This window comes from Pipistrellus hanaki, assembly GCF_964339955.1.
Source record: "Pipistrellus hanaki genome assembly, chromosome: 3".
Classification (NCBI taxonomy): Eukaryota; Metazoa; Chordata; class Mammalia; order Chiroptera; family Vespertilionidae; genus Pipistrellus; species Pipistrellus hanaki.
The window spans coordinates 144035581-144256558 of record NC_140505.1 but is presented as its reverse complement, the minus strand read 5'-3'; the positions used below and the strand labels follow the sequence as shown (position 1 = coordinate 144256558).

Genomic DNA, 220978 nt, shown 5'->3' with positions numbered 1-220978 from the left:
CAGCTTCTGTATCAGTTGTGCTTTTGTTTTGCTTTTTAGGTATTCCAAATGCTGCTAGAGTTCTTGAAGCAAAATATTACCAAGGTTTGGGAAATGCTTTCTTAACAAAATATTGCTACCCCACAATAGTTATATCTCTTCTCCAGTCTGGTGCTTTTGAATTAATATGCCAACCACATTTGTTCCTTTACAAGTCTATTTAAAATATATTTTATTGATTTTGTACAGAGAGGAAGGGAGAGAGATAGTTAGAAACATCGATGAGAGAGAGTCATCGATCAGCTGCCTCTTGCACACCCCCTACTGGGGATATGCCCGCAACCAAGGTACATGCCCTTGACCGGAATCAAACCCGGGACCCTTCAGTCCCCAAGCCGACGCTCTACCCATTGAGCCAAACTGGTCTCGGCTACAAGTCTATTTATTAACATCATGCGTATAATTATCAAACCTGTGTTCTCTGGCACGTCACTATAAAGAATTTTGCTCCTTGAGGAAAAGTCCCTGCCTTACACTTTTTTGTATATTTTATACTGTAGTCTCCTTATTAACTACTTTGTGCTAACATAACTACATGCTGAGCTGTGTGTGTGTGTGTGTGTGTGAGAGAGAGAGAGAGAGAGAGAGAGAGAGAGAGAGAGAGAGAGAGAAAGAGAGAGAGAGAGAGAGAGAGGGAGAGAAAATTGGTTTTACAAGAAATAAGAGTAGGACTTTTGATCCTTTAATTCCCATTCATAAGGAGAAATCAGAATGATTTCCAAATTTGAAGAAAGTTGAAACATTTCATGGTTGTGTAGATATTAAAATGTTTAGTATATTTTCCCACCACAATGGGAAATGGATATGGTAAATTTTTTGCATCCAGAGGTTGAATACTAGGACAGCCTACTTACTATCTGAACTCTTCTATAAGGACATAGAAAAGCTATACATGCCATTTACATTTGCAATGGAGAAAGTGCTAATTATCCACTTATGTTCTTTTTCTGTAAAAAGACTACCAGAAAACTTTGATTCCATATTTCCTGGATTACTAGTAAATGTTTACCAAAAATCTGCACAGTGACTACATTTCATTCTAAAGTTTAAAGTGCCAGTACAGACTAGTGCAACTAGTGGCAAAAATGTTGAAGGTACACAAATCCTAATCATGGATAAGTTTACCATGCCTAAGCAGAGATACTGCCTGGTAAATGCATAGAATCAAAGCTGTCCAACTTTATGGACTAAAATATGTGAGCACATATATGGAAATATGTAATTTCCATAAGGACATTTTGCTTTTAGCACAATTTACCAAGCAATGTTTGATAGCTTTCTACTGCCATCTACTGGTGTGAGGTAATATATAGAAATAAAAGGGAATTAGTTCTGTTGAATACTTAAAATATTCTTTTCTGAGGATAATACAATTTCCTTATGGTTCATACAGTATTTACTTTGTAGTATGCTTTTAGTGAACAGACTCTGTAAATCTTTCTCCACTATTACAATGTGCAATTTTTCTGTTTTAAATTTCTGATCAAACCTTTTCCCCCCCTTTGTCATCCCTTCTTAGTTTAATGGATCGAGAAGTGGCATTGCTGGCTGAAATGGACAAAGTGAAAGCTGAAGCAAGTAAGACTGATCTTTAATTAAAGCCATTACAAGTTAGTAGGTCCTTCTCAACTCTTATAGCTAAAGCTCAATAAATGTCAAAAAAAGAAAGTTTATATATTTAATTAAAAAATCTTGAGCAGTTGTATTGCACTAGTGTATGAATTTTTTCAGCAAAACAACTTTACAAGAGCCTGTTTTTAAAGTATTTCCAAATGTTAATATTTTAGAGTTCAGTGTATAAGAAACTGCATCATGGTGTCTTCCACCACAACATCTGTTTAGGAAAATAAAGTCTCCTGCAGGTGCTTGGAGTTTTATTTTATTTTTCTCCTGTGATTGAAGATTTCCTACGGCACAATCAGAGGAGACGTTCACGTTGCCTACAATTTAGCGTATACATTCATGTCATTAGCTATTTCAGAACTTTTTTTTTTTTTTAATATATTTTATTGATTTTTTGCAGAGAGGAAGGGAGAGAGATAGAGAGCTAGAAACGTCGATGAGAGAGAAACATCGACCGCTGCCTCTTGCACACCCCCACTGGGGATGTGCCCGCAGCCAAGGTACAAGCCCTTGACCGGAATCGAACCTGGGACCTTTCAGTCCGCAGACCGATGCTCTACCGCTGAGTCAAACCAGTTTTGGCCTCAGAACTTATTTTTCTCAGTTTATACAATAGTATTTACTCAGTGTCTAATCATTTGGGTAGAAGAAAATCGATGGATTGAGGGTTCAAGATATTTTGACTAGGATTCCTTGAAAGCTTACAAAATAGATTCTGGAGGAATCTATTGGGTAATTTGTGGGTAATTAATAAAATACCTGATTTGGTAATTTCTATAAGCATCAGTTAAAAATAATACAGCTGTATGAAAGTTAACTGCAGCTTATCTGATGGCATTACTTTGGGGCTTTTCAGCAGCAGGTTTTACTTTCATGCATCAAATGCCAAATTTATAATTAAGAAGGTTGTTTCTTGCCTTGGCCAGTTCGCTCAACTATTAGAGTTTGGCCCACAGACCAAAGGGTTATGAGTTCCATTCCTGGTCAAGGGCATGTATGTACTTCGGTTGCAGGCTCCCTAACCCAGGTAGGGGCACATGCAGGAAGCACCAGTCAGCGTGTCTCTCACATTGCTGTTTCTCTCTTTCTGTCTCTCTCCTCCCTCCCTTCCACTCTCTCTAGAAAACAATAGAAAAATATCCTCTGGTGAGAATAAAAAGTAAATAAAATAAAAGTAATGTTTTTGATGTTTGTTTTTTTCAATATATTTTTATTGATTTCGGAGAGGCTGGGAGAGGGTGTGAGTGTTAGAAACTATCAATAATGAGAGAGAATCATTGATCAGCTGGGGATTGAGCCCAAAACCCAGGCATGTGTCCTGACCAGGAATCAGATGGTGACCTCCTGGTTCATAGGTCAATGCTCAACCACTGAGCCACGCCTGTTGGGCAAAGGATGTTTCTTTTAACCTGCTTTTAAACTGGTAAGAATGGAAATAGTTAAGATAATGACTCACAATTAAATAATTTGTGTCAATGGTCATGGCAGGAGGAGGCAACTTTGAAGCACTGAGCTGAATTTAATTTTTATCCATTTTAACCTGAAAAGTTCAAATATAGCAGAGATGTTACCCACTGTTTTTCAGAGGTAAGATTTCATTTAAATTGAGTGATATATCCTGAAATTTCTAAATGTGACAATTTTAGTCCTTTCATAAACCTGTGTTCTTTTTTAAGATGACAGTTCAGATAACAAATCTAGTAAGAACACATAGCCCTTAATATTTAAAATAGAGAGGCTGATACAGTTAATTCCCACCACCCAGCTTCAACCAGTTATCAATTCATGGCCAATCTTATTTTATCAAATTCAGAACTATAGTTTTACTGAACTTGATCAATTTTATATATTTCTCCCTTGCTAAAAATCCTGGTTCTCAGTGACACTAATGTAATTACTCATTTACCAAAACTATCAATAAGGGGCTGCTTTTTTTAAATACGCTATATAGTTTTATTAATTTATATGTTCATAGTACTTTACAATTCAGAGGTTTTTTTTTTACTGATATGCCATCTTCATGTCAACTTTATGAGATAGGGTTTCCTTTTCTTTTTTCCATTTCATAAATGAAAAAAACTAATTATTTGGAAAAAATGTGACTTGTTCAGAGTCATATAATTAGGTTCTCTGAGTTAATCTGATATATGTAGAAATCTTTACCCAACACGCTTTCTCCATTTTAGAATCCTAGAATGCTGGAGCTGAGAGAAAGTGAATTTGATACAAATAGCAAGTAGGTTTTATCTTGGGAGCCAGACCAATAGATCATTTGTAGCTTTTCGTCCTTGGTGTTTGTAGGCATGTTTCTACTTTATTGGGAAAGTATGCCCTTACACATTAACCTGACATGGGTATGGGCAATCTATGGGTGGCATATATGTGGCAAGCAGGTTAAGAAAACTTGCTAAAGAGGCTCTGCTGGATTGGCTCAGTGAATGGAGCATTGGCCTGCGGACTAAAGGGTCCCAGATTCAATTCTGGTCGGGGGTATGTGCCTTGGTTGCCGGCACATCCCCAGTAGGGAATGTGCAGGAGGCAGCTGATTGATGTTTCTCTCTCATTGATGTTTCTAACTCTATCCCTCTCCCTCCCTGTCTGTAAAATAAATCAATAAAATATATTTTTTAAAAATAAAGTGGTTCAACTTGATGTAATACCTGATGTACCTCTTTGAAAAGTTTATTTCTTCTAAAATAAATTTGGTTAATTATCAATAGATTACAGGATTATGTGTATATCAGTTGGTAATTGAGTTTGATTACATGTTAACAGAGTAGCCTAAATAAATGTGAGTTTATTTTTTTCTTGTGAAATGAAAGGTGATCCAAGGCTGAAGGGAATCTCCAAAATGACATGGGAGACCCAGCCTTCTCTATTCTACCCAGACATCCTTAGAGAGTTTATGGTCAAAGAGGCTCCAGTCAAGAAAGAGCAAAATGTTACATGCTGCCCAAGACTCCTTTAAAGAGCTTTCCTGTGAACCTCACCCTGTGAGTTCTGCTTAGATCTCAGTGGCCAGACTGTATCATATGACTGTCTTATCTGTAGCAGAGTCAGGAAATACAGAATTTTGCCTAAATAGTTTCATACCCAACAATATTGGACTTCTGGCAGGAAGAACAGGTGAATGAATATGCAGTCATTAACAGTCTTTGCTATCTCTGTTTTTCCCCAAATGAGAATACACTCACCTCGTCAATGGCATCACCTCCAAAGTGTCATCTAGTTAGTATACTCAGCTGAAAGTTAGGACTTCTGGGGAATTTCAGATCTTTTAACAGGTCTGGATATGGCACACTGCTGTGTGGAGCCCCATAAAGTAAAACAAAAATTAAATGCCGCCTCCTCGAATATTATTCTGATAGAGAAATAATTATAGCAAGAATTATAGTAAAAGTTCCCATCTGGAAAAGCAGTCATCAAATCTTACTGGACAGGAATAGCAGTCCCTGGCCTGTTGGAAGAGAAATTTCCTTGGTTTATCCGGCAGCCCTGGTTCTGATTTCTAGGAGGACTTTTTGCCCTCTATAGTCTCTATTCTCTACTCTGAGAGGTTTATAGTTTGTTTGTTGTCCTTCTCAGTCATATCTGAGTTACACATCTGGGAGCATGCTAAAGATGTTTCTTAACAGGCTGTAAACAACCTAAATATCCAGCATTAGAGAAACTTGATAAATTATTATGGTATATCCATATATTAGACTACTAAGTGGCTATTCAACAGCAAGGGAGAACCAATGTATTAACGGGAATTGAACCTCACGATATGCTAAGTAAAAATAGCTAAGGTAGCCATAGCCGGTTTGGCTCAGTGGATAGAACTGAAGAGTCCCCGATTCAGTTCTGATCAAGGACACATGCCTGGGTTGTGAGCTTGATCCCCCGTAGGGGACATGGCAGGAGGCAGCCGATCAATTATTCTCTCTTTTCATTGATGTTTTTATCTCTCTCTCCCTCTCCCTTACTTTCTGAAATCAATTTTTTAAAAATAATTTTACAAAGTAGTTTTCCATGAACTATTAAAAAAAAATAAAAGTTAAGTTAATGGGAGGACCACGTATATGATACACTCACATGAGTGAAAAATAGTTAAGGTAATGGGAGGACCACATATATGATACACTTGCATCAGTGAGGAGAAGCTAAAAGGGAGAGAGATAAATGTTATATATGCATAGACTATATTTGGAGGTATACGTAAGAAATTAACTGGTTTCCTCTGGGGAGGGGACCACAAAGTCAGAAGTAGGAGAGACACTTTAACTTTTCATTTAATGCTCTTTATTCTAGGTAAGTCTTTTTTACCATGTGTGTATATTCTGTTTTAACTTATATGATTCTTTAAAAAGTTTTTAAAATTGATTTTAGAGAAGAAGGGAGAGGAAGAGAAACGTCAGTGTGAGAACAAAACATTGAAAGGCTGCCTCCTGTACGACCCCCACCGGGGAGTGAGCCCACAGTCTGGGCATACTGAGCTATCCCAGCCAGGGCGTTAATTTATGTTTCTTGATAAAATTTTTAAAAAATGTATTTTCATGGGAAGAGGAAAAAGAGAAATGACAAATGATTTATGTGTCTTTTTTATTTAATGGAGTCTTTACCTTTTAACGGCCTTTAGAGTCACTCAAGAAGGTGGAAACTGGACCTTTGGCTCTCCAAATACATTCAGCAAGGCCTGTATTTCCAATTCTTTATCCTATTGAGCCAGAACATAGAGTTATACTCCTTTTTCCTCTACAGTGGAAATTTTGCTCAGCCGACAAAAGAAAGCTGAACTTCTAAAGAAGATGACTGATGTGGCTGTTCGAATGTCAGAAGAGCAGTTGGTTGAGCTCAGAGCTGATATCAAGGTAAAACTTCCTTCTCCTTTTTGCCTTTCTTCTTGCCCTCCAGGACTAAAGTAACAAATCTCCATAATTCATGGCCATATCTAATATAATGAATTCATGATCTTTCCTTTCAAAACCTGGCCCTCGTTCAGGTTCCTTTTCTCTGTAAGTGGTACTGTCATCTATCCACTTTTCCAAGCTGGAAACTTTGGGAAATTTCTCCTTTCCAGCATGAAGTCCATCAGCAGACCCTGTCCATTTGAATTCCTACTGAATCTCAGATCTGACCTTTTCTCTTCATCACCACCACCACTGTCATGAGCAAGTAGCTGCTGTAATAGCCTCATAACTGATTCTGTTCACACTCTCCATCCCTCCAAATCTGTTCCTCACACTGCAGTAACCTACTTCAAATTTTCCATTTCTTTTATTATTATTTGTTTTGAAACATTGATATGAAAGAGACATATCAATTGGTTGCCTCCTATACATGCTCCAACTGGGGCCTAGGATCAAACCTGTAACCCAGATACATGCCCGTGACCAGGAATTGAACCCTGTGACTCTTTAGTGCAAGGGGCAAAGCTCTAACCACTGAACACATGGACCAGGGCTCCATTGCTTTAGGATAAAGACTGTAATCCTTAGCAAAGCCTGTAGGGCTCTGTGGAGTTGGCCCTGCCAGCATCATTCTTTCACACCATGCCCCCTTGTTCTCAGTTCCAGCCATATTAACTTTTCCTTTCTGCAGACACATCCTGCTCCCTCCTGCTGGAGGACTACTACACATGCTATTCATCTGTCCAAAATACTCTTCCCTCCCTGCCACTCCCAGCACACAGTTACTCACAATCTACTCATCCTTCCTGGTTTTCTTCCTATTTTGTGCCTTCATAGCAGTTATATTCCATGTACATTTGATTAATCTGTTATTCTCACTAGCTGGTGAACTTTACAATGGCAAAACTGCTGACTCTTCAGTGCCTAGCATAGTATCTTGGCATATAACAGGTATTCAGTAAATAAGTAAATATTTATTTATGTACTAGTACAGTGGTCGGCAAACTGCAGCTCGCGAGCACATTCAGCTCTTTGATTTCTTGAGTGTGGCTCTTCCACAAAATATCTGTGCCATTGAAACGTACAGTGCAATAGAAACTTCATGGCCCATGCGCAGAAGTTGGTTTTTGGCTCTCAAAATAAATTTTAATTGTTGTATTATTGATATTTGGCTCTGTTGACTAGTAATGAGTTTGCCGACCACTATACTAGTATGTGTATATGTATGTATGTTTGTATTTTGTTCATCCTCACCTGAGGATATTTTTCTCATTGCTTTTTCAGAGAGTGTGGAAGAGGGAGGCACGGAGGGAGGAAGAGAAGGGGTAAGAGAGAGAAAGAAACATCGATGTGAGAGACATCTATCAGTTGCCTCCTGCATGCATCCCAACGGGGGGGGGGGGGGGGGCGGGGGGGGGGAGTGAACCTGAGACCCAGGATGTGTCCTTGACTGGAAATCAAACCTGCAACCCTTTGGTGCGCAGGCTGATGCTATAATCACTGAGTACACTGACCAGGGCTATCCTATATAATAAAGATATAATATGCAAATTGACTATCACTCCAACACACAAGATGGTTGCCCCCATGTGAACACAAGATGACCAGCAGGGGAGGGCAGTTGTGGGTGATCAGGCTAGCAGTGGAGGGCAGTTAGGGGCAATCAGGCCTGCAGGGGAGAGGTTAGGGGTTGATCAGGCTGGCAAGCAGAAGCAGTTAGGGGCAATCAGGCAGGCAGGCAGGCAGTGGATTTGGAAGCCAGCATTTGGAAGCCAGCAGTCCTGGATTATGAGAGAGATGTCTGACTGCCCTAGAGGGGTCCAGATTGGAGAGGATGCAGGCTGGGCTGAGGGACACACACACAACACACACACACACCCTATGCACAAATTTCGTGCACCAGTCCTCTAGTTTTTAAATATGTTTTATTGAGTTTAGAGAGAAAGGAAGGGAGAGGGGGAGAGAGAGAGATAGAAACATTGATGAGAGAGAAACATTAATCAGCTGCCTCCTGCATGGCCCCCACCGGGATCAAGCCCACAATATGTGCAGGTGTCCTGACTGGGATATGAACCTGTGACTTCTTGGTGCATGGATTGATGCTCAACCACTGAGTCACACCATTTGGACAGTGTTTAGTAAATATTTAAATGGTTGGTCCAGCCCTGGCCAGTTTGGCTCAGTGGATAGAGTATTGGCCTGTGGACTCAAGGGTCCCAGATTAGATTCTGATCAAGAACATGTACCTTGGTTACAGATACATCCCCAGTGAGGGGTGTGCAGGAAACAGCTGTTTGATGTTTCTCTCTCATCAATGTTTCTGACTCTCTCTCCCTCTCCCTTCTTCTCTGTAAAAAATAAATAAAATATACTTTTTGGAAATAAATAGTCGATTCTGATTTTATAGAGAAATATGAGCAATTTGAGATGTTAATTATATTATAATTTGTAAAGATTACTTGTGTTTAACACTCATACATTTTTTTAAAACTTTTAATTTTTTTTCAATTACAGTTGACATGCAATATTATTTTATATTAGTTTTAGGTGTATAGCATTGTGGCTGACAATCATATAATTTACAAGATGATTCCCTCCCATTTCAACTACCCACCTGGCATACATATCGATAGTTATGACAATATTATTGACTATATTTTCTATGCTGTACTTTACATCACCATGGCTATTTAGTGACTACCAATATGTACTCCTTAATCCCTTCACCTTTTTCATCCATAACCCCAACCCCTCTCTGTCTCTCCCCTCTGGCAACCATCAGCTTGTTCTCTGTAGCTATTAGTCTGTTTCTATTTTGTTGGTTTATTTTGTTCTTTAGATTCTACATGAAAGTGAAATCAGATGATACTTGTCTTTATCTGTCTGACTTTTTTCACTTAGCATAATACCCTCTAGATCCATCCATTTTGTTGCAAATGGCAAGATTTCCTTCTTTTTTATGGTTGAGTAAATTCCATATATGTATATATCAAACTTTTTTTTTTTTAACACTTACTGGAGGATATTTTTTTCCATTGATTTTTAGAGAAAGTCGAAGTCGGGGAAGCAGGGAAAAAAGAGAGAAACATTGACACGTGAGAGGCACATCAATTGGTTGGTTCTCACATGAGTCCAGACAGGGTTTGGGAATCAAACCTGCAACCCTTTGATTTGAGGGCCAATGTCAGGGGTACCACAACTTTTTTTTTTTTTTTTAATATATATTTTATTGATATTTTACAGAGAGGAAAGGAGAGAGATAGAGAGAAACATTGATGAGAGAGAATCATCGATCAGCTGCCTCTTGCACACCCCCTACTGGGGATGTGCCCACAACCAAGGTACATGCCCTTGACCGAAATCGAACCCGGGACCTTTCAGTCCGCAGGCCAACGCTCTATCCACTGAGCCAAACTGGTTTTGGCTTCCACAACTTTCTTATCCACTCATCTTTTGCTAGGCATTTAGGTTGCTTCCATGTCTTAGCTATTGTAAATAACACTGCAGTGAACAAGGGATTGCATAAATCTTTTTGAATTCCTATTTTGGGTTTCTTTGGGTATATACCCAGAAGTGAAACCACTAGGTCATAAGGCAAGTCCATTTTAATTTTTTGAGGAACTTTTACCGTTTTGGTTTTTTTTAATCCTCACTTGAGGATATTTTTCCATTGATTTTTAGAGAGAGTGGAAGGAAGGGAGGAGGAGTGGGGAGAGAAAAAAGCATCGATGTGAGAGACATGTCAATTGGTTGCCTTCTGCACGCACCAATGGGGTCCAGGGATTGAGCCTGCAACCACGGTACATGCCATGCCCTTGATGGGAGTCAAACCTGCGACCCTTTAGCCCAAGGGTTGACACTAACCACTGAGACAAACTGGCTACAGCAGTATGGACATTTTAACGATGTTAATTCTTCCTATTCATAAACACAGTATATGCTTCCATTTTTAAGGGAGCGCAAAAGTAGATTTACAGTTGTGTGTAGGCGAAACAGAATTTATTCTTGTATTATTATTTATTAGTTATTGTGTTTCCATATTAACAATTATAAACCTACTTTTGCCCCACCCTATATTTGTATCTTCTTCAATTTCTTTCTTTTTGTCTTACAATTTTTCCAAGTATAAGTCTTTTATCTCCTTGGTTAAATTTATTCCTAGGTATTTTAGTTTCCCTTTTTATTAGTTCATTACTGGTGTATTAAAATGCAACTGATTTCTGAAAAATTTTATTTCCTACTACTAGACTGATTTATCGGTTCTAGTAGTTTTTTTGGTGCAATATTCAGAGTTCTTAACACATAAACATTTTAAATTCATAGCTAAAGAACAGTGTTTCTGCCCTAACCAGTGTTGCTAAGTGGTTAGAGCATCAGCCCACGAATTGAAGAGTCATGGGTTTGATTCCAGTCAAGAGCACATACCTGGATTGCAGGTTCGATCCCCAGCCCGTGTTTTACACAAACCCTAGGTTATGTTAGTACTTCCACTTCTTCCCCTTAGACTCTATTGGGGTGAAATAGCAAAACAATGCAAAATTTTAATTACAATTTTCTGATTAAAACTATATTACTAAATTTTATAGCAAGTCGTCTTCATATTGATGCCAGTCAGTCTCAATCAACTATCTGGGAGAAGCCGGAAACCCCTTTGGAATTAAGATGAGAATTCTGGCTCTCACAGGCTTCATCTGTTTTCCTTCCCACGTGGTTGAAAAGCTGCTAGAAATATTTCTGCAGGCTGACTAAGGATCTGTTTCTCTCCACATTTTCAGTGTACTGAAGTGGGTGCTATGCAATTTAAATGTCTTATTTCCAGATCATTTTATTTCCGTCATTCGTTATGTCTTTGGCTCAACAAACTCTAGAATTTGTTTCAGACTTAATCTCAGACTGATACCACATGTCGAAGGCTTTGTCACAGAACTTTGTGTCCTTTCCTGAGCCATAATATACTCTGAAGCTTTAGGGCTTCAAAGGCCAGAGGTAATTTTTTTTTAAAATATATATTTATTGATTTTTTACAGAGAGGAAGAGAGAGGAATAGAGAGTTAGAAACATCGATGAGAGAGAAACATCGATCGGCTGCCTCCTGCACACCTCCTACTAGGGATGTGCCCGAAACCAAGGTACATGCCCTTGACCGGAATCGAACCTGGGACCTCTCAGTCTGCAGGCTGACACTCTATCCACTGAGCCAAACCAGTCAGGGCCAGAGGTAATTTTTATTTCTCCTTTCCTTTTCACTGCTTCTAGACGCATCTCAAGGATTCTGTTGCATTCAGTTCTACTACTTGAACATCTGAGGTAGAATTAGAACACTGCCAAGACTGCTCTAATGAGCTTAATTCTTCTAAATTTTATCTAGGAGAATTATAACTTTTCTTTTTTATTTCCTTTTCATCTTAAAGTGATTCCCGGCTACATTAATTGAAATAGACCCTCAGAAACACTATTCCTAACATGTATTTAGTCCCTCATTTTCTGTAGTATAGTTAGTTTTTGGCCCAAGAGGTTGATTACTTCTCAGCTCAGTCAGCTTAAAAGGGTTAAATTATATACAGCACAAACTTCTCATTTGTAAAGTTGATTTTTTCAGCCGAAACCGGTTTGGCTCAGCGGTAGAGCGTCGGTCTGCGGACTGAAAGGTCCCAGGTTCGATTCCGGTCAAAGGCATGTACGTTGGTTGCGGGTACATCCCCGGTAGGGGGTGTGCAAGAGGCAGCTGGTTGATGTTTCTCTCTCATCGATGTTTCTAGCTCTCTATCTCTCTCCCTTCCTCTCTGTGAAAAATCAATAAGATATATTTTTTTAAAAAGTTGATTTTTTCACATGAATGATTTTTCTTCTCAAGAAATTTTCTATTTCAAGGACTAACAAATCCTACTTTGCAAAGAGTTGAAGTGGGTTTCCTAAGGAAGTTTTTACTAAAGAACCAGACCATCTTTTAAACAGGATCATTGTTGTAACTACAGAGCGTTTTTGGTGCTGCCTCTGTTTATAAACTGTGAGCTATATAAAATGTATAAAATGGAACAATGTGGAGAATCGCCAACAGTGGAAAGTGGCCCTCTCTTATACGTAAATTCTTTGTCCTTTCTCTGCAGTTTCTGGTGATTATACTTAGTGGGGTTTGACCATCGTGTAGTATTTCATAAAGCTCCTAAATAGACTTCTCTTTGGGCTCTGAAGAAAATGACTGAATTTTGTCAGTCACCCAGCATTGGTAATATTGTGGCCACTGAGAAAACTTTGAAGCAATAAAATAATTCAATTGAAAATAATTCTGTTTCATTCATACGTAGCAGGCAGTCGATTCCATGTACACTGTGTGTCTCACCTGAGGCTTTTCTTGGCCCTTTCTCCAGCACTTCGTTAGTGAGCGTAAATATGACGAGGATCTGGGGAGAGTAGCCCGGTTCACCTGTGACGTAGAGACGCTAAAGAAGAGCATCGATTCGTTTGGACAAGGTGAGAGAGAGAGATTCTGGGCACTGGAGATGGTGGTGAGAAGACCACACTGTATTCATTAGAGACTGGAGTGCTGGTTGGCTTCTCTACTGATTCTTCTTTCGTGCCTCTTGTGTTTTGTTTGTTTTTATGAAAAGTAGCTCTGAGATCTTTAAGAAGTCATTGGATGCAGATGCTTGAAGCACAGGATGAGCTCCCTAAATTTGCAATAAGATTTTTTTCATCCATTCTCTGTTGAGTTGAGAGTGTATGATATGAAGTATAAAGAGCATGGGGCTCTGGAGTCAGACCAAAGTTGCCTCTACTCATTTTCTTCCTCTGGAACTTCATTATACCTACCTTGCTTGGCATACAATAGGTGATAAAACAATAGCTTCAAAGGGGGTGGTGCCTCTAAGGTGAGAGTTTGTGTGCCACCAAGCCTGAACTCAGCTCCTTGGTTCTTTCCATCTCAGCATGAAAGTGAAATGTTGATTCTAGGGCAATGATTGTGAACTCAGCACTAGTCCAGGCTTAACACCAAGAAAAAAAATCTAGTGGGGAGCATTAAACCATTGAATTTTGACAAAATTCGAAATGAAAATGTTAATTTTTTCCCGCTAAATTGGTATTTTGAGTTTGGGATCATTTTTGCGAAAGAAACTTAGGAAGATACGTTTGTTACAAAGACTAGTTCTGTTCATATTAATTAATTAGTTCATATTAACTAATTAACTTGATTAATTATACTGTGCATCGTTCAAATTTTTTTTAAAAAAGATTAGCTCTTTACCTTTGTCTTTCTTTGTAGAGTCTGTACTTTAGTGTTCATCCTTAGGAACTGTATATATGGCTTATATTATTATTCCTAGGTTTAGTTAACTGCCAGAGCCAGGATCTTGGTCGTGGGAAGTGTCAAGAAGTCACTAATGGGTAGGCGGATAGGTCACTCTGTTCTTAAACTGTTGGCTTGTTTCTAAGAGCAGTGGGGATTTGAAGGAAGAAGGCAGAAGAGAGATTTTTCCTTTTTGTTATCCTTTTTATAAGTGTTATTTACCTTAAAGTGCTCATTGTGAAATGGGGAAAACCTTACCCTTCATGCACTTTCATTGTATGACTGCATATTTCTTATATTTGTTTCAGTGTCCCATCCAAAGAACAGCTATTCAACCCGATCGCGATGTAGCTCAGTTACCTCTGTATCCCTGAGTAGCCTGTGTGATGCCCCTGCTGCTGCTGCTGCTGCTGTTGCTGTTGCTGCTTCTACCTGTGTCTCTGCTCCCAGCCTTACAAGTGCTCACAAGAAAATCTCGGCACCAGGAGAGACTCCTGTGGGCAGAGCAGACTCCAGTGGCCAGTCCGATCAGCCTCATCGCCAGGTAACCTGGCTTCCACACTGAGCTAGTCAGGAAGAAAGCCACCAGATTATCAGTTTATTTTTTTTCTTTGTTGTTGTTTTAATATATAGGTTGTCATGGTTTAAGTGCTAACAGTTCAGTACAGTACCTTCCTCTCTTTATTCCCTCCAGCCCGTTAGTTCCAGAGAAAGCTTTTTGAATGTATGTTCCAAACCACCAGCCAATTTAGATTTTCTTGTTGCCAAGACTGCTGACTTTCTGATGTTGGCAGTGATTCTAGCTGTCGTAGGTCGTATCGCCTGGTAATTAGTCACATTGGGAGTCGTGCATCCATCTCGAGGTAGATAAATACCACAGTGGCAGGTTCACCAGAATGAAGCAGCAACTCCCTAGAAGTACAACATAGAATATACTGGAGAGTGTGAACTTGGTTCCCTAAAGAGTGAACACAAGAAAGTTGAAGCATAATCCATAGTTTCTTTTTCTTGGTTTGAAAAATATACACAAGAGCAGTTGAAAGCAGTGCTGTCAGTAATTCTTCAGAATTGAAATTGGAAAACAAAAATAAAATCCCATTCCATAAACTTTCTGGGTTATAATGTAAAAATATACTGCATGTCATAGCAGTGTGATTAAATCTATGGTTTATATAGCAAAACTGATCATAATGATGTTTCTTTTATTATAACAAATGTTCATTATCTTTACAAATTATTTATCATCTGCAAAGCTCAGACATGTGATAAGATCCTTGCCCAATTGAGGGCTTGTAACAAACCAAGGAATGTTCTTCCTCCTCTAGCATGTGCCCAGCTAAAGAAAAGTAACCTCCTCTTCAGAGGAGAAGGGCCTAGTGGTGTAAGGCAGGGAAAATAGTGAAAGAATGATTATTTCTGATAGCAGGCAGAATTCTGTGAATCTTGAGAGAGAACTGAGTCGCAAGTATGGGCTACCACAGTGATGCTGTCAGAATACTCCACAAACTGAACTGGAACAAATGGAGTAGCACAATGCCAGAGTGCTTTGAACATCATATTCTTTCATCCATAGGTGTTGCCGAGGAACCGACGAGGAGGACAAGGCTACAGGCCACAAGGCCAGAAGTTCAGTGACCCCACGAACCAAGGACGACACGATAGTACAGGTCGTCACAGAAATAGCTCATGGTTTTCATCCAGTTCCAGGAATCAGAGTTCACAACCCCAGGCACCAGGAAATGCCAGTGGACGGGGCCAGGCGCGCTCTGCAGGGAGCAGTGGGACTGGAGCCGGCACGGAACCCAGCCCACCTAAGCCCTCATTCAAAAAGGGCCCACTGCCCCAGCGCAAACCCAGGACCTCTCATCCTGCAGCTGTGAACTCTTGAGGGAAATTCCATTGGCCTCTCTCCTTTATCCCACATAATTCAACTTGATAACTGAACTTTAGGAAACTTATAGTTACATTTAATGACAAAAAGAAGTTTTCGCATATCAGTTGTTATATAGCATTCTAAATATTTCTTTCCTCATTTTCTCTTTATCATTTTTGGAGGGGAATCTGTTTTTCCCCCCTTGACCTTTCCCAGTGATTTGGATTCATTCTGATTGGTCATTTCTACCAGGAATCATGGGCAATGATGGCCACGTTTCCCAAGAGTAAGCAGTGCTCTTCCCAGGGCACCAGGCCTTTCAGTTGCCCACAGAGGCCGTCCCCACAGCCCCCACGGTCAGGCTCTCAGGAGTGGCTGGATCGGAGCTAGTCCTGCTGCCTTTCCAGTCTAAGCCACATGCTTGTCAGGTTCCCTCTTAACAGCAGTTTAACCAGGAGAGGCACTGAGGGGCTTGTGTACTGCACTGAATTAGTCAGAGAAGGGGAACTTTAATCGGTGAGAAGGAAAAAAGACCAGGAAATATTTGAGAATCTGCCTCTCATAAAGTGCCTGAGATTGACACTCAGATCAGGGTTTCAGTCTCCTGCTTGGCATGATAGCTTAACCTGCAGTTTCTTCAAAATGTCCAAAGCTTTGTTTCCTTAATTTCCTTAGACTGCAAATGTGTCTAGGGAAGTCCATGGGAAAATAGCATTTATTTAAAGTTAAAAGAAGGGGAAAAAGTATTTCTTTGCTTTAATGTTTGAAGATTTTTGTTGTTATTATTCTCAAATCCTATTCTTATCCTGAATCAAATTTATAGCTATGTAATTAGTGTTAATCTAAGTGTTACTCATCAAAAAATTGCCGCAGTCTTTAGAGTTGAGTAAATAAAAACAACTGCATAAATGTTCCCACATTTGTTTCCCAGCGGCAAGTGACTTCATTTCATTATCTTTTTCTTGGGGCCTCATGCGGTAGAAGCCTCTGAGACAGCTTGTTCGGGGCTTAAGTGAGGGTGTCTGATGCTTAAGTCATCTGTCCGCTGCTTAGCTTCAGAACCAAATTAAAATGTGAAGAGCCAGAATGAGCAAATGCAGCTGTTCCTGTGGGAAAGATTCATAGAATAGGGAAATGGTGACTTTCCAAAGGGGAGCTTACCAGTTTAGAAAAACCACAGCTGCCAGCGGCTCTCCCAGGCAACCAAAGGTTATATCAGCACCCCTCCTTCCTGCCTATCCCTTGACAGGAGTAGTGAACGTAACCGTATAATTGAGCTCCCACACGTAGCAGGTGGCATTGGTGCCAGACCCTTGCACCCTATCCCCACCCCAGCATCTATGATTTAATAACAGCAGAGCGATTTATTTCGCCAGTGTTTGTTCTCCCAGGTCTGAAGCCCAGACTGCAAGTGGCAGCGGAGCAGAACCCGGCTGCCTCGGGGCTTCTCCGGGCTCTTTGGCTGAAGCTGAGCTGCCTGGTTCAGGTTGGTTGAACAGATTTAGAGAGAATGAGAGATTGTGTGTGTCTTTCAGTAATGAAAACAGTAGTCAAGGAGTACTGGGAAGCCATTTTCTAAAAGGCTCATCACCTCATTTTGAGGAATTTGTCCAACAACACCATCAGCCTGGTAGGTATAGGAAAAAAACCCCTGCTTTTCTGATTAATTGCTTACCTTTATAGGAAATCCAGAGATTAAAACAACCTTGAAGGATTCTGAGGTCTATCTCTGTATCTAAGCAGAACTGTATTTAACCATCCAGACAGATGGGAAGCCACTGTTTATGAAAAACAGTCTTTATGTTAAAATTAAAATCTTATAGAAAAGTATTTGAATATATTTTTCTGTGACCATAAAATGTTTGAAAATTATGAAGATTTTTCTACATTTTGTTTTTAATTATAAAAGTAGTATTTAAAATATCAAATAATTCAGAAATGTAAATGAAGAAAGTTAAAGTTTCTATTCCTCAGGGTTAGTAATGACTATTAATAATTTGATGTAGCCCAGCTGTTGTGGCTCAGTGATCAACCATCAACCCATGAATCCCGAGGTCACAGTTCGATTCCCAGTCAGGGCACGTGCCGGGTTGAGAGCTTAATCCCCAGTGTGGGGCATGCAAGAGGCAGCCTATCAATGATTCTCTGTCATCATTGATGTTTCTATCTCTCCCTCTTCCTTCCTCTCTGAAATCAATTAAAAAAATTTTTTTTTAAATAATAATAATTTGCTGTATACCCTTATAAATTCTTTAAGGCATATATGTGTATATACACATGAATATATAGGTTTTTTGTGTGTATGTGTTATACGGTTTTTTTTAATCATGTCTAAACCATAGTTCATTTAGGATCTTCTGTTGTAGATATTCTATCCCTAAATTTGCCAATTTGATTTTCTTCCATAAAGATAAGTTAGGTTTATCTTAAGTTTGAATTGTGCAGCCCATTCCCTGCTCTCCATATAGCTCTGGCTTTCCTAAGGAAGAGGGGCTCTGAACCCTGGGCAGCTCTCACTGGTCAAAGAGATCCTACCTCCTCATCATTGTTCCTTCCTTTTTCATTGCCTCTTAGAGATCAATGTCTTGCTTTTTCCCAACTTAGAGATAGGACTTGAAACTTCAGGTTGCTTATCTCTGGCAGTTATACGCCCCTGGAGAGAGAATGTTTAAGTTAGCATGGCTTCATTATGACCATCAGGTATTTCCTAGGCCCCTTATTTATCACAGTTCTTAAACCCTCTCTCCCTCCCTTCCACTCTCTTAAAAAAATTTTTTTAAATCCCTGGAAAAAATATCCTCAGGTGAGGATTAAGAATAAATGGATGTGCCGGGACCCGTTTGGCTCAATGGATAGAGCGTCGGCTTGGGGACTGAAGGGTCCCGGGTTCGATTCGGTCAAGGGCATGTACCTTGGTTGCGGGTATATCCCCAGTGGGGGGTGTGCAAGAGGCAGCTGATGGATGACTCTCTCTCATCGATGTTTCTAACTCTCTATCTCTCTCCCTTCCTCTCTGTATAAAATCAATAAAATATATTTAAAAAAAGAAAAAAAGAATAAATGGATGGTACAAAAGGATGCATGATGGAAGATAAAAAAAAAAAAAAGTCTTCCCCTATCTTGTCCCATTGATAAGTTTAATATATATCTTGCTACAAATTTTCTGAATTCAAACATGCAAATATATTTTTCTTTCTTTTAGGAATCAAAATATTCATACTTCCATAGAAGTGCTTTTTTCAGTTCTTACTTTTTATAAGTTTTTGTTTTGTTTACGAAAAATCAGTCTATAATAATAAAACCAAAATATGCTAATTAGACTGGACAACTTTCCAGACAAAGCTGGGGCTGAGAGGAAAGTCCAGGTCCCTGGTGCCAGAGGGAAGCCGATGCCAGCAGCGAGGGGGTGGGGGGAAGGAAGGCCGACTCTTGCACAAATTTCATGCATCGGGCCTCTAGTATATATTTACAAATGCTAAAAAATAAATGTAAAAAGTTCAAAAGAACATATGATGAAAGATATGCCTCCATCTCACGCTGTACTTTTTGCCCCCTCCCCTGAGGCAACCCCTCTTAAGTACCTTGTGTTCCCTCCAGAGACTTTCTGCACTAGCCCATGCATATCGTAAGAATGTATCACTTTTTTATTATTAAATTTATTGGGGTGACATTGGTCAACATGAATACGTAGGTTTCAGGTGTTGGTTTCTATGTTACTGGATTTGTATATTGTACCATATGCTTACTACTCCAAGTCAAACCCTCATGTCACCATGTATTAGGACCACTTCCTCCTCCCACCCCTTCCCTCAGGCAACCCCCACACTGCTGTTTGTGTTCAGTTTTATATCCCACCTATGAGTGAAATCATATGGTTCTTAGCTTTTTCTGTGACTTATTTCACTTAGCATAATGTTCTCAAGTCCATCCATGTTGTTGCAAATGGAGCTATTTCATTCTTTCTTATGGTTGAATAGTATTCCATTGTGTACGTACCACATCTTTATCCAGTCCTCTATCATGGACACTTTGGTTGTTTCCATGTCTTGGCCACCATGAGTAATGACGCAATGAACATAGAGGTGCATATAGCTTGTGATTTCAAGTTTTTTGGTATATACCCAGGAGAGAGATTGCTGGGTCGAATGGTAGCTCTATTCTCAATTTTTTGAGGAATCGCCAGACTGCTTTCCATAGTGGTTGTACCCTTTTTTCCACAACCTCTCCTACACTTGTTATTGCTTGTCTTGTTGATAATGGCCACTCTTAACAGGTGTAAGGGGGTATCTGATTGTAGTTTTGATTGTATTTTCCTAATTACTAGTGAGGTTGAATATCTTTTTATATATCTATTGGTGTTTGTATCTTCTTGAGAGTGGAGTATTTTCAGGTCCTCTGCCCACTTTTTGATTGGGTTGTTTGTTTGTCTGGTGTTGATTTTTATGAGTTCTTAAAAATAAATAAATAAATTATATATATATATATATATATATATATATATATATATATGACACTCATACATACATATACTTTTATTGATTTCAGAGAGAAAAGGAAAGGGAGAGATAGAAACATCAATGATGAGAAAGAATCATTGATCGGCTGCCTCTAGTGGGGATTGAGCCCGCAACCCCAGGCATGTGCCCGTGACCAGAATCAAACCTAGAACCCTTTAGTCCACAGGCGGATGCTCTATCCACTGAGCCAAACCAGTTAGGGCTAAGAGTTCTTTATATATTTTTAAAATTAAATCTTTGTTGGAGCTATTGTTTGCAAATCTCTCCCATCTGGTTGGCTGCCTCTTTGTTTTGTTGTCAGTTTCTTTTGCTGTGCAGAAGCTTTTTAGTTTGATATAGTCCCATTCATTTATTTTTGCCTTTACTTCCCTTGCTTTTGGGGTCAAATTCATAAAATGTTCTCTATGACTAAGGGCCATAAGTTTGGTACCTATATTCTCTTCTATATAACTTGTTTCGGGTCTTATTTTTAGGTTTTTGATACATTTTGAATTAATTTTTGTATCTGGGGACAAACTGTAATCCATTTTCATTCATTTGCACATGGCTTTCCAGTTTTCCCAGCACCATTTATTGAAGAGACTTTTTACTCCATTATGTGTTTCTGGCTCCTTTGTTAAAAATTATCTGTCCATATACATGTGGTTTTATAACTGGACTCTCTATTCTGTTCCATTTATCAGTGTGCCTGTAAATGCCATGCTGTTCTGATTATCATAGCTCTGTAGTATAATTTAAAGTCAGGTAGTGTGATACCTCCAGCTTCATTTTTTTCCCTCAGGATTGCCTTGGCTATTCAGGATCTTTTGTGGTTCCATACAAATCTGATGATTTCTCATTGTATTTCTTTAAAAAATAACATTAGGGGTTGCATTAAATCTGAATATTGCTTTGGGTAATAGAAGGTATACCACTTAGACCTCTTTTGTCAGTATACACAAACATACCTTTTTCTTCCTATGGCTAGATAGTATCTCATTGTATAAGAATTAGTTTATCAAAATTAGTTTATCCAGTCCCTACTAATGGTTTTCAGGTTTTTGCTATTATAAGTATTGATGAAATGAGTATCTCATAATATGTATATCATTCCTCATCTGTGAATGTGTATCTTCAGGACAAATTCCTGTGAGTGGAATTGCTGGTAAAGGACTCTTAAAGATGCATGGATTTACACTCTCACCAACAGTGTTTGGGAGTTCTTAGTACAGGTGCTGAGCCCAAAGGTAAACTAAAACGCATCCCTTCAAGGAGTTGATAAGCCAGTTGGGGCAACTGAGACATACAGATAAAATAATATAAGGTAATAGTGTTGCATGAATGAGCCATGCTCTCTTCTGAGTGAAATGGGAGAAGCACCACTTTACGGGTTGGATCCTACACTTAAACTAAAACTGTGCAAGGGGTGATCAGGCGTTTGTTCAGTGGTTTATAGGTAAGGTGGCCTTATTTTAGAATACCAAACCAGGGTACAGACAAAACAGGATAACTACGTTAGGAGATCAGTAGAATAATGACTTGTTGCCACTGGAATTTCTGCCTTAACAACATGAGGCTTTGTCTTGCCTGATTGGGTTCATCCTAACTTCTTGCCCCACCAGGTGAGGGTTACATCCATACAGCAGCACTCTTCATGGAAGAAACAGGTTCCAAAATGATACCTGTGTGCAGGTCACCAGCTGATGCAAGGAGCTCATTTAACACTTTTTTTAAAAAATTACCACTTTTTTTATTTTTTTGCAGAGAGGAAGGGAGAGGGATAGAGAGTTAGAAACATTGATGAGAGAGAGACATCGATCATCTGCCTCCTGCATATTCCCTACTGGGTATGTGCCCGCAACAAAAGTACATGCCCTTGATCAGAATTGAACCTGGGACCCTTGAGTCCGCAGGCCGATGATGCTCTGTCCACTGAGCCAAACCAGTTAGGGCTATTTTGTCACTATTTTAACCATAATGCTGATCTGGTAAAATCAGTCAACTTGACTAAAGCACATTTTTTCCCTTCAAACAGTGAGGTACCTAGTATGTACTAGGCACTATGCTGAATTCTGAGGCTAGCTCTTGCCTCAACTGCTTTGGAGGAGAAGGGAATAGAGCTCTTAGCTCTTCCTTAAACTCTTAGGAGCTGTGCCTGGTGGCTAGACAGTGTGGTAGAATGGGATGACCCTGGACTTCTGAGACGCACACTTGGATTTGAATTCTGACTTCACAGCTTGGTAGTCATGTGAGCAGCAAACCTTGGGAAAATCATATCTTTGGACCTTCGTGAACTATAAAATGGAGACAATGGCAACTACTTCATTATTATGCCAGGCTGCAGAGCAATAACCTAGTGTCTAAGTTAACCCATGACCAATTGAAAGCTCACTCACCATAATAATGCTTTGCTTTTTGGGTTTCCTGCTCTGTTAAAAAGTGAGAAAAGACTTCCCCTGACTCTAGTCATACAGATCTTACAAAAAAATAACGTCATCCTATTCCTTTTGTTGCTTTTCTCACCTGAGTGCGTATCTCCCCAGCCTGGTGCCCCTCTTGTCTGTCTGCCATACTTGTCAGAAAAGCACACCCTCACCTCAATTTCTGAGCTCTGGATGGGGCAGGCCAGTTGCTCACGCACTACCAGGTAAATGAAGTCACCAGCACAGCAGCATCCAGGAGTGGAGGGGGGCAGGGCAGGGTTTCCCAGGGGAGAGACGGGATGTTATTTCATACCGGTGTGGAGGGGATTTTATTACCTGCATTGCTGCTCCTCACCAAGGAGGAAACACCATCTGAAGAAGATTTTCCTGGGTGAGGAAACTCGCCCACCACCACAACCAGCACAGCTGTTCCGCAGTCCACCCGCCCCTTCACTGCTGTCAAAACAGCAGGAATGAATACCACCCACTCCGATGCCTCAGGGAAAAGTCAGGTCTCCCTTTTATGTCTCTCTTCAGCTTAACCCAGTTAGGCTTTCTCTGTAACTTGATTTCCAACAAACCCATTTTCTGGTGCTGCTAGAACATAGAGATTGAGGTTTCTCGGCCTCACTCCCTCGCTGGCTGCAGGCAAGGCTGTGGTAGCCTGCCCTCCAGCAGGTAGGGCGTGGCTGCCTGGGTGCTGTTTACAGTGGGCACTCACTACGGGTCACTAACAGACCACTCATCAAAATGACCACACCGTTGCCTTTTTATAGGCAGTTTACCAAAGGACAGGACCACGCCCCCAGCAGTGTGACACAGGAGCACAGTGCTATCAGCCCAGTCAAACCTTGGTTCAGACATGGTCCCACCACTGCTAGCCATGAGACATAAAACAGGTTCTTGTTAATAAAACCATGGACCTTCCGGGATTTCCTTGTTTGACAGTTCATTGTTATTTTCTCACAGTGGCTAGGATCACCCACTAAAAGAAAAGAAAAATGGCTTTGTAAAGTATATGATTATCTAACCACTATGCTGCACACCTGAAACTAATACAAAGTACTATTGAATGTAAACTGTAATTGTAAAATAAAGTTTAAACAATAATGGACAATGCTATAGTAAACATCATTGAACATAAAAAAAAATAAAAGGAATGGCCTATAATGAGACACCCAAGAGATGGCCAAGTACTGAAGGCCTCAAAGTATTCCAAAATGTTTTAATTGTTTTGGTGGGGAAGGGGAACCTTCAGTGAGGCTTTATTCTGAGCTCATTTCAGTGGTCCTGGCACCTAAGGCCAGAGCAAGCGTTCAGGGGAACATTTAACAGCAATTGCTACCACTTTCTAAACCCGACAGCCCTCTGAGAAAAGATCATTGCAAATGAAGGGACTGATGCTCTGTGAGATGAACACCCATCCTGCCCAAGGTCACTGAGCTGTTTGTTCAGTGACAGAATTAGAACCCATACCACTATGACTTGAGAGCCTGAGATTTTCCCACCACACCACCCGGCCTTAGACGCAGACCATGGCCACACTGGCCCAGAAACAGAAGGCAGGATCTCCAGAAAGGAGGGGAGGAAGAGTGGAGAAGGGAGGGGCCCTGGGCTCTATTCCTCGACAGCCACCTGTTCTCACCCACACTGCACACTGAGACTAACTCCTACTGCGCCTGGGGGAGGGGGACTTTTTCCATCTTTTGTGTCTTGAATTTTTTACCCCCTTGCTTTGCTCTTCCCTTCTCTCCTTGTTCCTTTTGTAGATAATACTCCCACAGACCTCCCACGGCAGCTCCAAAAGGCAGCCTCCTGAGCTGCTTGTTGACGGTGGCTTTGAGCTGTCTCTGAACAGGGCTCTCCCTCAGCCTTCCTCGCCCTGTGACAGCCACCATGGCTGAATGAGTGGTGGTGTGGGGAGGGGAGGAGAAGACAGGTTACAGTGAGGAAGCCAGCGCTCACCCACTTCACAGTGCTCCGTTCAACTCCCTAATCCCCACTTCACTGTCTCCTTGATGTGGGTCCCTGCCCCTTGTGTGTGTTTGGGGGTTGGGGGAGGTGGAAAGAAAAGGCAGGAAGATCTTAAGGACTTAGGTAACAATGTAGGAGACTTGCTGGAAGTAACCAAGTTGGCAAAAACGATATGCCTCGACCTCTGTTTCCTCCTTTGTGAAAGGGAGTGCAGTTAGCACTACCATGCCTATTTCACCAGGCTTCCTATAAAATTCAAAATCAGATCAACATTTGCATGATGTACATGTCACACATTGTCCTAGGCCCTTTACTCATTTCATCCTAACAATCCTCCGAAGGGTCATTATCATCCCCATTTCACACAGAAGGAAATTAAGTCACAGAAGGAAAATCACACACAGTAAGAGGCAGAGCTATTTTCAGACCTAGTTTGGTTCCCAAGTTGGTGGGTGCTCTCCACCACTGACTGCCTCATCCCGGCTTCAAAGTGAGCTGACCTCTTATCTAACCTGCACCCTCTCCTTAGAGAGACTGAACGTCACCCGGAGAAGCACAGAGGAGCGGCGAGGGGAGGGGTTACTCTGCAGCCCAGGACCCTCGCGGGGGTGGGAGTGGAGGTGGGGAGCACGCTCCGCAGACGCCTTGTTAGGCTTTCTTCCTGGGCACAGGATTCAGAGGGCTGGGGGCGGAGGACGCTTCCTCTCTCTCCTCCCCAGAGCACCGGTTCATTTGAATACAGGTGCTGGGGCTTTGGCCCTCGTGGTAGGCGGGGCGGCGGCCTCTCCTTTCTGACACTGGTGACACTGGGTGTGTCTTCCAGAGGGGTGGGGAGTGCGAAGCCGCCATCGTTCGGGAACAAATTGCTGTGTTGGCCCCGGCGGCTCATCCGGGCGCGGGCGGTAGCCGTGCTCACTTGCAAACCGTGGGAGGCGGAGCGGCGCTGGCAGCGCGAGACCCGGGACACCGCCGCAGCGGCAGAGCCGAGCGGGAGACTGACTGCTCAGGCCGCCTCCTCCCCAACTCCCCACCCGAGGGGGATGGTCTCCGGGGCCGCCGCACCCCACCTCCGCCAGCTTCCCCTCCAGATCTCAGCCGAGTCCTCGGGGGCTGAAGGGGGGCGGGGAGCGGAGGCGGGGTCTTCCTGAGTCCGGGCTCGCCGGGACCCACGTGCTCGGTGAGGAAGTTTCTAACCCGCGCCTGGCGTCTACCTGCCGGTCCCCGGGGTTTGCACCCTGGCCCTCTGGTGCAGCCTGGGAGCGATAGGTGATGAATAATAGAAACATAGGGGCAAGGCAAAGGGTCTCGCCTCCCCCCATCCGCGCACACACATGCCCTTTCCACCCCGGAGCGCGCACCGGGGGCGTGTGAACCCTCCTCCCAGGGCTGCCCACCCTACAGTTTCCCAGGGAACTCCCGGCTGCAGCGGCATCTGGATGGAGCGGTCCATTTTCCAGGGGTCAAGTAGAGGCTGAGGAAGGCTTGCCTGCCCAGAAGCCGTGTTCAGAACCCACCCACACCCCCAACCGCCTTTAGACTGCCCCTGCACAACGGGAATCCCTCTAGGAGTGCCAACCTCCGCCGACTACCCGGCCTTCACCTGCTGCGCTCGTGCCCCAGCCCCTTTTCCTATGATCGTTTCCTCGGGGAAAGCATCTTCTCCCTTCCCTCCCGCCCCCACCCGCCAGTCCCAGCCGCTGAGAAAGACGCCTCAGCGGCAGAGAAAGACGCCTCTCCCCGCGGCGGAGCAGCCCCAGCCGGACCCGGCGCCCGCCCGTCGTCCTCCGAGGGGCGGTCCGGGCGGCGTGGGGATTGGAGGGCCGCCGCCTCCCCGGCTCCCACCGAGGTCCCCCGGGGAGGGGTTCCCGCGGTGGGAGTCCTGTCCCTTTAAGGAGGCGGCCCTGCCTGGGTGTGCCTGGTCGCCATGGTTACCCCGGTGCAGGCGGCGGGCGCCCCAGGGAGGGAGGGAGGCTGCCGCTTCTCCCCGACAGACGGAGGGAGCTGCGGGGACCCGGCGCCCAGCCGAGCCCGGGCGGGAGCCGCGCTGCAGCCGGAGCCGGAGCCGCGGCCGCCGTTGCGAGCGGAAGGTGCCGGGAGCGCAGCCCGGAGCCCGGAGCCCGGGGTCCGCGGGCGGCCGGGGCGCGAGGGGCCGCGCGCCATGCCCCGGGCCCCGACGGCGGGGACGGCCCCTGGCGCGCGGGCGGCCGGCGGGGCCTGCGAGCCCGGGGCGGGCGCCGTCCCCCGGCAGCTGCGGTGAGGGGCGCGGGGCCCGGCGGGGGGCGGCCGAGCGGGGCGCCCTCCTCCTGCCCTGAGTCCCCGCGCCCCGGAGGGATGGGGCGGGCGGCCGCGGCCGCCTAAGATGCCGGCCATGCGGGGGCTCCTGGCGCCGCAGAACACCTTCCTGGACACCATCGCCACGCGCTTCGACGGCACGCGTGAGTCTCCCTGAGTCCCCCTCCCCGCTGGCTCCGGAGCGGCCGCCCCTCGGTGGGCCGCCTCCCGCCTCCCCCCTCCCCCCGCTCCGCCCCCACCGGCTCCGGCTCTCACCGAGCCCTCCGCTCCTTCCGGACGCCCGTCCTCCCCGCCGCCCCCAGGTTTAGAATCAGCACCGACCCGGGCTGGGGAAAGGGCTGGAGGTCTCCGGGATTGGGGCCGGGATGCCGTCTGTTGGCTGAGGCGCGACCCCAACCCAGCCAGCCTCACCCGTCCCGTCACTGAACCCCACCAACACTTCTACCTCCATCCGGCCGGGTAGCGGGCGAGGCGGGCTCGGTGCTCAGGGACAGCTGCGGGGTGGGGGTTGGGGGCTCAAAAAACAAGATTTAGACAAGAGGTTCGCAAACGGAGACAGAGTAGGTGGGACCTGACCGCCTAAACCCACGGAGCCCACTAGCCCCAAAAAGGTAGATTTGGAGACTACCAGCAAGACTGGGGAAGTTTGGGGAAGGCGACCAGAGCTTCTAGATTGTGGGTTCCAGAGGTTTGAGCACAGGGAAAATCTTGAAAGCCCCCTCCCCACTCCTCCTCCCTCATGCTCTCCTCTCCACCCCCCGTGGGGCCCCCCATCTCCCTGCCTAGCGCCCTCCATGGTCTCCTCTCCCTGATAGAAAGCCGGTGGGAGCCCTTCTTCAAGCGCCCCCCCCGCCCCCTCCCGTCTCCATCTGCTTTGTTGTGTGCTTGGCTCCTGCAGCCTGCTGATTCCGCACCCCCACTTCCCAATGCATTTCTGGCTCCAGACTCCATAGCCAGCTCCCATTCTTACACGCTCATCCTGGATCACATTCATTCATTCCTGAGCCAGGGCACCCAGCTGGGGCTCAAACACAGGGCAGCGGCGTGGACGGTGGCCTGGATTGCCTCTCAGTACAGGTGGGGCCCAGAGGGAGGAGCCACGTAGCCAAATCCGGTGCCTCGCGGGTGAGTGAGCCTAGCAGAGGTAGGGTGGGGCTGAGGCTGGCCTGCAGCTGGTGGTGTGGCCCTCCTGTGAGCCTCCCCAAACCCACCCCTTGCCCCAAGCTGCTCAGGACACACTCCAGAGGGCACAGTGCCCACCCCGGGCTGCATTCACCCACCTCAGTGTTCATACGTGCTGATTCTCAAATGCACTCATACACAAACTGCAGAGAGTGGGGCACTGACACAGGTGACACATTCATTCCTATTCACAAACGGTTCCTGCCTAACCCCGTCCACTCCCCAGCACACACACACACACCACACACACACACACACACACACACACCACACACACACACACACACACACACACACACACACGATTCCTGGGTTTTAGAAAGCCCACCTTTAGTGGAAAGGAGGGGTGGTGGACCCTGAACCTCTTTATCCCGTGCTTCCTCTGAGAGACGCTCTCTTGCAGACAGTAACTTCGTGCTGGGCAATGCCCAGGTGGCGGGGCTCTTCCCTGTGGTCTACTGCTCTGATGGCTTCTGTGACCTCACGGGCTTCTCCCGGGCTGAAGTCATGCAGCGGGGCTGTGCCTGCTCCTTCCTCTATGGGCCGGACACCAGTGAGCTCGTCCGCCAGCAGATCCGCAAGGCCCTGGACGAGCACAAGGAGTTCAAGGCCGAGCTGATCCTTTACCGGAAGAGTGGTGAGGGGCCCCCTGGCGCCTCTTCCGTTTTCCCCAGACGGGCACCCCCATCCTTTGTCCCTCCTTTCCACTCTCATCTTCCCCATCTCTCCATCTCATTCTAACTTCCCACATACCCACCTCCTCCTCCTCTACCCACCCCATCCTGGCCCTCCTCTCTTCCATCCTCACCCCATCCCTAGCCTCCATTCAGTTTCCCATCTTGGGTTCCCCACCCCAGCAGGAAACTGTCCCAGTGTCAGTAGGACAGACCTGTGAACACACATGTCTGACAGTCACCCCTGCTCTCCCTTGCTTCCTACCACCCTGTTCCATCAAAACGTTCCGAAGTGGAGCGGCTGCTGCCACCCTCCCGGGCCCCACCGTGTCTCCCGTGGGTGTCCGTGGAGCCTCTGTCCCCGTGGGCAGCGTGGAGCAGGGAGTGGGCTGAGTCTGTCTTTGTGCCCAGGGCTCCCGTTCTGGTGTCTGCTGGATGTGATACCCATCAAGAATGAGAAGGGGGAGGTGGCCCTCTTCCTGGTCTCTCACAAGGACATCAGCGACATCAAGAACCGAGGGGGCCCTGACAAATGGAAGGAGACAGGTAGGTGGCTGTGGGGCCATTGATGTAACTTCTGTGGCTGGGCTGTTGGTCACCTCAGGCCTGGGCTGGTGGGTGCCCCCACCCACTTCCACTTGCTGACGCCCACTCTGCTGGCTGAGGGGCCTGTGCTGTCTCCTCTCCACATGGCCCGGGATGAAAGCCTGTTTCCAAATAGACTGGTGGCTATACAGTTGGAGTTTTTTTTTTTAGTTTTGTTATTAATCCTCACCTGAGGATATTTTTTTTCTTTTTTTAGAGAGAATAGAAGGGAGGAGAGGCGGGAGGGGAAAGAGAGAGAGAGACAGAGAGGGGCAGAGAGATGGAGAGAAACATGGATGTGAGAGACATACATTGATTGGTTGCCTCTCACATGTGTCCCAACCGGGCAACCCTACAACCCAGTTGTGTGCCCTTGACAGGGAGTTGAATCCGAGACCTTTAGGTGCATGGGCAGTGAGTGCTCTACCAACTCAGCAACACCAGCAAATGTGTACAGTTGGAGTTTTGAAGTCAAACTTAATAAGAAATTGAAAGCAAACTCCTACAGTGCCTGTGAAGTTCCATTTTCTGACCAGTTAGTGAAACTCAACCCTCAGCCCCGGGCCTTTTCCTCACATGCCTGCCTGGGGAGCCCTGGCCAAAGCCCTCCTCCGAGTCCTTGGTGTCTTGCCCCCTTGTGTCCTCCCAGGGCTGGGGAAGGCCCTTAGGCAACTCACCAAGCTGTCATGCCCACCTGCTCCAAGGCCTCTGCCTCGGGGGTGTTGGGTGGTCTCCATTCCTCATTTCCCCCCCTCCCCCAGTCCTTAGTCAGCCTCTCACAAGGTAAGTCCTCGGTGGTCCCTGCACCTGCACCCTGGAGCCCTTCTCTGAGCTTCTGCATCTCTGCCTGATGGCCTTCTGCTTGCTCTGCACTCCCCCGAACCCCAGGGACCACTCTCCCCTCTGTCCCCTGGCCTTTCCCTGGGGAGAGCCTCAGGCCTGGGTGTCTGTCAGCACCCGTAGGATTGCCCTTTGCCGGGGTGCAAGTGATCCCAGGAAGTGAGGAATGCCAGAGCCTCCAGCTCTAAACACACTAGTCAGTGAGCCAGACCTGCCCATGGACCAGCAGCTCGTATCTTACACCCAAGACCATTCGCCGGCGTCCTCATGGGCCCCTCCTTCTTTTGCAGGTCGCCGGCGCCGATATGGCCGGGCAGGAGCCAAAGGCTTCAATGCCAACCGGCGGCGGAGCCGGGCTGTGCTCTACCACCTGTCTGGGCACCTGCAGAAGCAACCCAAGGGCAAGCACAAGCTCAATAAGGTGGATTGAGCACCGGGGTGTGCGTCTGGGGGTTGGGCCAAGGTAGAGACAGGCTGAGGAGGTGGAGGGGGGGACTGAGAATGTCCAGGGGACCACATAGGCCCCACCAGTGCTTTGGGATTGTGACTGAGGGGGGGACTGTTATATGCATGATCCATCAAAAATACAGAGGAGAGCCGAAACCGGTTTGGCTTAGTGGTAGAGCATCGATCTGCAGACTGAAAGGTCCCAGATTCGATTCCGGTCAAGGGCATGTACATTGGTTGTGGGCACATCCCCGGTAGTGGGTGTGCAAGAGGCAGCTAGTCGATGTTTCTCTCTCATTGATGTTTCTAGCTCTCTATCTCTCTCCCTTCCTCCTCTCTGTAAAATATCAATAAAATATATATTTTTAAAAATACAGAGAAGAGTCTTGGCCCTGGGATCAGAGGGGCTTTTGGCTCAATCCTGGCTCCTCTGTGTGACCTTAGCTAAGTCACGTGACCTCCCTAATCCTCAGTCTTCTGCTCTGAAATGTGGGGACTCACATGCCTCTATCAGAGGTTACTTTGAGAACGCAGGGAGGGAAAGAAGATGGAAGCCTGTCCTGGAACCTATCCAAACTCAGTCTGTACCCATTTCCTGCCACCCTGCCCGGACCTGCCCTGCCTCACTCAGAAGGTGTTTGGGGAGAAGCCAAACTTGCCTGAATACAAAGTAGCCGCCATCCGGAAGTCCCCTTTCATCCTGCTGCACTGCGGGGCGCTGAGGGCCACTTGGGACGGCTTCATCCTGCTCGCCACCCTCTACGTGGCTGTCACGGTGCCCTACAGCGTGTGCGTGAGCACGGCCCGGGAGCCCAGCTCCGCCCGCGGCCCCCCCAGCGTCTGCGACCTGGCGGTGGAGGTCCTCTTCATTCTCGGTAGGTGCCCTCTGCCTCCCGCCCAACCCATGCCAGCTGCCCCTCGGGCTCCATGGGGACAGTCCGCCCGCATGGCTCCAGGGCCCGGGCCCCCCTCCTGTGTGTGACCTGTGGGCTTTGAACTCAGACCCGGGTTCCAAATGTGTCTCTACCACTCACGGGCTGTGGGACCCTGAGCCAGTCATGGCCTCTCCGAGCCTCAGTGTCTTTCTCCATCAAATGGGCCTCGCAGTGTTCGCCTATTAGAGTTACCACAGGTCACGGGCCCAGGAGAGTGTCTGATACCGAGCTGGTGCTCCGCCAAGGTGGCTCCTCCCCACCTTGACACGAGCCCCCTGGGCCTTCCGCAGACATCGTGCTGAACTTCCGGACCACCTTCGTGTCCAAGTCCGGCCAGGTGGTGTTCGCCCCCAAGTCCATTTGCCTCCACTACCTGACCACCTGGTTCCTGCTCGACGTCATCGCGGCCCTGCCCTTTGACCTGCTGCATGCCTTCAAGGTCAACGTGGTCAGTGTGGCCGGGCAGGGCGGGCTTTGGGCTGGGACAGTGGGGGCCGGCCCCGGAGTGACCTCTCCCCCACCCCCGCCTCAGTACTTCGGGGCCCACCTGCTGAAGACGGTGCGGCTGCTGCGCCTGCTGCGCCTGCTCCCGCGGCTGGACCGCTACTCGCAGTACAGCGCCGTGGTGCTGACCCTGCTCATGGCCGTGTTCGCCCTGCTCGCCCACTGGGTGGCCTGCGTCTGGTTCTATATCGGCCAGCAGGAGATCGAGAGCAGCGCGTCTGAGCTCCCCGAGATAGGTACTGGGGTGGCGAGGCTGGGCTGGGGAGGGGGCTTTCGAGTGTGCATACGTATGTGCCCAGGAGTGTGTCTACTCGAGGGTATGTGTGTCAGGGAAGTGTGAATGCATGTGTCTCTGTCAGGGCGTGTTTGTGAGCTGGTCAGAGATGTGTACAAGTGTGCATGTGTGTGTGTGCTTGTATGTGTGTGTCACAGCAACATGGGTGCAAGTAGACGTGTGTTTGTGAGAAAAATGTGGGGGTGGTATGTGTGTGAGTGTGCCAGCCCTCCTCTTCCAGTAGGCCTGTTCTCCAGCAGCTGGGCCTTGTGGAGAAAGCTGGTGGGCTGCCTGGAGGAGTCTAATTCACCCATAATGGCCTCCTTGTGGCCAAACTTTAATCACATTCTTCAAGCCCCTGCCCAGTTGGAGAAGGCTGTGCAGGGAGCCAGTGCCCTCCAGGGTTCCCCGATGCCTGGCACTTTCCTGGTACCTTCTCTGAAGCTCATCCCCAACATCTCGGCTCCTAAGCCTCCTTCCCCGCTCTTGTCACCTCAGGCTGCATCTCTCTCGCTGCTTCTCAGCCCTCCTCCAGCCTAAAACTCGGTCTTTTTCCACATCCCACCAGTGTCTTCACTCTCCTTCATTTCACCTCCACTTTCACAACTCCTCCCTCTGCTTACCTCCCACTCACATCTGAACTCCTGCTGGGAGAGCTCCCAGCTCTACGTCTCATCCCAAAACGTCACCCAAAATGTCATCCCGCAGGTCAAGGCGACCTTCTGGGGCCAGACCCTCGTCCCCTTGAAGTCCCTGTAGCACCTGACCCGGCCAAACACGCTCTTTCGAAATGCTGTCCTCTCTGCCCTGGGCTGGGCCTGCTCCTGCTCCAGCCCCTCAGCTCCGAGCTTTCCTCAGATCGCTCCCGTCCCCTCACCTTGTTCTCCCCAGCAGTTCCCCTGGCATCGCTACGTGGACATCTTAACTTCCGTTTTTCTCTCTGACACCAAACCGTTCTGTCCCAGCCATTTCTAACTCCCCACACTTGCAGCTCCAAAATGTAACACCCCGGTCTTCCTCCTGGCCCTCCAGCCCTCCAGTGATGGCTGTTCGCACTAGTTCCCAGTCAGCAGTAAGGGATCAGCTGCTCAGACAGCCTGTCAGGACTGCCCACTCCTTGGTGGGACCCAGGTTGGCCTTAGAAGCCTCCTCTGGTCCGTTCCCAGGGGTGAGGAGGCTCCTGTGAGTGCTCTCTCCTCAGCCCGGAGAGACAGTGCAGTCCAGAGGGCCCCCCTGGACATCCCCCAGGCGCTGTAGTCACTGAGCACACAGGCGTGCTCAGCTCCTCGGCGCCTGCCCTCCCCAGAGGGGGCTGTGTGGAGGCTGCTCTGGGTTCAGACGGCCATTCAATGGACATACAGCCAAGAGATGGATAACGGGGACATGAAGGCTGACCCCAAAGTGGGCTGAGACACCAAATTCCTGGTCCGCCCCTCCGTCCCCAAAGGGGACCCAGGCGCCCTGGGTCTTGGTCCATGTGGCTCTCTTGTCCTGGCTACTTCACAGGGGCTGAGGAGCCGGCATTGGTGACTCTTTTGGCTCCCAGAGGGCTCTGCGTCCAACAGGGAGGGCCTGGTGATGTGAGGGCTGGCGGATTATTTGTAGATGTACCTGGCCGTTCTTGTACCCTTGAACCTTAAGTTCCAGAGTACTTTTGTTCTATTTGGGGCTGGCACTGGTTCTCATCTGGGTTGTTTCCAAGTTCTTCGGGTCATCACCTCCACCTTCTTCGTCCAGGGAAACCTCCAACCTGGGGTGGAGCCACAGCCAGACTCCCCAAGCCCAGCCCTGCTGGCCCAGCTCTGTCTGAGGAGGCCCCCTCCTGTGGCTTCCCTGCCGTGGGCGCCCTGGTCCATGCCCGTGGTGCGGACACAGAGCTCCTGCCCAGGTTCCCACGAGCCCAGTGGAGAGGGGCTGGATTTTCAAAGGGCTGTGCTCAGTCCTGAGGGGCTCACTCAGGCCAATTCACAGTGTGAAGGTCTCCAGCCTCCTGAACAGACTCTGCTGGCCTGACCCCCGTCTGGAAGCCCCGCCATGATGAGGAGAGGCTCCTCTGCCACCCCACCCTGTGCTCCTGCTTCTCCCCGCCCCCGGCCCCCGAACCCCGGCCCCCCACCCTTCTCGCCTGGCCACTGGCTTCACCCAACTAATGACGAACAGTTCTGCGTGCTCCCTGCATTCTCACCGAGCACCTCAAGTGACAGGAGGGGGCGTCTCACCTTGGCTCAGGCCTTCTCACAGCCCCCACATTTCTTGGTCTGGAATTTGATGCCCCTGTGTGTTTCCATCTTGAGATTTTGCTCATGCCTTTCCCTAGATCAGGAAGGACCTCCCCACCTGTTTCTTTTTATCAAAACTCTGTCCATCCTCTAAGACCAAGGTCAGATGTCTCCTCTCCCAGGAAGCCCTCTAGCTGTGGCCCGTAGATGTTGGTTTGCGCCCCGTCGTGTGGCACTCTGAGGCGCAGCTCCTGCCCTGCAGGAAGCTCCGGTGGGACCCGCAGCTCCTGGCCCTGCAGAGGGCTGCCGGATGAATGAATGGGTGGGTGGGTGAGAGGAGGAGAGTTGGGATCGTGGGGGGGCAACATGTGTAAGGTGTGTGGGAGAGTGTGGAGCAGGGGGACTAGGGTGTTGAGGTGGGAGGGGACAGGTGCCTGTGGAGAGGTAGGTCCCTCTGCTCCCCCCTCCTGCCAAGGGGAGCCCGGAAAGTGTGGGGTTGATGGGAGATGGGGATGATCTTGGTCTCGGCCCCACCCACCAGGCTGCTCTGTGTCTTCTTGTGTGCTGAGGGCCTCTGGTGTGCACAGGTGCCTGCGTGCCGGTGGCCTTTGAGTGTCCACCTTGTGCTTGTATCCGTGCGAGTGTGTCCCCTCCCCAACCTGGGCACCAGTGTGCAAGCACCTGTGCAGCCTGTGAGTGGCGTGGCGGTGCCTCTGTGGACGTGCTCACATGTGTGTGCCTTGCCCCCCTGACTGGGAGCACGTGGATAGCCTCGGTGGTGGTTATGTGCATATCCATGTTGCTGTGCTTGAGAACGTGTGTGAAGGTGAGTGGTGTGTGTGGTTGTGGGCAGGGATGAGGCAAGTTCAAAGATGAGTGGACAGGGAAGAGGAAGTGGCCTCACCCATCCAGCCCTGGGACAGTGGTCTGGGGTTGTGCCAGCTGTGGGGAGAGGGGACAGTGCCCCTTACTCCATCCTCGGCACCAAGAGACGCCAGCGGGGGAGATGGCAGCCTCGGCCTCAGCCTCGTGTGCTTGTCTTGTCTTGCTGAGGGCCGAGGGGCTGGAGAGGAGAGCACTGGGCGGGCAGAGGAGGACGGTGGAGGGAAATCAGGTGGTAGATCTCCCCGGGGCTACCAGCAGGCGTACCCGCACGCACAGCGTGGCATGCTGTCCTGCTGACCCAGGCCCCTGCCCCCTTCCCAGGCTGGCTGCAGGAGCTGGCCCGCCGCCTGGAGACCCCCTACTACCTGGTGGGCCGGAGCCCGGCCGGAGCGAACAGTTCCGGCCAGAGTGACAACTGCAGCAGCGAGGCCAACAGCACGGGGCTGGAGCTCCTGGGCGGCCCGTCACTGCGCAGTGCCTACATCACCTCCCTCTACTTCGCGCTCAGCAGCCTCACCAGCGTGGGCTTCGGCAACGTGTCTGCCAACACGGACACGGAGAAGATCTTCTCCATCTGCACCATGCTCATCGGGGGTGAGGCCTGCCTTCTCTGGGACCCTCCCAGACTTCTGGCCCAGGGGGCCCCGCCCTCTCCACCTCTCCCAGGTTCCCAAGGGTCTTCCCAGAGGTCCTTCCATTTTAGGGGCCCAAGGAGCTTGAGGCCAAGGCCAGGAGAGCCCACTGGCTGCAGGCCTCCCTGCCACACAGCGCAGCCCTGTGCCTTTCCCAGGAGCCTGTGCAGGATGGGGGAGGGGGGTGGACAGATGTGTGCAGCGTGGTGTCAGTCCGGCTGGGCCAGGCCGGTGACCCCCTCTCGCCACCCTCCTCAGCCCTGATGCACGCAGTGGTGTTTGGGAACGTGACGGCCATCATCCAGCGCATGTACGCCCGCCGCTTTCTGTACCACAGCCGCACCCGCGACCTGCGCGACTACATCCGCATCCACCGCATCCCCAAGCCCCTCAAGCAGCGCATGCTCGAGTACTTCCAGGCGACCTGGGCCGTGAACAACGGCATCGACACCACAGAGGTGCGCAGGCCTCCGGGCTGGCCCTTCCAGCCTTCGCTCCTTCGGGGGTGTGCCGCTGGTCTAAGGCTCTCGGGAGCGGGCTGGGAGGCAGGGAACGCAGAATTCTGGCCTCCCTGCCTTCGCGCTCTCCTGGGGAGGGGTGGGGGACAGCGGCAAGGGGCAGAGGGCAGCCAGGAAGGCTTGGAGGCCCCTCTCCACTCTCGTTAGGTCTGGAGGAGGAAAGCTGGGCTCTCATGGAGGGGCCGGAGGGCTGAGAGGGAGGCAGAGAGCCCCTCAATGGCTCAATGGCCAGTTCCTATGGGGCAGGTTGGACTGCCTCCCTTTCTGCCACCCTAGCCCTTTCCTCTTCTCCCCACCGGCAGCTGCTGCAGAGCCTTCCTGATGAGCTTCGGGCAGACATCGCCATGCACCTGCACAAGGAGGTCCTGCAGCTGCCGCTGTTCGAGGCGGCCAGCCGGGGCTGCCTGCGGGCGCTGTCCCTGGCCCTGCGGCCCGCCTTCTGCACGCCGGGCGAGTACCTCATCCACCAGGGCGACGCTCTCCAGGCCCTCTACTTCGTCTGCTCCGGCTCCATGGAGGTGCTCAAGGGTGGCACGGTGCTTGCCATCCTAGGTTCGTGAGGGCGGGGGAGAGGGCGTGTGGGAGGCAGGCGGCCCATGGGCAGAAAATCCAGAGAGGGGGCCCAGGCAAGGCCGCCTGGAGAGAGAGCCAGGATGGAGCCGGGAGCAGCCACGGAGCAGCCATGCAGCCCCGGGAAAAGCTCAGCATGGGCCTGGTGACCATGAGGTGGCAACAGAAGGAGGTGGAACCGATTTAGAGGTGTCAGAGGCCAGAGTGAGTGGAGGACCAGTCAGTCTTTCGCATATGATGGGAGACGGGTGAGCAGCACTTTCTGACAAGGAGGAAGTTCAGTGCTGAGGATGTAAGCGCTGGAGCGTGTTCGGGAAGGGCTGGGGGAGTTATCTCTGTGGGCCTCCCACCGCCATCTGGCCGGAGAGAGATGCCACTCCCCCAGGGCAGCTGACAGCAAGCGCAGGGCCTGGAGGGATGACGGCAGAGCTCAGACGCAGCGTGTGTGCTCCTTTCTTGGAAAAGGACAGGTGAAGAGGAAGGATCCACTCCTAGACAAGGAAGAAGAAGCTGCAGCTATGGAATCGGCATCATAATAGTGCTGACGCCGGGGTCTCACAGCCGGGCCAGCTTGCACCTTCCTCTCAAGCAAACCTCAAAACCCAGGGCGGGGAAGTGTTGTCATCTCTATTTTACACAGAAGGAGACAGAGGTTAATGAGCTGACAGGCTGGCTTAGCGCTCGTCTGCCCAGCTGTAACCTCAGGCTCCGCACACTGCGCTGCCCGGCGCTCTGCTCCGTGGAGACTGCACCGAAGAAAGGGCTTTGCTTCAGGAGGCCCTGACGTGCAGCACATCCGAGCATCCGGGAAACACGGCTGCATGGCAGCGGGGCTGTGAGAGGCTGCCTGCAGTGACCCCAGAGGGCCTTGCACACGGGAAGGGACTGGACGGAAAGGAGGTGGCACCCTAACCACAGCCGAATCCTCAAGCAGCCAAGCACTTGTAGGTGCTGTGGGGACAGTGATGCCTGGAGCAGCTGTGGTGTGTATCATCTGGAGAACCAGGACGACCAGATGTGTGTCCATCCTCTCCCCCTCGAGGGAACAGGTCTTGGAACTGAGAGAGGGAGAGGCTGCTTCACCCTTCACCTGTGTCCTTCCTGAGTTTGGCTTCGGGGCCAGATGCGGCTCCTGCCAGGACTCTGAGCAGACAGAGTTAATGGCTGCTCACATGTGTCTGTCAGTCTTTGAGAACTTGTGGGGAACTGGAGAGCTTAGAAGGGTGAAAAGACAGATTTTGATCATTGCAGACTGGTCACCCCAAAGCAAGATTGTCAAGTGGATTATTAGACAGATGGCTTCAGCTCGCAGCGAGGAAGCAGTGTGGCTGGGAGCTGGCACCGGTCCTGCAAGAACACGTCTTCATGATGCCAGGCACCAGGCCTCAGAACAGCCACGTTCAGAATTGAGTCGGAACCTCAAGAATGACCACTGCCTTCACCCCGGGCCTTTGCCTCCAGAATGTCCCCAGCACCGGGACTTATTTCACCTTTGACCTGTCCTGCTCCTGCCCATATGTTCCTAATGACCTGTTTCCTCTGTTGACTTGGCCGCTGTGGGTGCCCAGAGAATGCCTTGTTCCCCGTGGCCTGGTTCGCCGCTTTGCCTTCCTCCAACCTCCCACCTGCTTCCTTAGTTGAACATCCAGTGCCTCCTGCCTGCTCTCGCAGTGTCAACTCCGGCCCCTCCCTGTGTGTGTGAACCAACAGCTAAGCATGTGCAAACTCCGCTGCGGGGGAGGAAGAAGGCAAGCTGAAGAGGTGGGCTGGACTGTGGTGTCAGGAGGATCTTGATGAGCTTGAGCGGGAGGCTCTGCTGAGCTGCCAGCCTGGAGGGTGGTCGCTGGTCCCTGAGACCAGTGGCACCAAACTCTGTCCTTGCTCCTGACCAGTTTCTCATTTTTATCTCACCTCCTGGATGAAGACAAGAAATATACACTCATTCTATTTCCAGATGACACACATGAGGAGAGAGAGCTCATTCATCAGATGATCCAAACACTGAGGTCCAAACAGCTCTCAGAAGGAACCAGAAGGATGGCCTGATACCAAGAGAATAAGATTTATCAGTGATGCATTCTAGTCTTAAGTTTGAGCAAAAGTCCATGAACATTTCGGGCTCTGCCGGCAGCATGAGGCAGCCCACGGCGCGGGTGGCGGTGATCCACCTTCCTGCAGGATGAGAAAACGCTTCCTGATCGTGTGAACGGACCGGCTGTGGCTGAGCTGGCTGTGAGGGCAGCGAGTGCCTGTCCAATCCCGGATGGCGCACCGTCCCCGTTGGAAGGATCTACAGGGGACTCTTGTGGGCAGGGGAGGAAAGGAAATGAGTTTTGATTGATGGTCCATATGTCAGGCACTTCATCTCCACTAACTGATTTAATCTTCACCACATCCTTGTTCAGAGACACAGCATTTCATTGATTCCAAGACATACATTTCCCCCCACCATTTAACATTCCTGAGATTAGGATACGGATTCACAATCACTGTCAGCCAGGTGGCAGAGTCAGCAGGTGGTGGGAAACTCTTCATTGACACCTGCTGGTAAGATCAAGAAAGCACCACAGCCTCAGTTCAGTGCAGGATCTATTGCAGAGACAGGGCGTCAGGGCTCCCCGTACATGACTGCCTGGCATTCTCACGGCCACATGGGCTGCTAACCTGCTGGTTCCACACTGTTCCCGGAGAAGCTGCACCCGAATCAACTGTGAGGCTGGAAAACATCGGATTGTGGGTCTCCCGTGGATACTCTGATTCTGTAGATAGGAATGAGGCCTGGGAGTCTGTTTTAACTTTCCCAGAGCATGCTGATCCTGGGGCATGCCTGGAGCCACTGGAATTGGTGACTGCTCACTGGTCTCAGGTAAACTTTGGATGTGTGTCAGCACAGTGGCTCTGATCCCGTGTGCTGGAGCACCTGGGTCACAGTGTTCAATAATAGTACCTTCAGTTAGTTGTTAGGTGTGAAATATAGCCATCAGCTACCAGAGAAGGCTTTCTTTCCCCAGAATCTCTTACAGAGAAGGGATCAACAAACTGTCTATAACAGCCCCTCTGTGCCTCCTGTCCTGGCCCCTCAGAGGGGGTCTGGCTGGAAAGCCCTCAGCCCGTGAGGAAAACTCAGCAGCCTCCATTTGACTTCCCTCATCGAGGCCGAGGGGCAGGCTCACGGACCTCTGCCTCCTCTCCCCAGGGAAGGGCGATCTGATCGGCTGTGAGCTGCCCCGGCGTGAGCAGGTGGTCAAGGCCAATGCCGACGTGAAAGGGCTGACGTACTGCGTCCTGCAGTGTCTGCAGCTGGCTGGGCTGCACGAAAGCCTGGCACTGTACCCTGAGTTTGCCCCTCGCTTCAGCCAGGGCCTCCGAGGGGAGCTCAGCTACAACCTGGGTGCCGGCGGAGGCCCCACGGAGGTGAGGGTGCTGGGTACGTGCATGGAAGAGGCGGGGGTGCCAGGGAGCCTGGGGAGGTGAGCAGAGGCTGGGGTTGGGGAGGTGCTGTGTTAGCGGATGGCCTGGATGAACACCCCCACAAACGGTAGGGGTCTACACTCTCCCTGCCCCTTCACACCCACACTGTCCTTTAGCGCCGCTCCGTTTTCCCTGGCCCACCTCAGACAGCCGGGCTTCCAGAGCGAGGTCTTAGGGGAGCCGCCCAGCCCACTGGTCCCAGAAGAGGAGCCTGTAGGCCTAAGAGGAAGGATGGCGCCACAGGGCAGGGCGGCGGCCACACACAGCCCACCACCTCTGACGAAAGCCCTTCACAGTGAAATAAAGCTGCTCAGAGGGGCTTTTGAACTTTCCTGACTTAGGTCACAAATTCCAAACCAGTTTTTAGTACCTTGTTCTCAGATAGCTCAGTTAGCCTAAGGCACCAGAATTTTGAGGGGCTGGGTGGCTTATGCCAGCAGGAAAGCAGCCCTCCCCTCCCCCCACTGAGCTTCTTCCCCAGCAGGGTGAGGTCAGGGTGGGGGAGGTGAAAGGAGCATAAGCTAAGCCCAGTCCCCTGTCCCCCACTGTTCCCAGGCGGACACCAGCTCCCTGAGCGGCGACAACACCCTCATGTCCACGCTGGAGGAGAAGGAGACAGATGGGGAGCAGGGCCCTGCGGCCTCGCCGGCCCCCGCTGACGAACCCTCCAGCCCCCTGCTGTCCCCAGGCTGCACCTCCTCATCCTCAGCCGCCAAGCTGCTGTCCCCACGCCGAACTGCACCCCGGTCCCGTCTAGGTGGCAGAGGGCGGCCAGGTAGGGCGGGGGCGGAAGCTGGCCCCTCTGCACACCCTCGGAGCTTAGAGGGGCTGCAGCTGCCCCCTGTGCCGTGGAATGTGCCCCCGGACCTGAGCCCCAGGTGAGCAGGCGCGGGGCCACTACACTTGGGCAGAGCTAGCGCTGATAGGACAGGGCCCCGGCCACTCACACCCCTGCCCTGGGTACCCATCCCTGCCTCCTCATCCTCCCAGCCTCCTCCAGGAAGCTTTCCCTGACTCCCCCATTTCCCTGCTGCCTCTCCTCTCCCCCATTCACACAACCACACACTGACCAACTACACCTCCGGAGTTCCCATACCCCCCATTCAGAACTCCCCTGCTGTTGAATGTCTCTCAATCTTGGATCCCCAGCGAAACTGCAATCTCCTAGGAGAAGGGACCTCTCATATTACCTTTCTCTTGGGGTCCCAAGCCCCTGTCCCGGCTCCAGGGTCCTGTAACTTCTTTATGAGGACACTGGGATATCTTGTCCCAAGAAACACCGCAGTGGCTACCTGTCGGTTTACTGTCCTGGTGCCTGTGTCCACAGGGTAGTAGATGGCATTGAGGATGGCTGTGGCTCCGACCAACCCAAGTTCTCCTTCCGCATGGGGCAGTCTGCCCCGGAATGTAGCAGCTCCTCCTCCCCTGGACCAGGTACTGGGACCCGGTGCTTGGGGGGAGGTTGGCAGGGCCCTCCCTTTGCCCCGTGAACCTCAGAAACTAACCGGACACAGAGGCTGCTAGAAGCCTTCCCCTCACCCTCTGCATGGTACGGGCAGGGAGTTTGGTGGTTAAGCACTTGGTGGTGGAGGGTGGCTGGGAACAGGGTTTGGATCTCTGCTATCAGCGCTCTAGCAGTGTGATCTTGGCTCTCGCCTCAGCTTCTGGTTTGTAAAATGGTTGTGTGCCTGTTAAATAAGATAATGTTGTTAAGGCCCCTAGCTCATTTTTTGGCTCACTGGCAGGGCAGAGGGCTGAGGCAGAGTTAAAAATGGCCCCAGCCAAGCCATGAGCCCTGGGTGTGGACCAGGTAATGAGCTCCCAGGAGGGTCCCTGTCCCTGGAGGACAGAACAAGAGCAGGCACAGAAAGCAGCTTGCTGAGAAAGCACGGGGCAGGGAGTCTGAGGCTCCCTGGCAGTTTGGGCAGAACTCGTTAACTTGGGCCCTTTCTGTACTAACTGGGGCAGAGGCCTGGACCCTGGCTAGTAACCTCATCCTACGGTCCACAGAGAACAGCCTGCTTACCCTCCCCCTCGGACCCAGCGAGGCGAGTAACACAGACATGCTGGACAAGCTTCGGCAGGCTGTGAGTGAGGGGAGTGGAGGGAGGGCAGGGAGACGGCTGTTGTGTAGGTCCTGACTCCACTGTGACCTTTCGTCTTCCCTCCGCGAAGGTGACGGAGCTGTCTGAGCAGGTGCTGCAGATGCGGGAGGGACTGCAGTCCCTGCGCCAGGCAGTGCAGCTCCTCCTGGCGCCCCACGGGGAGGGCCCGTGCCCTCAGGCACCAGGAGAGGGGCCACGCCCAGCCGGCACCTCTGGACTCCTGCAGCCCCTGTGTGTGGACACGGGGGTGTCTTCCTACTGTCTGCAGCCCCCAGCTGGCTCTGTCTTGAGTGGGACTTTGCCCCACCCTCGTCCGGAGGCCCCTCCCCTCATGGCACCCTGGCCTTGGGGTCCCCCAGCATCTCAGAGCTCCCCCTGGCCTCAAACAACAGCTTTTTGGACCTCCACCTCTGACTCAGAGCCACCAGGCTCAGGAGAACTCCGCCCAGGGCCTAGCACCCCCGGCTCGCCGCCTCCTGAGGAAGAGGCGAGGACTGAGCCCCTGGATCCTGGGAGCCAGGCCGAGGCTGCCAGCACTGGAGAGCCCCCGCCAGGGTCAGGGGGCCTGGCCTTGTCCTGGGAACCCCACAGCCTAGAGATGGTGCTCATTGGCTGCCATGGCCCTGGCACGGTCCAGTGGACCCAGGAAGAAGGCACAGGGGTCTGACTGCCAGCACCAGAACTCATTGTTGCCAGATATGCTGCCATCTGCTGCTTTGCCCAACCTCGGGGTACAGGAAGGGTGGCAGCCAGCCCCAGGGACTCCGAGCTGCCTGCTGGCTCAGGGCAGGAGCCTGCGAGCCAAGAAGGCCTGGCCCTGGGCTCTCGTGGAGGGGGGCTGGAGCCTCAGGGACAGGCCCCAGCTAGTAATGCTCTGGCCCCTTCTTGTGGGTCCCCTCCTCAGCCTGCTCCTCCGACCTCCTTGTCTCCCTCTGCAGCTGGGAGACAGGCCTGAGGCCAAGGAGGGAGGTTCTGCCATCCCTGCATGTGCCCCCGACTCCCCTGTCCCACATTTTTATATTAAAAAGTAATAATGAAAGAAACTACTTTGGAACTCAGTGCTTTTTATTTACAAAAGGAAAGTAATACAGTAAAGTCTGTAGCTAGTCAGCTTGGAGACACAGCTTAGGAATCGGGGTGAAGGAAGGTAGTCTGCTGAGAGGGGCGCTGGCTCTACGGGAGCTGCAGAGTCCCAGCCTCTAAGGGTTCCTGAGGGCCAGCCCCAAACCCTCTCCCCTGCCTCACCCCAGCAAAGGCTCAGATCAATGGGCTGTCAGTGGGGTCTCTCGCTACCCACTCTGGTTTTTCCAGGAGCCCAAGTTCCCAGCTCTAGGCAGGGAGCTGGAATGGCAGGGGAAACTGAGGCCAGAGAGCCCACGGGTCCTGCCACCACACCTCACTGTGGGGTGATCTTGGCAGCCTCAGCCCGGATAAGGGCAATGAGGTCCTGGTTGATGAGGAAGACGAATCGCAGGCTGGCAATCTATAAGCAGGAGAGAAGGGTGGCTGAGGACAGAGGTGGGACTGGAAGCCAGGCTCACCACACCCCAGGCAGGTCCCACTGTGGCCTCTGCCTCCCTCCCCGCTCACCTCCACCACGGAGTTATTGCTGAGGCGCCACTTGGAACCGCACAGCACCGGCCGGCCGTCGATATAGATGGGCCGCCGGCCTTCGTTGGCAATGAAGAAATCACCGTTGTTTTTCAGTTTGATGACACCTATGAAACAGAAGAAAAAGAGGATGGTGTGGGGAAGACCAGTAAAGAGCCCAAAGCCCCCGGTGCCCTTTCTGGACTCCCAGATTAGAGATCCTGAAATGCCAGCTCATCCATGACAGTTTCCGAAGAGACCATGCCCCAAGGCTGCAGAGGGCAGCGAGAAACCAGGAGAGAAAGCCTCACTGCTTCCTGTTGGTACCTTGCTTCCGGGAGATCTTCCAAGCTGGACCCTCCAGAGACAGGTCCACGTCAATCTGGTTATCCTTGGTTGCCCTCCCCAAGGTGATCTGGGGAAATACAGCAGGTGAGGGCTGGCAGCTGAGGATTGGGGGATGGGCCCACACAGGCCAGGGGAAGATGAGAAATCAGGGACCAGACCCAGAAAGGGAATGATGGGAAGACTGATGGAGAAGGGAAATGAGAATGGATGGAGCTGGGCCTGCCTTACCTCCCTCGAGCGCATCAGATACCGCACCATGCGGCCCCGCAGCACTGCCAGCGTCTGGTTGTCGAAGTCCGGAGAGCTCATGCCTGGGGAAGGAGCAGCTTGTGTGGGGGAGAGCCACCCTTTAGGGCTACAGGGCAGAAGGCAGGGAGCCAGGGCAAGGTCTACTGAGGGGAAGGAAGATACACCTAGCCAGGCAGTCAGGCGCCCAGGGTGGGGTGAAGAGAGAAGGGCCCCTCCTGGTCCCCTGGCCTCCTCACCTGTGATGCTATCCACAAGCACCTGCCACTTATGCAATTCCTGTTCCAGCTGACGGATCTCTCGCTTCTGGCGCCGGTCAGCCACTGTCAGCTCTGGGGTGAGTTGGGGTAGTAAGGAGGGACACACCAAAGTCACCAGCACCTAGTACTGGTCCTCTCTGTCCAGGCAGAAGCTCCCACCCCCTTGCTGTTCCCACCAGGGCACACTCACCATGTTCCAGGACCTCGTCTCGCATGTCCCTGAGAGGGGAAAAGAGAAGAATGAATGAGGTTCCACGCCCAGCTTACTTGCCATCACCATCAGGTATTCCCGGCTCATTAGGATCTCCCTCAGCCAGTTAGCCCAGCGGTCCAAGAGGCTGCTCTCTGGTCTCCGCCCAGCCTTCTTCCTGGGGGCCTGGGGGTGTAAGATGCTGTGGGAGGTGAGGGATGAGCAGAAAGACCAGGTGCCAATCGCTACAGCTAGAGGCTGACACTGGGCTGGGCTGTTCTCTGCAGCAGGAGCGGTAACCTGAGCCCTCTGCCCCAGGGGACCATGGCTCTCTGCACCCCGCCTGTGGCCCCAGCCACTCACTTGAGCTTACTGTCATCAATCAGGTCCTCTGCATCGGAGAAGTTCAGCACCTGGTCCCCCTTGGGCAGCGGCTGCACTGAACAAAGGACAGAGGGAGGGTCAGCACCGATGCTACCACCAACCTCCAGCTGCTGAGAGACTCTGAATGTGGGGACACACTGTACAGACTGAGCCTGTGGGATCAGCTCGTGCTGAAATGAACAAAGTTAATCCAATACAGGTACTGGAGTGCACGTCAGATCAGGCTGCCTGCTAATTTGGCACAAGGCATGCCTGAGGTTGCTTCTGCAAAGGGAAGGGAATTAAGTTTGACCTTTCGTGTGGGCTTTTCTGGTGTGTGAAGGGCTCTCACACAGCCCTGAACTGCTATAAACAGAGAAGGCATTTTCTGCCGCCCCAGCGAGGTGCTGAGGCACTAGCCCATTTAGAAAGGATGTGCTAAAAGGAGTTACCTTACCCTAACCAGTGATTTTCAATTGTGAGTTGTACCGTGTTAATGAGTTGTGAAATTAGTTTCATTTTTTCCAAAAATGAGATGGACATAGGATAATATCAGAGTCCATTAGATATGTTCAGGATAAATATTGTTTCATGAAAGTTTCTCAGTTTTTTTTTCCTAGTCAAAATGTGAAAGGGATCCGGCCTCCAGAATCTGAGAACTTCTGCCTTAAGGCTGGCTGTTGCCACAATTGCGAGTGTCTGTGCAGTAGCAGCTCCCACTAGCTAGAGTAGGGGTGTCGAACTCAATCAGAGAAGGGGCCAAAATCTAAAATCCAGCCTAAATCGCGGGCCGAATGGTTTACTGAACAGTCATAAACTGACAATGTCATAAACTGACAGCGGAGTGCAGTGATGACAGCGCGGTGCGGGCCACATTGCAAGGCCTGGCGGGCTGGATTTGGCCCGCGGGCCTTGTGTTTGACACATGTGAGCTAGAGGCTGTGAAACTGTCCGTTGGAGTTTGACAACACTGGGTGTCCTCACCGCCTGCCCAACGTTCCCTCCACCAGCACACCGGCCTCCTTAGGTCAGACTGGTGGGGAGATGGGGTGGGTGGTCACTGCCACCAAGTTCCTCCCCGACCACAGCTGCCTGAAATTCCACCACCCTACTATTCAACTGACTTAACAACTAAGCAGTGTGCATTCCCTGTTCCTGGGGACTCCTAGTTCTAAATAGCAAAGAGAAATCAAATACCCACGTAAGAACTCTTGGAGAGAAAAATTAAACCTTTATGTTAGCAAATAAGTTTATACAAAATAACTTTCAAAATAGTGACAAAGGAGCTAGCTATAATAGCAAAAATAAATTTATCCAGGATCCATTCTCTGTGGGAATTGCGTGATATTTGGGCCGGAGGAGTGGGCTGCCCGTTGGGCACGAAATTCAGAGATCCTTAGGAAAGAATGATGGGCCTCCTCCTGACAAGATTTCCTAAAATCCTCTGGTAGGAATGTCTTTAAATAGCCAGAGCTGCAGGACCCAGATGGTAACGTGAAGGGCATGACCAAAGTTTCCTTTTCACAACAATGTGAACAACAATGTAGAAGGCAACGGCAATAACCTTTAGGAAGAAAGAGCAGCGTGCGCTGCATTATGCAAGTCTGACCCTGAATCTCAAATCCACTGAAGCGTTCCCTGCAGTTTAATCAGACTGCTTTCCTGATCTGTCACTAGGAGTGAGTTTTACTGCTGAGGGAAGAGATGGAGCGGGAGCATTCTGGCCCTTGGGGAAGAAGGACAAAAGGATGGGTGTGAAGTCCCAGTGGGGGTTCTGAACGGCAGCACTGACTGCTGGTGGGAGGAAAGGCAGTGAGTGAAAGGTGAAGAGAGGGAAGGGTATCATTTCTTGGGTGAGAAATGGGAAAGGATGAGCATTGAAGGGGATGTTCACATTTTGCTCATACTTGAATGTTATTCATGAAGATTATATTAACATATTACTTATCCTATATAATCAAGAGGTGATATGCAAAATCGACCCTCACGCCCCCACGTCCTGAGATAGCTGCCCCCACAAGATGGCCACCCCCATGTCATCACAAGATGGCTGGCAAGAGAGGGCAGTTGGGGGTGACCAGGCCTCCAGGGGAGAGCAGTTGGGGTGATCGGGCTGGCAGGGGAGGACAGTGGGGGCAACCAGGCCTGCAAGGGAGGGCAATTGGGGGTAATCAGGCCAGTAGGGGGTAATCAGGCCAGGAGGGGAGGGCAGTTAGGTGTCAATCATGCTGGCAGGGGAGCGGTTAAGTGGCAATCAGGCTGGCAGGGGAGCAGTTAGGGGGCTATCAGGCTGGCAGGCAGAGTGGTTAGGGGCAATCGGGTAGCCAGGCAGGCAGACGAGTGGTTAGGAGCCAGCAGTCCCAGATTGTGAGAGGAATGTCTATCAGTTTAGGCCCGATCCTACAATCGGACATCCCTAGAGGGGTCTCAGATTGAAGAGGGTGCAGGCTGGGCTGAGGGACACTCCTAGTGCACAAATTTTGTGCACTAGGGCTTTAGTGTAATTATAAAATGCCAAAAACCAAACAGAACAACCAGAAATGATAGACATTTTGCCCAGGATTCCAAGCAATTTGGGCTGAAATTACCCTTGCCATGAAACTGAAGACCATTCCAGCTACTGTCCCACCCTCTAGAAGGATCTGGTTCTTGCTGCAAAGAGAGGTGAACCAGACACTGGGAGCCACTGAGGAACTTATTTCAGGGCACATGAAGGCAACTGTGCCCAGAATACTCACACATGCATACCCACTCTGCCAGTTCACGGGGCGAGTTACCTGTCTGGTCCTCCAGCAGGTAATACTGCTTCATGAGCTGCCAGTGTGCCTGCAGAGCCTTGGCAGTACGGGCCAAGTAGAAGGCATCAGGGTGTCTGTGCAGCAGGTCCTGGAAGGTCTCTAAGGTGGGCTGGCTGGTCTGGAAGGCAAGAGGCATGCGCTCTCTAGGCACCTAGGTTTTCTCACTCCTGACTTTCCACCCTACCCTTGCCCACCCCCAAGCCCATTCCCACCAGGAGCTGGAAAAGCTATGGCTGTCTGGGGAGCCAGGCTCGCCTCTTCCTGAGTACCCGTCCACAGGTTGTGTGGATCTGCAGGAGCATGTCTCCAGGCAGCAGGGCCTCCCCACATCAGTTTTCTAGTTCAGCGGTCTCGAGCCGGTGATCCGAGGTCCGAAAGGTTGGCGACCGCTGTTCTACTTAGTCCAGCTCCCACCCTGCCCAGCCCCTTCATCAACCTTATTAGACCCCATCCGTACCGATCCCACTTTGCTGAGCAGCTGTTCCTCAGCCTTGCTGAACAGGGCCTTGCTCTGGATGGCGGCTATGGCCTCTGGGTGTAGCTGCCTCATTGCCTGGCAGGCCAGCCTAGGTAGGCAGGTAGGAGACAGGTCAGGGCAGTGTTGAAGGGAGGGTGTTAAGCAATCTAAGGTTCCTATTTCCCCCAAACCCTGAGATGCAGGAGGAGAGGCCAAGGCTTAGCATGGTCTCATGGGTTTGTCCAAAGTATGAACCGGCAACTCAAGAAACAAGTCCCTGTGTTCAACCCAGTGAAGGCACAGCCCCCGTGGGGCCAGTCCCGAGGAAGATCCTAAATCCAGCTGAAGCTTTCTCGCCAAGACCTTTGTCCTTCTGGGCCAAAGCTGCCACCCATTAGCCACTGCCCATCATTTCCTCTTTCTCACACTGAGCCCTGTCTGTTTCCTGGTATATCAGGGCCACGGCTAAAGCTTAAGCAGTGCCAGCGGGTATGGAGTAGAAAACAGGTGTTAAGCATCGCACAAATTTGGATGACATTAAATGAAGTAACTGAGGAGGAAGAGTGTGTGGTGCATGTGTGCACAGGTTTATTTGGAACTCGGGGTGCTAAAATTAGAAGGCATTGTGGGCGATCTGTGTGGAAAGGTTGGGAGGTGACTTGCCTCAAACCACAATGCGCAGTGAGCTCCCCTCACTCATTTGGGTGTTTTCTCCTTTTCTACTTCCTTGACTTCTAGACCCCCTTGCTCCTGATACCAAGCCAGAACTGGCAGGGTTGGCAGCGGGAAGAAACGTCCCTCTAAAGCCTGAGGATGCCAGGGCCCAGGAGCCCTAACTCCCAGACCCCCTCTTTGGGCCCCTCCCCAACGACCTCTCTGGGCCCTTATGCACTTCTTTTTGTTCCGGGGGCCGAATTCTGGTATCCCCAGTACTTCTCCACCACCGGAGCCAGCCCCACTCACTTGGAGATGACAGGATCGTAGAGCAGGGCGTACCAGCGCTCCTGGACTTCCCGAAGGGTGAAGCGGCAGCTGAACTTCACACCCAGGTGGACTGATGTCAGGTCATTGGTCTGCAAGGCCCCAGAGGGTTTGCTTCAGCCTTACTGCTGGAAAGAAACCCTTCCCTTGCCACCCACGGGGCACACCTGGGCTAGCTGGGGGACACTGGAGGCTGAGGGAGAAAGTGACAGGAAAACGGTGGTGGGAAGCACTACCTGCAACACAGCATTGATGAGCAGGAGGTCATCAGCAGGCTTCCAGCGGCCCAGATCCTTGGTCACCTGAAGTGGCTGTTTGCTCTTTTTTACCCGCTTGGTGATTCCAGGAGTGGGGGCTGGACTGGGTGGCACAGGAGTGCTGGGGGCCTTGGACACCTGGGCAGAGGACACGAACACAGTGAGCTCAAAGCCAGCATCAGGGCAGCTGGTCTTCAAGTGACAGCCCCAGCCCCACTCAACAATAAGCAGCACAGGCAGGGAGCTAGTTTTCTAATACCTGTTCCCACCAGAGCACTTCTCCACAGTCCTTGGCCATATGGGGTCTTCTCTTTACTGGTAGCACCCCCAACCCCAGAGTAGAGGGTGGATGAGAGAATACCAGGAAAACACTCTTACTGGTACAGTGCTGGGGCCAGAGCAATGCCACCTGGGGATTATTTTTACACCCAGCAATGCTGGGAACAGGCTGTCTGCTCCTAGAATAGATGCATGCTCCATGCCTCCCACACAGAATGTGATACAGGATGCATTGAAGGAGGGGAAGGGGGGAAGGGATAGAGAACAAGAAAGAGGGAGTAGGAGGAGATAGGTTCCCAGGAGGGAGGCATCTGAGGTAGTTTGGTCCTCTCATAGCATCCTCTGAAGAACTCTTGCCACTGACAGGTTAGAGGGAAACTCATGGCAGCTGACAAATTGGGGTCCTGGACCCCATCTTTCCCCTCCCACCTCCTTGCCACATCTCCCAATTCCTCACCTTCTTCTTCTCACTAGAGGAGGGTTCACTCCCAGAACAGCGCCCTGGTTCCACCCCACTGGCTCCCTTTGCCCGGGTAGAGGACTTGGCCAGGCTGCTCTCCACCAGCTCGTCATCAAACTTCTTCCTCTTGATAAACCTGTGGAGAATCCTACCCAGTGAGTAATCCCGCCCCCTCCCCAACAACCACACACACCGTGCCTCCAGAACACAGCAGGTCCCCAGCTCAGCGGATGGAGCATGGCACTGCTATGCCCCACCGCTCTGAGACAAAAGAGTACTGTACACAAAGGTTTCCTGTCAAAGACCTGGGATCGCCCTCCCTTGCCCTCTGTCAGGGATTTAGTAGGGACAGGAAAAGAAAGGCTCTGCCAATGAGGCCTCTAAGGGCCTCAGGTAGTCAACGGGGATGAAGGCATGAAGTGCCTAAAGCCCCTGTTCAGTCCCTGGCCATCCGAATCCTTACTACCTGGAGGAGCTTCTCCGTTTAGGGATGGTGCCCAAGGCCTGTGAGGAGGCTCGCTTCTGCCCTGCCAGTGACTCTTCATCCTCTGAGCGGCTGGCAGTGCCTGATGCCATCAGGGAGGAATCTAGTAGCCCCTGAGAATCTAGAAAAAGAGAAATAGTGAACTCAGACCTCCTAAGTGCCTAGCAGAGCCCTGAGCCTCTATTCATAGGTCTTCTCAGCCCTCCCCTTCCTCTGCCAGCCCCCTCAGTCCCTCCCCTGCTTCCTTGACACTTGAGGTTTTAAGGTGGGAATTCCTCGGCCATCCAGATCCCATCTGGGCTCAGACCTGGCCCAGACCTCCCACGCTGGGCAGTTCTCCCGGTGCCACATGTCATGTCGTGCAGCACATGGTGCTCAGGTCAGACTGGTGATGACGACACACCGGGCTCTGGGCATAACTGCTCCCTCTGCCATCAAAACGCAGCCATGCCGAAGAGCAGCAGCTCAGCAGCAAGTCAGTCAACTGTGGCCTCTGCCGAGAGGTATGTGGGTGGTGCTGGCCCAGGGGGAGGTGGCAATGCCCAGCCAGGATGGACAGACACATGTGCCAGGCACGGGGTGGAATCAGCAGGTGCTTGGTGCCCTAACGTTTGGGGAGCTGGCCCGGCCTCATACTACCTTTGTCCATCCTCTTCCAGTCCCAAAGCCACCGGTTCCAAAACACAGGGCTAGGAGGAAGGGTCCCACAGGCTCATCCAAGGATTCTGACCAGGTGAGCTTAGAGGCTGGGAGGAGATTCTGCAAAGGAGAAATGAGGCTCCATGAGGCTCAGGATTCCGACTGGCCAGCCTCACCTCCTTATACTGCAACAGGTCCCCCAGGGTCCCATAAGCTAGGGAAGACAACAAGGAGAAGAAAGACAGAAGTCTCTATTTTGCCAATATGACCCTGATAAATCAGTAGCCTTTGGGAGGTCACTGACATCTTTGAGAATATGATAAAAGCTATGATCCCATAAAAATGTACAAACACATACTATTTAAAGGGTTCACGGACCTCACTGATTCTACTCATAGTCCCTAGGTTAATGGCCTTGATATAAACTAGCAAGAAACAAGGGATTCTTCACTCACTGTCAACAGCTGGCCACTCAGCTCAACAGCACTACCCCTTTCCCTCCCAGCGAAAGGGAAAAGGATAGAATTCCAACCAGTCCATCTCTTTTCTCCCCCCATTTGCATCCTTAGTTGAAGATTGGTGGGCGGTATCTCGGGGAAACTACCAAATACAATTTGGAAACTCGAATATCAACCGGGGGGGGGGGGGGGGGGGGAGATTTGGGGGGGGGCGGGGCTGCGCGGCTCCTAAACTCGGCAAAACTCCGGTCCTGGGACTCGAGGGGGCGCGCCGCTCGCGGGTCCCGCTCCTGCCCAGGCTATTCTCCCGGCCCTGTCCCCAGGTGTGCCCGTCACACGCCCCACAGAATACGGCTGGGAAACTTGCCCCTGGGGAGGGGGCGAAGGGCCCCAATCCCACGCCCGACGGAGGCAGGATCTGCGCCTCCTTCCCTCCCTCGGTTCTTTCTCCCTCGAGTGCACACCAAGGTGGGGGTTAGTCCAGGTCAGTTTCAGGAGCTCGGGATAACAGTGGTGGTGAAACTCAAACGCAAACACCGAGAGAATCCCGATGCTCTCGCATTCTTGGTTTAAGCCTCACGGACCGGTGGCGGGAGTGGGGGGCAAACACCGGGCCAATTCTCACCCCACCTTCACAGCAAGCCACCTTTACGCATGCGTAACGCCTCGGACCGGACTCTGGCCCGGCCCACGCATGCGCAGATTACCAGGGCGCTACCGGGGCGGGGCCCTAAACCGGGGACGGGGGAGGGGAGGTCGCCCCTGGAGGCACACTGGGAAATTCTACCGGACCCTCCCCAACTCCGCTCATAACCCTTAGAGGAGAACCGCGAGATCTCACCATTCCTAGGCTGCCAATTCCAACAATTTCTCCGCCGCGACGGCAGCAGCCGCAGGGCCAAAGCCAGTTTCCGTGAGGTACGTCCACTTCCGGGTCTACGAAGTAGGAACTTTACAATCTCTTCCGGTTCGTCCAGAGCACGGGTGTGGAGGGGGCGTGGCCATGGCTGCGAAGGTCACAATTTTGCCAACAGGTGATATTAAAGGCTTTCCCAATAGGGAAACATCAGGGATTATAGGCACCGGAGAGGTTACCCGGTGGAGGGGAGCGATTAAAGGGAGAGGCGAGACGTGGGGCGGGATAGGCTGGGGGGCGAGACCGGGCGGGACGGGGCGGGGCGAGGTGGGGACGCTGGGCGGGGCGGCCCGATCGCGGGGTGGGCCGCGCGCGGACTAGGTTTCCGAATTTGCTCAAAGAATTGGAGTCTTTGATAGTTTCCCAGGACCAGTATACACTGTTTGATTCGACCGTATGTTTTAGAGAGGACAGTCTGTGTCAGGCCCTGTGCCAGTCACGTGACGTGGGAGTCCGAAAGGGGCTGGGAGGTTGGTGTCTGTGCTGTGGATCAGGTGAGCCGCTGGGAGAGGCGCTGAGAGAAGGAGCGGTGCTCAGTTGGTCTTCAGCCCAATGGCACCTGGACTGCTAGAGGCATGGTGGGTCTCCAGAGGTAAGAGAGAGAAACCAAAGGAAGCACCCTCACAGGGGAATGCCCTGGAGGGAATCTTGGGATGAGAGAACAAGCCTATAGGAAAAGTTGGGAGGTGTGAGGGCTGCCCTAGGAAACTAGAAAAACTGTCCTCTGAAAGAGGATTTTTTCTTTGGTTTATGTTTCCTTGGAGTGCACAAAAGTGTAGTAGCGCACTTACCTGGACATTGCCGGGGGATTAAATATCAGATGGAGGGCTGGCCCTTCTAGCCCCGACAGTGTATGATAGCCCCTGCATCAAAACCCCCCACTTCATTTACTGTCCTGTGATTTTGCTTAATGAATATTAACCTATTTAATCTCCCCTGAAATGTTGTGTTTCCTGATATAAGGTCTGGTGGACCATCTAGATATAGTATCTATATTCTGTGAGAGTTATCAGGGAGGTCTCTAAGCATGTGACAGCTGAGCTGTGATTTGATAGTTGATAAGGAACTAGTAATGCGACAAGCTGGTATAAGTTGACCTAGTCAGAGGGTCAAGCATAGCTACAAAGCAGAAAAGAGTTGTGAATTTGAGGAACAGGTGATGGGGAAAATGAGATATTTTGGGGGACTAGCAATCTGAATCTAGCCACTGCCCCTTTAATTGTCTGGTCCTGTAAGACCTTCCCCAAATGAAGTTATCAGTGCTGGCGCCAGGTCAGGTGGTCTCAAAGTCCCAGTGCATAGAGCTCTCTCTCTCTCTCTCTCTCTCTCTCTCTCTCTCTCTATATATATATATATATATATATATATATATATATATATATATATATATAATTGATTTTTTACAGAGAGGAAGGGAGAGAGACAGAGAGCCAGAAACGTCAATGAGAGAGAAACATCGACCAGCTGCCTCCTGCACACTCCCCACCGGGGATGAGCCCGCAACCAACATACATGCCCCCAACCGGAATCGAACCTGGGACCTTCTAGTCCGCAGACTGAGGCTCTACCACTGAGCCAAACCGGCTTCGGCATGCATAGAGCACTTTAAGAACTTGCCAAGGGGACCGGAAAAACCCTAATTTGGGAGACAAAGAACTGGAAAAAGTATAAATAAAGAAAGCTTCCTCTGTATTTTTTGCCCAGAATTTGAAAATATGTTTTTCTCTGGGACCTCGAGTAATGATAATAAAGTGGAACTCCAATCTCTCTAAGTGTTGCTTGGTTTTCTCTGGTCTTCTGCAACATAGGAAGGAGTTTAGTGTGGCTAGAGCAGGATGATGAAGAAAAAGAAAAAAGGAGAAGAGAACAAAGGTCACCAGGAGAAGGTCAAATTACCCTTGTAGTTTATGGAGTGAACTTTGGCCTTTATGCTTAATGCATTGAACACAGACAATAGATGGTGAAGGCCTGGGATGCGGGGCATGGAAGGTTAGAAGAGGTCAATGGGGTAAAGGGGGACATATATAATACTTTCAACACTAAAGATTTAAAAAGAATATAAAGGAAGGAGACCTAGATTTTTGGCCTAAGAAACAGTGATGCTAGCACCTTCCCTTTAGGATATGTTCGGAAACTGGTCCTATAGCACCAACTTCTCATATCCTGATCCAAGTGCTAGATCCATCATCTCTCAGCTGGACTACTGCAAGAGCTTCCTAACTAGCCTTTCAGCCTTCATCTTTACTGCCAGGCTTTCAATTTCTTCACAGCAGGTAGGCTATTCCTATTAAAATGTAAATCTACTCATTCAAGCTTCTTCAGAATCCTCCATCTTCTGCCCTGTAGCTAGTTGGTTGAATGTGGTCTGTGCTCCAAGAGGTCACCAGTTTGATTTCGATTTCGAGTCAGGTTGTGGGCTTGATCTCCCATAGGGGGCATGCAGGAGGCAGTCAATGTTTTTCTCCCCATCTCTCTCTAAAATCAATAAAAACATTTTAAAAAGAAAAAAAAATTCTCCATCTTCCTTGGAATAAAAATGTATTTTTATTTTGCTCAGTGGTAAGAGGGCATGTACCTGGGTTGCAGTTGATCCCTGGCCAGGGTCCAGGAGTATTGGACCTGTTCCCTCAATGACCTCATCTACTCCTCTTCTCAGTTGCCCTTTTAAAAATTTTAGTCTGCACTGTTTACCCTTTCCATGCTTTGTTTTTCTCCTCTAATGTATGATGTATTTTACTTATTTTTTTCTCTTATTGTATGTCCCTCAGCAGTAGAATATAAGCTCTATGAGGGCAGGGATTTTTGTCTTTTTTTTTTCATCATTGTTATAAATATTATTGCTTAATAAATATTGTTTTTTAAATTTCATTTGAGAGTGAGAAAGGAGGAGAGAAAAATATCAATTTGTTGATCTACTTGTTTATGCATTCATTAGTAGCTTTCTTTGTTGTTGTTTTGTTTGTAAACCTCACCTGAGGATATTTTTTTCCATTGAATTTTTAGAGAGAGTGGAAATGAGGGGGCAGAGAGAGAAACATCTATGTGAGAGAGATATATCCATTGATTGTCTCCTGAATACTCCTGGACCCTGGCCAGGGATCAACTGCAACTCAGGTACATGCCCTCTTACCATTGAGCAAAATCACTTAGGGACATTGATTGCTTCTTATATTTGCCCTGACTGAAGATCAAACCTGCAACCTTGACGTATTGGGACAATGCTCCAATCCAGTGGTCGGCAAACTCATCAGTCAGCAAAGCCAAATATCAACAGTACAACGATTGAAATTTCTTTTGAGAGCCAAATTTTTTAAACTTAAACTTCTTCTAATGCCACTTCTTCAAAATAGACTCACCCAGGTCGTGGTATTTTGTGGGATAGCCACACTCAAGGGGCCAAAGAGCCGCATGTGGCTTGCGAGCTGCAGTTTGCTGACCATGGCTCTAATCAACTAAGCTACTCCACCATGGCTTTAAATATTTGCTGAGTAAGTATCTCTATATATAAAAGCCTAAGCTACCAGCCGACCGTCCCACCATCTGGCTGGTAGCTATGACATGCACTAACCACCGAGGGGCAGATGCTCAACCAAGGAGCTGCCAGGCTGCAGTGACTTGGCAGCTGTGGTTCTCAGGTGACACATCTGGAACCAGAGAGGAGGAAGCCCGATTTCAAGGTGTGTCACTCAAGAACTGCCCTCTCACAATCCAGGACACCTCAGGATGTTAGCTAATTTTGACCCATTCCCCACAGCCAGGCCAAGGGACCCCACCAGTGCACAAATCTGTGCACCGGGCCTCTAGCTCATTGGCTCCCCACTTCGGGTCTGGCTCCCCACCGGGCCACTAGCCCATTGCAGAGGTCATGGGGCAGCCAGGCTGGTGGGGCCATGAGGGGTGACCAGGCCTGCAGAGGGCATAGTTGGAGATGACCAGGCCAGCAGGGGGGGCAGTTGGGAGCAACCAGGCTGGTACACAGAGGCAGTGAGGGGCAATCAGGCCAGTGGGGGCGGGGGGGGGCCTGTTAAGGACAACCAGGCAGGTAGGCAGGTGAGCAATTAGGAGCAAGTGGTCCCGGATTGTGAGAAGGATGTTCAATTGCTGATTTAGGCACAATAAACCAGCAGTCTGACATTCCCCCAAGGGGTCCTGGATTGGAGAGGGTGCAGGTTGGGCTGAGGGGACCACACCCCATGCACAAATTTCATGCACCGGTCCTCTAATAAATTTATAATTTACAATAGTAACAACAAAGTAAACTAAGAATAATCTTAATAAGAATGCTAGATCTAGGTGCCCCAAACTATAATGCTATATATCAAGGACACAAAAGGAAGCTTCAATGAATGGAAAGGAATACTCTATTTTGGAGTAGAAAGACTTGCTATCATAAAAAATGTCAGCTCTCCATAAATCTATAAATGTAATACAATCATAAAAATACACTACATAACCAGAATATAAAGTTCATATGGAAATTTTTACATCAGGAATAGCCATGAACATTGTGAAAAAGGTTAACGAGGATGGGGAGGACTAGAAGAGGTCAATGGGGGAAAAAGAGAGATTTATGTAATATTTTCAACAGTAAAGATTTTAAATAATAAGATCAAATAAAAATGATTTATCTATAAAAAAGATTAATGAGGAGAATAGCTCTACCAGATATTAAACCATTAAAAACTACAATAACTGCCGAAACTGTTTTTGGCTCAGTGGATAAAGCGTCGGCCTGTGGACTGAAAGGTCCTGGGTTCGATTCTGGTCAAGGGCATGTACCTTGGTTGTGGGCACATCCCCAGTAGGGGGTGTGCAGGAGGCAGCTGATTGGTGATTCTCTCTCATTGATGTTTCTAACTCTCTATCCTTCTCCCTTCCTCTCTGTAAAAAATCAATAAAATATATTAAAAAAAAACAATAACAGTATAATTGAGGGGACACTAGAGCATGCATAGGCACCTTTGTCAAAAGAACAAAAGAATCCAGAAATAGACCCAAGACATTTAAAATATTAGTATATGATAAAGATGGCATTGTCTATCAGTATGGATGAATTATACAGCAAATGATATTGAGACAATCGTGTAGCCACCTGGAAAAAAAAAGAGTGGCTCTTATGTAAATTCATATAAATCAATTGTGTTTAAATAAATTTAAGAGTAAAAACAAATTTATAATGTTGTAGTGGGAATAGTAATTTTCAGGATAGCGTAAAATTTCCCAAAGCCTAAAGAAAGATGTTCTGTCAACATAAAAATCTGTAATTTCTGTAGAGCAAAAAACACCATAAGCAAAGATAAATGGCAAACCGGGGGAAATATTTGCAATTCATATCATAGACAAAGGGACTAATTTGCTTCATATATTCAAAATCCCTTGAAATTAATATGAAAAAGAACAAAAATCCAATAAGAAAATGGGATGGTTAACAAAAGGAAAGACAAATGGCTCTTAAATATTCAAACTCACAAGAAAGTTAAAACTACATTTAGATACCATTTTTCACCTATAGATGGGCAAAAATTCCAAATGTTTGACAATAAACTCCTGCATGGTTGTCTAAGAAAGGGATATAGACCCTTGTTAGATATTCCCGATAGAACTGTCAATGCCTGTCAAAATTACAAATGCATGTAATTTCTGATCCAATATACTTGTACCCATGCATAATAAACTATACAGAAAGTCATCAACTTTATAAGTAAAAGTTTACAAACAATTCAAATATCTATTACTAGAAGAGTAGTTAAATAAATTGCAGACTCTCCATACAATGGAATATACAGCCATGCCAAAAGAGATGTCACAAAAATCTTAATAGTCCGTGATTAAACTCATGAATAAATCATTAAAGAGTTTTTAAGCAGGGTGTGTTATGAGATCAGGATTTTAGAAAGATCTCGTTGGAATGTATGGAGGATAGATTGAAAGAGTAAAACTAGAGGAAGGGTGATCAGTCAGGGTAGCCAACAAAGAGAAGACACATACTATCTAATAAGATGGAATATGCAAATTGACTGTAACTCCGTGACAAAAAATGGAGGCACCCACAGCCAATAAGGAGGGAATATGCAAATTGGATTCCACAAAGCGAGAGGTGGAAGGCGGCCCTGGGCCAGGGCAAAAGCAGAAAGGCAGCTTCAGGCTGGAGCGAAGGCGGTGCCGGCAGCCAGGGGAAGGAAGGCCTATTCTTGCACGAATCTTCGTGCATCAGGCCTCTAGTAAAATATAAACTGGGTAGGGCTTGGTGATAGATTAGATGTAGGGATGTAAGAAATGAGGCACTGATGATACCCTGGTTTCCAGCTTTGGCAGTAGAAGTAGAGTAATGGTTAGTGCATTGAGATAGAAAGCACAAGTGAAGAGGCCAGTTTTGGGTGAGAAGGTAAGATGGGTCTTATTTGGATGAATTGAGTTGGAGGTGCCAGTGGGCAACAGATTGAGATGTCAGTTGGGTGTTTGAATATACAAGGCAGTGACTTGAGGGAGAGATTGGAATTAGGGAATCACCATATAGCTGATGTTCAAGCAGTAAGGAGATAAGTCACCTTAGGATAGTCTGTGGCAGGAATAGAGAATCCAGGCACTAGAGCAACCTCTAGACTACACAGGCAGAGCAGTACATAAGGGACATAGAAGGGAAGCCAACTATCAACAGAAGTCAAGGGAAGAATGTGGTAGCATTTTATTTTTATTTTTTAAAATATATTTTATTGATTTTTTACAGAGAGGAAGAGAGAGGGATAGAGAGTTAGAAACATCGATGAGAGAGAATCATCGTCCAGCTGCCTCTTGCACAACCCCTGCTGGGGATGTGCCCACAACCAAGGTACATGCCCTTGACTGGAATCGAACCTGGGACTTTTCAGTCCGCAGGCCGATGCTCTATCCACTGAGCAAAACCGGTTTCGGCTGTGGTAGCATTTTAGTGGTCTCTGTCTCTCACTTGATTATAAAATCCTTGTGGACATAAGCTGGGTTTTATTTTTCTTTGTCATCTGCTCCATCCCTACCTTCAATCAGCACAAAGTTTTGCACATAATAAATGTCTGTGAATAAATAAGGGCAGAATCCCATTATAGCTGGCTCTTTACACTACTTTAGTACACACCTTCATTATTGCTCCTCTAATTGGTCTCTAGCATCTCCACACTGCCAAAACTGCCTCTAAAGCACAGATCTGGTACTACCACTCCTTCCTTAAAAATCATCAGTGGCTTTCCACTGCCTCCAGAGGAAAATCCTCAGCTTGGCCTTCAAGCTCATCCAAACCCGATCCCAGCCCAGTTTAGCTCCTGCAACACCTGGCTTTTACCCATTGAACTACAGCCACGCTGACCACTTTCTGGTCTCCAAACATGATCTGTGCTTGAAGTGCTCTATGCCCTTTCATTCCCCCAGACCCTCTTTCCCTGACATCTGTGGTAGTTCTTCAACATTCAACATTTGAAATCCCACTTAGCCCTGAAGGTTTTACCAGACCCACACTGCCACAAACGTCTTCCCCTGTTCTCCATTTTACTTTGCACCTCTATGACATCACTGGCCCTGGACTGTTTGTTACATGTGCCAGCTTCTCACTCTTTACTACCTATCTCCACACCGGAGTGTGAAAAGGGATTGTATCTCAATGTCACCTTTATACATACAGTACTTAGTAAAGTGCTAAATGAGTGATAGATAAGTCCTGGGAATACTAATGTCTAGTTCTCCCAATATGCTTTGCATATGGTTCTGTATCCTGTGTTGGCAATACTAGTAAGCTCCTTGGAAGTTTGTTTTATTAACTTTTATACCCTCATTGCCTAGTACAGAGCATAGCAGCACAGTAGGTGCTCAATAAATGTGTAAGTACTTAATAATTACTCATTTAAGTTGCTCTCAGAAGCCTCTAGAGAGGCCAATAGCTCTGGCAAACAGCGTTTTGTATGTGCTTCCTGCTAGCTCTGACAGGTTGCCTCTGTAGGCCAATGACAAGCTAGGTTGTGTAAACATGGATCTTCCGAGGGACTGTGAAGTGTGGCTAACAGAATGAGTTAGGGCTGTCATGGTGGGTAAGTGTTTAACTCAAAGAGCTGTGGCTCTCCAGGCAGAAACACAGCCCAGAAGAAACCTCAAAGGCAAGAGCAAATCAAATCAGCTAAGGAGGGATGGGATCCCTATTCCTTAGGGAACGTCTGACTTGGTTTCTACTTTGTGCACAGCCCTCTGTGCTGGGGCAGCTACAGCTGGGCAAATAATTGGAAAATAACTAGGCCTCTGCTCTTAAAGAGTTTGCAGTCTGGTGGGGCTGAGGACAGGCCATCAGTAATCCCAGAACAAAGGCAAGATTGGCTAGTACTAGAAGAAAGGCATGAACAAAGGATGAGGAGAGCAGCCAGGAGAATCGGGGTCTTAGGGGGGATTAGGAGAGGCTTCATGGGAGGGGGAGGTAGCATTTGAGCTTAGTTATGAAGCTCTGCTGAATGGGAGGGAATTGTAATAGCTTCCAACTGTCTTCTGCTTCCTTCTTCCAGCTTTCAGTCTGTTTTCATCACTATAGCCAGAGTGATGCTCTTGAAGTGTAGGTCAGAGTATGTCACATCTCTGCTCAAAATTCTGCAATGGCTCCCATTTCATTCAGAGTAAAAATGGCTCTTGTTCATTCGGGGTGGAGGGAAGAAGTCTTTACAGGGTCAATAAGGCCTTGTATGATCTGTCCCCAGTCACTTCTGCATCATTCCTTCTCTTCTGCTTCTCCCTCACCTCACAACACCACACTGAGACTTCGCTATTCCTTGAATGTGCAGGCATGCCCCCACCTCAGGCCATTCTCTGCCTAGAATGCTCTTCCCCACGGTTTGCTTCCTCGCCTCCTTCAAGTGTTCATTCAGATGTCACCTCACTAAAGCCTGACATGACCTATTTTAATTGTAACCCCTACATTCTGGTACCTTACCCCTCTTTTGGAATTTCTGTTCCTCCATGGCATCTTTTACCATCTGACATACTGTGTATTGTACTGTGTGTGTGTGTGTGTGTGGGGGGGGGGGGTTGTTTGTTTATTGTCTGTTTCTCCCCAATAAAATATAACTTCCATAAAAACACTTAAAAAAACATATTTTCATCAAATCTGTATTCCTAACATCTAGAACAGTGGCTAGTATTAGGTGCCCAATAGATATTTGTTGAATGAATGAATGAATGAATGAATGAGGACATTATACATGCTTGAGAAAGTCCTAAAAAACAGTTGCCTGAAGAATCATTTGTAAGGACTTCTCTCTGATCTGTAGAGCTGAGGATCCTGCTGAGGGTGGGTGGTCAAGTGAGGAGGAAGTGGCCTTAAGCTGAGGGAGGGAAGACTCCAGCCACTAAGAACTGTCTGTAGGCCCATCCGCCTGCGGACTGAAGGGTCCCAGATTTGATTCCAGTCAAGGGCACATGCCCAGGTTGTGGGCTTGATCCCCAGTGGGGGGCATGCAGGAGACAGCCGATCAATGATTCTCTCTCATAATTGATGTTTCTATCTCTCTCTCTTCCTCTACTTTCTTCTCTGAAATTAAAAAAACAAAAACAAAAAAACACCTGTCTGCAGGATCCAGATGTCCAAAGGATGGGTCAAGAATCCCTGTTTCTTTCCCCTCCAGTTGCCCTTCATGCTCAGTCAAGCATCTTCTCAGATGAACTCCACCCAGCATCAGTTGTGTCCATCTCTTAGCAATTCCCATACTTTTAATTCAGCCCCATCCTCATCCAGGCCATCTCAAGCCCTGAATCAAACACTTTGCTGCCCCCTTGTGGCTCCCGCAATAAAGGAACTCCCCCCAGAAAGTCTGAGGCGACAAGAGACCTACATAAGGACCCTTAGAATAGGGATGTGGGAGAGGAAATTTGAATCAACTTGACACCATGGCGTTTCTGAATTATTGACAGCTGCCTTCCCTCACAAGCATTGCAACCAATAACAATTACCATCTCTCAACGGAACCCTGAGAAGTATGCCTGCTGGACTCAGGCTTTGGTGGTTCCAGCTGGTGACCTGTGGGGGGAAAATTTGGGGCAACAGATCATAGGGCATTTAGGCCAGTTGACTAGTATATTCAGCCTCCACCTACTCATAACCAGTAAATAGTCTTTGAGGATGATGTAGTCACCAACCAGCTCAGGGCTAGGTATGTATAAAGTGATGAGGAGTTAGGTATAACGCAAGATGAGGGCTAGACACTGTGGGGAACTGGAAAGTTATTTCCTGTAAGAAACTGCTCAGTTCTAGGCAGTTGTTTTTGCAGCTAATAGAAAAGCTAATATCAGTCCCAAACAGGAGAGTGTCCTGGAATGCTCCTGGGTTATACTGAGCACTTATAAGGCAGGGATACAGATGGGCCTCAGTAACCATCTGGCTGGCAGTTTTCAATTAAGAGACTGTTTTGTTAATTGTTTCTATATAATATTTTTTTCTTTCTGGCTACTTTCAAGGAATTTTTTAATCTTTGATTTTAGTGCTTTGATTATGATATGCTTAGGTGTGTTTTGTGTATGTGTTTATCCTGTTCGGTGTTCTTTGAGCTTCATGGGTCGGTGGTTTGTTTTCTTTCATTAATTTGGGAAATTCTCAGTGATTATGTCTAGATATTTCTTCTCCATTTTCTCTCCCTTCTCCTTCTGGGACTTCAATTACACACGTGTTAGATCATTTATCATTGTCAGATACATTTTGCTTAGTTTTGGATTTGCCTGATTGTTTGCTTACTTTTTGTGTTATAGTTTAATTTCTATTGATCTAACTTAAAGTCATGAATTTTTTTCTCTGCTTTTGTCCAGTTTGCTGATAAAACTGTTCAAGGAATTCATCTCTATATTAAGATTTTCACTTCTAGCTCTCTATTTTTCCATTTCATTTTTATAGTTTCCTATTCCCTGTTCAAACATCTTGTCCACCTTTTCCACTAGTCTAGATCCTTTAATATATTAAATATAGCTATTTCAGAGTCCCCAATTGATAATTATATCTAAGTCATGCTCTTATTCTCTTTTTGAGGTGACTCCTCCATTCATGAAGTCATGCTCATCCTTTATCTAATTTTTTCCAAGTTGGCCTCCCCAGTACATGGGACATACCAGATTTCACATGGCTCTCCTCCCCCAGTCTCTCTGGCTGGATTGTTTACAAAAGGTTTTGGTTCCTTCCACTTCATCCAGACCTCCTTTGAAGATCACAGCAAGGGCTAAAGTAGACCTGTCCCTCATGTACCCTTCCACATTAATGTTAGTTTCTCATCTTGGAGTTTCCAAGACAAGCAGAGCTATGGCCAACCCCAAATCTGGCTTGAAGAACTATGCCAAAAAAATACTCCTTTCTATGCCTTGGGTTTCCTGTGCTTTTTTAAGGGTGGAGGCATACTAAATATATAAACTTTGCTCTGAAAAAAAAATGAAGCACATATATAAAATCAAGAACCTCATTGCTAGAAAAGCACTATATACATCTATATATATATTGGTTTTCAACCCTCTTGGCTTCACAGCCTAACCCATCCAGGCCTTCTTTGCCTTTAAGATGAATCGTTGGCAAATGAGGAGAAAAACCTATTTGATACTGTGCCTGTTTGACAGAGAGCTTGCTAGAGGACATGCAGAAAGTCAAAGTCCATCATCACCAGAGCAAGTTTAGCCACTAGGCTACTTAAGCACAGTTCCAAGAGCATATGAAACATGTGAAAATGTAACTGTGTGTTTTTTTTTTAAATTACTGGTTTCAAAATACAAAAAAATATTTTAAGTATGTATATATAATTAAGTGTTTATAAAATATAGAATTGCCAGTTTAATTACACTGTCAAATTTAATATTCAAAATATTCTCATTACATTTATAAAACGTGTTAGATTTTATATCTATGCATGTGAAGTATGGTAGCAATCATCTCAGGTAGAAACTGCAGTTTTAACTTTAACCCTGCTGTTTTGGGTTCTGTACTTATTTGCTTACTAAGACAATAGAAAAGTTATTTATTTATTTATTTTTAAAAATATATTTTATTGATTTTACACAGAGAGGAATTGAGAGGGACAGAGAGTCAGAAACGTCGATGAGAGAGAAACATCAACCAGCTGCCTCCTGCACACCCCCCACCGGGAATGTGCCCGCGACCAAGGCACATGCCCCTGACCGGAATCGAACCCGGGACCCCCCAGTCCACAGACCGACGCCCTACCACTGAGCCAAACCAGTCCCGGCAGAAAAGTTATTTTGATTTTCTGAACTTATGTATGCTGTCCCGATTGATTGAATACTTCATGGTTGGTGTTTTGAATATCCCATTGATTGTGATTTTATTGGTTATCAAAGCACATTCTTCTGTACCTGAGAACCAGGACAGCACAATTACCCTAAATTGTCTCAGTAGCTATAGATAATGCGTTTCAGTTGACTCAGAATCACTGGATTACAGGTGCTCTAAGGATAAAGTCACTTCCCAGTTAAGGTTTTATTATGCCTGGTCCCTGGGCTGGGTCTGGCTCGGTGAGTTGAGAAGGAGGGGGAGAGTAAAGGCCCAGTAAGATGAGACAGATGGCTGTGTGCTAGGAACAGGGAGGGTGGGACAGTGCTCTTTAGCTGAATGAACTGAGGAAAGGAGTGTCTTAACTGAACTGACAGACAATTGTCAGAGATGGCCTCCTTAGCCCACACCATCTATATTTGGCACCTCCCTATCTCCATTTCTGCCACTTTTGCCATCAGTCTTGAGACTCACCTTTGCCTCCCACACAGTGACACTTGGCTCTGACTTGCATGCGGTATTTCCTTTTGTTTTTATCCTCTGTGCTTTCATGCTAATCATCACTATTTCAGTTGTTTATTTGCCCATGTCATTGATTAATTCAAGATTCCTCACCCCTACTGCGTACCAGGCACTAATCATGGCCATCTCGGCCTCCTGCTTCCAGAAAGATAGAGACAACACTTGGGGAATCTTCTCTGATTGGTGTTCAGGTCAGTGGCCAGGTGGTCATGGACCTGGTTCCTAAAATTAATTGGGAAGATGTAGGTTTCAGCAATGAGACAGAAAGATTAAAAAATAAACATACCTCTATTTTATTAAAATATACAGTTCGGGGAGTGGAGGAGGAAAGTAGAATTTCTCAAAGTTCTACGACTACTTAGCAACATCCCAGGTGTTTATTGAAAAAAATACCAGCTGGGAACAGAATTTGGGACAAGTTGCCATGTGATTTTAGTCACCCTAAAGTATGAGGATCACTGGCTAAGGGAAGGATTGGGGACTGTGATTGTCTCTATCCTTCTGGCTCCTCAGGGCTCCAGGGAGCGACTCACTTGACTTTTTATGAACAAGTTCAGCAGACGCATTTGAGGGCTCCTGGTGTTCCTTTCTTTGGGTTGCTGAGACACTGAAAGAGTTAATACAGTTACAGGTTAGGGAGCAGCAGACAAGGCCCAAGAGCTTCCCAGGTCTTCTCTGGGAGACCAGTGCAGAGCTGGGCCCAGACGTGACCTGCACATGGAACTGCTTAACACCCATTTCTGACACATTCCAAGGCTCTGCTTCTCTTCTTGTGAGTCTGCCTCTTGTCTCACTTCCCTCCCCTTACACTTCCCTGCTTCTTCCTACTCATCTCCATCGCCACCTAATCTCCTTCCCAGGAACCAAGTTATCAGCCCTCTCTCTGCAGCATGTTGTTCATCTGTGTGTTTGCACTTGCTGCATCTGGGTGCACACATGTGAACACTGTGAACTTTGGCTGTGCAGGAATGGGCCCTGAGCAAGGGAAGGCAGCGAGAGCGAAGGTCAGGTTCTTCTCCATCTGCAGGCAGCATGTGGTGTGTACGGACATGTTACCATCTTACCTGTCAGAGAGCCCAGAGGAGATGCTTGTGAGGCAAAGCAGGAAATGATCTTGAAGGAGGGGGTCTAGTGTTTTTTGAGGGACATGGTCTTCCTAATGTCCCAATCACAGAGGGAAGATGAAGAGCCCTTCCCCACGGGCTGAGAGGACATCTTAGCGGTCCTGAGATGAGGCAGGCTGTCAATGCCAGGCAGATTAGGAAAATGGGGCAGTCAGCATGAGGTCAGTGGCCCTAGTTCTGAAACTAGACAGTGCTGTGGACCCGACAGCACAGCCAGGGGAGCTGGTGAGGTCAGTAGGACCACCAAGACGTGAATGACCCGGAACCACAGCAAGCAGACTTGAGTGAGGATTCATGGTGGGCCAGGAGCTCATGGCCAAAGAGCAGGTGCACTTTTGGGAGTGGAAGCAGTGTGTGTCCCCAGAGGATCACGCACAGCGTACTCACAAAGAAAGCAGCATGACCTCTCCCTCCACCCCCTGAGGCAGCAGAAGCCTGGGCAGCAGCATAGAACTTTTGTTGAAGAGTGGCAGGTCCTCATAGTGCAATAACAGGTCCCAAGACCACGGAGGGAGCCCCACGCTGAAAGGCTGAGGACCAGCCTGACACTCAGGTAGGTGGTGCCAAGCTGGGATGTGGATAAAAAGACCAAAGAAGCAGGGCGTTGCCTCTGTGCCTGGTAGTGAGATAAAGTGAATAAACTTGTATAGACTTGGGAAAGGAGGAAGAAAATTGTATTCACCTAAATTCCCCTAGAAAGGGGAAGCTGTCTTTGCTGGGAACAATATTTTGATAAGTGCTTAAGCCTGAAAGTGAGATCCCAGGGGAGGCCTGGGTGTGGGTGGGAACAGCTTTGCTTGAGACAGCAACGAGTTTTTGAATTCTGCAGATTATACCGAAGAGAGAGGGGGAGAAAAGAGGCTGCTGTTTGGTGTTGTTCACTGTGAAATCCTTTCCACATCACTCTCTGAATTTTCCCAAAAGTTACTAACATCATTAAACGCTGAGGTCAAATAGAATATGCACTCTTGATATTTATGGGCACAAATAGGGCATGCCAAAAATATATACACACATTGAGTAATTATAAAGGCAGTGTTTATTAAACTACATTTCATTTTCAAAATTGAGCTATCAGCTGTTAAAGTGTGTATACATTTTTGTGTGTGACACCTTGCATTTATGTGTGGCAACAACAAAGGGGTTGGGAGCCTCCGATTCAAACAGATGCCAAATAGAGCCCAGACACTGGCAGGGATGTAGAGGGAAAAGAGAAAGAACTCAGGAGAGACACCACCATGGGGCCACCTTGGGCAAATTCAGCCAAATCTCAGGGGGCGGGGCCTCATTTGACTTACGCAATACTTCGTTCTGCCACAGTGTTGTTTTTGTTGTTCTCAATTGTGTGTGCTATAGCCAAATTAACTCACAATAACAATAACACACACACACACACACACACACACACACACACACAAACACACACCACACCTTGGAAACTCTCCAGAAATTATATCCATGTACTAGGTGGGTTATAATGCTAATGTCCAGTTGAGACCCTCAGGCCCACTTCAGAGTGGAAGCCTAGCTAAGGATTAGCCTTCTTTGATGCTGCCATGCTGCCCTGTCTTACCTAAGTCCCATCTGGAAGATGGCAGCAGCACCAGCATGTTACAGCTTTTATCTGGTTATGTCTAGACTGGCAGACATCAGTGCCCTATCCCTGTCAAAGATCTTTTATTTTGTGTTTGCTTTTTTAATCTTCACCCGGGGATATGGTTATTGATTTTTAGAGAGAAAGGAAGGGAGAGAAGAGAGAGAGAAACATCACTGTGACAGAGAAACATCGATTGGTTGCCTCCCGTATACACCCTGCCCGGGATCAAACCCACAACCTTTTCTGGTGTGGGGGATGATGACACCTGGCCAGGGCCCTGCCAAAGATCTTTAATTGGGGCGGGGCCAGAGCCACAGGAAGCAGCTAGGATTGGTCATCTATTTTTTAAAATTTATTTATTTATTTATTTATTGGGGTTGGGGTGGGGGATTGGTCATCTAGAAAGGCTACTTGAGCCCTGGCCAGGTAGCTCAGTTGGTTAGAGTGCCATCCCTATTTGCCAAGGTTGTGGGTTCCATCCCTGGTCAGGGCACATAAGAAGATTCAACCAATGAATGCATAAATAAATTGATCTCTCTCTCCCTGTCTTCCTTCCTCTCTCTAAAATCAATCAATCAATTAAAAAAAGAGAGAGAGAAAGGCTGCTTCAGTAGTGACATCTTCAAGGCACGAGAGGCAAAGGAGAGTTGGTCCTTCCTAATCAGAAAAGCTGATTGTAGGCCTACTAAGTCCTGCCTCCCTCCCCTCAGCTGCTCTTCCCAGGAACAGTTCTTGAAGGCCTTCCGGAAATGACAGTGCCATAGACAGGCCCAAGTCTCAGGTTTGTCATGTCATTCTTCGTCTCCCTCATCTATCCATTCTGCACCTGACTCTCTTTGAAAACAGCCTCCAGTCCTAGGGTGAGATACGCCTCTTAAGCAATTTGTGGGCAGCCCAGGAAACAAGTAGAAGGAAAGATTTCTGTAGTGATTTTTTGAGACTCCATGGAAAGTCCCTTGAAAAAACTAGATTGGTGTTGGCGTGGGGACCCAAGCTGATGGCTGATGAGGCAGGCAAGCATGGCTCTGTCTGATGTGGCATGATAAATATGATAAATTAGGTCATGATTAATGTTTGGAAAGAAACATCTTGGGTCAATGGACAGAGACAGTATGTACTCTTGCCCCCACCCTTGATGTACAAATCTTCCTGAATCCAGATTAACCCCCCAGCCTTGCCCCGTACCGGGCCTTGAGGGACGTCAAGCTTTTATGGAAGGAGGAATGCACATCCAGTGCCAATAGCTGGGGAACATCTGGGCACCTCTCTATTGGGTGGCTGGAGGAGGCCACATCAGTCTTCCAAACAGTCTCCATCTGGTTCCTCCGGGGGCTGGGGTGGAAAGTGTAAAAAAGAGACAAAGTGTTAGACATACAGAAAGATTGAAAAGCAACAAGCTCTCCAGGGCCACAGGCTCAGGACACGTCTTCCTTTCCCAAATAGCTGCAACTGTCCTCCTATTACCCTCTTCCCCTAAGCCTAAGTCTCAGCTCCCCGGGGCTTCTTTGGCTGAGGAGTGGCTGGAGGAGCCCCATCCCCGCCCCAGACACATGTCCTGGAGCTGAAGCCCTGCCCTGGCCATACCATGGTGGGTGTAGATGTGGGTCTTGTTGGCTTCCCAGACTCACAGCATCTCTTTCTGAGCTCAGGGGCTGGGGGAGAGGGGCGGGGTGGGGTGTCACAAGGTGGGAATGATCAGGCTTGTTTATATGGATAAACCAATGGCAGGTGCTGGGCCAATGCTCAGGGTAGAAATGATTGTAAGTTCTCAGCTGTGGGTCCTCGGAATCCTTCTGTTGCATAGTTTGAATCATATTTGATTAGGCTGGCCCCTGAAACCCACACTACACTTCCCACCCCCATCCCCTCCCCTGTCTGAGCCAAAAGCCTGAGCTGAGCAGGGCAGCTGAGAAGACAGGTGCCTTGCAACTCATGGGGTGAGTTTGCCTGTCTGTGCTCTCTAGAGGAGCTGCCAGCCTCCCCAGTCTGGCCACGCCTGCTCCCTGCCTCCCCACCCATCCAGCTGGCTGTGCCCTTGGCTTCCCTGCACCTACCGGGCCGTCTGCAGAGGCACACGTTTCTGGTGCTTGGATGGAAGATGCTCTGGGGGCTGCTTCCTGAGGGGGCTGCTAGAGTGGACACGCCAGAGTAAGGAGGGGGGTGGCTTGCTTTTCCTTGACTTTGGGGAGGTGACCACAGGGGTGTACAGATGAATGTTCCACTCCTGCTTGATCTAGAGGAACCAGCAGAGAGGCATCAGGAGACAGGAATTCGTCCCCTCTCTAAGACAGGAGCGGCATCGCCTAACTCAGGGCTGAGCAGAGAGGGCTGAGACCCAGGGAATGCCTCTAATGAGAGGCCCCTGGAACCCAATGTATCCATTTTCCTAGAAATTTCTTGAATTCTTATTTGCTAGATTAGTTCCTGTTATCTCCTTTGCTGTGGAGAAACTGGACAATGGGTAAAACAGTGAGAAAACACACACACAAAGCAACAGCAAAGGAAGCCAGAGTGGCTGGAACTCCTGAGGCGCTTGCAGCGTTAGTGACATGGGACCAGTTGTGCCTGGATGCTCCGGGGATCTTTTCATCCAGCCCCCACCCAGGCACTGGGCAAGGAGCTGGGGGATTCCTCACAATCACCAAAAGAAGGCAGATGGTCCCTTTCCTCTCGACTTTAAAACCAATTTAGCAAGTTAAGACACTTACAGGAAATGATGGGGACTGGTATGCGATGATAGGAAACAGAATTGGGAGATAACCCGAAGCTCTTCCAGCTGCCTGGTGCTGGTACTTACACACAGTCCCTCAGCACCTGCCTCTCCCAGACTGCGTCCGCTGCTGCTCCAGACTCAGGGGCTTACCTCCCGGCCCAGCCCTAGGGAGATCCCAGCAGGTTTTCAGTCACTGCTATGGGATTCCTCAGTCCCTCCAAGCCCTGATCTAGCCCCTTGGGGACCATGTCAGCTGCCCCAGTAAGAGGAAATGAGTAAAAGAAGCTCAAGTCAGCCTTCAGAGAGTAAAGGTGGGTCAAACCCAACCGATTGTGACTCAAAATAACTGGGCTCTCAATAGCAACGCCAAAACCTAAAAGGCAATAAGCAGTGTCTTCAAAATCATGAGGGAAAATGAATTCTAACCTAGACTTCCATATTAAGGCAAACTCAATTCAGAATGAGGGTAGAGCCTGGCTGGTGTGGCTCAGTAGTTGAGCATTGACCTATGAACCAGGAAGTCATGGTTTCATTCCGGTCAGGGCATATGCCCAGGTTGCAGGTTCCATCCCTAGAGTGGGACATGCAGGAGGCAGCCAATCAATGATTCTCTCTCATCATTGATGTTTCTGTCTCTCCCTCTTCCTCTCTGAAATAAATAAAAACGTTTGTTTGTTTTTTAAAGAATGAGGGTAGGTATTAAGTAAAGATGTTTTCAGACAACCCGGGACTCAGTGATGGGAAGACCGCTGTGACCAGGTCTGGAGAACTTATAGGATCAGGGCAGAGAGACCCACAGGGAGGGAGAAACTCGGTGCAGAGTTGGGACTTCGGGGTCCAGCTACCTCCCCCCTCCAGAAGAGTCTTTCTTCTATAGTTGTCTTTGTAAGTCCCATTCTGTGGCCCTCCCCATATATGGAGATTGGAATGTGGTTCAGAGGCTTTAACCTGTTCTCGTAGTATTTATCATCTGTCCTTCTTGCCTCCAGTCACCCCCACATTCCTACTGGCTCATTTCCTGGCCCCATCCCTACTGTCTGTGCTGACCCCAGCAGGAGACCCACCTTGGGGAACATGGTTGCCATGCTGCTCAGGCAGTCTCGGCGCTTCTCCTCCAGGTCCTTCTGCTTGTCCGTCCAGGCCTGCAGGCGCAGGTCCTGCAGCTGGTCGATGTTCTCCAGGAAGACGTAGAGACTCTGGGCCTTGTAGGTAGCCTTGGTTTCCCGCATGGTTTGTATGTGGTTGATCACTTCTTGTCTGGAGAGAAAGGGAAATCATTTAGTGGGTTAAGGGGCCTACTTTCCCCCTAATTCTGTTCATCAGAGATGACTCCACATTTGTAACTCCCGGGAGCAAGAAGAGAAGCAGAAGTTGGGAAGGCAGGGAGTAGAGAAGTGGGAGGCGTTGTCAGGTGAGGAGCCTTGGGGCTCGGCTGGAAATAAGAAGAAAGTAAAGCAAATGAGGGAGCATATTAAGTGTGTTGTGGATAGCAGTGTGGGGTAGGAAGAGAGACAGAAATAAGGAAGCGGGCTTAGAGGAAAAAGCCCACTAGAGGGAGAATGATGTGTTAAGTACCCTACCTCCCACTCCTTCAGGGCTGCTCAAGGCTTCAGGGGGACTTTTTCCAGGCCTGGGTTTTCCCGCCTTTCCCCATGTTCCTCCTTACCCCGGGATTTTAGTTGTGCCCACACACCACAGTGGGTGGGGGTAGGTGCTGGGTAGGAGCCAGGGAGAACCTACCGGAGGCTCTGGAAGCATCTGTAGATGATGTATTTATGGCACAAGCTCTGCAGCCTAAGTTTGGTCAGTTCCATGTTGGTAGTGGTAAGATTCAGTGCCTCGCTGTGCAGGTAGTTGGGCAGCCCCTGCTTAGCATTCTCACGCAGGAGCTGCAGGTTTTTCCTCTGGGCCTCCATATCCATGTGGTATTCCTTCTTGTTCAGAGTTACGGAGGATATATGCAAAGAGGACTGGGTCGCCTTTCGGACGGATGCCCCTGTGCTAGGAACAGAAGCTGATTTCTTGGTCTTTGTGGGAACCCGTTGGGTCCATGGTTTCAGAGTAAACTCGGGTGAACTCTTGATCCTTTGATTTCCTAGGGCAGACTTCTGGGTATTAGGGGTCCTGGGCAAGTGGGGCCTCCTGCGTTGGCCAGCAGATTGGGTCCGGCTTGGGGGAGGGGATGGCGATGCCTTTTCCAAGTCCCTCCATCGGTTGGTGGGCACAAAGATCATCTCCTCGTCCTTGCCTGGCTGCTCCCGCTCTCTCCGAGGGCCCCCTCCCTCCTTTTCCTGCCGGACCAGTCTCTCCTGCTGTTCCTTTGCCGCTTCCTGCACCGCCCACTGCCTCAGCTTCTCCTCATGCTCCTGCTCCAGCAGGGCCCACTTCTGCTGCCGCTGCAGCCATAGCTCCTCCTGCTCCAGCCACTGCTGCCTCCGCCTCTCCCAGCTGAGTTCCTCTTCCCAGTGCTTCCCCTTGCTCTCCAACGCCACCGTCCTGGAGCTCTCTGGAGACAGCTGCTCCCTAACCTGGGACTTAATTTGGAGTTCTTCTTTCTCCTGGGCTGCTTCCTGGATGAAGTCCTTCTGGTCTTTGACTTTATGGCCTGGGCTCTTTGCAAACATTATTTGCCATTTGTTAGGAAACTTGTGATCCACTGAGGATGGCAACACAAGCTGAAGACTTTCAGGGTCTCTGCTGCTGTATACATCTGTGACCCTTGAATGCGTAGACATGGTGGAATCTGGGGAAAGTGGTGAAAATAACTGCTCCTCCTTCTTGGCTTCCTGTTGGCTTTCCTCCGTGGCCGATTCTTTCTCTGGGAGAGCCTCTTTCTCCAGTGGGCCCAGAGTGTCATCTTCACCTCTAGCAGACTGAGGCTTCTTCAGCTGAAGCTCTAAGGCATGCTTTGTCAGGAGAAGGTCATGGTTCTTTTCCCCTAGGGTTTCTACCTGTCTTGTCAGGGCATCCCTCTTTTTCTCAAGGGCTTGGAGGGAGTGCTGGAAGTACACCCTCTGGCTACTGAGTTCTTTGGTCATATCTATTTTCAGTTGCCGCTGTTTGGTTTGCAGGCTCCTGTTCTCATTGTGCTGGAGGATCAAGGCCTTGTTGAGGTTCTCCACCACAGCAGACATGTACCTGATGGCCCTGACTTCTTCCTGGTTGAACATGGTGGAGTCCAGAAGTTCCTGCAGCATGGACCGCACCTCAGAAACCCTTGCACAGGTAGCATTCTTGTCCTGGAGCATCTGTTCTGGGCTCAGTGGCTGAGGGCAGGATGTCGATTTTTGTAGGTTTTGTTCTCGCCAGCTTTGCCACAATGTGTGTTTGGCCACTAGAAGAAGCAGAGAGAACAAAGGCAGCAAGCTCCCATGGGTCTCAAGGACTGCACTGCTTCTCCAGATGCTGCCTGGCCCACTTCCCATCTAGCCCTCCTCAAGCTTTGGCAGGAAAGGAGCTGGGGTTATGTGTAAGGCCAGGGGAGATATTGTTAGGAGAGATCTCTGCTGGGCTCAGAACTTGCCAAAGGCTTACCTGTCAGGGCCTGCCTACTCCATAGCACCTGCAGGACTCAGAGGGGCCTGGAACTATTCAGTCCAGTTCAAGTCAATTCAAAGTACTCCTGATCCTCCATATTTCCCTGGAGTAAAGTTATTTATCCTTCTTTCTTTTTTTAATCCTCACCCAAGGATATTTTCCCATTGATTTTTAGAGAGAACATCGATGTGAAAGAGACATATCGATTGGTTACCTCCCGCACGCACCACAACCAGGATCGAGTCTTCAACCAAGGTACATACCCTTGACCGGAATCGAACCTGGGACCCTTCAATCCATGGGCTGATGCTCTATCCACTGAGTTAAACTGGCCAGGGCTATTTTTCTAATCATGTTACTTTCAGCCTCAATACCTATATTTGCCAACTATCCAAACTCTGGAAGCCTTCTTAGCTCTTGGACTCCAGATCACCTGAGAATCTTTATTTCCCTTTCTTATTAACCCTGAACTGTGTTTGTAGAAAATTTATCACATGATCCTAAAATGTTCATTTGTTTGTTTGTTTTAATGACTAGTGTCTTTTTCCACTGGGGGTTACAAACTCCTTTGATAAAAGCAGAAGACCTACTCCCCAGGAATATATACATAAACACAGATTGTGTACTCTGTGTTTAAACCCATTCATAGACCTCAGCTTCTCAGGGCTGGGTCATGGCCATTGTTGTATTCCCTTGGATCTACCATGTTTAGGGCTGCTGGAGTGATTATCTTAGAGCACATGTGTCAAACACAAGGCCCGCGGGCCAAATCCAGCCCGCCAGGCCTTGCAATGTGGCCCGAACCGCGCTGTCATCACTGCACTCCACTGTCAGTTTATGACATTGTCAGTTTATGACTGTTCAGTAAACCATTCGGCCCGCGATTTAGGCTGGATTTTAGATTTTGGCCCCTTCTCTGATTGAGTTCGACACCCCTATCTTAGAGCATCCATTCATTTGCTGATTCAGTGAACAACATTGGCATAAAAACAAATTGGCTAATCTTGGAAGAAGGCTAAAGGGAATATGGAAACTAAATGACACTGAAATCAAGCTAGCATCAAGCTAATACTGTCAGAGAGGCCATAAGGCCTAATGGTTCAGAGCTTGGATTCTGGAATCAGATAACTTGGTCTTGAATCTCCTCCTTATCACTTGCTTTATGTAAGTTTCCTAACTTCTCAGTGCCGCTATTTCTGAAAAATGGGGATAATCATAACATGTAATTCATAGTATTTAACTTAAAGCATGGTTAGGGCCAAGCATAGTACCAGGTACCTAGTAAGTACTCGATAACTAATTCCTGATAAGAACTGAATAAGACACAGTCTTTGCCCTCTAAAGGTTTATAATCTGGCAAAAAAATAAGTATAGTATAAAATAACTATATTTGGAGAAATAATATGGTAAAGATGGTAGGAGAGATTATCTCCTCATCTACCTTTCCCTGCTTCCTTCCTCCCCCAACCATGGACCTTGCTTGATAAGGAACCTGGCCTTGAGAGGCTATGGTAAATGGTAACGTTAGCTATTGTTTATTAAGCTCTGGGCACATCTAAGTGTAGCGCGAGATGTCTGTACTAAGAGGGACCCCGCGAGTGGACAGTGTCCTCGTTTTGTATATGAGGAAAGGGGTTCAGAAACAGGAAGTAACTTGCCCAAAGTCACACAGCCAGAAATTGGCACATGGGATTCAACACCAGGCCTGTCTGACTGTGAAGCCTATACTTTTGAGTAAGATTGAGAAACCAGAAAACCACAGTGTGGGGCCAGGTTTTGCCACAAGCTTTCTCTGTGGTCCTTTCTCTTCTCTGAGCTTTGGTGTTCTCATCTACAGAATGTAGGAGTTTGATAGGCTACGGCCCCTTCGAGTGCTGGTAGGAGTAAAATTTCAAGGTTGAACCCTGTTGTTGACTGATCACTTCTGGAACAGCTAGAGTTGAGAAGGTTCTTGAGCCTCTGGCTGAGTCTAACACCAGGCTTTTGTCTTGGTGGCTGGGTTTGGAGTAAGAAAAGGATGTACCTCAGGCTCTAGCTACAAACTCCAGCCTTTCTGGCCTTCTAACCTTGTTCCTAAGAACTTGCATGAGGCCACAGTTCCAAGGTGCACCAATAGGTGCCATCTCATCGCTCCTTCCTCCAGTCCTGAATGCAGAACTGCTTAGTTTTCAGCTTGGGTTTCATATCACAACCTCTCACCACTGCCCATCCATGTCAGATAAAGCTTTTGTTTATATGGAAAAAAAAAAACCACAACAAAACACACACACCCTTGGGCCCTGGTATGTGACTTCTCTCCTGAGATGGCATCCATCCCAATCAGCCCCCCTCCCAGGTACTCTTGGAACCTACTTTGTGCCCTTTTCTTTTGTCCTTCGATGAGAGTGGAGCAAAGGGAAATGAGAGACTCGATGCCTCCTTTGGTGCTGATGAGGGAGAGAGGTAACAATTTTTCCATCACCTCAATCCATTCGTCCAGGCCTTCCTCTTCCTTCTCACTGTGCCTGTTGTTGATCTCATAGGTCAGACTGTCACCTGGAGAGGAAGTGGAATATTTGGGCTAACCATAATCTGTCTTCTAGGGAGCCCCAAGCAGCCCTATTGCACAGGGGTGACAACAGCAACTTAGAGGTGAAATTGGTTTCACCTTTTACTAGCTATGTGATGTTTGGCATATCGCTTAGTCCCATGAGCCTCAGTATTCTTGTCTGTAAAAAGACTGGGTGGAGATTAAATAAGACAATTCATGTGAAATGATCCATGTGAGGTCTGTCATGTAGAAAATATGTAATAGGCATTAAACAGCATTGTTGTACCATAAGGCCAGGGATGTGTCTGCCTTGTTATTGCTCTGTCCCCATATTGCCTAGTCCAGGATCTGGACGATTAACTGAATTAACTGAGTCAACGCTTTTAGTTCTTAGGGCGGCAGAAGAACACATGCCTGGTTGTGGGCTTGATCCCAGTGTGGGGCATGCAGGAGGCAGCTGATCAATGATTCTCTCTCCTCATTGATGTTTCTCTCTCTCTCCCTCTCTGAAATCAATAAAAACATTTTTAAAAAATAGTCTTAATAAATAGGAGGGGCACAGAGGATTTTTAGGAAAGTAAAACTTTTCTATATGATACTCTAATGGTGGATACAAGTCATTTTTTTTGTCCAAACCAAAAAAAAAAAAAAAAAGGACACCAAGAGTAAACCATAATGAACTACGGACTTTAGTTGATAATGATGTATCAATGTAGCTTCATCTACTGTAAAAAATTTACGCTCTGATGATGAATGTTAAAAATAGGGATTGAGGAAGAACAAGAGGTATTTTGGAAATCTCTGTACCTTCCCTTCAATTTTGCTATGAATTTAAACTGCTCTAAAAAGTAAATCTTATTTTTTTTAAATCTCAAAAACATTTTCAATACAGTTGAAAAATATACAATCAACAAAGATCAGTTGCATTTCTACATACTAACAATGAACTATCTGAAAAAGAAAACAATCCCACTTACAGTAGCATAAAAAACAAATACTTAGAAATAAATTTAACCAAGGAGATGAAGGATCTCTATACTGAAAACTATAAGACACTGATGAAAGAAATTGAAGAAGACATATATAAATGGAAAGATACCCCATGTTCATGAATTGGAAAAATTAATATTATTAAAATGTCCACACTACTCCAAACCATCTACAGATTCAATGCAATATGAATGGCATTTTTTGTAGAAGTAGAAAAAACAATTCTAAAATTTATATAGAACCACAAAAGCCCCCAAGTAGCCAAAGATATCCTGAGAAAGAAACACAAAACATCAGCCCTGGCTAGTGTGGCTCAGTTGATTGGATGTTGTCCCATGCATTGGAGGGTTGCTAGTTTGATTCCCTGTTAGGACACATGTCTGGGTTGTGGGCTTGCTCCCCAGTGAGGGGCATATAGGAGGCAGCTGATCGATATTACACTCTCACATTGATGTTTCTCTCTCCCTCTCCCTTCCTCTCTCTCTAAAAATCAATAAAAATATTTTTAAAAAAGAAAAACAAAAAGTCACACTACCTGATTCCAAACTACATTACAAAGTTATAGTAATCAAAACAGTATGATATTGGCATAAAGACAGACACACAGACCAATGGAATAAGAACTAAGAGCCCATAAATAAACCTATGCATATATGATCAACTAACATTTGACAAGGGAGCCAAGAATACACACTGGTAGAGGACAGTCTCTTAAATAAGTGGTATTGGTAAACCTAGACATTCACATACAAAAGAATGAAAATGGACTCCTATCATACCACTCACAAAAATTAACATGAAATGGATTAAAGAGTTAAATGTAAAACCTGAAACCATAAAGGAAACCATAGAGGAAAACAAGCTTCTTGATATTGGTATTGACAATGATATATGATACCATAAGCAAAGGTAACAAACAAAAATAAACAAGTAGGACTACATCAAACTAAAAAGTTTCTGCAGTAAAATAAATGATCAACAAAATGAAAAGGCAACCTACAGGATGGAAGAAAATACTTGCAAACCATATGTCTGATATGAGATTAATACCCCAAATATATAAGGAATTCATACAACTCAATAACAAAAAAAATAATCCAATTTATAAATGGGCAAAGGAGCCCGGCTGGCATGGCTTCATGGTTGACCATTGACCTATGAACCAGGAGGTCATGGTTTAATTCCCGGGAAGCGCACATGTCCGGTTGCCAGCTCGATCCCCAGTGTAGGATGTGCAGGAGGCAGCTGATCAGTGATTTTTTTTCTCATCATCCATGTTTCTATCTCTCCCTTTCCCTTCCTCTCTGAAATCAATAAAAATGTCCTAGCTGTTTTGGCTCAGTGGATAGAGCATTGGCCTGTGGACTGAAGGATCCCAGGTTCAATTCCAATCAAAGGCACATGCCTAGGTTTTGGGCTTGAGGCAGCTGAACCATGATTCTCTCTCATTGTTGATGTTTCTATTTCTCTCTCCCTCTCCATTCTCTCTGAAATCAATAAAAATATATAAATTAAATAAATAAGTAAAAATATGCCAGGACTGGTTTGGCTCAATGGATAGAGCGTTGGCCTGCAGACTGAAAGATCCCAGGTTCGATTCCGGTCATGAGCATGTACCTTGGTTGCAGGTACATCTCCAGTGGGGGGGGGTGCAGGAGGCAGCTGGTCGATATTTCTCTCTCATCGATGTTTCTAGCTCTCTATCCCTCTCCTCTCCTCTCTGTAAAAAATCAATAAAATATATGTAAAAATGAATAAATAAATAAATAAATAAATAAATAAGTAAAAATATGTTTTTAAAAATGGGCAAAGGGCCGTAACCGGTTTGGCTCAGTGGTAGAGCGTCAGTCTGCAGACTGAAAGGTCCCAGGTTCGATTCCGGTCAAGGGCATGTACATTGGTTGCGGGCACATCCCTGTTGGGGGTGTGCAAGAGGCAGCTGGTGGATGTTTCTCTCTCATCGATGTTTCTAGCTCTCTATCTCTCTCCCTTTCTCTCTGTAAAAAATCAATAAAACATATTTAAAAAAATAAAATAAAAATGGGCAAAGGATCTGAATAGACACTTTTCTAATGACCTACAAACAACAACAAAAAAGAAGACATACAAATGGCCAAAAGTACATGAAAAAATGTTCAATATTACTAATCAGAGAAATGCAAATCAAAACCACAGTGAATTATTGCATACCTATTAGAATGGCTATTATGAAAAAAAAAATAAGAAATAAGTGTTGGTGAGGATGTGGAGGAAAGAGAACCCTTATGCATTGTTGGTGAGAATGTAAATTGGCACAACTATTTTGGAAAACAGTCTATTGTAGTTTCCTCAAAGAAAGTAAAAACAGAATTATCATATGATCCAGGAATTCCACTTCTATATATATATATCTAAAAAAATAAAATCACTGCCCTAGCTGGCTTAGTTCAATAGATAAAGTGTTGGCCTGTGGACTGAAGGATCCCAGATTCAATTCCAGTCAAGGGCACATGCCCAAGTTGTGGGCTCAATCCCCAGTATGGGGTGTGCAGGAGGCAACTAATCAATGATTTGTTCTCATCATTGACGTTTCTATCTCTCTCCCTCTCCCTTCCTCTCTGAAATCAATAAAAATATTTTTTAAAAATTAAAATTAAATAAATAGAAAATAAAATCACTATCTCCAAGGGATATCTGTATGTCCATGTTCACTGAAGCATTATTTACAAGATCCAAGACATGGAAACAACCTAAGTGTCAATCAATGAATGAATGGGTAGAGAAAATGTGGTATAATGGAATATTACTCAACCATAAAAAAGAATGAAATCTTACCATTTGCAGCTATATGGATGGAACTAGAGGGTGTTATGCTACTAGTAAGTGAAATAAGACAAATAACATGATTTCACTTATATGTGGAATCTAAAAATAACAAAATAAAACAGAAATTCATAGGTACAGAGTACAAACTGATGGTTGTCAGATGCAAGAGGGGTTAGAGGGCTGGGCACAAAAGGTGAAGGGATTAAGAAGTACACATTGTAAGTTACAAAATAGTTATGGGGATGTAAAGTACAGCATCAGGAATAGAGTCAAGAATATTGTAACTGTGTATAGTGTCATGTGGGTGCTAGACTTAGAAGAATCATTTTAAAACTTTAAAAATAAATATTTTTTATTGATTTCAGAGAAGAAGGGAGAGGAGAGAGAGATAGAAAACATCAATAATGAGAGAGAATCATTGAACGGGTGCCTCCTGCACATCCCCCACTGGGGATCAAGCCTGAACCCAGACATGTGCCCTGACCGGGAATTGAACCATGACATCTTGGTTCATAGGTCAGTGCTCAAGCCACACTGGCTGGTCAGGAGAATCATTTTGTGAGCTATGTAAATGTCTAACCACTATGCTATACAGCTGAAACTAATATAATATTGAATGTCAGCTATAATTGGAAAAAAACAATTTCAATGTGGTATATACAATGTAATATTATTCAGTCACTAGAGGCTTGGTGCATGAAATTAGTGCACTCGGGAGAGTCCCTCAGCCCAGCCTGTACCCTCTTGCAGTCTGGGACACCGCAGGGGATGTCCATCTGCCTAAACCGGCAGTCAGACATTCCTCTCCCAGGGTTCTCCCAGTCCGGGACTCCTTGCTCCTTATTGCTCGCCTGCAGTGGAAGTGGGAGAGGTTCCTGCCACCACCACTGCAATCACCAGCCATGAGCCCAGCCTCTGGCTGAGTGGTGCTCCCCCTCTGGGAGTGCACTGACCACCAGGGGGCAGGTCTTATGTTGAGCATCTGCCCCCTGGTGGTCAGTGTGTGTCATAGTGACTGGTCATTCTGCAGTTTGGTCAATTTGCATATTTGGGTTTTATTATCCTATATAATAAAAGGGTGATATGCAAATTGACCCTAACAGCAGAACGACCAAAATGACCATTCACCAGTCACTATGAGGTGCACTGATCACCTCTTGGTTCCTCCCCCACCCCGGCCAGCAGGCTCTGATGGCCCGATGGCCAATGGGGAACCAGGGGTGGGAGGTGGCGAGGGACGGGGCTGGCTGAAGGCAGCCGGGAAGATGGCTCTGATCGCAGGCCAGGCCTAGGGACTGTACCCATACACACATTTTGTGTGTCAGGCCTCTAGTATAGGATAAGGGAATCCTACCATTTGCAACAACATGGATGGACCTTGAGGGTATTAGGCTAAGTAAAATAAGTCAGTCAAAGAAAGGCAATGCTGTATGATCTCACTTACGTGTGGAATCTAAAAAGTTGAACTCATAGGTATATAGTAAATTGGTGGTTACCAGGGACTGAGAAGTTGGTGTAAATGGGAAGAAGTTGGTCAAAGGGGTACAAACTTTCAATCATAAGATAAATAAGTTCTGCTGATCTAATGTACAGTGTAGTGACTATAGTAAACAATACTTTATTGTATAATTGAAATTTGCTAAGAAAGTAGATCTTAGCCCAGCCGGTGTAGCTCAATGGTTGAGTATTGACCTATGAACTAGGATGTCACAGTTCAATTTCCAGTCAGGGCATGTGCCTGTTTGTGGGCACAATCTCCAGGGGGCGGGGTAGGGGGCATGCAGGAGGCAGCTGGTCAATAGTTCTCTCATCATTGATGTTTCTATCTTTCTCCCTCTCCCTTCTGCTCTGAAATAAAGATGTATTTTTAAAAAATAAAGTAGATCTTAAATTCTTAAATCTCTAACTATGTGAGATGATGAATGTGTTAAGTAACTTTATTGTCATTTCACAATATATACATATATCACTGTACACTTTAAATTTACACAATGTTACTTGTCAATTAAATCTCAATAAAGATGAAAAAATTTTAAATAAAATAGTTATGATGAGTAAGAATTTAGTTTCCATCTTGCTAAAAAGTGAGATAACATAATGGACCTGTTACTTAGGCTTCATCACATATGGCAGCTGATGTTACATTTTTGACAATTACATGTTTGCCACTTTGAGGAATGAAGGGATGTGTTGTGACATGAGTGGGAGAATGTTTCCCTGGAAAGGCACCAGGATACATCTTTGGCTCCCTCTGTACCGCCACCCCGCACTCCCCTCCCAGGGAATGTGGACCGACGGTGGCAAAGGAAAAGACCCAGCCGGCTGGAAGGCACTAGCCTGCAAACTCACCCCAATCGCCCAGCCAGTGGAGAATTTCGTATAAGTGCTTCTCTTTAGTCTTAGCATCTTTGGAGAAGGAGGCAATTTTCTCCAGCAAGATGAATCTCGTCTTGCCCTTTTGCTCCATCTGGTGAGATTTTGCTTTTTCTTTTAAGTCATATCCCAGTTCTTCCTGGAAGCGGTTGATGACACAATTGACATTGTCCAAGATGTCAGTGAGCTGGGAAGAAATATCCTATATGGAAGACAGAAGGTTATAGTGTTCAGAGTTGTGAACTCTGGGGCCAGATGCCATGTTCTAGCAGTGTGCTCTTAGGCAAGTCATTTAACCTCTTGGAGACTGTGTGTGTGTGTGTGTGTTTTGTTTTGTTTTTTGTAAAGTGGAGATCATTATAGTACCTATGTCACAGGGTTTTTGTAAATATTAAATGAATTTGTAAAGCCCTTAGGACAGTGTCTGGCACATAAAATAAGTAGCTCTTGCTCTCGCTGGTTTGGCTCAGTGGTTAGGGCACATGCTCGGGTTGTGGGCTCGATCCCCATGGGGGGCATGCAGGAGGCAGCCGATCAATGATTCTCTCTCATCATTGGTGTTTCTCTTCCCTCTCCCTCTCCCTCTCCCTCTCCCTCTCCCTCTCCCTCTCCCTCTCCTCTCCCTCTCCCCTCCCTCTCCCTCTCCCTCCCCTCCCCCTCCCCTCCCCCTCCCCTCCCTCTCCCCTCCCCCTCCCCCTCCCCCTCCCCTCCCCCTCCCCCTCCCCCCTCCCCTCCCCCTCCCCTCCCCCTCCCCCTCCCTCCCCCCTCCCCCTCCCCCTCCCCCTCCCCTCCCCTCCCCCTCCCCTCCCCCTCTCCCTCCCCCCCTCCCCCTCCCCCTCTCCCCCTCTCCCCCTCTCCCCCTCTCCCCCTCTCCCTCTCTCCCTTTCTCCCTCTCTCTCCCTCTCTCCCTCTCTCTCCCTCTCTCTCCCTCTCTCCCTCTCTCTCCTTCCCTTCCTCCTTCCCTCCCTTCCTCCCTTCTTCTCTGAAATCAATAAACATATATTTTTTAAAAAATAAGCAGCTCTTGCCGAAACCGGTTTGGCTCAGTGGATAAAGCGTCAGTCTGCGGACTGAAAGGTCCCGGGTTCGATTCTGGTCAAGGGCATGTACCTAGGTTGCGGGCACATCCCCAGTGAGGGGTGTGTAGGAGGCAGCTGATCGATGTTTCTCTCTCATCGATGTTTCTAGCTCTCTATCCCTCTCCCTTCCTCTCTGTAAAAAATCAATAAAAATATATTTTTTTTAAAAATTGGGAGATTTGGAAATTGAGTTTTGTGGTATTTAAAAAACAATAATAAGTATCTCTTACTACTGTGATTTTAATTATTAAGACCAGGTCAGGGAGAGAATACTAAAAATCCACAGCAAAAATTTCTTCTGAATTTCAGAATTTGCTGGGGATGCCTGGGCATCTCTCCTCACAAAACCCAGAGGTAACAGGGTGGAGAAGTTAGGTCCCAAGAAACTCAGGATCAGAGGCTCCCAGAAAAAATGCACTAGAGGCTCATGAGACTGGTGATTCTAGCCTATGGCCATTTGACTATGAGCCTCCAAGACTCAGCTTGGGGGATTCTGACAGGTTGTCAAGAACAGACCCAATTATGAACCCTGGGCCCACCCTCTTGTTAGGAGCCATCCTGGGGTTTCCATGGGCTACTCTCTTGCTGGGCCCTGCCCTGCCTCAGGGGGATGGTTTGACTCAGACTGCCCTGCAGAGGCCAAGTCTAGAAGGTGAATATTTGGCATTTATCTGTCTGCAAAGTCAGCTTGTCAAGAATCCCAGGATTCCCGAGGGCCCAATATTTTATTGATTTTTTAGAGAGAGAGGAAGGGAGAGGGATAGAGGGGATAGACCTGGAATCTTGTCAAATCTGAGATCAGTCCGCAACTGCCACATCAACCACAATAGCAGGTTACTCCCTCATCTCCGCAGTTACCTCCTGAGCCCGGGTCAGCTGGGCGGCCTCAATCCTCGAGATGATGGCTTTCACTGATGCAGGAGTCACCAGCTGTGGGGGCTTGTCCATCTCCATTTGGACCACTTCGTCAGTAACAAAGATGCCCTGCGTCTCCAGGACCCGAGCTTGGACACGTGATGTTGGCTGCTCTAGAGTGAAGGGCTCTGGGCAGCGCCTGAGTGCCTGTGCCTAGCAACAGCTTCTGGTAACTGCCGGACAGCAGGTTCCAACTGACCTTCTTTTCTCCAGTGACATCATCAGTTTGATTGGAAGAATGACTCCCTGTCATCTGTCTTCCAGTTTTATCTAATATATATTACTTCACCTATTGTTTTATATATTTTTATTGATTTCAGAGAGGAAAGGAGAGTGAGAGATAGAAACATCAATGATGAGAGAGAATCATTGATTGGCTACATGGCCCACACTGGGGATGAAGCCTGCAACCAGGCATATGCCCTGACCAGGAATTGAACCATGACCTCCTGGTTCATATATTGATGCTCAACCACTGAGCCACGCTGGCCAGGCCACCTGTTGCTTTAAAAAAAAAAAAAAATCTTTAAATGTTTTGCTCCCAAACTAATGGCTAAAAATAGGAAAAAGCAATGAGAAAAAGTTCTTTTCCCAAAGAGAACTTTTAAATATATTTTATTGATTTTTTACAGAGAGGAAGGGAGAGGGATAGAGAGTTAGAAACATCAATGAGAGAGAAACATTGATCAGCTGCCTCTTGCACACCCCCTACTGGGTATGTGCCCGCAACCAATGCACATGCCCTTGACTGGAATCAAACCTGAGACCCTTTAGTCCGCAAGCTGACGCTCTATCCACTAAGCCAAACCAGTTAGGGCCCAAAGAGAACTTTTTAAAAATTACAGCCAATCAATAACTAATGGGTTAAATTCTTTTTCTTGCCCTAACTGGTTTGGCTGAGAGGACAGAGCATCAGCCTGCAGACTGAAGGGTCCCGGGTTCAATTCTGGTCAGGGGTACATGCTCAGGTTGCAGGCTTGCACGCTGATTGATGATTCGCTCTTATCATTGATGTTTCTATCTTTATCTTCCTCTTCTTTCCTCTCTGAAATCAATAAAAATATATTTAAATATATATATATATTATTGATTTTTTACAGAGAGGAAGAGAGAGGGATAGAGAGTTAGAAACATCAATGAGAGAGAATCATCGATCAGCTGCCTCTTGCACACCCCCTACTGGGGATGTGCCCGCAACCAAGGTACATGCCCTTGACAGGAATCGAACCCGGGACCTTTCAGTCCACAGGCTGACGCTTTATCCACTGAGCCAAACCGGTTTCGGCAATAAAAATATTTTTAAAAGATTGTTTATCTTGAAATATTAATGTTTATTGCATGTAACATTATTATATTTAAAATTGTTTTTCTTGAAATAAAACAAAATAACTAATGGGAATGTTTATATTTGCACCAGGGATCAGTGCTCAGCACTTTTTATTTTTTAATATTTTTTAATTGATTTTTTACAGAGAGGAAGAGAGAGGGATAGAGAGTTAGAAACATCGATGAGAGAGAATCATCGATCAGCTGCCTCTTGCACACCCCGTGCTGGGGATGTGCCCGCAACCAAGGTACATGCCCTTGACTGGAATCGAACCCGGGACCTTTCAGTCTGCAGACCGACGCTCTATCCACTGAGCCAAAAACGGTTTCGGCTCAGTTAGCACTTTCACTTACTGAAGGTGATCATTATTGTAAGAGGCCTTTTTAAAACAAATGGTTAAGCTCTGGCTGGTGTGGCTCAGTTGGGTGAGCATTGTCCCACGCACGAAAAGGTCACCTGTTCAATTCTTGGCCAGGGCATATGCCCAGGTTGCGGTTTTGGTTCCGTTTCTCTTCCTCTCCCTTATCTTTCTCTAAAATAAATTTAAAAATTGAATGTCATTTAAAAACAACAAAGGAAAGTTAAACAACAACAACAACAACAACAAATGGTTAAAATGGACATTGTAGTATGCCCAGGACCTAGAACTGTGCCTGGCACATAGTAGGCACTTAATATACACTTGCTGAATTAATGATCATATAAATACATATACATGCAAGTTATTCTTCCATGCTACTAAAAAGTATTCCCATTTAAGAAATAAGTAATTAAAGTAAATTTAGTTCTTAGCAGTGTTCTTAGCAATGCCATAGCCACTTAATAACTTGTCATTCGACAGTCACCTATATTTTACACACTATCATTCATTCATTTACTCAGTTCTTCCTTCCTTCCTTCCTTCCTTCTTTCCTTCCTTCCTTTTCCTGTCCTTTAAAATAGTTTTACTAGAGGCCTGGTGCACAAAAATCCGTGCACTCAGGGTGGTGGGGTCCCTCAGCCTGGCCTGTGCCCTCTTACAGTTCGGGACCCCTTGAGGAATGTCCACCTGCCAGCTTAAGCCAGCTCCCCAGGGGATGGGGCCTAAGCTGGCAGCCAGACATCCCTCTGGCAGCCCAGGAGCTCTCCTAAGCCATTAGTCAGACATCCTTAGAGCTGCTATGGAGGCGGGAGAGGCTCCTGCCACCACCACTGTGCTGGCCAGCCATGAGCCGGCTTCTGGCTGATTAGTGCTCCTCCTGTGGAAGTGCACTGACCACCGGGGGGGAGGGGGGTGGGGGAGTGGGGGAGGCAGCTCCTGTGTGAGCGTCTGCCCCCCGATGGTTAGTGTGCATCATAGCGACCAGTTGTTCCAGTCTGCCATTACTGTTAATTTGCATATTACCCTTTTATTATATAGGATTGTTTTCTGAGAGGAAGGGAGAGGGAGAGAAACATAGTTACTTATTTGTTATTTATTTAAATAGATTTTATTGATTTTTTTACAGAGAGAGGGAGAGGGATAGAGAGTTAGAAACATCAATGAGAGAGAAACATCCACCAGCTGCCTCCTGCACACCCCCTACTGGGGATGTGCCTGCAATCAAGGTACATGCCCTTGGCCGGAATTGCACCTGGGACCTTTCAGTCTGCAGGCTGATGCTCTGTCCACTGAGCCAAACCGGTCCGGGGTGTTTTTAATTTTTTAATGTATTTTCTATTGTTGATAGTATTACAGATATCTCCCATTTCCTCCCCTACCCACTTTCCCAAAGTTACTTCTTTCATTGACTCATTCACTCAACACTTACTGGTATCATTCTATGTGCCAGGCATAGGACTAGGTGCTGGAAATGTAGAAACAAATGAGACCTGTCTTTGAGCTACTCATACCCTGGTTTATGATACCTGTCTATATGTCTGTCACAGGATAATTCTTTAATCCTTTACAATTTCAGAGCATATTGTAGTTTATAAATAACTTATTCATCCTTACAAACATGTGCTAGGCAACTATAGCTCAGAGGAGTAAGGAGATTTACCTAAAGTTGGGAGGTACAGTCAGGACTTCAACCTGGTTTCCTGACTTTCCTTCCCCCCACACCCTTTCCCACTCCCTTCCTTTCTTCTTCTTTTTAAACCCAGCATAATGATAATTAAATTACATATAAATGACTTAAACATCCACTTAAAAAATAAATATTGTAAGATTCAATTAAAACCCAAGACTCAACTATCTGCTGTCTATAAGAAACACACTTTAAATAAAAAGATACCTATGGCCCCGCTGATGTGGCTCAGCAGTTGAGCATCAACCTGTAAACCAGGAGGTCATGGTTGGGCACATGCCCTGGTTGTGGGCTCCATCTCCAGCAGAGGGCGTGCAGGAGACAGCCAATCAATGATTCTCTCTCATCATAGATGTTTCTATCTCTCCCTCTTCCTTCTTCTCTGAAATTAATAAAAGTATATATTTTTAAAAAATCAATGTAAAAAACATTCAAAGCTATAGAGAATTTTTGTGAGTTTATTTGAGACAAACTCAAATTGCCCAGAAGCAAAATCTCAACCCGTTGAGATAATGCTTCAGAGAATGTCAGGTTTGTACCTTATTTTATACATTACAATTAAAGGAGAAGACACAAGTAAGTTACATGAAATTCATTGTTGATAGGTTAGAGGGAGGTAGAAAAAAGCAAAGCGGGGAAACCTCTTGGATTGGATGAAAAGTAAAATGATAGACACATTTTTTACCTACATAAAGTTAACAGTCAACAAGTAACATGATAACAAAACAAGATTTATAGTCTCTGGTGTGGTATGTTGGTTGTACCCTGAGGGGTGAGGGGCGAGACAGCCCCCGATCAGTCCTGATTGTTGGCCAGGCCTAGGGACCCCACCCATGCACAAATTTGTGCACTGGGTCTCTCATGAATAGATACAGATATAACTCGCCGTTCTCCAGAGCATTATCTCAATTGGTTGAGTTTCTGCTTCCTAACAATTGTCAATAGCTTGGATCAAATAAACTCACAAAAATTCTTTACAGGTTTGAATGTTTTGATGTTAACAACATTTATAGAACATCCAACAACAGCAGGACATATATTATTTCCAAATACATGTGAGAGGAATTAGCTTGAAACATAGGCAGATAGGGCAGGAGTCCAGTGGGAAACAAAAGGCAGGTGGAACATAGACGGGGCAGACATGGCAGTTTTGCAAGCCTGATAACAGAAACCAATCATGCTGAAAAACATGAAATGTTTTTGGATACAGAGAAGGAGGCATGGGAAACCAAGGAGGGGCCTGCAGTAATCAAGGTGTATGCACACAGAGAAACAGAGAAAGTTCAGGTCCATTGCTGGGCAAAAGCAATGAGGGAATCAATCAGGTGGTGACAGAGACAGATATGGAGCAGGCTTGTAGCACATATAGGAGGTGTACTGGTTAATAATGCGGGATTTTTTCAATAGATGGAGTTACACATTTGTTGATATACATGCTATTTGATATGCTATTTTGTTGTATTGACAACAAGCTTCAAAACTTCATATGTCAAATTTGCTGAAGGTGTTAATATCATAGATGTTTTTACACTTAAAAATGTCTAATTTTGTGCCCCCCCAAAAAAAGCATTTGCAGGAAGTTTTAATTCATTATTTTGAAAAAAGTGCTACTGAAAGTTATTGTATACTTTGGGAAGCTTATGGTGAACATGCTCCATCTCTAGATACTTATGAACGCTAGTTTAAACGGTTTAAAAATGATGATTTTGATGTGAAAGACAAAGAATGTCCAGGTCAACCAAAAAAGTTTGAAGGCCAATAATTACAAGCATTATTGGATGAAGATGCATGTTGAACTCAAAAGCAACTTGAAAAAAGATTAAACGTTACTCAGAAAACACTTTCTGATAATTTACAATGGGAAGGATTTTAAAGGAAGGAAAATGGGTGCCACATCAACTGAAAGAAAGACAAGTGGAAAACCAAAAAGTGATCAGTAAAATGTTGCTTCAACAGCATGAAAGAAAGTCTCCTTTCATCGAATTGTAACTGGTGATGAAAAGTGGATTTATTTTGAGAATCCCAAATGCACAAAATCATGGGTTGGTCCAGGTCAACCATCAACATTGACTGCAAGGCCAAATAGCTTTGGAAAAAAGACTATGCTCTGCATTTGGTGGGATCAGGAAGGTGTGGGTGTGATGAGCTTCTAAAACCAGGTGAAAACATTAATACTGACTGCTACCGACAACAAATAATCAATTTGAACCACGCTTTGATCGTAAAATGACCTAGGCCAGAAGACATGGCAAAGTAATTTTGCTTCGTGATAACGTGCCATCACACACTTCAAAACCAGTTAAAGACACGTTAAAAGATCTTGCCTGGCGTTAACCCACCCGCTGTATTCACCAGAACTTGCTCCTTCAGATTCCCACTTGTTCCGATCAATGGCACATGCACTTTCTGAGCAGCACTTTAAAACGTATGAAGATGTGGAAAATTGGGTCTCTGATCCGAAAAGGGGCGTGTCTGTGACAGTGTTACCAACCTAGAGCGAACCCACAGGGTGCAGTGAGGCACTGGGAAGATGCTCGAGGTCCTGGTGCTGAAAATTAAAGATCCAGGGTGCTTCTGGGTTATTATAAATAGGGTATAGTCCCTTTTTAGATCATGAGGTTGACTACCAAAAACTAAATATTGCCATGAATGACTTCTATAATAGTATGCGTCAAGACATCAAAATAAAACCATAATGTTGGAAGAAGGGCAGATATGTATGTAAATGTGCTTTAAGCACCATCTCTTGAAATACTACTCAAAATATAGAATATTTTGGCAACTAAAAAAAGAAAAGAAAAGAAAATTGGGTCTCTGAATGGTCTGCCTCAAAACAAGAAAAGTTCTATTGGGATGGTATCCACAAATTACCTGAAAGATGGGGGAAATGTGTACCTAGCAATGGACATTGAATAAAGCACTTTTGATATTTTTCTTGAAATTATCGTGTTTTCTTTGGATTACAAAATCCAGGTTATTAACTAGTTAATAGTTAATTCTCACTATTAACCGGTTAATTGTTAATCTGCATTATTAACCAGTTAGTGGCTAATCCACATTTTTTAAAAATATATTTCTTTATTGATTTCAGAGAGGAAGGGAGACGGAGAGAGAGATAGAAGCATCAATGATGAGAGAACCATCGACTGTATGCCCCGCACTGGGGATTGAGCACACAACCCGGGCACGTGCCCTCGGCCAGAATCGAACCTAGAATCCCTCAGTCCGATGCTCTATCCACTGAGCCAAACCGGCCAGGGCAGTTAATCCACATTTTTAGCTGGTTAATTTAATCCACATTATTAACCAGTTAATGGCTAATCTGCACTATTAACTGGTTAATAATTATTCTGTATCATTAACCGGTTAATGGTTAATCCACATTATTGATTAATAGTTAATCTGTATTATTAATCTTAATAAAGGGATTTTGTAATTAAAGAAAATGTGACAATTTCAAGAGAAACATCGAAAGTGCTTATTCAAAGTAATGTCCATTGCTAGCTACATATTTCCCTCATCTTTCAGGTAATTTGTGGATACCATCCCAAAAGAACTTTTCTTGTTTTGAGGCAGACCATTCAGAGACCCGATTTTCAACTTCTTTGTATGTTTTGAAGTGCAGCTCAAAAAGTGCATGTGCCATCAATCAGAACAAATGGTAACAGGAAGGAGCAATACATCAAAATAGCATACATATCAAATCACATATATATCAACATATGTGTAACTCCACCTATTGAAAAAATCCGCATTATTATTAACCAGTACACCTAGTATACACCTAGAATGACTTGCTTTGCAGGCAACTCATTCTTGGGGACCCCTTTTTTGGTGGAGAGTCTGTATCTGCTTGTAATAAATTTTCCACACTTTTGCTTAAATCTTCTAGTCCGCGGAGCTCATTCTTCGGTTTTGAGAGACACAACCCTGAGAAAACACCTCAACTCACCGTTCCAGTTATCAATAGTCTGGGCTGTAAAACAAATATCAATAAACTTAGAGTCATACAAAGTATGTTTTCTGACCACAATGGAATTAAACTATAAATTAATAATTGAGCTGAAACCGGTTTGGCTCAGTGGATAGAGCTTCGGCCTGCGGACTGAAGGGTCCCGGGTTCGATTCCCGTCAAGGGCATGTACCTTGGCTGCGGGCACATCCCCGGTAGGTCGATGTTTCCCTCTCATCGACGTTTCTAGCTCTCTATCCGTCTTCCTTCCTCTCTGTAAAAATCAATAAAATATATTTTTTTAAAATTCTTTTAAAAAAATTAATAATTGAGAGCTATCTAGAAAATTCCCAAGGATTTGTAAATTAAACATACGTCTATATAACCCATGAGTCAAAGAAGAAATAATAAAGGTTATGAAATAATTTGAACTGAGTGAAAATGAAAACAAAATTTGTGAGATGCTGCTAAATCATTGCTTAGAGAGAGAAACCAGAAAAGAGCAGAGAAACTCAAAGTGAGCAGAAGGAAATAATAAGGCAAAGGGTAGAAATCAATAAAACAAAAAACAAAAATGGAGAAAATCAATGCAACCAAAAAACTGGTTCCTTGAAAAACAAATTGATAAACTCTAGCTATATTTTACCAGGAAAAAAAGAAGACACAAATTATCAATATTAGTAATGAAAGAAGGGGCATCACTATAGACTCAACAGTGGTAATAATACGAGAGTATTATAAAAAAACAACAACCAAAAACCTTTAAATCCAACATCCCTCACAAACATAGATATAAAAGGAAAATAAATTATTTGCAAAACATATGTTTGATCAAGGACTTGTATTCAGAATATATATAGAATCATTACAACTCAATGACAAGAAGGAAAATAATCCAATTTTCTAAACGGGTAGATTTGAATAGATACATCACTAAAGAGGATATACAGCCCAGCCCGGGTGGTGTGGCTCAGTGGTTTCAAGTCGACCTAGGAACCAGGTGGTCATGGTTCGATTCCCGGTCAGGGCACATGCCTGGTTTATAGGCCTGACCCCCAGAAGGAGGCGAGCAGGAGATAGCCGATCAATGATTCTTTCTCATCATTGATGTTTCTATCTCTCCCTCTCCCTTCTTCTCTGAAATCAATATATATATATATATATATATATATATATATATATTTTTTTTTTTTTTTTAAATATGTATATATAAATGGTAAATAAGCCACCTGAAAATATTCTCAACATCATTAGTTATTAGGAAAATACAAGTTAAAACCCTAAGGAGATGCCAAGTCTGACAAGGATGAGTCAATTAAAAATGTGACAATACCAAGTGTTGAGGAGGATGTTGGTAAAGTGAAACCCTCATATGTTACTAGTGAGAATGCAAAGTGGCACAGGCACCTTGCAAAGCAGTTTTTCAGTTTTTTAAAATTAAATATACATTTCTATACAACCCAGTAATCCCACTCCTAAGTAATGAAAACATATATCCACACAAAGACCTATCCAGAAACATTCATAAGCAGCTTTATTATATATAGCACAAGCCAGCAAACAACCTAAGTCAATCATGTCAAACTCAAAGGCTAACCTGGGCCAAATAAACAAGGTTTAAGTTTCTATGGGCTGCAAAAAAAACAAAAGCTTCAATTTTCACAGAAATGTAGGTTTATTTCGATAGAGACATGCTGAACATAAAGGGCTGAAATAAATGAGTAATCATTAACATAAAATAATAGAACATTTTTAATAAAAATTAATATTCTTTCTTGAACATAACTTACCAGACACTGAATAACTGCACAAATTAATAAGCATAAAGCAAATAAACGTATTTTTCTTGTTCTCCAAAAGCGAAATATTTCCGGTTGTGCACACCAAACAAGTCAGTCCAAGACTAATGGCATGGCAATAGGCTGCTAAAATATTTGCTGCTGGCATTGGCAGAGAGAAATGGTGCGCCTTAGAGTAAGGCGCATAAGGGAAATGAATGCAACACGATTATAGTAATCAGTTATTATCAAACATTGTAGTTCATTATTAATATGTGTAACAGGTTAATGTAAAAATTAAGTTACAAAATTTTTTATTGGACTGTTTCTTACATACCACAAAAAAATTTGTTGTGGGCCGCAAGTTTGACATGCTACAATTTGAATGGATAAACAAATTCTAGTATGTCCACGAAATATACTACTTTACATTAAAAAGAAATGAACTACTGATACATATATTAACATAAGAAACATTCAAACTTATAAAGAATATTTGTGAGTTTATTTGAGCCAAACTGTCAACAAGTGCCTGGAAGCAGAATCTCAACTTATTGGGATAATTAATGCTTCGGTGAATGGCTGTTTTTCATCTTGTTTTATGCATTACAATCAAAAGAGGAGACATAAGTGGGTTACAGGAAATCCATTGGTGATAGATTAGGGAGGTGGGAGAATGGGGGGAAATTCTGGGATTGGATAAAAAGTAAAATGATAGACACTTCTTTTACATAGTGGGTACCAGATAGTTAACAGTGAACAAAAACAAGGTAACAATATCAATGAGGGAATTTGTTGTGCCCTGAGGGGTCTGAAAAAAGGGAAGTTACAAGTTATCCTGACATTCTATTGATATGTTATCTTAGATCCAAAAAGTCAGTAGGTTCAATAAAGATTGCAAATTGATCTCTGTTTTGGAAGATACTGGCCTAGGACATGACTACTCACGATAAACTGCTTTTGAATTAAAAGGTTTTAATTTCAGACCATCCTTTGCGGTTACTTTTTTATTTTTTAAAAATTTAAAGGTTATAATTGTTTTTTTAATTAAAAAAATTTATTGATTTCAGAGAGAAATGGAGAGGGAGAGAGAGAGAAACATCAATGATGAGATAAAGCATTGATTGGTTGCTACCCTGCTGGGGATCGAGCCTGATGTCCCCTTGGCTGGAATGAAACCTGGGACCCATACAGTCCAAAGGCTGATTGATGCTCTATCTACTGAGCCAAACCGGGTAGGACCTTTGTGGTTACTTTAGGTCTATGAGTTTGCAAGGCTGCCACACAGGCTTTCCCTGAGTTAGTCAGGTTAGCATGTGGCTCCTTTTCTTCTACACATGCAACATCATGGATAATCTCCAAAGCACTATGTTAAGTGAAAGAAGCCAGACACAAACTACTACAAACTATGATTTCACTTATCTGAAATCCTGGAAAGGCAAAATTATGACAGAAAGCAGACCAGTCAGAAGAGGAGAAAGACACTGACCACAGGACAAAAGGAAGTTTCTGAGTGAAGGAAATGTTTATGTCATGATTATGGCGGTGGTTACATGACTGTAAATATTTGTGAAAATGCACTGTACACTTAAAATTGGTGAATGTTATTATATGTAAATTATACCTCAATAAAACCGATTTTTAAAAATGTAATAATGTTTAAAAAATAAAAATTTAATGTTTATAACACCTAAGACTGTGATGGGATTGTGGGCAGACAGTGCAAGGGGCTGAAAGTTAATTAGGAGGGTACTGGAGAATACAAGGAAACAGCCCTTCCTCTTTTCATCTTTTTGGTGGAAAGTCTTCTCTACTTTATTTATTTTTATTTTTATTTTTATTTTATTTTTTAAAATATATTTTATTGATTTTTTACAGAGAGGAAGGGAGAGAAATAGAGAGCTAGAAACATGGATGAGAGAGAAACATCGACCAGCTGCTTCCTGCACACCCCCTACTGGGGATGTGCCCGCAGCCAATGTACATGCCCTTGACCTGAATTGAACCTGGGACCTTTCAGTCCGCAGACCGACGCTCTATCCATTGAGCCAAACCGGTTTCGGCTCTATTTTATTTTTTAAATATATTTTTATTGATTTATAGAGAGAGAGGAAGGGATGGGGCTAGAGAGATAGAAACATCGATGGAGAGGAAGTCATCAATTGGTTGCCTCCTGCATGGATCGAGCCTATGACCAGGGCATGTGCTCTGACCAGGTATTGAACCGGTGACCTCTTAGTTCCTGAGTCACACCGGCAGTTGAAAATATTCTCTACTTTTATTTCTTTTACCTTGGGGCTGGGATGCTTCCTTTCCCAAGCTCCTTTCCCATGCAGCTTTGTGGCCAATAACACCTTCACCACAGTACAAGGGCCATAACTAGGTGATCACTACCCAGGAGAGATGTTTGTAAAAGTTTTTTAAAAAAACGCAGCCTAGCCCTAACTGGTTTGCTCAGTGGATAGAGCGTCAGCCTGCGAACTGAAGGGTCCCAGGTTTGATTCTGGTCTAGGGCATGTACCTTGGTGGCTGGCACATCTCCAGTAGTGGGTGTGCAGGAGGCAGCTGATCCATGTTTCTAACTCTCTATTCTTCTCCCTTCCTCTCTGTAAAAAAATCAATAAAACATTAAAAAAAAAATTAAGGAAACAACTCAGCCAAAACAAAAATAAAAACGCAGCCAAAACAGCCAACCCCCTTTCCAAGAAAAACCATTTGTAGAACATTTTTATCTAAAAGAGGTAAAAGCAATATATTATTAGAATTCATTTATGTAAGATCAACTTCATGATATCTCTGTGTTATAAAATCATTAAATGTTGCCCGGCTGGTGTTGCTCAGTGGTGGCACATGGATCCTGAACCAGGAGGTCATGGTTCTATTCCTGGCTTCTGTAAGACTAAAACTCTATCCAGAAACATAATTAGATAGAGTTTTAAAAATCTTTTTTAAAAAAAGGCAAACTATATTTAAAATTTCTGGGTAAAAATGATAGATTGAACACATGTATCTAATTTCGATCCACTAATAATACACTAAAACTAGGGCAAAGGGATTTTTTTAAGGACAGTGAAACGGAAGAGGAGATAAGAGCCAAATACTTCAAGAAGCTGGATAGCATGTGGATGAGTGGTTACTGACTTAGACTAGAGAAAGATGGATGCTAAGGCAGCAGTGGGGTAACCATATGGCAAAACAGAATTGATTGTGCCAGATGGCTAACCACCTGAAGAAGGAAGTCCTAAAGATGCTGACAACAGAGGTTCCCTGCAGTGAAAGCTGAGGCCAAAACATACCATCATCTACCGAACCCGCAGAGCACAAACGCTTCCAATAGGCTTTCTGGTAACCCACCCTTCCCTGTGAACAGAAGGATTATAAAACCTTCAAGAAAGAAATCTAACATGAAAAAGACCAAAACAACAGAAAAAGAAGTTTATACAAAACAGAGATTATGCAGAAAGAAAACTTAAATAAAATTATAATAGCTTCAGAGATATAAGATACGCTATTGCAACTCTGAAACAAATGAGATGCTATAAATGAATATCCAGAGAATAAAAAAACAGGTGAGAATAGTGAACATCTTTAAAGTAGTGAGACTCAGTAGATAAAACTGAGAAGATGGGAAGAAAAAATTGAGAAAATATCCAAGAAAACAAAGTAAAAAGAGGGAAAAATTAAATGAGAAGAACAAGTCCAACAGAACCCCCTGAATTATAGGCGTTTCAAAAAAGAAACAACAGCCCTAGCCAGTTTGGCTCAGTGGATAGAGTGTTGGCCTGAGGACTGAAAGGTCCTGGGTTTGATTCTGGTCAAGGGCACATGCCCATGTTGCAGGCTCCATCCCCAGTAGGGGGTGTGCAAGAGGCAATTGGTCAGTGATTCTCTCTCATCATGGATGTTTCTATCTTTCATTTCCTTTCTCTTCCTCTCTCTGAAATCAATAGAAATAAAAATGAATAAATATATATTTGGAAAAAGAAAAAAACAACAGAGAAATGGAAGGGACGAAATCACCAATGGGATGGTTCAAGATTATTTCCCAGAAGTGAGGGGCCCTGAGTGTCCAGCACAACAAACAGCCTCTCACCAAAACATATCCTTGCCATTTCAGAACACTGGAGACAAGATGTTCAGAGAGGGCGAGACAGTCACTTACAAAGGATAAGGATTAAAAGGCTTCATCTCAAGAGCAATGATGAAAACTAGAAGGTAATGCCCCAATGCCTTCACAATTCCCAAGAAAGTCAATTCCTAACTAAACAATCAATCTAGTGTCTGAGTAGAACAATTGCCGTGTCAAACATGCAAAGTTTCCAAACAATACATAACCCCCTGCCTCAGGAAGCTTCTGGAAGATAGTCTCTTCTGAAGAGAGGAAATAAATCAAGAAAGAGAAAGACATTGAATATGGAAAATGAAAGATCCAACAAAGGAGAGAGGCAGAGAAAATAGCCAGGAGGATGAGAGAGGAGATGCTAGGTTGCCAGATGTTCAGCAAGGATAGAGGATAAACCCTCAGAGTGGAGCAAGTCAGAGGCTCCAGCAGAGATGTCTTCCAGAAGGTGAAGTTGATAGAATATGTGCTGTATCTAGATATTCTGAGGAAATATTTAGACAGTTTGGAGAAGATTCTAAGGCAGATTTTGTGATAAATACATAGACAACTAAGTAAGACAAGATAATTATTCATTCGGGGACGTGGGGGGAATGTATAGGAAAGGAAGAGTAACCAAAGTTTTCTACATGGCTCAATCCTGAATGGAATATATAGTCACAGTTTTGTAAGAATTAAAAATTGAACTAGGAAAAATGATCAAGTTAAATTTGGCAGGAGGGAGATGGGAATGAGGTATAAGTGTGGGGAGAGAGTAAGAGGGGAAAATCCTCAAATCTGCCCCTATAGCTATGGCAAAACTACAATAGAGATTCACATACTAAATATTTTAATGTTATAAATTAAGCTAACAAATCTATCTCTATATATAAAAGCCTAAGCAACCGAATGACCGGTTGCTGTGACATGCATTGACCACCAGGGGGAAGCTGCTCATCGCAGGAGCTGCCCCTTGGTGGTCAGTGCGCTCCCAGAATGGGAGTGCCACCCAGCCGACCAATTCATCCTTGTGGGGCCCACCAGCTCGGCAGCATCCAGTCACTCCCTCAGTAACCCTGCAGGTCCAATCTCTGGAGAATGGGCCAGGCACCAATGCAACGGCACCACCAGCACCACCAGCACCACCAGCACGACCCTGACAGCGCTGCTGGCCTCCTGAAAGTTGGCCTCAGGCACTGTCACTGCTTCGTTCCCCTCCCTAGATGCTCCACAAGAAAGAAACTATATAAAAGCACCACCAGGTGGCTCCTGACAACCAGTGCAGATGTCAGCAGGATGGATCCGGAACTTGGGCTGGCAAGGGCATCCCACCACCTGCCCAGAGGGCCAATCGCATCCTGGTTACCCTCCCACCCCCCTTGGGAAGGGCGCCAGATGCTGGGCTAATGGGTGGTGAGCCTCTCCCAATCAGGGCTGACTCGGTGTGAGCCCGCAGCAGGTGCAGTGGGGCCAGGATGAGCGGGAGCAGCAGGCAGGAGCGGCAGGTGGCGTTGGACTGCAAGGTTTGGCCCAATCCTTGAAGGCCATGCAGAGGGACCCCACCTGTGCACAAATTTGTGCACCAGGCCTCTAGTACTTTCATAAGGACTTATAAGGCCAGGTTCTAAATTAGAATTTTTGGAATCCTTAGAAAATAGCAGCCCGAGCCCCTGGCTCTTGCCTGACCCTCCTTCCCTTCTGATTTTGCCTCTGTTCTGCATTGAGAGAGCCTGAGACAGGGTCCTCTGGACACCCTAACTTGTTCTCACACCTCTTGCTGTAAAGAGCTGTCCTTGACTACTCTTCAGGCCTAGAGATGCCCACACCATCAGCAAGGTCTCGCTGGGGAGAAGAGACCCAAGGAAGAAGCTGGTTCAAGCCCACAAAGCAAGTTGGGCAGGGAATTCCAGGGTCCCAGGTATTCGAGATATGGCATAAAGGGGGGAGAAGGGGATAAGTGGTCTATGGATGGGCATATACCCTTGAACTCACCCTGTGAGGAAGGACCCAGCTAGAGATATGAAGGTAAATGTCAAAAAAGGAAGTTTAAATAGCTAAACATGGAGAGAGGGCTATGCTTTTAACAAATGTTATACAATTATTTGACTTTCTAAAATAGGTGTCTGTGTATTCTAAGAAATACTTCATAGAAGAAAAGCTTTATAAAAATAAAATCTGATTAATAAAAGTTTGTGGAATCTCTGAACCTTCTGCTATGCCTAGAGGTCTCAAGAACAAAGTTTGAAAACCACAGGACCACTCCCTCATGTGAGGCCATCTAGGTATTGTGGTGAAAACCACACTGACGTTTCCTCTACAATGGTCCCCAGGATAAATCCCTCCTTCTTTCCTCCCATCTGTCACCTTTAATTTAGGACACCTACTTTGTGTTAATTGTTTTCCCACTTCTCCCTCATTAGACTCTGAGCTCCTTGCAAGCAGAGACCCAGCTGAGGTCTTTACCTCTCCAGCACCTAGCATAGCGCCAAACAGAGAATACAGCTCAGCTAAGAGATGATGGAAAAAGGAAAAAGGAAGCATCTTTTCCAGGGCTTTGGAGGGAAGGTGTTTGCCTTTCTGCACGTGTATGCCCGGAGCCCTGTCAGTTACCAGCCCTGACACCTTCAGCATATTCATTCAATAGCTATGGATTATAATTCCCTTAACAACACAGCATTTATCTCACACCTTTAAAACCATTAGAGAATTGGGTCCCTGCTCTAAATCTCAAAAGTAACTTCGGGAACACGTGAGAAGCACGTGTCTGCCCCGTGACCGCAGGGATTTTGTGGGGACAGAGGATGTTTTGTTTTTTCAATTTCTGTTTGCTCAGTGCCGGGAACTGTGCCTGACACATATCAGGCTCAATAAGTAGTTGTTGGGTGAATAAACTAAAAAGTATTAACAATAACTACGCATGGTATAAAAACATGCTTTGATACACCTATACTAAGGTGACCAGACGTCCCGATTAAAAAAAATATTTTATTGATTTTTCACAGAGAGGAAGGGAGAGCGATAGAGAGCTAGAAACGTCGATGAGAGAGAAACATCAACCAGCTGCCTCCTGCACACCCCCTACCGGGGATGTGCCCGCAACCAATACACAGGCCCTTGACCAGAATCGAGCCTGGGACCTTTCAGCCCGCAGATCGACGCTCTATCCACTGAGCCAAACCAGTTTCGGCCAGGCGGCCCGATTTTTAACAATTTGTTCCGCGTCCCGCAACAACTCGGGACAAATTGTTAAAAATCGGGACTGTCCCGCCAAAAGCGGGACGTCTGGTCGCCTTAACTAAACTCGGAATAAATACTTCGGTTCGGGCCCTGGTCCTGGAAGCGAGCGCAAGGGATGCCGCCGCTCCGAGCGCCTAGTGCGGCGGGCGGCGGCCGGGGCGGAGGGCGGAGGGCGGGGAGGACGGAGAGCTGCCGCCCGGTGCGGTCGGGCGTCGGCGCGGGCGGTCAGTGGGAGCCGGAGCAGGTGCGGCCGCCTCCAGGGGGCGGCGCCGGACCCGCGCGGGGCGGGGCAGCTCTCCGCGCCGGGGGGCGGGGCCGGGCCGGGGCGCTCGGGGCCGGTGAGGGCCCGGCTGGTCGACGCGAGCGCCGGGAGCCTCGGCCACCAAGGGGTGCGACCCCCTCCTGGTCCCGCCTTCCCGGCGGCTGCCTGGCCAATCAGAGAGGCTCTTACTAGCGGGTGGGCGCAGCCGGCTCCGCTGCTCCGAGGCCCCGGCATGGTAACGTTCTCGTGCGGGGGTGGCGGGGCCCGGGCGGTTCCACGGCGCCCCCGCGCCCCGGGCCGGGGCCAGGGGGGCGGGGAGGCCTCCGGGGGTACGCGGGACCCCGAGGGAGGGCCAGGGACTTGAGGGATAAGGGTGAGGAGCCCGGGAGGGGGCAGGGGGTCCGGGATTTGGGGAGAAGGGGTGGGAAAGGCCATGATGAGGATGGCGGGAGGGGAATGGGAATTGCGTGACTGGGTGAGGAGAGAAGGAAGGAGTGAAGGGGGGCCTTGGGGAGAATGGCCGGGAAAGGAGGTATGGGACAGGAGATGTGGGAACTTCGGGGCAAGCGGGGAGCCGGGAGCCCCAGTTTCTCCTGGGATATCTGGCGTGCGACATGCTCCTCCCCAGACTGGGTGCGTGTTCCCTCCCGAGACCCTCTCAGCCTCGCCTCGTCTGCTGAGGGGAGGAGGGGGCACTGCCCCCCGGGGCTGGAGAGCCCCAGAAATAGGAGCGCAGGGCCCTGGTCCCTGTCCTGGCTCTGCCCTCAGCTAACCCACAACTCTGTGTGACCTTGGGCAAGTCACTACTTCGCTTTAAGCCTCAGATTTCCTATCGTAGAAAAAAAAGGGGGGGGGGGTTGGTTGAGAAGGATAGCCCACATCCCTTCCAGCTATACACTGGAGTGGCTCTTGAGAGATTTTGGGAGAGTGTGTTCTAAGACGGGGAACAAAAGATGAAGATGGAGGCCGGCCTTCAGCTGGGGCTGCAGAGAATCCCCCGGGAGGTGGGGGAGGGGAGGCCGGAGCCTGCGGTCTGCATCCTGCTGGAGGGATGGGAGACCTCTCTCAGGAGGAGGAGGAGGCTGAGGCCTAACCCAGAAAGATGGAGGCCAGGAGTGGCATTTTATTCTTCAGCGGGAGAATAAAATGGCAGGTTAGACGGCAGCAGTGGAAGATATATTGTAGTAAAACAGTATCTTTGCAAGCAGGAAGCATACCGCTGGCTCAGGAGAGGGGGGACTAGGATGGTCTTGAAAGGAGAGAGGGAAGGCTCATGCTGTGGAGGCAGGTGAGGAAGGGCAGCGTGTGGATAGACCACATGCCGGGTCGTCAGCTGGTCTCAGCCTCCATGATACTTTTCTTCTTGGTGATGACTCCCTCTTTCTGAGAGATGTGCCTTTCAGTCTTCCTTTACCAACACAAAGCTCTTCAAGGACTGAGTCAGACCTGAGCAACCTCGGGATCATCTAGCATTGTGTGAGGATTTCAGAATTATGTGAGGATTGGGGAAGAAAACAGGACGATATCTGAAACCTATATAATTTCATTAACCAATGCCACCCCAATAAATTCAGTTAAAAAAATAAAAAGAAGTGAACATGAAAAACAAACCAGTGAATCTGAATGAAAAATACCTGTGGCACCATCATTCTTGCTAAGTGAGTGTTTTGAAGTACTTGAAAGCACAGACTTTGGGGTCACCTGCCATTTAATTTATTTGAACCTCAGTTTCTTTATAAAATGGGGATAATAACGTCTAAGATGGTTGTGAGGATTAAATGTTTGTCATGGTATTTGGCTCATAATAAGCACTCAATAAATATTAGCTATTAGCTGCTACCATTTCCTTCTTTTTTTAAAATCCTCACCTGAGAATATTTGTCCAGTCGTTTTTTCATGAGACTGACGTGCTGCCTACTGCGCTAAGAGGGCAGCTGCCATCCAGTCGTTTTTTTTAGAGAGAGTAGAAGGGAGAGAGAAAGAAACATCGATCACATCAATTGGTTGCCTCCCGAATGCAACCCAACCAGCACCCATGCTCTGACCAGGGTCCAAACCAACCATGGTACATGATATATATATACAGAGAACTGGAATAATCAATGCAGGAGAGTTTGGAGATACACTTTATTCACCGGGTGGGCTTAGAGAAAATGAATTCAAATTCTAAGCAAAGCTACAAGCAGAACTTCCCTTTTTATTAAGGAGCCAGCCCTCTGTGCTATTAGTGGTTATCTTGTTGCTGTCTTTGAAAACAAACACAGTTCTAAAAATTATGGGCATACCTAGTCTGACCTACAAGGTCAGACAGCTAAGTTTATTGTCCTAATTATTCAAGCAAGCTAAAGCAGGCTAGAAAGCAAAGTTATTTTTTAGAATAAGAGGCCGTCTAAGAAAAACAGCAGAGAATTCCAGACAGCAGTTTTTACAAAATAGGGGTATGCCTTCGCATATATAAATATATACATTTGTGTGTGTGTGTGTGTATTTCAGAGAGGAAGGGAGAAAGAGAGAAACATCAATGATGAGAGAGAATCATTGATTGGCTGCCTTCTGCATGCCCCTTGCTGGGGATTGAGCTGGCAATTTGGCCCTAATGGGGAATGGAACCCTCTGATGCGCTAACCACTGAGAAAACCAGTCAGGGCAATCGTTTCCTCTTTCCATTCTTTCTCTTTCTCTGCTCTTGTCCTTTTTTTCTTTTGTTCTTGAATCTTCAATCCTGAGATGTCCCTTAGAAGTAGAGGATGAGAATTGATTGCATCTTAGAGGGGTGTCTTTCCACTGGTCCAGGTGAACACATGATCAGATGAGCAGTTGTCTTTATCCTCTCTCCCCAGCCCACAAATGTGTTTTTGTTCTAAGGAGGACACAGGGTCTGCTTCTCTTTCAGCCCCCTTTCTTATATCTCTTTCTCACATGAGTTACTTCAGATTCTCACCTAGAAGTGTAATAAGATCCAAAGTTGTACCTGCACTGCAGCAAAATAGATAGGGGAATGGATGTTTCAGGAAGGAAAGAAAGAAAGCATACACATCGCACAGGGAGGCTTAGCAAAGGGAGGGCTTTGGAAGTTCCATAGAAATTTATGTTCATGCTATTGCTCTATCCAGAAACAGGCCAGTGTCTGGTACCTTGCCTGCATCTCCATTCCAAGTTAAAGATGGTCATATACACTTAGTTTTTCATTATTTAGGTTTTTCCAAGCCAATATTTAACTCCAGTTCCCTTTCCACAGCCACACAGATCTCTGCCAAGCTGCTTCTCTGTCTCATCACAGTCAGCCTTTAGCCAGAGAATTTATATAAAGGTACCTGGGCACATGCACACACGTCTTCCCCTCACTCCCTCTCGCCACACACACACAAACACTTGCCTATTAGAATATTCCAGTATGCAAAATTGAATAAGGTTAAGGATGAGTCTGCATTTTGTCACAGCACTTTGTGAGCAGGGCCCTGACTAGACACTCAGAGGAGGCTTAAAAAAGAAAACGCAATTTCTGAATGTAGGAAAATATCCACCCAAGTAGGGCGACAGGCAGTCCCAGGACCCTGAGGCAGTTTGCGGTGGGAAAGTGTGGTGTACAGAAACATCTACAGAGTAGCTTGTTGCTGGGTGCGAAGTAGTGCAGCATTTTTCCCGAGAGGACACAAGTAGGAGTGTGTGTGTGAGAAAAACAGTCATAAAGGTAACCCAAAGGAGGTGAATTTTGGATCATCTTGAACAAGGTGAGAGACAAAGTGGAATAAAAGAAACACATGGAGTAATTTGTGTGTAAAAGGGAGAAGGGAAGCCATTGAATCAGGAGTCAAGAAGAGTTACGGCATGGGCCTTATTGAAAGACTGAATGCTAAATGAGAGATTTTTAGGGTGGGCAGTAGAGACCCACCACTGATTATCAAGGAAGGAAATGTTGGATCCTTGCTGATTTAACTACATGGGTTTCTGGGGAAATGCTGGAGTGAAAAAACAAACCTGTTTCCTGTGGCAAGGACTGTGCTTTTAAGGGAGTAGGGTTGGAAGACAGATTAGATCTAGTCTTGGCTCTGTCCCTAACCAGCTGTAGGAATTATTATTCCCCCTCGTTTTCTTATCTGAAAAAAGGGGGCTACCTTGGGTGGTTGCCAGAGTCCCCTCTCCATCTCTGGCATCCTGTGTTCGCTGGATGCTAGGGATACCAGGCCTTGCCACTGACTTTGTCTTGTGGGACTTGTCAAGACCATCCAGCCATTAAGGTAATGATATTTGTTAGCACCTACTGTGTGTCAATAGCAGGGAGTAAGGAAAATCAATGAGGATAGGACATTGGGATGAGCAAAAGCAGATTAAAGTCTGCCCCTTAGAGTTTTCAGCCTAGCGAGGCAGCAAGCAGATATTTCATTGATTCCAAGACTCAGAATCTAACATTTCTGAAGGCAAGAAGCATCTAAAAATCAATGGAGTAGCATGATTTAATTGGCAGGCATTTGTTTTTTGTTAATGCCAATAATAGTAAATCAGAATTGTACAAAAACCTAAAATTCCAATGGATAATTGCTGATGGGGAAGGTATATGGTGTCCACGCATGTAAAGGAGGGTACTGACTGGTCTGGGTTGAGGAAGGCTTTTTGAGGAAAGGATGGCCAATAGATGTGAAGGATATATAGTTGAGATGGGTGGGGTTGGTGGGAAGATTACCCCATGCGAAGGTGAGTGCTGAGGGGGAGAGCTGAGAGAAGGTGAGTGGGGTGGAGCACAGACCCAGGAGCTAAGCATGCGGGAGTCTGACAAGGCCATGGGAGCAAATCTATTACAGCCTCCCAGGTCCTGGGCAGAGGCTTAGTCTTTACACTGAGAACAGTGGGAAGCCATTGAAGAGTTTTAAGCAGGAAAGTAACATGGTCTGAGATTCATTTTTAAATATATATATTTTTATTGATTTCGGAGAGGGAGAGAGATAGAAACATCCATGATGAGAGATTCATGGGGATTGAGCCCACAACATGGGCACGTGCCCTCGACCTGAATCAAACCTGGAACCCTTTAATCCTGCAGGCCAATGCTCTACCCACTGAGCCAAACTGGTAGGGCCTGAGGTGCGTTTTGATGAGCTCATTTTAGCTGCAGGTTTGAGTGAGATTCCCTCTGAAAGGGTTGGTAGGTGAGGAGGAGGCAATGGAGGGGAGGATATGGATTCTATAAATCTTCAGGAGGTAAAGTTAATAGGACTCAGTGATGTATTGAGAAGGAAGAGGGAGGTGTGGAGAGTGACACTCATATTTCTAATCTTGGACAACTGGGAGCACCAGTCTCTGACATGGGCAACAAACCCCTGATGCCTGGTAGGACCCATAAAGATAGTTACATAGCATTTGGGAAGGTAGAGTGATCCTAAGGCAGCTTGAGGTGGGGAAGTGTGGCACAAAGAATTGGATTTCTTCTTATGTGATTAGTTTCTGACTTCTCATGCTGAGGAAAGTATTGAGGGAGGAGCAGGTCTGATACAAGACTAGAGCAGTAGAACTCTGAGAAAAGGTGATTCAAGTTGGAGCAGTTTGGCTTACCCCTTCTCTCCTTAGGACAAGGAAGAGAGGAGGCACAGTTACTGGTAAAGGTAGAAATTAGAAAGTATTTTTAAAGGCTGAGATTTCTTAGGCAGATTGCTTGATGTGCCTTGGAAGTAAAGAAAGGAAGAGTCCCGGCCTGTGTGGTTCAGTGGTTGAGCACTGGCCTACAAACCAGATCGTGGTTTGATTCCCGGTGAGAGAACATGCCCAGGTTACGGGCTTGATACCCAGTATGGGGCGTGCGGCCGACAGCTGATCAATCATTCTCTCTCATCATCGTTGTTTCTATCTCTCCCTTTCCATTCCTCTCTGAAATCAATTAAGAAAACCCATGTTATTAAATCTTTTTTAAAAATGAGAAAGATATATTAAAAATAAATAATAAAAAGAAAAGAAAAGGAGAGCCAGAGGCCAGAGGGACAGTGAGCACTACGCAGGACTCTGGTGCCTGCCTTTAAAGGAAAAAGAGCTGAGACTTCTCAACATAGGAACCATTGGGAGCAGTGAGGCGGCTCTTGGGTCATCTTTCCCTGGGTCTCTTCTCTACCCCCCTCCTTCCAAGCAAAGAAGAGGAGTGGCAGGGCCTTTTGGCTGCATCTCCTCACCTCAGTTTACTTAAAATTTTTCGAATGGGTGGCATAGTCATATGAGTGCAAAAGTTACAGAAGGGCAGAGTGAAAAATCTCCTTCCCGCCTCAGTCCCCCTCCCACCAGTTTGTCATCTTTTGTGTCCGATTTTATACAAGTGATGAAACTTCACAACACTTCGTTTCTCCCCCCATTTGTTAATATATCTTAGAGGTGGTTTCATATGAGACAATGAGCTTCATTCTTTTTTATGACTGCATAGTATTCCATTTTATGTTTGTAATTTTGTAGTTCCATATTGGTGGATATTTAGGCTGATTCTAATGTTTCGTTTTTACAAATAATGCTGAACTGGAAATCTTGTATAGACATCATTTTGGCCATATGGGGCTTTATCTGTAGGACGAATATTTAGAGCTGGAAGGTTCTATATAGAGAGTATTTTTGTTCTCTCACTTGTCATTCATCCATCCAATATTTATTGAGTGCCCATTATGTGCCAGATATTCTTGTAGGTTCCAGGAATCCAACTTTTAACAAATCAGATATGATCCCTGCCCTGTGGAATGATATTACCCTCTATTAAAGGGAAACAAAAAAGGAGACCAGACAGAATAAATTGGGAGGATCTGCTTTAGAGTCAGGAAGACTTCTTAGAGTAAGTGATATTTCAGCTGAGAACTAAAGGCTGGGACGTGGCTAGCCATTCGGTATGCGATGGGGAAACCTACGCTCCAGAGCCTCACCCACAGGGAGGGAGGTCAGGATCTGGAGGGGAGGAGGAGTGCATCTAAAGAGATGAAGGAGGTGATTGGGAGTGGAAGAGATCAAAGAGTGATTGACTAAAGATTGAGGCCAGGTAGCGGAGGGAGAGGAGAGTTAGGGAGACTAGTACTTATGAAGGACTAGTTATGAGTTGTGTTTAGAGGGCTCTGTACCTGGCTGAAGTCAGGTGGGGAAACAGGAAAAGAGACCACTGCCTGGATATTTTATGAATGAGAGGCCACGTTTAACCGGTCTGAGGGAGGCACAGCTTTGCCTACAGACAGGAGAGTGGATGAAATGCCTTGGGCAGAGCCAGTCTGCCTGTAGTACAGCCTCCAACTTTTCTGAGGCTTTGGCAAAATGGAAACTTCTAAATTAAAGATGACATTGGAGGGCTCAGCCAGCTGGCTCTGAGCTGGTGGAAGAGAGAGACCTGTCCCAGGCTCAGAGCTGGGAGTGGGCAGAAGTTGGTCTTGGGGACTCTTTCTCTGAAATATATGCTCCTTTTTTATCCTCACCCCTCTGCTTCCCTTTTGCAAACACTCATCTCTTTGCCCATCCTGGATCCTATGACTTTTCTCTCCCTCAACAGTCGGTTCCCGATTCTGGTCCCCGGCCCCCAGCAGCGCCTGCCCCCTTCCCACCGGGGCCCCCCATGATGCCACCACCCTTCGTAAGTTTCATGACTTTCCCTGGGCTCGGCTTTTCCAGCCTGCACCCAGGGGATCCTAGATCTCCCCAGGCCCCCGCACTGCTGCACGGTTTTCGTGTAAAAAACCTTTTCTGCTCCCCTTGGAAGAGGGATGGTTTTGCTGGGTATTGGGGTAGGAGACGCTGCTGTTCAGCTCTCCGTTCATAAAAGTGACAGTTCCTCCTTCGTGTTTTGTCCCGGGGACATACTGGGGCCAGCGGGGGAGTGGAAAGACCCCGGTAGTGTGAGGGCAGGGAGGGGTCTGTCTCTTTTACTCCTTCTCTGTATTTTAAAAATATGCCACATCAGTCAGGCTGGACTAGCAACTGATAGCCATTGAGGTGGAGAAAGGGAGGGAGGCAGGGAACTGGACACATGCCTTTCGGCCTGCATCTGAGAAGCCTCTGAGGAGAGCTGCAAAGACATGGAGCCTTCCAGCTGCAGGCTGGTGTTGGTTATACTTTTCTTTTCCTTCTCCCTTCCCTACCTCAGGAAGCTGTGTGCTTGCCTGTTAGACCCAGAGGACCCCCCAGTTACCAGTCTTTCTTAGTGGTGAGGAGGGTGGCAGTTTCATACTCTGGGCTTAGCAAGCTAAACTTTGGAATTGTCTCAGAGCCAGGGTGGAAGGTTCAGGTGGAGACAAGTGGATGTTTTCTGCCAGAACCAAGGCGGTATCTTCTCTGCTCAGCATCTCTTATTTTCCTCCTTTCCATTCCAGATGCCCCCTCCAGGAATCCCTCCGCCCTTCCCTCCGATGGGGCTACCACCCATGAGTCAGAGACCACCAGCCATCCCCCCCATGCCACCCGGCATCATGCCCCCGATGCTACCACCAATGGGGTCACCACCACCACTCACACAGGTGATCCTCTTCTCTGCACCAGGATCTCAGGAAAACTCAGTTATCTGCGGATGGAGTGAGAGCTGGGGGTCTGGACTTCAGGAACTGGGTAGGGAGCTTTGGGTCAGGCCCATGTGAATTTGTCTGCTGAATGACTGGAGAAAACTCTCAGGCTAGGCCAGAAGCCCTTAATCCCTCAGGGCATTGCCTGAGGAGGTGCCCATGTGAAGATCCTGAACACAGCTGAATCGTCCTGCCTGTGCCTGCCTCCGCCTCAGTAGCTGGTTTTTGTCTTTATATCCGTAGATACCAGGAATGGTACCTCCCATGATGCCAGGAATGCTGATGCCTGCAGTGCCTGTCACCGCAGCGGTAAGCACTGGGGCCAGCAGGAAGCAGCTCTGTATTACAGCACTGTGGGGTCTGATTTGGAGTTCAGGAATATGGCCTCCATTCTTTCTCTCTTCTCATCGGATCCATCGTGGTCCCCGTCAGCATTCCCCACACTGGAGTCCTCTCCAGCCGTGTACTTAGCTCTTCTTGTTTCTCCCTCTCCCCCAAAGGCATGTACATTTTCTGTTGTTATTCGCCGTTGTGTCCATCTCCCTTAAGGAGCACACTCATGCTAGACTGCTTGACTCACAGAGCCAGGGCTGTGGACTTAAATAGAGTCCTCTTCATGTCTGTTTAGGAGAAAACAACAGCACTTGGGGATCTCGCTGTACCTTTGTGCTGTTGCTCAGTGCAGTAGTCTGGGTAGGATGTAGAATTTGGCATCCACTGTGGAAGGGATGGGTCTCAAGAAAATACTCTCACTGAGGAAAACCAAGGAGTCGCTGTGTGATTCCCCCCGGGGATCCGAGAGCCACCACCCAGGAAGTGGGGGAAGCGTGTTAGGTAGCAGGACACATGGATCTTGGCCTGGCCTGCTTCTCTGTCCCCCATGGCCTGGGTCCTGGGGGCCACTGGGCTTGGCCCCAACCCTTCCCCCTCCTCTTTCTTCGGCAGACGGCTCCAGGTGTGGACACCGCCAGCTGTGAGTCTTCTGGGGGCCTGCTCCCCCCAGGCTCGGAGGTCGGGGGGGACAGGGGAGAGGGGACTAGAGTCCACCCTGGATCATGCCTGTTGGGATGCCAGGGAACCTGGGATGTCGATGGGACCAGGGGTATATGTTGGGGATGGAGTAGGGAGGACTAGATGGGGATAAGATGCGGGCTGGAGCAGGGACTCAGTATCTTTCCTTTGGCTTCTTTTCTAGCTGCTGTGGCTGGGACAGGCCCTCTGGTGAGTTCTTCCAGCTCAGGGATCTCTGGGTAGAAAGGCTGAAAGTGGGGGGCTAATGGTTCAGTCTTTGGGGTGAGGAGAAGCTTGGGGAAAGGGGCCTTGACCACCATTCTGTGCACCCCCTCCCCCAGAGGGCCCTATGGAGTGAGCATGTAGCCCCTGATGGGCGCATCTACTACTACAATGCTGACGACAAGCAGTCCGTGTGGGAGAAGCCCAGCGTGCTCAAGTCCAAGGCAGAGGTCCTGAGCTAGGCTTTCTGGCCCTTCCTTTCAGCTGCCCTGACCCTTCCAAGTGCTTGATCTCCCCTGAGTTTATAAACCATACACATTACAGTTCCTCTGATCCCAAGATCCCTGACAACCCTAACCTCCTAGGATCTCAGGAAGTCCACCTTGCCCCATGTTGAGCCACGCCAGGTGGTAGCTAAAACTCCTGGGTCCCTGTACTCACAGCGTCACCTTAGCTCCATCAGCCCACTGATGTCTGCCCCATCTTACAGCTGCTGCTGTCCCAGAGTCCCTGGAGAGAGTACAAGTCGGACACGGGCAAACCTTACTACTATAACAACCAGAGTAAGGAGTCCCGCTGGACCCGGCCCAAGGACCTGGATGACCTCGAGGGTGAGGATGGGGGCCTGGAGAGGGCGCTGTGGAAGGTGCCCTTGCCGCCTGGTGACCATGTATCTTTTCCCATTGCAGCTCTAGTCAAACAAGAGGCTGTAGGGTGAGTAACTTGCTCATCTTGCCCACCTATCCCTCCATACTTGGGACCACCTGAGCGTGGAAGTGGACTCTCTCCCATGATCCCTGCTCTGGAAGGAAGAGCGAGCTCTGTCCCCAGCTCTTCTCAGGCTAGAGTCCTGCCAGTCCCTGACCATCTCTCCCTGCTCCATTCTGGATTCTGCCCTTCTGGCTCGCCTGCAGGAAACAGCAGCAGCAGCCCCAGACACTGCAGCCGCAGCCTCCTCAGCCACAGCCTGACCCCCCACCTGCGCCTCCTGGCCCCACCCCGCTGCCTGTGGGCCTTCTAGAACCTGAGCCAGGTGGGAGTGAAGACTGCGAGGCGTCAAATGCTGGCCAGCCCCTGGAGCAGGGCTTCCTGCAGCAGCCAGAGGAGGGCCCCAGCAGGTGAGGCTGTCCCCACAGCATTCTGGATGCTGGCCTCGGGCTGCCAGCCTGGTTCAGCCCTTTACCTCTGCTCGGCCTCTTGGAAAGGGTGTGGGATCTGGGCATGACCTCTGAAAGGCAGGAAAAGTCTGCTTAGGGAGCAAGAAGCAGGCGGCTTGCTGTGGATCAGCCATGACCCTGAAAACTACCGGGGCTGGGGATGTGGTGGCTGAACCTCCTTTGCTTCCCCAGTTCTGCTGGACAGCATCAGCCCCAACAAGAGGAAGAGGAGTCAAAGCCAGAACCGGAGCGGTCTGGCCTCAGCTGGAGTAACCGTGAGAAGGCCAAGCAGGCCTTTAAGGACTTGCTGAGGGACAAGGTACGGGAGATGGGGTTCCCAGGGTGGGCCTGGAGGGGCCACAGGGGGCCAGGCTCTGTGACACCCACTGCTCCGTTCCAGGCTGTCCCGTCCAATGCCTCATGGGAACAGGCCATGAAGATGGTAGTCACCGACCCCCGTTACAGGTAGGCCTGGGCAGAGGGAGCCAGGCCTCCAGACCCTGTTCATGAGAGAAGCTGGTCAGGGACTCCCTGAGGGCTCCGAGGGGCCAGGGTGAGGAGAGTGGTAGATGAGTGAAGGTTCAAGGGGAAGAGAAGCTATGGAAGACCTCCCGGAGGGAAAGGTATCTGATATGAGACATTCAGTAAATGCTTGTTGAATTGAATTGATTTGAACTAATTGGGGGAAGGTTAGGGCATATCCCTGACTATAATTTGAGCACCCCAAAGCATAAGGTGTTATCAGTGTCCTGGAACCCACCTGTTCCTTTCCCTACCTCTCACCCTTCCCCAGAGGTTTTTCTTGCCTCCCTGTACCCAGAGCCCCTGCAGCCCGCTGTGCCCACGGGTAGACCCCTCACTCGAGTTGGTGGAGACCTGTTCCCAGAGTGCCGTGCATGAACCACAGGGTGGCTCAGGCTGACTCCTCTTCCCACCCAGTGCCTTGCCCAAACTGAGTGAGAAAAAGCAGGCATTTAATGCCTACAAGGCGCAGCGGGAGAAGGAGGAGAAGGAAGAGGCGCGGCTGAGGGCCAAGGAGGCCAAGCAGACCTTGCAGCACTTCCTGGAGCAGCACGAGCGCATGACCTCCACCACCCGCTACCGGTCAGGGGCCCGGGCTGGGGCGGGGCTGGGGGACCCTGAGACCACATGTGCCCAGGGCCTCTGGTCTCTGCCTGCCTACCCACGGCTCATGTGCTCCACAGGCGGGCAGAACAGACCTTTGGGGAGCTGGAGGTCTGGGCTGTGGTCCCCGAGAGGGATCGAAAGGAGGTTTATGATGATGTCCTCTTCTTCCTGGCCAAGAAGGAGAAGGTAATAGTCATGGCTGCATCCATCAGCCCCAGTCTCATCTTAGAGTCTTCATTTCTTTGTTCCTTATGGACCAGGGTCATTAATTTCTCCGATGCCCCAGGGTCCTAGCTCCTTACTCTGAAGCTGGTGTAGCACTTGCACATTCCTTCGTTTCTGTTCTGGGCCTATAACCCGGGGCATTGGAGGGCGGGAAGGACTCGCTGAGGGATTGGTCTGTAACCTGTGCTCCTTCCCCTTTCTGAGGACATGAAAGCCTTGCATGTGGCCCTCCTAGGGTTCCCTAGCTACCTTCCTTTCCCCAAATCCTCCTCGGCCCAGCACCACTTAAGTCCTTCGGCCTGCCCTGCCTCTCCAGGAACAGGCCAAGCAGCTACGGCGCCGCAATGTCCAGGCCCTGAAGAGCATCCTGGATGGGATGAGTAGCGTCAACTTCCAAACCACATGGTCCCAGGCCCAGCAGTACCTCATGGATAACCCCAGCTTTGCTCAGGACCATCAGCTTCAGAGTAAGCCAGGCCTGCACTCCCACCTGCCCTTTCCCCTTTCATCACTGACCTGGGTCCCCAGAGCCTATTTCACACATGTCACCTGTACCTCCTGTCCTCCCGGACATCTAGGGGTCCCCAGCACTCAGTCCCTGTGCTCTCTGGATTCTGGAGATGCCAGAATGCTCAGATTACCCTCTCCCTCTGGGTCCACTGTTGATCTAAGAAGTGTGTCCTTGGAAGAAGAACTTGGGATAGGAATCAGAAGACCTGGAGATGAGGGCTGTTATAGCTGTAATGTGAATTCTTAAATTGTCATGGCACTGTGGGCAATAACTGGTCACACGTGTTACAATAAGCTGCTGTTGGCCTGTAATGTAATCACTGGCAATATCAGAAATACACTTTCTAAAACTGGATCACAGCCTGATGGATTCCCAGTTCCATAAACTGAAACCTTAGGTCCTAAGAGAACTGATTTCATAAACATGACGACTTTGGTAACTAAATTTAAAAGAGCCAAATTCTTGCTGATTTTTTTCATATGCAATTAATGATCTCTCCCCAAGAACAGCCGTTCCAGCACTCCCTCCCACAGAGCCCTCTTTTCACATTGCCCACATTCTGGCTGTCCCTGCACCTACAGGGCAGCATCCTGGAAGCGGGGAGAGGAGGGGGCACTGCGGGGAATCGAGAGGGTATCCCACTGGTGCAATGCCTGCTGAGCCTCCTCTCTGTGGTTAGACATGGACAAGGAAGATGCGCTGATCTGCTTTGAGGAGCACATCCGAGCTTTGGAGAGGGAGGAGGAGGAGGAGCGGGAGCGGGCCCGGCTTAGGGAGCGGCGCCAGCAACGCAAGAACCGGGAGGCCTTCCAGGTATCTTTGCCGCCCCCTGAAAGAGCTCAGCTCTGCCCCGGACCATAGCAGGCCCACTGTTCTGTCTGTGCTCAGTTCTGTCTGTCTCCACAAGACCGCCTTCTGCCTATAGGTTCCCATGCTGTGTCCCCTCAACTTGGCCTTGCTCCTGTAGGGAGATGGGATGTATGCACCTAGAAACCCAGCAGAGAGTACCCTAAAGGCAGCTTGGCAGCGAGGCTGCTTATCTGCCTTTGGTGGGGAGCCAGACAGGCAAAGCTTATCCTCCAGGTTTGAGGTGGCAAATGTGGTGGTAGTGGCGGTAACACAAAGCGAAGTTGAAGCCAAGTCATAGGAAGGTTGTGCTACAGGCAAGTTTTGTGTCTGCCTCCCAGCCTGGCTCACCCCATGTTTTAGTCTGTCCCTCTCTGTATTTACATTCTTTCCTTTTCCACTGCTCTCTGCCTCCCCAAGTGTGTCTCTTCATCTCTGGCTCCCTGGCCTGCATTTCCTCAATCTGGATTGTCCCCGCCTCTCCTGCCATCTCCTCTCTTCCTCCTTTGGCTCTGCCTTGCTCCCTGTCTCACTCTCCCTCTAACCGGCCTTTCCCTGCACAGACCTTCCTGGATGAGCTGCATGAGACAGGGCAGCTGCACTCTATGTCCACCTGGATGGAGCTGTACCCAGCGGTCAGCACTGACGTCCGCTTTGCCAACATGCTGGGCCAGCCGGGTAAGACAGCTGGGCTCCCCTTCTCTGGCCTGGCTTCCTGCCCGGCCGGCCGCTCTGCATCCCTGCTCCCGGGTCCTGACCCGACCCTCAGGCCTCGGGAAGCTGCCACCGCCAGGCCCCCTCCCTACCTCCTCCCGCAGGCTCCACCCCTCTGGACTTGTTCAAGTTCTATGTGGAGGACTTAAAGGCACGGTTCCATGATGAGAAGAAGATCATTAAGGACATCCTTAAGGTGAGGGAGGCCTGTCGTTGTGGAGGGATGCAGGCTGGGTTCAGGGCACGTTCCAGACAGGACTCCCTGAGAAGTCCTGCTTTGCAGGAGCATCGCAGCTCAGTTCAGTAGCAGCTACTGTGATCCTTTATGTGGCCTGGGGACACAGATGAGTAAGACACCATTTCTGCCCAGAAGGAGCTCACGGCCTAATAGGAGGATAGATGTGACAGCCATTATACAGAGGCACAAGCATCATTACAGAGACAAGAATCAGAAGAATTAACATTTAAAAGGCACTTTTAAGAGTAACTAGCTGGAGGAGGGTGGAGGTCCTGGGCGTAAGGAACTACAGGTGCAAAGGTGCGAGGTGGACAGGGTTTGACGAACAAGAAGCATTGTTAATCAAAGGCCAGAGACGGTTCCTTCTGGTCTGCACAGTGCTTTAGAAAAGTTTGGAATTTTTGCTAATGTTTTAAGATCAACAGTTGCACATCTTCAGCTTCTTTTGGAAATTTGGATTGTTTAGTAGCACTGGACTGGTTTTGCAAGGCATTCAGTGGACTCCAGCTGAGATGCCACTGTCTCTTGGAAGGGGTATGGCATCCTTAGTGTCACTCCCTGTCATGGCAGCGAGTTCAGTGAACATTTACCATCACACATACACTTTACTTTTCTTACACTGGAGAAATAATTCTGGATATCCATGTCTATCAAAGGTGGAAAAGTGATGATGGACTATGAGAGCCTTGTGTTTCTGATGAAGAAAACAGAGAAAGCATACTTCTTAGTGGAAGTGAAGAACATTCTAATACATGTGTGGAGGCAGTAGGCCTAGTTGTTAGGAGCATGAAGGCAGACTACTTGGGGTAAAAATCCAGTTTAACCACTTACTAGTTGTGTGACTAAGGGCGGATTACTTAACCTTTCTGAGCCTCAGCTTTCTCATCTGACAAATGGGTGTTTTCCATCAAGGTATAGCTAATTACTAAGGGCAGTAACTTGGTACATGAGGTGAGAAAGATCTGAGAATAAAGCTAAAAATGCCCCACTGCACACTCAGCATTCCATGTGTTTTGCCTTATAAATTTATGCAGGTATTACATTTTGATACCGTGTTGCTTCTCTAATTAATATAAACTTAATATTTTAAAATTACTGACCTTAAGTTAGACATATCATATTGTCCTATCACTTCCTCTGTTTCTTTGGAACCACATGTCCCAGTTTGAAAGTAGAGCCCTCTGTGTAAATTCCTTGAATGCTAAAATTTGGATTTTTATCTTCTCAAGTTCTGGGAGCTGGGGAATGATCTGATCAGATAACGACCTCTCAGACTGTGTTTGTATCCTTAGGAATAGGCTAGTACCTGAAGCCTCAGGATACTAAAAATGATAGTGGCAAGTAATTAAAATGAAATTTAAGCTTGAGTCATCCTCTCCTAACTCCCCCCCAAAACCGCTGCTCTGCTGTTGGGGCCACGAGATAGAAAAGTGTGAGCAGCCCTGGATTTTCAAGGCTGGGTCAGGTGTGGGGTGAGCAGGGAGAGCAGTCAGGAGGCTACTATAGTGATCTGGGTGGGGATTGAGCTTAGGCGGGACATGGGTTGGCAGGTGAGGAGAGAGCGGTGGTCCAGCTCTTTGAGACTCCCTAGGTGTCCTCAGAGGTGCCTTGGGACAAGCATGGGGGTGAGGGAGGATAGATAGAACGGTACGCTCTTTCCTGTTTACATGCCCAGTAGCTTCTCTTATATATCAAGGTTCTGCATAAAGTTTTATTTTCGGGGGGGGTGGGGGGGGGGTTCTGCTGTTAAAAAAAAATGGAAGTTTAAAATAGTAGGATAATCACCCAGAAGTAAAATTGGCAGATTTGTGTGTGTGTGTGGAATTGAGGGTAAGGAAGGAGTGAGGCTAGATGGATGATGGCACCATTTGTAAGGATTAAGAAGGAAGAACTAGAACTGGGCTGGAGAAAATAAGAATTCCATTTGGGAATTTATTCTTAAAAACAACCTGGGGGCCAGAAGGAATAAACTAAGCACTACATATTAAATAGAATCTTTTATAATAAAAAAGTATAATATGCTAATCAGACCAGATGTCCTTCTGGACAAAGCAGGGGCTGCGAGGGAAGCCCGGGCCCTCGGTATCTGCCTGCTGGCGGCCTGAGGAAAGCCTGAGTCCCAGGTGCCAGAGGGAAGCTGGTGCCAGCAGCCAGCAGAAGCTAGGCTTACTCTTGCACAAATTTTGTGCATCAGGCCTCTAGTAATCATATAAAGTAGAAATCTAGTCCCAGGAGAGCTAAATTTTATTGGATGCTTAACTTTTAGTACAAGTGCTCTGGTACTACTGACAGGCCTGCAGAGGCCTATCACTGAGTTCCATCTCTCCACACCTCTGGAGAAAGAATCTGCTTTAGGCACGTCCTCTTCCCCTTTTGGGATTCTGCCAAAGGAAGCTTGACAAGCCCAGGAGGCCCTGTGGCCATCCACCAGACGGACAGACTGTGGTGCGTCATCCCAGAGTCTAATGCAGAGAGCGCCAAACTTGGAGCAGCTGGGAGATAGGGGGAGGAGCGGAGAGGTGCTCATGAGAAATTAGTTTTCTTAGGACCTGAATTTGAAGGGCCTATGAAATGCCCAATTTGGTATGGGTCTGAAAATGAGAGAGGTGGAGAATGAGATTGCTAGGGACATTGTCGATTAAAAAGACTAATTGCTGTTCTCAGGTGCAAAAGTGCATGCAAGAGATATAGTAAAGGGGGTCAGAGAGACAGGAGGGGACCTTGGAGGGGAGCATTGAAGTGAACGGAGAGGTGCTGAGGACCAAATGAGCAAGGACAGAGAAGGCCCTCCTAGGACATGAACCACCTTTGGGAGAGCAGTGTCCACGAAGGGGGTAGAGTGGGTGCAGCACAAGCTTTAAGAGTTCAGTAACTCCTGGCTGTTCATTGGTTGAAACCTCTGCAAGTTATACGGCTCTGAACCTGTGTCCTTGTCTGCAAAATGGGGATAGTTTTATGTGCACAGTGAGACTTACAACATTTGTCATGTCTTGCTTAGGGTAGGCTCAGTAAATGTTTATTCATTTTCCTTTGTGCTACATTTAAATATTTTAAAACAAAGGAAAAGAAGCAGATTATTAAGCTTGAGGAAGGGTGGAAAGAAGTTTCAGGCTAAGTGAGGTGTGCGAGTGATGGAAGGAGTCAGTGAAGAGGTGAGATGGAAGCGCTCGGTTTCCTAGGAGAGATTGATGTTTGAGAAGGACTGGAGAGTGTGAGTTGAGGAAGTCCTCTTGGAAGAAGCAAGAAGAGTATGCCTTTGCCATCAGCAGGGAGGCCGGAGCACGTTAGAGCCGTGTGGAGGGAGAGGGAGGGAAGCTGGGCCTGTGCCCCAGCTGCAGAGCCAGACTTCAGACCCAGTTGTCTTGGGCCAAGTGAGATGACGTTCCTAAGCCTCTGTGTTGTGAATCGTAGATGAGAATCACAGCCTGCCCCACGGTACTTTGAGGATGTGAGGTGTTTTTAATATTGTTTGGAAGTTGCACACTCGATGGTCTCTGTTTCTCCTGTGGATCAAGTGATCTATGTGGGTGCAGTGCCCACAAGTACGGGCTTTGGTGTTAAAGACCTGGGGTAGAACTCTCCCTCAGCCATATGCTTACTCGCTATTTGACTTTGGGCAAATGCTCTGGTTTCTCCTTCTGCATAAAATTAGAAGACTAGGATTCTGTGTATACATTTAGATAGGAGAGGATTAAATAAGACATGTATGAAGCATTCAGCATGGTAGCTAGCACTCAATACATACAGCCAAAGAGTGGGACCAGCAGAGGTTGACTGAGAATGCAAGGAACTTACCGAGCCCTTGGAGGGCCCAAGCTTTAAGCCAAAGGAACAGAGAACTAATTGTGAGTCTACCGTCTCATCTGATATTGGAAGCTAAGCAGGGTCGAGCCTGGTTAGTGCTTGAATGGGAGGCCACCTGGGAATGCCAGGTCTATGGGATTTTTAAAAAGAACTAATGATGAGAAACTCAGGCATTAATGAGCAGGCATGGTACACACACGCCCTGCTTCCCGCCAACCTTCCCCATGTGATCCAACCCGCCAGTGCCCTGTGACAGCCTCACAAGGCGAGGCATGGTGCTGTCGTTAGGCGGCGAGGGCTTGGACAGCTTGGTTTCTGGATGCATCCTCGTCCTGTGGAACTCTGGGTGGGGGTCTTCTCGAGCATCCTATAGTTGGACCCTCTGCCTGCCCTGGAGGTGCCCTGGCTTCATGCGCTGCTGTGCCCACAGGACCGGGGCTTCTGTGTGGAGGTGAACACAGCCTTTGAGGACTTCGCCCACGTCATAAGCTTTGACAAGAGGGCTGCTGCGCTGGACGCAGGCAACATCAAGCTGACCTTCAATAGTGTGAGGGGTTGGGCAGGGCGGGGCTGTAGCCAAGGCATCTGCTGAAACTCATCCCTGTGTATTACTTCATTCCACTGCCCCAGTGTAACTATATCCCAGTTCAGGGGATGATGTTAGGAGCCCAGACCCCACTTCCCACCTCCTAAGGTATGCCTGAAGGGGCCCAGGCACCCACCCCGCAGGGTGACCCTGTGCCATGTGCTTTTTGCCCCCAGCTGCTGGAGAAAGCAGAGGCGCGGGAGAGAGAGCGGGAGAAGGAGGAGGCGCGAAGGCTGCGGCGCAGGGAGGCTGCCTTTCGAAGCATGCTGAGGCAGGCCGTGCCTGCCCTGGAGCTGGGCACTGCTTGGGAAGAGGTCAGGGCTGCAGCCTGGCACCACACGCCACCCCCTCGGTCCTGAGGGCAGCGGTGCTTCTCCACCAGTGGGGGCTCGCCCCACTCAGTGCAGCTGGGGCCAGCTCCGGCCCCCTCCTTCCTCCGCCCCAGCCCTGCCCTGTGCTCTGGCGGCACCCATGCCGTGCCGGGGCTGGTCTGATCAGCAGTGCTCTCCCGTTCAAGGTCCGTGAGCGCTTTGTGTGCGACTCAGCCTTTGAGCAGATAACCCTGGAGTCGGAGCGGATCCGGCTCTTCCGGGAGTTCCTGCAGGTACTGGAGGTGAGGCAGAGCTTCTGGTCCTCCACACTGTCTCCGGTGCTGGAACACCGAGGGCAGCTCCAGAGACCCCCCCCCCCCCCCCTCCCGGCTCTCTTTTCCTTGGACATTAGGGAGGGGAGGTCTTAGGTAACCTGGACAGTCCTGAGGCTAACACCGTCCTCCCTCACCCTGCCTCTGCCTCTGCCAGACTGAGTGCCAGCACCTCCACATGAAAGGCCGGAAGCATGGCAGAAGGGGCAGGAAGCACCATCGCAAACGATCCCATTCGCCCTCAGTAAGTGGTGGGTAGAAAGGTCTGGGTCAGACTGGACTGTCTTGGGGAAATTCTTATTTTCCTCCATGTCATCTCCCTGAGGGGGAGATTTGGGGATTCCTTTGGCCTTGGATCCTCCTCTTTGCCCCCAATTCCCAGACCAGAGGGCTTCTGGGATGTCGGCCTGACATGTACCTGCCGCTTTGCCCAGGGCTCCGAGTCGGAAGAGGAGGAGCTGCCCCCACCGTCTCTCCGGCCCCCCAAGAGGAGGCGGCAGAACCGCTCCGAATCTGGCTCTGAGCCCTCTTCCTCACTTGATTCATTTGAAAGTGGGGGTGCTGCCCTTGGAGGACGGGGCTCCCCATCCTCCCGTCTTCTCCTTGGATCAGGTAAGCAGTTGGGGCTGGAGAAGGTAGCCCAGACTGAGAGAAGGCCCCGGGAGCCACAGCGCAGGAGGCAGAGGGTTGGGAGGGCTGCACCTGTCGGAGAGGAAGCACTTCCCGCCCCTGGGAGGGAGGAAACCGGACTCGGCAGGTCCCTCCCTGTCTGCGGAGTGAGCAGAGGGATGGACTGGCAGAGGAAAGGCTGATCCCTCCCTTCTCCCAGGAACTAGTGGGGGGTTTCTATCTTCAGATCATGGCCTTCGGAGAGCCAAGAAACCAAAAAAGAAAGCTAAAAAGAGAAGACACAAGTCGGTGCGTAGAGAAGGAACTTCAGCCCAAGGCCCTGCTCTTGTGTGAGATCTCTGCCACCCGCCTCCAGCTGTCCTTCACGGGAACTGAGGGGGCGGCTCTGGGCTCTTACAGAACAGTCCTGAGAGTGTGACAGACCCGGAGGAGAAAGCTGGCAAGGAGAGTGATGAGAAAGAACCAGAACAGGACAAGGACAGGGAGCTCCGGCTGGCAGAGCTCCCTAATCGCTCCCCAGGTTTTGGAGTCAAGAAGGAGAAGGTGAGAGGCAGGTGTCTGGTCCCAGCCCAGGCAGCGCTCTGTCCGGGCCTCTGTGGCCTTCCGGGGAGGCTGTGGGTGAGCTGTGCCTTTGCTCCCCCAGACGGGCTGGGACACGTCAGAAAGTGAGCTGAGTGAGGGTGAGCTGGAAAGGCGGCGGCGGACACTCCTCCAGCAGCTGGATGACCACCAGTGAACTGACCGCCAGCGGCTCTGCCTTGGGTCTGTGGCTACTAGGTCACCCTCACCGCCTGCCCCAGACTTCCTCCTTAGTCTGGTCTGTGTCCGTTTTTCCTCAAGTAACCCCACTCCCAACACCATTGCCAGCACCTGCCGAGGTTGCTCGTGGTGTCCAACAGTCCCCTACTTCCCGGACAACTAGTGCAGTCCTTGCCCTCAGCCCCACACAGATTGGTGGCGTATGCCACGTGGGGTGGGTGGTGCCAGTAGATAGAATGTGAGAAGGGGCCTCCAGGGAAGTGACAGGCTGGTGGACACAGCCTGGGTGGCAGAGGGCGGGGTCCTTCCCCTTTAGCATCAGTGCCTGCTCCTGCCTGCACGGGGCCCTGGGGCTCCACCACTCCTTCCTCCAGCCCTGGGACCCTGTGTATGTGTGTTTTGTTTTATAAATAACAATATTTATAACATGGTCAGTGGCTCTTTTGTCTTCATATACTACTGGGGAGGGAGATGTTGGGCAGTGGAACCCATGGCCAGCAGGGGGTGCTAGCACCTAACGGTAGTGCCTCCCTTTGTGTGCTTGGAGCTCACCAGCCTGAGTCCCCTCCCCAGGTTTCTGTGCTCACCTCCAAGCGGATGGCAGCTCTGCCCAGCCTCCTTTCTATCTGCAGGGGTAAGATCAAACTAAATGGCCACCCTAACTCTCCACACTCAGAAAGAGGAGTCAGAGTCAGGCCTGTGCTTCAAGCCTTTGTTGAGAGAAAGAAGGGCCAGGGTTTATGTACAAGAGAGAAGGGAGATGATACATGTACAAAAAGGAGTGGACGCCTATGTTCCCTTCTAGGGACTAAGAAACTGGCAGGGGACTGAGAATATAGCCAGCTAAGACCACCGTGTCCCCTGTCCCCTCAAAAAACACCTCGCTGAAGAAAGGAGGTGAAGACATTGTTGGCATACCCTTTCTCTAGCTGTTTTGGGGCTGGGGCCAGGGCCAGTAAGTGTAGCATCTTTCCTCATCCTATCACTAGGCCACAGCTGAGAGGGGCCCAGGCTTAGGAAGGCCCTGCTCCCGGTTAAGGATGATCTGAGATTGGCAGGGTCCCAGGGCTCCCCAAGCCAGACACTCCTCTTGTCCCTCTGGCTCCACTGACAGTGGCCTAGGTGTCCCTCTGCAGGCTTAAGCCGGAAATGGTTTTTTCCAGCTGGCCCTTGGTGACCTCGGAGGCCAAGTGCAGTCCAGGAGGCACGAGGACCGGCCGAGGCCCTGGGAGGCTCGTGCCGCAGTGCGGCAGGGAGATGCAGGCTTTGAGAGCCCGGTGACGCTGGGTCAGGAGCCGCATGGCCTTCCTCGGGGCCCTGGGCCGATTCCGGGCTCCAGGTCCGCGGTGGACTGGCAGGATCCGGAGTTGAAGTGCTTCTGCCTCTCAGGGTCTCAGTGGGGGCCTGGCGCCCGAGGGGGGCCACTGGGTGGGGCCGCGCTCCTGGCTTGGTGGCGAACGACAATGGGCTGGTGGAGCCCTGTGGGGGAATCAGAAGCCGGTAAACAGGCAGGGCAGCCGGGCCAAGCCCAGCCTCTGGAGGAACAGCCCCTCAGGAGCAGCCCACAGGCAGGGCCAGAGGAGAGCCGGCCATGAGTCAGACGCTGGAGGGCAGGGGCAGGGAGATGGCTGGGCTCCGTATTTTCAGAGGACCAGATGCAGGGTGATGAGAGGCCACAGGGCAGAGCAAGGACAAAGGACCTCCAAGCCCAGTAACAGCCCGGGCTCAGCCACCAGAGACATCGGCCTGGTCCCTACCCCCTGGTCTTAGTAGAAGCTAGGACAGCATTAGTGGGAGAGATACCACTTCCCTGAGGGCACATGCAGGGCATAAGCCATGCTTCTCAGAGCGTGGGGCATGCAGGGAGGGAAATGAGTATGTGTCCCCATCACCATGAGGCAGCCCGAGGATGTGCCAGGTCATGCAGAGGAGGTGCCTGAGGACCCCAGCACGAGTCTTGGGCGATGGGCATGCAGAGGGGCAGCTGTGGTGCCCAGTACCTGTCAAGGGCCCCAGCCTTGGGGGCTAACAGTTTGACTCATCATGGTGGGCTGCATCACAGAAGAAGCGTGAACCCCTCTTGGCAGTACGGGCCGTGAAAGGGACGCTCTTCAGCACTGCGGCCCAGGAGAGAGACACCGCGGTCAGGCCCCGGGGCGCACGTGAGGTGGGAGAGCCCAGGGAATGTGACTGGGTTTGGGGAGCTGGCCCGGCTCTCGGGCCCCTGGGAGGAAAGGGCCCCACCTGTGATGATGTCCTCAATGGTACCATCTTTCCCCTCGTACACAGGCCTGTGCTCCTTGGCCTGGCGCCGCCTCAACTCGGCAATTAGCTCCTGCTGTTGCCACTTGTTCCGCTGGGATGGAGTCTAGGGCCGAGCATTTGAAGGGAAGGGAGTCGTTATTAACCTACCACAGGGACGATTCCTGGCCCAAGATGTCCTGGATTGGGTATGACAGCCCCGCCCCCTCCTGGCCTGGGAATCCCCTCCCACAGCCCCTCTCCCCATCCCTTGGGACGCCAGCTCCAGGCCCTCTGGGTGGACTGTGGGCTCCAGCTCCCCATCTCCCCCGTTTGCTCCACCCTGTCCTAATCCTTTGCCCAGTTTCCTCCAGGCCTCTGCTCGTGGTCCCACCCACCTTGGCATCCAGTTTCTTGGCTTCCTGAGCCAGCTGCTTCTCCCGCATTACCTCCTCCTGCTTCTTGCGGGCCTCGTTCTCTTGTTCTGCTTCCTAAGAACCGTAGTGGGGGTGGGGGGCGGTTGTGAGACTCACACAGGCTAAGGGGAGGGGCTGACTGAGGGTGGAGAGTGGCAGTGGGACCAGCAACCCCAGGTGGCCACCCTCTGGAGGGGCACTTCCTGCCCCAAACAATGACAGGAAGGGCCTGGGCCCCCACCCTGCCCACCAGTTCACAGCTAAGGCCTGTGGCCAGCTTTCATCGCTCCCTCCCAGGACCCAGAGGAAGAGACGGAAAAGGCCAGACTTGAAGCCCAACCCTCTCTCCCCCGATCAGTTTTCTCTCAGCCTTTTTTCTTTAAAAGCTTTCCTGCTCACCTTGTAAGAACGAATGAATCGGACAAATACTGGGAAGAATACAGAAGGAGGTGTGGTCTTGGGACTCTCCCCGAAGTAGCGCACAACTGCATTGTAGGCCTCCTGGGGAAGGGAGGCCGGAGGGGTCAGCTGGCGAAGGGAAGCCGCTCCCACCGGGGGCAGTGGGCCCACAGGAAGCAGCACCCAGCCCCTGGGCTGGAAAGGGACCAGCCCCAGAGCTTCCTAGAGTGCAGTCACCAGAGGCAGCTGCCTGCCATCCCCAATCACCCTCCCCCGCCACGGTAAGCCAGCACTTTATAAAAAGTATTTGATCCAAGAAGGAAAACCTAAGAGGGGCACAGAGCCTTAAACCTGGCTGCTGCCACCCTCTGCTCACCTCCGCCGTCTTGGCATCGCGCTGCAGCTTGTCCAGTTTGCCTTCGTTGGTGCTGAGGAAGCTCCGGAGGACGCTGTGGTCATGCATACTACACTCGCGCCGGATCAGCTCCATGCCCCGGCCCAGCTCCTTCACATCCAGCAGCACGTTCTCCAGGGACACTGCGGTCACAGAGCCCAGGCTGAGCCCAGGCTGAGCCCAGGCTGGACATGCCCACCTCCCCTCAGCATGGGCTCCCTCAGGCTCTCACGCTCCTGCTGCTTGAGCACTCCCCCTCCCCCTGGTGGACACAGAGAGGGGAACTCATGACCCCAAAGAGCAAAGTAACAAAGGAAGGCAAGCCACAGAGACTTCCGGTCTTCCAAATGGAGCTGCCTCAGGCCTGCACCAGTTTTCAGGAGTGGGGCAGAAATAATAGCTACCCTGAGGGGCTTTATGGTGTTTCTAAGGTCTTCCCACAGTCAGGCCAGCCTGAGGAGCTGGAGTGAAGAGCTACTGTGCCATCCAGGTGAACAGGGCCACTGGGGGGGGGGGGGGTGCCTGCAGGAAGGCTCCCGCTGGGGTGGCCCTGCCCCTGGCCCCAGCAGTGAGCTTTGAAGTGTCAGAAAGACAACAAGAGCCAGAAACAAAAGGACCCAAGTGTTCCCACTCCTGGTAACTTCCCGGGATTGTCCTGAGCTGAACACAAGGGCCGGCTCCCCTCACCTGCTGCAGCCTTTTCCACAAAGTGCAGCTCGTGCCAGAAGTTGGCCAGGTCTGGGTATTTCTCCTTCACCGTCAAGGCGATGAAATGCAGCAACGTCATCTTCCTGTCAGTGGACTTGGTGTCCAGCAGCTGGGAGGTGGGGACAAGGAGTAATGCAAACGGACTGAACATCCTGGCTCCACAGCTGCCTTCCCTCAGGCTTCCCGGCCCCATGCTGCCCCCACCATCTTACCAGGTCCAGGCTCTGGAGCTTGAAGCCATACACAGCACCCCGCTTGCTGCTGTTCATGTAGTTCCCCAGCGCAAGTATGATCTGTCCAAAGACAAGTGGGAGGAGGTCACGCCAAGCCCTGAGGCCTCCTCTCTCGGCTCTATAGCCCCAGGTCCCCACCGGCACCCCCACATACAGCCTCTCCCACCTCCAACATCTGCTTCAGCTTCTGTGAGGACTTGACAGAGGCGGAGGCTGCAATGATGGCATTGAGTTGCTGGAAGGCAAGAGGAAGAGCTGAGTAACCCCAGGCCGGCAGGGGGCTGGGGGGTTGGCAGGGCCAGGGAAGTGACCGGCAGGTGGATGGCAGACGGGGGGCAGCAGATGAGTGTGACGGGTGGGGCCCTACCGGGGTGAGCATCTGCAGGTTGTCCTGGAAGTTGCCCAGGAAGGCCATGCCCGCCATGCGCTGGGTCAGCCGCTCCACCTTGCTGAAGAGCAGCATGAAGCGGTCCTCAGCCGCCAGCTCCTCCAGGGGCTGCCGCTCCCGCTCGTACTGCCGCAGCAGCTTCACTTCGGCCTCTGTGGGCAGGAAGCGCATCAGGCACTCCACGAAGTCCACAGGCAGTGTCTGCAGGTCGTACCTATGTAGGAGGGAGAGACCCCTCAGGTCTCGCATTTGCCCTTATCATGCATCATCCCTTTATTCTCCAGCTCCTAGGACTGAGGGTGAGGTTTCTGAGCAGGATACAGCCAGAAGCAGGGGACCATCCTAGGAAACATGGATACCCTGCTAAAAACCCTTCAATATCCTCCCTTTGCTCCTAGAGAGAGGTCTCAATACCTGAGCATGGCTTAGGAGTGTCAGAAAGACAACAAGAGCCAGAAACAAATCTGCAAGGCTTTTGCCCGCCTTTCTATCCTGTCTCTCCTACTCCCCCCTTACACCAAGGCCACAGCCAATTTTCAGTACCAAGGACACCAAGCTTCTCTCACCAGGGCCTACCTGTACTGGATTTCATATACTGGGACTTCCTTCAGGTTGCAGGTAAGATACCACCTCCTCTGGGAAGTCTTCCCTGATTACCCAGTTCAGCTACCTGGTTCTCCCTGTTCTCCCGATGCTGCCTGTACCTCCACCACCTTGGTGGTTATTACCCAGCATCTCTGGACTGTTCCCACTAGACTGGGAGGTCCTTGGGTGCAGGTCTGGACTGAATTTCCAGAATCTCATCCCATGCCTAGCACACGGCATGGACACAGTTAAGTCTGGCCAGGCCAGTGGGTGACTGAGGGTGTGAGGCTATTCTGCCAAAGCCTTGGAATCCAAGGTGGAGACCTGGGTTCCAACCGGCTGGGGCCCAGGGCAGGTCAGCGGGAGCCTCACGTGTGGATGGCCCTGCAGATCTCCTCGGCGGAGCGGCCGGCCTTGCGGAGGGTGATGGCCAGGTTCTTGGCACGGTTGGCTTCCAACAGGGTCACCTTGCTGGCAGCCTTTTGTGCTGTCTTGTTCTTAGAGCAGATGAGGTCAAGGGCAGGGCCCTGAGCTTTCGTCTTGAACAGTTCTTCAAACTTGTCCAGGTCCAGGTCCTGGCGGAGGCAGATGAGAGGGAAGACGCTGGGGCCTCTGCTACAGAGAAGCCCTAGCAGCTCAGCTCCGATCACGGAAGGCTGAGTCTGAGGGCTTTCCCAAGGCCACATCTGGCTAAAGGGCAACCTGGTCCCAGCCCCCATCGTCCCCCTCAGGGCCCAGGCCCTGCTACCTCCAAGATCTTCTCATCATCAAGTTCGCTGAAGACAGTGCCACTGATCTGGTTGGGTTTCAGTGCCGTCCAGTTAAAGACAGGCAGCCGGAACTTGGTCTTGATAGGCTTCTTGATGCGAATGGCTAATGTAAAAGGAGGATCAGTGAGGCAGGGGCCAAGGAGTGTGTCCCACTAGCCCCGTGGTCCCACTAGCTCCGGCCAGAGCCCTGGGACACTCACCTGACAGACCTACTGTCAGCACCACAGAGGGAGCAGCGCCAGGGAGAGGCGGGGCGGGAGGACACTTGTCTGGGGGAAGAAGAATGGTACCGTGACTCTTAAGAGGTCCCCCCTCTCATCCCACTCGCCCTTAAAGACTCTCAGGGTCCCTGGCCGGGTGGCTCAGTTGGTGGGAGCATCGTCTCTTGCACCAAAGGTTATGGGCTCAATTCCCAGACAGGGCACACACCTAGGTTGTGGGTGTGATCCCTGGTTAGGGTGCATATGGAAGGCAACCGATCCATGTTTTTCTTTCTCTGTCCTTTTCCCTCTCCATCTCTCTAAACGTATTCTCAGATGAATATTAAAAAACAAAAACAAAACAAAACAAAACTCAGGGATGGAGGCTACATGAACTCCTGGCCCCAGTGGCTGGGGCAGGCCTTGGTTGTCTCTGGCCCACTCTCTTGCTTTGATCTGAGCCTCCTTGACTGTGTTCAGAGGAATCGGGAGCAGCAGCTTTATGATCCTTAAAACAGATCCATGTCCACCCCTAGACTTCCCTTCCCTAGTAATTTGAGCTCCCTCAGATTCTAGACCACCCCCTCGGCCCTCTCCCACCTGCCACACCCTTCCAGCCAGGTCCCCAGCTTCTCCCTGAGGAAGGCACTGGTGACTGGGGTTTGGGTCTGGCCCCACAATGAGGCTGCCGCTCCTAACTCCCAGGGTCCTCCTTACCTGGTAGAGGGGGAGGTGGAGGGGGCAACGGAGGAGCAGGTGGAGGAGGCAAAGGGAGGGCCTCCTCAGGGGGCGGGGCTGGCGCCAGGAGGTCCAGGTCAGAGGACGGCATGCCCACGCTCAGCTCTGCAGGGCCCACCCGGGCCAGGGCCTCGCTGCCCACCGACTCCAAGTCCCGGGCGTTGGGCTCCAAGTGGCATCGGCGCTGGAAGGCCTCCTCCTTCTCTTTGATGATTCGCCGCAGGGTGTGCACCTGGTGGCTCGTGTTCTCGTACGTCTCCTGTCGGCAGACGCGCCATCAGAAAAGAAAGGGCTGACGACACAGCAGTCACTGCCCAGGAGTGAGACTTCCTGTCTCCCAGCTAGGATCGCTGCTCCCGCTAGAATCCTGGGTGGGGACCAGGGGGAGGCGGAACGAGGAGCACAGTCCTGCTGTGTCCTTCCTTTCCGCTCCCGCCTTAGTCTATGGTCCCTTCCAGGCCCAGGTGGAAGGTGCCCCTGGGCAACTCTTCCTGACCCACTGCCATCCTGCTCTGCGGCCCTCAGCTCTCTGAGCGCCTCTGCTCCCATTTCAGTGACCTTGTGTAGTCGCTCCATTGGGAGCCCCTACAGACAAGACCCTGCCTTGGCCACCGGGGACCCTCCTACTCCTGATGCAGAGCTTCCGGCTCCGAGCAGGGGCGCAGCAGACACACAGCATACTGAGCTCGACAAGAGCCAGTCTGGCTGTATTCCTTCGGAAGAAGGGATCGGTTAAGGTGTGATTTTATAACAAAAAGTTAGCTCAGGGGACAGAGAAGACGCTGAAATATGAGGAGCCCCTGCTGGCGTGTCTCCTAATAGCAGCCCCAAGGACTGGGCTGCTCTGAGCCTGCTCAGGATGCAGGGCTGGGGAGCAAGGAGGTGCAGAAGGACGGCTTGTAGGAGGAGGGCTGGACCCCAGAGGTGCCCATGGGTGCCCCATACACTCCCGCCTTCTTGTGTGCATGTCTGGCCCACTCTGGCTTCAGCTTGTCTCTCCAACCAAAATATGGGTGAAATCATCAGCCCACTTGCATCGCATGCCTCAAGGTCATGAATCAAGAGCTGGATTCTCAAAGACTCGACATGACTCAGGAGAGAGAAACCGCCCTCAGGCCCTGGCCCAGCGCAGTCGGCCTCCCCCCGGCTGCTGGCACCTTGACGCTCTCAAGTTCCTTCTCCCGCTGCAGCAGCTGCTTCTCCAGCTCCGCCACCCGCATCATGTTCTCGTTCTCTAGGTCCAGAAGCTTCTCTGTGAGCTGCAGGCCGGGAAGGGCAGGTTTGGGGCTAAAGCCTGGGCACTCAGCATGGCTTGAACCCCAGTCAGGACCCGGGCCCCAGGGCAGGGTCCCCTGCGTTGCTGCTCCCGTGGGCCCAGGGTCTGAGACCACGTGAAGCAGTAAAGGCAAATGGCCATATCAGAGCCTCTTGAGATAGGGACCACCGTGCGGAGGTCAGTGGGTGTTTCAATCTCTGGGTGGTCTGAGGCATGCTTTAAAGAGCCCGCTGGTGCCCAATCTAGAGGCGGGTGGGTCAGCTCAGGATTTCCCCCCAACAGTGGTTCTGGAAGAGAGGAGGACCCACCACCTACGTGCGACACATGCTCCTCCAGCTCCTCCACCTTCTCCAGGGCCACGTTCTTGGTCTCGGCATCCTCCAGCAACCCCCCCACGTCAAACACGTTCTCCAGGTACGCCTGGATCTGCACCTGCAGCTTCTCGCTCTCCGTGTGCCTCGACTTCTAGGGAGAGCAGAGGGCGTCATGGTCGGAGGAGCCTCCGGAGAAAGACTTAGTCCTCACCACCCTCCTCGGCTGCTTCCTAAAGCTGCTGCGGATATGCCAGATTCTCGCCAGGGAGCTGTCTGATTGGGACGCCCGCTGAGGGCAGGTCTGAGTCCCATGCCACGGAAGACAGGCAGGGTACCAGGAGCATCCATGACTAGGTTCTTGTAAAAACACACCCCAAAACCCTTTGTGATATGGCTCAGCTGGTCCTTTGCCCCAAAGCTCCTCCCGCTATGAGGATGCAGCCAGGCTCACCTGCAGGAACTCCTCCAGCCCCAGCTTAGTAAACTCATACTGCAGGTGGACCCGGAAGTTCATATCCTCCACCGAGTGCACCACAATGTTGATAAACTGCATGCAGGCCACCTGGGAAGAAGCGGCCCCAATGGCCAGAGACAGGGAAGAGACCAACGGGGAGAAACCAAGAGAAAGGGAGGGTGGGTGGCTGTTAGAACCAGCATTGGCAGGTGGATCATCAAAAGCAGTGAATAAAAAAGTTACATCTTTCTGGGAACAAAAGAGCATTTTAACTTAAAAAAGTCAAACCTAGCATTCAGAGTATTAAGGTAAGTAAATCACATGAGAAACAGATGTCACTAAAGCACCGCTCTGATTTCCTCGGCACATCAGCAGGTGCTCCTTGAGGTGTCCCTGCTTAGCTGAAAATCCTACACAAGAGCAAAGAAGCTGGGAGAAGAGGCAGGGAAAGGGAAAGCAGCTCAAAGAGGGTCCCAACCAGGGATGATAAGATAAGGCCACCGAAAGGGGAAAGAAGGCAGACCCAGGATGCCCAAATGACACTCTCTTAGTTTCTAAAAGCTCTCTGGGGTGGGCCAGTGGACAAGGAGCATTTCCTGGGTAAAGAGAATCCTAGGTTTTCCACAGACCAAAATCCACTGTCCGCCTGGCCCCTGGTCTCAGGAGCACGCCGCCCTGCTGGGCCCGGGCCCAGTTCCTCACCATGAAGTCGATGTTGCTGTCCTCATTCCGGAAGTACTCCATCAGCTTCTCAAAGCGGTGCAGCTCCTTGCATACCTGAACAATCGAACTTCTCAGTGAAAGGACTCGCCCCAGGCAGAGCCCACACCCCTGAGCCCTGGCTCCCAGCTACACCATGGCCAGGGGACTGATTCAGACCAAGTTTAAGCACAATTCTCTCTCTGCAATGAGCCATTCGGGACATGACAGAAGAAAGCCTGGGAGCTGGCGTCTGTCCTGGTTCCCTCCTGGAGTTCAAGAAAGCCTGTGACTTAGTGTGAGCTTTAGGAGCCTCTGGGAGGCCTACGAGAAACAGGGGTTTGCTGTGGCCAAGTTACTGAGGGAAGGAGGGAGCAAGGAGGAAGGCTGGAGGCCCTGGCTGAGGTCCTAGTGGGGATGAAGAAGAGAGACCAGGAGGCAGGAAAGCCCCTGTGCTGAGGGTCCTGAGACTCCGCTGAGCTCTGGCTTCAAGGAGGAAGAGCCATTTCCTGGCTGAACAATGGACGCTAGGGAAGCAGTACAGAGAGGGGAGGGGTGGGCCAGCAGCTGCAGCTGGATGGCGAGGAATCCTATGTTCAAGCAGATAGGGGTTTCAGAGCCAGGCCCGGAGCTGGGGAAATTCTAAGAAGAAGCCTCCTACCCTCTCCCTCACCAATATCAGCCACCAACCCAGGAGGGTCCTGGCCTGCCTTCTCCTCTCATTGCACAGAGAGCTGCCGTGGGCTCAGCCAGTAGGTCCGCTGCCTCAGAACACCTGGGGAGCCTGCTAAAGCACAGATCCCCAGGCCTCTCAGTCTGTTTGCGTAACAAGCTCTCCAGGCATTCTTTTTTTTTTTTTTTTAAATATTTTTTTTATTGATTTTATACAGAGAGGAAGGGAGAGAGATAGAGAGTTAGAAACATCAATGAGAGTCATCGATCAGCTGCTTCTTGCACACCCCCTACTGGGGATATGCCCGCAACCAAGGTACATGCCCTTGACCGGAATCGAACCTGGGACCTTTCAGTCCCCAAGCCGACGCTCTATCCATTGAGCCAAACTGGTCCCGGCGCTCTCCGGGCATTCTGATGTATGGCCAGGCCAGGCCCACTGGACTAGAGACCTCAGCTCTCTGAGGGCATCCTTAGCTGGTCGGTTCATAACTTCCCTGACACAACCTGATAAAACTGAAATTCTGGATTTAGAGGGGTGAGGGGAAGAGGTTGACAGGCTACCTAGGTAAGCACTGGGATGCTAAAATGATGGAATCATTGGGATGTGTAAGATTGCAGGAAAGGCAGCTGACCCACCTTACTCCCATCTCCTCCTGTCAAATACACACACACACACACACACACACACACAAAGACTGACTGACTCTTTGGTTTTTTTGTTTTGTTTTGTTTGTCCTCGCCTGAGGATATTTTTCCATTGATTTTTAGAGAGAGTGGAAGGAAGGGGGAAGAGACAGAGAGAAACATTGATGTGCGAGACATATATATCAGTTGCCTCCTGCACATGCCCTGACCAGGGCCAGCGATCAAGTCTGCAACCTAGGTACACGCCCTTGACTGGAATCAAACCCGGGACCCCTCAGCCCATGGGCCAACACTCTATCCACGGAGCCGAACTGGCTGGGGCAGAAGACTGACCTCTTTGAAGTTGTCAAAAGCAGCAAGAATGATTTCGTGTCCTCCCCGCACCAAACACACGGCTGCTAGGAGCTCCAAGACAAGGGCTTTGGTCCTGAAGGGCAAAGCAGGAAGATTAACACCTTAGCTCCCCACTATGGCCACCTCACAGCTCAACCGCACAACTGGGAGTCCTTTCCGAGAGCGGAGCCAGCCTCACTGGTGAGGGGAGAGGCGGGTACGAGTAGGAGGCAGAAGGCAGGCTGCTCCCGCACTAAGCTGTGCAAACACAGGGAAGCCAGGGACACTGCCCTCCAGCAGAGGCCACAGGACTCCACGGCCAGCGACAGGTGGAGCCCAGAACTCCAGTCCTGTGCAGAGCGCGGAGGAACGGGAAGAGCTCACCTTGGATTCTTGTTGTTGAGACTGAGCGCAATCTCGTTGACAGCATGGGGGTGGGACATGACCAGGTTGAATCCGTACTGTAGCGAAGGGAAAAAGCAGAAGGAGGAGAGTCCTTGATGGTGGGGAAGGCAGATCCTTGACTAGACTGTAGGCCCACCAGCAAACTTCTTTTAAAGCTGGCGCCCTCCTAGCTCTCCTGGTTTGGGAGGCGAGCAGAAGAGGCCGAGCCCTGTGGCTGGTGCTGCCCCCTCACCTGATAGTTCATGATGGCTCTGAGACAAAGGATGCAGACGTGGACATCATCCTTCTGGCTCACCAGGCGGGAGTTCTTCAGGGCCCTGCGCCCGGGGAGAGTGCTGTACCTGGGGGAGAGGCGGCTGTTGGCGAAAGGCTAGGAGTGCTCACCAGCATCCAGACAGCAGGCTGACCCTCAGCAGCAGCAGAAGAGGAGGAAAGAGGACCTTGCACCGCCAGCCCAGAGAGAGAGGGTGCAGGGCAGGCGCTCAGCCGTGTCACCCCCTGGAGCAGGCCTTCACCGGGAACTATCCAGGACCTGCTGTATAATTAGTGCCCAAACCTCCTAAGCCCAGAGGTCCTTCAAAATACAACAGCAGGTGTATATGCCTTCCTAGTCCTCGAGGGGTCCAGGGAGATGTCCATTCGAGCCTTTCCTCCTCCTCCTCCAGTTGCTGTATCTGCCACCATTCCCTGGGGCAGGAGCACTTGGCTCCCATCCCACTTCTGTGACCCAGAAAAGGCAGCACAGACCCCAAAGGCTTTAGGAGTACCTGGGGCTACGTCTGACTTTGCATCCTCCCCTCCCCGCAATGATGTCTCATGAAGAAAGAGGAAGCACAAATGGTATCTGCTCATGCAGGACTGGAGTGATGAGCAGTGTCAGAGTGCAAAACCCGGAGGAGACAGGAGATGAGAGTATGGCATGAGAGAGAGACCACGGAGAGGGCCACAGGAAAGCCTCCCTAGGTGGGCGGGGCTCCAAGTCACCAGGTCCCGCCACCTGCCTCCAGGCAGGACAGCTCTTATGATACTGCAGACAGATGAATACCTGGGAGCCGTGGAGAGAACGGGCCTAAAGGAAGACGTGAAGGGAGGGTGAGCAGGAGGCAGGGTGGGTGGAAGCTGGTCTCTGAGCAGCCGATGGAGCAGAGAGCAGAGCCAGAGGGAAACAGACAGGAGGCGGGAGCTGGAGCCCCCGGTGAAGGTGAGGGAGCTGGGTGAGCACAGCCCTGCCTGGGAGACTGGGAGGAATGGCAGAGCGAGAATGAGGAATGGAGGAGCCCCAGAGAAGGGGCGAGGAGGAACCCCAGATGGGGTGGGCATAGCTGAGGGCAATATACTTACCCAGGACAGATCGCTGGGCAGAGTCAAGGAGACAAAGAGGACAGACCAGAGACAGACTGGCAGGCAGAGGCAAGAGAGCTGAGCCTGGAAGCAAGAGTGGAAGGAGGCGCATGAGCACTCACCGCTGTTACCGGGACCTGGCCTGGGGCTGGGGGAGGCAGGCGGGCAGAGCAAGAGCACACATACCGGAGCACAGACTGGCGCGCAGAGCGAGCGAGGCTGTTGGTGAAGGGGGCTGACAGGGCGCTGGGAGGCTGCAGGTCCTCAATGGACCTGCTCCAGGACCGGAGCTTGTCAAATGCACCGTCGTCACCACTCTCCAGACCCTCAAAGTCAAACCTGGAGCAGGGAAGGACACATGCGCACATACAAAAGAAATTCAGTGCCAAGACCCCTGGCAAGCCCACCCCTGCCCTGTAGACTTCTAGGGCAACAATAAGCAAGAGCATCAGAGGAGAAAGTGGAGTTGGGCAACAGAGACCCAATCCTGCTTGGGAGAGCCAACAACATAGGACAAAGGGCAGAGCGGGCACAGGAAGCAACCAGGAGGGGTCTGGGGAGACAGGAATGCTGACGGAGGCCAGCGCTGCGCCCACTGGCCAGGCAACTCACGGAGTGACCCTCCCATGGGCCCAAAGGGAGGGGGGTAGTGGGTACCTGCTGCACTCTCCACCTCAGAGGGGACATCTCAGAAAAGGGGGGCTCCCCACAGAGAACCTGCCAACTGCAGGAACACGCCACCTGCAGGTCTTGTTCGTGGGTAAATGGCAGCGGCCAAAGGAGCCCGAGTGCCCTGAGGGAGCCCCCCTGTTTCTGGGCTGAGACTGAGGGTGGGTCAGAGTGGAAGAAAACAGGGGTCCCAGGGAACTCCGAGAGGGACAGCCTTGTGTCAGGAGGAGATCATGGTCCCATACTGTCACTGGATTCGAATGACTGGCTTTCTGTGGTTCCACATGAGGCTTTTAGGCTTTTCTGGGATAGAGGCTTGTTGGGCCTCAGCTTCCCTGGGGAAAGGAATCACACAAGTCCAGGGAGTGGCCTGGCATCCGTAGTTCATCCCTTACAGGATTGGGATGGTTTCTCTGTTTGTTACTTCATGCTTTCGGGACCAGATGTTTCAGCAGCTGGGGTGTGTGGCCAGGGCAAGGAGGACAATTTGAGGTCACCCAGCCATTGAGCCTTCTCCCTTGCATATCCCCACATCTGGGTCAATGCCCTCTGAGAAGCTAGCTCGCACCTCTTTCCTGTCCTGGTCCCTGCAGGTCACTAAGGACTCAGCCAGCATCTCCTACAGGCTCTTCCCCACGGAGCCTTCTGCTCAGACATGCATAGCCTGGGGGTCAAAGGCACAGGGGCCGAGGGTTTGTGAAGTAGGAAGTGACATGTGCAGATACTTGAATGTTCCAAAGAAAGCAGGAGTGGCCTCAGAGTCCTTGCCGATAGATGTTTAATGGGGCTCAAGTAGAGGAGTCTCATTGACAGGGAACAGATGCCCGTGGCTTCTCTCCATTACTAACTAGTAGTATTTCCCACACTGGTATGTACTGTTTACAAAAAATGCCTTCACGCAAACTCTATTTGGCTTTACCCTTTCCTCTCAACCCTTCCCCCACACACACATTCTCTCCTCCATCCCACACCCACGCCCGCCCCAAGTCTTTCTTTCAAATACAGTCAGAGGCAGTGCTGTGCACCATACCGTTCTGAGGTCCCAGTGTCTTTTGGTTTTGCTGGGATTTGTTTGCTTTTTAAACAAGACAGGCTTATTTGGAATTATGACCTACATCTTTTTACTTTTAAAGTTTTGAATTTTTAAAAAATCACTTCAGCAAATGTTTTTCATTTCTTTCTATAAAAAGCGTGGTTTTTAAAGGGAGAGGAGGCTCCCGAGGCACTTCTGCAAGGATGGGAATGGGGAGTGGGCGGCTCTGGGCTCTAACAGAGATGACCTTGAAAAGACAGCAGAGGCCAAACCTAGGAAAGGCATTTGTTTGAAACCCTAAGGAGACGAGAGAAGATCTGCTGGACAAAGAACAGCCAGAGGACGAGGACAGTAGCCAGAAACATGAAAGTGGAGGCTAGGGCCAAAACTGGTTTGGCTCAGTGGTAGAGCATCGGTCTGTGGACTGAAAGGTCCCAGGTTCGATTCCGGTCAAGGGCATGTACCTTGGGTGCGGGCACATCCCCGGTGGGGGGTGTGCAAGAGGCAGCTGGTCGATGTTTCTCTCTCATCGACGTTTCTAGCTCTCTATCTCTCTCCCTTCCTCTCTGTAAAATATCAATAAAATATATTTAAAAAAAAAAAAAAAAAAAAAAAAAAAGAAAGTGGAGGCTAGGGCTGAGTCCTGGGACTGAGGAATTCCCCAGGATGTGGGACTTTCAGGATTAAAACTGGGGAAAGTCATAGGCAAACCAGGCCAACTGGTCACCCGAGAGCTGACTTAAGTAGAGAGTATAAATTTGCGTGTATTTGTCCTCTGGTAAATGATCACCATAATCCCTCTTTCCATATATTCAATTAACAATAAAGTGGCGGCACACTATAGAGTTTATAAGTCTATAGTATAGACTTATGCTTCAAATACTGAAAAGTGCTTTACACACATTATCATCTAGGTCTAGAACCCCAGAAGGTGGATCCCCTCTGATATAAGAGGACACACACTTGCCTGAGCTCAGACAATGGGAAACAACAGAGATCCATCCCTTCTCTGTCTTCCCTGAGAGCCCCTCACTCCTTCCACTGCCTTCTCAACTGAGTTAATTCACTTCTGGCTGCCTCCAAGCTCCCAACCTGCTTGCAAAAGGCCCCTGAATGTCTCACTGTCAGTCTGGGTCAAAAGTCATGCTCACTGCTCCTGGAGTGACTTAGAGTAACCCTGTCACAACTGGAGACCCAAGGGAGCTTCTTGAAGACTTGCTTTCCAAAATCACATGAACAACAGGGAATCTCTCCCGGAAGCCAGGACATCCCCTCGGACTGCTCCTAGCCTGGAGTCTGGATCCTCCAGGTTCCAATTCTGAGCCCCCTTCCCACGTCTCTCTTCTCCTGCCCCCCAAATGCACCTTCTCCTCCAGCCACCTGGCATTCTTCACTTGGCTGCCTGTCCCCTCACCCACTCTCTCTCCCTTCTGGCCTGGGATCCCTATTCCCATCTTCACTATTGCAATCTCACCTTCCTCTTTCAATCAGAATGGGACTGTGTTCTTTGTCCTCCCTCACTGGTCCCAGCCCCAGTCCCAGGGTGGTACTCACATGACAGAACATTGGGCAAAGGACAGGTAATCCACCAGCACATCCAGGCCTTTGTTTTCATCATTCAAAAACTCCCGTACCCACCTACAGATACAGAAAACAGAATGGGGTGAGGGGGAGGAGAGAGAGGGACCTCTGATCCAACAACACCCTCTAGGATCCCCCAAAACTTAGCACTAGGCTGGGAAAATTTTGAAGATGAAAACCCATGGCAGACCCACCCATGGCCACGTCACCTGCCAGGACCTCTCTTGGGCCAGAAAGCCAAGGATGGCTAAGGTAAAAGCTTTCTGACACCACAGCAGCCAAATAAGGTTTCAGGCGGTCCTTCAAAGGCCTAGGCCCGGCTCATTCACTTTCTGTGACTCTGGTGTCTAGCACAAGGCTGAGCACTCTGTCTTTGCATGATGTTTGTTGGAAGAATTGGGGGATTATCAAGAGCATTTACTGCAGCCCTTGCACAGAGCCATGCCTGACAGAGACCAGCAGATCCCCACCTTGACTAGTTTCAGTCAAAAGACCAGCAAGAAGCGTCAAAGGGAGCTATGGAACAGAGGCACATAGAGCCTCGGGGCTCTTGGGCACCAAGTTCAAGGAAAGGCATTTTAGGAAATAGTGAGCAAAGACGGGTAGGTGGGGGTCGTGTGTTTGGCAGAACGGGAAAAGGATGGGGAAACAGTGAGGAACTCAAGTAACTACAGAATGGCTGTGACCACTCAGAGCCGGACTGAGGAGCTGGGCCCCACCAGCCAGGGAGGCAGGAGGGTAGACAAGGCTCCCTAAAGACGGCAGACCAGGCAGTTCCACACACACACACACCCGCCCCAGGCCTGGGGGGCTGAGATAGCCCTGAAAGGGAAGGGTACAGCGTGCCCTAGGGAGACTGTTACGGGTTCGCTGAGAGCAGAGGACATAAAGCTCAGGATGAAGCCGTGACTGTCCTCCATGCTCTGTTCCCTCGGAGTGTCCTGGGGTCTTTAAAGGCCAGCCCAACAGCCTGCAGGGACACTTCTCCCCCACAGCTGGAAACCAGCGCCATGCTTGCCAGCCCCACTCCGAGCTGCAGAGAGGCTGGGCCGGAGCACCAAGCCCAGCTGAGATCTGGCAGCAGGCTCCGGCTGGGGCTGACTGACACCGGAGCTGCCTGAAGTTAGCTTCCTCTCTGGGGGCCAACAGGCCTCCCGTTTCCTGTCTGTCTGCTCTCCAGCTCCCCACCCCCTTCTCATTTCCTGTCTGAGTCTACACTGCTATTTTCGGGATCTTGACACTTTGAGGAGAGGTTAAAGGGCACGTAGGCAAGGCTGAGAACCAATACAAAGTGGGGAGAGGAGGAGCTGCGGAGGCTCTGGAATCCCACTTCCCAGCTCCCTGCTCCAAGGTCTGGGTTCCCACCCAGCTTCCACAGGACAAAGCAGGATCCTCCTCTCCCTACCGTTCCCCGGGCTCCCACCACCCAGCAGCACCCACCCGTAGCAGGACAGCCGCACAGTCTGCCTCCCAGAAATCTCGGAAGGACCCTGGCCCTCCGTATGACTCTACCAGGAGAAGCCGGTTCAGATGACAGGAGCTCCTAAAATGCCAGACACTAAGCTGTTCCCTGGGAACCAAAGACCAGGTCCAGACCTCTAAGCTGTGTGCCAGCTGCCAAGAGGCCCCGGCCTGGGAACCATGCTGCTCTGGCCCCACTTCCTGGCCAGTGGCCAGAGGGGCAGGCGCCAGGTAGGAGGGGAGGGCAGAAGGGGCTGTCACACACTGCTCTGTGACCCTCTGGAGAAAAGCAGACCCCCAGCATCATGCAGCAAGACTTGATACAAAAGACCGAAGGGCCTGAGAAGGAGGGAAGGGAGAAGGGAGGAAAGGCCCTTGGAGTGCGGAGTGGAAGGTAGTGTTGCGGGCTGCCATCTGCTTTACGCTTGCCCTCACATGCAGGACAGCTGAGGAGGCTCTGCCAGTCTTTCCTCCTCTGAGGAGTCACCAAATAAAGGTGGAGGTTTCATCACATGTTTCATGTAGTTCAGCTTTCAATGTCTGGTTCACAGATGAAGTATGGAAGCCAACTTTGGCCCTTGAGCCTAGCTACCGAGGCCAGGAACGGTCCCCTTCCTGTTCTCTCCGGGGCCATTTCCTCTGTGACTGCTGCAGCAGCTGCTACGTGCAGGTATAGCCTCTACCGGAGCCCTGGTCAGGCTCAGCCTGGGGCAGACAAGGAGGCAGCTGCCTCGGGCAGGAGGGAAAGCAGATGATGTCATTTGGCTTTTCTCTCAGGAAACCCAGGACCCTGAGGCTGGCACCTGTCCAGTGACCTCCACCCCTACCCCCAGCTAGATTTCTCACTCATGTAAGTTCTCAACACTCATGCAGGCCCTTGGTCAGGATTGCAGCCCTGCCTACTGTTGTCTATCAGGTGTTCTCTCTCTCTCTCTCTCTCTCTCTCTCTCTCTCTCTCTCTCTCTCTCCCTCCCTCCCTCTCTCTCTCTCTCTCTCTCTCTCTCTCTCTCTCTCTCTCTCCACCTCCCTCCCTCTCACTCACTTTCACTATACACACTCTGGCTAGTTAGGGTTTTATAAAACTGACACATAGCCATCTTTCCCTGTACTTCACACTCTGCCTGTTCAGCAAGTCCTGGTTCCCCATCAGAGACTGAAGAAAAAGACTCACACAGCTCTTAGGGACCTGTTGGTGGGTTGACAGGACCAGGGTCCGTTAATACAGAAGACATTCCACTCCTGTCTCCCACTGCCTTATATCTTCTTTCCTGATACTTCAAGAAAGTTCTGCTCATTTTAAGATTGTCTTAAAATCAAGCAAATAATCTTCTGGGTACAGAATAGTCCAGGAACTAGGTCTCAGCTACCCAAGGCGAAGTGTTCCCCAACCCCAGCCTCCTCTGGACCTTACTTGGCCCAGCCCCAGGCCACAGGCAGACTGCAGTCTCAGCTGCTACGGGAATGTTTTCCACTCAAAGCTACAGGCTGAGGACCCCAGGAAGGGCCCCAAGCTTGCCAGCAGCATCCAGACAGCAGCTGGCAGAGATGAGGGGAAGAAAAGCCAGGAAGGAACCGTCTGAAGCTCTGGGGGAACCAAAGCCATTCAAGGGGCACCTCTGCCCCTGGCAGGGGGATAAACAGGCAAACTCTCCTCAGAAGGACCAGTCTGGAGTGACCAGGTGAAGAGGCTCTGGCGGCCAAATCCGACTCACCCAATGTGGTTGGTACGAAGCGAGATCTCCAGCTCCCTCAGTACTTTGGTGGACTCCTGCACTCTCCTCCTAAACTTCTGTAAACATGCAATTTTCAGTCATTGATCAACCCAGCTCCATAGTACAAATAAAAGGGGGAGAAAAAAAGGGAGGGGACACAAGAGGGCAGTTACAGGCCTTCCCTCCATCATTTGCCAGCCATTCCAGACTCATGGCCTCAGAACCCGGAAACCCACTCCCATTGCTCAGAAGCTCATGACCCAAGTCAAAGGGTTTGCCCCCAAGCCCCACAGGTCTATAGAGGGCAGCAAGATGGGCCCTCCCTGCCTTTACTTCACCTTCCTCGTTACACTGGGGTCCAAGAAGCTCTGGAGTTTCTGGATATAAGTATGTGGGGGGTTCTTCACCTGGAATCGTTCCTGTAAGGGCAGAGTGAGAGAAAAATGGTCCTTTGGATTATTCCCTGCAGGGATAGTCCTCGCCCTGGGGGAAGGCAGAAACAGGTTCTGCTGGGATACTACCAAACTCCTCCACTGCCCACCCCACACCCCAATCCTACACTAACCTCCTTCCGGCTCTGTGCATTGGGAAGAAATCAAGATAGCTCTTTGTGGGAGCCTCTATCCTACTGGAAAAGGAAGTGAGCAATGACTGAGGCCGAGACCAGGCCAGGCCAGGCTTCCTCAAGGGACTCCAGGGCTGCAGTCATCCTTTTGGTCCTGCCACCTTGTTCTGCCTAAAACATAACCCCTATCTCCAAGCACTGCCCCAAACCCCATACCTGGTCACAGATCAGATCCCACTTCTTCTCATTGTCGTACTGCCGCAGGAGCCGGGCCTTGTCAGGGGGCAGGTTCATGGAGCTCTGAGGAGAGAAGCCAAGTCAATTGGGTTGAACGCTCCCCCCACCCAGAGGAGAGAAAAGCTAGATTATGCATGCCTTTCCCTGATATTGATTTCTAATAAGGAAAGCTCAGAGAGGCGGGACAGACCTCCTGCCTACCCTTCATATTTAGCCTCTTGATTGAACAATGTTTCCCAAACCATAGGCCATGGAATCAATTTAGTGTGTCAAGAGTATTTTAGAGAAACCAATATGGCGGCATAGGTAAACACCTAAAATTGCTGCCTCATACAACCACTTCAAAGCTACAACTAAAAGACAAAACGGACATCATCCAGAACCACAGGAAGGCTGGCTGAGTGGTAATTCTACAACTAGAAGGAAAGAGAAAAGCACTCTGAGACTCAGAAGAGGTTTGGAAGTAAAGTGCAGAGGTACAGAGGCGTTAGCATGGAAAGGGCTGGCAACTGAGGATGAAGTTGTCTTTTTAAATCAGGAGGGAGATAAAAGCTCCCAACTGCTCTGAACTCCAGTTCTGAGTGAGACTCGGACCCAAACTCATATGGGGAGAAACTGGACTGTCTGGGTTTAGGTGGAACTTGAGGGCGGCTTTCTCTCAGAGGTGCTTGCAGAGATTACAGAGGGACACTGAGACCCAGGGGCCTCTTAGGGCAGGGCCAAGGATCAGCCATAGCTGTTTGCTACGCCCTGTAGATTCCCTGAGACGCCCATCTCACTCAAGCTTTGCGCAGAGGCTTTTGCAATCTAAAATTACCTAGCAAACTGCAGCTGGGTCAGAGCCCCAGAGCCACCAAAAGAAGGCCCAACGCCCCATAGCGGCTTGCATTGCTTCACAGCTGGGCCTCATCTGGGCACCTCCAAACCCCAAACAAAGAAGAGGAATCTGAAGATCTCTCTGTAGCTCCTGCTGGGTGGCCTCAGACAGAGGCTAAATTTGCACCTCCTTGGATTTCCCAGTGGTCAGAGTGGGACCATTCCAGATTACAACAATTAGAACTATAAGGGATACTCTCAGGGGGCAGACTCAAAAGTGAGCACCAAAGCCTCACTGAAGCAAGTCTTGTCCCATAAGGGTGTCTCCAGCACAGAAGTTCTCCCATCATAGACAAAGCTGATTCTCATAGCCAATTGGCCTGGAGGTCAATTCTTCCCAGTAATACCAAAAACAATCAAGGCTTAACTACAACAAGACTGTACACAGCCCACAAAGGGGTGTATCAAGAGTGTCCACCTCAGTTAATTGGGGAGGCTGAGCCACTGGGCCCTATAGGACACCTAGCACACAAAGCCACTCTATCAACACAGGGAAGCAGCTAAAATGTGGAGGCCCAGAAACAGGTCACAAATGACAGAAATGGAGAAAAGCAAACTACTGGATATAGAGTTCAAAACCACAGTTATAAGATTTTTCAAGAATTTTCTAGAAACTGCCGATAAATTTAGCCAGACCCTCAAGGATATGAAAAAGGACCAACTAGGAATTAAGTGTACACCGACTAAAAAAAAATAATAATATACAGAGATCCAAATAATAATATACAGAGATCCAACAGTAAACTAGAGGATCACAAGAATCAAGTCAAAGATTTGAAATATGAAGAAGCAAAACACACCCAACCGGAAAAGAAAAAAGAATAAAAAAATAACCCAAAAATATGAAGATGTGTAAGGAGCCCCTGGGACAACTTTAAGTGTACCAACATCAGAAGAAGAGAGAGAGCAATATATTGAAAATCTACTTGAAGAAATAATGACAGAAAACTTCCCTCACCTGGTGAAAGAAATAGACTTACAAGTCCAGGAAGTGCACAGAACCTGAAACAAGAGGAATCCAAAGAGGACCACACCAAGACACATCATAATTAAAATGCCAAGAGCAAAAGACAAAGAGACAATATTAAACGCAGCAAGAGAAAAACAGTTAGTTACCTACAATGAAGCACCCATACTATTGTCAGCTGATTTCTCCACAGAAACTATGCAGGCCAGAAGGGAGTGGCAAGAAATATTTAAAGTGATGAATAGCAAGAACCTACAACCAAGATTACTCTACCTAGCAAAGCTATCATTCAGAATTGAAGGTCAGATAAGGAGCTTCACAGATAAGAAAACACTAAAGGAGTTCATCACCACCAAACCAGTATTATATGAAATGCTGAAGGGTATTCTTTAAGAAGAGGAAGAAGAAGAAAAAGGTAAAGATAAAAAATTATGAACAACAAATACATATCTATCAACAAGTGAATCTAAAAATCAAGTGAATAAAAAAAATCTGATGAGCAGAATAAACTGGTGACTATAATAGAATCAGGGGCATAGAAAGGGAGTGGACTGACAACTCTTGGGGCCAAGTGGGAGTGGGAGGTGCGGGAAGAGACTGGACAAAAATCGTACACCAATGGATGAGGACAGTGGGGGGTGGGAGGAAGACGGGCTAAGGGCAGGGGGTGGGGTGGCAACCGGGTGGAGGGGAGCTATGGGGGAGAAAAGAGGAACAACTATTAATCTGAACAATAAACATTTATTTTTTAAAAAAGAGTATTTTTATTTTAAGTGAAAACGAACAGTTTAAAATAGAATAGGATGTTCTTCCCCAGCACACCACAGGCCACTGGAGGGCCTTCCTCTCATCTTCCTCTCCTTTACCAACTGCTCCAAGTTCAGCTCTAACTCCCTGCAAGTAGGAAGTATAAATAATGAAGCTTTCATAAAGCTTTTGATTCTTTTATAGTTTATGTACACCATATATAGGTCATGCTGTAAAATGTGTTTCTTCATATGAGTGAAAACTTTCGATCTGCTTTCCCCTCAGGGTCTGGGAGATGGGTGCCCTCCTGCACCATGCACACCCAGGGACCAGTCCTGAGCCACTCACAGCCCATGTAGATGCTACCACTCCACCCTTTGCCCCACGTCAGGATGCAAGAAAGACATTAGCATAAAGATAACTGCTCAGAATATTTTTAGGAAATAACTCACAAAACTTTAGTACTTTAATTATTAGTAGCAAATTACTTATGACATAACACGCCTCCCAATTAATTAAGACACAGCAAAGTGTCCTGACCCTGTGCTGAGACACTCTAATATAGAATATAGAAGACAGAGACCAGGCATCATTTTATTTTGTTCACTACTGTTTGCTGAATGAATAAATGAGTGAGTAAAGCCCAAGGTATCCATGCATGACCTGACCACAGCTTGTATCCCCATCCAGCCAAGCCTCTCTACTAACCAGTCTGGCTGCCTTTGTTTTAGGTACAGCCCTTGCCTCTAAAAGCAGATCACTGCACCTGCCCACCCCCCATACTCTTGAATCAAATACGATCTCCTATCTGAAGTATCATAGCTGCCTGATAACCCGCATGACTTCCCACAAATCCAGCCTCTTCCCCAGCACACTGCAGGCCACCTGGAGGGCCTTCCTCTCATCTTTCTCTCCTTTGCCGACTGCTCCAAGTTCAGCTCTAACTCCCTGGCAACCCAAGCATGACCGCTTGGTTTACCTCTGCCCACGCCCTGATCTCCTCATCCCTAGAGACAGGAACTGTGTGCATCGAGTAGTCACACGGGCCCTGGGTTACTCTAGAAGCAGCAGGAGTATTTTGAAAGTACGCCCTCCATTTCCTAGGAAACAGAAAGGAAATCCTAAACATTTATTTCTATCACACATATCTGATCTATTATGCATTTATCTATGCACATACTATTAAATCAGCTGTGCTCATCTACCCCCAAAGGACTGTCTATTCATATGGCCCAAAACCCCAATAATATCTAATACGGTGACAGGCACCTAGTGGAGAGTAAGCTGATAGTAAATCTATGGTTAAGACATCCCAGCTTGAACTATGGACCCCAATCCTGGCTGGAAACGGGTTCGCTATGGCTCAAAAAAGGAAGTAGGGTTGTGGGATCTCTGGTCAGCATTTAGAAATGGTAGAATTTAGAAAAATACTGTATAAGTGGAGAAAGTTCAGCAACCCCCAAGGTGGTTGAACCTCCCCAGGAGAGAAGCGCCAACAAAATCCCCCACTGCTGGTTGTACAGATTGCTGGGGTTGGGGTGGGGGCGCAAATACAACTCGGAATGTTCTCTCCAGAACTACTTTGCTAAGGGCCAATCTCAGCACAGAGACCACAACAAGGACCCAAAGGCCAAAGGTGGGCCCAGAGCAAGGTCTCCTGTCTAACCAGGGTCAGGATGCTGCCAGCTGAACTCAAGTGAGATCGAAGCAGACTGTCCTCAGGCCTGGTTCTGGCTCTGTGCACACCCTAAGCACATCACTGTCACCTGCCCATTGAGCCCAAGTGTGTGTTATGAATAGTTTTCGATCGTCTCCCTTAGAAGAAAGCCACTGGGGAGGGAGTGGGGGAGCCTGGCACTACTCTGGCAGACATCATATCCTGTCTACACCAACTTCCTCTCAGCCACCACTGCCAGCTGCTGTGGCCTTGCACATCCCTGCCAGATGAACTGATGAGGAAACGTTTCAAATACAAAGAAAAGTCACCCCCTTGGGAACCTTAGCCTGAGAGCAGGTGACAGAAGCACGAATCACCAGCTCTGCCCACAAGCCACATCCTCCAGTCTAGAGCTTTTTTTTTGCTTTTTTGAAAAAATATATTTTATTGATTTTTTACAGAGAGGAAGGGAGAAGGATAGAGAGCTAGAAACATCAATGAGAGAGTAACATCGACCAGCTGCCTCTTGCATACCCCCCACTGGGGATATGTCCGCAATCAATGTACATGCCCTTGACAGGAATCGAACCCAGGACTCTTCAGTCTGCAGGCCGACGCTCTATCCACTGAGCCAAACCGGTCTTGGCGAGTCTAGAGCTTTGATGCCAGCCTTCTCTGCTTCTTCAGCTGAAGTGTGATGGGGAAGAAAGGAGGTAAGGGGAAGTCCCTCAGCCTCCAGCACTCTCTCAAGAAAACGGTCACTGGCTGTGGGCTGGCAGCCACCCGCCACGGGAAGGGCAGGACCAGGGCCTGGCCAGGGCAGTTCTCTCTCTGCCAGACAAGGGCATTGGGGCTTCTGCATCCACTTGATAACGTGCGCAAGTCTAGCAGGGCTCCAATGTCCTGAGGAAGTTACTCTTCCCTGAGGAAGGACAACTTCCTGAGATCCGGGGACAGCCAGGGAGCAAACCTGATGAGGTTCCGGTTTCAGTCAAAGGTTTGTTTCCTTGACATTCAGCGGTTTCACGGGGCCTGTGGGCTCTCGGAAGGCAGAGGCCGGGCTTAAGTCCTTGCTACCTTCTCACGAGACCCTTGCTGAACAGGAAGGAGGTACACTGTCTCAGAGAGGAGGCGCTGGATGTGGAGTCAGCGCAAAGCAACTATCGGCTCTTCAGAGCTGTTGAACCTCAGTGAGCTCATCCATAAAACGGAGATAATCCCCCTACTTCCCACAGTTTTATGAGGATTAAGTGATAAACATTTTATGTCTGTATTTGTCTGGAACACTGTGGGTGTTCACACAGTGCCCTTACCCTTCCTTCTGGGAACAGCCTGTGTGATGTGGTGACATCCCAAGGACCCACCCTCTTGCTTCAGGGCGCTCTCTCTCTCTCTCTCTCTCTCTCTCTCTCTCTCTCTCTCTCTCTCTTTCTCTCTCTCTCTGCCTCTGTCCCTCCTTCAGCAACTGCTTCTCAACACTGAGGACAGAGCAATCCTTTACCTCTCTTTGATTCTTGGGGATGGAGGCGGAGACCCCAGGGAGTAGGGAAAGGGGGAGATGAACTCAAACTGAAAGCAATTCTGGAGCTGAGTCCTAAAGCAGAGGGACCAGCAAGAAGTCTAATAATAAAAACCTATAACAGGAAGCAGCAGAAAGGGGTGGATCTGATGCTTTTCCAGCAAGGCTACTCTGGTTTACTGCCAGTTTGAGGCCAGGCTGCGTGCCCTGTGTAGTGGCCAACCCGCCCCTGAGTTCTGTGGAAGCAAGGCTTCTACTCCCCATCTGACCTGCCCCGCCCCCCCGCCCCCCATCCCCCTCCCCCCCAGAGGCTGAGGAGGGAGGCAGCTCTGATGGCAGAGGTTCCCTTCCCTTTCCTGCTCTGCACCCCCAGCCGGTTAGCCCCCCCTTGTTTCCTTCCCACTGCGGGGAGGGAAATGTCGGTGGGGTTGGGGTTTCCTTAAGCTGCGGGTCCTCTGGGACTCACCCCTGACTAGTCAGGCTCCTTAGGCCAGGCCTGGGGAAAACCCAGCACAGAAATAGGAGCCATAAAAAATTCCCAGCCGTTTCTATCGGCCCTAGTCAATCATGATAAATCTTAGGAACAGACAAAAATGGCCTGGCTCCTCTGAGAGGCAGGGGAGAGGTGGTCGAAACTTTCCTGCAAAGGGGATTCTGGAGGCTTTAGGGAAAGCAGGTAGGGGATTTTTATTTTGAGCAAATACAGAATGTGAGCTGGTGGTTTTTTTTAAAGTTCCCTCTCAGAACCACCTTTCACCAGATCCCTTGTGGCTGAACACTTCTCCCAAATGTGGTAGCCCCAGCCCACATGCCCAGCCACGGTGGTGGGGCACACTGGGAGCCGAATCTACAACTTCCCCAGAGATAGCACTGTCCGGTACCACATGCTGCTGAGCCCTGGGCCACAGCTGCCTCCAAGTCTTCTCGTGCATCCACTGATCGCCCACTGCACAGATGGGCAGGGGTGAACGTGGTGAGTTTGTGCACATAGTTTGGGAGTCCAAGGCAACGCTGGGCACAAAGGCCCCTCCCTGGCTGCCAGAAGGACAGGCTGTAGGAGCAGCCCAGCCTGCCCTCCACGTGTCTCTCCTGGTGGGCAGTAGGCACAGCTGTGGCCAGCTGGGCACTACTCCCAAAGGGCAAGAGCCCAGGAGGTGGGAGGTACCAGCTCCTGCTGCCTCGGCCCCCTTGGCGGCCACAGCCAGCACCGCGGCAGTAGCAGATCCCAGACAATGAGTTATTTTCAGCCAGCGCTTTAACACGAGCCAGCTGGCCAGTGTGTGGGGCGGGAGTCCTCCACCCAGCCCGCCCAGATGGCAGGCAGGCCCGGCCCATCGCCTACGCCGCTGCCGGCTGCGTCACTGTTTGTTTATCTCGTTGTTTCAGCACAACTCCTCCTAACTACCCCCCCAAAACGACAATACTTTCAAAAGGATATAAAAGAATCAGAGAATCTGATCAAAGGTCCAAAAGCTAAAATTAAAAGGTCCAGACATGGGAAGCACAGCAGCCCCTCCAAACACCCACTCCTTTCCCCAGCTCCGTGACTGGCGGGCGCAGCGCAGGGGAGGAAGTGGAATGAATTAGTGGCCAGATCTCACTGCAGCCTCCATGGATCAAGGCCGAGCCTGGCTTTGCTGCCAAACCAGAGGACAAAGCTCAAGACTGCTCTCCCCGCCGGCCATGCTCCCATCCTTCTTTTCAGAGCTCAGGTTTGGAGAAGACAACTTGAGACAAACAGTCTAGAATGAGCCTGATTCAATGATGAAAGATTCTGAGAGAAGAACCATATTCTGCGGCTGAAAGGGAATCACAGGAACAGTTCATGACACTTGGCTGGAGGGAGAGGTACCCCACCCCATGATGAGTGGGGTGGACACTTCAGCCAGCCCCATATACGTTGGAGAGTTCAAGAATAGAAAGGGGTGGACAGTAGCAATCATGTCCCTGGACACTAGGCCCCAAGCTCCCCCTTCTCTGCTTCTCATCTCTCTCCATATACCACCCTCTGCACAGGAACTCATGGATGCAACGCAACTCTAGCCACACAAACATTTTGCTCTAGGCCTGAGCTGCACTATTAGACTTATGGGGGATTTGCTGGGGTACCTCATGACAAAAGACATAAAAAAGTGGTGCTCCATGACTTAAGTGTTTGTAGTGGCTTCCATTGTCTTTCTGTCTTTGTTTAATTGAAGCTATCACTCTGGGGACAAGCTGCCAGGGAAGAGCCAGCTTCCACAGGCCCGGAGCCCTGTCTGGAGAACGTGCTTCTGTGGTCATTGATGACTCTATAACCAGAAGTGACATGCTGAGCAGTTCTGAGCCAAGTCCCTGAGCAGCCCGGAGGAAAAGAAAGATGGATTCACCAGATGTCTCAAGCTGAGCTCTGCAACTCACACCAGGGAAGTTAGATGGAGAAGAGGTCCTAGAAGGCCAGCATCAATCAAACACAGAGGTGGCTTTTTCCAAATACAACTGTGCCCTTCCGGCCCCTTCTTCACCCCAGAGGACCCTCCATTGTAGTCTCAGAGGCATAGAAAGCTGGACAGTCTCAATGCCAGCACAATTCCCAGTTCTACCCTCTGCCCCAGTTCCAGCCTCACACCTGACATCAGGTAACCTCTGCAAGTAGCTGCCCCCTCCCAACCCTGGCTGAGGACACCTCTTCTGGCCTATTTAGTCAAGAAGCACACTATCTCAGGAGGACTCTTGTTAGCTCTTCCCAACTGAGACCCCAGGGCCCCGCTAAAAAGCCACCGCCACAGCAACCTGATCTGTCTGCTGGCTCCCCAGCCCCTCCTCGCGGTTAGCCAGACCCACACACTCCCCTGTTACGCAGGATGGAAACTATTCTGCTGGGGGCAGCCGGCTTTGCAAAGCCAAGGAGTCTTCGGGCAGAGCCTCACATTCTCCCTGCAGCCAACCAAGGTCCTGCCTTTTCATGATATTCTGCCCTCCGGCCTAGGGAACCCTAACAGGCAGCACTACCTCTCAGATGACACATTTCTGGGGTTACATCCCACAAAAGCATTTTCCTCTCTCTCCCCATTACTCAGAGACCCAGTACATCTCCCTCCCAGGGTCTCTCATCCATACCTTCTCTTCATTCCCACTGTCACCACCAAATGGGCCCGTACTAGTCACTGACCTCTGGGGTCCTTCTAGCTGGCATTCCTACTTCTAGCACCTCTACCCCACCCAACCTGCAGCTGGATGAATTTCTAAACTTCCCAGCACATCAGATAAATTATGTCTCTTCTCAGTTCAAAAATCTTCTCTGGCCCAGCTGGCATGGCCCACTGGTTGAGCAGACCTATGAACCATGAGGTCACAGTTCAATTCCCAGTCAGGGCACATGCCCAGGTTGCAGGCTCGATTCCCAGTGGGGGAACCTGCAGGAGGCAGCCAATCAATGATTCTCTCATCATTGATGTTTCTATCTCTCTCTCCCTCTCCCTTCCTCTCTCAAATCAATTAAAAAAAATTTTTTTTTTAATCTTCTCTGACTCTTAACATTTATACAAGAAAACCTAAACGCCTCTGCCTGCTGTTCTTAGCATCTTAAAATGAGAAAGAGCTTCAGAGGCGAGATTCTCCTCTGACCAGCCTTATCCTCTTGAGGACTATCTTTTCTGGAATATCCACTCTTGTTACAGGATTTGCTTGTAATCTTCTGAATCCCTACCTAATATCTGACTCAAAATCCAACAGCTCTGTGACTACCAACCTCAACTAATCAGCCTCTCTTCTGAGCTTCAAAACATTGTCATATGCAGAGAATATGGCAGAGACCTACTTGTTATCCCCCAACACCTTCTCATCTTCCTTACTAATGAGCCTCCAATATTCAGATGGGCACATGACAGCCCAGAATGAATATATTTCTCATCTTCCCTGACATGTAGGATGCAAGCAGAAGCTGTATGTACAAGTTCTCAGAAATGTCATTAAGGGGGTGGGGGGGGGGGAGAGAAATTAAAGGGAGGGAGTATATACCCTTCTTTTATCCCTTCTGCTTCCAGCTGGTTAGAATGCAGAGGTAATGGTGGGAACTTCAGCAGCTATTCTAGACTATGAGGTAACCCTGAGAATGAAATTCCAGATGGCTGAAGCTACAAGAAAATCACTGCTCACTGATACCATGTACCTTAGCACAAATTGAATGTGTTCCATACAGTGTCTTTTCATGTGTGTGTTTCCTCTATTTACAATTAGAGCATGGACTCCTTGAAGATAGAAGTCATGTCTTACCTTATTTGAGTCATGTGCAAGTTTTTAACTGAAGAGCTGATTAATCCCTCTACTACCGTTCCCACCACCAAGTCCTTTGTTCAGCCCCTGGTTATTTTTAGAGGGCATTATCCCACTTCTCATCATTGCCTTCTGTTTCTGGGCTCTCTCCCCTTAAACCTACCGTCTATAGCCCAAATCATTTTCTTTAAATGCTGCTTCTCCCTCTGAAACTCCCAGACTTCTCATTCTGAGTTTCAACTCTGACCTTCAGTTCATGCCATAAATCTAAGCCACTCACCTGTCCCACTCTTTAACCAAATTTATCTTCTTTTTTTAGTTGGTTTCAGAGAGGAAGGGAGAGGGAGAGAGAAAGATAAAAACATCAATGATGAGAGAGAATCATTGATCCTGCACGTCCCCTCTTGGGGATCGAGTTCACAACTGGGCATGTGCCCTTGTTCTAAATGGAACCCAAGGACCCTTCAGTCACAGGCTGATGCTCTATCCACTGAGCCAAACCACTAAGGCCCAAATTCATTTTCTGATAGCTTGCTAGACTACATGCTCTTGGGAACAGAGATCACTACCAGCTTGTTTACCACTGTAGTAGGTGTTCAATAAAGACAGGGCAAGTTGGATTTCCCTATAATACACTCCTCTTCCTCCTGTCCCTAAGTTTTCAACTACATCACATCCCAGAGAAATCAGCTCCCTCCCAATTGCCAGACATACTCCTCCTTCAATTCAAAACAGGTGAAATCCCACCTTCTCTAACAAATCTTTCATAAGTTAAGAGTGGTAGGATCTACCTCCATATAGAGTCTTTTCATGTGTATTTCTCCCAAACCAGTGTTTTCACACATTGACTAATGTTTTTAAAATGCTCATGGAGTTGTGATTTATGGCTAATGTCTCTTTATCTTTTCTTGGACGTTCAAATAAATATCCTACCACAAATCTCACAGTGTGGTTAAAGGTCTGAATGAGGAGCCACATTACCCTGGTATGAATCCTGGCCACAACTTATTAGTTGTGTGGCCTATGGAGAGTTATTTAATCTCTATGAGTCTCGGTTTCCTCACTTATAAAATGGAGGTAGGAATGGTACCGATTTCATAGGGTTGCTATGATAATTAAGTTAACATATGTAAAGCATTTAAATCAGAACCTAGGTAGTAAATGCTATACATAATGCTAGCTAATTTTTTTTTTTTTTTTTTAATCCTCACCCGAGGATATGTTTTCATTGATTTCTAAAAAGAGAGGAAGGAAGAGAAAAAAATGTGGATGTGAGGAACATTGCCTGGCTGCCTCCCATACATGCCCAGACCAGGGATTGAACCTGCAACTTCTGGGTGTACAGGATGACACTCTAACCAACAGAACAACCTCACCAGAGCCATATGTTTTTGTTGTGCTTTTTTAAACTCAACATTTAGCTGGAAAACAATTATATGCCAAGCATTAAGCCAGGAGCTGGGGGTATAAAAATATATAGGGCAAGATCTTTACATTCAGGAAGTTTCTATCCAGAGGGCAAGGTAGACAAGCAAACTGAGTCTGAGTGCAGACAGCACTTCTGTGAGAGAGGTGCACATGGCACTGTGGGATCTTGGGGAGGCAACATCTAACCGGACAAGGAATCAATTAAGGCTTCCTGGAAATGCTACAGAATTTAATGTTAAACATCAGCAGAAGGGTGTCAGGCAAAGGCAGTGAAGGAAAGGAATATGGTGATATTCTATGTAACGAGATAGCACTTGTAAATACACCATAAAAAAGGCACAAAACACCATAAAAAGCCCAGGAGTCCCTATGTGATTCATGATAATAGAATGAAAATGTATATGGAGAAATTACACAGGCAGGGAACAGTCAGATGACAAAGGGTCTTAGGAGCTAAGGTAAGTAGGCGGGCATGGGTAGGACAATAATGATGCTACTATCAAAACAAAAATAGTAATACTGATTTATTGACAGAACTGTGATAAGAGCTCTATATGAATTATTAGGTTATTTAGTTCTCACAGCAACCTACGAAGTTGGGACCATGATCATTCCCATTTTACAGGTGAGAAACCAAATGCTCAGAAAGGCCAGGGAATTTATCCAGGGTCACATAGCCAGTATGGGGTGGAGCTGGGATTTGAACCCAGGTCTGACCCCAAAGCCTGAGCTTATATCCCCACATGATTCCTCTGAGACAATCCTATATAATAAAGAGATGATATGCAGATTGACCATCACTCCAATACACAAGATGGCCACCCCCCTGTGGTCAAAGATGGCCGCTCCCAGGTGGGCACAAGATGGCCACCACAAGATGACCAGCAGAGGAGGGCATTTGGGTGTGACCAGGCCTGCAGGGGAGAGCAGTTGGGAGGGACCCAAGTCTGCAGGGGAGGGCAGTTGGAGGGAATCAGGTCTGCAGGGGAGGGCAATTGGGGGTGACAGACAGCAGGGGAGAGCAGTTAGGGCAATCAGGCCTGCAGGAGAGGGCAGTTGGGGGTGACCAGGCTGGCAGGGGAGGGCAGTTAGGGGTGACCAGGTTGGCAAGGGAGGGCAGTTAGGGGTCGACCAGGCCAGAAGGCCGACAGGGGAGCAGTTAGGCATTGATCAGGCTGGCAGGCAGAAGCAGTTAGGGGCAATCAGGCAGGCAGGCAGGCAGGTGAGCGGGTGGGAGCCAGTAGTCCTGGATTGTGAGAGGGATGTCCAATTGCCCTCTAGGGGTCCCAGATTGGAGAGTATGCAGGCTGGGCTGAGGAACTTCGTGCACTGGGCCCTATTATCCCTCCTCTGCACTTTTTCAAATTGTACACATCCTTCAGGACCAATACAATCAACCTTCCTCATGAACCCTCCCCCAAACAACCCAGACTTTACACACTCCTTTCTCTCAACTTCAGAGAGATTTACAGTCATTTCTCCAACACTAGCGTCTTTGATGTATCACACACTGTGCCACCTGGAAAACTTGTTTTGCCTTGCAGTAAACTATATACTAGTATTTATATAGAAAAGGGAAACTATATCGAAACCAGTTTGGCTCAGTGGATAGAGCGTCGGTCTGCGGCCTGAAAGATCCCAGGTTCAATTCCGGTCAAGGGCATGTACCTTGGTTGCGGGCACATCCCCAGAAGGGGGTGTGCAAGAGGCAGCTGATCGATGTTCTCTCATTGATGTTTCTAACTCTCTTATCTTTCTCTCTTCCTCTCTGTAAAAAATCAATAAAATATATTAAAAAAAAAGAAAAGAAAAGGGAAACTACACCTTATACACATCTACTCTGGGTCAGGCACTGTACTGGATGGATCCTTTAAATACAAGATTGCATGGAAGATTCATCCTCTCTCATATTCTTACTAGAGGTCTGGTGCACGAATTCCTGCAGGGGTGGGTTGGGCCGGCCAGCCCTGATTGGGGTGATCAGCCAGGCTGGCCAGAGGGAGGGGCCAAGGGTGGTTGGCCAGCCAGCCCCGCCTCCTGGTCGAACTCCCAGTCGAGGGGACAATTTACATATTAGCCTTTTATTATATAGGATTCATCTTTCATACTCTATATTATTCCCCAAACTAGACTATAAACTCTATGAGGGCATGCACTTTGCCTTGAACACACTTGTGCCTAGACAAGGATTACTGGCACTTTTCTAACATACTGTGGTTGTTCAGGAGACAGCAGAGGCCAGCTGGGGGCAGCACTCCATCTCACCCAGTGCACCAGCTACAGACCCAGTCTGGTGCTCCAGGAGTCTCATTATAAGTCCAGGATCTTATTATCGAACCATGAAATTTAATTACTCCCTTCCTACTTCCAGATTACATGTGGGAGAGGCATGACTCCTGCTTTATGGAAGGGTAAACTGAGGCCCAGCATGGGCACACACACACATCGGTCACAATTCCTGTCAGCTGGGGAGAGGCACTACAAGTCCTCTGTCTCTCTTTGCCTTTTCAACGGCTCTCACATGGAGTCCATCCCCAGCCTCAGTGGTCCTGTCCTCTTTGAGGAGGAATCATGTGACCCCAGGCTGCTCTTGATCCATGAGCCATCCTCCTAACAGTCCTTCCCCGCTCCTGTCTTTAAAGCCAAAGCTTGACAACAGAGATCCTATCTGCCCACACCCCAACTCCATCTTTGAGTGTCGCAGCTTTTTTACATCTCCTCTGATTTCCAGCTAGCAAAAAACACTTCTTTGGAGTCAGACTTCTGAGAATTCACATCTTGACCCAAAGACACCCTGAATCTTCTCTGCTTGCCACAATGTCTGGAGTCCAATGTGCCATGTTCACTCAGGGTCATGGAGGAGAGGAAAAACATTTGCTGGCACTTTTCTCAAATGATCTCACCTACTGCTCTCAATAACCACTGGCGGTAAATGTTATTATTCCTGTTTAACTGAGGCCAGAATTAAGACACTTGGACCAACTGGCTCAAGGTCACACAGAAAGAGGCAGAATCCAGATTCAAACCCAGATATGTGGCCTACAACATACTTTTTGTCAGGACACGGCTTTTTCTACCATGTCCTGGCATCTCCTTATAAAGAAAACAAATCTCCATTTCTAACTTGGGAAGGTCCACCTGCATTTGTCTGGCTGGCCTTGGCTGATCATTAAACCGCACTTCCCTGTCCAGCCCAACTGGGCTGGAACCAGCTTAACAAAGTATGTGGGCCAGACACTTGAAGTTTAAGGCTTTTGTCTCAGAGTAAGAGGGTGATCATGCACAGCAAAGGGGCAAGGGAACTGCCCTCTTGGACACCACACGGTGACAATGCCCTCAGATCTGAATGGCATTGCAGACATTCAAACTGCTACAGATAAAAGCATGGGCTTTGCTTGGAATCAGGGGTGATCTATATTTGAATCCTGGTACTTTTCATGAGATAGTGGGGAAGTTATTAAACTTCTCTGAACATGTTTCTACATCTATAAAATGTGAAGTATAAGACCTACCTCTTATAAGACTCCAGGAAAGGGATGAATGACTGGAAGGACTGTGCACAGTGCCTGGCACGGTGCTCTATAAATGGCAACTGGAAGGAGCTGTTCCCGGAGTTGCAGCCCACTAGAGTTAGCTTCAAAGCACATAAGCAAAATTTAATTTCACAGTTCTTTAAAATACACAATAGAGTGTATAGGTATAGCTAAGCAGTATAGGTTAAATATTGGGTCGGCAGCTAAGTAATTGCGGGTTTCACACACATATGGCTTCAGTTGAATTTTTAGGTTTGCAGACGTAGTACAAATGTAAAACACATTTTGTTATTTGATAGTTGGCTATTCAGCTGTTAATCAGTAAAAAAAGTTTTTTGATCTGTTTTGTAGTTTTCGTTTGGCGTTCGTTGAAAAATGGAAAATCAAAAGGAACATTTTCGTCATATTTTGCTTTTTTATTTCCGCAAAGGGAAAACGCATCGCAAGCTCATAAAAAGTTATGTGCTATTTATGGTGACGAAGCCTTAAAAGAACGGCAGTGTCAAAATTGGTTTGCCAAATTTCGTTCTGGTGATTTTTCACTCAAAGATGAAAAACGCTCTGATTGTCCAGTTGAAGTTGATGACGCCCTAATCAAAGCAATAATCAATTCAGACTGTCACAGTACAACACGTGAGATTGCAGAGAAGCTTCATGTATCACATACATGCATTGAAAATCACTTAAAACAACTTGGCTATGTTCAAAAACTTGATACATGGGTTCCTCAAGAACTGAAAGAATCACAGTTAACGCAACGCATTAGCAGCTGCGATTTGCTAAAGAAACGTAATGAAAATGATCCATTTTTAAAACAACTGATAACTGGCGATGAAAAATGGGTTGTTTACAACAATATCAAGCAGAAAAGATCGTGGAGCAGGCCAGGTGAACCAACTCAAACAACATCAAAAGCTGATATTCATCAAAAGAAGGTTTTGTTATCAGTTTGGTGGGATTACAAAGGAATTGTCTACTTTGAACTCTTACCACCCAACCGAACGATCAATTCTGATGTCTACATTGAACAACTAACGAAATTAAACAATGCAGTTGAAGAAAAGCGGCCCGAATTGACAAATCGAAAAGGTGTTGTATTCCATCATAACAATGCAAGGCCACACACATCTTTGGTCACTCGGCAAAAATTAATGGAGCTTGGTTGGGATGTTTTGCCACATCCACCATATAGTCCTGACCTTGCACCATCTGATTACTTTTTGTTTCGATCTTTACAAAACTCCTTGAATGGTAAAAATTTCAATAATGATGATGATGTCAAATCGTACCTGATTCAGTTTTTTGCTAATAAAAACCAGAAGTTTTTTGAACGTGGGATTATGATGCTGCCTGAAAGATGGCAAAAGGTCATTGATCAAAATGGGCAATACATTACAGAATAAAGTTATTTAGTTCCATGAAAAAATTGTCTTTGATTTTCTTTAAAAAATCCGCAATTACTTAGTTGCCGACCCAATATATTTACATGTTTATTTCTCTAGGTTACAGCAATTGCACACAAAGACCTTTAAAAGATAAGACTGGGATACCAACAGTCACCCAGGGAATTCACAAAAAAAACTGAGACCAAAATTCAGAGAATTGAATCACTGACTAAGGTGCCCTGCTGAGTGATCTGGTACAATTCCTCTGAATTTTGCTAAGTTGTCATTCATGTTCTGCTGTCAAATCCTTCTCATTGCCTCCTGACATCCTGTGATCTGCAAACCTGAGGTCTGATTCTGCCACAAATCTGTTTTTGGCTCCCTAAACTAACTCCTCTTTTCAACAACTCTGCTTCTCTCCTTGTGACACTGCTTAAGTCCTCTAAGCTGTCCCTCCCAGTCACTTGAAGGACTGTGCTATCTGTGGGAATATAGAGAAAAGCATGAGAATGTTTCAGCCCTAGATTTTAATTGACCAGTAGACATTGATGATTCTCAAATATGTGTTTCTATTTCAGAGAAACATCAATGATGAAAATCATTGGTTGGCTGCCTCCTGCATGCCTCCCACCGGAGATCGAACCAGCAACCCAGGCATGTGCCCTTGACTGGAATCAAACCCAGGACCCTTCAATCTGCAGGCTGACGCTCTATCCACTGAGCCAAACTGGCTAGGGCTCTCTCCCTCCCTCTCTCTCTTTTTTGTACTCATCCAAGGATATTTTCTTATTTATTTCAGAAAGAAAAGCAGGGAGGAGAGAAAAAAAAATCCATGTGTGAGAGAAACATTGACTAGTTGCTTTCATACCCACCCCTACCAGGGATTGAACCCACAACCTGGGTATATATCCTGACTGGGAATTAAATTCATGACTGTTTGGTGTATGGGACAATGCTCCAACCAACTGAGCCACACTGGCCAGGGCTCTCCTGTATTCTCTCTTTTTAAAAAATATATTTTATTGATTTTTTTACAGAGAAGAAGGGAGAGGGATAGAGAATTAGAAACATAGATGAGAGAGAAACATCAATCAGCTGCCTCCTGCATACCCCCTACTGGGGATGTACCCGCAACCAAGATACATGCCCTTGACTAGAACCGAACCTGGGACCCTTCAGTCCACAGGCTGATGCTCTGTCCACTGAGCCAAACCGGTTAGGGCTCTCCTGTATTCTCTTAATCAATGGCAACTCCATCTAACTAATCTAACAAGCTAGAAATTTGGATGTTACCCATAATCCCTCCCTTTTCGCTCATCTCTCCCTTCTGAATGTCAAAAGTCATCAAGTTCTCAAAATGTAATCTTTGAAAGTATTTTTTTATTTTTTTTTATTTTAAATATATTTTATTGATTTTTTTACAGAGAGGAAGGGAGAGAGATAGAGAGCTAGAAACGTCGATGAGAGAAAAACATCGACCAGCTGCCTCTTGCACACCCCCTACTGGGGATATGCCCGCAACCCAGGTACATGCCCTTGACCGAAATCGAACCCGGGACCTTTCAGTCCGCAGACGGACGCTCTACCACTGAGCCAAACCGGTTTCGGCTGAAAGTATTTATTGACTCTGTTCCTTTATCTCCACCATGCAAATCAGCCTTGGTTTTGGCTCCTTCATTGTCACCACACCACCAGGCCTCCCATTCGGCCGCCCGGCTCTAATTCTGATTCTCTCCCACGGCTACTTACCAATCTGCCCACAATTCAAAATCTGGCCATACCATTCTCCTACAGAAAGCCTGAGTCCCTTCCACATGGCATTCAGAGCCCTCCTTATCACTTCAGCCTCCACTCTCTGCCTTATACCTCACACTCCAACAGCCCCGAGCAGCTGCATGAGGATTCTCTGAATACATCATGCTGTCCTCCCTGCCCATGCTGGCCCCTCTACCTGAAATGCTTTCTTGCCCACATTATCCCTAATTATCCCTGCAGCCAGTAGGGGTTTCCTCCTACAGGCAGTGTTCCTCTGGCTCCACCTCCCCACTGTGTTCCCTGATGCTCTTGCATAGACGTACCATTGCCCTTCCCAAGTCGTATACTGCAATTACATGTTTAATGTGCTTGTCTCCCCTTCCAGACTCAACTCCTTGGGCAGACATTGTCTTTGTCATCTTTACTTCTCTGGCATTTAACTCAATTCTCCAAGTGTCCTATAAATGCTTGTTGAGTGAATGAGCACCAGGCTGCACTTGGTGAGTCTCTGAGGGCTGGTATCATGTCCCTTTCCATCTCCACGCAGGAAGATGACACCTTAACCATTCTCAGTTCGCTGCCATGGAGACCCTGCACACTACCAGGCTACTGATGTGAATCTTCACCTGCCCTGCCATAGAATAAGACTGGGGTGAGCTCCCTGCCATCTTGCCTCTAAGACCATCAGAGGCGGCTCGCACTGCTTTTACAATGTTATCATACCATCTTGACATTTTCTTGGGCATTTATAGGCAACAAGTACTAAAGTAGTTTCTTTATAGTTTTTGAAGGCATCAACTGAGAAGCCAGATGCCATCAGACACTCTCTAGCTGACTACCCCTCAAACCCTGAGTTTATGCACATAACTTTTAACAAGGACGTTCTGGGGAAATGACAGATAAATGCTTTGGGAGCTCAGGGGGGATCTGTTGCCCCATAAATGCACAAGGTTCTTAATTCCTTAGTCACTCACGATGCCAGCAGTAATTAACCCAGCCCTAAGGGAGCAACTAAAGCTGCTATTGGGCCACCAATCTGGAATTCATGCCAGATGCATCAGAAATAATGTGCAGACGTGAGCACTTTACAAGGGATTCACCAAGTGCCCTGACTGCCAGAGCCTGAGGATAATGAGTGCTTGTGTGATGCTGATTCTGCTGAGAAGCAAGTAAAAACAGAATGCCACAACCACAAACAAGAAGTCTGTCCAAAGTAAAGGGCCCAAGCATACTCTGGACACAGAAGGTTCCTATAAAGATGCTCCTTCCCAGTTAGCTATCTCTCATCAATCGTTTGAGAATGTTGTCTGGACCTCACTCTAAGGCTGGCATTGAGGTGGGGGAAGTGTGTGATCTTCAATCTGCAAATGAGCCCACATAACAGAGGCCCACACCATGAGTTCAATAAAGTCCCAGGAGCACAGGACTCAGCCTCAGCAGGCCTGTGCTGGCTGTGTTGGCCTTGGTAAATACCCCAGTGCCGAAGGCTCTTGAAGTCCAATCCCTCCATGGCTGTACTAGAGAAGAAATGGGTTAAAGGACAGGCCAAGGGCAACCCAGGTTCCTGGAAGCCCTCAGGCCTGTGGAGAGGTCATGACAAAGCCAACATCAGTGACTAGGAAGACAAGGTGACTAATGTGTGGTGTCAATCTTAGTGATTTCACAACTCTGAGGTACACAAAACCAGTCCCTACCCATCAACAATAACTCATATTTCTTGGGTATTCTCATTGAATCCCTTAATACCAGATTTCTGACTTCAAGAGGTTAGTGGTCTTAGAATATTTCTACTTAAAATTTACGGAGCACCCACTCTGCCATTCACTGCCCTGGATCCTTTAATGTTATTTAATCCTCACAAAATTCCTGGAAGCTAAGTAGTATTATCCTGATTATACAAATAAAGAAATTAAGGCTCAAGAAAGTTAAGGCACTGGCCACGATCACAGTGCTAATAAATGGCAGAACCAGGATACCAATCCAAATTCATTGAGCCACAAAGCTCTTGCAAGAAACCTGGCTAAGCACCTGGCCACAGGCAGAAGGAATCCCCGATCTCCTTGCAGTTTGCCAGGCCAGACTTATTCCTCCTCTAGCCAGGAGCACACAGTGACTTCAGGAAATCTTGAGAGAATCAGGCTTGAGGAGCCCTGGAAAAATAAGTATCTATTTACAGTTAATCAGTACCCTGCCCAGCCCTGCAGACAGCTCTGACAAGTGGAGCAGGGAAGAGGCAACCACAGGCTCTGACGGGGCCCACCTGGGGCTAGGACCCAGCGGGCCCCACACGAGCAATGCTCCGAGCCCTGCCCAGACTGGCTGCACTGCCATGGGGAAACACTTCTTAGGAGAAACACTCAGAAGCCAGGATCTAGAGTCTACAGATAGCTACCCTTCACTATTTTGCCCAAAATTTGCCTTGTCACCTCATCTAAAATATTGCCTCATTACTCTCTATCCCCTTAACTTCTTTCTCTTTATGGCACTCACTGCTACTTAACATTTATTACATATCTGTATATTTGTTTATTGCTCTCCCCAACAACAATCTGAACATTACCGAACAGGTCTCTTTTGTTCACTATGGTACCCCTTATGTCTAAAAATCAGAGTAAATACTCAATAAATTATGTTGAATGAATGAGTGATCGTACAATCAAACATTTAAAAACTCTACTTCCATCCCAGTGGGCTACATAAGCAGGACAGCCGAAACCGGTTTGGCTCAATGGATAGAGCGTCGGCCTGTGGACTGAAAGGTCCCGGGTTCGATTCCAGTCAAGGGCATGTACCTTAGTTGCGGGCACATCCGTAGAAGGGGGTGTGCAAAAGGCAGCTGATCGATGATTCTCTCTCATCGATGTTTCTAACTCTCTATCCCTCTCTCTTCCTCTCTGTAAAAAATCAATAAAATATATTAAAAAAGAAAAAAAAGAAGCAGGACAAATAATGCTGACTTCCCAGGAAGTCCCATCAAACCTGTCCTTGCACCCTAATGTTCTTCCCAAATATCTCCCTTAAGTCCCCCACAGATTACGCCCTGGTCCACAAGACAAACACACTCCAGAGCAGGCACTCAAGGGAGAAAATGGAGCAGAGCTAGGGAGGAGACACATTTCTCCTCCAGTAAATACAGCCCAGGACCTTGGCAAATTAAAAGCTCCCTCTTTACTGAATCCACTGAGCTTTAGTTATAGGTCGTACTTTTTATTTTTGTAACCAGCCAATCCACCAAATTATAGGCTCAGGCACGGGAGACACGCCAAACACTGGGGCCAGCCTAGCAGAGGCACTGCCCTTTCTGGCCTGAGTGGGGGTATAGGGCTGAGGTCTGAGCACCAGTCAAACCTGAAAGGGCAGAGGGCATGGTAGCTTTGCTGGGCAGAGCCGAGTGAGAAGCCCAGTCTCGCTCAGGCCACCGTGCTGCCCAGAGGGGAGCCAAATTCCAGGGCTTTCCACACAGCAGCCACAGGGAACTCTTAAACTATAAAGCAGATCAGGTCACTCCCCTGCAATTAATATTCCAACTCCAAGGCCACAAAGGTCCCTATGACCTGGCCCTGCTCACTTCTTTTCTGCCTTCTCGAACATCTTTTCAGCATCCTTTCAACTAAATCTGGCATTCCTTCAGTAATACTGAAGTTTAGTTGCTCGAATGTGCAAAGTTCAGGGCTTGCATGGGTTTGTTCTCTCTTCCTAGAAGACGCTTCCCCCCAGGTCTTCACGTGGAGCTATAACAATGGATCAGGGTGGTGGATCTGCAAGATTGGAGTAGAGAGACCACTAAAGTGTCTATTACAGCAGACTAGGCAAGTGACTAAAGCAGTGGCAGTACACATGGAGAAGGGAGAGGAGCTTAGAGTGACTTCCATATGTGTGGCCTGGATGACAGCGTGGAGAGGGTGCCATTCCCCTACACTCTGCCCGAGTGCAGTGTTCATGAGAACACTAGCAGGTAGAAAGTGGCTCACAAACATTGGACACTAACACTATGCAATGAGATGTACTGAACAGCTACCATGAACAAGGTGTTGTGGATCATACAAATTAATTAGTACAAGACAACATTTTACTCTAAAGGAAGGTAAGGTAGACTTGGCAAAGGAAAGAATTAGCCCCAAGCTTGGCAACTAGAAATGAAAGCTTCTATATTTTTGGACTTCTGCAGTTCAGAGGTAACATGTGGGATTATCTCCTATCCAGCTTTACTTGAAGCAAATTATTCTGATTCTCTAATATGTAAGGATTAAGCATTTATTTCTCATAAACTGCAATGATTCAACTAAACCAACCAACCCATGAATATCAGAGACCACATACATACCATCTAATCTCTACTCCTCACTGACAGGCGGCAGGAAGGTCTCCACGGCCTTTTCTAACGACTAGGGGCTCTGCAGACAAAACTCTGTGAACCAACCATCCGTCTGATCCAAGCTCATCTGTTTGTAATGGGACTCCTCTATCCTAGCAGACAGGGCTCCAGGCTGCCCCCTCATACAGCTGGCTCATCCTTCCTCTTTAATCTCCTCCCATATGCTCTGGCCTACAACAGCCTCCTCTCTCCTGATCCACACCTGTCACCTTTAAGACCTGACTTAAAGTCAATGCCCTCCTTAGAGCGCTGCCTGACTAGCAATCCTATGCTGACCCTTCGCTGACTCTCCAACCCTTCTGTGCCTGTAGCTGTGTGACACCCATACCTTACGATCTCATTTGGCCTTCAAAATACACATGATTGGGCCCCAGCTGGTGCTCAGTGGTTAGTGTCAGCCCACAGACTGAAGGGTCACAGCTTCTATTCTGGTCAAAGGCATGTATCTCAGTTGCTGGCTCAATCCCCATCCCCAGTCAGAGAATGTGCAGGAGGCAACCAATCGATGTGTCTCTCTCTGTCTCCCTACCCCAACTTGCTTCCACTCTCTGAAAAAAATCAATAGAAAAAAAATATATATATCCTCGGCTGAGAATTAACAACAAAAAAATACATATGATTGAGCAAAAAATAGTATCCCCAAATTATGGATAAAGTAACTTTGTGCACATAGAGACCCTCATAGACAACTTGTTTTAATTCTCTAGCTTTTCAAAGTACAGTTCAAAATAAATACTCTGGGGGGAAAAATTCTGTCTCTCCAACTTAGTGAGCATTGTCTTCTATTCCTTTGGTATTCTCCTTAGCACTCAGAAAAGTGCTATATATACAGCAGGCATCTAAGACACATTTCCTTAATAAATCAAGAAAGGAAGGAAGCCGAAATCGGTTTGGCTCAGTGGATAGAACGTCAGTCTGTGGACTAAAAGGTCCCAGATTCCAGTCAAGGGCATGTACCTTGGTTGCGGGCACATCCCCAGTAGGGGGTGTGCAGGAGGCAGCTGATCGATGTTTCTCTCTCATCGATATTTCTAGCTCTCTATCCCTCTCCCTTCCTCTCTGTAAGAAAAATAATAAATAAATAAATAAATAATAAATAATAAGAAAAGAAGGAAAATGAAATGAAGATAGAAAGTTTCTCATAGACTTCCAAGGCTCTCTGTCTCTGGCCTTCAGTTAGAAAGGAGCCTTGGTTATGCTTTCTCCTAAAATCTCTTCTTTGCCTCCCAGGGAAATATAATTTATAACTAAATATTTATTTGTTTAATGTCTTTCCCCATGAAGGCAAAGGTGATAATTTGTTTTTTTTCACCACTGTATTCTCCGTGGTATCAATGGCACAAAAAAAGTAAAAAATACAAAAAACAAACAACAAAAACTTTTTGAATAATGAGTGTTCTGGTGGGAGAGCTGAGATTCAAATCCAAGCATGGCTTACCCCAAAACCCAAACCTTTCCACCACACCTCTTAGCAAAGGAAGACTTGTTCTAGAACTTCTCCTATATTCTGCCATAATCTACACAATCACCTCCAAAGCAGCACTGAGTGCAAAGAGAGCTGATACTAGAAAGAGGAGGAAACTGCTTTGGAGTCAGATTGTTGGATTTAAATCCAGACTTCAACACGTAACTGTAAGATCTAAATGAGCTATGTAACCTCTGTGGACCTCAGTGTCCTCACCTATAAAATGGAGATAATAATAACTACTTCATAGAGTTGTGATGGTTAAATGAGATAATGTATGCAAAGAGCCTTGCATGGTTCCTGGCATGAGATTAGCACTCAGTAAATGTTAGCTATTAAAATTATAAGCTATCCATATTCCTGGGAGACAAGAATCTAGAGAATGTGGCTTCCATGGGTGTCAGGGCTGCTGAGCTGATCTGACTTTGGGAAGCTCAGCTCCAGAGCTTATGTGATTTCCCTTTGCTGACTTCACCTGTCACAGTTCTGCCAAGGCTGAAGGTGCAGCTCTCACTGGCCTGGAAATGAAGAGGCTAAAAATATCCAGACTGGTTGTGTCTGGGGACCAAGACCATGCCTGCTTTTTAAGAACTTAAAATACAGCTTCAGGGCAGAAGAGCAGCTCTTAGGATTCTTTCTACTCTGAAAACTAGCACCACGCTCAACACAGGGCAGGGAAAGGGCTTGGCCAGTTGCTGACCCCACTGGTGGCCTGACTCCTTTTTCTTCTCTTCTTTTGGCTCAGTGAAGAGAATAAGAGAAAGGAGTTTTCTTTTTTTGCAATAAAAGTTGAGTCTTCCTCCCCTATTTTTATTCTTCCTTTTTCCTTAAAGGAATGAGTACATTAAAAAAAAATCAATCAACTCAAAAGCTTATAGAATAAAAAAACGAGTCACTGTGCAGCTCCAATCGTATCTACCTCCCTCCTTAGGTCATCATAGTTAACAACTTGTGGTGATTCCTCTGAGCCTTTTTTCTATATATTAAGAGACAAACATGTGGCATTATAAAACATTATAGATAATCTTCTTTCAATTGCCTTTTTAGATTATTATATTCACACACGCACACGTACATATCTTGAAGATTCCCATCAGCCACAACTGTTTATTGAGTGCTTACCTGGCTGTATAGTGATAAGCATACATAAAGTTTCCACCTTCATGGAGTCAACAGTCTGAAGAGACAGATCCTATATAATAAAAGCCTAATATGCTAAGTGTTCAGTCATCCAGTTGTCTGTTCAACCAATCAAAGCATAATATGCTAATGATATGATAAGGTTGCTCAATCGTTTGCTATGATGTGCACTAACCACCAGGGGGCAGATGCTCCAACTGGTAAGTTAGCTTGCTGGTGGGGTCCAGCGATGGGGACTGAGTGAGATGGGCTGGACATGCCCGGGAGCCCTCCCTCGGTCCTTCCCTAGCTTGCCAACCTCCTGCACCCCTCACTGGCTTATCGTGCACCAGTGGGGTCCCTCAGCCTGGCCTTCACCCTCTTGTAATCCGGGACCCCTCTGGGGATGTGAGAGCCAGTTTTGGTCCAATCCCACAGGCCGGACCTCTAGTAATAAATAATCAAGCAAATTAATTTCTAAATGGAAAATAATACCAAAAAAAATGAATAGGACCCTAAGACAGAAAATAATAAGGGAGAAAGGTCTCTCTGAGAGAAGACATTTAAAAAACTGAGACCTGACATATAAGCTGGATCAAGCCATTTAAAGAGCCACAGAAAGAGCATTCTAGGAGAGGAAACATCTTGTGCAAAGGACCTGAGACAGAAAGGAATTTGTCCTGAACTGAAAGAAGACTAATGTGAAGCTTAGTAAACAGGAAGGCAAGTAAGGTTAAAGAGGTCAGCAGGAGCCAAATTATGCCGTCCCTAAGGGCCAAGGCCAGGACATTTTTTTTTTTTTTTTTTTTTTTTTGTATTAAGCAGGGGAATAATGCTAGTTGATTTACAGTTTAAACTTGGGTGTGTCCCTGGCCAAGTGACTCAGTTGGTTGGAGTGTCGTCCTGATACACCAAGGTTGCAGGCTTAATCGCTGGTCAGGGCACATGTAAGAAGCAACCAATGAACGCATAAATAAGTGGAACAACAAATCGATGTTTCTCTTTCTCTCCCCCCCCCCCCCCTCAAATCAATAAATTTTTAAAATGTGGCTGTTTTGTAGAGAACGGATAAGAGGATGGAGAAAGGGGCAGTGGAGGAAACTGGGGGTCAGTAGTTGAATGTAATACAAAAAAGAGCCGACATTGGCTTCGACAGAGGCAGGTAGCAGTAGAGATAGAGAGAATGGGTAAACCTGAGATATACTTTTGAAAAAAAACTTGGCAAGGCTTGGTGGTAGATTGGAAAGGAGGAAGGGAGAAGGAAATATTAAAGATAACTCCCAGTATTTGCCTTGAGTAACTAGAAAATGGAAGAGAAATAGGTTTGGGCAGGAAATGTACAACCAAGTTGTATCCAGTTTTTTTTTTACTGTTAAACAATGCAGCTCCGAGGACCCTCTCCAGGCACCTTTGTGCACATGTGTAAACAGTTCTGTAGGGCAGTTTCCTGGAAGTGAGGTGGCTGAGTTAAAGGGTATGCATATTTGAAATTGATAAGCCCTATAAAATGCCTTCTAAAATGTCTGTACCAAATTACTCTACCATTAATAGTGTATTAATGTATCATAATGACAACCACGGACATTGTCAATCTTTAAAATTTCACCCTGATAATTAGTATTAAAAGTATATCATTTAAATGTTCACTTCCTTGATTCATAGTGAGGTAAAAAATTTTTCTTTAACTTTTAATTATATAACTAACACTTAAGCACATTCTTCTTGCAAAATATATAAGCAGGATAAAGCTAAATTTTGACCTTGTTTCTCCCATATGGTTCCCTCCCTGCAGCCTCGAAGTAACTATTGTCATGTTTTATTTGTGTCCTTTCAGAAGTTTTTCTATGCATTTTTAAATCTATATATATACAATCAAAGGTTAAGCATCTTTTAGAAGTTGCGTTTCTAGCAGTCCTTTTAACATGAACAAAATATCTTACCAAAATTTTTTGCTGAAAGTAAGTAACATTTATTGGTAGCTGAGACTTTCTCTAAATCAGTTAACCCCTCTGAGCCCTGGTTTCATCCCCTGTAAAACAGAAGTAACTGTCTCACAGAGTTGTTGTTAAATTAAATGTAAAAGCATGCAGCATCTACCCAACACATGTTAATTCTCTTTCCTTAATATATACAAGTTAAATCCAGGCATTTTGTGGAGACAAGCAGCTAAGCCATTCCTAAAAGAATGAGATGGAAGACTCTACACAGAAAAAAAAAAAAAATGCTCTTACATTGTCCTGAAAAAAAACCCCACAACTTTTATTCATATAAGTAAGGATCCTCAAAAGATCTGAATTTTTCTTCAAAAAAATTTACTTTGAAATATTCTGAGCCGTAGAAAAGAGGGTAGGGATTTTTTTGGTTTTGTTTTTCGTTTGGCTTTTGCAGGTAGAAAGCAAGAGGAGACTGGATGCTCGCAGTCCCCTCTCACGCACAGCCTGGGAAGCCAAGTGTCCGGATAGTCCCCGAGACTTAGGCCTGCAGGAGGGAATTGCATCTTTAGGCAAGCAATACTCCAAACCCAGGATATAGTCTAACCCCTGGGACATACTGCAAGAACACCGCTGGTTTCCCTGGCTTGTAACAGTTCATCCCACCATCCCTGGATGCTCCTGAGCAGCGGTCACCATCCTTTCGGACCTCACGGACCACCGGTTGGTGACCACTGTTCCTGAGGTTCTAGCTCAAAGGGGCTGACCCTACCACAAAGCTCCCTTAATCAAAGTTTAAATCAAAATGTCCAGGGGCCAGACTCTCTCTCTCTGAATGGGAGTCAGCCAAGTTTCAACAAGCTCTTTTTGGAACCACCAACAGCATTTTATCTGAACAGATAACCAGGTTCTTCTCCTTACAAAATATCAGGAGTACTGTTTGTATCCAGCACCGCAGGGGCTTCTCCTCACCCAACACCACCTTCCCCTTCCTCTAGACTCAAGGCCAGGGAGGATTTCCTAGCAGATCCAAGAATGGACTATCACCCCTCCCCCACCAAATAGTGTGTGTGTGTGTGTGTGTGTGTGTGTGTGTGTGTGTACACATGCGTGCATGCACATGTGCATAGGAGAGGGAGGAGGAGAATTAGGGATCACAGGTTTAATCAGATTTTAAAAAGGGTCCCTAGCTATAAGGGTCCCGGGTGGCTCAGTGGATAGAGTGTCAGACTGTGGACTGAAGGGTCCTAGTTTCAATTCCGGTCAAGGGGACATGTCCAGGTTGTGGGCTCAATCCCCAATAGGAGGCGTGCAGGAGGCAGCCAATCAATGATTCTCATTACTGATGTTTCTATCTCTTTCTTCCTCTCCAATCCTTTTTAAAATCATAAAAATATATTACAAAAAATAAGTAAAAAAGGGTCCGTTACCCAAAAGATTCAGAAGCACTGTTGAAAGACCTCTCAAATATATTCCCAAACTAGAACTTTCACCTTGGTTTGACGAACTAACCAGAGGGTAGACAAAGGTCAGCAGTGACGTATGTATACCCCAAGCTGCTTCTCTCTCTCTCTTTTTTTTTCTTTAGAGAAAGAGGGAGGGAGAGGAAGAGAGAAATATTGATGTGAGAAAGAAACATCTATCAGTTGCCTCCCACATGTGCCCCAACTGGGGATGGAACACACAACCTGGGCATGTGCCCTGACTGGAAATTGAATCTGAGACTCGTCAGTGCATGGGACAACACGCCAACTAACTGAGCTACACAGGCTCATACCAGCTTCTGCTTCTTCTTTTATATATATATATATTTATTATTGATTTCAGAGAGGAAGGGAGAGGGAGAGATAGAAACATCAATAATGAGAATCATTGATAAGATACCTCCTGCATGCTTCACACTGGGAATCCAAGCTGGAGCCCACAACCTGGGCAAATGCCCTGACTGGGAATCGAACCATGACCTCCTGGTTCTTAGGTCTATGTTCAATTATTGGGCCACACTGACCCAAAGGCCGGGCCCAAACTGCTTCGTGATACAGAGTAGAACCCACAGAACAGAGGGAATCAAGCACTAAACCTACAGGCAGAGGTAATAAAAAGAGATCTGCCTCTAGTAATAGGAAATGGGAAAAACAAAGAAAGCACCAACAACTATAGCTCTGCCTTCACTTTTACTGCCCTTGTAGCTTCATCGCTAACTGAAACACAGGCCAATGGAGGTAAAGATGAGTAGAAGAGGATTCTCAGCAGGGGTGTTTGTCAGCATTGTTCATTTGATCATTCTTTTTTCTTTTTCTTCTTTAAAAAGTACATTTTTATTGATTTCAGAGAGGAAGAGAGAGGGAGAGGGAGATAAAAACATCAATGCTGAGAGAGAATCATTGATTGGCTACTTCCTGCATGCCCCTACACTGGGGATGGAGCCCACAACCCAGACATGTGCCCTTGACTGGAATCGAACCCCCTTAAGTTTGCAGGCTGACGCTCTATCCACTGAGCCAAACCGGCTAGGGCAATAGGATCATTCTTTACTGAGTGAGGATAACACAAATGCCTTAGGGTGTTTAATATCCCCCCTTCCCTCAATGTGATAAACAAAACCTCACTTGTTTCCCCATTTGAGTACCACTGTAACTTAAAGGAACAGAGGTGCTATACTGGGTACGGTATAGGGATCAAACATTTATTTGTATAACCTTTATAAATTACGAAGTATTTTCACTATGTTTTTTTCTACTTTAAGCTTCCTCCAGACACTGTAAGGTAGGTGTTATCATCACTCATTTCATAAAGGACGAAATTGGCTCAGAAAAGTTCTGGTTTGGCCCGGTGGGGAGAGGGGGGAGCGGGAAAGGGGAAGGCTATAAAGCTGGATCAGAGCCCAAGTCTTCTGACTCCAAACTTTCAAACCATCCTGAATCCGCAAGAGTCTCACACCAACTACTTCCACCGAGAATGGATTATTTTTATTTATTTATTTTCATGGGAAACTCTGGGAAGATCTAGGGGTTGGCTTCCCCCCACACACACACCCCCCCCACGGAAGCTGGGAAAAACTAACAGAAATTAACTCTACTCTATATTGTAGGTAGTTCTTGAAACAGGATATCAGGATAAAGTACCCAAATGCCAGCTTACTTAGAGAGAGTTGAGCAACTAAAGGAGGGCTATGACATTCTCTAGTCCAGATCTGAGTAGAAATGAGCAAGCAAGAGAAGAGAATACATACATGCCTTCCCTGTTAATACTTTTAGACACCCAGAGGCAAGACTACCAACCCACCTCCAGCCCTGATGGTAATGCTAAGTTAAATGGTGGTAAAAGAGATGGGAGGGGACAAGGGGAAGAGATGAGGACAAGGACTGAACCATCATGGGTATACAATAGTCTAAACCGTTCCTCTTCTGGCAAAATTTGTCACATAAATAATTCTGTTAGCTCCTTGCAGTTCTGAACATTATTTAGAACACCTTTCAAGAAACTCAAAGTACTTTATAAACTGAAAAGAATATGCGTATTAGTAAAACTGTAAGGTGATGGAAGACAGAAAGGTTAAGAAAACCTGAAAAGCATATTCTGAAAGATGAAAAGAGAAGTAGAACGGAGGGTGGGAAGCAAAGACAACCAGAGTATCTCAAGGACAGAGAGGCAACCCAAGAGCTCCATATCCTCCTTGGGGGCTCATTCCCCCCCGCCCCCCCCAAAGTGAAAGGAAAACAAAATACCAAGATGTGGCTCTGCTGAGGGAGGCAAAGAGAGACTAGAAACAGGAACTCAGGAATTCTAGCTGCCCAATTCACCTCTTTTCTGGAATCCACTTTTCATCATGACGACAATCTTAAAATCCCCAAGTTCCCATCTGGAGCTTTTCTACGAGGCATCCCTAGAGTATCCAGAGAGAAGCGAGGGTGGGGGGAAGCTGTATAGAGATAGCACCCTATCTTATCTTCAGAGAAAAAGGTCCTTCCTCTTCTCTAAAGTGCACTTCCGAAATGGAATGAACCCTCCCGGCCTTTCCCTGGCACTGCTTCAGTTCCGCTCAGACTGGGTACAATGTCTCCCCAGCATGGAGGTGCCCAGCCTGGCTGACCAGATAACACATGAACTGCAGGCAGCAGCACTGCAGTCCCCTCGGCCACTACAGTCCGTTCTAGGGAGGATACTTCGGTCTTGACCACAGAACAGGGCCCTGGCTCCAGCTAGCCTTCCCAGGCCACCTCAGGGGCAGGGAAGGATCTGTGGTCTCATTTCCTCTCCGCCGTGGCTTCTTTTTTCACTTCACTGAAGATTAGCTCTATTTCCACCACCACCAGTTCCTGTTCTCAGCAGCTGCAGCAGTTGTTTCCCCACAGATGGAGCTATGAAGCGCTGGTGTGGCTGCCACCTGGACTGTTCTAGCTACCGGAACAGACCCAACAAATCCTGAGTTAAAAGAGCTTTTTCATCCCAGAGAAGACAGCAGGAGAAGAAATTTTAAGGGACAGGAAGCAATTTCAAGAACACACAGTGATTACACTGGTGGTCATTTTATTATTATTTTTAATCTTACATAATAGTTATAGGTGAGAAACATTTTATAATGGAAATGTGCGAAAATATATACATTTATTACATAAAAATATGTATATATAATAAAATCCTAATAGAGAGCAAAGGACACAAACAAAAAGTGGCCAAAACACCTATGATGAAATGTTGATAAAAATGCAAAGTAAAACAAGATATCATTTCTCATTAATGAAATTGGCAAAGATTTTTAAAAATTAAATCATCCGGTAGAGCGTCGGCCTGCGGACTGAAAGGTCCCGGGTTCGATTCCGGTCAAGGGCATGTACCTTGGTTGTGGGCACATCCCCCGTGGGGGTGTGCAAGAGGCAGCTGGTCGATGATTCTCTCTCATCGACGTTTCTAACTCTCTATCCCTCTCTCTTCCTCTCTGTGAAAAATCAATAAAATATATTAAAAAAAAAAAATTTAAATCATCCGGTAATTGTTAGTTTGTAGAGAAAGGAAGACACTGACACGATGAATGGAAAAGCCAACAACTTTTTTAGAAGGCATATTTCTTAAAAGCTTTAAAAAAAAAAAATACAGCCAAAACCGGTTTGGCTCAGTGGTAGAGCGTCGGTCTGCGGACTGAAAGGTCCCGGGTTCGATTCCGGTCAAGGGCATGTACCTTGGTTGCGGGCATATCCCCAGTAGGGGGTGTGCAAGAGGCAGCTGATCGATGATTCTCTCTCATCGATGTTTCTAACTCTCTCTATCCCTCTCTCTTCCTCTCTGTAAAAAATCAATAAAATATATTCTAAAAAATTGAACCCACAATATTAAAAAATAATAATAATACATTTTTTATTGGTTTTTACAGAGAGGAAGGGAGAGGGATAGAGAGTCAGAAACATCAATGAGAGAGAAACATCAATCAGCTGCCCCCTGCACACTTCCCACTAGGGATGGGCCCGCCACCAAGATACATGCCCCTGACTAGAATCAAACCCGGAACCCTTCAGTCCACAGCCTGATGCTCTATCCTCTGGGCTAAACCAGTTAGGGCTTAATTCTCTTCTTTATATTCTTCTATATACTTTGTACTTTTTTATATTTTTAACTTCCAAATTTGCTTAATAAACTTGTATTATTTTCATAATCAGGAGAAAAGAAGCTACTCTCAATCCTCCTCCCTCTCTTTGAGGATACCTACATGCATTATTCTCTTTTTAGGAAACCATTTAGAAATATGTATTTAGGTATTTAAAAACATATCCTACAAACTCGCATGTTCAATTTTGGGTTTCTATCCTAAGGAAAGCTCTAAATACTGAAAAGTCTTTGTACACCAAGATGTTCATCACAACTTGTTTATGATAGCAAATAACCTAAATGTCCAACAGTAGGGGGATACTTAAGTAAACAATGGTCCATTCATTTGATGGGTCACTCTACAAGCATTTTAAAATGTTTACAATGATTAGCCTGGGAAAGCTAATAAGATAACAACAAAAATACCCCAAACTGGGTGTGTGTGTGTATATATATATATATATATATATATATATATATATATCCACATTATATAAAACCCAATGCAGAGACAAAAATAAAACATATTGGCTCCATTTAGTAAAGGAACTAAAAAAATATGCATTTTTTTTCTTCAACTCAAATCTTCAATCTTTTCTTCTAATTGCCCATGCTTTTTTTTCTTTTTTTAAAGAATATTACTTTAAGAGAAATAGGAAACAAATCTGAATCCCCTTCTGAACAATGGAAACATTCCCAAATGACAAGGAATCCATTCCAGCAGACCATCCCCACACATACATACACACACCTCCCTTAGTCTAAGGCTGGGTCACACGGGAAGGTCAAGCTCCGCTCTGTGGCCTAGAGTCTTCTCACTGAGGCCTCCATACAAGAGGGGTTCCCCTCACCCGCTGCTGCTGCCAAAGGTGCACACACACACACCCGCAAAGTTCTATTCCAGCCAGAACTAATTCACCAAAATCTCCAGGGCTGGGGGGAAAATTTCCACCATGGCAATTTGGAACTTGATATTCAGTCCCAACTTTTCCCCAGTCCCTTTCAGTTTCAAAGAAGGCCCCTCCAAGGCCTCTTAGACAACTAGCACCCAGACCAGCTTAGCCTCCACATCAACACTACACTCACTGCAAAACCCCATCATCAGTCATCACCAGGGGAGTGTGAGAGGAGGAGCCACGGCAGGGACAGCCTGTCACACAACCCACCCACCCCTGCTCCTGATGCCGAGAACCTCCTCCTGAGGGATATTCTGGGCTTTTTCTGGCGTCAGAATCTTCAGACTCTGTTTCAAGTCTAAGTCAGTCAGCAAAGAGAAAAACTGTTATCCTTTCAATGCCCTTACAGTCCTCTACCACCCCTTTCTATCTAAGGAAAGGCCGGTACTGGCCAGAATGCTAGCTTCTGAATACTCAAGGGTGGACTGTAATCTAGTTGGTACCAAACACAGACTGGTGCTTTATCAGACCAGAGATCAGCTCTCATCCCAGTATTAATAAAGAGGAGTGCCAATAACAACCCATCCCTAGACCTCTCAATACTCAACAGAATGGGAACTGCTGTTCAGATGGAGGTGGGTGGGGTGGGGAAGAGATGAGAGGGGCGTGTGGAGAGGAGGGGGTGTAAGAAAGAATCCCAAAGAAACAGCATAACAGCAGCCTTACATCGAGGCACCTAGGAAACAATACTATTTGTAGCGTACACAGGGTATGGGGGAAGCCAGATGGGACTGATAAGGGGCCTCAGCTATACCCAGGGATGAAGGGGAAGTGGGGGTCGGTAGGGAAGTCCTGGGCTGGGTTAGGACTCTTGGGATCAATGTCCTGAACAAATCACCTCATGACCTCAGACTTCGAGCTCTCCAACCTCGGCTGACAGGCTATAGGTCATCTGTCTGCATCAGAAAGCTGGGTGTCTGTGGTCTTGACTCAGCAATGATACAACTTCCTCCACCAGGGTGCTTTTCAGGGGGGTTTCCATAGTTACACTGGGACTGGGGAAGCCCTCCATCTAACAGCAGCAGACTTATCATGAGATTGGCTTCATCAGATTTCCAAACTTAAAATCCCAATTTGGGAATATAAGTGGTCTCAGATCTAAATCATTGCTAAGAACTACAGATGTAAAATTACTACTTACTGAGCATTTAGTAGATGCAGACTTTGCTAAGCACTTCACTTCCAGTTTCATTAAATCCACATAATAATCTCATGTGGCAAATACTATTATTACCCCTATTTATAAGAGGAAATTGGGACTCAAAGAGATTAAGTAACTTGCTTGAGGTCAAACACTTTTCTAACTAGAGACTAGAGAGCCAGTATTTGAGTCCACTTTGACTTGAAAATCCAGATGCTTAACCAGGACACCAGTATGTCACCTCAACAAATCCCCCAAATACTATTTGGCTTTTTCTGAAAGCAAATCGATTATAAGTAAAACTGACAATCTTGGAAAGAAAAGGATGAAAAAGGAGCAGCTTGTCTAACCCTTGTCTTGATTGTCTGACACACAAGCAAGAAAAGCAGCTGCCCTGGCCAGTGTGGCTCAGTTTGGGGAGCATCATCCTGTGAGTTGGATTCCCAGTCAGGGCACATGCTGAGTTGCGGGCTTGATCCCCAGTAGAGGTTAGGCAGGAGGCAGCCAATGTCTCTCTCTCCCTCTCTCTCTAAAATTAATTAAAAAATATTTTAAAATGTTTAAAAACGAGAAAGCAGCTAATCTATATTGAGCATCTACTGGATGCCAAGCTCCTTACATACAGCTCACCTTCCCCCCCCCCCCAACAATACCACAGTATGGGTATTATTAGCTCCAAATTATAGATAAGTAAATCTATAAAATTTATAGATGAGGCTCAGACTGGTTAAGACAATTGCTAAGCCAGAGCCCTGTTATTTCCTACTACGCTCTGTCTCTCCCGACTTCAACAAATATACCTGAGACTATTCCAGGGTCAAACAGCCAGCAGCTAGTAATGTTCCTGAAGGATAGTAATATAAAGAGATATTTAACAGCCTCTAGAGAACTCAAGTCCACGAGAAAGCACAATTTCCATGTGCTGGAATAGTGAGTTAAAATCCCCTTCTCTCTTAAGACGGCTAACTAGCCCTGGCCTGCCCTGTACCAACCCCCATCAGCAGCAGCTCGGGCACACAGAACAAGACCAAAACAAAAGCCACAAGGAAACAAATCAAAACTTTATACCAAAAGGAAGGCTTGCAAGTGGGTGGTCCAATCCCCTGATTAACCTGGGAGCTCTGGCTAGTAATCACATGCATTTTGTGGATATTAAGCCATCAACTTGCCAACTAAACACATGTATCCACCAAGCTCCAAGGAGGACAAGGTTGATTCTGGTTCTGAGCTCTCACAACAAATGGCCTGGCAGCCCCTACCTGAGGCAGCCCCCTACCCAGGCCACCTCTTTCTCTACTATTTCAGAGGCTACATCACGCCAGCTCACTGGGGGTTTTCACACCCCCACTGGAGTGCATGCTCCCTCCCACTGCTTTTCCCAACAGTTGAGCTCTTGTTCTCGAGGGCACCAAGTCCCAGAGATGGCCACAGCACATTAGTAATCACTGACTCACCCCACCCCCTTAGGAGGCAATGGAGAAACACAGAGGGCTGCAGGATGTATGGCCCAGATCCCTTTGGCCCTCTGCAAAGCTGTGGGCAGAGAGGTGCCAGTAACACTGCTTCCCCGTAGGACCCCATGGATGCCCTCTGATCGGGCTGTGGTGCCAGTGGGCTGATGTCGGGCTCTGCACCCTCAGAGAGACCAGGATCTCCAGACAGCTTCACTGAAGCCAACAGATCTAATCTCACGATTCCAAGGCAGATGAAATCCAATAAGGCTGCTAAGTCCACAACTTATCCCTTCTCATGGGCAAAGGCACAGTCAGCCCTTCGGGTCATACCAACGATAACAGCCGCATTAACACTGCTGCTTAGAGAGTTCTTTCAGGAACTGAGAACTGTTTCCCCCAAGTCATTTATTTTACCTCTGTTAGGAAATATCCCATCACCAAGTTCACTTTCTTTCTCCAAAACTTGATTTTCAGCTCCAACGTATCTCTGGCTCCATCCCAATGATCCCAGCTTCGATCCTCTCTAACCCACCCAGCCACCGGAATTCATGTCCAATTCCCATAGCAAAGGAGAATCCCAAAGTCAGCTCTAAAACCTCATCTGTACAGATCCTTTGGGAACCTTTCAGAAAGACTAAAAAGAAACAGGCAGCCGAAACCGGTTTGGCTCAGCGGTAGAGCGTCGGTCTGCGGACTGAAAGGTCCCGGGTTCGATTCCGGTCAAAGGCATGTAGTACGTTGGTTGCGGGCACATCCCTGGTAGGGGGTGTGCAAGAGGCAGCTGGTCGATGTTTCTCTCTCATCGACGTTTCTAGCTCTCTATCTCTCTCCCTTCCTCTCTGTGAAAAATCAATAAAATATATCAAAAAAAAAAAAAAAAGAAAGAAAAAGAAAAAGAAACAGGCAAAGAACACAAATCAGCCTACTAGGGCTTAACATAAAAAGCAGGGGGTGGGGAGGAGCGGCAGGAAGGTTTGTGTATTGTTTCAATTGGAAAAATACACTAGCGAAATGGCTTATCCACATGTTCAGCCCTTTCAGGCAAATCCACTGTAACTTCGCAGGATGCCTGCAGGCCGTTCTGAAAGTGAGTCGAATGGCATCGCTCTTTATTCCACCTCCTTCCAGATCTGCCAGTCCCCTCCCCATTCCCCCGTAACCTCCCCCAAACATCTGGTCCGGGCTGGGAGTGGGACCCGCTCCCTGGAAAGCCTCCATATTAACACGAGAGGCGGTCTCCCCAGTCAGAGCCCGGACTTAGGCTCAGAGTGGCCCGGCCCAAGCTCCTGAGTTGAATGTCCCCGCACCGGCCAGGGGCGCAGGAAGGAGGATCGAGGGGCCTGGGAAGGACGTCGGGCGGTGGGGAGAAGTGCGGAGGGCAGAGAAGGGGGGGGGCGGGGAGACGTCTGGAGCCCCGGGCTGGGGACCCCTCCTCCGAAGTGGCCGGTGGTGGAGACTTCGTCGTCCCCGACGGGGCTGTCGGGCCGGCCGGCCGGCGGCTGCTCGGAGGCTTCCAGAGAGAAAGGCGCTGGAGGACGGGGTCTGTCGGAAGCCCTGACTGAAGGGGTGGGCCGGAGGGGGAGCCGCGGCCAAATCCCACCCCGGGCGCTGCGACCTGGGGGGCGGTCGGAGGGGGAAGGGACGGGGCTCCGCTCTCACCAGCACCAGGGCGAACCTCTCCTCCAGCTCAACGGGCTCGGGCATCGGCATCTTGCCGGGCGGCGGCAGCAGCGAGACGGAGGGCGGTTCGCCCGGACCCCCATCGGCGCTCTCCAGGTTGCCCATCGCGGCGGGGCCCCCTCGGGGGCCTCAGCCCCCCACCTCCACTCCCGGGGGGGGCTTGGGCTTGGCCGCTCCGTCCGGCTAGCTTATCTCAGCGCCGATTCCCCGTCCTCACTCCTCGGCCCGGTCGGGGACGCCGGGGGCTTCTCGGGGGTCCGCAGGCGACCGCCCGCAGCGAGGGCGGAGGCCGCGCAGCGGACAGCGGCTCCGAAGCTACCGGCGCCGGGGCCACGGCTCCGGCTCACACCCGCGCCTCGCCTCTCCCGGCGCACCAGCCCGGCGCGGCCCCTCCCCGCCCCCCGCGCTCTTTCCCTTCCTCCCCCGCGCACCCTCCCCCCCTCGCTTCCTCCCACCCACTCGCAGCCGGGGCTCTGGCTTCCCCCCGCGAGCGCCGACTGCAGCCCGCTCGCCGCGCGCCCCATTCATGCAGGCCCCTCCCCCCGCCCCGCTCCCGCCCGCGCCTGATTGACGGCCGCTCCTGCCAATCACAGCGCCTCCCGCCCCCGGCGGCCTCGCGCCTGGCGCCTAGCGCACCCTGGCGGCCCCGGCGCGCATTTAATCGCTGCAGCGGCGGAGGGTAGGAGGTGTCCGTGTGGACAGCTGGGAAATAGACCCTTTTCCACGAGGAGCTCACATGTATACAAATGCGTAAAATACAGGGCCAAGTATGCAAAGGTAACTACAGGAGAAGCAGAAATAACTAGGGAGAGAGTAAAGACGTCAGGAGTCATCATAAAGGAGATCCTGTTTGAACCTGACAATGAAGGATGAGGAAGACGCCGACCACAGAAACAGGTGAAAAGGCATTGAGGATAGACCCTTACCACCGTTCGGAGGTCGATCTGGCTGGATGTGAAGCCGGAGGGGCAAGAGAAGAATGCTGTTCTGGGCTAAGTCTAATGGTAGGTCACTACTGATGATGCGATGGACATCTGTTTTCCCTGCCAGCCAAGCCTCCATCTCTCATCCTCAAGTGATAGCACTCCATTTCCTTTCAGGAAACCACCTCTTCCCCATTCCCAGTCCATGTAGAACTGACTCCACCCTGATTCCAGGGGACCCCATGACTCAGGGCCTGACCAGGCAGTCACGGGGTTTTCTTCCTCTACCTTAGGCGATTGTTTTAGGAATTGACACTTGACCCAAACCCAGAATATGACTCATTTCTAAGGCTTTCTCCGGAGCAATCAGGAAAGAGGCACTCTCTTTCCAATGGGGTTGCTGAATTTTTAGAATGTAAACCTGGAGCTGCTGGTGGCCATCATGCCATCATCCATCACACCTCAAGCGTCCCTGAGAATGAAGCCAATGCAGTGGAAAGCAAAACCAGGACGTAAAGACAAAGTCTTAGTCACATGCTGAGACTCTACATCGAACCATGCCTGCAGTTAACACCTTGCTTTTTTATTCATTTATTCAATAAATACTTACTGAAAAGCAAATTAAATGGCAAATACTGTTCTAGGCATTGAAAATACATCTGTGAACAAAAAGGCATACATCTTGCCCTCTTGGAATTTACATTCTGGGTAGGAGAGAGGTGGACAATAAATAACAAATAAAATGTACAGATGTTAGTGAGAGGGATTGAAATTTTAAATAGGACAATCAGAGAAAGCCTCACTAATAAGATAATATTTGCATAACATTTGCATAAAAATCTAAAGTGAAGGAGTAAGCCATGTGGCTACCTGGGGAAGAATGTTCCAGACAAAGGGAATGGCTGAGTGCACACTGCGCCTGGTGTATTAGAGGAGCAACAAGGAGGCCACTGTGGCTGGAATATAATGAGCAAGGAAAAGAGTAGAAACAGATGAAGTCAGAAAGGTAACCAGAAGCCATATAGTGCAGGGCACTGTAGGATATTTTAAGGACCTTGGCTTTTCTCTAAGGTTAGGTAGCCATTGAAGGGTTTTAAGCAGAGAAGTGACATGCTCTAACTTGTTTTAAACAATCGTTATGGCTCTTATATTGAAAACAATCTGAATAGAGGCATGGGCAGGGATGCCAGTTAGAAGGCTATTAAAATAATCCAGGTGAAAGATGATGGTGGTTTGGAGCTGCATAGTAACTGTACAGGCAGAGAGAAATGCTCAGATTCTTTTTTTTAACCTCTAAATACTTCCGTATTTCTTAAACTCAAGAACATTTTCTACATAACCACAATGCAAATGTGTCGAAATGAGGAAACAACATTGATAAAAACACTATTATCCAACCCACAGACTTCATTCAGATTTCACCCATTGTCCTACTTGTCTTCTGTCGTAAGGATTTTTCAGGTCTGGGATCACCTGTTGCATTTCAGTGCTCATGTCTCTCCAGCCTTCCTTCATCTGTATCAGCCTTTATTTTTACTTAAAAAAACACACACACAACACTAATCTTTTTATTTTGGTATAAATTGAGATTTATAGAAAAGATGCAAAGATAGAGAGTCCCAGTATAACCTTCACCTGGCTTCCTTTAATAGTTACATCATACATTGTATATTTGTCAAAACTAATAAATGAATATTGGTGTACAAGTCTTAGTCCTTCTTTCTTTGTTCTTCTCAACTTTGAAGAGAAAGAGCCAATTATTCTGTAGCATGTCCCTCAATTTGTATTCATCTGATACTTCATTAGATTCAGGTTATGGATAGGTACCAGGAATACCCCAGAAATGGGGCTATTTCTTCTCATTGATCCTATCAGGTGACAGGCAATTGTCACTTGTTCCCATATTGATGATGTTAACTTTGATAACCAAAAATCCTGGACATGTCTTCCAAATTTCTTTACTTAGTTACTATGTAATTAGTGACAAACCTGTGGGGAGATTATCTTAAGCTATGTGAATATCCTGTTCCTTATAGTACGTTGATGGCTTCTACCTGAATCAAATTATTATGATTGTCAAATAGTGGTGTGTTTTTCTTTAAAGAAGATCTCAGAGAGAAGAAGGGGGTAGGGGTAGGGAAAGAGAGAGGAGAAAGCAACATCCATTGGTTGCCTCTTAAATATAACACGACTGAGGATCAAACCTGCAACCTAGGTATGACCCCTGACTGGGAATTGAATCACCACCTTCTAACCAATTGAGCCACACTGGTATCATTCCTTCTGCATTTATTAGTTAACACTTTACCATAGGGTCTTCCCTTCTCCCTTGTCTTTTTATTTATTTCTGTCAAAATGGATCTATGATTCTAATTTTATTCAAAGGACTATAATTCATTACTATCATTACTCTTTTGATGCTCAGATTGTCCTAGATTTGGTCAGTGGGAGCTCCTTCAAGCCGGCTTCTGTGCCTGCCATTCTTTGAGCACATTCTCACTTCTGGCACAACATGGTGTAGGCTTACTCTCCCAGCCCTAGGCCTGACACGGTCATTTTACTAAGGACCCCTGTTAATGGAATGTGATAATAGAATTCAAGATCTGGAAACTAGCTGTGTTCATTGCCTCTAAAGTGTCATTGCTTATGTCCTGTCAGAGGACAGAGTGAGAAAAATAGCCATTTTATATCATTCTTGCCTTTCGCCATATTATATTTATAACTCCTTTCTCTCACCATGAGAAGCCTGGCTCCTCAAAAAGATAAGTATATTTATTTCTTTGCTCAATTCTACAGTGCACATAAATTTGCTTCAAAATTACTGTTAACAATAAACCTATTGCCCTAGCTGGTTTGGCTCAGTGGATAGAGCATCAGCCTACGAACTGAAGGGTCCCAGGTTCAATTCCCATCAAGGGCACGTGCCTGGGTTGTGGGCTCAATCCCCAGTAGCAGACATGCAGGAGGCAGCTGATCAATGCTTCTCTCTCATTATTGATGTTTTTTTCTCGCTCCCTCTCTAAAATCAATAAAAATATATTTTAAAAAAACACAACTAGCCTATGAAGTCAAACTTAAGTTTTCTTTGCATTTCTTTTGTCCTTTTATTTTCAGACTGAGGATAATGAAAGTACTATAGCTAAAAGTTATTTTAGCTTCTGCTGCCAGCCTGATCACCCCCTAACCATTCCCATGCCAGCCTGATTGATGTCTAACTTCTCCCCTGCCAGCCTGTTTGCCCCCAACTTCCCTCCTCTGCCAGCCTGGCCACCCCTAACTGCCCTTCCCTACACAGTTGATCACCTCCAACTGTCCTCCCTTGCAAACCTGGTCCATCCCAACTGCCCTCCCCTGCTGGCCATCTTGTGGTGGCCATCTTGTGTCCACACAGGGGCAGGATCTTTGACCACATGGGGGCAGCCAGCTTTTGTGTTGAAGTGATGGTCAATCTGCATATTACTCTTTTATTAGATAGGATAGAGGTCTGGTGCATGGGTGGGGGCCAGCTTGTTTGCCCTGAAGGGTGTCTGGATCAGGGTAGGGTTGCCTTGGGGTATGGGGCGGCCCGGGGGAGGGGCCTGTGGTGGTTTATAGGGTGGCCACGTCCCCCAGCTACCCAAGTGGAGGCCCTGGTATCTGGAATTTATTTACCTTCTACAATTGAAACTTTGTAGCCTGGAGCAGAGCCAAGGCCCCTGCTCACTTCATGGCTATCTGTCCCCATTTCTGTTAAGGACTTATGTACCTTCTATAATTGAAACTTTGTATCCTTGAGTGGAGGCCTAGGCCAGCCAGGGTGTGTGGAAAGCTTGGCTTCCATTGCCAGGGATACCCAAGCCTCTCTCAACTGCTCTCTGTGGCTGCAGCCATCTTGGCTGGGGTTGATTTACATACTCGCTCTGATTGGCTGGTAGGCGTGGCTTTGAGCGGAATGATGGTTAATTTGCATATTACTTTTTTATAAGGTAGGATGCTCAAGGAGCATCTAGCAGAGAGGAGAGCTTTGATAAGACTGTAAACAGCAGTGTATTCACCCTTGTGTGGTTTCTTGGTCTCTGTTCCTTTGTTTTTAATTTTGTTTGATCATCAGATTTACATACTCTATTGTCTTCTGGAGTCTTGCTTTCATTGTTAACTCTCTACTCACCCATCTTCAAAGCTTTCTTACTTTATATAGGATAACTCCAAAACTTGACCTGGTATTCAATGATCTATGTCACATGTGTCAAACACAAGGCCCGCGGGCCAAATCCAGCCCGCCAGGCCTTGCAATGTGGCCCGCACCGCGCTGTCATCACTGCACTCCGCTGTCAGTTTATGACATTGTCAGTTTATGACTGTTCAGTAAACCATTCGGCCCGCGATTTAGGCTGGATTTTAGATTTTGGCCCCTTCTCTGATTGAGTTCGACACCCCTAATCTATGTGGTCGGCAAACCGCGCTCGCAAGCCACATGTGGCTCTTTGGCCCCTTGAGTGTTCTAAGGCCACTTCTTCAAAACAGACTCGCCCAGGCGGAAAACCAACTTCTGCGCATGGGCCACGAAGTTTCAATTGCACTGTATTGCGCGCCTGCACGTGGTATTTTATGGAAGAGCCACACTCGAGGGGCCAAAGAGCCGCATGTGGCTTGTGAGCCACAGTTTGCCGACCACTGATCTATATCATCTCTAAACTTCAGTACCTTTTTAAAATATATATATATATTTTATTGATTTTTTACAGAGAGGAAGAGAGAGGGATAGAGAACCAGAAACCTTGATCAGAGAGAAACATCAATCAGCTGCCTCCTGCACACCCCCCACTGGAAATGTGCCCACAACCAAGGTACATGCCTGGACCGGAATTGAACCCTGGACCCATCAGTCCGCAGGCCGACACTCTATCCACTGAGCCAAACCAGTTTCAGCTCAATGCCTCTTTAATCTACTTTTCCTCTTATCTGGCTCTAATATTTCATGAATATTTTGCTTCAGCTGAAAAAGTCCATCTTTAAACATTGGTTGTACATTCTTATATTTTCAGCTTTGCTCTTAGGGATAGACAGCATGAATAATGGCTCTCCAAAATGCCCTTGCCCTAATCTCCAGAACCTGTGAATATGTTATTTTACATGGCAAAAGGAACTTTGCAGAAGTGATTGGAAGATCATCCTGGGTCAACCAAGAGGTTCAGTATAATCACAAGGGTTCTTTTAGGAGGGAGACTGAAGGGTCAGAATGAGAGAAGGAGATATGACTACAGATGTAGAGGTCAGAGTAATGCAGGACCACAAGCCAAGGATGCAGCTTCCTCTAGAAACTGGAAAAGGCAAGGAAACAAATTCTCTGCTAGAGCTTCTAGAAGGAACACAGCCCTACTGACCTGTAAGACCTATTTTGAGGCCTCTAACCTATAGAACTATAAAATAATAAATCTGTGTTGTTTTAAACCACCAAGTTTGTGGTGATTTATTACAGCAGCAATGGGAAATGAAGACACTTCTGCTGTGTCCCTGATCTGGATTTCTGTTTTCATTGACACAGCCTATTCAAATCCCATCCAAGCTCAGTATAATCTAGGTTGTTCTTTTATTTATTTTATTTTTTAAAATATATTTTATTGATTTTTTACAGAGAGGAAGGGAGAGGGATAGAGAGAGTTAGAAACATCAATGAGAGAGAAACATCAATCAGCTGCCTCCTGCACACCTCCTACTGGGGATGTGTCTGCAACCAAGGTACATGCCCTTGACCAGAATCAAACCTGGGACCCATCAGTCTGCAGGCCGATGCTCTATCCACTGAACCAAACCAGTTAGAGCTAGGTTGTTTAAAAAATATATATTGATTTCAGAGAGGAAAGGAGAGGGAGAGGGAGATAGAAACATCAATGATGACAGTGAACCATTGACCAGCTGCCTTCTGCATGCTCCCTACTGGGGATCAAGCCTGCAACCTGGCACGTGCCCTTGGCCAGAATCAAACCTGGGAACCATCAGTCTACAGGCTGATACTCTATCCACTGAGCCAAACCAGGTAGGGTACTATAATCTAGTTTTTAACAAAATGGAACAAACACCTATTGGATGCCTATCATGTGCAAAGCATCTGGCTAGATAACAGTAGATAAGGAATCCTATATAATAAATGTGTAGTATGCAAATTGTCCCTCAACCAGGAGTTCATCTGAGAGTTCAACCAGGGGGCAGGGCTAGCTGGGGGAAGGGAGGGAGTACTGGCCAGCCGGCAGCCTCTAGGGGCCCTACCAATGCATGAATTTTTGCGAGATATAAAAATGAATAAGAGATACCATAATTTTATTTTTTAAAATATATTTTATTGATTTTTTACAGAGAGGAAGGGAGAGATATAGAGAGCTAGAAACGTCGATGAGAGAGAAACATCGACCAGCTGCCTCCTGCACACCCCCTACTGGGGATGTGCCCGCAACCCAGGTACATGCCCTTGATCGGAATCGAACCTAGGACCCTTCAGTTCACAGACCAACGCTCTATCATTGAGCCAAACCGGTTTCGGCTATTTTATTGATTTCTTACAGAGAGGAAGAGAGAGGGCTAGAGAGTTAGAAACATCAATGAGAGAGAATCACCGATCAGCTGCCTCTTGCACACCCCCTACTGGGGATGTGCCCGCAACCAAGGTACATGCCCTTGACCGGAATCGAACCCGGGACCTTTCAGTCCGCAGGCTGATGCTCTATCCACTCAAGAGATACCATAATTTTAAAAGAGCTTACCATTTGGAGCCAGGAGTCAGGTAGGAAAATAGAGGAGGAGTATGGACCAAGTTTGAAGGCACCAGATTGGATCAACTCTCTATATAAAACCCTAATATGCAAATAGACCGAATGGTGGAACAACCAAACAACCAACCAGTCGCTATGATGTGTGCACAGAACATGGCGGGCATTGGCTGTAGCGGGATGGTGGGATGGTGGAGCAGGTGAGTGGGCGCCAGACCAAGGTGGGACACCGGTTGCTGTCATCAGGGTGAGCCTCTGATGCTTTCTGAAAAGTGTTTGCTCCCCTATGCCGTGGTCCCACCCTGCACTCACACCTGCATGCCCGGCACTGGCCCTGTTCACTCAGCACCATCAGCAGGTGTGAGTGCGCAGCTGCCAGTCCCAATCACCCCTGAGGGCTTCTCTACCTCCCTCTGCTCCTGAGGGGCGATTGGGGCAGGAGCCGCCACCGCTTGCACCTGATGATGGTGCCAGCCCCGCTCGCACTCACTGCTGGAGCCGGCCCCAATCACTCTGCACCACTAGCGGGTAAAAGCAGGGCCAGCACCGTCAGCACATGGGACCTGCTGTGGCGGGAGCAGGGCTGCAGGCAGACAGCGGACCAGAGACCGCAGCAGGAGGGCCCGGGTCGGGGCACGTAGGATGGGCCGAGACCTGCCCCTGTGCCCACCACAGCCTCTCAGCCCACAGTTCCTTTCAAGGTGCATGAATATGTGCACTGGGCCCCTCGTTGTGTTGTATTTGTGGGTACCAGCTTTTAAACCCCATCCTGGTATTCTCCCAGATTCAAATGATTATGACTCTTATTTATTTATTTTCATTTAGTACTCAATTCAACATTTACTGAGTCTATTACATGCAAGACACTGAGCCAGGTGCCATGGAGAATACCCAGATACATAACTTGTGGTTTCTCTGCTGCCTTTTATTGTTTAATTATTTTTGTGTATGTCTCGTCTGGACTGTGGGATTTTTGTTTGTTTGCTTAAGACATATGTATCCAGTACCTCCTTTATTTCAGGTACAAAGGAAGATTCAACGAGGAATAGGTGTCTTATTTTTCAGGTGCTCACAGTTTAGTAGGAAAGACTCTGAAAATAATGTTTACAAAACAGTGTGGTAAGTGTTGTAACAGAGGGGTATACTCAGTGCTGCTGAGAGAACTGAGGATGGAGCTGTAAGCGAAGGCTTCGGGAGGTTAGACAACCCCTGGGCCAAGGCTGAAAGAGGAATAGATGTGCCAGAGAAACAAGTGAGGCAGGGAGATAAGAAGATGGTAGAAGGAGGGGTGATCAGGAAGGGGGAAAGGCATTTTGGGTAGGAGGAACAGCACAGGCCAAAATGGAGAACTGTGAAAGAGCACAGAACGCCTGAGCAGCGGTAAGAATTTTAGTAAGGCTAAAGCATAGAGTGGAAGAACAGGGAACAATGCTGGAAAGGCAGGTCAAATCAAGTTCAAGAGGAGTCTTGTGCTCAGCTGAGAAATTTGCCTTTTATGCAGAAAATAGTTCTGTGTCCTACACAGTTTTTAACTAAACTCTTTGGAAAGATTCCTTTAGCAGCACTTGAGAATACAGAGGAGAAGATAAGGGCCTGAACCAAATCAGGGCATGGAGGATAAAAAGAAGTAACGTTTGGGGAGAATGCCCTGACCAGTGTTCTCAGTGGTTAGAGCATTGGCCCATGCACCAAAGGATTGTGGGTTCGATTCCTGGTCAAGAGCACATTCCTGGGTTGTAACTAATCAATGTGTCTTGCTCACATTGATGTCTCTCTCCCTTTCTCTTCTCTCTCCCTCCCTCGGTCCCAGTTTCCCTAAAAAGTAATGGGAAAAATTTCCTCTAGTGAGGATTACAAGAAGAAGAAGAAGAAGAAGAAGAAGAAGAAGAAGAAGAAGAAGAAGAAGAAGAAGAAGAAGAAGAAGAAGAAGAGCAGGAGGAGGAGGAGGAGGGAGGAGAAGGAGGAGAAGGAGGCGGGAGGAGGATTATGAAAGGAATGTCCAATATTGGAGAGGGTGCAGGCTGGGCTGAGGGACACACCCCCCATGCACGAATTTCATGCATCAGGCCTCTAGTCTATACTAATAAAAGCCTAGGTGGCATTTCACCCTCATGTCCTTACAAGATGGCCACCCCATGTCATCACAAGATGGCTACCACAAGATGGCCAGCAGGGGAGGGCAGTTGGGGGTGATCGGGCCGGCAGGGGAGAGGTTAGGGGGTGATCAGGCAGGCAGGCAGGCAGGTGAGCAGTTAGGAGCCAGTAGTCCTAGATTGTGAGAGGTATGTCTGACTGTGGGATTGGGCCTAAGCCTGAAGTCAGACAACCCCCAAGGGTGCCCAGATTGGAGACGGTGCAAGCTAGGCTGAGGGACACCCTCCCCCAGTGCACGAATTTCATGCTCTGGGACTCTAGTGTATCTATATAATAGCGGAGGTGCTATTATATAGTGTATCTTATATATTATATTATATAGTGTATCTATATAATATCTATATAATATGCAAAATAACCAGGATTCCATAACGTCACAACCAAACAGCAGGGACCTGAGGCTGCATGACACTTGGCTGGGACAAGGGACCTCAGACTGTGCCCCTCACCTGGCAGGGCTTGACGGGGGACCTCATGCGACAGCCCCTGCCAGGTTAGGCAGCTCCTTCTGCCCTGGCACCAGGCTGGGGCACCTGAGGCTGCCCCTCCACCTGGCAGGGATTGATGGGGGTGGGGCCGGCCAGGTCTGGTCTCCTGCGTTTTCGAAGCGCATGCAGGTGGTGGGCAGATACTTGACTCTAGGTCCCATGGCATGCCCCAGAGTCTGATAGGAGGGAGATTTTCATATACCTTTTACTAATTTTCTTTCATCTCTGACACTTCTATTATAGAAAAAGGGCAAATAGCAACATTAAAATATTTCCTCTAATTAATTCCCTTTTAATGTGCACAAATTTTGTGCACCGGGCCACTAGTTCAGTCTATAACAGAAATATACACCTGAGATAGAATCAACAAGACCTATTAGATAAAAGTGACTAATATTCTTGTAGTACTTTATAATTTACAACTTTTTTTAACATCCACGATCTGATTTGACCTTTATGCTATAGGAGTATTATCCTTATCCTCATTATATAAATGAGTAAACAGACTAAAAGAAGTTAAATAATATGTCCAAGTCATATGCTAGTAAGTGGTAACTTTGACTCTAAACCTGGCCTTGGCCTCATAATCCCATGCCATTCTGATTCTCTTATGATAGGTGAGGGCATGAAGACTGAAAAGCTGAGGCCAGCTTGAGGTCTTACCTTTAGTCTCTAGGGAAGCCCAGAATCTCCATTGGCTCAACTGCTGCCACCTCCTTATTCAAAACACGTTTAAACTTCTGCCTCACTTTCCCCCTGGAAGCTCCTACTTTATCCTTAGCCCCGCTCCTCTAATGTCTTTAGAAACACACACCTGCTCCTTCCTTCACTTTCCTGAGAAGGTGTGGGGGAGAAATGGGAACACAGATATTTAAAAGTTTTGCTTAACAGATTACAGATGGAATGATCATCTCCTTTCTAATTGCTGACTAATTCCTACTCACCCATTGAAAAAACAAACAAAAAACAAAACAGCTCACAGGTCATCTCTTTCATGACTTCTCCAAATTTGATCGAGATCTTATCTGTGGGCACACAGCATCCCAACACATCATGATATCATCAGATTGTGTAAGCTCCTTCAGGGCAAGTTGATATTCCAAGTATCTAACAATAGGATCCACTTCATGTCTGTTATATGCTCATTAAACAAATAGATTATTTCATACATTGTCACAACCTTCCCACATGGTGGGAGACCTTTTATTCTTTATCATTCTTTCCAAATACAATCTCCTATCACTCAGGGCTCAGGGCAGGAAACAAAAACCCCTCCAAGAAGCTTAAGGATACAAGGACATAGAGTCTTACAAAGTAAACTGGGAAGTCTAGAGGGGCCCTCTGGGCTGAAATTCCAGAAATGACCTCCAGAACACGTGAGGAGTGCGCTGCCAGGGAAGCTGCACCTCTGCCACAGTCAGGAGGGTGGGGCAGCAGGAAGTTTCCACTGAGGACTGGGCTGAAGAGCAAGTAGCTACAACTCTGATCCAGGGAGCTTGAAACTGTGATCAGGACATTGCCGTGGCTACACTCTGATGCAACCACCTCTCAATATTTGCAAAGCTAGAGACATCTTTGGATCGCTGCTGTAAACACATGTCACATGTCCATGACCTTGCTTGCCAGGAGGAACAGCTAACGTAGTATTTAATGGTCTTTGTTTCACTTCTGCCATCTAAATCTCATCCGAGTATATCTGACTGACTGCCAGGTGTTCTGAGAAATATAATCCTTAGCTTTCCAGCCTCTGCAGTACAGGAAAGCGCACTAGAAGGAGGTGAGAGTATGTGCTGAATGCTAATTAACCATATCTGCGGCTCTGTGTGTCTGAGATCCACCCTATGTCTTATCATCTGGAACTGGGTGTCTTCCTCCTTCCCCACCCTCTTGCTCAGTGCCCTGGTGGCTAGTTTAGTCTTTGGCCTTGTTCCCATTAGCCTAATTCTTCAGACAACAGTTTGCCCTCTTCTGTTTCGTGGGTGAGGCAAATTTCTCACCTATGATTCCACAGTTCTTTAGAAAACAAACAAACTGATGTATAGGATTTCATCAAAATTAAAAGCTAATGCTCTTTGAAAGGCATTGTTAAGAGAACTGAAAACAAGCCACCAACTAGAAGAAAATATTGTAAATCATATATCTGACAAAGGACTTGTATCTATACATGTAATAACTTTCAAATCAATAATAAGAAAATAAGCAACCCAAAAAGAAATGGGTAAAATATTTGAACAGAGTGTTCACAAATAAAGATAAAAGTATGACAATAAACACATGAAAAGATATGCAATGTCATTAGTCATTAGGGAATTGCAAATTAAGACCACAGTGAGATACCACTGTACACTTAACAAAAAAAAAGCCTGGTCTGGGTGCTAGTAAGGATGTGGAGAAATGACCTCTCATATACTCTGGGTAGGAGTGTAAACCTACAATCACTTTGGAAAAGAGTTTGGCAGTTTCTTTAAAAGGTAAACATATACTTACCATATGACTCAGTCATTCTACTCCTGGATATTTACTCCAAAGAAAAGGAAACATACGGGCACACAAAGACCTGAACACTAACCCAGTCATGTGCCTAGTTTTTCCATAAAATCTCCTTGTCATTTAGTTCTCTTTTACTCCAATTGTTAGCATCCTAATATGCTCAAGTGGTGAACTCTTAACCTTTGCCACATTATCAGCTAGAATCGAGAGGAAAATGAATAGGAATATATATATATATATATATATATATATATATATATATATATATGCCTAAGCGACTGGCAGACTGGCCAACCAGCCAACCAGCAGGTAGCTATGATGTGCATGACCACCAGGGAGCAGATACTAAATGCACAGGCATGGAAACATGGAACAGACTGATGAATCTCAGAGTGAAGGGGGAGGGGGAGGGCAGGAAGAGATTAACCAAAGATCTTATATGCGTACTAGAGGCCCGGTGCACAGATTTGTGCACCGGAGAAGTCCCTCGGCCTGGCCTGTGGGGATTGGGCTGAAACTGGCTCTCCAACATACCCTGAGGGGTGCTGAATTGTGAAAGGGCACAGGTCAGGTCGAGGGACCCGACTGGTGCATGAATCCATGCACCGGGTCTCTAGTTATATATATTTCTGCTTCACGTATCACCCCCAAATTTTGAGGCTTGAAAAGGCAACAATAACATTATCTTATAGTTTCTAAGGGTTAAGAGTCTGGGAGAGGCTTAGCTGGGTGCTTCTGCTCAGGGTCTCTTATGAGGTTGCAGTAAAGCTATTGGCTGGGGTTCCAATCATCTGAAAGCTTGAGTGCTTAGAAGGTTGAGCACTCTCCAGGCCTGGTCAGTGTGAGCCCCCAAAACTGGGCTGCCAGGGACCAGGGACCTCGGTCACACACTCGGAGCCCCACACACCAGCCAGGAACAGGTCGTTGCTTTGCACCCAGGACTTTTAAGACACGATGGATGTGGGGCTGAGAAATGGGAGCTAAGGGGACGTGACACTTACAGATGAGGAAACGTGTGCCCTGCCCAGCCCTCCCCACAGGTGGGCACACAGCACTGCCCACAACCCCACCCGGAGGAGAGAGGTCTCCGTGTCAGGGAGGCAGGCTGCTTATGCCACCAGCTGTCAGTGGCAAGAGGGAGAGCTTTCTCCCAGACAGTCTGCGCTCCCAGAGGATCCAGCACCACCTCCTCCGGGTCAAGTCCCCAGGTCTCCAGTCACAAATGTGGTTTCAGAAACCTGAGGACAAGTGACAGCCTGCACCCAGAGGCTCACAGCACAAAGGAACAGATAACCACACAAGCTGACGCCTCAGCACGGCCGAGACCCTAATCCACCCCTCACCCCTCCGCCCAAGGAAAATAAAACCAAAGTAAGAACACACACACACACACGTGCACACACACACACACACACACACGCACACGCACACGCACACAAGGAGGAGCATGGACCCTGTGAGATCAGACACAGAGGACCAGGTGGCTGGGAACGAAGCATGTGCTGTCTTCACATGAGAGATGGGAGCAGAAGCTTCCAGTCTGTCCTGGGCTCAGGGACCTTCCCACCCGACGTGGTACCCCAGGTGGACTACCAGCCCCCCAAAGCAGGCCTAGGAAAGTCTACTGAGCTGCACCCAAGGCCGCCGAGGGTGCTGGGATTAAACCTCCCACTTCTGAAATGCATTTAAGTGACCGCTGTACAGATTAAGCAAAATAATAAGGAAAGAGGAAAAGTGAAAGTGAAAACCACGCACTTGAAAAAGGTCAGATGTGGGCGCTCCGCCAACAGGGCCTCACTGCTGACTGCTGCTTACACTCAGAGGGCTGGCTGGGCTCCTTCTTGAGGCTCACGTGGGCATCATCCTCTTCGTCTCCCTCCTCTTCTCCTTCCTCACCTTCTTCAAAGTTGTGGTCATCCTCTATGGTCTCCCCCGTGAAGTACAGCATGGCCCTCGGGACTATCCGCTCTCGGAAGAAGTGTCCAATCTCATAGGCAGAGGCTAACGTGAACTCGGAATCTTCATCGAGTGACTCTCCACCCCCAGATGCTTTCAGCGGCCTGGAGAAGTTAGAAAGGGAACCATTGGGGACTTGCTTGGTGATGGTTCTGACAGATCCTGGACCCTTGTGTTTCATTTTTTTCTTGATCGTTTTGACTAACATCTTTTCTTTTCTTCCAGTCGATAGTGCACCCGGCAGAGTCAACCAACTATTTCAGGGCCTTCGCAGGAGAAGGGGTGGGCCTTATCCAGCTCGGACTTCATCTTGTTCGTTTGGTCAGGACTGAATTGATGAAGTAGTTGCTGGGCTCAAAGTGGAACCCTAAACACAAAGGACATAGGCTGCCCTGGGTCTGAAAACTTCACTTTCACATCTTGAAGATGTTTCAAGATTGGCTCATCATATTCCTGGACTAACTCGCTCAGCATATCCACGTTTCTGAAGATGGTGAGCCAGAACTCCGAATCCCTCTGGGGCTGGCTCTTCTGCTGTCTCGGCTTCTTTTTCTGCGATGACTGCGTTACTTTTCATGTCTCTGGCCACTTTGTCCCCCTCTTCATTCTCGCTGTGCCACTCCCATTCTCCATCTGTCGACTCAGCCTCACCAGTGACAAACTCCCGTCCTTTGTCAGAGAGGCTGGTCCACACCACATCTGTCCTCTCCACGACCTGGGCCTCTTCGTAGAGCGTGGCTTCTATTCAGCACACTCCACCTGAAGTTGTTTCAATGCGTTGATTTTTTTTTTTTTTTCTGCTGTAGGTAAAGTCTCTCTGTAGCTGGAAGGAGTGTGGGAGACACTGTCAAGCCACTCCTGCAAGGGTGCCAGAACTTAAGGGTTCTGGCATCACCGGATTGGTGAGCTTCTCTGTAGCACTCGCATCTTTAGCAGCTTCCAAGGAATCTGAAGGAGCCCCATCTGAAAAGCTGTTATCTGCCATCTGAATGTTTTTATCGAGCCCTCGGCCTGGTTATTTCCATGTTAGCTGCACATCAGCTGGACTCCTAGTGTAAATGCTTTCCATCTAAGCAAATCCAGATTAGTAGTCTGCCTCTAGCTCACTTCTTTCCAGGAGATGTCAAACCCTCAAGAATTTAATGACTTCTTTTGCAACTATACCCCAACTATAACTCAAGCCTACTGCTGGCCCATGGGGATATAAAGTAGGACCCTCCTACTTCAGAAACAGGAGAGAAGAGCAAATAAAAGGTCATGTTTTTTATATTTAGCTGGATTCAGATGTCAGGTTTCACTTCCCTTAGCAGATTTTTAGGTGACATCCTAACCACTAGCTTTCCTCTATGATTTAGTAAAAATAATGGAGAAATCAGAAGAGGGGGATAATTAGTTAGTCCTTCCTCCACATTGATGTGTGTTTGAATCCAAATAGCAATGACTTTTTCCAAAAGCATAAGTGATATCCTTGGAGCTGCTAACAGATATTCTGTGAGTTTGTTCTACAACAGTAAGAAAAAAAGTGGCATTCTTTAGAGGTTGAAGGGTGTTGTGTGTGTGTTTTTGTATCAAAATAAAGAATGAATCTTTGGAACAAAACCAACCAAACAAACAAACAAAAAATGCGCACACAGCCAACCATTATGGTTCAGTGATTGAGCTTCAACCTAGGAACCAGGAGGTCACCTTTTGATTCACACACACACACACACACACACACACACACACACACATATATACACACATGCACACACACTAGAGGCCCGGTGCAGGAAATTTCATGCACTGGGGGGCATCCCTCAGCCTTCATCTTAAATGTAGTAATTGTTCCTGCCTCCCAAAGTAATTGCAAAAATTAAATTAATTAATACAAATAAAGCATCTTAAACATTGAGCATATGAGAAGCAGTACATGATACATGTTAATTAGAATTATTATAAAAAGCAAAGTAAAAAGAAAATTAAAATAGTCTATAAGCACAAGGGCTTTTCTTTTGCTCACTAATAAGAAACAAAGGATAGCAAATTACAAATATGTTTTTATTTATTTTAGAGAGAGAGGGAGCGGGAGAGAGAAACATAGATGTGAGAGGGCAACATCGATCAGCTGCCTCCTGCACACCCCCTACTGGGGATGGAGCCCGCAACCCGATCATGTGACCTGACCATGAACTCTGACCTCGATGCTTGGGATGACGCTCAACCAACTGAGCGACACTGGCCGAGGCGAGAGTGCTTTTGTTTTCTAAATCTCTCTCCCTTTTTAACATTCCATATACAAGCCTAAAACCCCAGGACCCCGGAACTTTACAGAGCTATCCCATCACGCGTTGCGGGGGGGCTCTATTATTTGCTAGGTCTGGGTCTTGGGTGGGGCCTGCCTTTCTTCACTTTCTCCACTAGAGGGGGCTCTGCACAGCAATCCTTCCTCGCTACAGGGGAAGAAGGAGGAGACCTTTTCTACGACGTCGGTTGGTGGCCTGGGACTTGATTGACAAGGGCATCAGCGAATGGCTCTGAAGTAAGCGGCCGCAGTTCCAGCTTGTACGGCCGAAAAAGTGGCAGAAGGGCAGGCCCCGGCCAATGAGGACTGGTCCTAGAAGGAGCTTGGGGCGGGACTTCGCCGGAGGGGCGGACTCAGGGTAAAGAGTCCGAGGCGGACCCGGGGAGAGCCAGAACCATTTCCGGTGTTTACAGAGCTTTGTGGGCTCCGGAGAGGCGGCTGAGAAGGTACGTCCGGAAGCAGGATGGCGCAAGCCGGGGATGAAGGAGGGGTTCGCAGTTATTGTCTTAACGGCCCAGGGAGGGGTGTCCACTTTCGGGGGGACTGCACCCCGTGGGAAAAGGCCCCTGCTCTGCGACTGAACCCCGGAAGGCTGGGGGTGGGGGGAGCGTGGCACGGGTACGGCGCTTGCGTTACTACACGGGAGCGGGGGAGGGGCGGGGGCCCGTCAAACCGGTTTTGGGGGCGTCCAGGCTCCCCTTTGAGCTTCTCTTTCTCCCTTCAGCCTTCGTCCCCTCCCCTTGCTCCGCTGAAGAGTAGTTAACGCAGGGGCCCTCGGCCCTGGCCCGTGTGGAATTTAGGGCACGTCCCCCCCACCCTTTCCTTCCGAGGGGAGTGAAAGCGAAACCGCACGGGTGTGTGATCGCCCCCGCCCTGCCCGACGGGTCCCCGCTCCGTCCCGGGTCCGCGGCACCTGTGGCCGGGCGCCCCCGGGTGAGAGGCGGGGCGCCCCCGGGTGAGCGGCGGGGCCCGGCCGGGCCGGCCGCCCTGTCACGGCGGGGCGGGTGATGTCACACTCGGGTGACACGCGAGGCCCCTTAGTTACGTGCGAGCCAACAGCACCCGCGGGAGGTGTGGGGAGAGCGGGCTGGGCTTGGCTTCCCGCCCGCTGGGCAGCCCCGCGCCGGTCCGGTTGGCTCCCTCCGGACAGGTGAGCGGGCGGCTGCGCGGGGCCGGCGCCGTGGGCGGCCCTCCCTCCCGGAGTCCTCTTAGGAGAGGCGGCGCCGGGCCGTGTTGTTTTTCTGGGACCTGCTCGCCGGGGCTGGGGTAATAAGCGGGCTGTGGCGATTTTTGTCTGTTTATTAGGGGGGGAGGGTGGGTGGGATAATACTACCCTGTGCCAGCCCGGGCTGCATTGCCCACCCCGGAGAAGGACAAAAACCTCTTTGAACTTGAGACTCTGTTGTTCTAGCAATGGTTAACTTGTGAATGTGTAACCGGGTAGAAGCGCTGACTGTGTCCGAAACACAAACATTTTAAGGTTAAAGGTTAACGGAGAATGGGCTTTTCTAGTTACTTATTGATATTTACTTCTATTTTATCTTTTGAACAGTTCAGGACAGATTTTTTTTTCCAAGTTTCTTACGGCTTCTGTGAACACACTCATTTCTGTAATTATTAGATGTTTGATGTTTTGTTTTGTTTTTATTCCTCTTTGTGGAATATTTTTTGTCCTGGCTTAAGTACTTTGTTGACATTTGGATTCTCTGCCATTTTCCTTCAGTGGGGACAGAGTGAATTCTTGAGAAATGCAGTCTGTAATTTAGATTCAGAGTTTCCCTTCTTAAATTATTCATCTTGTTGTGGAAACATCGCTCGGTACCCACTTTCTCCCCTTCTCTACTATTGATCTGACTGAAGTCTTACTCTCTTAAACAATAGGGAGGATAAAATTAACCAGAATAACCAGCATTTATATATGTATTTGTTGCTATGGATATATTGATAGTTCATGCTTATTGTGGAAATGCTAAATAATACAGAAAAATGTCATAGGAATCATCATATGTTAATTTTTTTGGGAAAAAACTTCTCTTGATCTATGCCTGGAACTGCCTTCATAAACATTTGCTTTTTTATTGTAGGGTGTAGTAGTGTAAAGAGCACCAGCCTTTAGAGGTCTGATGTTGGTCAAGTCAATACTACTGTCTGTTTAGTACTTTATAATTATTTCACACAGATTTGCTTCTCAGCATTCAATAAGCTTGGTAGAGTAATTGTTAATTATCCTTATCTTACAGATGAGAAAGCCTAGAGGACCATAGGTAAAATGATTTTCCCAAAGTTATTTGGTAGAAAATGTCAGGGCTCATGACTCCAAATCCAATGCTTGTGTCTTTTATGAATTTCCTTTTTAATCTTTAAAGTGGGACTAATTATTCTTTCCCATCACTCATGCATTCGTGCGAAGATCAAAGGGGATAATGTATATAAAAGCACTTCGAAAGTCATATAATTTTATATAAGTATTCAGTGGTATTATTATAGAAGGCACTACTGCTGACCTGAAGAGTTTCACTTTATTTCATAAACTATCCCAAGAGTATTAATCTCCTCTGGGAAAACACTGAATATTCTCTTGATGCTCAATCTTCTCAATTATCCTTGCTGCTTTAATTTGGCTGTAGAAACCTAGTAGAAGTGTCTTCCACTCAAATGTTTCGTTACCCCAGAATTTCTAATAAAATTTCATGGAGTAGTTTTAATGCACATTTTTGTTTCCCAAAGACGGTGTTTAAGGAGAGAAAGACAGTAGAGGTTGGCTTTTAGGACAACAGGAGTGACCTTTCAAAGTAGGTCTCCCTCTGTGCCAGCTGGGGAATGTCGATTTGAGATTATAACATTCATGATCAGATAATGGGATCTAGGTTTGCTCTGGAGTCTCCTGGTTGTGCTTACGTGTGGGGCTAGCTAGCAAGCTGATTCTTATGCAAGCTCTGCTCTGAAGGTGCTTAAAACCAAATGTATGAGAGAAGTTTTGGTACAATTAATGGAATACAAAATACTTGGGGGAAAAAAGCTTCAAGATTGAGGATAGAGTGGATGCACTGTTTGTCCTGATTTATGCCTGCTTTCATTTGGACTAAATACGGTGTAAACTGGGGAGGGATTGTGGGTTCATACAGGGAGTTTATTCTACAATATATGTACGACAGGGTTTGGGAAACATGGCCTGAGGGCTGTATAAGGCCTGAGAAATCATTTGGTCTGGCCCTACCAAGGCAGTAGGGTGAGTTAATTAAATGTTTGACCAAATACAGCAGGATAACTTTAAAAAAAAAAAAAAATATATATATATATATATATATATATATATATACACACACACACACACACACACATATATATACAATTCTTTGTAAAAATTATTATATATAATTATATATATATTTAATTAATTTTTTTACAAAGAGGACGGGAGAGGGATAGTTAGAAACATCGATGAGAGAGAAACATCGATCAGCTGCCTCCTGCACGTTCCCTTGACTGGAATCGAACCTGGCACCCTTCAGTTCGCAGGCCCATGCTCCATCTTACTGAGCCAAACACGTTAGGGCTCAGGATAACTTTTAGTTAATCATTTTGTATGTTATAAGTATGCAAATGACCCTTGACAGAAAAAGTTTCCTATTCCTGATTAGGACATTGGGGCCTTATGATTTAGTGTCTGTCAAACAGTTCTGATTATATAGTGTGGTTCAGTATTGGCAAATTTTGCTACAAAAAATAATATTTTGAAGGCAATGGACATTCCATCTCTAGGTACTGGTTTGGTTTTGAGGCAGTCCCCTAGAAAGATAGTATTCAGTGCTGGCTAATCCAGAGATTTGGGCCCAAATTAAGGGGAGGTAGTGGCTGAGACATTTAGGTTACAATTATCAAGGTAATGACCATTTACTTCATCAAAATCTCTACACATCAGATTATCATTTAGTGGTTGTTAGGGTCTCAAAATGCATGTGACTCCATAGGATAGGAGGTACCGTGTAAATGACCAGAAGGGCATGGCATTTATTATTTTTTAATCCTCACCTGAGGATATTTTTTTCCATTGCTTTTCAGAGAGAATAGAAGGGAGGGAGGGGGAGAAAGAGAAAGAGAAAAACATCGATGTGAGATACACATTGACTGGTTGTCTCCCACATGAGCCCCGACCTGGAGTGGGGAGCAAACTTGCAATCCAGATGCCCTTGACCAGGAATTGAACCCGAGGCCCTTTGGTGGGAGGGTCAATGCTCTAACCACTGAACACACCGGCCAGGGCAAGGGGCATGGCATTTAAAGAAACGCAATTTTAATCAGTAATAAGATTTGTTTAGTTTCTTTAAACTCCAGTTTGTAATTTTCTTAAACACCCACCCCCCAATTTAATTTCTCATTTGGGTAAATAGTAAGCCTTAAGGATATAGTTAGCTGTGAGTTAATAGTTGAATAATACTTTTTAGAAGTAATTTACAGGGCATATGTAAATTAGGCCTGTGGTAAATGTCTTCTAAAACTAGATTTTTACAAGGGATAAGCATACACTGAGGACTTAAGAGTAATAATTATTTACACTAGTAACAATAATTGTTAATATAGTGAGCCAATCTTATGTATGAAACACTATTCTAAGCACTTCGTATTGTCTCATTTAATCTTCAACCCTATGAAGTAGGTAATATTATATGTATTACTTTTTTACTAGTGAGAAAACAAGCACGAGGTTAAGCCCCAGAAATTTGTTGCATGTCATACAGCTAATGTAAGAACAGCCAGAATTCCAGTGTAGCAGGTCATATTTTTAACCACTATGTTAAGGACATGGTTATACAGATTCTGAAAACTATTCAATAGAAAGAATTACTGAAAAATTACAAACAGCCGAAACAGGTTTGGCTAAGTGGATAGAGCGTCGTCTGCGGACTGAAAGGTCCCAGGTTCGATTCCGGTCAAGGGCATGTACATTGGTTGTGGGCACATCCCCAGGAGGGGGTGTGCAAGATGTTTCTGGCTCTCTATCCTTCTCCCTTCTCTGTAAAAAATCAATAAAATATATTAAAAGAAAAATTACTAACAGTTCTGTCTCCTTTAAAAAAAATTTTACCACATGGGATTTTTTAAATTTTTTCTCTTAAGTATCAATTTGGTCCCTTCTGAATGTATAGGAACAGAATGAAGAACCATAATTCAGTCTACATTTTTAATTAAATCTGTGAACAATGTCTCTCTGAGTTGCTGGTTTAATGTTGTTAAATTGTAGACACTGGGGCAGCTGCTGTTCTGGCTTCAGCAGTAAGCAAACTTATTTTTCAAAGGCAGGGATTGTTTTTTTTTTAATGTATACTAAAATGATTCTGTTTTGCATAGCTTTTGGTTATGTTTTATTCATATGCACTGTACTTAATAGATGTTGGAATAGATTTCAGAGAATTTTCTTTTAATTTTTTATTTATTGGTTGGAGTGAGAGCCAGAGGGAAACAGAGGAGGAGAGAAAGGGAGGGAAGGAAATCTGTTGTTATACTTATTTATGCATTCATTGGTTGATTCTAGTATGTATCCTGACTGGGGATCAAACCCAAAACCTTGGGACGTTGCTCTAACCAACTGAGTTACCTGGCCAGGGCAAGGAATTTTTTAAATTTAAGCCCTGGCACTTAATAGTCTTTTCATTTTAGTACAAGGGCAAGGAAAAGAAGATACCTAGAACAAAACAATGGATTTAACAAGACACTAGACACAGATGTTCATTGATAAAAATGTCTGTCTCCTCATAGTTGTTAAAGCCAAGAATTTCAGTAGGGTAGAATTTTTAATTAAAGACCTATCTTTCATATCTGAAGAACATCCTTCCTTCAGGGTTTAATAGACCAAGTTATATGGGTTGGTGAGCATACACTTTTGCTACCTGTACATATTTCTTGCATTTGTGTTTCATTTCTTGGTTAAAGCTGTGTTAAATAGGAGGGATTTTGAAGGGAGAAGCCCTTCCTTTCCCTTGCTTTGTTTTAATAAGCAGTATATTCTTTGCTTGGGGCAGAGGGGAGGGGGATAATAATGTCTCCTCCTGCCTGCCCTGCTGCTCTTCCCTCCCCAAGCAAAAACATCACAGAATACCTACCTCAGACCAATGTTCTTACTGGTTTTTCTTCATGGTAAAGCTATGCACTGAGTTTTTTGTTTTGCTTTTGGGTGCCTCTGGTAGAGGAGGCACTGAATGATTGACCCTTCCAACAGTTTTAGCAATATATACATCACACATTTTGACAGATTCTGACAATTTGGGGATTCCTGCTCTTGTAAGGATGAAGGCTTAAAATGAGGCTCTGAACCGTATTAAAGGGTTTGGTTGTGATTAACACCTGAATATTTACCTGGCGTACAAATGTAAAACAAGCAAATTTCCTGAGTCCAGGAAACACTGTCCTCATTGTATTCTGTGTAAATAACCCCGCTTCCTTGTTTCATAATTCGATGGATATAAAAGTTGATAGTGGAAGAAAGGATCTAATTTCTAGATTTCTATACAAGTTGGGATTGGCTAAGGCAGACCAGTGCTGGTGTCAGTTTTGTAATGGGCTTAGATGTCTGTTGAGATTGCTGTATTAAAGAATTTTTGAGCAACATACAATGTACTTTTTTTATTTATTGAGGTAAAATATACATAACAAAATTTATGTTTTTTATATAAATTTTTTTAAACAAAGGTTTTCCTTTAACTCTGGAGGCCCCTCTGGGTGTTAGCTGAGTTACTTGGTTAATGGTTTTGAATACTCAAGCTCTCTTTTGGTATGGGAGCTGTTGCTTTTGAGTTATGAACGAAATTTAATCCTGTTTAGCTGAGTTTATTGACCTTTAAAATAGAGATATCTTTTCTGTACAGCTTCTGAACACAACTAGTTGAGGCTAAGATAGAAACCTGATAAGTTTGTCTCTCTGGAAAAACTTGTAAGAACAGTTTTCTAGCTCATTACTTATCTGCACCTTAGTTCTTGTTTGTTTGGTACAAACATAGAACAAATTATCATATTTCCTTGATACTAAGACTAACTTTTCCTCCTAATATTTTAACATTTCAGAAAATATGTAATATGTACATCATGTAATTGTTGTTTTTCCCCCTGCAAATCCTCACTCGAAGACACATTTTATTGTATCAGAGAAAGGATGGGAGAGAAACATCGATTGGTTGCCTCTGTATCTATGCACCCCAACTGGGGACTGAACCCACAACCTACGTTGGCATGTGCCCTGACTGGGAGTTGAACCCGAAACCTCTTGATGTACAGGATGTCCCTCCACCAACTGTGAGCCATACTGGCCAGAGCATATCATGACATCTTAAATTTCTGTACTATATTGCATTTCTTTCCCTCCCCAGTTATTATTAAAGTTGTTGTGTGTCATTGTGTCTGGAAAATTTGGTAGTTACATTTTCTCTTTTTTTTTTTTCCACAGCACATTTATTGACATTTTCTCTTTAAATGTTAGAAAGCTGGTTTTATTTTTCATATTTTTAAACCAGAAGCCACCACTAAGTCATGGAGAAATTCCTATTTGACACTTCCGTCCTTACCCTCACAATCTTTGATGATTTTGGTTTTTCCATCAGCAGTTGTAAGAGAGCTCTGAAAAGAAGCAGCCAGTGCCCCCTGGGAAATGTCCGAGTGAACTGGGACAGATGATTTTCTGCCATTCTCTCCCAAGTTTCCACTCAGTAGGGTCTTACAGAGTGTTGCCCCTTTCTGGCTAACGATCCCCTGGGTATTTGAGTATTTACCCTCACCTCCTCCTTTTTTAACTCGAAATTGGAAGCAAGAGATGCTTTAACATTGTGAATGCTATTGAGAAACTTAGCTTGGAAGGTTGCTTCAGTGCTGTTGCAGGTTCTGTCTAGGGATGTCATTAGGGGTGTTAATGGAAGCTTTAAACAAAGACACTTTCCAGGTGCTGGATTCTGCCATCCTGTAAGCATGCTCTCTAGAGACTGTATTATTCATCATGGTTATGGAAGGCTGGGGCTGGCAGTGCAACAGCCTGCAATAGTTGCACCATCTAGATCAAGAAGCTGGAGCCCTGAGACTTAGAGATGAGTGCAACAGCTTTAGTAGGTTCTGCAGCTTCTCACTGCATCCATCCTTAAGAACAGAACAAAAGAATTAAGGTGAGTAGGGATGATAAGGAAAGAAAGAGGAAATTAGAAAGAAAGAAAGCCAGCCATTTTAATGGTTCCTTTTGTGAGAGAGCCTCAGGAAACAAGTGGTAATGATGCTTTTGAACTCTAAGAATGGCATCTTTCCACTGGCCCAGGATTCCTCAGGAAATTGGTTTGTGGAATTCCATTGCGTGGATGAATTTTGCTGAGTATTGGGTTAAGTGCTGATTAGAACGGGTGTGAGTAGTTGGCCTGTCTTTCAAACAATTTACCTTTTCAGTTTTAGTCAGCCGCCCCCCTCCCCTTTTTTTTTGTAAATTTGAAAGGGATGGTTATGGGTCTGATAAGAATCTGGAAGATTTATATTAGGAGAGATGAAAGCTGTTGATCAGATTTTTAGTTCTGTAGATGGGCATGTTTATTTAGGATTGCATGTGAGATAGAGGAGGGAACAAAGCTTAAGAGCCTGACTTTCATGGTATTGATATATGTGATCTGGGGTTAGTTTAGTTTGGGCGGGTGGGGGGTGGGGGAAGGAATGCTCTTTGGACTCTGGCCAGTGTGGCGCAGTTGGTTGGAGCGTAGTCCCGTATGCCAAAGTTTTGGGTTTGATCTCTGGTCAGGATACATACAAGAAGCAACCAATGAATGCATAAATAAGTGTAACAACAAATTGATCTCTCTCCTTCCCCTTCTCCCCCTTTTCTCTCCCTTCTCTCTAAAATCAATCAATCAATCAGTCAATAAAAATGCCCTCTGGGACAGTTGGCAAGATCTGAATAAGGTCTGTAGATAAGATAATAGAATTGCTTCAGTGTTAATTTTCTGATTTTGATAATCGCTTTTGGGATGTACACACTGAAGTATGTCAAGGTAAAGGGGCATTGTGTCTGCATGGCAAAAATATATATATATTTTAGAGGGAGAGATAGAAACAGATCAGCTGCCTCTTGCATACACCCCCTCCTCCCCCCTTTACCCCCCATCAGGGACCAGCCTGCAATGGGGCATGTGCCTTGACCAGGAATTGAGCCACTAACCTCTTTGGTGAATGGGACGATGCTCAATTCACTGAGCTACATTAGCCAGGCGCGCGCGCGCTCTCTCTCTCTCTCTTTCAATTATATATATAATTGAGAGAGAGAGAGAGAGAGAGAGAGAGAGGGAGAGAGAGGGAGAGAGAGGGAGAGAGTCAATATCTAGACGATATTGCTAAGTGTAGAGAGACAAGCAAATATGGTGAAATAGTAACATTTAGTCTGGGTGAAGGGTATGTTAAAAATCTTTTTGCACAAATTTCCTTTTCATGGAGATAAGAACTTTCCTTTTTTTTAAATTGTGAATAACTTTTTAGTTCAGTTCTAAAATGCATTAGGTATTAAGAAAACCAAAAAGCCAATCAGAAAGAATGTATGCACCCATATGTTCATAGCAGCACTATTTACAAAAGATAAGATCTGAAAACAGCCCAAGTAGTAGATGAGTGGATAAAACCGTTGTGGTACATTTATACCGTGGAATACTATGCAGCAGTAAAAAAGGATTTCTTACCCTTTGAGATAGCATGGAGGGACCTGGAGAGTATCATGCTAAGTGAAATAAGTCAATCGGAGAAAGACAAGTATCACATGATCTCACTCATATGTGGAATCTAAGTAACAAAACAAACTGATGAACAGAGTGGATCCAGAGACATGGAAGCATGGAACAGAGTGCAGAATCTTGGAGGAAAGGTGGGGGTGGAATGGTGGGTGGGAAATAGTCAACCGAGAACCTTGTATGCATATATGCAGGGCCCATGGCCACAGACGGTGGAGTGATGAGGGCCTGGGGTGGGGATGGGGGTGAGTTGGAGGGGGTCAATGAAGGGGAAGGGGAGACATATGTAATACTTTCAACAATAAAGAATTATTAAAATTAAAAATAAAATACATTAGGTAGAAAGCTTCTACATGTATATTTTTAAAATGTAAGTCCAAGTGCAGACCTTTATAGTTTTGTGTTTTTTTTAAAATCTGAGATTCTATACCTTTTTTGAGGGAATTCTGTAGCATCTTGAAATAATGACATAAAATTGCTTTATGTTCCAGTGACTAGATTGCTAATTGAGAACCTCTCAAAGAAACAATCTTTTAAATCTAAAAGAATAGAAATAAAATTTTAATAAATACTTTGGGGAGAGGAAGATAGGTTCGTTTCCTGTATTATTGGAAATGGTTGATTATGAGGGGGATAAATAGTGAAGGGAAAAAATTTTAATAACTAAAATTGTTTATTATGATTGTAAATGTATTCTAGAAGGAAATATATACAAATTAAGAAGGTTGTGTTAGAACTGGGACTTTAAATAGCTTTCAGTTTTCCACACTTTATTGCTTTTTAAAAATATATATATTTTTATTGATTTCAGGGAGGAAGGCAGGGGGATAGAGAGAGAAATATCAATGATGACATAGAATCATTGATCAGCTGCCTCCTGCACACCCCACATTGGGAATCGAGCCTGCATCCTGGGCATGTGCTTTGACTGGGAATCCATCCGTGACCTACTGGTTCATAGGTCAACACTCAATCACTGAGCCACGTGCCAACTGGGCATATGTTGCTTTTTTAAATAAGAAAGTTGTTATTTTGTCTGTACTGGTACCTTTAAAATAACCTTCCTTCCTTTATTCTACAGAGTGGAGGCTGTGTCCCACAGACTCGACATCATGAACATATTTGATCGGAAGATCAACTTTGATGCGCTCTTAAAATTTTCTCATATGTAAGTATTTTGTCCTCGACTACAGTTTCTTTTCCTTTCATATCTTTCCCCCCTAGTTTATTAACTTCTGTATATTTACTAGAATCCTGAGGATAAGCACCTGGTTTCTAAGGACTGCTGTGAAAAAACTAGAAAGCCATTTAGTTATTATATTTTCAGCTCTGATTGTTCATAATTTTGGGTTTGGGGCTCTTCCCCAGCATTTTAATATTCTCTATTAACCTGTTTTCAGAAATTCTTTTTTTAATTGTAGTATAACTTGCACGTATTCCCTGGAAAGAAGAGAGGCAGTGATTCTTAGCTTAGAGCTGAGCTTGGATTGATCCCAGAATGATGGCTATTAACATTCTTCCCCAGATCCCCCTCCACACAGCAGCACCTGAAGAAGGTCTATGCCAGCTTTGCGCTCTGCATGTTTGTGGCGGCTGCGGGGGCCTATGTCCATGTGGTCACTCATTTTGTTCAGGTAAGAGCAATAAAATACAATTGGAAGAAACTAGCTCAGCAGAGTGGTCCAAAGCTTGTGTTCCTCCTTAATCCTTTTCAGTAGTTTGGCATCTGAACTCTGCCAGAGTTGGCCTATAAAGCAGGACATATGCAGAGCCATTTGAATTTTCTGGCAACTCTGCCCTCCAGATACTGAAGTGGTTAGCTTCACAACGTCTGAACCCTGACACCGAGTGATGGTGTTGCTGATATACAAGATCCCTACCCACTGAGGAGAGGCATGATGTGCATGCTGGGATTCTTCCCCACAGTAGCCTTTTTATCTTTAGCCTGAATGACTGGAGTATTTAGATACAAAACACTGATTGTATGATTAATTATCAGGAGGGGCAGGGTTAAGACCTTTAAGGATTTGACCCATTTTACTCTCTGATACACTTATCTGCACATTTGAGTGAAAAATGCTTCAATAACTCATTTTCCTGTGTTGAGGGAAAGTTTGGGTTTGATCAGCAGGAATAGAAGGGGGACAATTGAGGAATAAATAAGTAAGTTTAAAGTTCTCACTAGCCACGACTTACTGCTTTTAGTGCTTCCTTTTTAGTGTAAGTACAAGGATGCGCCTGTGTTGGCATTGGCTCTGCTGAGAACTATTTCCTTGTAGGGGCGGTGTGAAAAATTATTCTAGATACTCAAAGGCTAGGAATTTGATCCCTTGAATTTAGACTAAAACATAATCTACCTCTTAGGCAAGAGTGTCCCTTTTTTTTTTTTTTTAAATATATTTTATTGATTTTTTACAGAGAGGATGGGAGAGATATAGAGAGCTAGAAACGTCAATGAGAGAGAAACATCGACCAGCTGCCTCCTGCACACCCCCCACTGGGGATGTGCCCGCAACTCAGGTACATGCCCTTGACCAGAATCGAACCTGGGACCCTTCAGTCTGCAGACCAATGCTCTACCACTGAGCCAAACCGGTTTCAGCAAGAGTGTCCCTTTTAAGTAATGTAAAATAAAGTCATCCTCATTATCCATGGATTTCATATTTGCAAATATACCTACTCACTAAAATGTATTTGTAACCCTAAAATCAGTATGTTTGCAGACATTTGCAATCATATCCAGAGCAGCAAAACCATCACATCTGTATGTTCCAGCCAAGGTTGAACCAGGCAACACACGACCTTATTTCAAGCTCTCAAGCTGTAAACAATAGTCCTCTTCGGTCTATTTAGTACAACATTTCTTTGTTCATTTTTGTGTTTTTTGTTGATAATTTTGCTATTTAAAATGGCTCCAAACATGTTGCTTAAGTGCTCTTACTGTTCCTAATTGCAAGAAGACTACTATGTGCATTAGGGAGAAAATGTCTGTTAGATAAGCTTTGTTCAGGCATGAGTTATAGTGCTGTGACTGTGAGTTCAATATTAATGAACCAACAATAAACATCAAATTGCCTTCAAACAGAAAACACACATAAAACAAGGTTATGTATTGATCAATTATGAAAATGTAACTGGTAGCTCCCAAGGACCTAACCTTTTATTTCCCACAGGAGCCAATTGTTCAGTATTCACTAATTCATTGTTCATAGAGAGTTTACAGAACATACCTACTGTGGAGAACAACTTACACTTTTAAAGGAAGAAAGGACCTTCATGCTTACATACATCCCTAATGATTTCTCTCTTATATGCCAGTAGGTTTTTCCTATTTGCTTGTAAAAAAAAGAATTTTTTTCTTACAAACTAAGGCATGTTTGTCATAAAGAATTTGGATAACAGACTAATGATAAGTAAATGTAAAACTATAATCCTATCACTCAGAAATAACTACATGCTCTTAATATTTTGATACTTTTCGTAGTTGTTAATCCTCACTGGGGGACATTTTAATTTTAATTTTATTCTTTTTTTCCCCCCTTTTTTTCTTATTGTTTGAAGCATTACAAATAGTAGTACATTTCCCTCCTCTTGACCTCCCCCCAGTGGAGGACATTTTTAGAGAGAATAGAAGGGAGAGGGGAGGGAGGGAGGAAGAGAGAGAGACAGGGAGACATAAAGACATCAGTGTGAAAGAGATACATCTATTGGTGCCTCCCAAACTCGCCCAACAGGGGCCAGGGATAGAACTTGCAACCCAGGTACCTGCCCTTGTGCCCTTGATCGGAATCGAGCCTGCGACCCTTCCGTGCTCAGGTGGACACACTAACCACGGAGCCAGGGCAGTTTGGGTACTTTTTTGATACTTAACCTTTGTCCTAGTCCTTTTAGGTTGCTATAGCAGAATACTGTAGACTGAATGGCTTAAACAGCAAACAGTTCTTTTAGTTTTTGAAGCTGGAAAGTCTGAGGCAAAGCTCCAGCAGTTGTATAGTGTGGTAAGGACCTTCTTCCTGATTCATAATCGGCCATCTTCTCGAGGTGTCCCCACATGGCGGAAGGGATAAGGGTGCTCTCAGGGTTCCCTTTTATAATGGCCTTAATCCCCTTCATGATGCCTAATCATCATTTAAAGACCCTATTTCTAAATACCATCATATTGGGGGTTAGAATTTAAACATGAATTTGAGGTGGGAGATGCGTTTCGTTTATAGCACCTCTCTCAGTCTCTTTTCTCTGGATGTGTACATGTATTTGTGTGTGTGTTAAAGTGATCAAAAAGGGGTCATTTCTACTTGTTCTACAGATTGGAATGTGCTTCTAGCACTTGTCACTTTGGTTCATTTTTTCCTCTTTCTTGGGTAAGACTCATGGTTGGACTAGGATAGTTGGGGCCAGAAGAGCCTCCAGCATCCACTGTGGTCCTAGCCCGGTCCTTTAAGTCTCCTTTTTAGCCCCCATGCCTTTCCCACTGCCTCTAGGTTAGAAGCAAATATTAGCATGTTCAGATGAATAACTGAACCTAATAAAGTTTCTTGCAAAATAAATTCGATACTTTCAAGTATTCAGTTATGACTCTGGTTCTGACAGGCTGGCCTGCTCTCTGCCCTGGGCTCCTTGGGGTTGATGATTTGGCTGATGACAACACCTCATAGCCATGAAACGGAGCAAAAAAGACTGGGACTTCTTGCTGGATTTGCTTTCCTTACAGGTATGTATGTTACAGGATTGGTCTCATTTAGGGGTTTGGAGGGTGGAGACTGTATATTTTAGTATTCTTTAGATCAGGGTCCGAGACATGTATTTATTCTGATTCATCCCAACTGGTACACTTACAATCCAGCCTTACAGTTGAATGTATTTTGCCTTGTGCTGCTTTCTTACTTGCCTTTTAAGCTATTTGTGACTAGTGGCTGATTTGTGTGCTTGAATGAATGAGGTTTAAAAGCGTAGGTAGCATAACTTGTTAATGATAGACATTTGATTAAACAAGGTCCAAAAATTTTAGTTGAACTCATACTGGCAACTATCATAGAAGCATCCATCTATTCTGAACCTACATACAATTAGTTAAAGCCATACACTGAGAACCATCACAAAGGGCCCTTTGCTGATCTCATGAAAAAAATTAAAAGCACAGCACTTCTAGAATTATCATTAAGAGAAACCGGACTAAAGCTACACAGTAAGAATACTTGCAAAGCAGCATTGGAGTTGGTACAACTAGTTCTGAGTGAGTCTAATGTATACCATGTTGAAGAAATTGTAGAAAGGCAGGAATTTAGAGATTACGATTTTTAGATGAGGAAAGCTAGTTTTTGAAGACATTAAGGAGTGGAATCAGAAGGGGAGTGGCCAAAATAGAGGTAATGTTGGAGCCAGAACAGAACAGGCTGCTGCTGTGTCCTCCTGTTGGCACATGTCCACCTGCAGAACTGGTCTGGCCTTTCTTGCTACAAAGAGAGTCAGTCCTGGATGACTACCAGGTTGCTGGCTACAAGGCTCTGCTTTACTCTTAATCCTTTTTTTCTAATCTAATTCCTGATCTGGCCCACATTACAGGCCCACATCACTCCTCTTCAGAGTTTTGCAGCCTTTATGATGTAGCTCAAAAATGTTTGACATGCCGAGGGTTAGAGAGCAACCAAAGGACTTGTACACATACATATTAGCATAACCAATGGACACAGACACTGGGGCAGTGGGGGCTTGCCTGGGGTGGGAATGGTCAAATGGGGAAAAAGGAGACTTACGTAAAACTTTAGACAAAAAAAAAATGTTTCACATGCTTATTTCATTTTTCCTAATCTCTGTTCCTCCTGGGAGTCGTCAGTGATTTTCAGCTAAGAGGACATTTTGCAGCTCTATAAATAAATAACTTTGTCAAGTTTAAGTTCCCTTGAAAACAAAGAAAATGGAGAGGTTTAGTTACTTTAGTCCACATGTTTTGTCTATCTTTTTAGGAGCATGAGCATGCTTGTGCTATTTAATGATGAGCTTTTGGATGAGGGTCCTCTTCAAGAATTGATGGTAGTGCCCTAGCTGGTTTGACTCAGTGGATAGAGCTTCAGCCTGCGGACTGAAGGGTCCCAGGTTTGATTCCGGTCAAGGGCACATGCCTGGGTTTCGGGCTTGGTCAGACGTGCAAGAGGCAGCCAATCAATGATTCCCTCTCATCATTGATGTTTCTATCTCTTCCTCTCTGAAATCAATAAAAATATTAAAAAAATAAAGAAAAAGAAAAGCAAGAAAGAATTGATGGTAGTAATGTGTTCTGGGGCTTTTTGTTTTCTAGGGGTTGGCCTGGGCCCTGCTCTGGAGTTTTGCATTGCCATCAACCCCAGGTAACTATTTTGGAAGTGTCTTATTCTTTCTACTTTTGTGAATGTACCTTCTAAATATAAACTATTTCTATACCCTCAATCTCATGGTTTTTTCCTTAACAGCATCATTCCCACTGCCTTCATGGGCACCGCAATGATATTCACCTGCTTCACCCTGAGTGCCCTCTACGCCAGGCGCCGTAGTTACCTCTTTTTGGGAGGTAAGTATGGATTGGAAAACACAGAGAGGGTCTCCACTCTAAGATTCTTGCTAGATCTATTTCCCTACCCTCGCCCCCCAACTTCTTGTGATTATCGGGGTGAAGTAGGAAGCCTTTATTTGGGGAGAAATGTTAGGAATGGCTTTAACTGGATTGCTTTACTTTGGCTCCTCTCAGGATGGCTTTTTGTCATCTCTTACAGGTATCCTGATGTCAGCCATGAGCCTGATGCTCTTGTCTTCCCTGGGGAACCTTTTCTTTGGATCCATTTGGCTTTTCCAGGTGAGACTTTGCATATAACTTTCCAGTGGCTCTTTGCCTCACACTTTTTTCTTGTTTAATCTTAAAGCAAGATAGACCAAGAACCCTCCAGAGTGCTCACTTTGTTGGGCAGGGCCCTGAAGCCTCCCCTCTAACTTCCTAGGATGGAGCCTTCTGTGGGTAAAAGTTCAGATTAAGCAGGGGTTGCACATTGCTAAGAAGACGACAGTTTGCTCAGAGATCATTTCTCTAAGGTCTGTCCAGCCAGCAGCTTATTGTTAAAATGATTGAATCTCTTCCAGTGACCAAAACAATTAGTGCAGTATTGTGCTGACAGAAGTAATGAGGTCTTCGCTATAGGCTGCGGCTCCCGTGCATGTCAGTGTCAGTGGATTAGCATTCGATGTACTTTCAAGTGGCCAAGAGCCAGAAAGAAGTACGGCTTTTTCCTCAGTGGTCTCTACCAGATGGTAACCTCATCTCATTCTTTTGCTAGGCAAACTTGTATTTGGGGCTGATGGTCATGTGTGGCTTTGTCCTTTTTGATACTCAACTCATCATTGAAAAGGCTGAAAATGGAGATAAGGATTATATCTGGTAAGTGTGAAAACTGGTCTTTAACAAAAATGAAGGGTGAGGCATACTGCTCTGTTCTGCAGCTCTTTTCTGAATCCTAGGGACAGTCCTTTGCCTGACCCACCTTTCTAGTGATGAGTAGACCAGATGGCATTGGCCTACCTTTGCGGGTGTATGTGGGAGGATACCCATGGTTTTGGAACAATGTGCCAGATAGCATAGTTTCTTTAAATTCCTGAAAAATGTCAGACTTTTTATTTTTTGTTAATCTTCACCAGGAGATATTTTTCCATTGATCTTTAGGGCGAGTGGAAGGGAGGGGGAGAGAGACACATCAATTGGTTGCCTCCTGTACACACCCAACCAGGGCCCAGGCTGTGGTGGAGCCTGCAACTGGGATAAGTGCCCTTCACTGGAATTGAACCCAGGATCCTCCAGTCCGCAGACTGACGCTCTACCCACTGAGCAAAACCGGCTAGGGCTCCATACTTTTAATAGTGGTTACCTCCATACTTTTAATAGAGGAGAAGAAAAGGGACCCTTTACCTTTTATTCTTTATACTTTTGTATCCTTTAAATCTTTAATAATGAGAGTATATACACATAAATTTAAATATATGTATTTTTTCATGTTGAAATTCTCTCAAAGTTAGTAGTGCAGGGTTCAGAGTTAGGCATGAATTTCTCTTTTTTTCTATGTTACATGGCTTCATTGAATTTTCTGACAGTTTTATTTCCTTAGTTGGTGGAAGTACTCGTGGGTGGGGTTGTGTTTTGTGTCTGTGGAAAGGAAAGTGGAAGTGCAGTTTGTGATCTGGCTCTCTTTCAGGCACTGTGTGGACCTCTTCTTAGACTTCGTTACTCTCTTCAGAAAACTCATGATGATCCTGGCCATGAACGAGAAGGTTAGTCAGCCCCCACCCGAAGATGAGCAAATAGCTCCTGAGCTCAGTATCTGTGTGTGCTTCGAATTTAAAACTTAACTTACATACGTGTAGGTCCAGGGTTATATAATGCAGGCCACTGAGTAAGAAATAAACCTGAAGTCTTAAGCTAGTGGAGCCAAAGGAACAAGTAAAAACAGTCCTTAAAAAAAAAAAAAAAAAAAAAAAAAAGCACAAACTTAATTCTAGTATCCAAGGGAAAAGAGCTTCAGTGGTAGCAGCTATACGAAGAATATAAAGGCTGTAAAGATGGTTATGACTCAGAAAAGAATATTCTAGAGGATTTTTATAATATTGGCAACCAGCTTTTGTAAATGTATTTCAGAAGTAGACCAATTTATCCATTTGTTGGACTTGATTTTTTTCCAGAGAAGCATTCTGTGTCTGGTTAGTCTGCTCCAGCAGCAGGGAACAATGAGACAGCTTCTCTGACAGTTCTTACTGTGACAGGACACAGGGCGGGTGGAATTAGGAGACTAGATGGGTGTGTTGGTTCTTTGGTCTGTGCCACAGTTGGACTGAGCACCCAACACGTGTCCCAGTTTCAGTCAAAGCAGCTCATCTTTCATTAGTTTAAGACACTGAGCTTCCACCTAAGATCTACTGAAGAGTTCCCTAGACTAGAATATTTCTGAATGTTAGCTTATACCCAGGATGTATGCTTCCTTCTCAGGCCTAATGGAAAATTGGTGGTCTCAGCCCGGGTCTTGACCTCTCTAGTTCTTTTAGGGAAGACTGCCTAACTGCAGCCTTCCCTGACTGGGGTCTGAGCTGTGGGGCTGTGAGCAGCCGAGAGTGGTCACGTGGCCCACAAGTACTCTTGTGGTAGTAGGAACGGTCGCTTGAAGTTTAGTCTTATCAAAAGTGTGTCAGCAACTTGGGGGTCCACCAGTGGACCAACTGTTACACTAAAGAAGCATTTCTCGTTCCTTTTTATTGTCCTGCGCCCTTCCAATCCCTAACTAAACGCAGCCAGTATTGGCTCAAAGAGTTTAGTTTGAATGTCTGATGTCAAAAATTAATTGGGTAATTTTTTTCATTTCCAGGACAAGAAGAAAGAAAAGAAGTGAAATGACCATCCAGCCTTTCCCATTTTGGCTTCCACTCCCTCCGCCCCCTCATTTTCTCTTTGCACACATTACAGGTGGCGTGTTCTGTGATAATGAAAAGCATCAGAAAAGCTTTTGTACTTTGTGGTTTTCTCTATTTTGAAATTTTTGATCAAAAAACTGATTAGCAGAATATAGTTTGGAGTTTGGCTTCATATTCCTGGAGTTCTTCCCCACTCTGTTTTCTGTCAGCCCCATCCCTAGCTTCTTCCCCCGCTTAGGCAGCCAGTGCACCGTGGTGAGGAGTGGAACCGCAGAGGGAGAACTCCAGGATCCGCTTTCCGGCTGAGCTGTAGCAGGTGGATGGGAACTGTTCGGTAGAGCCAGCTCGGCCCTTCCTTCCTCGGCGCTGTGCGTGGCCGGGGCCCGGTTTCTATGGGACTGAGCAGCGTGCTTTCCTTTGGAAGGAAGTTTGCTGGTCCTGTTGTCACTCTGGCTCATTACAGCTGAGCTTCCGTCAGCCCCTACAAAGAACAGGAGGAGCCTCTGGTGGATGCTTTGCCTCTTCTGAGCTGCCCAAGGCACTGCTGGGCTGGCCGCACACACCTTTCCACCTTGCCATCACAAAAGGAATGTGGATCTCTGTGTTCTCTTTCCTGCCCTAGTCTGGCCCTCAGGGAATCCGCCTGCTTTCCATCCCAGGTGGGCGGGCTTCAGCCCAAAGGAAGACTGTGCGTGTCAGGCACTGAGAAAAGGCTGGTTGGCAAGGTAGAACCTAGAATTCCCAAATTTCCCCAGCCTTTATTTTACTGGTTATCACCTTAGTTACTGAGTGGCCTCTACCAGATGGCTGTGATGAAAGATCCCAGGAGAGGAAGGACAGGGGAGGGTAATGGTTGAGCCTCTACTAATCCTGAGAGATAAACCTAGATAAGGGCTTGTTTGGGACAAAATCTCTGCTGAGTGGTTTTTTGTTAGATCTACAGAATGGGGCTGTGATGACTTGGGAGGCAGCATTCATAAGGGTTCTTAAGTGCATTTTTGTTTTCTCCCATCTGGTAATGTCCTACCAAATAATAGAAGGTGTCAAGCCAGCAGTTTTGGCAGGAGATAAATGTTTATTCTACACATCCATTTTAGTTTTTGGCTGTACACGTGTTTCCGTAAATCCGCAGTCTTCCTGGCAGGGCCCAGGTGACCGGGCCTGCAAGACACCTGATTGCCTGCAGCTTTTTGGTTGCAAGTGGAGAGGGAGCAGTGCTAATAGGACACCAGCCCTACCCTGTGGGCTGTACAGTCAGCTGACAAATGGACAGGCCTTGGGAGCAGTTGTGGCTCTGGCTACTCGGGGCTTCAGTGTAAGGGGACTGAGCCATTGAAAGCTTATTGCCAGTAGGACACCATTTTTGGCTCTGCCTGTTCACACCCAGTACACAGTTTGACCCTGTGCCTCCTGATTTTCAGTGCGGCCTATCCCTGAGCCGCCCACGAAAAGATTAATTCCCACGCTGTGTGTATTCGCGGGTGGCGTGCCACCCAGAATGGCTCACTTCCACGGAGGAGGCCGCCCTCTGATTTGGCTGCTGCCTCCAGCCTCTGGCTTGAGAACTTACTAAAGGGACTTCCTTCCCATTCAACCCCAGTAGCAACTCCAGACATTTGTTGATTCTCTGCTAGGTCCAAGAATGAGTTAACATCTCTTGAAGCCAAACTCCACCTCTTGTGCTTTTTTGCTTTGGATAAAGGAGTTTTTCTTTAGAAACAGTGCCAAGAATGACAAGATATTTAAAAAAAATAACACAAAAAACTACTTTAAAGAAAAAGTCTAACAGGTTTTTAAACCAGTAATCACTGTAATTACCGCTTTCTTTTCTAGCTCATTGGTTTTCAGCTCAGGCTGCATTCTAACTCATACTGTGAAAACAAAGGTGTTTTTGATCAGAAATATATAAAATCTACATAGTCTTAATTTGTAAAAAAAAAAAAATAATAAAATTCCTTAACCTTTCCTGGTGTTAATGTGTTTTAAATTCAAGTCTACAGCTGAACATGGGGCTTAGGATTTACTAGGGGGAGTTCATGGGATAAGATTTGTTCTAGGTGTGAATAGAAAGAAACAAGGACCCCCACTTAGGCACCCATTATGTAGCCTCAGCTTGCCACAAAGGTGGGGAATTTTCTCTGGCCAATATATAGCCCAGGCCTTTTTCTGCCCTCCCCTTCCCAGCCTTTATTGTAGGCGATGTGTGGTAGCAGCACATGTGGCTGGTTCCCGTGCACAGCCACGTCGGCCAGGCTCTATTCCAGGGGCTAGGAATCTTCAGTGGAAAACATCCCTTGTTCATGTGTGAGATTATAAATTAAAGTTCGTGTTACAATCTGGTATTCCGTTTTGGCAGTTTTCCCTCTGGTTGTCATGCTCATTGTAGCCACAGAGCTTCCTGATAGGATTTGAGTGTTAACTGACTGGTTTGTCCAGGTTACTCCCTGTTGACCTTGAACTCCACATACCCCCATCCCAGCTGAGGATCGCCAGCCCTCTCCCCAACTTAGAAAATGTACCTAAAGCATTTTTTTTCTCTTCTCTTGCTGACTGAAAAAATGTCAGTCTCAGATCATTTTTAGTTTATTGCTCTTTTAGAGAGAGGAACATCTGTTTGTTGTTCCACTTATTATGCATCCATTGGTTGCTCCTTGTATGTATGCTAACCAGGGATTGAACCCGAAACCTTGGTGTATTGAGATGACTCTAACAGTGACCCTGTCAGGGCCAGTCTCATTTAAAAAATATATATAGTTATATACATAACATACATATATTAATAATATATATATATTAACACATGTCCTCCCCCCCCCACACAATCCTCTCCAGCCTGTCCTTCCACCCCCCCCCAGATTCTTTAAAACCCAATTTTATCTTTGTGCTGACTTCTATTTTGAGTGGGG

The 220978-nt window shown here is 47.5% G+C and overlaps 7 protein-coding genes and 1 pseudogene across 23 annotated transcripts in view; 4 read left to right on the top strand and 4 right to left on the bottom strand.

The window, feature by feature from the left end:
- SPATS2 (spermatogenesis associated serine rich 2) overlaps positions 1-18725 on the top strand; it is an 84361-nt gene extending 65636 nt beyond the window's left edge. The window contains exons 10-14 of the mRNA XM_084877433.1: positions 1559-1617; positions 6406-6515; positions 12923-13025; positions 14148-14383; positions 15413-18725. Of these exons, the coding sequence (XP_084733559.1) occupies positions 1559-1617; positions 6406-6515; positions 12923-13025; positions 14148-14383; positions 15413-15727 (823 nt within the window). The 3' untranslated portion in view covers positions 15728-18725. The remainder of the gene's footprint in view (positions 1-1558; positions 1618-6405; positions 6516-12922; positions 13026-14147; positions 14384-15412) is intronic.
- An 8116-nt stretch (positions 18726-26841) lies between these two features.
- On the top strand, positions 26842-43781 carry KCNH3 (potassium voltage-gated channel subfamily H member 3). Of its 4 annotated transcripts, none has more exons than XM_084877361.1 (15): positions 26842-27040; positions 28483-28716; positions 29165-29299; positions 30469-30599; positions 31260-31500; positions 31851-32008; positions 32093-32300; positions 35764-36036; positions 36333-36532; positions 36895-37144; positions 40359-40576; positions 41189-41511; positions 41961-42067; positions 42602-42720; positions 42809-43781. In XM_084877361.1, the coding sequence occupies exons 1-15, from the start codon at positions 26965-26967 to the stop codon at positions 43403-43405; spliced, it is 3270 nt and encodes a 1089-aa protein (XP_084733487.1). In that variant the 5' UTR covers positions 26842-26964; the 3' UTR covers positions 43406-43781. The 4 variants fall into 4 exon arrangements, with proteins under 4 accessions (XP_084733487.1, XP_084733488.1, XP_084733486.1 ...); XM_084877362.1 differs by having other exon boundaries at positions 26843-27040; positions 31257-31500; positions 42644-42720; XM_084877360.1 differs by having other exon boundaries at positions 26843-27040; positions 31257-31500.
- A 4-nt stretch (positions 43782-43785) lies between these two features.
- MCRS1 (microspherule protein 1) lies at positions 43786-53638 on the bottom strand. Of its 5 annotated transcripts, none has more exons than XM_084877472.1 (15): positions 53390-53638; positions 52091-52210; positions 51434-51572; positions 50965-51103; positions 50208-50366; positions 49954-50063; positions 48991-49099; positions 48513-48651; positions 45736-45811; positions 45373-45401; positions 45162-45254; positions 44905-44987; positions 44656-44743; positions 44329-44456; positions 43786-44221 (listed from the first exon to the last, which is right to left on the bottom strand). In XM_084877472.1, the coding sequence occupies exons 2-15, from the start codon at positions 52098-52100 to the stop codon at positions 44135-44137; spliced, it is 1389 nt and encodes a 462-aa protein (XP_084733598.1). In that variant the 5' UTR covers positions 52101-52210; positions 53390-53638; the 3' UTR covers positions 43786-44134. The 5 variants fall into 5 exon arrangements, with proteins under 5 accessions (XP_084733598.1, XP_084733602.1, XP_084733600.1 ...); XM_084877476.1 differs by lacking the exon at positions 52091-52210 and adding an exon at positions 52267-52304 and having other exon boundaries at positions 53390-53634; XM_084877474.1 differs by having other exon boundaries at positions 52091-52304; positions 53390-53632.
- Positions 53639-66710: 13072 nt separating this feature from the next.
- FAM186B (family with sequence similarity 186 member B) lies at positions 66711-86457 on the bottom strand (the record flags this gene model as incomplete). Its single annotated transcript, XM_084878267.1, has 8 exons — positions 85855-86457; positions 83894-84119; positions 77572-77754; positions 73423-75016; positions 72747-72939; positions 71024-71202; positions 70155-70301; positions 66711-66855 (listed from the first exon to the last, which is right to left on the bottom strand). The coding sequence occupies exons 1-8, from the start codon at positions 85948-85950 to the stop codon at positions 66711-66713; spliced, it is 2763 nt and encodes a 920-aa protein (XP_084734393.1). The 5' UTR covers positions 85951-86457.
- A 16206-nt stretch (positions 86458-102663) lies between these two features.
- Positions 102664-124018, top strand: PRPF40B (pre-mRNA processing factor 40 homolog B). Of its 5 annotated transcripts, none has more exons than XM_084877370.1 (26): positions 102664-102849; positions 110110-110190; positions 110927-111070; positions 111356-111421; positions 112058-112085; positions 112308-112333; positions 112465-112575; positions 112836-112956; positions 113035-113059; positions 113260-113463; positions 113695-113821; positions 113903-113967; positions 114442-114606; positions 114708-114816; positions 115172-115322; positions 116046-116179; positions 116776-116890; positions 117031-117122; positions 121399-121515; positions 121731-121868; positions 122072-122158; positions 122355-122441; positions 122632-122809; positions 123054-123115; positions 123227-123370; positions 123471-124018. In XM_084877370.1, exons 1-26 carry the CDS (start codon positions 102847-102849, stop codon positions 123561-123563), a joined length of 2673 nt encoding a protein of 890 aa, XP_084733496.1. In that variant the 5' UTR covers positions 102664-102846; the 3' UTR covers positions 123564-124018. The 5 variants fall into 5 exon arrangements, with proteins under 5 accessions (XP_084733496.1, XP_084733495.1, XP_084733497.1 ...); XM_084877369.1 differs by having other exon boundaries at positions 122072-122167; XM_084877371.1 differs by lacking the exon at positions 110110-110190 and having other exon boundaries at positions 122072-122167.
- Positions 124019-124145: 127 nt separating this feature from the next.
- On the bottom strand, positions 124146-182302 carry FMNL3 (formin like 3). 5 transcript variants are annotated; one of them, XM_084877364.1, is made up of 27 exons: positions 181863-182301; positions 144038-144121; positions 143595-143675; positions 143257-143333; positions 140057-140140; positions 136987-137139; positions 135692-135800; positions 135439-135515; positions 135055-135148; positions 133405-133479; positions 132700-132810; positions 132250-132399; positions 131816-131917; positions 130638-130917; positions 129921-129989; positions 129699-129823; positions 129323-129525; positions 128345-128579; positions 128144-128212; positions 127957-128037; positions 127724-127853; positions 127019-127179; positions 126643-126744; positions 126226-126318; positions 125831-125954; positions 125587-125703; positions 124146-125065 (listed from the first exon to the last, which is right to left on the bottom strand). In XM_084877364.1, exons 1-26 carry the CDS (start codon positions 181986-181988, stop codon positions 125612-125614), a joined length of 3087 nt encoding a protein of 1028 aa, XP_084733490.1. In that variant the 5' UTR covers positions 181989-182301; the 3' UTR covers positions 124146-125065; positions 125587-125611. The 5 variants fall into 5 exon arrangements, with proteins under 5 accessions (XP_084733490.1, XP_084733491.1, XP_084733492.1 ...); XM_084877365.1 differs by having other exon boundaries at positions 132250-132396; XM_084877366.1 differs by lacking the exon at positions 125587-125703.
- A 14144-nt stretch (positions 182303-196446) lies between these two features.
- Positions 196447-197631, bottom strand: LOC311619731 (nucleosome assembly protein 1-like 4; annotated as a pseudogene). The gene has a single exon. The product of its transcript is annotated as a nucleosome assembly protein 1-like 4 (transcript).
- Positions 197632-199234: 1603 nt separating this feature from the next.
- On the top strand, positions 199235-220037 carry TMBIM6 (transmembrane BAX inhibitor motif containing 6). Its single transcript, XM_084877524.1, has 10 exons — positions 199235-199367; positions 209737-209823; positions 210181-210289; positions 213246-213366; positions 214951-214999; positions 215102-215199; positions 215402-215481; positions 215957-216057; positions 216866-216941; positions 218027-220037. Exons 2-10 carry the CDS (start codon positions 209768-209770, stop codon positions 218048-218050), a joined length of 714 nt encoding a protein of 237 aa, XP_084733650.1. The 5' UTR covers positions 199235-199367; positions 209737-209767; the 3' UTR covers positions 218051-220037.
- Positions 220038-220978: the final 941 nt, after the last annotated feature.

What these genes read in the sequence shown, in the direction of transcription:
- PRPF40B (XM_084877369.1), top strand. An exon ending in CAGTGCCTGTCACCGCAGCG is followed by an intron (nt 111,422 to 112,057) that starts GTAAGCACTGGG and finishes TTTCTTCGGCAG; the next exon opens with ACGGCTCCAGGTGTGGACAC. An exon ending in TTGGAGTCAAGAAGGAGAAG is followed by an intron (nt 123,371 to 123,470) that starts GTGAGAGGCAGG and finishes TTGCTCCCCCAG; the next exon opens with ACGGGCTGGGACACGTCAGA.
- MCRS1 (XM_084877472.1), bottom strand. An exon ending in CCTGCTGGAGGACCAGACAG is followed by an intron (nt 45,812 to 48,512) that starts GTAACTCGCCCC and finishes TCCTTTGTTCAG; the next exon opens with TGCAGCCGCTGCCCAAGGGG. An exon ending in ATTGATGACAGTAAGCTCAA is followed by an intron (nt 45,402 to 45,735) that starts GTGAGTGGCTGG and finishes TTCCCCTCTCAG; the next exon opens with GGACATGCGAGACGAGGTCC.
- KCNH3 (XM_084877360.1), top strand. Translation starts at nt 26,965, where the DNA reads ATGCCGGCCATGCGGGGGCTCCTGGCGCCGCAGAACACCTTCCTGGAC. An exon ending in GGAGGTCCTCTTCATTCTCG is followed by an intron (nt 31,501 to 31,850) that starts GTAGGTGCCCTC and finishes GGCCTTCCGCAG; the next exon opens with ACATCGTGCTGAACTTCCGG. An exon ending in CACGGTGCTTGCCATCCTAG is followed by an intron (nt 37,145 to 40,358) that starts GTTCGTGAGGGC and finishes TCCTCTCCCCAG; the next exon opens with GGAAGGGCGATCTGATCGGC.
- FMNL3 (XM_084877364.1), bottom strand. Translation starts at nt 181,988, where the DNA reads ATGGGCAACCTGGAGAGCGCCGATGGGGGTCCGGGCGAACCGCCCTCC. An exon ending in ACAGCAACATCGACTTCATG is followed by an intron (nt 132,811 to 133,404) that starts GTGAGGAACTGG and finishes GCTTCTTCCCAG; the next exon opens with GTGGCCTGCATGCAGTTTAT. An exon ending in GATTCATTCGTTCTTACAAG is followed by an intron (nt 126,319 to 126,642) that starts GTGAGCAGGAAA and finishes TACGGTTCTTAG; the next exon opens with GAAGCAGAACAAGAGAACGA.
- TMBIM6 (XM_084877524.1), top strand. Translation starts at nt 209,768, where the DNA reads ATGAACATATTTGATCGGAAGATCAACTTTGATGCGCTCTTAAAATTT. An exon ending in TAGTTACCTCTTTTTGGGAG is followed by an intron (nt 215,200 to 215,401) that starts GTAAGTATGGAT and finishes CATCTCTTACAG; the next exon opens with GTATCCTGATGTCAGCCATG. An exon ending in GATCCATTTGGCTTTTCCAG is followed by an intron (nt 215,482 to 215,956) that starts GTGAGACTTTGC and finishes TTCTTTTGCTAG; the next exon opens with GCAAACTTGTATTTGGGGCT.